The sequence below is a fragment of the Oncorhynchus gorbuscha genome, linkage group LG10 (genome assembly GCF_021184085.1).
Source record: "Oncorhynchus gorbuscha isolate QuinsamMale2020 ecotype Even-year linkage group LG10, OgorEven_v1.0, whole genome shotgun sequence".
NCBI classification, from domain to species: Eukaryota; Metazoa; Chordata; class Actinopteri; order Salmoniformes; family Salmonidae; genus Oncorhynchus; species Oncorhynchus gorbuscha.
The window spans coordinates 11477450-11765807 of NC_060182.1; the positions used below are offsets into that span (position 1 = coordinate 11477450).

At 44.0% G+C, this 288358-nt stretch overlaps 5 protein-coding genes, 1 long non-coding RNA gene and 1 pseudogene across 11 annotated transcripts in view; 4 read left to right on the plus strand and 3 right to left on the minus strand.

Annotated features, from left to right (window-relative positions):
- Positions 1-19128, plus strand: part of LOC124045541 (rho GTPase-activating protein 39-like) — a 177170-nt gene extending 158042 nt beyond the window's left edge. For all 3 annotated transcript variants that reach the window (XM_046364894.1, XM_046364896.1, XM_046364895.1), the window contains 5 exons: positions 4464-4537; positions 10020-10219; positions 13439-13530; positions 13836-14005; positions 15356-19128. In XM_046364894.1, coding sequence (XP_046220850.1) covers positions 4464-4537; positions 10020-10219; positions 13439-13530; positions 13836-14005; positions 15356-15550 — 731 coding nt within the window. In that variant the 3' untranslated portion in view covers positions 15551-19128. The remainder of the gene's footprint in view (positions 1-4463; positions 4538-10019; positions 10220-13438; positions 13531-13835; positions 14006-15355) is intronic.
- A 21174-nt stretch (positions 19129-40302) lies between these two features.
- Positions 40303-115110, plus strand: LOC124045542 (protein NDRG3-like). Of its 3 annotated transcripts, none has more exons than XM_046364897.1 (16): positions 40303-40506; positions 61686-61774; positions 64606-64638; positions 98320-98425; positions 98812-98932; positions 99640-99702; positions 99852-99912; positions 103497-103583; positions 103695-103751; positions 104470-104573; positions 104671-104736; positions 105083-105134; positions 105351-105398; positions 105608-105643; positions 105897-105948; positions 113500-115110. In XM_046364897.1, exons 2-16 carry the CDS (start codon positions 61718-61720, stop codon positions 113667-113669), a joined length of 1113 nt encoding a protein of 370 aa, XP_046220853.1. In that variant the 5' UTR covers positions 40303-40506; positions 61686-61717; the 3' UTR covers positions 113670-115110. The 3 variants fall into 3 exon arrangements, with proteins under 3 accessions (XP_046220853.1, XP_046220855.1, XP_046220854.1); XM_046364899.1 differs by lacking the exon at positions 40303-40506 and adding an exon at positions 64199-64399; XM_046364898.1 differs by lacking the exons at positions 40303-40506; positions 61686-61774; positions 64606-64638 and adding an exon at positions 76554-76742.
- Positions 115111-117801: 2691 nt separating this feature from the next.
- LOC124045005 (src-like-adapter 2) lies at positions 117802-128609 on the plus strand. 2 transcript variants are annotated; one of them, XM_046364207.1, is made up of 8 exons: positions 117802-118118; positions 122997-123122; positions 125488-125587; positions 125711-125797; positions 125900-126003; positions 126133-126282; positions 126688-126820; positions 127685-128609. In XM_046364207.1, the coding sequence occupies exons 2-8, from the start codon at positions 123032-123034 to the stop codon at positions 127818-127820; spliced, it is 801 nt and encodes a 266-aa protein (XP_046220163.1). In that variant the 5' UTR covers positions 117802-118118; positions 122997-123031; the 3' UTR covers positions 127821-128609. The 2 variants fall into 2 exon arrangements, with proteins under 2 accessions (XP_046220163.1, XP_046220164.1); XM_046364208.1 differs by lacking the exons at positions 117802-118118; positions 122997-123122 and adding an exon at positions 123191-123289.
- A 5763-nt stretch (positions 128610-134372) lies between these two features.
- LOC124045544 (short transient receptor potential channel 4-associated protein-like) lies at positions 134373-150019 on the plus strand. Its single transcript, XM_046364901.1, has 19 exons — positions 134373-134531; positions 135053-135181; positions 135343-135459; positions 135560-135617; positions 135717-135772; positions 136055-136183; positions 136430-136631; positions 137451-137639; positions 140990-141132; positions 141535-141663; positions 141770-141828; positions 141964-142065; positions 142170-142253; positions 142345-142435; positions 142546-142686; positions 142831-142942; positions 145967-146079; positions 146296-146502; positions 148302-150019. Exons 1-19 carry the CDS (start codon positions 134415-134417, stop codon positions 148437-148439), a joined length of 2316 nt encoding a protein of 771 aa, XP_046220857.1. The 5' UTR covers positions 134373-134414; the 3' UTR covers positions 148440-150019.
- Positions 150020-152804: 2785 nt separating this feature from the next.
- Positions 152805-158052, minus strand: LOC124045414 (annotated as a pseudogene).
- Positions 158053-159119: 1067 nt separating this feature from the next.
- Positions 159120-164214, minus strand: LOC124045545. The gene is made up of 4 exons (XR_006840866.1): positions 164115-164214; positions 160993-161111; positions 160112-160646; positions 159120-159985 (listed from the first exon to the last, which is right to left on the minus strand). It is a non-coding gene; the product is annotated as an uncharacterized LOC124045545 (long non-coding RNA).
- A 34950-nt stretch (positions 164215-199164) lies between these two features.
- On the minus strand, positions 199165-202538 carry pim1 (Pim-1 proto-oncogene, serine/threonine kinase). Its single transcript, XM_046364209.1, is given in 7 exon segments — positions 199165-200408; positions 200410-200513; positions 200622-200798; positions 201147-201513; positions 201626-201676; positions 201807-201913; positions 202123-202538. Coding segments are annotated over 7 exon segments (960 nt in total). The 5' UTR covers positions 202205-202538; the 3' UTR covers positions 199165-200336.
- Positions 202539-288358: the final 85820 nt, after the last annotated feature.

Genomic DNA, 288358 nt, shown 5'->3' on the forward strand with positions numbered 1-288358 from the left:
ATGTGTTGTTGCCTACCCTTACTACCTGTGGGCGTCCTGTCAGGAAGTCCAGGATCCAGTTGCAGATGGAGGTGTTTAGTCCCAGGGTCCTGAGCTTGGTGGGTACTATGGTGTTGAACACTGAGCTGTAATCAATTAACAGCATTCTCACATAGGTGTTCCTATCGTCCAGGTGGGAAAGGGCAATAGAAAGTGTGTCATCTGTGGATCTGTTGTGGCAGTATGCGAATTAGAGTGGGCCCAGGGTTTCTGGGATGATGGTGTGGATGTGAGCCTTTCAAAGCATTCCACGGCTATATATAAAGCAGTAGCTGTTTGTTATAAAGTAGCTGTTAGGTAAGTGAGTGTATTTCCTACCTCAAACCACTGCTACTTTCTGTAATGGTTCTACAGCTAGAGTCTCTCTCAGGATGGTCAGTGACAGTCTCGTACAGTGGTGGAAAAAGTACCCAGTTGTCATACTTGAGTAAAAGTAAAGATGTACTAGTACTGTGACAGAGACCACTCATTGTGCTACCAGCTGTACTAGTACTGTGACAGAGTCCACTCACTGTGCTTCTGCTACCAGCTATACTAGTACTGTGACAGAGTCCACTCACTGTGCTACCAGCTATACTAGTACTGTGACAGAGTCCACTCACTGTGCTACCAGCTGTACTAGTACTGTGACAGAGTCCATTCACTGTGCTACCAGCTGTACTAGTACTGTGACAGAGTCCACTCACTGTGCTACCAGCTGTACTAGTACTGTGACAGAGTCCACTCACTGTGCTACCAGCTGTACTAGTACTGTGACAGAGTCCACTCACTGTGCTACATAATTTAAGAGACTATAGATGATGGGAGAGTTGTGGAAGGTTGAGATGGTTGTTGACTGACTCTCCTCCCCTCACTGTAGTAGAAAACAGTTAGTCACACTGTACTCCACATCCACTCTGGAGTGTTTTCATTGAGGACATGAGGAACTACTGTCTGTGTGAGAGTGTTGTCACTGAGGACATGAGGAACTACTGTCTGTGTGAGAGTGTTGTCACTGAGGACATGAGGAACTACTGTCTGTGTGAGTGTTGTCACTGAGGACATGAGGAACTACTGTCTGTGTGAGAGTGTTGTCACTGAGGACATGAGGAACTACTGTCTGTGTGAGAGTGTTGTCACTGAGGACATGAGGAATTACTGTCTGTGTGAGAGTGTTTTCACGGGTAAGGATAAAGGGGAGGAGGGATTGGATGGGGATGGTCGTTGGAATGTTTTGAAAGGAGGAGGGAGGTGGCATCTATGTGAGCTTCACCAGCTGCCTCTCTGGGCCCAGGCTGCTGAGTGGGTATTGTTCTGGGTGACAGTTTGGGGCCTCGGATCCAGCTCTTCATCAAAAGAGGAGAAAGAGGGCGTAGGGGGTTTGTTTTGGTAGTGTCCGATCTCTCTGGGGCACGTTTAAGAACGTGTGGCTGAGAATGGGGCCGGCCCATGGGCCTCAGACAGGCTGGGAAGACCTGGGCAGCCAGGCATTGTGGTGGCAGCAGTGGGTGTCCTGGAAATGAAACAGTGGGCCAAGCCCAGTTAAGCCCCCTGTACAGGGGAGCGTGGGCCAGAGGAGTGGAGTGGCTGGGGCCTCTTCTCCTCTCTGTGGAAGATTAAAGGTCGGCCGTTACGCCACCAACTATTTGTATGCAAATACTCTCTGTTTCCTCTGTATCTTTCCTCTGGCCCTGGCTGACCCTGTTTAGCGTGGGATCGCTGGATCCCATTGGACACTCAGCTGAGGCTTAGGCCACAGACACAAACAGGCTGCAAGTGGAGAGTAATGAAGAGACTGTTGATCTCATATGTCACGTGCTTTATAGATGCCCCCCATCCCCCACATCAACTCCCTAGTTCTCTGTCTGTTTTTTATGCATACAAACACATTTACAGACATGGTAACAGACTCATACACACACATACATGTAGCCCCCCCCCCGTCCCGTCCCGTCCTCTCTCTGTCTTCTTGTGGTATCATATAGGGATTTACGACCCCCAGGCATTGGAAACTCAACACAGGATTCTCTCTATCTCCCAGAGCCTTAATAACAGTCTCAGAGGTCTTAACCGTGGTGCTCAGTGGTACAAGCCAGCCCTCTACCCTGTCTGGGCTATGTGCCTCATCTGGGCTATGTGTAACATCATCTGACACATAAGAGGGGAAATCAGTTCACCGCTCCTACATGCTTGTCATTCCAACCCTAACAACACAGGAGGAAGGAATGCTCAGGAAGGAGAGAGAGAGAGAGAGAGAGAGAGAGAGAGAGAGAGAGAGAGAGAGAGAGAGAGAGAGAGAGAGAGAGAGAGAGAGAGAGAGAGAGAGAGAGAGAGAGAGAGAGAAACAGAGAGAGAGAGAGAGAGAGAAACAGAGAGAGAGAGAGAGAGAGAGAGAGAGAGAGAGAGAGAGGAATGCTCAGGAAGGAGAGAGAGAGGAATGCTCAGGAAGGAGAGAGAGAGAGAGAGAGAGAGAGGAATGCTCAGGAAGGAGAGAGAGAGAGAGAGAGGAATGCTCAGGAAGGAGAGAGAGAGGAATGCTCAGTAAGGAGGAGAGAGAGAAAGAGAGAGTGAGAGCAAGAGGGGGGAATGCTCAGGAAGAAGGAGAAAAGGGAAAGATGAGGAGAGCGGGAGAGAATAACAGTACAGAAACCATTAGAGATGAGGAAAATAAATGAAGGACTGTGAGGGGCAGAGGATTGAATAAAAGAGGATAAGAGAAGATGAGGAATGTGAAGACAATAAGGTCTAGAAAAAAGGAAGGAGCAGATCTTGGAGCAGGTGTTCCCAGCAGCAGTCCTGAGCCAGAGCGATGTGTGTGTCCTGCAGTCCTCAGCAGCACAGAGATCAGAGAGCAGAGACAGGGGCTTGTGAAACCACTGCCCTGCCTCTTAAATATGTGTTTTTACAGCCAAATAAAAGCAGACTTCTGCCTAAAACAACTCCTATAAAACTCTCTTTTCTCCTTCTCAGCTACAAAGTCCTCCATACACTATGTTGACAACACTGTAACAACACTGGTCAGAAGAGGAGGAGAAGTGTTTGTTCTGGACTGAGGTCATCAGGCTGTATGACCGGTCACCTCTCTGACTATCCCTGCTGAGGCCTGCTTGGCCATGTGCCCTCACAGCTGTGCTCGGAGGTGAATGACCCAGTAGTATTATCCAGTCTGGTGTCTGGTCCTCTGAGCCGATACAGTGCTACAGTAACACCAGTGACTGGGCGGGCTGATGAACGACAGCCCTATATCATAGTGTTCCATTTTCTCTACCTGGCCTGGTCTCTGGGACGTGCACAACAAGTCCCCCCCTCCTTTCCTCTTCCCCCTGAGGACCTTACTTTGATATGTCAGCACCCCTCCTCTCTCTTTGTTGTTTCATGAAGGCGCAAAGTTGTCAGGTGATTGAATTACTTTTCCTCATAATTGAAATCCATCTCATTCCCGTTTTTGGATGAGGAGAAAGAACAAAGTTAAATCCCCCCCTCCAGAAATCAACACCATGTCAGCTATGTGTGTGATTCATTTGACTTACGATAGGAGACAATACTCGCAAAACCTTTTTAAAGCCTCAGGTTCCCATAGTCTCTCAAAACTCAACTCCGCTAACCCTCTGCCAAACCTCATGCTGCTGTTTTGTTGCTGAGGACAGGCTGTGAACGACTTTCACCTGTTTGCCATAAATCTGTGTCATGTAGTTTCAGCACCAGGGTCTGCAGCCAAGATGAACTCTGGTTCTCACAGAGTAAGGACAACAGAAAGAAAAAAATGTGTTGGCCGGCCAATACCTCGGTCGCTCATTCTACACTCTTGGAAAGGATTCTACCTGGAACCCAAAAGGATTCTACCTGGAACCCAAAAGGATTCTACATGAAACCCAAAAGGGTTCTACCTGGAACCAAAAAGGGTTCTACATGAAACCCAAAAGGATTCTACATGGAACCCAAAAGGGTTCTACCGGGAACCCAAAAGGATTCTACCTGGAACCAAAAAGGGTTGTGATATACAGTAGTAAGACTGGCAATTAAAGTAGAAGCAGTTGAAGCACAATTAAAAATGCAGATTCAATAATGATAGAAGTACTAGTACTTTAATAACAGTAGCAGTACTATCTGTTATAGTAATACTTGGTGTTGGATATCTTGGTGGCTTTAACCTTGAGGTACAGCTGCTCCCTGCAGCTCGATAATGCAGTAATAATACACCATGGTGACTGTGCAGGATTCTCCTGGAATGTGCAGAGCTGATATCCAAAATGCCCTGCGGTGGACAGATTTGGTTTTGATGATTCATTGGTAACATGTTCTGTCGGTATGACCCCCGGGTATTACTCCAAACTCCTGTGGAACTGACACTGAGGACTTTCACATGCAGATAGAAAATGTTAACGAATTGTATTACTGCCTCAGGATTGGTCAGTAATGGTGTCTGTCATCTCCCCTCTCTCCAGGCCTGCCAATCAGCACTTATGCCAAGTACTGCTACCGCAAGCTGCAGAAGGTCGCCGTCACTGGGGGCAAAAAGGTAAGGTCATCCTAAAACACTATTAAAATGGCCAGGGAGGGATGTCATACAAAGACAGAGGGGGGTTGCTCCATCACTCACTGCTCCATCTCTCACTGCTCCATCTCTCACTGCTCCATCTCTCACTGCTCCATCGCTCACTGCTCCATCTCTCACTGCTCCATCACTCACTGCTCCATCTCTCACTGCTCCATCTCTCACTGCTACATCGCTCACTGCTCCATCGCTCACTGCTCCATCTCTCACTGCTCCATCTCTCACTGCTCCATCACTCATTGCTCCATCTCTCACTGCTCCATCGCTCACTGCTCCATCTCTCACTGCTCCATCTCTCACTGCTCCATCACTCCATCTCTCACTGCTCCATCGCTCACTGCTCCATCGCTCACTGCTCCATCGCTCACTGCTCCATCTCTCACTGCTCCATCGCTCACTGCTCCATCTCTCACTGCTCCATCACTCACTGCTCCATCTCTCACTGCTCCATCGCTCACTGCTCCATCGCTCACTGCTCCATCGCTCACTGCTCCATCTCTCACTGCTCCATCTCTCACTGCTCCATCGCTCACTGCTCCATCACTCACTGCTCCATCACTCCATCACTCACTGCTCCATCTCTCACTGCTCCATCGCTCACTGCTCCATCTCTCACTGCTCCATCTGTCATTGCTCCATCTCTCACTGCTCCATCTCTTACTGCTCCATCGCTCACTGCTCCATCGCTCACTGCTCCATCACTCACTGCTCCATCACTCCATCACTCACTGCTCCATCACTCCATCACTCACTGCTCACTGTTGGACTGAATTGAGATTTCATTTCCAGACCTTCTGCTGCAGTTTTATATTCTAATGATCTAAATGATCTAGGAACTCCAACTCTCCCAGCAGACAAAGAGAAGTGGAATGTTTCTATTGTTCTAGTGAGTTAGTGTTGCCCCTGAGGTTAGCATCGGCTATGAAGCGAGGCATTCTGGGAGCTCGCACATGTGTTAGCAATCATCACACTGAGCCGTTAGGAGTCCTCAGCAAAATAGGCACTAATCTGTAAACCAAAACTGAGACGGGGACATTACAACAACCCTTTTGACCCCCTCCGTCACCCGCTCTCTCCCAAATCCCCACTGGACACGTGGATCTTAAGAGAGGCTTCAAGTCTGAGCTTGTGCCTACTAAACCACCCCTCCATCAGTCAGCCTGTAGAGCAGCCATCTCCCAACCTCTGTTGTGTCCCACCCTGTAATCAGCCCGCCCACAGCAGCCTTACTGCAGCCCCAGGCCAGGCACTTTTACTGGGGGCTATATTTCAAATCAAATTTTATTTGTCACATGCTTCGTAAACAACAGGTGTGGACTAACAGTGAAATAATTACTTAAGGGCCCTTCCCAACAATGCAGAGAGAAAGTAAATAGAGAAATAATAGTAATAATAAATACACAATGAGTCATGATAACTTGGCTTTATACACGGGGTACCAGTACTGAGTTGATATGCAGGGGTACCAGTACTGAGTTGATATGCAGGGGTACCAGTACTGAGTTGATATGTAGGGGTACCAGTACTGAGTTGATATGCAGGGGTACCAGTACTGAGTTGATATGCAGGGGTACCAGTACTGAGTTGATATGTAGGGGTACCAGTACTGAGTTGATATGCAGGGGTACCAGTACTGAGTTGATATGCAGGGGTACCAGTACTGAGTTGATATGCAGGGGTACCAGTACTGAGTTGATATGCAGGGGTACCAGTACTGAGTTGATATGCAGGGGTACCAGTACTGAGTTGATATGCAGGGGTACCAGTACTGAGTTGATATGCAGGGGTACCAGTACTGAGTTGATATGCAGGGGTACCAGTACTGAGTTGATGTGCAGGGGTACCAGTACTGAGTTGATATGCAGGGGTACCAGTACTGAGTTGATATGCAGGGGTACCAGTACTGAGTTGATATGCAGGGGTACCAGTACTGAGTTGATGTGCAGGGGTACCAGTACTGAGTTGATATGCAGGGGTACCAGTACTGAGTTGATATGCAGGGGTACCAGTACTGAGTTGATATGCAGGGGTACCAGTACTGAGTTGATATGTAGGGGTACCAGTACTGAGTTGATATGCAGGGGTACCAGTACTGAGTTGATATGTAGGGGTACCAGTACTGAGTTGATATGCAGGGGTACCAGTACTGAGTTGATATGTAGGGGTACCAGTACTGAGTTGATATGCAGGGGTACCAGTACTGAGTTGATATGCAGGGGTACCAGTACTGAGTTGATATGCAGGGGTACCAGTACTGAGTTGATATGCAGGGGTACCAGTACTGAGTTGATATGTAGGGGTACCAGTACTGAGTTGATATGCAGGGGTACCAGGTCATTGAGGTAGATACAGTAGGTACATATAAACAGGAATAAAGTGATAGATAATAAACAGCAGCAGCAGTGTATGTAATGAGTCAAAAAAAGTTAATGCAAAAAGGGTCAATGCAGGTAGTTAAATAGTTAACCAGTAGCTACCCAGACTAACTGTTTAACAGTCTCATGGCTTGGGGGTAGAAGCTGTTCAGGGTCCTGTTGGTTCCAGACTTGCTGCATCGGTACCGCTTGCTGTGCGGTAGCAGAGAGAACAGTCTATGACTTGGGTGGCTGGAGTCTGAACATTTTTAGGGGCCTTCTGTCACCATCTGCTATCGAGGTCCTGGATGGCAGGAAGCTTGGCGCCAGTGATGTACCGGGCCGTATGCACTACCCTCTGTAGCGCCTTGCGGTCGGATGCCAAGCAGTTCCCATACCACGCCATGATGCAGCCAGTCAAGATGTTCTCAATGGAGCAGCTGTGTAACTTGTTGAGGATCTGAGGGTCCATGCCAAATCTTTTCAGCCTCCTGAGGGGGAAGAGGCGTTATCATGCCTTCTTCACGACTGTGTTGTTGTGTTTGGAACATCATAGATCCTTAATGATCTGGACACCGAGGACTTGAAGCTCGACCCACTCCACTACAGCCCTGTGGATGTGGATGTGCCCAACCCTCCGTTTCCTGAAGTCCACGATCAGCTCCTTGGTCTTGCTGATGTTGAGGGAGAGGTTGTTGTCCTGGCACCACACTGCCAGGTCTCTGGCCTCCTCCCAATAGGCTGTCTCAATGTCGTCGGTGATCAGGCCTAGCACCGTCGTGTTGTCAGCAAACTTAATGATGGTGTTGGAGTCATGCATGGCCATGCAGTTGTGGGTGAACAGGGAGTACAAGAGGGGGCAAAGCATACACCCCTGAGGGTCAGTGTGGCGGATGTGTTGTTGCCTACCCTCACCACCTAGTGGCGTCCCGTCTGGAAGTCCAGGATCCAGTTGCAGAGGGAGGTGTTCAGTCCTTAGTGTTGAATGCTGAGCGGAAGTTAATGAACAGCATTTTCACGTAGGTGTTCCTTTTGTCCAAGTGGGAAAGAGAAGTGTGGAGTACAATTGAGATTGCATCAATTGTGGATCTGTTGAGGTGGTATGGAAATTGGGAGTGGGTCCAGGGTGTCTGGGATGATGGTGTTGATGTGAGCCATGACCAGCCTTTCAAAGCATTTCATGTCTACAGATGTGAGTGCTACGGGGCGATAGACATTCAGACAGTTTACCTTGGCATTCTTCGGCACAGGGACTATAGTGGTCTGCTTGAAACACTTGCCAGCTGGTCAGCACATGCTCGGAGTGCGTGTCCTGGTAATCCTGTTTAATGATCTTACACCGGCCACGCAGAGCTGGTGCTGTCACTCATGGTTCAAACATAGAAGGCATTTAGCTCTGGTAGGGTCGCGTCACTGAGCATAGAAGGCATTTAGCTCTGGTAGGCTCTCATCACTGGGCATAGAAGGCATTTAGCTCTGGTAGGTTTGTGTCACTGGGCATAGAAGGCATTTAGCTCTGGTAGGCTCGCGTCACTGGGCATAGAAGGCATTTAGCTCTGGTAGGCTCGCGTCACTGGGCATAGAAGTCATTTAGCTCGTCTGGTAGGCTCGCGTCACTGGGCAGCTTGCGGCTGGATTTCACTTTGTAATCAATGATCATTTGCAAGTCCTGCCACATCCGACGAGCACCAGAGCTGGTGTAGTAGGATTTGATCTTAGTCCTGTATTGACACATTGTCTGTTTGATGGTTTGTCGGAGGGCGTAGCAGTATTTTTTAAATAAATGTCCAGATTAGTGTCCCGCTCCTTGAAAGTGGTAGCTCTAGCTTTTAGCTCAGTGCGGATGTTGCCTGTAATTTAAGGCTTCTGGTTGGGATATGTACGTACGGTCCCTGTGGGGATGTCGTCATAGATGCACTTATTAATAAAGATGGTGATTGAGGTGATAAACTCCTCAATGCCATCAGATGAGTTCCAAAACGTATTCCAGTCTGTTCTAGCAAAACAGTCCTGTAGCGTAGCTTCCACATCATCTGACCACTTCCGGTTTTTATCAAGTCACTGGTACTTCCTGCTTTAGTTTTTGCTTGTAAGCAGGAGTCAGAAGGATGTAATTATGGTCAGATTTACCAAATGGAGGGCGAGGGAGAGCTTTGTACATGTCTCTGTATGTGGAGTAAATGTGGTCTGGAGTTTTTTTCCCTCTGGTTGCACATGTGACATGCTGGTAGAAATTAGGTAAAAACAGATTTATGTTTGCCTGCATTAAAGTCCACGGCCACTAGGAGCGCCCATGGCCTTACACAGCTCGTTGAGAGCCGTCTTAGTGCCAGTCGGTTTGTGGTGGTAAATAGACATCTACAAAAATATCAATTGTAAATAGTACCGGTCTACAGCTCATCATGGGGTATTTTAACTCAGTCGTGCAGAACCTCGAGACTTCCTTAGTATTACACCAATTTAACAGAGGATGATTATTTACTCATCGCCATAGTTTTATCAGGGCACGTCGGCCTCTATGTTGTAGTTCATTTTTCGTCTGAATGTCGGGGATTGGGGTCAGGGGTAAGCAGTATGTGCCGCTGACTCATTAGGGTAGAAATGTTCATCCAAATCGAGGTTAGGGATTGCTGTTCTGATGTCCAGAAGCTATTTTTATGGTCATAGGAAGCGATGGCGGAAACATTATGTCCAAAAACAGTTAAGATCTGTGGGGGAAAAAAACACACAAAATAGCAGAATTGTTCAGGACCCATTAAAATGTCCGCTATACATTCCAGCGCCATTCTTTCTTTTAAACCTTATTTAACCCCTCGGAGCTGCTGAGATGGAAGCTGGGCTTTAAACATGGCTGGGTGTCTCCTGTCTACTTCTGTATATGAGGGACCTGACCTACAGTTCAGCTGTGATTGCAGTAGCGAAGTTACAGTAGTGTGAGTGACTCCACCTGGGCCTGACATAGATAGACAATGTACCTAGATAAGGGTCGGCTTAAAACCAGTTCTAAGCTTAAATCAATAGACTTTCTAGAGCTGTGTTTAGGGACAGGTCACTTTTTCCTACTCACACCCCCACCCCCTCCCCCCTCACAGGGTCTAAGGAAGCCCACCCTGGAGGAGTTAGACCAGGGGAGGAATGCCATCGTGACCCCTTCCTTGTTCGGCAGTGCCCTGGAGGAGATCATGGAGCGCCAGAGCGAGCTGTTCCCGGAGCGCAGGCTCCCCTGGGTGCAGGTGCAGCTTTCTCAGTGCGTTCTAGCCCTGGGAGGGGCCCAGACAGAGGGAATCTTCAGGTGAGGAGTCACACCACACCAGGCTCGGCTCCTGGGAGAAGGGGTGGGCGTCACGGTGGAAGGATAGGGGGGAGAAGAGCAATGTTGGTGGAATTGGATAAACTTTGGGTTCCAGAAACGGTCTCTACAGATGAGGATCACTTTGAGGGGGTAAGTAGCGTTATGGGGTAAAGAAAGACAGGCGTGCATCATGGGAGAAAATACAGTATAGCCATCACTGACACACATGGTATGCAGAACCAGACTGGGTCTGAGCCATTGTTTCAGCAGTAATTAGCAGTACAGACAGACAGAACTCTTCTGCTCCTTCTCTCCCAGCCCCAGGCCAGCAGCGTTATAGGACCAGCCTCATCAGAGACTCCCATTGGTCGGGAGGGGAGGAAGTGAGGCTCTTTCTCCTCTGATCTCAGGCTATGTTAATCAGTTAAACAAACACCCTGCCTGGTTAACCTGGGGAGGTTAATCCTTACTGACTGGGCTGTGGAGGAAAAATGGGGGAGATGACTGTAACCCGTTCTCGCTGATTCATACCCTCTCCTGGTGCATCGGTACAGATGTCTGGCGCTCTGAAGACCCCTACAAACTCGGGCCCAAGCCCTGCTCATGGCTCAGACAGACTGTGTGGTCCTACTGAGAAATGGTAGTTCAAACAAACATTAATATGTTTGACATTACCAAATGATACAAATTCACAGACTAAATCCCTGTCACACAGCAAATAATGAAAATCCACCAAATGAATCTTTTGGCCGTTCATGTTTCAGATAAAAGCATCTGATGATTAAAGACATTGTTTTATGCCTGTGTATGTGAAAGTACACACAGTGGGCAGAGTTTCCTCTTTCTCTCCCATTCTGTTTGTATTGAAGTACATTTAGAGCCCAGTGTTCTGCACAGCATCTCTGTGTAAGTTCCTCTTTGGCTGAGGCCTCATCACATACTGACAGACTGTGGATTGTACATAAAACAAACAGGAGATTATGTGAGATACTGTAAACATATTTTAAGACAGTTCCCTTTTTGTCACAGTTCTCATTTGTGTCACTCACATCTCCCTTCAGTCTGGTGTGTGATTTGAACATTGACAGGAATTCTACCCTGACAGTTTTTTTAAAAACCGTGCTGTCAGAGGATTGTCTTTACTTTTGTTTTCTTATTGAGCATCACAGTTGATTTATTTTTACTTGACAGGGATCCCGGTGTCGGGGGAATGACTGGCATTATCCTTGTGGCTCAGTGATTTTACTTTGTTTAAAAATAAATCCTTGGCACAATCAGTCCCCATGTAAAGGATACCTCCAGACGTGTAGTAGCACTGCTATGTCTGTGTCTGCGGACATGAAACACCTTTTTCACTAATTATATCTGAGTGGCATTGTATAACCATGTCCACCTGGGATCATATATCCCCAATATGTGTGGACTAGACCACGGCAACATGCTGAAGTGATACCGTGGTTGCCCTCAGAGCCGTGTATTACATACATGGCTTTGGTCTTCCCTGGGCAGCTTCAAGAGAAATGTCACAGCTGCTCTCTTTCGCTATAAATGTTAATAATTAATAGCAAACCACAATATCCAAAATGTATAACAATTTCAGGACATGGAGGACAGCCCCGTGAAGGTATATCCAATTGATGTGAGAAATATGATCAGTCTTCATGTCTTTCCAGGAGACTTGCAGTACAACAAATCTCCTGCAAGAGGTGGAAGGGGTGGGTGGTGAAGAAAGTGTATGAGATGCTTGTCCACCTGACTGTGGAGTGCAGAAAGAACTAGACGCTTGTCCAACTGACTGTGGAGTTCAGGAAGAACCAGACGGTTGTCTACCTGACTGTGGAGTGCAGAAAGAACCAGACGCTTGTCTACCTGACTGTGGAGTGCAGAAAGAACCAGACGGTTGTCTACCTGACTGTGGAGTGCAGAAAGAACCAGACGCTTGTCTACCTGACTGTGGAGTGCAGAAAGAACCAGACGCTTGTCTACCTGACTGTGGAGTGCAGAAAGAACCAGACGGTTGTCTAGCTGACTGTGGAGTGCAGGAAGAACCAGACGGTTGTCTACCTGACTGTGGAGTGCAGAAAGAACCAGACGGTTGTCTACCTGACTGTGGAGTGCAGAAAGAACCAGACGCTTGTCTACCTGACTGTGGAGTGCAGAAAGAACCAGACGGTTGTCTACCTGACTGTGGAGTGCAGAAAGAACCAGACGGTTGTCCACAAGGAGCCACAGCCCCCCAAACCCAACATCCCTGCCAACATCGCCAAAGCCTGCTAAACCAGCTGCCATTAACCAACACAAGAAGAGGCTCACCAGATGAAGAACATTCTGGAACCTGGCTGAAACATTCCACCAACACAACATCCATATTCAGTACTGATGAAGTAGTATAATATAGAATGCCTAGTATGCTCACAACTGCATTGTGGTATAAACATTGCTAGCTGTTGTAGAAAAGTATATAATGCGTTTTACTAAATGTATTGACAAGTCACTAAATTATTCCAGCTGCATCAAAACCAATAAAGTGTTGACTTCAATTTCTTGATCAATTCATTGTGATATTCAAGTCCAATGCACGGTAACATAACTCCTGCGAACCTGTAAACTAGTACCGCTTGAAAAGCCTGCCTTCGAGGGTGAGAACAAGGAAGTATGACTGTCAGGCTGTAGTCTTTACAAAGCCAGGGAAAATGAGTCAACCTAGGTATCCTGCAATGTCCTGGCAGATAGGAACATCGTTGAGACAAGTCCGGTGGCTCTATTGAACAGTGATGACCATATCTACTCGCTGCCGGTGTGATCGTGCAATCGGAGAAACACAAAGACCACAATAATTGCTACAAAACTTGACTCCACATTTTTTGGATCAGACAGCTGACTCAATCAACCAATGACATCAGTGGTTGAACTCTCCCGGCGAGTAAATTCAAAAATACAGCTATAGTGCATAATTATGTCTGAAACACCCTCTCATCACTCATAATTATGTAGGGAGACTGGAAAAACACCCCAAAATACTGGCTAGTGGTGAAATGTCCTTTTAAAAAGAACTGCTGCACCACCTAGTGGAGCATTATCACACTACAACAATCAATATCAACGCTGTCATAATACTGTATATCAGCTTCTAGTCCTCCGTTGACATCGCTTTATCTCCTATCACTTCCTCGTCTGTAGCAGCTGTTAAACCTATCTGCTGTGTGTCTCCTCCCTCAGGGTGCCTGGAGATATTGACGAGGTGAATGCACTGAAGCTGCAGGTGGATCAGTGGAATATTCCAGAAAACCTTGGGGACCCCAACGTCCCGGGTAAGAAATAAATCCCTCTCATTCAACAACAAAAACACTAAATCCCTTCTCTTGGCTGCCTGTTTTGAATGGAGAAACGAACCTTTTCTTTTAAAGTATTGTCAAGGCTGTATACAGAGCAGTCTGCACTCCATCATGCCTGGGGGACAGCAGAGGTGCGGTGTCAGAGTGGTTCTGTGTACAGTGGAAATAGAGGGGGGGCTTGGTTTTTATCTTTTTAGCTCTGGTAAAATGAAGTAAAGATTGTTCTCAAATGTACAGAAAAATACATCTATTTTAAACATAAGAACATCTCTCTCCCCTAGCGTCTCTGCTGAAGCTGTGGTACAGGGAGCTGGAGGAGCCAGTCATCCCTCAGAGCTTCTATCAGCAGTGCATCAGTAACTATGAGGATCCTGAAGCAGCTATCAGAGTGGTACAGTCTCTGCCTGAACTCAGCAGACTGGTGCTCTGTTACTTTATACACTTCTTACAGGTAACACTCAGACATATATACGGCTTGGTTGTTTAGCAACAAACCCATACTTGCGCAACCGTGGAGCCAAACAGGCGAGGGTTAGCTTAGAATCAAAGGCTTGTTGACAACATGTAAACTACACCAAGTATACAAAACATTATGAATACCTTCCTAATATTGCGTTGCCTCCCCTTTTGCTTTCAGAACAGCCTCAGTTCGCCAGGGAATGGACTCTACAAGGTGTCTAAAGCTTTCCACAGGGAAGCTGGCCAATGTTGAATCCAATGCTTCCCACAATGCTTCTTGATAAACACGGGAAATTGTTGAGTGTGAAAAACCCAGCAGCGTTGCAGTTCTTGACGCACAGTGCGCCTGGCACCTACTACCATACCCCGTTCAAAGGCACTTAAATGTTGTGTCTTGCCCATTCACACATACACAATCCATGCCTCAACTGTCTCAAGGCTTTAAAATCCTTTAACATGTCTCCCCCCTTTATCTACACTGATTGTAGTGGATTTAACTGGTGACATCAATAAGGGATCATAGCTGTCACCTGGATTCACCGCATCAATCTGTCATGGAAACAGCATGTCCCTAATGTTTTGTACACTCTGTGTATATTTTCTCTCTGAATCTTTATTGAAAACATACATTTACACAATGAGCACTTGTCTCTCAAATACATCGTTACAGTTGTTGGTTAGCTAGCTAGCTATTTTGTTTGCCATATTAGCATTGACGTGACAAGATTCAAAACAGCTCAAAACAAGACATAATATAATAATAATAATATATAATAATAATAATAATATATGCCATTTAGCAGACGCTTTTATCCAAAGCGACTTACAGTCATGTGTGCATACATTCTACGTATGGGTGGTCCCGGGGATCGAACCCACTACCCTGGCGTTACAAGCGCCATGCTCTACCAACATGATGTCAATAACAAGATACAACGAGCTGAAACGAGCTACCTGCGATTCCCCACTTGTCATTGTTGCCAGCTACAGCAACTCAGACTTCTGCCGGCGCGCGTATCGTTTTCGGGACATTGTCTGCTTACCCATCTATAGGTCTCTCTCTCGCTCGTCTACCCTCTTTTTCTTTCTCTCCTCTCTTGATTGATTGAATTATTGGGGGAAAAACATGCACTGACTATAACCCAGGGGATAACGTGTTTAAGTGAAATTCACTTGTTTCCAATGTGGTCCCTCTATAAATGTTTAATCTGTCACTGTATGTTTTGAAGTTCCACCTACATAATAACTAGATGTATTAGTATAAACACAACAAACACCACATAAATGTTTCTGACCTTGATTCTCACTCTAAACTCATCCACTCTCCCTCTCCCTCCTGCAGGTGTTTGCTCAGCCCGTCAATGTGAGTAAGACCAAGATGGACGTGAATAACCTGGCCATGGTAATGGCTCCCAACTGTCTCCGCTGCCAGTCAGATGACCCACGCGTAATCTTTGAGAACACGAGGAAGGAGATGTCCTTCTTGCGCATGCTCATTGTTCACCTGGACACCAGCTTCATCAAGGGCCTCCTCTGAGGGAGCCAACTATATCCCTCTTTATCAAGGGCCTCCTCTGAGGGAGCCAACTCTATCCCTCTTCATCAAGGGCCTCCTCTGAGGGAGCCAACTCTATCCCTCTTTATCAAGGGCATCCTCTGAGGGAGCCAACTCTATCCCTCTTCATCAAGGGCCTCCTCTGAGGGAGCCAACTCTATCCCTCTTTATCAAGGGCATCCTCTGAGGGAGCCAACTCTATCCCTCTTCATCAAGGGCCTCCTCTGAGGGAGCCAACTATATCCCTCTTTATCAAGGGCCTCCTCTGAGGGGGTCATCTCTTTATCCATCACCATGCCCTGGAGAGTTGCACTTGTTCATCAGCCCTCAACTATAGCTGCTCTGTCTTTCTATCATACAACTCTACAACTGTCTACCACCTTATTCACAACAAGCCCTCTGTTCCTTCACACTTCTCATCAACCATATCACATCTCAACCCTCGATTCCCTCTGGTTCACGAACACCATAGCCGGAGGAACACAGACAGTGGACTACACAGACAGTGGACTACACAGACAGTGGACTGCACAGACAGTGGACTGCACACACAGTGGACTGCACACACAGTGGACTGCACAGACAGTGGCCTACACACAGTGGACTGCACAGACAGTGGACTGCACAGACAGTGAACTACACAGACAGTGGACTGCACAGACAGTGAACTACACAGACAGTGAACTACACAGACAGTGGACTGCACAGACAGTGAACTACACAGACAGTGAACTACACAGACAGTGAACTACACAGACAGTGAACTGCACAGACAGTGGACTGCACAGACAGTGAACTACACAGACAGTGGACTGCACAGACAGTGAACTACACAGACAGTGAACTACACAGACAGTGGACTGCACAGACAGTGAACTACACAGACAGTGAACTACACAGACAGTGGACTGCACAGACAGTGAACTACACAGACAGTGAACTACACAGACAGTGACCGGGTATCTAGATGGTTTTTCGTGTTCCGAATCATCTTCCCTTATTGTTTGAGACTTTGGGACAAGCTCACATGTGATGGTAGTAGGAGACTGTTTATCCGTTGGAAAGCAGGACATACAGTACACAGTGTTCTTGGGCTCGTGTTAATGACTGGAGCAGAATCAGTGGAATGGTATCAAGCACACGGTTTCCAGGTCTTTCATGCCTTTCTATTTGCTCCGTTCCAGCCATTTATTATGAGCCGTCCTCCCCTCAACAGCCTCCTGTGCTACTGTTTCTGCTCCAAACACTGGACCGTGCTGCCGTGAGATTCAGCATGTGAAGAAGAACAATCGCAATACGAGACTATTATGCACAAGAAGCATGTGTGCAGGGAAAAGTCCAGAGACAAATGTGTAAATATGATGATGTTTTTATTGTGGGGGGAATTAGTTCCTGCTTCAAGTGCCACATATGTATCTGACTGCCATGGTAGTGAATGATGATGATGATGTCTCATCACGTTTAGACAGACAGAACCTGTATTATTCCCTTCTCTTTTCCTTTATTATGTAACAGTGTGTCTGCAAAGCAACGATTTCCTTCGCATTTCATTTGGAAAGCTTTTTTGACTAATTTGAATATGAATTCTGTCTGTGTTGCCAGAGCTGCAGGATGAGTTGATAGTAAGGTTTAGACTTCTCCACTGGCCGCAGAGACAGATTCCCCCTCTGGGCAACAACAAATATAGATATTTATTTCTAAACTGTTTCTCTTCAAATAAAAATGATAAAACCCATCAGTTGGGCAGAGATGTGCGTACATATGGGAGAGACAGAGTCTCGGATTAAAATGAGGAAAACACATTTCTATTCTCCTCAGCGGTGGAGTTGGGGGGGGGGGGGGGCTAGGGAAAATCTGTGGAGCACTTTCTGCTGTTTTACTCCAGACAATTACATTTGGCTTATTTTTGGAGAGGGCCAAAAATATTTTGATCCTCCCTTCAGTGGAACACAATTATACCTTTGATGGAGCTTGTAAAAATGCTAATTTGAGCTATTAGCAGGTCAGGGGAAAAGGATGCAGGATAAAATGAGAGCGCTGCTGCCTGGACCTAAAGCCTTAGCCACGCAGACAGTGGTGGATTTACAGTGCAAGCCAAAGGGAGAGGCAATCTGGCAGTGGTTTTAGGGTCTGGGGGTACATTAGTTTAGTGCCATATACTGGGAGGACAAAAAACAAGCCGATTTAGTATTTTTAGACAATATTGCCTAACAAGGACTTTCCTATTCCTCAAAATCGTATACCACATAAGGAGAAGAGGGTTTAAAATCCATATTTCAGCTGTCTTAAGGGCCATGCGGTTTCCGTTATATTTAGCAGTGTGGTCAGGGTTTAGGTTTTAATGCCCCACATGTTTTCTCTGTGTCTACCTCATCTTAGTGATGGGGTCTGTGCTGCGAGGCTTGTGTGTATGTATATGCACGTGTACGTAAGTACTTTGCACATCAGTGTGTGTGTGTGTTTGCCGACTATGCGTGTGTGTCAACTGTAAATGTGTGTGTTTGTGTGGTAGTAGTCTGTTCATATAGCATATGCTCCGTAGTTACTGGAAGCTGGAGCCCCTAAATTAGAGGGTGTGTTTAGCCAGAAAATTGCATCTAGAGGTTATATGGTTGTTAACCCCTTTTCTGCACTCACAGCATTTACAGAGGCCGCTCCTTCGTTTCCTGCATTAATGCTTTACTGTTCGTCCTACGAAAACCCAAGCCACCAGAGTTGGGTACTCCATAGCCACATCAGAGGACACTACCCAGCTTTCTCCTCACCTCTAGCCAGCAGGGGCAGCTCTGAGGTGGGGTGGAGGATGGCTATGCAGGGCCAGTAGTTCTGGGAGTGCATGAGAGATATATACTGAGCCTGCAGAACGAGGAGGGAGAATTCAGGGGCCAGCAGTCACTGGTCTATTGCTATAGTTCTTGTAATTGTATCACAATGTGAGTGTTCTTCTAGAATCTATACACAGACCTTTAATAAAACAGCTGTGGACCTGTAATTAAGACACTGAACTCCTGAAGCTCTGGTTTAACTCTTCTCCATCCTGTGTTCTTCAGTGGCTGATGATTCATATATATATATATAGTGTTATATATGAATAGTAGCATGGTCTTTGGTCACTGAATGTTCAAAACAATGACGGTTATAATAACATGATTCCACAATATTGTGAAAGAGTTCCATTCTTCAGTAATGTCATTATTCTCTTAGTTTGACATCAATGCGAGTCAGCGGTGTAATTTCTTGATTTGATAAATCATTTTTGACTCTTATTTTTTTTCCTAACTGGGATGAGTGTTGATAATGTTTGTTGAGGTGATAAACTGAAGCGTGTCATGTTTAGACTGTGTTTGATGACAGTTACATGTGTGTGCCCCCCGTCCATTGTGCTTCCTCTTCCCTGGCCCTCACATGATGGGTGCTATTGACTCGTTGTAAATATGCTTGCAGGTCTTTTGGATATGTTGGTGTGAGTGTTTGACAACAAGAAAAACAGCAACGGTGATTGTGTGGATGGATTTATTTCATAAATAATTGAAAAAATAAAGTTTGTAAACTAAATTTGTCATCACTTGTTTTATACTGAACAAAAATAAACATAATATGTAAAGTGTTGGTTTCATGAGCTGAAATATAAGATCCCAGAAATGACATACGCACAATATTATTATTTCTCTCAAATTGAACACAAATTTGTGTACCTCCCTGTTAGTGAGCATTTCTCCTTTGCCGAGATATTCCATCTGCCTGACTGGTGTGGCATATCAAGAAGAAGCTGATTTAAAACATGATCCTTGTGCTGGGGACAATAAAAGGCCATTCTAAAATGTGCTGTTTTGTCACACAACACAATGCCACAGATGTCTCAAGTTCAGGGAGCATGCATATGGCATGCTGACTGCAAAACAATGTCCATCCGAGCGGTTGCCAGATGAATCCCAGTTTCAACTCTACCCGGGCAGATGGCGTCATGTGGGCGAGCGGTTTTTGGATGTCAACGTTGTGAACACAGGGCCCCAAGTAACTTCACACAGCCATCGGAAAGCAGTGGAACAACATTCCACAATCAACAGTCTGATCAACTCTGTGAAGGAGATGTGTAACTGCACACCAAATACCAACTGCTTTTCTGATCCATGGTCCTACTTTTTTTTTTTTAAGTATCTGTGACCAACATATTCATATCAGTATTCCCACATCATGTGAAATCTATTTGGGCCTAAAGAATTTATTACAATTGACTAATTTCCTTATATGAATTGTAAGTAGGTAAAATCTTTGACATTTGCATGTTGCGTTTATATTTGTGTTAGTTAACAAGGGATGAGTCGAACTTGTGCACGTCTCCCATTGACATCAATATGCATTTCAGGGTTTTAGTCTGGTGACCTACAGAAACATGGAGTAGATGGCCAGAGGCCAGCGCTTACACAATTTTGGTTGCGGGGGCCGATGATACCATTAGGTCCATATGTTATGATAGAATGATGTCTTTCACAGCACCTAACACATCTGAACGTATTTGACAAATAAGCAGCATATGTTACCACAATCCCAACAGAGCCGTGGTAACTCTGTGTTAAACTCATCCAGAACGCCGCAGCCCGTCTGGTGTTCAACCTTCCCAAGTTCTCTCACGTCACCCCGCTCCTCCGTTCTCTCCACTGGCTTCCAGTTGAAGCTCGCATCCGCTACAAGACCATGGTGCTTGCCTACGGAGCTGTGAGGGGAACGGCACCTCAGTACCTCCAGGCTCTGATCAGGCCCTACACCCAAACAAGGGCACTGCGTTCATCCACCTCTGGCCTGCTCGCCTCCCTACCACTGAGGAAGTACAGCTCCCGCTCAGCCCAGTCAAAACTGTTCGCTGCCCTGGCCCCCCAATGGTGGAACAAACTCCCTCACGACGCCAGGACAGCGGAGTCAATCACCACCTTCCGGAGACACCTGAAACCCCACCTCTTTAAGGAATACCTAGGATAGGATAAGTAATCCCTCTCACCCCCCTTAAGTTTTAGATGCACTATTGTAAAGTGACTGTTCTACTGGATGTCATAAGGTGAATGCACCAATTTGTAAGTCGCTCTGGATAAGAGCGTCTGCTAAATGACTTAAATGTAAAATGTAAATGTAAAGCAAACCTCTGGTATCTTCCTGGACAGCTGTAAGCATCAGGCCAAGTCGAGGAGAATAAGCAGACCTGCAATAAATAAGTCTGCAAAATGCACAAAATACAGGAAACATTTGAGTAAATGAGGGTTCTGGTGTGGGGTGCATTTTGCTGGCATGGTTTAGGTCCACTCAGCCCCTTAGAGGGCAAGGTAAACACCAATAAATACACAGCCATTCAAAGTGATGACCTTCAACCTGTTGTGAACCATTTCTATGCTGATGGGCGTGGTCTCTTCCAGGATGGCAATGCTCCCATCCACAGGGCACGAGTGGTCACGACATGGGTTTGATGAGCCTGTTAATGGTGTTAAAACCATATGCCGTGGCAGATCTTCTGTAGCTCAGTTGGTAGAGCATGGCGCTTGTAACGCCAGGGTAGTGGGTTCGATCCCCGGGACCACCCATACGTAGAATGTATGCACACATCACTGTAAGTCGCTTTGGATAAAAGCGTCTGCTAAATGGCATATATTATTATTATTATCTTAACCCAATTCAACACTCATGGGAGATTCTGCAGTGATGCCTGAGAGTGTTAATCCATCTACAAAACACAAAAATATGGAACAAGACAGTTGTAGCACTATCCAGACATGTGCAGCATTCCAGACACTTGTAGCACTATCCAGACATGTGCAGCATTCCAGACACTTGTAGCACTATCCAGACATGTGCAGCATTCCAGACACTTGTAGCACTATCCAGACATGTGCAGCATTCCAGACACTTGTAGCACTATCCAGACATGTGCAGCATTCCAGACACTTGTAGCACTATCCAGACATGTGCAGCATTCCAGACACTTGTAGCACTATCCAGACATGTGCAGCATTCCAGACACTTGTAGCACTATCCAGACATGTGCAGCATTCCAGACACTTGTAGCACTATCCAGACATGTGCAGCATTCCAGACACTTGTAGCACTATCCAGACATGTGCAGCATTCCAGACACTTGTAGCACTATCCAGACATGTGCAGCATTCCAGACACTTGTAGCACTATCCAGACATGTGCAGCATTCCAGACACGTGTAGCACTATCCAGACATGTGCAGCATTCAAGACACGTGTAGCATTCCAATCTAGAGGCGGGGAAAAACCACACACCTATTTAGGCGAGGTGCTGGCTAGCAGAGTAGAACACTTAAAGAACAAAAGGAGAGCCTCACACTCTAGGAGCTCGGATGCAATAATTGAATAACCTAATTAACCAGCGATTCCACAGACAAGCTGTCTTCATCAGGGTTCATCCAGACACTTGTAGCAGTATTATTATTCCAAGGCATATTGAAGGTGTTCTGGCGGTTTGTGGTGGTCCAACGGGCCTATTAAGACGCTTTGTTGGTGTTTCCCTTATTTTCGCCATGTTACCTGTACACCATAGACTAGGCCTACATGGAGATGTTTCTATATTTTATTTATTTCACCTTTATTTAACCAGGTAGGCAAGTTGAGAACAAGTTCTCATTTACAATTGCGACCTGGCAATTATTGAGCACAGTGACTGGGGCGGCAGCGTAGCCTAGTGGTTAGAGCGTTGGATTAGTAACCGGAAGGTTGTGAGTTCAAACCCCCGAGCTGACAAGGTACAAATCTGTCGTTCTGCCCCTGAACAGGCAGTTAACCCAGGCCGTCATTGAAAATAAGAATGTGTTCTTAACTGACTTGCCTGGTTAAATAAAGGTCAAACAATATATTAAAAAATGATCAAGGAAAATACAAAAGCACATTGCTGAAGTTGCTCTTAAAGGCCCAGTGCAGTCAAAAACTTGATGTTGCTGTGTTTTATATATATATACTCTGCTCAAAAAAATTAAGTTAACACAATGTAACTCCAAGTCAATCACACTTCTGTGAAATCAAACTGTCCACTTAGGAAGCAACACTGATTGACAATAAATGTCACATGCTCTTGTGCAAATGAAATAGACAACAGGTGGCAATTAGCAAGACACCCCCAATTGACTGGTTCTGCAGGTGATGACTACAGACCACTTCTCAGTTCCTATGCTTCCTGGCTGATGTTTTGGTCACTTTTGAATGCTGGCGGTGCTTTCACTTTAGTGGTAGCATGAGATGGAGTCTACAACCCACACAAGTGGCTCAGGTAGTGCAGCTCATCCAGGATGGCACATCAATGCGAGCTGTGGCAAGAAGGTTTGCTGTGTCTGTCAGCGTTGTGTCCAGAGCATGGAGGCGATACCAGGAGACAGGCCAGTACATCAGGTGACGTGGAGGAGGCCGTAGGAGGGCAACAACCCAGCAGCAGGACCGCTACCTCCGCCTTTGTGCAAGGAGGAGCACTGCCAGAGCCCTGCAAAATGACCTCCAGCAGGCCACAAATGTGCATGTGTCTGCTCAAACGCTCAGAAACAGACTCCATGAGGGTGGTATGAGGGCCCGACGTCCACAGGTGGGGGTTGTGCTTACAGCCCAACACCGTGCAGGACGTTTGGCATTTGCCAAAGAACACCAAGATTGGCAAATTCGCCACTGGCGCCCTGTGCTCTTCACAGATGAAAGCAGGTTCACACTGAGCACGTGACAGACGTGACAGAGTCTGGAGACGCCGTGGAGAACGTTCTGCTGCCTGCAACATGTGGGGTGAAATTTCTTTGGGGGGCCGCACAGCCCTCCATGTGCTCGCCAGAGGTAGCCTGACTGCCATTAGGTACCGAGATGAGATCCTCAGACCCCTTGTGAGACCATATGCTGGTGCGGTTGGCCCTGGGTTCCTCCTAATGCAAGACAATGCTAGACCTCATGTGGCTGGAGTGTGTCAGCAGTTCCTACAAGAGGAAGCCATTGATGCTATGGACTGGCACGCCCCTTCCCCAGACCTGAATCCAATTGAGCACATCTGGGACACCATGTCTCGCTCCATCAACCAACACCACGTTGCACCACAGACTGTCCAGGAGTTGGCGGATGCTTTAGTCCAGGTCTGGGAGGAGATCCCTCAGGGGACCATCCGCCACCTCATCAGGAGCATGCGCAGGCGTTGTAGGGAGGTCATATAGGCACGTGGAGGCCACACACACTACTGAGCCTCATTTTGACTTGTTTTAAGGACATTACATTAAAGTTGGATCAGCCTGTAGTGTGGTTCTCCACTTTAATTTTGAGTATGACTCGAAATCCAAACCTCCATGGGTTGATACATTTGATTTCCATTGATCATTTTTGTGCGATTGTGTTGTCAGCACATTCAACTATGTAAAGAAAAAAGTATTTAATAAGAATATTTCATTCAGATCTAGGATGTGTTATTTTAGTGTTCCCTATATTATTTTGAGCAGTGTATATTTATTTCCACAATATGATGTTGGAATAACTGTGAAATTGTGAAAATTATGATAATGTACTTTTAGTGTAAAAGCTGTTTGAAAAGACTACCTGAAATTACAGCCTGTTTTGGTGGGAAGGAGTTTTGGCCTTCCACGATGACGTCACCATGTGGTAAATGAGTTAATAGACCAATAAGAAAAAGCGTTCCGAACCTCTCTGCCAATAGCAGCTTTCCCCTCCCCACTCCTAGTTTTTTCAGAATTCTTGCTAGAGAAATTGCCCTTTGCTAAGAAGCTTTATTTTTTTTTTTTTTTTACCATTGAAATTGAAAACAATCACAGGAAGGAACTTAATTGTTACCTAGAAATGATTTGATATTGAGGTAACGTTTGCATTGGACCTTTAATAAACTATAATGAGAAGTGGCTGGACATAACATCTACATTATGCATGTACGGAGTTGGTAGCAGTTGCAAGGAGATCTGTTCTCCTAAATTACAGCAATTACCGCTCTCTGGTGGACAGATGTTTTATAGCATTTGTTTACGTATAGACCCGCATGGTTACATGAGCAATGCAAAACACAAGTTCATCAAATGATGACTACTGCATTTCATACAAAAGAGGACTTAAGTCCTAATCTTCTCAAAGTCCAACATATAGTGTAGGTTCATCACAGAGCCTGTACACGGGGATATTTTAACACAAAGGGGAATCAAAATGATACAGAATATAATTGAAAAATACCAACTAAAAAAGCACATGGATCATCATCACTGTGCAGCCTATATATTCTCTCTCTCCAAGACAAAAAATAATGCGAGAAACGATTAGAAAACAGAAAAAAGTTACATTTCATAATAGAAAGAAATCGAACATTTTATGTACACTTCTTGTTCTTGAGCTAGGAGGCAGTTTTATTTCTACTTTGCACATTTTTCCATTGCAAATCTACCATTCCAGTGTTTTACTTGCTATATTGTATTTACTTTGCCACCATGGCTTTTTTTTGCCTTTACCTCCCTTCTCACCTAATTTGCTCACATCGTATATAGACTTGTTTCTACTGTATTATTGACTGTATGTTTGTTTTACTCCATGTGTAACTCTGTCATTGTATGTGTCGAACTGCTTTGCTTTATCTTGGCCAGGTCGCAATTGTAAATGAGAACAGTTCTCAACTTGCCTACCTGGTTAAATAAAGGTGAAATAAAAAATAAATAAATAAAATAGTGCAAACGCATTAGTTGTCTGCTTAGGAACTGTGACCTTGATCTGCCAGACAACATACGTTGTCCATAGAGGCCCGAGAAGCACGATGCTCGAAGGATTTGCAACGCAGTGTGAAACAACTGCGGAGCGCAAGGTAAACGTCTATCTAGCTTCTTTGTAAAGAACATATACACTGTATTTAAATGTAACTGTATAATTTACACGTAAAACTCAAATGTAAAAGGTTTTGGTGGCGGTAATGGTGTGACGCTTCTGTGGATATGAAACTTGCCTGCAAAGCGTGCGTGATGATGTCCGTCTCGTCTTAGTAAATTTTAACTAATATTCGCTAGCTACAGCAAAATAATTTGTTTAGGGAAAAGTTTGGAAACTCAAGTGAAGTATAGTATCTAATTGTATTTATTTGATTTGGTGCATAAGTGAAGTTAAAGTTCTGTGTTCTCAGACTGTGGTTACGGGGGCCCCGGGAAAGGAAACCTCTGATTGACAGTGGCTGCATCCTATGAAACGTCTGTATCGACATTCCGTCATAAATTGTAAACAGTCATTCATTCGATATCGGCGGAAGTTGCTATGAGTAGAAGCGAACTTTTCTTTTTACAGTGTTAAATTATGGATTTCACTGTTTTAACACAATTACGTTAACAGATTAGAACACGTGCATCTGTTAGATAAAGCTTTTGGAAGTTTATGAGGAAAGTGTTATTTGTCAAGGAATAATTGTGCAGGCATTCTGACGTCGCACGCACGTTTCATCCGCGGGCCAACTGGATTCAGATAATTACTGTACATGAATCGCATGTCATGTTTTTGATAGCACCGGTTTTAATATGTCTATAGGTTTAATGTAAGGTCACTGTTAGTGCGCTGTTTCATTTAAATAAATCAGAAACTGTGTTAGCGCTTCTGAGAATGTAAACAAGATCGAGTCACTTTTGTCCGACTTCTATCACTGTTACTAGCTAGGTTTCCATCCAATTGCCTACAGATTTTCATGTGAATATACATATGGATTCGCTGTGGATAAAAACAAAATCAGTGTTTGTTGACGTAGTGCACACAATGTACCTTTTCGCTTCCATTTTCAGGTGCCGAATTTTAAACCTGGCCGATAGTTTTGTCACAAACTGTTGCGTTAAATAGCAAATGTGTTTGCTCTGGTCTTGGTACGTGCGCTCTAGCCAACAGCTCGCATATACTGTCGTGGCCAAAAGTTTTAAGAATGACATAAATATTAATTTTCACAAAGTTTGCTGCTTCAGTGTCTTTAGATATTTTTGTCAGATATTACTATGGAATACTGAAGTATAATTACAAGCATTTCATAAGTGTCAAAGGCTTTTATTGACAATTACATGAAGTTGATGCAAAGAGTCAATATTTGCAGTGTTGACCCTTCTTTTTCAAGACCTCTGCAACCCGCCCTGTCATGCTGTCAATTAACTTCTGGGCCACATCCTGACTGATGGCAGCCCATTCTTGCATAATCAATGCTTGGAGTTTGTCAGAATTTGTGGGTTTTTGTTTGTCCACCCACCTCTTGAGGATTGGCCACAAGTTCTCAATGGGATTAAGGTCTGGGGAGTTTCCTGGCCATGGAACCAAAATATTAATGTTTTGTTCCCCGAGCCACTTAGTTATCACTTTTGCCTTATGGCAAGGTGCCCCAACATGCTGGAAAAGGCTTTGTTCATCAGGCCAAATTGTGAGTGAGCCCACTCCCTTGGCTGAAGCAACCCCACATATGAATGGTCTCAGGATGCTTTACTGTTGGCATGACACTGGACTGATGGTTGCGCTCACCTTGTCTTCTCCGGGACAAGCTTTTTTCAGGATGCCCCAAACAATCGTAAAGGGGATTCATCAGAGAAAATGACTTTACCCCAGTCCTCAGCAGTCCAGTCCTCAGCAGTCCAGTCCTCAGCAGTCCAGTCCTCAGCAGTCCAATCCCTGTACCTTTTGCAGAATATCAATCTGTCCCTGATGTTAATTCCTAGAGAGAAGTGGCTTCTTTGCGGCCCTTCTTGACACCAGGCCATCGTCCAAAAGTCTTCGCCTCACTGTTGCGTGCCTGCTGCCAAGCAAGCTCTGTACTGGTGGTGCCCCGATCCCGCAGCTGAATCAACTTTAGGAGATGGTCTTGGCGCTTGCTGGACTTTCTTGGGCGCACTGAAGCCTTCTTCACAACAATTGAACCGCTCTCCTTGAAGTTCTTGATGATCCGATAAATGGTTGATTTAGGTACAATCTTACTGGCAGCAATATCCTTTCCTGTGAAGCCATTTTTTGTGCAAAGCAATGATGACGGCACGTGTTTCCTTGCAGGTAACCATGATTGACAGAGGAAGAACAATGATTCCAAGCACCACCCTCATTTTGAAGCTTCCAGTCTGTTATTCGAACTCAATCAGCATGACAGAGTGATCTCCAGCCTTGTCCTCGTCAACAGCCACACCCGTGTTAATGAGAGAATCACTGACATGTCAGCTGGTCCTTTTGTGGCAGGGCTGAAATGCAGTGGAAATGTTTTTTTCAGTTCATTTGCATGGCAAAGAGGGACTTTGCAATTAATTGCAATTCATCTGATCACTCTTCATAACATTCTGGAATATATGCAAATTGCCATCGTACAAACTGAGGCAGCAAACTTTGGGAACATTAATATTTGTGTCATTCTCAACTTTTGTCCACGACTGTACAGTGCTGGTAGGCTAATCTACATGATGAGATTATTAGGGATAAGAGAGAAAATATTTGTATTTGTCAAATGACAATCAAGCCTCAGTCATCATGTCACCAGAATAAGACCCGCAATATTTATTGGAAATGAGCATCAAGATCACCATGCACTTTCACCACCCAGTGAAATGATCATCATTTATTTCATCTGTAGTCTATAAAACGGAATGGTTTCCCAGTCATAGAGGGACCACACACCATAGTATCGTGTGACTCCCAAGTGTACTTCTATATGATGGTTATTATATCAGTATTTGCGCATAAAGGCGTTTCCACCACTTTTTCTCGCGTAATTAATGTTAGACACAAAAATATCCCACCATGTCGAACGAACAAATGATCTGTCGGCATTTCTAACATTTTACTGAAACTGTTTCCATATTTCTATAACAGCTGTTTGTTTATATTTTTATGTGAGGTATGACTTTGCTAGCATAAAACAGTATGGAAACATTGTTAGTAAACAGGTTTCCATCCAACATTTTATGCGAGTAAGGTACATGTCGGATAAAACATTTCATGACAGGCCTGATGGAAACAGAACATTTGTCGACAAACTGTCCAAATGTCGACAAAACGAAATACTCTAGACAAGGTGGAATATTTTTGTCTGTGAAATTAATTAAGTGAGACATGTTGGTGGAAACGCTTTTACGCGCAAATGTAGATTAAATATCCATCATATCGAAGTAACGCGACATGTTATGTGGTCTTCCCACAACGAACAGTCGGGAAAGCACGCTGTTCATTAGGGTACAGATTAAATCAATTCTGATAACTTCACTGGGTGGTGAAAGTGCAAGGTTATGAGCTCAATTGATTCTCATCTCCAATAAATATCGAGGGGCTTATTCTGGTGACATGATCATCGATGCTTGGCGGTCGTTGGACAACTAAAAATAATATTGTCCATAATAATCTCGTCATGTAGGCTGGCCTACCCGCACTCGCTATATAGCGCAAACATTTTTTTGTGAGACAACGATCAGTAGAGTTGAAAATGTGATGGTAACCCATTTAACTTTTTTTTTTAAATGTTTTTATTCACTACTTGGGAATTTAACCGCAAATACGATGTATGTGCTCTACCTCATCATACACAGCTTTTTAACTGCAATAAATCCGTTTGATGGAAACACATCTCTGGTGGGAAAATGTGCATATTGTATTTGTGTACATTTGTGAATATCTGCATGAAGGACTGTCGCCAATTTGATGTAAACCTAGCTAAAGAGGGGATTCGATTAAAGTGGCCCGGGTAGGCATAGTTTGCACCAGGTGAAAATTGATTGCATTTGTTTTGGAACTTGCAGGCCTCCTGGGTATGAGCCAAGTGCCCAGTTCTGGCCGACCAGGTTTCAAATCCAATTTTATTGGTCACATATACACATGGTTAGCAGATGTTAATGCGAGTATAGCTAAATGCTTGTGCTTCTAGTTCTGACTGCAGTAATATCTAACAAGAAATCTAACAATTCCACAACAACTACCTTATATACACAAATGTAAAGGGATGGAATACGATTATGTACATATAAATATATTGATGAGCAATGGCCGAGCGGCATAGGCAAGATGCAATAGATGGTATAGAATACGATATACATATGAGATGAGTAATGTAAGATATGTAAACATTATTAAAGGGGCATTATTTAAAGTGACTAGTAATCCATTTATTAAAGTGGCCAATGATTTGAGTCAGTATGTAGGCAGCAGCCTCTCTGTGTTAGCGATTGTTGTTTAACAGTCTGATGGCCTTGAGATAGAATCTGTTTTTCAGTCTCTCGGTCCCAGCTTTGATGCATCTGTACTGACCTCGCTTTCTGGATGGTAGCAGGGTGAACAGGCAGTGGCTCGGGTGGTTGTTGTCCTTGATGATCTTTATGGCCTTCCTGTAACATCGGGTGGTGTAGGTGTCCTGGAGGGTAGGTAGTTTGCCCCCGGTGATGCGTTGTGCAGACCTCTCTACCCTCTGGAGAGCCTTACGGTTGTGGGCGGAGCAGTTTCCGTACCAGGCGGTGATACAGCCCGCCAGGATGCTCTCGATTGTGCATCTGTAGAAGTTTGTGAGTGCTTTTGGTGACAAGCCAAATTTCTTCAGCCTCCTGAGGTTGAAGAGGCGCTGCTGCGCCTTCTTCACGATGCTGTCTGTGTGGGTGGACCAATTCAGTTTGTCTGTGATGTGTATGCCGAGGAACTTAACTTGCTACCTTCTCCACTACTGTTCCATTGATGTGGATAGGGTGTTCCCTCTGCTGTTTCCTGAAGTCCACAATCATCTCCTTAGTTTTGTTGACGTTGAGTGTGAGGTTATTTTCCTGACACACTCCGAGGGCCCTCACCTCCTCCCTGTAGGCCTTCTCGTCATTGTTGGTAATTAAGCCTACCACTGTTGTGTCGTACGCAAACTTGATGATTGAGTTGGAGGCGTGCTGGCCACGCAGTCGTGGGTGAACAGGGAGTACAGGAGTGGGCTCAGAACGCACCCTTGTGGGGCCCCAGTGTTGAGGATCAGCGGGGTGGAGATGTTGCCTACCCAGTTGCACAGGGCGGGGTCGAGACCCAGGGTACTATGGTGTTAAATGCCGAGCTGTAGTCGATGAACAGCATTCTCACATAGGTATTCCACTTGTCCAGATGGGTTAGGGCAGTGTGCAGTGTGGTTAAGATTGCATCGTATGTGGACCTATTTGGGCGGTAAGCAAATTGCAGTGGGTCTAGGGTGTCAGGTAGGGTGGAGGTGATATGGTCCTTGACTAGTCTCTCAAAGCACTTCATGATGACGGAAGTGAGTGCTACGGGGCGGTAGTCGTTTAGCTCAGTTACCTACGCTTTCTTGGGAACAGGAACAATGGTGGCCCTCTTGAAGCATGTGGGAACAGCAGACTGCGATAGGGATTGATTGAATATGTCCGTAAACACACCAGCCAGCTGGTCTGCGCATGCTCTGAGGGCGCGGCTGGGGATGCCGTCTGGGCCTGCAGCATTGCGAGGGTTAACACGTTTAAATGTTTTACTCACCTCGGCTGCAGTGAAGGAGAGGCCGCATGTTTTGGTTGCAGGCCGTGTCAGTGGCACTGTATTGTCCTCAAAGCGGGCAAAACAGTGATTTAGTCTGCCTGGGAGCAAGATATCCTGGTCCGTGACGGGGCTGGTTTTCTTTTTGTAATCCGTGATTGACTGTAGACCCTGCCACATACCTCTTGTGTCTGAGCCGTTGAATTGAGATTCTACTTTGTCTCTATACTGACGCTTAGCTTGTTTGATTGCCTTGCGGAGGGAATAGCTACACTGTTTGTATTCGGTCATGTTACTGGTCACCTTGCCCTGATTAAAAGCAGTGGTTCGCGCTTTCAGTTTCACGCGAATGCTGCCATCAATCCACGGTTTCTGGTTTGGGAATGTTTTAAGCAGGTGAGTGAGGGCTTCTAGGGAATGCTGAGAGAAGCAGCTGAGTGAGGGCTGGTAGGGAAGGCTGAGAGAAGCAGCTGAATGAGGGCTGGTTGGGAATGCTTAGAGAAGCAGCTGAGTGAGGGCTGGTAGGGAATGCTGAGAGAAGCAGCTGAGTGAAGGCTGGTAGGGGATTGTCATGACTTCTGCCAAAGTTGAGCCCTCTCCTTGTTCGGGCGGCGTTCGGCGGTCGTCGTCACCGGTTTTGCCACCGATCCACGTTTTCTTTTTCCATTTGTTTTGTCTTCATTGTACACACCTGATTTCCATTTCTTAGTTATTGGTCCCTATTTAACCCTCTGGTTTCCCCATTGGTTTTGTGCGTGTTTGTTGCGTGTTAAGCTGTCGCGTTTGTTTGTGAGTTGAGTTTGTTTCCCTACGTGGAATATTTTGTTGTTTTGTTGAGTAAAGACCTTTATTTCTCATTCCCGGTGTCCTGCACCTGACTTCGTCCCACCTGCTGCACATTGACTCTTGACAGGGATGCTGAGAGAAGCAGGTGAGTGAGGGCTGGTAGGGAATACTGAGAGAAGCAGGTGAGTGAGGGCTGGTAGGGAATACTGAGAGAAGCAGGTGAGTGAGGGCTGGTAGGGAATACTGAGAGAAGCAGGTGAGTGAGGGCTGGTAGGGAATACTGAGAGAAGCAGGTGAGTGAGGGCTGGTAGGGAATACTGAGAGAAGCAGGTGAGTGAGGGCTGGTAAGGGATGCAGCTGGCTGATTACAGCTGCCACACGTGATATGCACATGAAAGTGAAGTGGATATCATTGGACCTGTGCATACCAGTGGCTAGCGACTAGTGGCTGATGCTTAAATTCAACTTAATTTAAAAACTAAACAGACTTTATATAAGTTGCTCTGGATAAGAGCGTCTGCTAAATGACTAACATTTATGGGACAGTGTGTGTGGTATACGTCTCACCATCCAGATCCTTCTCAATGAGGTCCATCCTGTGTGTGACTTGGTTTTACATGGCCTCAATGTGATCCAACAGGTTGATCTGCCACTGCTAATGCAGCACACAGTCTTTGTCTGGGTCTGGGTTTATGTCTGTGCTGGGCTCCACCTCTTCAGTCTCTACCTCCCTCCTCACATACTGCTTCTTATACAGGTCCACACCCTGGAAACAGAACATGGTTTCTTATACAGGTCCACACCCTGGAAACAGAACATGACTTCTTATACAGGTCCACACCCTGGAAACAGAACATGGCTTCTTATACAGGTCCACACCCTGGAAACAGAACATGGCTTCTTATACAGGTCCACACCCTGGAAACAGAACATGGCTTCTTATACAGGTCCACACCCTGGGAACAGAACATGACTTCTTATACAGGTCCACACCCTGGAAACAGAACATGGCTTCTGATACAGGTCCACACCCTGGAAACAGAACATGACTTCTTATACAGGTCCACACCCTGGAAACAGAACATGGTTTCTTATACAGGTCCACACCCTGGAAACAGAACAGAACATGGCTTCTTACACAGGTCCACACCCTGGAAACAGAACATGACTTCTTATACAGGTCCACACCCTGGAAACAGAACATGACTTCTTATACAGGTCCACACCCTGGAAACAGAACATGGCTTCTTATACAGGTCCACACCCTGGAAACATAACAGAACATGACTTCTTATACAGGTCCACACCCTGGAAACAGAACAGAACATGGCTTCTTACACAGGTCCACACCCTGGAAACAGAACAGAACATGGCATCCAAGTCAAAGGCAAACAGATTTGTCATGAATCCAGCTACTGTACTTTAGTTTTCAGATATCGTGTCTTCATCACAACTTACACCAATTCTAAGGCATATATTGGATATGATGAATGTTGTAACTACTGACACACAATCATCTTCGAGAAGGAGTACGGACCTTGTCTGGTTGTAGGGTAGTGGGGTAAATCTTGGTCCAGTCTTGCAGCAGGGAGCTAGGGTAGAGCTTGGCTCTGTCTGGGTGCAGTGGGCCACCGTAGAGCTGCGCCAGCTCCAGCAGGTCCTCAGTGCTCCTCAGGCTGTCCTGCAGCTCAGAGCCTCCCGGTGTCTCCACCACCAGCCTCTGCTCCACCGCTGGGTAGTACGCCCACGGCTTCTGGTAGAAGTGCTCACTGCTGATATAGGAAGCGTTCGAGTCCTAGAACGAGATTGGGCTCTTCTGAACCCTGTTGAGCTGCACAGCGTGTGTTGAAATTGACTTTGCACTCAGCGTGTCGCCCACCTACCACTGTCATCAGACCCAACACTCTTAACCACGAGACTACCTGCTGTCCTTACCACTGTCATCAGACCCAACACTCTTAACCACTAGACTACCTGCTTCCCTTACCACTGTCAGACCCAACACTCTTAACCACTAGACTACCTGCTGCCCTTACCACTGTCATCAGACCCAACACTCTTAACCACTAGACTACCTGCTGCCGTTACCACTGTCATCAGACCCAACACTCTTAACCACTAGACTACCTGCTTCCCTTACCACTGTCAGACCCAACACTCTTAACCACTAGACTACCTGCTTCCCTTACCACTGTCAGACCCAACACTCTTAACCACTAGACTACCTGCTTCCCTTACCACTGTCAGACCCAACACTCTTAACCACTAGACTACCTGCTTCCCTTACCACTGTCAGACCCAACACTCTTAACCACTAGACTACCTGCTGCCCTTACCACTGTCATCAGACCCAACACTCTTAACCACTAGACTACCTGCTGCCCTTACCACTGTCATCAGACCCAACACTCTTAACCACTAGACTACCTGCTTCCCTTACCACTGTCAGACCCAACACTCTTAACCACTAGACTACCTGCTTCCCTTACCACTGTCAGACCCAACACTCTTAACCACTAGACTACCTGCTTCCCTTACCACTGTCATCAGACCCAACACTCTTAACCACTAGACTACCTGCTGCCCTTACCACTGTCATCAGACCCAACACTCTTAACCACTAGACTACCTGCTGCCCTTACCACTGTCATCAGACCCAACACTCTTAACCACTAGACTACCTGCTGCCCTTACCACTGTCAGACCCAACACTCTTAACCACTAGACTACCTGCTGCCCTTACCACTATCAGACCCAACACTCTTAACCACTAGACTACCTGCTGCCCTTACCACTGTCATCAGACCCAACACTCTTAACCACTAGACTATCTGCTGCCCTTACCACTGTCATCAGACCCAACACTCTTAACCACTAGACTACCTGCTTCCCTTACCACTGTCAGACCCAACACTCTTAACCACTAGACAACCTGCTGCCCTTACCACTGTCATCAGACCCAACACTCTTAACCACTAGACTACCTGCTGTCCTGACCACTGTCAGACCCAACACTCTTAACCACTAGACTACCTGCTGTCCTTACCACTGTCATCAGACCCAACACTCTTAACCACTAGACTACCTGCTGCCCTTACCACTGTCATCAGACCCAACACTCTTAACCACTAGACTACCTGCTGCCCTTACCACTGTCAACAGACACAACACTCTTAACCACTAGACTACCTGCTGCCCTTACCACTGTCATCAGACCCAACACTCTTAACCACTAGACTATCTGCTGCCCTTACCACTGTCATCAGACCCAACACTCTTAACCACTAGACTACCTGCTTCCCTTACCACTGTCAGACCCAACACTCTTAACCACTAGACAACCTGCCCTTACCACTGTCATCAGCCCTTACCACTGTCATCAGACCCAACACTCTTAACCACTAGACTACCTGCTGTCCTGACCACTGTCAGACCCAACACTCTTAACCACTAGACTACCTGCTGTCCTTACCACTGTCATCAGACCCAACACTCTTAACCACTAGACTACCTGCTGCCCTTACCACTGTCATCAGACCCAACACTCTTAACCACTAGACTACCTGCTGCCCTTACCACTGTCATCAGACCCAACACTCTTAACCACTAGACTACCTGCCACCTATACCAATGTCTGTTCCATACCACTGTCATCAGACCCTGTGTGGCACAGAGATGATTCATTTTAGAGATACATTTAAATTATCCAGTTGAAGGAAGATACATTTTTACATGGATGTAAGTATGATGGAACTGTTATTTATTCTTACCATGTCTTCCTCACTCGGTCTCTCCCCTTTCTCTCCCCATCCTGCTCTTCTTGCTCCTCCTCCTCCTCCTCCTATCCCTCTGCAGTGTTGGAGAGTAGGCTGGACTACACAGGGGAACTGGATCCTCCTGACCCGTTGACCTGATTGCCTCAGCTCAAACATCTCATCAGACAGATGGTCAGAGACCTGGGCACCGTACATCAGATGTCCCTCTGCTCCTCCAACACATGAGTGCGCCACTGAGTTCATCACTTCACCACAGAGACCTGGCTGGAGCAGGGCCTAGCAAGCAAGACTACAGTACAAATGATGGGTAGGGGAGTAACACAAACTATCATTAATCAGTTATTATTCCAGCTAAACTATTGTAATCAGATTACAGATCCTTTTGAAAAACTACATTACTTCTTGGATTACTTTTAATATCAGAAGAAAATACATTATGACACCTTTTCAGTTTTCTTAAAGACAGTCAATTCAGCATTTTTTTAAAAAGGCGCAATTTAAGTTTGTTCCAACTGAGCAAGTCTGACCGGATGTCAGAGACCACTATGATGACACACCAAATGATGACCACCAATCAGAGAGCACTATGATGACACACCAAATGATGACCACCAATCAGAGACCACTATGATGACACACCAAATGATGACCACCAATCAGAGACCCCTATGATGACACACCAAATGATGACCACCAATCAGAGACCACTATGATGACACACCAAATGATGACCACCAATCAGAGAGCACTATGATGACACACCAAATGATGACCACCAATCAGAGACCCCTATGACGACAGACCAAATGCATTTGATGGATCTTTTTCTGTCTTCTGTCCAAAAGTAACTGAATGTAATCAGATTGATAATGAGTTTGTGTAATCCAAAAGTTACGTAACTGATTAAAATTGTGGACAGGTAACTGTAACGGATTACATTGTTGAAGGTAACATATAGTCCACAACCCTGTGTGTGGGTTACATGGGCAGAGATGTTAACAGGGGATTCCTGAGATACCTGCTACTACTGACAATTCAGGAATCTGCAATATGAAATGTCTGGCAACCTGCATTCCTGCCATGGTGATGAAGGATGGATAGGACAGGCTACTTTTCTGAAATGCAAGAAAAATAAGAACAGAACATAACCGTGTTTAACGTCCTTCTGTAGCTCAGTTGGTAGAGCATGGCGCTTGTAACGCCAGGGTAGTGGGTTCGATCCCCGGGACCACCCATACGTAGAATGTATGCACACATGACTGTAAGTCGCTTTGGATAAAAGCGTCTGCTAAATGGCATTTATTATATTTATTATTATTATTAACACTTTTAGTTTAGTTTTTATTCATTTGACCATTTAAAAAAAACAAGCACACATAAAACTTAAAAGCTATACATGAAGCGTAGGTTTTTGATTGTAAGTCAACCCCTCCTAATAATATAGTTCTTGCAATTAAATGTAAAACATGGTGAATACTTTGTTTTTGCTAACATAAATAATCTATATCTAACAGGGCTTTATGATTGGATGGTTTTGCTGAAAGGTTCAAATGTAGACCACTGTAGGCTTTTTCTTCTACAGTTCTATTAAATGTTTATATAACATTACACATGTTTGTTCAATGTAAGCACAAATGTATCTAATCCTACGTTTCAAATGCATATTTTTTCATTGGTGTTTCAATTAAATGTATTTGGAATAAAATTGCTTAATAATGATGTTTTAAGATCATAAAAATAAGGGTCACACTTTATAGGGATAGTCCGGATATTCCATCTGTAGATGCTCTACAGATAGTTTGGCCATCTGTTGATAAGGCTAAGGTTAGGTTTAGAATAAGGTTAGGGTTGGAGCTAGGGGTAGCGATAGTAGATGGTTAGTTGAAATGTTACTGATAGTCTGTAGAGTGTCTACAGATAGTTTGGCCATCTGTTGATAAGCAACTGCTTGCTAAAGTTAGGTTTAGAATAAGGTTAGGGTTGGAGCTAGGGGTAGCGTTAGTAGATGGTTAGTTGAAATGTTACTGCTAGTCTGTAGAGTGTCTACAGATAGTTTGGCCATCTGTTGATAAGCAACTGCTTGCTAAGGTTAGGTTTAGAATAAGGTTAGGGTTGGAGCTAGGGGTAGCGTTAGTAGATGGTTAGTTGAAATGTTACTGATAGTCTGTAGAGTGTCTACAGATAGTTTGGCCATCTGTTGATAAGCAACTGCTTGCTAAGGTTAGGTTTAGAATAAGGTTAGGGTTGGAGCTAGGGGTAGCGTTAGTAGATGGTTAGTTGAAATGTTACTGCTAGTCTGTAGAGTGTCTACAGATGGACAATACAAAAAGTTATACAAAAAAACAAGTCATTTTTAAAAGGAGGGGAAATATTTTCATATTTGCAAATATTGTCCTGTCTTTTGAATGTCCAGAATGTTCTTGAGAATAGATGGTATCTTTCTATTGTCCTTTTTAATAACAAATGTTTCTTTCCTCATAGATATTGACGTAGTATAGTATACAAAGTTATTTAGAGGAGATTGCCAATATTAATACTTTTACAAACAAACTGTATATTTTGTAAATTGTACTACTCTGTTAAGATATTTCTCTTTGATTTAAATATTTAGTTGTGATGTTCGTTTTTTCTTCTTATTTCATGCGGGCACTGTGCTCTTATCCTTTTATATATTGTGATTCAGAATTAAATTTCTAATTTTTTGATTGCATCTTTGTAATCAGTAAGTAATGATATGTATAGCACGTAGTCCATAGAGTATAGGACTGTGTCACAGTATATTTAGTACTGATATACTCAGTACATTGCCTGTGTATCCTTCCCTGGTGGGTAGAACTAGAGGATGTATGTGTTGACTGAAGAGCAGTGGGGGGAAAGCAGATGGAGCCAGCATAGCATATGGCCCCACAGTATGTAGTCAGAAGGCTCTGGAGTCCCTTATAACAGTGCCACCTCTGCATTTCCTTGTACCATATCAGGAATATTACTTTGGTTTCTTTCTATTGTGCATTTTCTTAATCTTTGCATGTGAAATGGGTATTTTTATTTATCCTTTATTTAACTGCCTACCCCGGCCAAACCCTGAGGATGGGCCAATTGTGCGCAGCCCTATGGGACTCCCAATCACAGCTGGTTGTGATACAGCCTGGAATCAAACCAGGGTCTGTAGGGACGCCTCTGCACGGAGATGCAGTGCCTTAGATCACTGCGCCACTCTGGAGCCCCAAATTGACATGTGACTTTGACCTGACCCATTTCAGAATGATTTGTTTTTCCTTACTGTTTGTTTCAATGGTTAATAATACTTTATACGTCAGCTGCTTGCTAAGGTCGGGTTTAGAATAAGGTTAGGGTTGGAGGTAGGGTTAGTAGATGGTGTCACTCCCCGCACCGGAACATCAATGTAGGTGCATTTAATTATTATTCCCAAAATTTCTAGCAACATTAGCTTGCTACTGATGGTATTAGCTATGCAGATACTAAGCATAACTGACAGGGATTCATTAATTTGAAGTACCAGAGATCTATAAAATCTTGCTAGCTACCGAGCTCACTCCTCGCAACGTGCGCGAGGTTCACGCTGTCTGTTGGTTTCACTGCTTTGCGCATCCCGTCGTCTCTGCCCACCTCGCTCCTCTGGTGAGTTTTTCACTTTAGCTGTTTTAGTAAACGCATAAACTCCTCTCATTAAGCTAACTTCCCACATTTTAATTACATTTTAATTAACAGCCATTTAACCAGAAATGTCAAATTCTTGCACATTCTACTCATTTATTTAACTAGAAAAGTCAGTTAAGAACAATTTACAATGACTGCCTTCCCCGGCCAAACCCCGACGCTGGGCAAATTGTGTGCCGCCCCATGGGACTCCCAATCATGGCTGGTTGTGATACAGCCTGGAATCAAACCAGGGTCTGTAGTGACCCCTCTAGCACTGAGATGCAGTGCCTTAGACCACTGCGCCACTGGAGCCGCAAATTGATGTTTAATGTGACCCATTTCAGAATGATTTGTTTTCCCTTCCTGTTTGTTTCAATGGTTAATAATATTTTATATTTCAGCTGTATCTTGGCAGCGTCAGACTTATCAATGTATGTTTTTTTAATGTAATTAATTTTGTCATGAGAGGACTGAGATTTAGCTTTTACCCAGGACCCAACACTGGAATTGTGCTATTTTTGTTTAATAAATAATTATTTAAGATTTCCATGCAAGAAAATAAACCTTTTTATTCATCGAAATTACGTGTTGTCTGTACGTTGTGTTACTCTTCGAACATTATAATTCACACTAGACGAGCAATCATATGATATGCTAATTCACGATCTAACATTGCCCAGAATCAATCTAGGGAAAGTAACTAGGTCAATATCAGTATTTATTTTTAGATACATTTTAATTGTCAAATAAAACTGATTCAGATACAAAGCAACACAGCTGAAGGAAGTCACAGTATATATATATATATATATATACCTCCTATCACTCATACTGGTCATCCTCTAGGTTCGGGTTGTATGGAAATGTATTCGAGTTGGTCTCCATTGAAGGGTCCGTTCATGTGTCAGATCCGCGTGCTGCTGGTTTCAGTTGGTCTCCATTGAAGGGTCCGTTCATGTGTCAGATCCGCGTGCTGCTGGTTTCAGTTGGTCTCCATTGAAGGGTCCGTTCAGATCCGCGTGCTGCTGGTTTCAGTTGGTCTCCATTGAAGGGTCCGTTCATGTGTAAGATCCGCGTGCTGCTGGTTTCAGTTGGTCTCCATTGAAGGGTCCGTTCATGTGTCAGATCCGCGTGCTGCTGGTTTCAGTTGGTCTCCATTGAAGGGTCCGTTCATGTGTCAGATCCGCGTGCTGCTGGTTTCAGTTGGTCTCCGGCGGTTCGAGCACTACGAGGCAGCCAGTCCGACTGCTTTCTCCTAAAGCAACGGGTGAGTAGCACGGTGTATTCTCGGATATAAACCGTGTGTAGCTAAGACATTTGTTGTATGGCAGTTGTTGATTTTTCTTAGCCAAGGCAAAGGTTTGGTAAAGTGCGTTGTTCTCGGCTAGACAACGTTAGCGAGCTGCTAACAGTAGTTAACTAATTGTAGCTAGCTAGTTCAACGTTTAATTGATTAAGCTAATTATCTATGAAGCCCAGCGTAATCCTTATAATTTAATTTGATTAACATTTTCACACGTTTTTAATAGCTAGACGTTACCGTTTAACTTGGCTAGTTGACGACCATTGGACCAGCAGAGGGTGGTTGGAAGAGTAGCCTGTCTTTGGTGCAATCCTAGCTAAAGTTAGCTAGCCAGGACTTGAGATGCTAACTAGTCACCCCAAACTGTTAGTTATAGCTATATTTGGGTGTGTATGTATAGATATTGTGATATTGTTAACCTATTCCCTTGAAATATTTCACATTAAGAATCAGAACACAGGGCAAGTGATTTAGGGAGATGGACTGTCAATGTCTAGTTAGAGAGACGCAAGTCCTTGGCAGAAGAGCCATGCCCTTTTAAACATAGCTATCCCCCGGTAAAGTGTCCCTTTTGATTGTGTATTCGTGCTGCTAACCTAGATTCCCAAAATACAGAGATTTAAAAACACAAACAAATGCCAGCAAAGCCATGAGATTAGTGACAGCTGTTTAGGAGTCCAGATGGCCTCTGCAACCGTACAGTAAACCTACACACAAATGATGGCGTTCTGTTCAGACAGAGACCAGAGACTAACATTGAGGGTTGAATTGTGCTTCATCCCTGTGCATAATCTGCAGCCCTTGGATTTATGTACTTTTTAAGCTGTAATGAGATGTACTTTTTATAATGTACCCTACTGCTTGGAAATTATAAAGGAAAGGAACTGTGGAATTTACTCTCTTCCCAAGACAGGTGAGTTCTGTTGGCAATGGCAAGAGATGATGCGCAGGGCTACTGAAGCAAGTAAAGCCTTCTACTGTACTTGAGCTGGATTCTCCAGGTTTCTGTGTTACATACAACAGCTGCTGCACAGCCGTGGTGCATGACAGTTCTCTCCTCTCCATCCTTGATTCTATTTCTGTGGCTGGCCCTGGGGAGGTCTTTGCCAAAGCTCTGCTGGAGGGGGAAGACACCACTACTATGTAATCAATGGTGAACATTGTATCCCCTGGGCCCATTTATATCCTCTGAGTTTCATTCAATGTGGTTTTGGTTTATTCAATTGTTTTGTCCGGTTAATAACTGCTAGGGGATTGGTTGATGTCTGTAATTTATATAATTGTGATTAAGCAATGTAATGACAGCAGCCAACCTCAGTATTACACTCAATGACCACGTGAAATTGTACGTTACACAGTTGAGATTGAGGTTGTCGTCCTAAAGGTCCAACATGTTTTATGATTGCGCATCGGCTACTGCGTGGATGGGCGCTAGCGGGCGTATTAAAAATGCTAGCAGACAGTCGGCCCTCCGTGGAATGAGTTTGACAGCTGTCATGTAGACGGTCATGAAAGTAAAATAACCACCATAACCATTCATTTATTTACGAACAGTCGACTGAAGACTGGCCGGCCAGGCATTCGTGCGGTCGAGTCTGTTTCTGTGATAACATGGGACTCTTAGCAACGTAATAACTTTGTTGTCCCTTGCTGAAACAAGAAAGGTGTTGTAGCAAACAATGAATAGAATGGGCTTGGAACCTCTAACCTTGGCGATTTGACTGGTAAACTCATGAGCAGTGTTCGTATACTCATACTAACCATACTATTTGTTATGTAAATTAAGTATGTAGTATGCTTATTGGCCATAGTATGGATATATTTAGTATGCCAAAAGTTCCCGGATGTCGTACTAAATTCTCCAAAATACGATGTATACACGCAGTGGCTACAATTTTTGTACTTTTAGGGCCCATAATGCAATTCTTCAGAAAATGGATGTGGCTTTGCAACGCTTTCAGATTTGAACAAAAAGGTGGAAAATAGGCAGCCAAAGTCCGACGACAGCGGATACAAATTCATTTATTTAACTAATTACGACAAATGTTGAGCAATGTAATGTTGGCTGACAATTAGTTAGCTACGCTATCCTTACGAACCGCATATCATTACAGCAGTATGTACCGCCGGTATGTTAGCTGGTTACCTAACGTTAGTTGGCTACTAATACACCGAACTTGCCAGGTAGTATATTAATTATATGCTATCTAACTAACAAGCTAGCAAGAGTATCAACTTCTGGCAGACAGGCGACTAGTATGCTCAGCGCTATGTTAGTATGGGTATTCGAACACAGCTATGGTTACACTCACAATGACTGCCTGGTATTGTGATGCCATAATGTCCATGGTAATGTTGAATGCTCATTCAAATGATGTTAGCTGATATGGCTCATTCAATGGAATGTAGTTTTTGTAATGTCAGTTGCGTTGAATCAACAAATCACAGCACATATTGATGGGTACACTTCCTGCTTTTACTTCCTGCTTTGGTCCTAAGTGTACATCCGCCAGTCCACCCATTATGCCGTCATTGACTTGAATGGGGACTCCCGGTCTATTCATTCTATTTCTATGGCAGCACATGTGGTCAGGAAAGGACAATATGTGAGTGTAAATGATTTGTTGCTATTCTAATGGTTATCACGGAGCCCGTGGTCATTTGGCTGGCCAATTACCGTCATACAAAATTCCATGTCCGAGCAGCAGCACTGCAGAGATGCCTGGTAAAGAGCTGCGCAGTGGCCTTACCAATTAGGCTACCCAAACAAGACTGGTTAGAGTGGGTGTTGTCTCACAGAACAGAGAAAGCACAAGCTTCTCCCTGATATTGTGTCTGGCCTATATGCAGGGCACCTTTGTAAAATAGATATTGGCCTCTATGGGACTCCCTGCTAAAATAAAGATGAGCTGAAACGCTCCAAATATACCCACATGTAATTTAGGCTGAGCATTTCTATATTTAGATATTTTTCCCTTCCTACATCAGACTCTGCTGAGCATTGCCCAGGAGGAGCAGGTCCCTTGTCTGTGTATTAGTAAGCACAGTTACTCAGGTAGAGAGGTGGGGAATACAAAGGAACGCGCTAACATCAAACGCTCGTTACCCAGCCCAACGGCTCATAAAGAATATTCTGTCGAGGTTTTTGCTTGCCGTCTGGATAGCCTTATTACCTCTCCTGTGGCCTGTCCTGGCTGCTTGGTCACAGTCCCCTAGCCAGGCTACTCTCCCTCTCCTTACTGTATTGCCAGATGAGGGTGTCTCCACCCCCCCCCCCCTAGCTCTTCTCTCTTTGGAAACAGATGTCACCCTCGTCTGCTCCGTTGAGTCTTGAATACCAACCTCAATATGTAATGGAGACGAGTCATGGTTGTGTCACTTTGCAGTGCTCAGTCTGCCAACCTTATTCTCCTAGCATTCTGGCTGGCGCCCATACAGACTCTCTCCATTAGCTGACCATGAGTAGGAGACTCCGATGCCTGACCTGGCAGCACTCCACAGGTGGATCACTGTGAAACCAGTGCCAGAGGAGAGCCAGACTTTGGGGGCTGCACTGGAATAAAATGAACCTGAATGTTAGTTGTTTAGTCACTTTAGTGTGGGTTTGTGAGATACATGGATGGAGTTGGTGACCTTGAGCTTGCTGGAGTGACGTGAGTTTATAATCCCTGTGCCAAACAATGCCAAAGTAATTTAGACAGGTTACCATCTCCCCGTTGCACTCACATCTTTGTAAGTCGCTCTGGATAAGAGCGTCTGCTAAATGACTTAAATGTAAATGTAATCTTTAGCCATGACATGCTGCTTTGAAAGGCTGGTCATGGCTCAACACCATCATTCCAGACACCCTGGACCCACTCCAATTCACACACTGCCCCAACTGATCCACAGACGACGCAATCTCTATTGCACTCCACACTACCCTCTCCCACCTGGACAAGAGGGCCACTTGTGCAAGAATGCTGTTCATTGACTACAGCTCAGCTCCAAGCACATCACTAAGCTCAGGAACATGGGACTGAACAACTACATCCTGGACTATCTGACGGGCCGCCCCCAGGTAGTGAGGGTAGGCAACAACACATCCGCCACACAGACCCTCAACATGTGGGTGGGGGGTGCGTGCTTAGTCCCTTCCTGTACTCCATGTTCACCCACGACTGTGTGACCGTGCACGACTCCAAAACCTTTTAAAGTTTGCTGACGAGACAAGTGGTAGGCCTGACCGCCAACGACGATGCGCACGCCCATTTGATCATTCCTTAGTGACGTGGACACTGGGAACTTGACCCGCTCCACATCGTCAGAGCTGTGGGGGAGCTGGTCAAGAGTTTCAAGTTCCCAGTGTCCACTTCACTAAGGAATGATCATGGTCCACACACCCCAACACAGTCGTGAAGAAGGCATGATAACGCCTCTTCCCCCTCAGGAGGCTGAAAAGATTTGGCATGGACCCTCAGATCCTCAACAAGTTACACAGCTGCACCATTGAGAACATCTTGACTGGCTGCATCATGGCGTGGTATGGGAACTGCTTGGCATCCGACCGCAAGGCTGGAACCAACAGGACCCTGAACCGCTTCTACCCCCAATCCATAAGACTACTAAATAACTACCTGGACTATCTGCATGGATCCTTTTTGCACTAACTCTTTTGACTTTTCACATTCTCTGCTGATACTATTTGTATCTATCCTGTTTACTAGTCACTTACCTATATGTAAATATCTACCTCAATTTCCTTGTACCCCTGAACATCGGCTCGGTTCTGGTACCACGGGTATATAGCCAAGTTGTCGTTCCTCATTGTGTATTATTTTTCTCTCCGTGTTGTTGGGAAGGGCCCGTGAGGAAGCATTTCACTGTTCGTCTACACATATTTTATGTGACAAATACAATTAGATTTGATCCCCTGCTGCAGAGAGACTGTTACATGTGATACACTTGTGTAGCATCGGAAGTTTCTGTCTCCTCCACATTCCAGCCCTGCAATTATACCCATGGACCTGCTTCATCTGTGGAATGACAGTTCAGTCCTCCTTTTAGAAATAAACTCCAAGACAAAGGGGTTGAATGAGGCTCCCTTTGTTACTCTTCCCCTCCGTACAATGAGACGCTAATGGAAACCACCCACATGCACAGCTGAGACTCAGCGTGTGTGTATAAATGAGCCTAGAGAGCCCTGGGTTTTGTCATCTCTCTCTCGCTCTCTCTCCCCCTGGCTTCCATATATCTTTAATACAGTATAGTGACAGTGTGGATATCATATTAGGCCTTACACTGGGTCCGTCGACTTAAGTAGCCGTTGTTGACAGACGGAACGGAGGTCACCTGGCTGGTTCAAACTCACGGATCTGTTTGTAGCCTGGTGTGTGTATGACCATTTGTTTTCTCTCCGCCCAGACAGCTTCCAACATGGAACAATTTCTTCATTTTTTTAGCCAAGAAGTACGTGGCACACTAGGACTAAATCTGGTGTTGTGAAATCTGTTTCGAGACTCTTAAGGTAAACATGAGAAATAAATGAAAAGAAAATGACATGTGAACTTCACAAAACAGATATGGTCCTACGTATGACCGATAGGGGGGGTGATTCAGTTCAATGTACCTCAGTCCTGGATACCAGACGGTGCTCACCTTACTGCTGTCCCCCCACCCACTCAGCAACGATGGTAGGTCATGACGTTTTTAGGTTCTCTGCTGTGTTACACTCCCCCCCCCCCCCCCCCACATGTTCTCAGGTCAGTACATGGGACTTCATATCTCACCTCTCAGTGTGATGGCTCCCAGCAGTGATGTATGACGGCGTGTTCATATACATCCAACAATCTGTTGTTAACGCCACATATGGTGTTCGATAGCTTGCGCTTTGTACAATCATTGTACAATTTCTCAATCCAGACCATCACGCACTTTATTATTATTATTTTTTAAATGGCATCTTGTAGTCTGGTTCTAGATAATGCAATCAGGCATTGAAGCCAACATCCTTTACCATTGACAATGGCTGCATGTCAACTGCAATCTTTTCTGTAATCGACGCTGTGAAAAATCCTCACTCCGTCCCTCATCGCCTCTGTCTGTTTGGGTAATAATAATAATATATGCCATTTAGCAGACGCTTTTATCCAAAGCGACTTACAGTCATGTGTGCATACATTCTACGTATGGGTGGTCTCACCGTGCTTCCCTTTCAGATGGTTAAGCATTGAACCTGTACTGCCACTCTAGCTCATTTCCACCTCCTAAAACTTCACCACCTTCTCATTTAACTACTCAAAGTATTGTCAATTTGGCCATACAGGACTTCGCTTCCCTTTCTCGCTCTCTACCATTTGTCCAACTGTGAACAACGATGGCGCTTTATAACCGCGGTAAATCATGTGAAAGATGCATATCTCCTAGCATTGTTGCGTTAGGTATTTTTGTTCAATTGAAATGTTTCCCTTTTATGGTAATGATGATGAGAACCTGTTAGTGGTAGTTTTGTGATAACTGCACTGTGACATTTATGTTTTAGAAAACCAAACACAATTTTTCGGTTCAGGATTTTTTTTTCCCCCTAAAGGTTAAGAATCCCAATTTCGTTTAAACGTTCACACCCCTACTGTGAGGTGTCATTATCGAGGCCAAAATGTGGACAAAGCATGACGTGGGAAGCAATTGAAGAGTGTTAACCAGGTTGTGAATAAATGGCTCAGCGGTGTCAAAATAATTCTCATGGGGGGGGGGGGTTTACTTTAATCAGTAAATGTCTTGTGTGTTTCCTTAGCCTTTCTGGACCAGACACCAGAGAGCACAGCAAAGTGTCATGTAGGAATGACCTCCTGACGTAAGACAATGAGAGTGAATTACAGCTGGTTTAAATTGAAACCGTTAACTCAGTAGGTGACAGGGAAAACTTACATATTATCTCCCACAGAAGTATAACCCCCTAACAGCATGCTATAATGTCAATGGAAGATGCTCTAAGGATTAGGAAATGGAAAAAGTTAGTGTAAATCTGTGATGCTTGCTTCTGTTGCCCATCATGCAGTGACTAGACAGACTGCCAGCTGGACTAGTTTATTGACAGCCCATCTTTATTCCCTTGTGTTTTTGCCATGGTGTGCCACAAACTTTACCCACATGTGCAATGGAACAGTCAGACTGGTTTGATAAATGCCCAGACTGCTGAACATTCTTGGGGGTTAGGGGACCCGGTCCAGTGACCCAAGGACCTGAAACACAACTCTGTACTGTCCCCTGGGCCCCTATGTCACAGTTTAAAAAAAATTCTAATCACAGATGCAGACTGCCAGTGGTCCAGGAGAGAAGTTCTAATGGGCTCTGACTGCACAGTCTGGGTCCAGTGATGGGAGGTAATTACCCACTAGCATGGCCAGAGTGGTGCTGTCCCTCCACTGCTCCCTGACTCAATTTCCATCAATTCCCATTATTAAAGTGGCTGGAGTTGAGTCAGTATGCTGGCAGCAGCCACTCAATGTTAGTGGTGGCTGTTTAACAGTCTGATGGCCTTGAGATAGAAGCTGTTTTTCAGTCTCTCGGTCCCTGCTTTAATGCACCTGTACTGACCTCGCCTTCTGGATGATAGCGGGGTGAACAGGCAGTGGCTCGGGTGGTTGTTGTCCTTGATGATCTTTATGGCCTTCCTGTGGCATCGGGTGGTGTAGGTGTCCTGGAGGGCAGGTTGTTCGCCCCCGGTGATGCGTTGTGCAGACCTCACTACCCTCTGGAGAGCCTTACGGTTGTGGGCGGAGCAGTTGCCGTACCAGGCGGTGATACAACCCGACAGGATGCTCTCGATTGTGCATCTGTAGAAGTTTGTGTGCCTTTGGTGACAAGTTGAATTTCTTCAGCCTCCTGAGGTTGAAGAGTAAACAAAGAGTAGCATTTGGTTAATCTTCATTTGCCATATTTGATTAATACAGGCAGGTCCTTAATATTTTAATTGTGTGGTTGGGGAATGGGGATAACCAATGATATCTCTTCTCGCACCTGATGACGAAGACTGGTCACCATGGCAACTTAGGTTCCGTTTGGGCAGATGTTGCGCTGGGTGGGTGGGGGGAATTGGGGGAGCTGAGCTGGGCCATGGCTCTCTGTCTGAGAAATCGGGTTAGGAGTTGCCATGAGCTATGTCTCTCAATAAGACTAATCAGATTTCTCTGCATCTCTGTGTCGCTGCATGTCTGTGTCTCTGTTCGTCTATTTCTGTCATTACAGAAAGTGATTGGGGATCCATAACTAATGTCTTTCGTCTTGGTAAAGAATGCTGGCTGACGATTCCTCTGCTCTAGGATACATGAACTAGGCTACTATGCTCAGTGCTGGCTGTGACCCTCCCTACTAAGGCTCAGGTCGCTGCAAGGAACCACTTTACAAAATAAAATGCATTGCAACAGTCAGACACAAATGTAGGCTACACTCTGCCTATTGGCTGCTTTGCATGTCTGTCTCAAAAACAACACTGTTCCTTTAAGGCTCTCCTGCAGGATGGTTGGCCACACATCTTTTAAAAACATTTTTATTTAACAAGGCAAGTCAGTTAAGAACAAATTCTTATTTACATTGACAGCCTAGGAACAGTTAACAGCCTTGTTCAGGAGCAGAACAACAGATTTTTACCATGTCAGCTTGGGGATTCGGTCTAGCATCCTTTCGGTTACTGGCCCAACGCTCTAACCACTAGGCCTGCTTCCCTTGGTGGCCTATAATATTACAATTACAACCAAATACTTATGTCTTTTATAAAATAATTCCCTCCTGGGCTTGAAATTAAGGCAGACCCGTCGTCCCTCGGACGATAAATATGTCTACGGTTCAAAACCGACTCTGGGACGGTTCTCGGACGACAGATGACAAATCACACAGCCACTGCACGCACGGCAGTTTTAGTTTAAAGCAATGAGGCTGTTGGAACAGATCAGACCGTTTTTAGTTTAAAATGTTAATCAAGTTTTATTTCTTCATATTATAAGCTCAACAAATGCACACATACATGGCTGTTGGCTAGTATAAGCATATGCACTGTTACAAAAACACCATTCTCAAAAGTGCACCACATGCGATTTCATGTGACCAAGACGAAATTGCTCCATTAGAAAGAGGGGAATCTAATAGCAACATTTAGGATGGGTTATTAATATGACTAAAGAATGTTGCATTTGAAAACCAATGGAACATGAGAGAAATGCTGGTTTCAATGGCATGAAGCGTTAGTTCCCTCAACATTTGTATGGTTGTATTTTGGCTAGGCTACTTTGAAACGAGGTAAGACATGCTTCATAAAACGACATAAAACGTCCAGGTTTTAAACGACATAGTGTATGGTTAAATAGTTTCAAAATGTAGACCGTTGCTTCTCAGATTCAAGGTGGGTGATGTGCAGTGCACTGCATGCACCGTCTTTCACTCGGACCTTGTGACCATTTGATCTGAACCAACTGTGCCTCGAGTATGTCGACAGAATCAAACCTTTTTGACGTTAATGTTAGTTGTCCTTCATTGTATTTGTCAAACATGACTGGCTTTTAGCCTATATTTATATAATTCAAAATCTCATTCTTGTTCAACTTCATTTTCTGGTGCTTCCTTCATGTCAGCATCAGTTTTAACATGAGGCTGTAGCCAATATGCATATCACCTACACTTTGATCTGTAGTTTTTTAAAATATATATATGCACATCGAAAAATGTATTTTTATAATTTTCCAATGTTGGCCTATGATCCAAACCTGGCCGGCACTTAATGTTTTTATTTTTTATTTTTTTATTTTAACATGTCCATTTCGACACCTTAAATCTACACTGCTCAAAAAAATAAAGGGAACACTTAAACAACACAATGTAACTCCAAGTCAATCACACTTCTGTGAAATCAAACTGTCCATTTAGGAAGCAACACTGATTGACAATAAATTTCACATGCTGTTGTGCAAATGGAATAGACAAAAGGTGGAAATTATAGGCAATTAGCAAGACAGCCCCAATAAAGGAGTGGTTCTGCAGGTGGTGACCACAGACCACTTCTCAGTTCCTATGCTTCCTGGCTGATGGTGGTCACTTTTGAATGCTGGCGGTGCTTTCACTCTAGTGGTAGCATGAGACTGAGTCTACAACCCACACAAGTGGCTCAGGTAGTGCAGCTCATCCAGGATAGCACATCAATGCGAGCTGTGGCAAGAAGGTTTGCGATGTCTGTCGGCGTAGTGTCCAGAGCATGGAGGCGCTACCAGGAAACAGGCCAATACATCAGGAGACGTGGAGGAGGCCGTAGGAGGGCAACAACCCAGCAGCAGGACTCCTACCTCCGCCTTTGTGCAAGGAGGAGCACTGCCAGAGTCCTGCAAAATGACCTCCGGCAGGCCACAAATGTGCATGTGTCTGCTCAAACGGTCAGAAACTGACTCCATGAGGGTGGTATGAGGGCCCGACGTCCACAGGTGGGGGTTGTGCTTACAGCCCAACACCATGCAGGACGTTTGGCATTTGCCAGATAACACCAAGATTGGCAAATTTGCCACTGGTGCCCTGTGCTCTTCAGATGAAAGCAGGTTCACACTGAGCACATGTGACAGATGTGACAGTCTGGAGACGCTGTGGAGAACGTTCTGCTGCCTGCAACATCCTCCAGCATGACCGGTTTGGTGGTGGGTCAGTCATGGTGTGGGGTGGCATTTCTTTTTGGGGGGGCCGCACAGCCCTCCATGTGCTCGCCAGAGGTAGCCTGACTGCCATTAGGTACCGAGATGAGATCCTCAGACCCCTTGTGAGACCATCTGCTGGTGCGGTTGGCCCTGGGTTCCTCCTAATGCAAGACAATGCTAGACCTCATGTGGCTGGAGTGTGTCAGCAGTTCCTGCAAGAGGAAGGCATTGATGCTATGGACTGGCCTGCCCTTCCCCAGACCTGAATCCAATTGAACACATCTGGGACATCATGTTTCAACTCAACTCCAGCCACTTTAATAATGGGAATTGATGGGAAATGATGTAAAATATATCACTAGCCACTTTAAACAATGCTACCTAATATAATGTTTACATACCCTACATTATCCATCTCATATGTATACGTATATAATGTACTCTATCATCTACTGCATCTTTATGTAATACATGTATCACTAGCAACTTTAACTATGCCACTTTGTTTACATACTCATGTCATATGTATATACTGTACTCGATACCATCTACTGCATCTTGCATATGCTGCTCTGTACCATCATGCATTCATATCTTTATGTACATATTCTTTATCCCTTTACACTGTGTATAAGACAGTAGTTTTGGAATTGTTAGTTAGATTACTTGTTGGTTATTACTGCATTGTCGGAACTAGAAGCACAAGAATTTCGCTACACTCGCATTAACATCTGCTAACCATGTGTATGTGACAAATAAAATTTGATTTGATGTTTCGCTCCATCCACCAACGCCACGTTGCACCACAGACTGTCCATGAGTTGGCGGATGCTTTAGTCCAGGTCTGGGAAGAGATCCCTCAGGAGACCATCCGCCACCTCATCAGGAGCATGCCCAGGCGTTGTAGGGAGGTCATACAGGCACGTGGAGGCCACACACACTACTGAGCCTCATTTTGACTTGTTTTAAGGACATTACATCAAAGTTGGATCAGCCCGTAGTGTGGTTTTCCACTTTAATTTTGAGTGCGACTCCAAATCCAGTCCTCCATGGGTTGATAAATTTGATTTCCAATGATAATTTGTGTGATTTTTGTTGTCAGCACATTCAACTGTGTAAAGAAAAAAGTATTTAATAAGAATATTTCATTCATTCAGATCTAGGATGTGATATTTTAGTGTTCCCTTTATTTTTTTGAGCAGTGTATATTCTTCTTGTCCGACTATTCATTTTTACTTGTTCCGGACAAGATGGCGTTCATATCGAGCCCTGCTATTCTGTCAACTGCTTTTCTCAAACTCCTTATCAACTCATCTGACATGTTAATCTCTTCTGGTCCTTCTGTAGCTCAGTTGGTAGAGCATGGCGCTTGTAACGCCAGGGTAGTGGGTTCGATCCCCGGGACCACCCATACGTAGAATGTATGCACACATGACTGTAAGTCGCTTTGGATAAAAGCGTCTGCTAAATGGCATATATTATTCTTATTCTTTCTTCCTGAAAATAAGGCTATATTAGATTATAATTGATGACGTGAGCTACATAACCTAATTTTGACAGACTATGATACACATGGTCATGGACAGGATATTAATGTGTATGACAATAACAGGGTTTGTGATTGACGTATTATAAAATAGAATTTTGTGATTTTATTTTTTAAGGGAAAAGGTCATCTCAGTCATGTCATGTGTATGCTATGGTTAGCGGGATTGCAACTGTGTGGGTGTGTGTTTTGTCAGAGGTCTGTGTGTGTGTTTGTCAGAGGTCTGTGTGTGGGCGTGTTAGTTTGTGTTATTACACCATCACTGACCGACTCATCCACGGCTCATATCTTGGGATAGTGTCTTTGTTGTTGCAGTGCTCATGACTAGGGTTTAATTGCAGGAACTTGGTTACTGAGATTTCCCGCCCGAACCCACTTCCTTTTCCAGGGATAAATAATTGAGAAACCGGTAAAATATAAAGATTTATTTCTATCAACAGCATGACGTGAAATGGAATTGTTAAATTATATGCCATGTCTAAATCTGGCTTCTCTATGGCTTCTGTCTGCATGATCAATCATCAATGCTGAGAGTGGGGACAGACTGTGCTGTGCACCTCATATGGTTCGCAGTTTACAATGCATGTATCATATTGTTTTCTTGCGACAGGTACATTTGCTGCAGCATAGCCTATGCGTGCCTAATTTACACATCATCATCTGGCTTGCGGGGGGGGGGGGGGGCTTCACCTTATTTTTGACTTGTAAAAAAAGCAGCTGCACCATCTTCCTTTTTTTTAACCCCATCACTCAAATATCGTTGCTTTAAAGGGTAGGGAGGATGTGTTTTTACTGACCAAGTAACAACAACATGTACCTTGTCTCCTATTTGTCATGTTCTCTGCCAAGTTGGCAACGCAAGTTTTGTAACTTTTTCCACCTTGACATCTGGAAGCTATCCATTTTAGAAATGTTCTCGCTATTGAATTTCCCTCACTCTTACTTACCATCGAATGGGCCCCAGCCATCAATCTGTATCTGCTCTTTTGTTCTGCGGTTGTTTTAACTGATCGTCAGTAGTTGGGCTCTAGCATGTCGACCGTAGCCGTGCTGGTTGTCTAGGCTGGCTAGGCTAATAGCTAACTTTAGCTGGCTGGCTACCCTTTTTATTATAATTTTGTTGATTACTGGCTAAGAACTGAATATTAGTACCGATATGACATTTTTGTCCGACAGCGTTATTTTCCTTGCCCCCCTCCCCAAAAAAATATATATATTTAAAATGCTAGTGGCCATTTTAAGCATTCTAGTACAATTAAATACACTACTCAAAAAAATAAAGGGAACACTAAAATAACACATCCTAGATCTGAATGAATGAAATATTCTTATTAAATACTTTTTTCTTTACATAGTTGAATGTGCTGACAACAAAATCACACATTGTCAATGGAAATCAAATTTATCAACCCATGGAGGTCTGGATTTGGAGTCGCACTCAAAATTTGTGGAAAACCACACTACAGGCTGATCCAACTTTGATGTAATGTCCTTAAAACAAGTCAAAATGGGGCTCAGTAGTTTGTGGCTGTACCTGCCTGTATGACCTCCCTACAACGTCTGGGCATGCTCCTGATGAGGTGGCAGATGGTCTCCTGAGGGATCTCCTCCCAGACCTTGGACTAAAGCATCCGCCAACTCCTGGACAGTCTGTGGTGCAACGTGGCGTTGGTGGATGGAGCGAGACATGATGTGCTCAATTGGATTCAGGTCTGGGGAACGGGCGGGCCAGTCCATAGCATCAATACCTTCCTCTTGCAAGAACTGCTGACACACTCCAGCCACATGAGGTCTAGCATTGTCTTGCATTAGGAGGAACCCAGGGCCAACCGCACCAGCAAATGGTCTCACAAGGGGTCTGAGGATCTCATCTCGGTACCTAATGCAGTCAGGCTACCTCTGGCGAGCACATAGCGGGCTGTGCGCCGCCACCCCACACCATGACTGACCCACCGCCAAACCGGTCATGCTGGAGGATGTTGCAGGCAGCAGAACGTTCTTCACGGCGTCTCCAGACTGTCTGTCACGTGCTCAGTGTTAACCTGCTTTCATCTGTGAAGAGCACAGGGCGCCAGTGGTGAATTTGCCAATCTTGGTGTTCTCTGGCTAATGCCAAACGTCCTGCACGATGTTGGGCTGTAAGCACAACCCCCACCTGTGGACGTCGGGCCCTCATACCACCCTCATGGAGTATGTTTCTGACCGTTTGAGCAGACACATGCACATTTGTGGCCTGCTGGAGGTCATTTTGCAGGGCCCTGGCAGTGCTCCTCCTTGTACTATGCTGGCTGTATTGGTGCTACAGTGGTTCTTCCTTTAAAGTTCCGGCACACCTCGTGTGCTGCTGCAGAATTCTGTGGCACGTCATTAAAAATGTGAAATGTTTCTGTTATTGCTAGTTTGACCACCAGAGGGCATCTTTGAGAAACATTTGATAGTATTGGCATTACCAGACAATTTTAAACATAGTATAGGTGATTTGATTTGAAGAAATTTGGCTTAATTAATATTATGGTGGAGGAAACTAAGCCCTCAGGGTTTCCGTTAGGATTGAATGGAAAATATGACTCTGTACAACGTGACGGTAGGGAGTAGACTCCAGGATTGGAGTTTTCTCTAAATTGTTTGCCTTCACTAGACAGCTTTCTTCCAATATTTCGGTAAATCAGTGATATTTATTCCCATAGTAATTCATTACGTATCCCTAACTAAATCAACATCTGCATTTTGGAAGTTTTTTTTTTTTTTTGTACCATTATTTAACGAAATGTCTATTTGTTTATTAGGCTACTGTGCAGTCTACAATACATACTGTAGTAAACATGGGAAAGTGCCTAATTCCTTACGTAAGTGAGAGCATGCCATGTCTGTACTAGAGGGCGACCGATTGTGATTTTTCAACACCGATACCGATTTATTGGAGGACCGAAAAAAGCCGATACGGATTAATCAGACTTTTTTTTTGTGTTTTTTTTTCTCTCTCTTTAGGATGGAACAGAAATTATGGCGCTGTACAACGTGACGCTCGTAAATAAACTTCCAGACACAAATGAGACCACTCTTGACCATTTTACTTGCCCTAGCAGAGCAGGTTAACCAGAGCGTTGGTGACTGTGCTGCTGGAAACAATTGAATTTCCCTTTTTTGCTGACGTTTACTGACACAGGCCATATTCAACGAGGTGTTGAGCACTCGTAAATGCATTGTTCTGGTACAGTCAGACACGAGTGCTCTGAAATCGGAGTAGATCTCCAGAGCGAATTTACAAAAGCACCCGAATGTCCCTTGAACACACCGACTATGCCGTTTAGCTAAGCTAAGAATGACGGGAATAATAAAGTCAATAAACATTGGGTAGTTAGTTCGCCTATAGTTAATATACTGTCAAGTTTGATGTATAACTACTAACGTTAGGTAGATTGCTAACATACCGGTACATACTACTGTAATGATATGCTATGTGGTTGGTAAGGACAGCATAGCTAACAAATTGTCAGTCAACAAAGTTTAAGGTAACTTATTTGAAAAGTTATTACTTTGAGTAGCAAGCTACCCCTTGGTTGTTAGGGCAAATCTGGTCTATGACAGGAGGGGGAGGGGAGGGGTTCAATAGTCTATTCAGCTATTAGCCCCCCTCCACAACTTGCAACAAATTGTGGTTTCCTTTCCCTCTTCCAAGCGTTATCTTTCTGCGCCTGAGTGGCTCGCTTGTTGGCTGGCAGGATATGGCAGCATCTTCGGTTGTGCATCAAGAATTCTGCACGTTTGTATGAAGGTGTGGTTAGTCACAGGCAAATTGTTATGCTATGGAGGTACATTTGTCTTTTTTTTGTCGAGAACAAAGTTTTTCTTTTCAATCAAATAATTGTTCTGAAAGCAACTTCTGACACAATGGAAGTCTAAGCGGACACCTACGAAGGAGGACTGTGTGATGAGGGCATCTCAGGTAAGCAGCACTGGGCGTTCTTCCGTCCTACTTTTACATAGCTAGTATTTAGCCCCTACGATTCAGTGTTGGTTCATAACATTTAGCTACGAATGCCTGTTCTCAGATCACTCTCTTTCACGACGAGTTAGGGAGTCTCTGCAGAGTGTAGATGGGGAAATATGCAGTGATACCTGCACCATCACCTAATGAACAACCACAATACCAGTCTGGTGTTCAGCTTTATGTGCTGTACTGACGCATCCTGAAATAGACATCTTCATCCCCCTGCTCCCTAAATCCTCTCGGTTATATGAGCTGATTTTGTGAACCCTGAACTGGCTGACAGAGGGCACAGCATGATCATAGGTGAGAGGTCACTTGGTCGGGTCAACAGGAAGTATTATTAAAGATGCTATACTTTGAAATACAGACAGAGATGTAGTAGTCCCAGAGTTAATGATCCAAGGTCAGTTTTGTATTTAATCTGATGATTATGATGGCTGACTGTTAGAATAAAATTTAAAAAACAAGGCTTAATCATGCTCTCTATCAATCTGTCACTCGTCTGCAGGTATGTTTTGATGTGAGGAAGCCAGTCCCGTCATCGCCACCTCAACCTTCGGGCCAACTGGGAGCCCAAGGCTGGTTAGGAGACACCGCAATTGTGATGAACTGAGAGAATATTAGGGTAGCACTGTAATTCATTAATCATATGCTGTCTGCTGCTGTTCTTACCTCTTTCTGTCTTCTACACCTCTCTCCCCATCTCGTCTTTCTTCCTCGTTTTATAATGCACACCATATGTGCATTGAAGTACAGATTGAACTTGTATTTATAATATATTACAATTATCATAATTATAATGCAGTATGTATTTATAACACCTGGATAATAAACTTCTTTCAGTAAAGCGTTTCACATTCTCCACTGGTTGAAATTAAGTCTCTCATTGAAATACTATCCTGTGTCCTGAGATTGATGCAGATGGAGTTAGATATGCATATATTATTTTCTGTATATATGAATTACAAATCAGCCTTTACTTAAATCATGTTTCTAGTCTATTACATAGTTACAATGTGTAATCATTGATGTCCCAGGAGCAGGAGTGGTAAACACTGTTGAAGTGTATAATTGTAATACATACATGCAGACACGGCAACATTCAAATAATGGAGTTTGATATGACTGAAAATGAATGTCTGAGATTTATACCTGAACCTCACCTTTATTTGCCAAGGAAGAGTACATGATCGGTGAACATATTCACTACATTTTACAATGTGAGAATCTCCTGTGTGGTAATAACTACAGTACATGTATATAGGACTTGCATCCTTGGCACAATAAAGTTATTATATTCTACTCAATCCATAGGCTTCATTAATGCCATCCAGACTTGAAGTTGATACAACAACTGTCATAGCTGAGGTTCATAGATTCTGGTTCTGAACTAATATTCGTACCAAATGTTTAGGTTCCATACACAGATCGGCTACATACTGCTTCTAGCTAAACATCCATAGACATGCAGTTATTTTTATGCTCTACTACACAATAAGTAAATAGTTAGTTAGCTAAGTTACTTCAGCTGCATGACAAGGCAAGTTTACACAATTGTAAGTTCAATTTACAGTAAATGCTTTAGCTAGCGAGATTCTTTACATCCACTGTTTCACAAAACGACAGCCTGGTTCGCTGGTTTTCTGTTAGAAATATTATGAATAAACAATATTCTCATTTTAAATAACTGTAACTAAGTAAACTTATATTCTGTTTTATTATATCTGATTAACAATATGAGTTCATAAGAGGGGATTTTGTGACACGGACAAGGAGTAATTAAAGTTAATGAACACCATTCCAACTAGGAAGAAACGAATGGGTTGTGGATTAAGTAAACATAAGGTAGTTAACCTATGGTTGAACCGACCAAACTTGGTTCTGGGGTGTTTTAGATAACCTAGGAATGCACTCACTGTCTTTTCTGTTAATTAGAACTGTCAGCTAAGTGGTGATCGATAATTTTGAGGGGTCAAAAGTTAATTCAGTTGTTGTGTGTCCTGTGTATGTGTTCGGGGGGGTCAGAATGGACTTCCCTTTGTCCCGGCTGTGCCCTCTGTCAGCCAGTTCAGATACAGGAGATTCTGTTAAGCGATGAAATGACGTCATGTTATTGTATATAAACTGTCGCTCGTGGTAACGTGGCAGCGCACTCCGAGAATAAATTCTGTTACCTATTATTGAAAAGACTGGTCTCCGTCTATTTTATGCAAACAAGAACCTTACAAATTCTCATATAATAGATTAAGGGAATTACATTTATGAATACATATTGGTATAATTAAATTGCAGTAACACTTTCTCAGGAGTCCCTAAAATATTAAACAACACAAATTATAACTTAATTCCCCCTGTCATAACACTAGCTAGCTAGCTGGCTAATGTTAGCTAGTCAGTGAACTTGCTAAATAGCAATTTTCGTAAATTAACTTTATGCCCAAAATGATGCACAAATGTTTCTCTACATTAACTAACATTCCTCTCAATTGTACATTTTTTGCTTGACTCGTTATGACGTTATAACTACTTGCATTTGGATCCACCCTAATGTTTTGTCAGCCATCTTCAACAAGAGACTGGTGGCTCGCGTCAAATTCATCATTGGAACCACTCGATATGATTGGTCATATAAAACCCTTGGGACCCAAATGCATAATGAGTGCTCTAACTCCCCCTTGTTGTGGTTTGGAGCAATGAAGCCGTGATGCTGGGTACCTCCAAGTCCTGCGGTGCAAGCTCGCTACTTTTAAAGGAGGAACCACTGTAGTTAAGCTAGACGCTAGCTAGCTCCAGAAGTTGCGGTCGAACTAATAATGCTTTATTACCAACGCAGTATTGTAAACACATCGTTCGTGGCCAGTGCTGGACATGTAACTAAATGAAAAGCCACTGTTTTTATTTTATTTTTGCTGCTGTCTCAGGACATAAGCACATTGGAATTTATGGAGAGAGAAAGACATTCAAATTGCATCCATAATATGTAATACCTGTTCAAGGTAGATGTCCTAGCCTCCCTCTTTCAGGTAATTCATTCAACGCAGTATTAGCCTTATATTTAGCTAATAACTTGTGGTTTAATATGCATAAGATTCTAATTTAGCTATAGCCTCTGCAGTGTTCTATTGCACAATGAAACTGCTCTCCCATGAAAAGCTAGACTAGAATAGATGGTTGGTCATCTTTTTGAACATTTCTTATACTAATAGACTATTTGAAGAGGGACGTTTGCTGAACGTTAAAATACAGCAGTGAAAATGACTCAATGAGTTTGGAAGAAGAGAGCGCGAAAGCATGGATGGCTATAGCAGTTATTTGTCTGACAATGTAATGCCTTTGTCCTTGACTGCCATCTACTTCATTCGACTCTTCCTGAAAGCAAATCCCTTAGCATAGTCATTGAACTGATCTAACATGGTGGGAGAAATAATGGCTGCTTCGTTCAGGACGTCTCCAGTGATCCATCAGTAGTGCAGTCAGGCAGAGTTATGGTAACAATCATCTGGGTCAGCAAGCGCAACCATCATCAGCCACTACAGGTTTTCTCTTGGCTTTGTCACACTGAAGGAAGTGTTGGATCCATCCCTTCTCCTGGAATAATCTCCGGTCTCCAGTATGCTCGGCTGATCTGGTTTTAATTGAGAGGGATGGACGAAGATGTTGCTTTGTCCTCCGTCCACTTGTAGCGTCCTGTTAGTGGGCTTCACAGGCTTGGTTTTCCTGCCTGTTTGTAAATGGGTCAATACTATAGAGACATATTTGAGTGGTAGGCTGTGTTGACTTCTCTGCTGAAAATCTCTTCATCAATGTGCCCATCAAAGATGCATTCTATTTTCAGCCCACACTTTCAAATCCCTTTTTTTTTCTGTCAAAAAAATGCCTTCCAGATTATGTGAACGAGACCGTGTGAGACACAGGCATGCTGTGAAGTCCTTATCTACCCCACATAGAATTAGATTTAGAACTGGGACAGACTTGGCAACGTTCACTAAAAAGACATAGCAGCAGTGAGAGAGAGAGAGTGCTCAATAAAGCACAGGACATTCATCATGACAGTCAGGATGATCTCCACTGCATGTGATCCTGGGGCCATTTGCTAGATCCTTGTCTTGTTGGTTCTCTTCTGGCTCATTTCACCAGTAGCGTTTAGATGTTGGTCACACCATGAAAACACTCGGTCACATGCTCTCCTACTGCGACAGGATAAGGGACTGTCCCCACTGACACCCCATGGGGAGGGAGATGAGGTTTGGTGTTGACATGCCCAAATGCACACAACACACAATTTATTTTTCCCTTTCTTATTGCACCCTCTGTCTGCAATAATATGGGAATTATTTTGGTGCACTGTTAGTGTTCAGTGGAAAATGTCTGCCAGTGAATGACTGAAAACTGTCATTCTAGTATCCATTTAGGGGTTTTGACAACTTGAGTAGCTAGGCTACTACTGCGATTGAATTCGCATTTCCATTTTAAATGGATTTGTCATAAAATAGAAGTGTAGCAGTTATTGTACTGACAATTTCCAGCCAGACGTTAGATGGTGTCAGTACTACTACATCAATGTTCCCTCTCCATGTCATTAGTTATTAATGTCCTCATTTCTAGTGCTCTCCATCTCTGGTTAACAGGATTCTTCCTGCTCTCTAATCCTGTTCTCTCTTCCCAGTTCTGCTCCCTTTCTGTGGGTAACAGAGCTCCAGTCCACACATCCTGATCTACCACTACAGCATCCTGTTCCTATCTAGTGAGCAATGTTAAGAGGACACTCGGTGTCCATGGCAACGGAGCCGCTGTTTCTCTCTCCGTTTCTCCTGATCTCTGTTTTTGAGTCTTCTATCCTCAGACTTATTCATGCTGGCAGGATATGGGATATCACTCAGGGAGTAACTTGGTGGTAGTAGCTTATTACTGCTTCCTGTGAAGAAATCTGATACACTTCTCTCTCTGTCTCCCTCAGGTGTGATTGACAGCTGTCAGACCTAAGTTGAGATGGACGAGCTCCAGGACGTGCAGCTGACTGAGATCAAGCCACTGCTCACAGATAAGGTGAGTGGACAGGAAGAATAAACCCAGTCCTTTACTCCCACCAGTAGGTTCAGAGGTCACTAGCCTGGGCTGATCAGCTTAGCACTGCACAGCTCTGCCCTTCAGTCAGCCTGGGCTGATCAGCTTAGCACTGCACAGCTCTGCCCTTCAGTCAGTCTGGGCTGATCAGCTTAGCACTGCACAGCTCTGCCCTTCAGTCAGTCTGGGCTGATCAGCTTAGCACTGCACAGCTCTGCCCTTCAGTCAGCCTGGGCTGATCAGCTTAGCACTGCACAGCTCTGCCCTTCAGTCAGCCTGGGCTGATCAGCTTAGCACTGCACAGCTCTGCCCTTCAGTCAGCCTGGGCTGATCAGCTTAGCACTGCACAGCTCTGCCCTTCAGTCAGCCTGGGCTGATCAGCTTAGCACTGCACAGCTCTGCCCTTCAGTCAGCCTGGGCTGATCAGCTTAGCACTGCACAGCTCTGCCCTTCAGTCAGCCTGGGCTGATCATCTTAGAACTGCACAGCTCTGCCCTTCAGTCAGCCTGGGCTGATCAGCTTAGCACTGCACAGCTCTGCCCTTCAGTCAGCCTGGGCTGATCAGCTTAGCACTGCACAGCTCTGCCCTTCAGTCAGCCTGGGCTGATCAGCTTAGCACTGCACAGCTCTGCCCTTCAGTCAGTCTGGGCTGATCAGCTTAGCACTGCACAGCTCCGCCCTTCAGTCAGTCTGGGCTGATCAGCTTAGCACTGCACAGCTCTGCTCTTCAGTCAGCCTGGGCTGATCAGCTTAGCACTGCACAGCTCCGCTGTGCCGGTAACCATTTTGGGTGCCGGTACTGTTTATATTTAGGTGAAGCAGCTCCAGCAGTAGAACATTTGAGGTGTTGGTACTCCTGCACAGGTCATGCACTGGGGAAGAGGAAAGGCTGATATGAAATTAGATTGAAAGGAGATATTATTAGATGTGATGGCAGATTAGATGTGACTATATTGGTAGCTAGCAGATACTGGGAGCTGATGTAAGGTTGTCTATATTGTCAGGACGAGGGCTTGCTGAGTGAGCTTGGTTTTTGATATCGCAGTGAATTTGAGTTTTAAAACAGCGTCCCATTTTGCTCACTATGGTGGGTGGCTGAGGCACTTGAACCACTCTGCAAATCATAAACCCCTTGACCCTGCCTCGTTAGAATGAAAGTTCCTGACTGACTGTAGTAGGGAATGTGCCTGTGTGTTCTGCCCATGTAAAGGGTGGCCTAGTGGTTAGAGCGTTGGGCCAGTAACCGAATGGTTGCTGGATCGGATCCCCGAGCTGACCAGGTACAAATCTGCCGTTCTGCCCCTGAAGAAGGAGCAGTGTTCCTAGGTTATCCAACACCAGTGTTCCTAGGTTATCCAACACCAGTGTTCCTAGGTTATCCAACACCAGTGTTCCTAGGCCGTCATTGTAAATAAGAATGTATTACTGACTGACTAGGCCGTCATTGTAAATAAGAATGTATTACTATCTGACTAGGCCGTCATTGTAAATAAGAATGTATTACTATCTGACTAGGCCGTCATTGTAAATAAGAATGTATTACTATCTGACTAGGCCGTCATTGTAAATAAGAATGTATTACTATCTGACTAGGCCGTCATTGTAAATAAGAATGTATTACTATCTGACTAGGCCGACATTGTAAATAAGAATGTATTACTATCTGACTAGGCCGTCATTGTAAATAAGAATGTATTACTATCTGACTAGGCCGTCATTGTAAATAAGAATGTATTACTATCTGACTATATATATATATATATATATATATATATATATGCCATTTAGCAGACGCTTTTATCCAAAGCGACTTACAGTCATGTGTGCATACATTCTAGGCCGTCATTGTAAATAAGAATGTATTACTATCTGACTAAGAATGTATTACTATCTGACATTGTAAATAAGAATGTATTACTACTGACTAGGCCGACATTGTAAATAAGATGTATTACTGACTTGACTGAGGCCGTCATTGTAAATAAGAATGTATTACTGACTGACTAGGCCGTCATTGTAAATAAGAATGTATTACTATCTGACTAGGCCGTCATTGTAAATAAGAATGTATTACTGACTGACTAGGCCGTCATTGTAAATAAGAATGTATTACTGACTGACTAGGCCGTCATTGTAAATAAGAATGTATTACTGACTGACTAGGCCGTCATTGTAAATAAGAATGTATTACTATCTGACTAGGCCGTCATTGTAAATAAGAATGTATTACTGACTGACTAGGCCGTCATTGTAAATAAGAATGTATTACTATCTGACTAGGCCGTCATTGTAAATAAGAATGTATTACTGACTGACTAGGCCGTCATTGTAAATAAGAATGTATTACTAACTGACTTGCCTGGTTAAATAAAGGTTAAATAAAAAAATAACATGTCTTATCTGCAGTAATGATCCTCCTTATCGACATCTGCTCAGTGTCGCCACTCTCTGCTCCAGCAGTACATTACTGCTAATGATGAGGGTGGGTGGAGGGCTCAGTATGAGGACAGTAATGACACACAGAGAACCCAGGGGTGTCCTCCACATTGCTGGGAGCAGAGAGAGACAGAGCGAGAGAGAGGCAGACCCTGGCATCAACCACTAGAGGTAATTTACTCCACACATTGATCTGAGATGGCTCTTGTTGCCGTCTCCTGGTTACACCACAGACTTTTCGCCTTGGAGCAGAATGACTGAGGGATAATGAGGGAGAAGAGGAGCTTCGGATCCCATTCAATCAAAAAATATATAGAAATATCTGGCACTTGTTTGTGACTTAAATACATGTATTTTTTCTTCTCTTCCCTCTGCAGAATGGGCGTAACTTCCAGGACTTTGATTGTCAGGTGAGTCAAACGTCTCTTAACCAGTGTTCACATTGGCAGTATGAAGTGACTCAAATCCATTTTTTTTCCCATATCTGATAGAATCTGTTCTTTTTCCTCCAGTCTGAACAGCTAAAAAGCACATGGAATCAGGTATTTCAAGTCACCTTCCTGGGTGGTTTGAAATCAGATACGAATCTGATACCTGGCCATGTGACTTATCTGAACAGTTAAATCTGACTTGCCCTCAAGTGGTTTTAGACTTATTTGGCACATCTTGTTTCTTGCTAGCTACTCTGTTGACAGTTTGACATGAACATGTGGTAGCTAACTAGCTTGGTAATTGTTTACAGACAAATTCGTGAATGTGCTAGAAAGCTAAACAGATGCCCAGCTAGCTAGTGGACTGCTGTGCACCGCTAGCTAGTGGACTGCTGTGCACCGCTAGCTAGTGGACTGATGTGCCCAGCTAGCTAGTGGACTGCTGTGGCTAGCTAGTGGACTGATGTAGCCAGCTAGCTAGTGGACTGATGTAGCCAGCTAGCTAGTGGACTGCTGTGGCTAGCTAGCTAGTGGACTGATGTGCCCAGCTAGCTAGTGGACTGATGTGCCCAGCTAGCTAGTGGACTGCTGTGGCCAGCTAGCTAGTGGACTGCTGTGGCCAGCTAGCTAGTGGACTGATGTGCCCAGCTAGCTAGTGAACTGCTGTGGCCAGCTAGCTAGTGGACTGCTGTGGCCAGCTAGCTAGTGGACTGATGTGGCCAGCTAGCTAGTGGACTGATGTAGCCAGCTAGCTAGTGGACTGATGTGGCCAGCTAGCTAGTGGACTGATGTGGCCAGCTAGCTAGTGGACTGCTGTAGCCAGCTAGCTAGTGGACTGCTGTAGCCAGCTAGCTAGTGGACTGATGTAGCCAGCTAGCTAGTGGACTGCTGTAGCCAGCTAGCTAGTGGACTGCTGTGCCCAGCTAGCTAGTGGACTACTGTAGCCGGCTAGCTAGTGGACTGCTGTGCCCAGCTAGCTAGTGGACTGATGTAGCCGGCTAGCTAGTGGACTGCTGTAGCCGGCTAGCTAGTGGACTGATGTAGCCGGCTAGCTAGTGGACTGCTGTAGCCAGCTAGCTAGTGGACTGATGTAGCCAGCTAGCTAGTGGACTGATGTAGCCAGCTAGCGGACTGATGTAGCCAGCTAGCTAGTGGACTGCTGTAGCCAGCTAGCTAGTGGACTGATGTAGCCAGCCAAAAAGGACTCACTTTGAAAGTTGGATCATCTTATCCTTTGTGGCTTTAAGTGTTCTTAAACTGTGATTTTGAACATTCAAAGCAACTGGTAAATGGCCATGGCAGGTATTGTTGTCACCTTAGCTTGCTGCATAACTTCTGAGTAATGGGAACCACAATCAGCCTACACCACTGCGCGCGCACACACACACACACACACACATCGTTACTATGACAACTAGCGTAGCCATGTCAACAAACTGCTGTCTGAACACACACACATCCGATTTGGTCACTTACAGCTTTCTGTTTGGACAGTCGCTATTTCACAACAGATTTGAAAAGAAAAAGCGCAAAGAGAACTGTGACGACAGACTACACAGATCTAGACTAAGTTAGAAACGTATGCAACCCATCATTCATTAGCTAAATGTTAAGCCTAACACTGCAGTGAATAGCCTATAGCCTACCCAATGAATTTACACAGTGAAATATATCTTTTTGATCAGATTATGAAATAACAGGTAGCCTAGGATAGTGTGTTCCCCAGGCTGCGCTCCAGCTTTTTAGGGACAAGAAAATTACTATAACAATGTAATAATGCTTTTTTTTCTAGTGAGTAAAGATTGTCAGTGTAGGCTGTAAACTGCAGTGAATATACCATTTCCGTAACCGCTAAAGTTTTGAATGCATGTTTCATTCCAGCAATAACAATCTAGTCTATTCCTGATTAGGCAACCATTTGGAATAGTCATGGGTCTATTGTCGACAGTTTGCAAGGTCCAGAAAGGCACATTAGCAGGCCAGTCATAGTGTGTATGTTGTCAGAATGTATCGGCGTTAACAGATAGACCTACCATCGGGAAATAGGACCTTCTCATGCTCTGTTTGTGGTGGATCATCATTCTCCCAAGTCGTCCTAGAATTAAAGTGGGCACCCACCAATATGCTCACACATGACCAGTTATCCAGGCGAGATTACAGTGTGCTCTGCCTGGTCTCCACTCCAATCAGCATCGCGCACCTACAACCAAGAACACTTGTATGGAACACGTTTTTGATTGGTTGTCAATGTTTTATAGTGGGAGGGACAGGGAAAACTTCACTCTGAAAGTGATACAGACAATAGCTCTCGTTATCGTTCTCCACTCTTTTTGTAGTTATCAGTTAACGCTCCTGTTCACTTAAATTATAAAAAAAATTGTTATCATTATAGTTATCTTCATTGGTGTGGATGGCCCTTTTGACCATTTTACTGTGAATAGGGCAGTCTGAGATCGTTGCAGCTTTAGGCCTACCTATAGTAGAATGGTCAGTCTGTGGGGATGTGTATCTTTTCCTTTCAAGATGATTTGATGCGCATCAAGATACATGGGCTCTGATGCCATAAATGAACCATATATTCTAGTTTGAAATGATTCCGTTTGATAAGAGGAACGAATCTATATGATACGAGTCGATGCACTAACGTTTGTTGTATAAACACTAAATGGTAAGTGATGCTTTAATGTGCATGAAGATGATAGTCCTGAGTTTCGGTTCCTTCTCCCTGTGGCGCGTCGTGTCGCGGTCCCTTCTCCCTGTGGCGCGTCGTCGCAGTCCCTTCTCCCTGTGGCGCGTCGTCGCGGTCCCTTCTCCCTGTGGCGCGTCGTCGCGGTCCCTTCTCCCTGTGGCGCGTCGTCGCGGTCCCTTCTCCCTGTGGCGCGTCGTCACGTCACGGTCCCTTCTCGTCACGGTTCCTTCTCCCTGTCATGGTTCTTCCCTGTGGCGCCGTCACGGTTCCTTCTCCCTGTGGCAGTCGCCCCTTCTCCCTGTGGGTGCGTTCCTTCTCCCTGTGGCGGCCGGTCCTTCTCCCTGTGGCGCGTCGTCACGGTCCCTTCTCCCTGTGGCGCGCGGTCCCTTCTCCCTGTGGCGCGTCCCTTCTCCTGTGGCGCGTCGTCGCCCTTCTCCCTGTGGCGCGTCGTCGCGGTTCCTTCTCCCTGTGGCGCGTCGTCGCGGTCCCTTCTCCCTGTGGCGCGTCGTCGCGGTCCCTTCTCCCTGTGGCGCGTCGTCGCGGTCCCTTCTCCCTGTGGCGCGTCGGCGCGGTCCCTTCTCCCTGTGGTTCTCCCTGTGGCGCGTCGGTTCCTTCTCCCTGTGGCGTTGCGCGGTCCCTTCTCCCTGTGGTGCGTCGTCACGGCCCCTTCTCCCTGTGGCGCGTCGTCACGGCCCCTTCTCCCTGTGGCGCGTCGTCACGACCCCTTCTCCCTGTGGCGTGTCGTCGCGGTCCCTTCTCCCTGTGGTGCGTCGTCACGGCCCCTTCTCCCTGTGGCGCGTCGTCACGGCCCCTTCTCCCTGTGGCGCGTCGTCACGACCCCTTCTCCCTGTGGCCCCTTCTCCCTGTGGTGGCGCGTTCTCCCTGTGGCGCGCGTCACGGCCCCTTCTCCCCCTGTGGCGCTTCTCCCTGTGGCGCGGTCCCTTCTCCCTGTGGCGCGTCGTCGCGGCCCCTTCTCCCTTTGGCGCGTCGTCGCGACCCCTTCTCCCTGTGGCGCGTCGTCGCGGTCCCTTCTCCCTGTGGCGCGTCGTCGCGGTCCCTTCTCCCTGTGGCGCGTCGTCGCGGCCCCTTCTCCCTGTGGCGCGTCGTCGCGGCCCCTTCTCCCTGTGGCGCGTCGTCGCGACCCCTTCTCCCTGTGGCGCGTCGTCGCGACCCCTTCTCCATGTGGCGCGTCGTCGCGGTCCCTTCTCCCTGTGGCGCGTCGTCGCGGTCCCTTCTCCCTGTGGCGCGTCGTCGCGGTCCCTTCTCCCTGTAGCGCGTCGTCGCGGTCCCTTCTCCCTGTGGCGCGTCGTCGCGGTCCCTTCTCTCTGTGGCGCGTCGTCGCGGTCCCTTCTCCCTGTGGCGCGTCGTCAAGGATTACTTATTTCCTCCATACAGTCAGCCTAAAAACACACACACTCCTCTCGTGTGACCCTGTTGGACACATCTCTATGGTGAGTGATTGGCCAATCGACTGCTTGTGGCAGGGTGTGGACGATATATGTTGTCAGCATGTGATGAGCACAGCGTCGTGTCCTCTGGGTTGCTGTTATTAGACTGAGTGTGGATGTATTCACTGAATCCAAACAACCCTGAGGCTTTACAATGCAGTACATGCAACCCAGCTGCCTGCAGGAGCCTTGAGAGAAGCCTTGCTGTATCTGATTCTCTTAATGACACTCCTCTCTTCCAGTCCTTCAGTCCTTTTCTCGCTTAATTAACTTCCTGTGTCTCAGCGGGCTTATGAAGCACCAGGTTTTCCTCATCTTGACAGTTTCAGACACGCAGACAGATTGGCGGGGGCAGGCAGGCAGACGCGCAGACAGACAGACAGACACGCTCGCGCAGGCAGGCGGGTGCACGCTGGCGCCCTCCCCCCTCATGGCGGCACGGCGCCCTCCCCCCTCTCAACTCTATTCTTTACAAAGCAGATAGAGGATGTTCTTTTTCCCATCCAAGTGGTTGAGGGGAAATGGAGTTTCATTACTGTACATAAAAGCACCGGTGCCTCCAGAAGAGGGCATCATGAGCAAACGTGTGAATCTCCAAGTCAACCCCAGGGAACATGGTTATAGAATTATTGCAAAACCTTCCATTGATATAATGAACTATTGTTGACAGAGCTGAACTCACCATGTATTCGCTTTAGCCTCACTGATCTTGAGGACTTACATGAAGGGTTTGCCGACTGGATAGCCTGTGTCCGATCAGGGAGGTTCTCAAGGTTAATGAAAAGTGTGCTTTGGTATGATAATGGTGTCCCTGACTGGACAGGTTTAGGCCATCATTATCTTGTGCTTGGTTTTATTAGTTACATGTTAGTCATTTAGCAGACGCTCTTATCCAGAGCGACTTGCGGTAGTGAGTACATACGTTTTTCGTACTGATTTGATGTGACCACACAAAACTATCCTCCATCCTGGCCTGTCATGTGGGCTGCCTGTTTTCTGCATAGGGCATTGCAGCAGCCAGTGAGACTGCATTGGGACGAGTGATTTTGAATGGCAGAAGGCCTGGGATTAAACGACACAGTGCTGACAGCAACCTTGCCTATCATGTCCACTCAGTGTTTTCCCTATACTGTAGGTCGGCCATGCTGGCTCCTCTGGTGCCATGTGACCTAGATGGGCTAGCTATCTTAAGATGAATGCACTTAACTGTAAGTCGCTCTGGGTAAGAGTGTCTGCTAAATGACTAACATGTAAGTGCCATTGGGAGAGGGCTGAAAGAGTGTGGAGGGAATCAGCGTCAGGGGAAGAACACTAATGGTTGGATCAGAAGAGGATCAATAAACTACCTGTGGATTGGCTGATACTGAACACCTGACTAAAACATTAGGTTTAGGCATGATATGGTAATAACCTCACAGAGACGTCTAATCCATTCCAATCCACAGAGTTCTTAGAAAATGGCGTGTTGGTGGTTAATTTGGAATTGGGCAGTAGGGTGTTATGTGCATACCATCCGTTTCCTTTAGGAGGCATGGGCTTTGTTGGAGGTCTCGCTGCCCCTTCTAACATGCTGACTAGACTGGGGGCGAACGCTGCTGGAGGGCGGGGTCCTAAATCCTGCCTGCCGAGAGACTGATTTATTCTGATGAAGTCGTTATTGGATCCATATGGTTGAGATATTTATATCCCAACATGGCTGGTAGGGGTGGTGGAGAGGAAGAGGGGTAGGTGAATGCACACTAAGGTCAGTAAACACAGGGAACATTGGTATAGGGAAAACATACAACTCACTGTAAGTATGTAGCGCCCTCTGTGGCTGATGCCATGAACTACAATTGTATGAGTAGAGCTATTTCTATGAAAGCATGAAGTTACTATTTCTTGTGACAATTATTGAGCTGATAGTTCAGCACTGCACACAATGTATTACCTCAAATTGGCAGTTGGTAATCTGAGCACAACAGCCTTACCTGCTCACACTGCAGCCAACGCCTGGTTTGAGCCTCTTCCTACACCGAATATGTGCTCAGAGTGGGTAACCTGTAGAGAGAGGGCTGTATGTGGCCCAGGGAACCAACCCTCGTTTGCAGGGATTCCCTCTCCCCCCTCATAGTAATGTCACTATGAGGGAGGTGTTTCCCGTCAAGATGTTTGAATACGCTCACAGACCGATGTCTCTCAAAGATCTCCACTTTTTTAGATCTCCGCTGTCAGAGGTGGTCTGCACAGCTATAGACTGTTCAGGGCCAGCTCCCTGTCTCTTTCTGGGCCTGAGGAGGATATCCTTGTCCCAGCATTACTTCGACGACCCCATTCATATGACCCACATAAATGGTTAAAGACTTGGAAACAAAGTGTTATCTCACATGTGTTGTGGAATTCCAGACATGCCACTTTACATCAATTAGCCAGATTATGGTCATACTAACCCCTGGAACCTGCTCTAATTTGGGTTTGTCTCCAGAATGGAGGTGGAGAGATTAGCCTGCTGCAGGCCATGGCAGCTGGGGATCCCAGGGTTGAGCCGAGGTAGCAACAATAGCACTGACCCAGTTTGGAGCGTAGTTTTGGGCCGCTTTCCCTGTCCTGAATCGGCCCTAATCCTGACCTCCAAATCCATTGTGTACTCGTTTTAGCAGATCTACAGTGTTTCTGCCACAGTGTCTCTGTGTGTGTACACTGAGTATACCAAACATTAGAAACACCTTCCTAATATTGATTTGCCCCCCCCCCCCTTTTGCCATCAGAACAGCCTGAGGTCCTCGGGGCATGGACTCTACAAGGAGTAAAAAGCCTTCCACAGGGAAGCTGGCCCATGTTGACTCCCAATACTTCCCACAGTTCTGTCAAGTTGGATGAATGTCCGTTGGACCATTCTTGATACACACGGGAAACTGTTGAGCAATGAAAAACCCAGCAGCGTTGCAGTTCTTGAAAAACTCAAACTGGTGCGTCTGGCACTGATATCATCCTCATCCAGAGCCAATGGCTAAGTAACAGACTTTTTTAGTGCAAACTGCTTCTGAAATGGACTGCCATCACAATGTATAGTAGCCTAACTGGAGACAGAGGAGAACTAGTTCTTACCTTTCAATGAATGCCTTATGTTGTAGGCTGTGTTATGTTGCAGTACTATGCTGTAGCCGTTGTCTCCTGATATTATTGCTGAAAGATTGCAACATGAAGGAACAATTGGCCACAGACATTGCTGGTGCTACTGTCTGGCTGGATTGCCCTCTGGAAGAGAAACTGAGTGGACATTGCAGACAGGGTCCAGAGAGCTGGCTGAGAAAGCCATATTGTCTTCTTGACATCCCATATCTGCAGTTAACCCCCCTTAATTCATGCCAATGCTCCATCTGTCTCGGTGCTGGTGCTGCAGACAGCAGGCCAGGGAGGCAGAGCAGAAAGAGTGTTCCCAATGAACAGCCTGAGGATTAAACCCAGGCCAGGCCCCTTACATGCTGACCACACCAGTTGTGTCGTGTGCACATACATGTTATTCAATCATTGTACCCTCACTTCTCCCGCGCGTCAACGAGCGTCTGCGTAGCCAGGCACTAAAATAGAACTTGGTTCTATTTGTGACGCTTGACGCGCTGCAAGTCCAGCCTCTCCATTCTCCTCATTGGTTTTTAGGAGCATATACCCATGTGGGTGATTGAAAGATGAACGGAGGTCCACACTCCAGTCCAGTTAGGGGTGGTAATGCACCTTAAAGTTGGTTGCCAACCGCCATATACATTCTGAAGAAGAAGAAGCCTGAAGGAGGAGAGATTACTAGAAACAAACTTGGTTTACCCTTTTATCAGTGGATTAATTGTCAGAGTAGAGGACCTTGTGCATTTCAGGTAAAATAACAACCCAGTGTTTATATCCCATGACAAATTAGCTAGCAACAGCAAGCTAGCTAGCCAAATTGCTATAAATGTTTAATTATTTTCAACCTGTCCCCAAATTAATATAGTTGGTTCAGGGTTCGTTTTGATATTTCAACCTGCGTCTGGTGTGGGTGGACAAAATCAACATTTGTGGGAAAGCGCGCGCCCGGTCTAGTCAGCATGTTAGGGCAGCGAGACCTCCAACAAAACCCATGCCTCCTAAAGGAAACGGATGGTATGCACATGACACCCTAATGCCCAATTCCAAATTAACCACCAACACGCCATTTTCTAAGAACTCTGTGGATTGGAATGGATTAGACGTCTATGTGAGGTTATCACCATATCATGCCTAAACCTAATGTTTTAGTCAGGTGTTCAGTATCAGCCAATCCACAGGTAGTTTATTGATCCTCTTCCGATCCAACCATTAGTGTTCTTCCCCTGACGCGGATTCCCTCCACTCTCTTTCAGCCCTCTCCCAATGGCACTTACATGTTAGTCATTTAGCAGACACTCTTACCCAGAGCGAGTGCGTTCATCTTAGTTAGTGCGTTCATCTTAAGATAGCTAGGTGGGACAACCACATATCAGTTATAGTAAGCTACTTTGAGGGATAATTGATCAGCAAAGTCAGTGCTAGTAAGAGGTGAGCAAAGTAACGTGCGAGTGTTTAATTCACGAAAGGCTTTATTGTATCTAAGATACTTCATTTAAGAGGTAGGGTTTCCGAAGATGGGCAGGGACTCTACTGTCCTAGCTTTAGGGGAAAGCTGCTTCCACCATTGGGGTGCCAGGACAGCGAAGAGCTTGGACTGGGCTGAGAGGGAGGGCCAAGAGGCCAGAGGTGGCAGAACGGAGTACTCGTTGGGGTGTAAGGTGTGAGCATCCGGTGAATTAGGAAAGTATTCAGACCCCTTCCCTTTTTCCACAGCCTTATTCTAAAAAAGATTGATGAGGGAGAATAGACAAAATAACAATCTACACACGTACCCCATAATGACAAAGCGAAAACAGGTTTTCTGACAAATTTGCAAATGTATTAAAAATGACAAATATTCAGAGACTTTTGTATAAGACTAAATGAAGGTGCATTCTGTTTCCTGTTTCCATTGATCATCCGTGAGATGTTTCTATAACTTGATTGGAGTCCACCTGTGATAAATTAAATTGATTGGACATGTTATCAGGGCCCACAGTTGACAGTGCATGTCAGTGCAAAAACCAAGCCATGACGTTCGAAGGAATTGTTCCTCAAGCTCTGAGACAGGATTGTGTCGAGTCACAGATTTGGGGAAGGGTACCAGAAAATGTTTGTAGCATTGAAGATCCCTAAGAACACAGTGGCCTCCATCCTTCTTAAACGGAAGTTGTTTGGAACCACCAAGACTCTTCCTAGAGCTGGCCGCCCAGCCAAACTGAGAAATCCGGGGAGAAGGTTCTTTGTCAGGAAGGTGACCAAGAACCCGATGGTCACTCTTGACAGAGCTCCAGAGTTCCTCTGGGCAGATGGGAGAACCTACCATCTCTGTAGCACTCCACCAATCAGGGCTTTATAGTAGAGTGGTCAGACGAAAGCCACTCCTCAGTAGAAGGCACATGACAGCCAGCTTGGAGTTTGCTAAAAATGCCCCTGAAGGACGGATCGGCAGAAACAAGATTCTCTGGTCTGATGAAACAAAGATTGAACTCTTTGGCCTGAATGCCAAGTGTCATGTCTGTATGAAACCAGGCTCCATCCTTATGGTGAAGCGTGGTGGCAGCATCATGCTGTTGGGATGTTTTTCAGCGGCAGGGACTAGGAGAATAGTCAGGATCAAGGGAAAGATGATCGGAGCAAAGTACAAAGAGGTCCTTGATGAAAACCCTGCTCCAGAGCGCTCAGGACCTCAGACTGTGGTGAAGGTTCGCCTTCCAATAGGAAAATGACCCTAAGCACACAGCCAAGACAATGCAGGAGTGGCTTCAGGAAAAAGTCTCTAAATGTCCTTGAGTGGCCAAGCAAGAGCCCGGACATGAACCCGATCAAACATCTCTGGAGAGACCTGAAAATAGCTGTGCAGTGACGTTCCCCATCCAACCTGACAGAGCTTGAGAGAATCTGCAGAGAAGAATGGGGGAAAAACTCCCCAAATCAGGTGTGTCAAGCTTGTAGCGTCATACCTACGAAGACTAGTTCCTGTAATCGCTGCCAAAGGTGCTTCAACAAAGTACTGAGTAAAGGGTCTGAAATGCTTATGTAAATGTGTTATTTCAATATTTAATTTGTAAAAAAAAAAATTGCTAAAAAATCTAAACCTGTTTTTACTTTGTCATTATGATTTATTTTGTGTACATTGATGAAGAAAAAAACAATGTAATACATTTTAGAATAAGGCTGTAACGTAACAAAATGTAGCCTGCTCTTAAACGCTAGTAAAACTAAGTGCATGCTCTTCAACAGATCACTGCCCGCACCTGCCCGCCCGACTATCGCTACTCTGGACGGTTCTGAATATAGAATATGTGGACAACTACAAATACCTAGGTGTCTGGTTAGACTGTAAACTCTCCTTCCAGACTCACAATAAGCATCTTCAATCTAAAATTAAATCTAGAATTGGCTTCCTATTTATCAACAAAGCCTCCTTAACTCATGCTGCCAAATATATCTTCGTAAAACTGACCATCCTACCGATCCTCGACTTCAGCGACATAAATTACAAAATAGCCTCCAACACTCTACTCAACAAATTGGATGCAGTCTGTCACAGTGCCATCCGATTTGTCACCAAAGCCCCATACACTACCCACCACTGCGACATGTATGCTCTCGTTGGCTGGCCCTCGCTACATATTCGTTGCCAAACCCACTGGCTCCAGGTCATCTATAAGTCTTTGCTAGGTAAAGCCCCTGCTTATCTCAGCTCTCTGGTCTCTATAGCAACACCCAACCGTAGCACGCGCTCCAGCAGGTATATTTCACTGGTCGTCCCCAAAGCCAACACCTCCTTTGGCTGCCTCTCCTTCCAGTACTCTGCTGCCAATGACAAACGAATTGCAAAAATCACTGAAGCTGGAGTCTTATTTCCCTCACTAACTATAAGCATCAGCTGTCAGAGCAGCTTACCGATCACTACACCTGTACACAGCCCATCTGTAAATAGCCAAATACCTCATCCCCATTTTTATTTTTGCTCTTTTGCACCCCAGTATCTATGCTTGCACATCATCATCTGCACATCTATCACTTGTGTTAATGCTAAGTTGTAATTATTTCACCACTATCGTCTTTTTATTGCCTTACCTCCCTCATCTTAATACATTTGCACACACTGTATATACGTTTTTCTATTGTGTTATTGACTGTACGTTTGTTTATCTCATGTGTAACTCTGTTGTTTCTGTTGCACTGCGTTGCTTCATCTTGGCCAGGTCGCAGTTGTGAATGAGAACTTGCGCTCAACTGGCCTACCTGGTTAAATAAAGGTGAAATAAAAAATCAACAAAGCCTGACGGTAGGGAGGGGCAGTTCCTCTTGTTGCTTCGTAGGCAAGTACCATGGTCTTGCAATGGATGCGAGTTTCGGCTGGAAGCCGGTGGAGTTTTTGCGGAGGAGCGGGGTGACATGGTAGACTTTGTTCAACCTACTGGCCCTTCTGACCTTCTCAATGCAATTACAAAGGGCTACTGAGTGCCTAAACGACCCTGAGAGCTTTGTGCATACCCAGCAAGAAGCACACTCCCTCCCCCTTCTTCCTCCACGTCTCTCTCTCTCGAGCTTCCATTCACACCGCCTCTCCAATCCCTCAGTCTCTCTCCCTCTCTCCCTCCCCCTCTCACACATTCTCCTCCCATCTTTTGATGGGACCAGCTGCTGCCATCGAAGAAATTTCAGTCGTTCCTTGTGGGCTCTCCGTTCTGTCGCTGCCCCCTTCTCCGCCGTCATCTCTCCGCCACTACCGCCCCTTTCACAGACAACACAGGGACAGACAGCACTCGTCTCTCCTTTCTCTGGCTGACTAAATGACAGCCGTTATGGACCTCAACCAGGTTGCCATTGCCTGTTCGGCCATTGCTGTGGTGGTGAGTGAGACTCTCTGTTAGATTGTGTGGGGTTGTATTCATTGCTGATAGCATCGCCAGTCACCCTCCGTGGCCTGCCTGTTGCTTGAGCTCTGACCCTGAGCAGCAGTGTGTTTGATTTCTCTGGGTTGTTTCTCGGGGGTGTGATCTCTATGGCATGGGAAAGTAGGTGTTAGGCAGTGTGGTGATGTGGGCAAGCGTATGACAGAGGAAACAAAAAACCTGCTGAGCATATTTGTGCTAGTGAGTGTGACTATGTTGTGTTCGTGACGAAGAGATAATGCATCTGTCTTTGTCTGTCTCTCTGTGTGTGTTTTACTGCTGCCGACCCAGCGAAAGGCGAATGAACAGTGTTGTCAGTGTATCAATACACCAGGCAGGTAAAGGGTTTGTCACTGTCAGGGGCCTTGAGAATATCAATCAGACTGAGGGAAATGTGACAGGCGTCTACCAAGTGGAAGGCATTGCGAAGGTGGGAGAGTACAGAGACTGCATTGTGTACACCATCCAGTGGAGTGAAGGGTGTGATGAGGAATGGGGGTGGGGTTTAGTCTTGGGGTTTAGCTCTGGGGGCGGGGTTTAGCTCTGGGGGCGTGGGGTTTAGCTCTGGGGGTGTGGGGTTTAGCTCTGGGGGGGGGATTGAGGAAATGGGAAGGTCTCCTCTCTCAAAGATAGTCCTCCATCTCTTCATTCCCTGTGGGTGCAGAGATGGAATATGACACCGCTTGTTTTCCAGTCCTACTGGCTGTGTATTTTATGCAGCATGTCTGTGTGAGTGAGGGAGAGATTGGCCGAACCACCAGCTGGGACCATATTTATTTTTTAAATGGACGATTCGCTTGCTTGTTGAGTCACTACCTGGTTCCACTGTGTGGACTGGTTCCTTCACTGCGTTCAGTGTGGTCCTGCCTAGACTAAAACACAGACTCCTACCACACAATGGGTTAGGTATGGTTATGGTTTGGTACACCATTCTGTTCCTCTGCACCAGTGTTAAGGCAAAGAGCTCAGCGGTCTGATAGTGACAACACGGAATCTGATGTGATGGCTGTGAGAGAAATTGAATGAAATGAAATTAAAATAACCAGACAGGTAACTGTGGGAGGGGGGGGTGATCAATGTGTGTCTTAGGGCTGAGCTTGAGTATAATTCTCATTAGTTTGTTTTGGTGTGTTTTGAAATTTGTCCTTCAGATTTTAGGGTTATGGCATTGAACAATGAGATACAAACATAGTCATAGTGGCACTGTTTCAGAGATGTTGCCAGGGTCCTCTTAGTCTCTGTGTCCAGGAACTTTGCTACCTTTTGCCAGGAACTTTTTCCTGGAGTGAACCTTCCAAATGACCTTCAGAGCCATGAGTTCACCTGTCATGTGTTGGTCTAGTTCATATCCCAGAGCATTTTTCCTTCACCTCTACACCATTACACTTGACTGAGAAATTGGAAGAGTTTCTCACTTTGTGTTTGGAACCAAACAGGATACATTCTGTCTTCCCTAAATGCAGAGAATGTTGTCGGATAACCACTTACTGACTGTGGTCAGTTGGCTGCTTAGGTTCTTTTCAATGGTCTCCTTTTCCTAATGTGAATCCAAGAGGGCAGCATCATCCACATACAGGAACAGAGGGCATGAACAGGCAGAGTCCATGTCATTTAGGTAGAGTAACAAATCGATGACCCCAAAATGCTCCCCGGGGTACATCACAGTTTATCTCCCTCGCGTCAGATGGTGTCCTGCCCACATCCACCCTTTGGATCCTATCAGTAAGGTATGACGTCACCCATAATAAAGAGCTGTTTCCAAAACCAATTCTGTTCAGTTGGTACAACTAAATATCATGGTTCACAGTATCAAATGCTTGTTGTATGTCAAGCATGAGCATAGCACAGAAGTTGCACTTGGTGTGAATTCAATTTCATGCTTGATAAAATCTGTCAAGTGTAGCAAACACGTGTCAGTAGAAGGTCATATACAATGTTATGATCATCATGTACTTTATGATCTGTTCATGAAGTTGTTCTTCCTAAAACATTTTGACAAAGACACTGAAGATGATCGACACTGGTCTGTAGGTCCCTTGTTCAACTTGGCTTCCTTTCTTGTATAAAGGAACAACTCTGGCATGTTTAAACTCTTGTGGTACCTTTAGAGCGTCTGCTAAATGACTTAAATGTAATGTAATGTTGAATGGAAAGACTGCTGTGTCTTTTTGCATGATGTCCAATAGGATTAGCAGCATCACATCGGAATCTAGCTGGGATCCAAATGTGTTCCTTTCTGTTTGTCGAGATCTTTAAACATCTTTGTAACAGTTGAAACCTCGTAAATGCAAACTGTCCTTTGTAGATGCCCTTGGCTCTATAATAGGTTTCAATAGGATGGTTGCCAAAGGTCCCAGAGTATTCTGGGAGTTGGTCAACAAGGTTGCTGGTAATGGTGGTGGAAAACACTGTTTCTCAGAACATCTGCCTCTCCTGCTGCTGAACCATCCTTGAATCCTTCTTCCTCATTTAGCATAAAGTGGCTCTACAAAACACCACCGACCATGATTATTGCCATGTTGCTTTTCTCTCTCTACTATGGAAAAGCAGGATCCGTGTTGTCGTGGTAACCGATAGTGTTCAGCTTTTCCCTTTTAACTTGTTCCGTATGAAGTGCTTCCTCTAGGTCTGTCTTTGTTGTCGTTCAGAGGGGGTGAATGTTAGGCTTTTACCAATGAATACTAACTTTTAGGCTTCATAAAAACAAAAATAGTATGACTATTGTTTACACCTCAAACCCCCTCAAATGCCACCTCAGATCCACATGCCCTTTGATAAATGGGTCCAAACTTGCAGTGCTCTCTGAGTGACACGATCTAGACCAAGGGTAGTAGGGCTGGGAATTGCCAGTGACCTCACAATTCTATATGTACTGCAACTCGATTTGGTGATTCGATGGTTCCGGACATATTGCTCACGATATGTCTGCTGCAGAGGGACGAGAGCCATGAGAAAATGTATTTTTCAATCTGTCATGGAAATAAAAGGGCTGGTAACAAACTGGCTCCCTATTAAGGATTAAGTTTTTACTAGTTTTTACTGCCAACTAGCGCAAAAATATTGTCAAAATGATACAATATATCATCAAAAATCACTAAGGGGTAGGCAACTGGCAACTATATTCAGACGTGGGACGATTTCTGTCTGCGTGGATAGTTGGGGGGCCGGAACATAAGTTATATTTATTTGCAGTGTACAAATGATAATTAACACTTTATTTGGATGGTCCGTCTATCCACTAACCCTAGCTCTATCCTAACCCTTATCTTAACTCTAACCTAAACCCTTACCCTAACCCTTATCCTAACCCTTATCTTAACTCTAACCTAAACCCTTACCCTAACCCTTATCTTAACTCTAACCTAAACCCTTACCCTAACCCTTATCCTAACCCTTATCTTAACTCTAACCTAAACCCTTACCCTAACCCTTATCTTAACCCTTATCTTAACTCTAACCTAAACCCTTACCCTAACCCTTATCCTAACCCTTACCTTAACTCTAACCTAAAACCTTACCTTAACTCTAACCTAAACCCTTATCTTAACTCTAACCTAAACCCTTACCCTAACCCTTATCCTAACCCTTATCTTAACTCTAACCTAAACCCTTACCCTAACCCTTATCTTAACTCTTATCCTAACCCTTATCTTAACTCTAACCTAAACCCTTACCCTAACCCTTATCCTAACCCTTATCTTAACTCTAACCTAAACCCTTACCCTAACCCTTATCCTAACCCTTATCTTAACTCTAACCTAAACCCTTACCCTAACCCTTATTCTAACCCTTATCTTAACTCTAACCTAAACCCTTACCCTAACCCTTATTCTAACCCTTATCTTAACTCTAACCTAAACCCTTACCCTAACCCTTATCCTAACCCTTATCTTAACTCTAACCTAAACCCTTACCCTAACCCTTATTCTAACCCTTATCTTAACTCTAACCTAAACCCTTACCCTAACCCTTATCCTAACCCTTATCTTAACTCTAACCTAAACCCTTACCCTAACCCTTATTCTAACCCTTATCTTAACTCTAACCTAAACCCTTACCCTAACCCTTATTCTAACCCTTATCTTAACTCTAACCTAAACCCTTACCCTAACCCTTATTCTAACCCTTATCTTAACTCTAACCTAAACCCTAACCCTTATCCTAACCCTTATCTTAACTCTAACCTAAACCCTTACCCTAACCCTTATTCTAACCGTAACCTTAGCAAGCAGTTGCTTGTCAACAGAGTCCATCTGTAGATGATCATACTATCTGGACTATCCAAACAAAGTGACTGAAAATAACAATTTCATACCTTGATTACATTGAGACGCGATCACATTTTTTTTTACAAAAAAGCCCATTCTTCTCAGGATACTGCTGCAGCAGGTCCCCTCTCCTCATCACATGACCCCTGATCTAGATGTAGCAGCCTGTTCTTCTCAGGATACTGCTGCAGCAGGTCCCCCCTCCTCATCACATGACCCCTGATCTAGATGTAGCAGCCTGTTCTTCTCAGGATACTGCTGCAGCAGGTCCCCTCTCCTCATCACATGACCCCTGATCTAGATGTAGCAGCCTGTTCTTCTCAGGATACTGCTGCAGCAGGTCCCCCTCCTCATCATGACCCCTGATCTAGATGTAGCAGCCTGTTCTTCTCAGGATACTGCTGCAGCAGGTCCCCTCTCCTCATCACATGACCCCTGATCTAGATGTAGCAGCCGGTTCTTCTCAGGATACTGCTGCAGCAGGTCCCTCTCCTCATCACATGACCCCTGATCTAGATGTAGCAGCCGGTTCTTCTCAGGATACTGCTGCAGCAGGTCCCCTCTCCTCATCACATGACCCCTGATCTAGATGTAGCAGCCTGTTCTTCTCAGGATACTGCTGCAGCAGGTCCCCCTCCTCATCACATGACCCCTGATCTAGATGTAGCAGCCTGTTCTTCTCAGGATACTGCTGCAGCAGGTCCCCTCTCCTCATCACATGACCCCTGATCTAGATGTAGCAGCCTGTTCTTCTCAGGATACTGCTGCAGCAGGTCCCCTCTCCTCATCACATGACCCCTGATCTAGATGTAGCAGCCTGTTCTTCTCAGGATACTGCTGCAGCAGGTCCCCTCTCCTCATCACATGACCCCTGATCTAGATGTAGCAGCCGGTTCTTCTCAGGATACTGCTGCAGCAGGTCCCCCCTCATCACATGACCCCTGATCTAGATGTAGCAGCCGGTTCTTCTCAGGATACTGCTGCAGCAGGTCACCTCTCCTCATCACATGACCCCTGATCTAGATGTAGCAGCCTGTTCTTCTCAGGATACTGCTGCAGCAGGTCCCCTCTCCTCATCACATGACCCCTGATCTAGATGTAGCAGCCTGTTCTTCTCAGGATACTGCTGCAGCAGGTCCCCTCTCCTCATCACATGACCCCTGATCTAGATGTAGCAGCCTGTTCTTCTCAGGATACTGCTGCAGCAGGTCCCCTCTCCTCATCACATGACCCCTGATCTAGATGTAGCAGCCTGTTCTTCTCAGGATACTGCTGCAGCAGGTCCCCTCTCCTCATCACATGACCCCTGATCTAGATGTAGCAGCCGGTTCTTCTCAGGATACTGCTGCAGCAGGTCCCTTCTCCTCATCACATGACCCCTGATCTAGATGTAGCAGCCGGTTCTTCTCAGGATACTGCTGCAGCAGGTCCCCTCTCATCACATGACCCCTGATCTAGATGTAGCAGCCTGTTCTTCTCAGGCTACAAATATATATTTTTATATCAGTTTTATCCTTCGAATACTGCTGCAGCAGGTCCCCTCTCCTCATCACGTGACCCCTGATCTAGATGTAGCAGCCTGTTCTTCTCAGGATACTGCTGCAGCAGGTCCCCCCTCCTCATCATATGACCCCTGATCTAGATGTAGCAGCCTGTTCTTCTCAGGATACTGCTGCAGCAGGTCCCCTCTCGTCATCACATGACCCCTGATCTAGATGTAGCAGCCGGTTCTTCTCAGGATACTGCTGCAGCAGGTCCCCCCTCATCACATTACATTTACATTTACATTTAAGTCATTTAGCAGACGCTCTTATCCAGAGCGACTTACAAATTGGTGCATTCACCTTATGACATCCAGTGGGACAGTCACTTAACAATAGTGCATCTAAAACTTAGGGGGGTGGGGTGAGAGGGATTACTTAACCTATCCTAGGTATTCCTTAAAGAGGTGGGGTTTCAGGTGTCTCCGGAAGGTGGTGATTGACTCCGCTGTCCTGGCGTCGTGAGGGAGTTTGTTCCACCATTGGGGGGCCAGGGCAGCGAACAGTTTTGACTGGGCTGAGCGGGAGCTGTACTTCCTCAGTGGTAGGGAGGCGAGCAGGCCAGAGGTGGATGAACGCAGTGCCCTTGTTTGGGTGTAGGGCCTGATCAGAGCCTGGAGGTACTGAGGTGCCGTTCCCCTCACAGCTCCGTAGGCAAGCACCATGGTCTTGTAGCGGATGCGAGCTTCAACTGGAAGCCAGTGGAGAGAACGGAGGAGCGGGGTGACGTGAAAGAACTTGGGAAGGTTGAACACCAGACGGGCTGCGGCGTTCTGGATGAGTTGAAGGGGTTTAATGGCACAGGCAGGGAGCCCAGCCAACAGCGAGTTGCAGTAATCCAGACGGGAGATGACAAGTGCCTGGATTAGGACCTGCGCCGCTTCCTGTGTGAGGCAGGGTCGTACTCTGCGGATGTTGTAGAGCATGAACCTACAGGAACGGGCCACCGCCTTGATGTTAGTAGAGAACGACAGGGTGTTGTCCAGGATCACGCCAAGGTTCTTGGCGCTCTGGGAGGAGGACACAATGGAGTTGTCGACCGTGATGGCGAGATCATGGAACGGGCAGTCCTTCCCCGGGAGGAAGAGCAGCTCCGTCTTGCCGAGGTTCAGCTTGAGGTGGTGATCCGTCATCCACACTGATATGTCTGCCAGACATGCAGAGATGCGATTCGCCACCTGGTCATCAGAAGGGGGAAAGGAGAAGATTAATTGTGTGTCGTCTGCATAGCAATGATAAGAGAGACCATGTGAGGTTATGACAGAGCCAAGTGACTTGGTGTATAGCGAGAATAGGAGAGGGCCAAGAACAGAGCCCTGGGGGACACCAGTGGTGAGAGCGCGTGGTGAGGAGACAGATTCTCGCCACGCCACCTGGTAGGAGCGACCTGTCAGGTAGGACGCAATCCAAGCGTGGGCCGCGCCGGAGATGCCCAACTCGGAGAGGGTGGAGAGGAGGATCTGATGGTTCACAGTATCGAAGGCAGCCGATAGATCTAGAAGGATGAGAGCAGAGGAGAGAGAGTTAGCTTTAGCAGTGCGGAGCGCCTCCGTGATACAGAGGAGAGCAGTCTCAGTTGAATGACTAGTCTTGAAACCTGACTGATTTGGATCAAGAAGGTCATTCAGAGAGAGATAGCGGGAGAGCTGGCCAAGGACGGCACGTTCAAGAGTTTTGGAGAGAAAAGAAAGAAGGGATACTGGTCTGTAATTGTTGACATCGGAGGGATCGAGTGTAGGTTTTTTCAGAAGGGGTGCAACTCTCGCTCTCTTGAAGACGGAAGGGACGTAGCCAACGGTCAGGGATGAGTTGATGAGCGAGGTGAGGTAAGGGAGAAGGTCTCCGGAAATGGTCTGGAGAAGAGAGGAGGGGATAGGGTCAAGCGGGCAGGTTGTTGGGCGGCCGGCCGTCACAAGACGCGAGATTTCATCTGGAGAGAGAGGGGAGAAAGAGGTCAGAGCACAGGGTAGGGCAGTGTGAGCAGAACCAGCGGTGTCGTTTGACTTAGCAAACGAGGATCGGATGTCGTCGACCTTCTTTTCAAAATGGTTGACGAAGTCATCTGCAGAGAGGGAGGAGGGGGGGGGGGCGGAGGATTCAGGAGGGAGGAGAAGGTGGCAAAGAGCTTCCTAGGGTTAGAGGCAGATGCTTGGAATTTAGCGTGGTAGAAAGTGGCTTTAGCAGCAGAGACAGAGGAGGAAAATGTAGAGAGGAGGGAGTGAAAGGATGCCAGGTCCGCAGGGAGGCGAGTTTTCCTCCATTTCCGCTCGGCTGCCCGGAGCCCTGTTCTGTGAGCTCGCAATGAGTCATCGAGCCACGGAGCGGGAGGGAGGACCGAGCCGGCCTGGAGGATAGGGGACATAGAGAGTCAAGGGATGCAGAGAGGGAGGAGAGGAGGGTTGAGGAGGCAGAATCAGGAGATAGGTGGGAGAAGGTTTGAGCGGAGGGAAGAGATGATAGGATGGAAGAGGAGAGAGTAGCGGGGGAGAGAGAGCGAAGGTTGGGACGGCGCGATACCATCCGAGTAGGGGCAGTGTGGGAGGTGTTGGATGAGAGCGAGAGGGAAAAGGATACAAGGCAGTGGTCGGAGACTTGGAGGGGAGTTGCAGTGAGGTTAGTGGAAGAACAGCATCTAGTAAAGATGAGGTCGAGCGTATTGCCTGCCTTGTGAGTAGGGGGGAAGGTGAGAGGGTGAGGTCAAAAGAGGAGAGGAGTGGAAAGAAGGAGGCAGAGAGGAAAGAGTCAAAGGTAGACGTGGGGAGGTTAAAGTCGCCCAGAACTGTGAGAGGTGAGCCGTCCTCAGGAAAGGAGCTTATCAAGGCATCAAGCTCATTGATGAACTCTCCGAGGGAACCTGGAGGGCGATAAATGATAAGGATGTTAAGCTTGAAAGGGCTAGTAACTGTGACAGCATGGAATTCAAAGGAGGCGATAGACAGATGGGTATGGGGAGAAAGAGAGAATGACCACTTGGGAGAGATGAGGATCCCGGTGCCACCACCCCGCTGACCAGACGCTCTCGGGGTGTGCGAGAACACGTGGGCGGACGAAGAGAGAGCAGTAGGAGTAGCAGTGTTGTCTGTGGTGATCCATGTTTCCGTCAGTGCCAAGAAGTCGAGGGACTGGAGGGAGGCATAGGCTGAGATGAACTCTGCCTTGTTGACCGCAGATTGGCAGTTCCAGAGGCTACCGGAGACCTGGAACTCCCGTGGGTCGTGCGGCTGGGACCACCAGAGTAGGGTCTCGCGGCCACGGTGTGGAGCGTTTGTATGGTCTGTGCAGAGAGGAGAGAACAGGGATAAACAGACACATAGTTGACAGGCTACAGAAGAGGCTACGCTAATGCAAAGGAGATTGGAATGACAAGTGGACTACACGTCTCGAATGTTCAGAAAGTTAAGCTACATAGCAAGAATCTTATTGACTAAAATGATTAAAATGATACAGTACTGCTGAAGTAGGCCAGCTGGCAGTGGTCTACTACACCTTTTTAGTAAGTGCGTTGTTGACACTACACTAATCAAGTCGTTCCGTTGAGTGTAATAGTTTCTGCAGTGTTGCTATTCGGGGCTAGCAGGCTAGCTAGCAGTGTTGTTTACGTTACGTTGCGTTAAAAGAACGACAATAGATGGCTAGCGAACCTAGAAAATCGCTCTAGACTACACAATTATCTTTGATACAAAGCCGGCTATGTAGCTAGCTAAGTAGCTAGCTACGATCAAACAAATCAAACCGTTGTACTGTAATGAAATGAAGTGAAGTGAAAAAGTGATACAACCTGTGAATGCGACCGGGTAGTTGAGTTCTATACAGAAGACGTTGGCTAGCGTTGGCTAGCTGTTGGCTAGCTAGCAGAGTTGGCTAGCTAGCAGAGTCACCTACGTTAAGGACGACAAATAGCTGGCTAGCTAACCTCGGTAAATTAAGATAATCACTCTAAGACTACACACTCTAAACCTAAACAACACAATTATCTTGGATACGATGATACGATGATACGAAGACAGCAAAGACAGCTATTTAGGTAGCTAACACTAAACTAATCAAGTCGTTCAGTTGAGTGTAATAGTAATAGTTTCTCAGTGCAGCTAATCAGTGGACGTTAGCTAGCTGGCTAGTGAAGACTACGTTAGGACGGCGAAATACGATAATTACGATAATTACGCAATTATCATTGATACAAAGACGGCTATGTAGCTAGCTGAGAAGAAATTGCTAAGAAGACAAATCAAACCGTTGTGATATACTGAAATATAATGAAAAAGTTATACTACCCGTTGGAGCGACGTGCAGATGCGACCACTCGCTCCAACCGGAACACATGACCCCTGATCTAGATGTAGCAGCCGGTTCTTCTCAGGATACTGCTGCAGCAGGTCCCCTCTCCTCATCACATGACCCCTGATCTAGATGTAGCAGCCTGTTCTTCTCAGGATACTGCTGCAGCAGGTCCCCTCTCCTCATCACATGACCCCTGATCTAGATGTAGCAGCCTGTTCTTCTCAGGATACTGCTGCAGCAGGTCCCCGCTCCTCATCATATGACCCCTCCATTGTGACCAGCCAGATATCAGCAGTGCACAGCCGCTCAACCTTGTGCCAGGAATACATAAAACCAGTTATTGGGACTGCTGCTGTTTTCAAAGCATCGAGTGCTTTGTTTTGTTTGGTCAAGGCCATCATTGACTCGGAAGCTATTTGAGGTCATTGACGTTTCAGAAGAAAAAGCTATTTTTTTGTCTTTCTCTCAGGCTTCCATTTCATCTGGTAGATAAAAGCCCCAGGCTACAAAATATATATATTTTTATCCTTCAGTTGTGGCAATTCTTGTCTACTGAAGCCTCTTTGATCAGAGTCGTCATATTCAACAGGGTTACAGGGGTCTGTATCAGGGACCAGGCTGAAGGCACCTCGCATGTATCCTCCATCTCTCACAATGTTTCACACAACCAAGCCCTTCAACCGCAGCTTCTATTTATACTCCTCCTCACCCAGATAGGAGTGTGACTCTGCCAGGTGTCAGCGCAGCTGAGGGAGGTATTTATACAGGCCTGGGTTGAACAACTGCAATCCATATTGTATAGCTATTGTATTTGCTTTTTGCAGACATGGTTGAATAGACAGGTTTAGCCTAATCTCTAACCTACCCCCTCCCAGACCCCATGGTGTTGAGTGTTGCTCAATGTTCTGGTGACGTGGCTGATTCTGAACAGTTGTTTGAGAGGGCCTCATGTCTCAGCGTGGCGTCCTCCCATCCAGTTTAGATCTCTGACGCAGTACGGCCCTCAAACCGCCGTCTGTGTGGTTTTCAGCTGCACCAATGGACGGAAACTGAACACTGACATAGACACACACTTTTAGTAGTGTTCCTATATTTGGGTCTCTGCTTGTTTTGTTGGTTTTTCTCGCTAAAACTGACCACCATGCCATTATTGCTACCAGACAGAAACATACCTCACACTAGGCTGTAGTGGTCCTTCTGTAGCTCAGTTGGTAGAGCATGGCGCTTGTAACGCCAGGGTAGTGGGTTCGATTCCCGGGACCACCCATACGTAGAATGTATGCACACATGACTGTAAGTCGCTTTGGATAAAAGCGTCTGCTAAATGGCATTTATTATTATTATTATTACTGTATTACTGTAGTAGCACTGTGCTTACTAGTAAACTATATGGTTGAATCACACCTCTATATGCATTGCCTTCATTAACTTTTTGATGTTGATGTGTTCCTGTGTTGAATAAACGGCATATGTGGGAGAAGTTATCTCTACCTACATGTACATACTACCTCAACTAACCGGTCGGTACCCCCGCACATTGACTCTGTACCGGCACCCCCCTGTATATACTGTTATTTTACTGATGCTCTTTAATTACTTGTTACTTTTATCTCTTATTCTTATTAATATTTTTTTAAACTGCACTCTTGGTTATGGCCTTTTTAAGTAAGAATTTCACTGTAAGGTCTACTACACCTGTTGTATTCAGCAGTACACTGTAAGGTCTACTACACCTGTTGTATTCAGCAGTACACTGTAAGGTCTACTACACCTGTTCTATTCAGCAGTACACTGTAAGGTCTACTACACCTGTTGTATTCAGCAGTACACTGTAAGGTCTACTACACCTGTTGTATTCAGCAGGACACTGTAAGGTCTACTACACCTGTTGTATTCAGCAGTACACTGTAAGGTCTACTACACCTGTTGTATTCAGCAGTACACTGTAAGGTCTACTACACCTGTTGTATTCAGCAGTACACTGTAAGGTCTACTACACCTGTTGTATTCAGCAGGACACTGTAAGGTCTACTACACCTGTTGTATTCAGCAGTACACTGTAAGGTCTACTACACCTGTTGTATTCAGCAGTACACTGTAAGGTCTACTACACCTGTTGTATTCAGCAGTACACTGTAAGGTCTACTACACCTGTTGTATTCAGCAGTACACTGTAAGGTCTACTACACCTGTTGTATTCAGCAGTACACTGTAAGGTCTACTACACCTGTTATATTCAGCAGTACACTGTAAGGTCTACTACACCTGTTGTATTCAGCAGTACACTGTAAGGTCTACTACACCTGTTGTATTCAGCAGTACACTGTAAGGTCTTCTACACCTGTTGTATTCAGCAGTACACTGTAAGGTCTACTACACCTGTTGTATTCAGCGGTACACTGTAAGGTCTACTACACCTGTTCTATTCAGCGGTACACTGTAAGGTCTACTACACCTGTTGTATTCAGCAGTGCACTGTAAGGTCTACTACACCTGTTGTATTCAGCAGGACACTGTAAGGTCTACTACACCTGTTGTATTCAGCAGTACACTGTAAGGTATACTACACCTGTTGTATTCAGCAGTACACTGTAAGGTCTACTACACCTGTTGTATTCAGCAGTACACTGTAAGGTCTACTACACCTGTTGTATTCAGCAGTACACTGTAAGGTCTACTACACCTGTTGTATTCAGCAGTACACTGTAAGGTCTACTACACCTGTTGTATTCAGCAGTACACTGTAAGGTCTACTACACCTGTTGTATTCAGCAGTACACTGTAAGGTCTACTACACCTGTTGTATTCAGCAGTACACTGTAAGGTCTACTATACCTGTTGTATTCAGCAGTACACTGTAAGGTCTACTACACCTGTTGTATTCAGCAGTACACTGTAAGGTCTACTACACCTGTTGTATTCAGCAGTACACTGTAAGGTCTACTACACCTGTTATATTCAGCAGTACACTGTAAGGTCTACTACACCTGTTGTATTCAGCAGTACACTGTAAGGTCTACTACACCTGTTATATTCAGCAGGACACTGTAAGGTCTACTACACCTGTTGTATTCAGCATTTCACTGTAAGGTCTACTACACCTGTTATATTCAGCATTTCACTGTAAGGTCTACTACACCTGTTATATTCAGCAGTACACTGTAAGGTCTACTACACCTGTTGTATTCAGCAGTACACTGTAATGTCTACTACACCTGTTGTATTCAGCAGTACACTGTAATGTCTACTACACCTGTTATATTCAGCATTTCACTGTAAGGTCTACTACACCTGTTATATTCAGCATTTCACTAAGGTCTACTACACCTGTTGTATTCAGCATTTCACTGTAAGGTCTACTACACCTGTTGTATTCAGCATTTCACTAAGGTCTACTACACCTGTTGTATTCAGCATTTCACTGTAATGTCTACTACACCTGTTATATTCAGCATTTCACTGTAAGGTCTACTACACCTGTTGTATTCAGCAGGACACTGTAAGGTCTACTACACCTGTTGTATTCAGCAGTACACTGTAAGGTCTACTACACCTGTTGTATTCAGCAGGACACTGTATGGTCTACTACACCTGTTGTATTCAGCAGTACACTGTAAGGTCTACTACACCTGTTGTATTCAGCAGGACACTGTATGGTCTACTACACCTGTTGTATTCAGCAGGACACTGTATGGTCTACTACACCTGTTGTATTCAGCAGTACACTGTAAGGTCTACTACACCTGTTGTATTCAGCAGTACACTGTAAGGTCTACTACACCTGTTGTATTCAGCAGTACACTGTAAGGTCTACTACACCTGTTATATTCAGCATTTCACTGTAATGTCTACTACACCTGTTATATTCAGCATTTCCCTGTAAGGTCTACTACACCTGTTATATTCAGCATTTCACTGTAATGTCTACTACACCTGTTGTATTCAGCATTTCACTGTAAGGTCTACTACACCTGTTGTATTCAGCAGGACACTGTAAGGTCTACTACACCTGTTATATTCAGCAGGACACTGTAAGGTCTACTACACCTGTTGTATTCAGCATTTCACTGTAATGTCTACTACACCTGTTGTATTCAGCATTTCACTGTAAGGTCTACTACACCTGTTGTATTCAGCAGTACACTGTAAGGTCTACTACACCTGTTATATTCAGCAGGACACTGTAAGGTCTACTACACCTGTTGTATTCAGCATTTCACTGTAAGGTCTACTACACCTGTTATATTCAGCATTTCACTGTAAGGTCTACTACACCTGTTATATTCAGCAGTACACTGTAAGGTCTACTACACCTGTTGTATTCAGCAGTACACTGTAATGTCTACTACACCTGTTATATTCAGCATTTCACTGTAAGGTCTACTACACCTGTTATATTCAGCATTTCACTAAGGTCTACTACACCTGTTGTATTCAGCAGTACACTGTAAGGTCTACTACACCTGTTGTATTCAGCAGTACACTGTAAGGTCTACTACACCTGTTGTATTCAGCAGTACACTGTAAGGTCTACTACACCTGTTATATTCAGCATTTCACTGTAATGTCTACTACACCTGTTATATTCAGCATTTCCCTGTAAGGTCTACTACACCTGTTATATTCAGCATTTCACTGTAATGTCTACTACACCTGTTGTATTCAGCATTTCACTGTAAGGTCTACTACACCTGTTGTATTCAGCAGGACACTGTAAGGTCTACTACACCTGTTGTATTCAGCAGTACACTGTAAGGTCTACTACACCTGTTGTATTCAGCAGTACACTGTAAGGTCCACTACACCTGTTGTATTCAGCAGGACACTGTATGGTCTACTACACCTGTTGTATTCAGCAGTACACTGTAAGGTCTACTACACCTGTTGTATTCAGCAGTACACTGTAAGGTCTACTACACCTGTTGTATTCAGCAGTACACTGTAAGGTCTACTACACCTGTTGTATTCAGCAGGACACTGTATGGTCTACTACACCTGTTGTATTCAGCAGTACACTGTAAGGTCTACTACACCTGTTGTATTCAGCAGTACACTGTAAGGTCTACTACACCTGTTGTATTCAGCAGTACACTGTAAGGTCTACTACACCTGTTGTATTCAGCAGTACACTGTAAGGTCTACTACACCTGTTGTATTCAGCAGTACACTGTAAGGTCTACTACACCTGTTGTATTCAGCAGTACACTGTAAGGTCTACTACACCTGTTGTATTCAGCAGTACACTGTAAGGTCTACTACACCTGTTGTATTCAGCAGTACACTGTAAGGTCTACTACACCTGTTGTATTCAGCAGTACACTGTAAGGTCTACTACACCTGTTGTATTCAGCAGTACACTGTAAGGTCTACTACACCTGTTCTATTCAGCAGTACACTGTAAGGTCTACTACACCTGTTGTATTCAGCAGGACACTGTAAGGTCTACTACACCTGTTGTATTCAGCAGTACACTGTAAGGTCTACTACACCTGTTGTATTCAGCAGTACACTGTAAGGTCTACTACACCTGTTGTATTCAGCAGTACACTGTAAGGTCTACTACACCTGTTGTATTCAGCAGTACACTGTAAGGTCTACTACACCTGTTGTATTCAGCAGTACACTGTAAGGTCTACTACACCTGTTGTATTCAGCAGTACACTGTAAGGTCTACTACACCTGTTCTATTCAGCAGTACACTGTAAGGTCTACTACACCTGTTGTATTCAGCAGGACACTGTAAGGTCTACTACACCTGTTGTATTCAGCAGTACACTGTAAGGTCTACTACACCTGTTGTATTCAGCAGTACACTGTAAGGTCTACTACACCTGTTGTATTCAGCAGTACACTGTAAGGTCTACTACACCTGTTGTATTCAGCAGTACACTGTAAGGTCTACTACATCTGTTGTATTCAGCAGTACACTGTAAGGTCTACTACACCTGTTGTATTCAGCAGTACACTGTAAGGTCTACTACACCTGTTGTATTCAGCAGGACACTGTATGGTCTACTACACCTGTTGTATTCAGCAGTACACTGTAAGGTCTACTACACCTGTTGTATTCAGCAGTACACTGTAAGGTCTACTACACCTGTTGTATTCAGCAGGACACTGTATGGTCTACTACACCTGTTGTATTCAGCAGTACACTGTAAGGTCTACTACACCTGTTGTATTCAGCAGGACACTGTAAGGTCTACTACACCTGTTGTATTCAGCAGTACACTGTAAGGTCTACTACACCTGTTGTATTCAGCAGTACACTGTAAGGTCTACTACACCTGTTGTATTCAGCAGTACACTGTAAGGTCTACTACACCTGTTGTATTCAGCAGTACACTGTAAGGTCTACTACACCTGTTGTATTCAGCAGGACACTGTAAGGTCTACTACACCTGTTGTATTCAGCAGTACACTGTAAGGTCTACTACACCTGTTGTATTCAGCAGTACACTGTAAGGTCTACTACACCTGTTGTATTCAGCAGTACACTGTAAGGTCTACTACACCTGTTGTATTCAGCAGTACACTGTAAGGTCTACTACACCTGTTGTATTCAGCAGTACACTGTATGGTCTACTACACCTGTTGTATTCAGCAGGACACTGTAAGGTCTACTACACCTGTTATATTCAGCAGGACACTGTAAGGTCTACTACACCTGTTGTATTCAGCAGTACACTGTAAGGTCTACTACACCTGTTATATTCAGCAGTACACTGTAAGGTCTACTACACCTGTTGTATTCAGCAGTACACTGTAAGGTCTACTACACCTGTTATATTCAGCAGGACACTGTAAGGTCTACTACACCTGTTGTATTCAGCATTTCACTGTAAGGTCTACTACACCTGTTATATTCAGCATTTCACTGTAAGGTCTACTACACCTGTTATATTCAGCAGTACACTGTAAGGTCTACTACACCTGTTGTATTCAGCAGTACACTGTAATGTCTACTACACCTGTTGTATTCAGCAGTACACTGTAATGTCTACTACACCTGTTATATTCAGCATTTCACTGTAAGGTCTACTACACCTGTTATATTCAGCATTTCACTAAGGTCTACTACACCTGTTGTATTCAGCATTTCACTGTAAGGTCTACTACACCTGTTGTATTCAGCATTTCACTAAGGTCTACTACACCTGTTGTATTCAGCATTTCACTGTAATGTCTACTACACCTGTTATATTCAGCATTTCACTGTAAGGTCTACTACACCTGTTGTATTCAGCAGGACACTGTAAGGTCTACTACACCTGTTGTATTCAGCAGTACACTGTAAGGTCTACTACACCTGTTGTATTCAGCAGGACACTGTATGGTCTACTACACCTGTTGTATTCAGCAGTACACTGTAAGGTCTACTACACCTGTTGTATTCAGCAGGACACTGTATGGTCTACTACACCTGTTGTATTCAGCAGGACACTGTATGGTCTACTACACCTGTTGTATTCAGCAGTACACTGTAAGGTCTACTACACCTGTTGTATTCAGCAGTACACTGTAAGGTCTACTACACCTGTTGTATTCAGCAGTACACTGTAAGGTCTACTACACCTGTTATATTCAGCATTTCACTGTAATGTCTACTACACCTGTTATATTCAGCATTTCCCTGTAAGGTCTACTACACCTGTTATATTCAGCATTTCACTGTAATGTCTACTACACCTGTTGTATTCAGCATTTCACTGTAAGGTCTACTACACCTGTTGTATTCAGCAGGACACTGTAAGGTCTACTACACCTGTTATATTCAGCAGGACACTGTAAGGTCTACTACACCTGTTGTATTCAGCATTTCACTGTAATGTCTACTACACCTGTTGTATTCAGCATTTCACTGTAAGGTCTACTACACCTGTTGTATTCAGCAGTACACTGTAAGGTCTACTACACCTGTTATATTCAGCAGGACACTGTAAGGTCTACTACACCTGTTGTATTCAGCATTTCACTGTAAGGTCTACTACACCTGTTATATTCAGCATTTCACTGTAAGGTCTACTACACCTGTTATATTCAGCAGTACACTGTAAGGTCTACTACACCTGTTGTATTCAGCAGTACACTGTAATGTCTACTACACCTGTTATATTCAGCATTTCACTGTAAGGTCTACTACACCTGTTATATTCAGCATTTCACTAAGGTCTACTACACCTGTTGTATTCAGCAGTACACTGTAAGGTCTACTACACCTGTTGTATTCAGCAGTACACTGTAAGGTCTACTACACCTGTTGTATTCAGCAGTACACTGTAAGGTCTACTACACCTGTTATATTCAGCATTTCACTGTAATGTCTACTACACCTGTTATATTCAGCATTTCCCTGTAAGGTCTACTACACCTGTTATATTCAGCATTTCACTGTAATGTCTACTACACCTGTTGTATTCAGCATTTCACTGTAAGGTCTACTACACCTGTTGTATTCAGCAGGACACTGTAAGGTCTACTACACCTGTTGTATTCAGCAGTACACTGTAAGGTCTACTACACCTGTTGTATTCAGCAGTACACTGTAAGGTCCACTACACCTGTTGTATTCAGCAGGACACTGTATGGTCTACTACACCTGTTGTATTCAGCAGTACACTGTAAGGTCTACTACACCTGTTGTATTCAGCAGTACACTGTAAGGTCTACTACACCTGTTGTATTCAGCAGTACACTGTAAGGTCTACTACACCTGTTGTATTCAGCAGGACACTGTATGGTCTACTACACCTGTTGTATTCAGCAGTACACTGTAAGGTCTACTACACCTGTTGTATTCAGCAGTACACTGTAAGGTCTACTACACCTGTTGTATTCAGCAGTACACTGTAAGGTCTACTACACCTGTTGTATTCAGCAGTACACTGTAAGGTCTACTACACCTGTTGTATTCAGCAGTACACTGTAAGGTCTACTACACCTGTTGTATTCAGCAGTACACTGTAAGGTCTACTACACCTGTTGTATTCAGCAGTACACTGTAAGGTCTACTACACCTGTTGTATTCAGCAGTACACTGTAAGGTCTACTACACCTGTTGTATTCAGCAGTACACTGTAAGGTCTACTACACCTGTTGTATTCAGCAGTACACTGTAAGGTCTACTACACCTGTTCTATTCAGCAGTACACTGTAAGGTCTACTACACCTGTTGTATTCAGCAGGACACTGTAAGGTCTACTACACCTGTTGTATTCAGCAGTACACTGTAAGGTCTACTACACCTGTTGTATTCAGCAGTACACTGTAAGGTCTACTACACCTGTTGTATTCAGCAGGACACTGTATGGTCTACTACACCTGTTGTATTCAGCAGTACACTGTAAGGTCTACTACACCTGTTGTATTCAGCAGTACACTGTAAGGTCTACTACACCTGTTGTATTCAGCAGTACACTGTAAGGTCTACTACACCTGTTGTATTCAGCAGTACACTGTAAGGTCTACTACACCTGTTGTATTCAGCAGTACACTGTAAGGTCTACTACACCTGTTGTATTCAGCAGGACACTGTATGGTCTACTACACCTGTTGTATTCAGCAGTACACTGTAAGGTCTACTACACCTGTTGTATTCAGCAGTACACTGTAAGGTCTACTACACCTGTTGTATTCAGCAGGACACTGTATGGTCTACTACACCTGTTGTATTCAGCAGTACACTGTAAGGTCTACTACACCTGTTGTATTCAGCAGGACACTGTAAGGTCTACTACACCTGTTGTATTCAGCAGTACACTGTAAGGTCTACTACACCTGTTGTATTCAGCAGTACACTGTAAGGTCTACTACACCTGTTGTATTCAGCAGTACACTGTAAGGTCTACTACACCTGTTGTATTCAGCAGTACACTGTAAGGTCTACTACACCTGTTGTATTCAGCAGGACACTGTAAGGTCTACTACACCTGTTGTATTCAGCAGTACACTGTAAGGTCTACTACACCTGTTGTATTCAGCAGTACACTGTAAGGTCTACTACACCTGTTGTATTCAGCAGTACACTGTAAGGTCTACTACACCTGTTGTATTCAGCAGTACACTGTAAGGTCTACTACACCTGTTGTATTCAGCAGTACACTGTATGGTCTACTACACCTGTTGTATTCAGCAGGACACTGTATGGTCTACTACACCTGTTGTATTCAGCAGGACACTGTAAGGTCTACTACACCTGTTGTATTCAGCAGTACACTGTAAGGTCTACTACACCTGTTCTATTCAGCGGTACACTGTAAGGTCTACTACACCTGTTGTATTCAGCAGTACACTGTAAGGTCTACTACACCTGTTGTATTCAGCAGGACACTGTAAGGTCTACTACACCTGTTGTATTCAGCAGTACACTGTAAGGTATACTACACCTGTTGTATTCAGCAGTACACTGTAAGGTCTACTACACCTGTTGTATTCAGCAGTACACTGTAAGGTCTACTACACCTGTTCTATTCGGAGCATGTGACTAATAACATTTGATTTGAAGATGTGACCTGTTAAATGACATTTAATGTTGAATTAGTGTCAGGTCTAAGTGCTGTGGACGGACAGAGATTCCCATCCCCACATAATTATATTAGCCAGACGTCAGATGATGTTATCTGTGAGACGAGACGGGTAGAGAGCCCTCTACTTATCCACACATCTGCATTGCGTGTATGGTGTGAGAGACTACAGTGTGCACATATGCGTCTGGTGTGGCGCCAACAGCACCTCCTGACGTTAGCCGTGCCGCTCACATGCAGCGGTCATTGTGACCACAGAGATATGGGTCATGATGATCCAGCCAGTCAGTTTTCAATCTAGGTCATCTTCTAGGCTACCTGCTAAAGAGGACCCAGTTTTCATCATGAAATTATTTTCTCTCTCCTGACACTCGCTGAGGAAGTGACTTTCAAAGTGTCAGTAGGAGACATCCTCGCTGAGGAAGTGATTTTCAAAGTGTCAGTAGGAGACATCCTCGCTGAGGAAGTGATTTTCAAAGTGTCAGTAGGAGACATCCTCGCTGAGGAAGTGATTTTCAGTCTCCTACTGACACTTTGAAAGTCACTTCCTCAGCGAGGATGTCTCCTACTGACACTTTGAAAGTCACTTCCTCAGCGAGGATGTCTCCTACTGACACTTTGAAAATCACTTCCTCAGCGAGGATGTCTCCTACTGACACTTTGAAAGTCACTTCCTCAGCGAGGATGTCTCCTACTGGCACTTTGAAAATCACTTCCTCAGCGAGCCTAATTGTCAGTAGGAGACCGAAAATCACTTCCTCAGCAAGGATGTCTCCTACTCGGTGTATGAATGAATAATGCATGTTTTTTTCCTCAAATCTGCACCTGAATAGTTTTGACTGACTGGCACTAAAAGGCTGGCTCCTCTAAGCTCCACAGACACCGCCGGCCCTGACCCAGACCATGCTGTCTTGTGTTTCAGGAGCATGACATCGAGACTCCCCATGGTGTTCTGCACGTGACGATGAGGGGCACCCCCAAGGGCAATAGACCAGTCATCCTCACCTACCATGACATTGGTCTCAACCGTGAGTGTACACACATTCAGGCTCTCATTGGCCAAGCTAGACTTTGAAATCTCTCCAAACACCACTAAAATGCATAATATCACGGGTGAATTGTCATTAGAACAGTTGACGCTGTAGAGATGTAAGAAACTGTAGGGTTGAAAGTCAAAATCTCCTTGAGCATTGGAGATATGAGCCACTATGTCAGACTGGATTGCTCCACCAGTTGGCTGCCTCATTGTAAAACAACACTGATTGTTTCAGTATATTTTTTTAGTTGATTACTGGTATGGGATGGGATTTCTTGACACGCTCAATGTTACATTCAGTGTCGTCGTTTTTGTTAAATGTCTATTTGAGTAGGATGTGACTTTAAACAGTGCTGCTGCGCCCCCCTCCCCTTGCAGATAAGTCCTGTTTCAACACCCTGTTCAACTTTGAAGACATGCAGGAGATCACATCCCACTTTGCTGTGGTTCACGTGGACGCCCCAGGACAGCAGGAAGGTGCTCCCCCATTCCCCACAGGGTAAGAGGCCAGTTCACTCAAGTCATCATCCTCAACATCATGTAATAATATCACCACAAGTATCAACAGTCATGATTGATATTGTAGACCTGAATAAATGGTGGCTATGTCGTCAGAGCCAGAGTAAACCATGAGGTGCTCTGGCTGCACCCCGCCTCCCCTTCCCCTGGCCCCGCCTCCCCTTCCCCTGGACCCGCCTCCCCTTCCCCTGACCCGCCTCCCCTTCCCCTGGACCCGCCTCCCCTTCCTCTGTGTGAGTGAAAGGACCATTTCAGACCAGGAGTCACACGGCTGGCCAGAACATGACATGGCTTTGGACTTTCATCAACTTGATAGGATGGTGTGCTGCTCCAGGTGTCTGGTAGTGTCTCTGGTCGTCAGTCCATTTTAAAAAACTAAACAGAGAGTCTGTTTTAAATAACTAGTGCCAGTTACCTCACCAAGACAGACCTATTGTACCTCAGTGATCCTGGTCCTACCGCTGTCTGTCTGTCCCAGGTACCAGTACCCTACAAACCTATATGTCTGTCTGTATGTACCAGTACCCTACAAACCTATATGTCTGTCTGTCCCAGGTACCAGTACCCTACAAACCTACATGTCTGTCTGTCTGTCTGTCTGTCCCAGGTACCAGTACCCTACAAACCTACATGTCTGTCTGTCCCAGATACCAGTACCCTACAAACCTATATGTCTGTCTGTCCCAGGTACCAGTACCCTACCATGGATGAGCTGTCTGAGATGCTGCCGTCTGTCATGACTCAGCTGAAGTAAGTTCTCCTGCAGTGTTTCCATCATGGATGTAGAACCCTATATTGTCTATGGTTTCCATAACTACCTCTTACACTGTTGTTTATTGACTTTTTAATTGTTGTTACATCTTCATTGCGGCTTGTATTTTTCTCTCCCCTTTCCCCAGGGTGAACAGTGTGATTGGGATTGGAGTTGGCGCTGGAGCCTACATCCTATCCAGACTGGCTGTAAGTCCCCAGTCCTCCTAGTCCTCCATATAACCACATGAACTGCTGCGCACCCTGCTTCTTTCCAAACATATAACAAGATCATTTGTTAAGACAAAGGTCTTTACAGGGATCATTTGTTAAGACAAAGGTCTTCAAGGGATCATTTGTTAAGACAAAGGTCTTTACAGGGATCATTTGTTAAGACAAAGGTCTTCAAGGGATCATTTGTTAAGACAAAGGTCTTCAAGGGATCATTTGTTAAGACAAAGGTCTTCAAGGGATCATTTGTGAAGACAAAGGTCTTTACAGGGATCATTTGTTAAGACAAAGGTCTTCAAGGGATCATTTGTTAAGACAAAGGTCTTCAAGGGATCATTTGTTAAGACAAAGGTCTTCAAGGGATCATTTGAGATTTTGGCAATGATGACTTATCTGCTTCCGTAGTCAAATGAAAGTGTGGATGCCATTTTTTTGCGTCTCTGTGTCCAGTATGAAGGAAGTTTGAGGTAGTTTCGCCAGACATTGCTAGCTAGCGTAATGACTGGAAATCTATGTTATCTGCTAGCATCTGCACCACTTCGTCTGTCCTCTGTCTTCAATAATAACTGGGCTGAACAACGATGAAGAGAGCAGTCTCTATCGATCTCCACTAACAAAATCATTTTACTACTTATTCAACATATAAGGGCATACTTTCACAAACTCTCTTCCTCTCTTGTTGTGTACATTAATTTCTTATGCGGTCTGTGTGTATCTAACCTAATGTCGTCGGTGTAAAAGAGTATCAAATCAAATCAAATCAAATTTATTTATATAGCCCTTCGTACATCAGCTGATATCTCAAAGTGCTGTACAGAAACCCAGCCTAAAACCCCAAACAGCAAACAATGCAGGTGTAAAAGCACGGTGGCTAGGAAAAACTCCCTAGAAAGGCCAAAACCTAGGAAGAAACCTAGAGAGGAACCGGGCTATGTGGGGTGGCCAGTCCTCTTCTGGCTGTGCCGGGTAGAGATTATAACAGAACATGACCAAGATGTTCAAATGTTCATAAATGACCAGCATGGTCAAATAATAATAAGGCAGAACAGTTGAAACTGGAGCAGCAGCACAGTCAGATGGACTGGGGACAGCAAGGAGCCATCATGTCAGGTAGTCCTGGGGCACGGTCCAGGGCTCAGGTCCTCCGAGAGAGAGAAAGAAAGAGAGAATTAGAGAGAGCATATGTGGGGTGGCCAGTCCTCTTCTGGCTGTGCCAGGTGGAGATTATAACAGAACGTGGCCAAGATGTTCAAATGTTCATAAATGACCAGCATGGTTGAATAATAGTAAGGCAGAACAGTTGAAACTGGAGCAGGAGCATGGCCAGGTGGACTGGGGACAGCAAGGAGTCCTCATGTCAGGTAGTCCTGGGACATGGTCCTAGGGCCCAGGCCAGTTGAAACTGGAGCAGCAGCATGGCCAGGTGGACTGGGGACAGCAAGGAGTCATCATGTCAGGTAGTCCTGGGGCATGGTTCTAGGGCTCAGGTCCTCCGAGAGAGAGAAAGAAAGAGAGAAGGAGAGAATTAGAGAACGCACACTTAGATTTACACAGGACACCGAATAGGACAGGAGAAGTACTCCAGATAAACAAACTGACCCTAGCCCCCGACACATAAACTACTGCAGCATAAATACTGGAGGCTGAGACAGGAGGGGTCAGGAGACACTGTGGCCCCATCCGAGGACACCCCGGACAGGGCCAAACAGGAAGGATATAACCCCACCCACTTTGCCAAAGCACAGCCCCCACACCACTAGAGGGAAATCTTCAACCACCAACTTACCATCCTGAGACAAGGCCGAGTATAGCCCACAAAGATCTCCGACACGGTACAACCCAAGGGGTGGGGGGGAACCCAGACAGGCCGACCACAACAGTGAATCAACCCACCCAGGTGACGCATCCCCCCCCAGGGACGGCACGAGAGAGCCCCAGCAAGCCAGTGACTCAGCCCCGTAACAGGGTTAGAGGCAGAGAATCCCAGTGGAAAACGGGGAACCGGCCAGGCAGAGACAGCAAGGGCGGTTCGTTGCTCCAGAGCCTTTCCGTTCACCTTCCCACTCCTGGGCCAGACTACACTCAATCATATGACCCACTGAAGAGATGAGTCTTCAGTAAAGACTTAAAGGTTGAGACCGAGTTTGCGTCTCTGACATGGGTAGGCAGACCTTCCATAAAAATGGAGCTCTATAGGAGAAAGCCCTGCCTCCAGCTGTTTGCTTAGAAATTCTAGGGACAATTAGGAGGCCTGCGTCTTGTGACCGTAGCGTACGTATAGGTATGTACGGCAGGACCAAATCAGAGAGGTAGGTAGGAGCAAGCCCATGTAATGCTTTGTAGGTTAGCAGTAAAACCTTGAAATCAGCCCTTGCTTTGACAGGAAGCCAGTGTAGAGAGGCTAGCACTGGAGTAATATGTCAAAAGACGAAAACGTCATTTTTTTTTTTTGTAAATTGAAATTTGCTATCGTAAATGTTAGCAACACCTCCGCCTTTGCGGGATGCACGGGGGATATGGTCACTAGTGTAGCCAGGAGGTGAGGCCTCATTTAACACAGTAAATTCATCAGGCTTAAGCCATGTTTCAGTCAGGCCAATCACATCAAGATTATGATCAGTGATTAGTTCATTGACTATAATTGCCTTTGAAGTAAGGGATCTAACATTAAGTAGCCCTATTTTGAGATGTGAGGTATCATGATCTCTTTCAGTAATGACAGGAATGGAGGTGGTCTTTATCCTAGTGAGATTGCTAAGGCGAACACCGCCATGTTTAGTTTTGCCCAACCCAGGTCGAGGCACAGACACGGTCTCAATGGTGATAGCTGAGCTGACTACACTAACTATGCTAGTGGCAGACTCCACTATGCTGGCAGGCTGGCTAATAGTATCCATCTCGGTCCCAGCCAGAGAAAGCAGACGCAATGGAATATGGTCATTGCAGTTAATTACCATAACGCAGCACCCCACGTAGTTCTTGACTTAATTAGATTTCTTTCTGGAGAAACGGCGCGTTGGGTTCACAAAAAAAATATATACGAAATATAAACGCAACATATTGTTTCATGAGCTGAAGTAGAATTTACCATACCATTCCAAAATGCTTAATTGTTTACATACCTGTTAGTGAGCATTTCTCCTTTGCCAATATAATCCATCCACCTGACAGGTGTGGCATATCAAGAAGCTGATTAAACGGCATGATCATTACACAGATGCACCTTGTGTTGGGGACTGTAAAAGGCCACTCGAAAATATGTGGTTGTCACACAAGACTTCGCCAAAGATGTCTTTTAAGTTTTTGAGGAAGCGTGTAATTGGCATGCGGCAGGTAGCCTAGCGGTTAAAACCGTTGGACCAGTAACCGAGAGGTCGCTGGTTCAAAACCCCGAAACCGACTAGGGGGGGAAATCTGTCTGTGCCCTTGAGAAAGGCACTTAACTCTACATGTGTGTGTGCTGCCCTGCTTCCTCTGCTGCTGGGCCCGGTCTGTGACACCTTTGGTCTTCTATGTTCCACACAGTACGGTCAGTACAGTAACCCCCTATCCTCTGTCTTCAGCTCAATGAGCCGGCCCTGGTCGAAGGTCTGGTCCTCATCAATGTGGACCCATGTGCAAAGGGCTGGATGGACTGGGCTGCCTCCAAGGTAAGAATGTGCCCACACACACACACACACACATTTCTATGCTAACTCTGTGCATTTTAGAGTCATACTAGATTGGCACCTTGGAACGTAATTATTTGTTCTTTGTTTTAGATGTCCGGCTGGACCAGCAACCTGGTGGACATAGTGATGGCCCACCACTTCAGTGATGTGAGTCAGAGGGCTGTCTGGAAGGGTGGGAGACTCTGGGATGGGACAGAGGGAAAGGGCCATGCAGACTTTTCTGACATGCAGGGGGCAGAGCATACTGGCTGAATATCAGGGGCAGAGCATACTGGCTGAATACGGTGGGTGGTTGAAAGGTCTTGATAGCCCTGTCCAGGGGCAGAGCATACTGGCTGAATACGGTGGGTGGTTGAAAGGTCTTAATAGCCCTGTCCAGGGGCAGAGCATACTGGCTGAATACGGTGGGTGGTTGAAAGGTCTTAATAGCCCTGTCCAGGGGCAGAGCATACTGGCTGAATACGGTGGGTGGTTGAAAGGTCTTAATAGCCCTGTCCAGGGGCAGAGCATACTGGCTGAATACGGTGGGTGGTTGAAAGGTCTTAATAGCCCTGTCCAGGGGCAGAGCATACTGGCTGAATACGGTGGGTGGTTGAAAGGTCTTAATAGCCCTGTCCAGGGGCAGAGCATACTGGCTGAATACGGTGGGTGGTTGAAAGGTCTTAATAGCCCTGTCCAGGGGCAGAGCATACTGGCTGAATACGGTGGGTGGTTGAAAGGTCTTAATAGCCCTGTCCAGGGGCAGAGCATACTGGCTGAATACGGTGGGTGGTTGAAAGGTCTTAATAGCCCTGTCCAGGGGCAGAGCATACTGGCTGAATACGGTGGGTGGTTGAAAGTGACGTAACAATCTTTTCCCCCTCAGGATGAGCTGTCTGACAACCAGGAGATCACCCAGACGTATCGGCTGCACATCGCCCAGGATATCAACCAGGAAAACCTGGCCCTCTTCTGCAATGCCTACAACAGGTACAATACTGTACATAGAACCCCAAGAATAACTGGCTGTCCATTTTGGGTAGAAATTATAGATGTGTTGATTTGGTTCATCTATTTGTTATGACAGCCGTCGGGACCTGGAGATTGAGAGGCCTGTCATCGGTCTGACTGACGACACGGTGAACACACTGACGTATGTAAACATGCTGCAGACTGTATTACTGCAGCTCCGTCTTATTGCCTATGGACTGTATGTTTTGTATGTGAGTTGTTGTTTTTCATAAATTGACTGGTTCGAGCTCTGAATGCTGATTTGGCTGACAGCTGTGGTATATCAGACCATATTCCACAGGTATAAATAAAATAATACATTATTTTTACTGCTATAATTACGTTAGTAACCAGTTTTTATATAGCAATTTGTGGTTTGTGATATCTGACCAATATACCACGGCTAAGGGCTGTGTCCAGGCACTCCGCGTTGCGTCGTGCATTTAGAACAGCCCTTAACCGGTTTTCCCTCCTGTCTCTCCATCCAGATGCACTTCTCTGCTGGTGGTTGGTGACACGTCCCCGGCAGTCGATGCAGTGGTGGGTGCCCACTTTATCTCCATGGCAACACAGTAGCGAATAAGCCAGAGGGTCTGATTCCAATACAAAGTATCAACCCCCATCAGGGACAGTGTGTTCAGTCTATAGAGACGGGGGTTGAGGTCACTAGACGTAACCTTTCTGAATAGGAGGGGCCAGACTGAACCCTGTCTAAACTGCTGTTGTATCTCATCCATCGTCTTTTCTCGTTTACAGGTTGAATGCAACTCGAGGTTAAATCCAACCAAAACAACCCTTCTTAAGGTGTGTTCCATTGCTCTTTTGTTGTTAGAAATAGGAGTGGTAATGCTATGTGGTCCCTGCTGTTCTGCACACGATCTGAATGGTACTTAGAGGTTCAGCATTCTTCCATGTGTTCATAGGCCAGTGAATGTTAAGGTGTTTTGACTAACGGCATGGTCCTGTCTTGTGAGATTCTCCACTCTGGTCATGCTCTGGTTACTTCCTTATAGATGCAAGACTGTGGCGGGCTTCCTCAGGTCATCCAGGTGAGTCATTAACTAGTTTTGTGTTTGTCTTAAACTACACTTAAGTGGTCCTCTGTAACTCCGTTGTTTAGAGAATGGCGCTTGCTTTGCCAGGACCGTGAGTTTGATTCGCGGCACCACCCGTACGTAGAAGGTATGCATTACTGTAAGTCGCTTGGGATGAAAGCTTCCGATTTATATTTCAACTGTTACTTCATTCAGTTTTATTTCAAATGGCTCCATTTAACGGATGTTTTCTGTTTGTGTCTTACAGCCGGGTAAACTCGCGGAGGCCTTCAAATACTTTATCCAGGGAATGGGTTACAGTGAGTACTTCTCCTTCAGTCGTCTCTGGTGTCAGACTTGCGTTTTTTTTAATGTCCTGGTTGTATCAGTCTGTTCCATGTCCTGTTTACTGAAGTCCACCTCTTATCTCAGAATGAGACCTATGTCCAACTGATATCCCATAGAACGTGACCATTTCAGACAGCAGCCCTCCCATGTGGGTATCACACACAGAAGATACTCTTATCCAGAGTGACTTACAGTAACCGCTAGGCTACCAGCCGCACACATTTATGCCCTAAACTAAGGCTAATGTAGCATTCGTGTAGCACTTCAAGAATACAGCGTAACCCCAGTATCTACAAAACCACATGTACTGGATGTCCAAGGATGACAAAGCATTACTGGTAACTGACAAGGGAGCTAACCTCAAGCTAACCTTGTCTCCTTTTTGTTTGCAGTGACTTTTAACAACGGGTGTAAGTAGTGTGATGCTGAGTAAATAAATGACATGCAGCATGGTCTTCCCTTGAACATACACTACATTTGCCAAAAGTATGTGCACACTCCTTCAAAATAGAGTATTTGACTATATGAGCCACACACGTTGCTGACAGGTGTATAAAATCGAGCACACAGCCATGCACTCTCCATAGACAAACAGTCAGTAGGAGAACTCAGTGATCTTCAACGTGGCACGTCAAAGGATGCCACCTTTCTAACAATTCAGTTCGTCACATTTCTGTCCTGCTAGAGCTGCCCCGGTCAACTCTAAGTACTGTTATTGTGAAGTGGAAACGTTTAGGAGCAGCAACGGCTCAGCCTCAAAGTGGTAGGCCACACAAGCTCGCAGAACGGATCCGCCGAGTGCTGAAGCATGTAGCGTGTAAAAATAGTCTGCCTTCGGTTGCAACACTAACTACAGAGTTCCAATCTGCCTCTGGAAGCAACATCAGCACAATAACTGTTCATCTGGAGCTTCATGAAATGGATTTCCATGGCCACAGAGCTGCACACAAGCCTAAGATCACCATGTGCAATGCCAAGCATCTGCTGGAGTGGTGTAAAGTTCACCACCATTGGACTGGAGCAGTGGAAACACATTCTCTGGCGTGATGAATCATGCCTCACCATCTGGCAGTCCGACGGACGAATCTGGGTTTGACGAATGCCAGGAGAACACCACCTACCTAAATGTGTAGTGCCAACTGGGGATTTTGGTGGAGGAGGAATAATTGTCTGGGGCTGTTTTTCATGGTTCGGGCCAGGCCCCTTTAGTTCCAGTGAAGGGAAATATTAACGCTACAGCATACAATGAAAATTAGACCAGGGATCATAAACTAGATCCAGCTGTGGGCCGATTTTTATTTCTTGAGCGGATAGTCGGGGGACCGGAACATAATTACTAATCATTTGTAGACTTTAAATTGACCGCAAGAAGATCAAATATATATATTTGACTAAAACAATAATTTCAAACCATGCTTACTTTTTGTCTCTCTTTTGTGCTTGGGAATACTTGGAAACAGATTGGTTTTTAAAAAGAAAATCACTTGGAGATGATTTCCTGGTGTCTTTACAGTATTTTATGTCCAACAACGAAAATACACCAGAAAACTCGGGGATCAAGTAAAAACACAGCGGGCCAAATTCGGCCAACGGCCTGCCAGTTGGGGAAGCCTGTTCATGACGATTCTGTGCTTCCAACTTTGGTTCAGCATGACAATGCCCCTGTGCACAAAGTGAAGTCCGTACAGAAATTATTTGTCGAGATTGGTGTGGAAGAACTTGACTGGCCTGCACATAGCCCTGACCTCAACCCCATCGAACACCTTTGGAACGCTGAATGCAAGCCAGGCCTTATCGCCCAACATCAGTGCCCGACCTCACTAATACTCGTGGCTGAATGGAAGCAATGTTCCAATATCTAGTGGAAAGTCTTCCCAGACGAGTGGAGGCTGTTATAGCAGCAAAGGGGGGACCAACTCCATATTAATGCCCATGATTTTGGAATTAGATGTTTGATGAGCACATATGTTTGGCAATGTAATATACCTTGGTGTGTGGGATGATCTGTAACACAGACGACAATGGTTCCTTCCCCCAGGTCTTAAGATGCAGTGCCCTAAACAGGGAGGGTGTTTACAGGCCTACCTTTTAAAGGTGTGGTTCATTTAGGCCTGCTGAGAGCTGATCTGGCTTGTTGAATAATCATCATATTAGAAACAGACCACGTATTGGCCACTGTATGTTAGAACGGCCAAATTCCATTGGCTGCCTTTGATCACTTTGACATACTTGAATCTATTTTTTTTTCTGCGCTTCAAAATGTTTCTTTTGTTCATATAAATATTTAAAGTTTTGAGTTGCTAGCTCACAGAGTGGAAAATGTAAGGTGTTAGGGAGGTCAGAGTAAAAGCTGCTTGACTATTACAATAGTCTCAATGGGTGTTTGTCGTTCTCCCTCTGGAATCTTCATCTGAACATTAAGCCTTCTGTACCTGTGTAAACCTCACTGGCAAAACCCTGCACCCCCTTCCACCCCTCGTCTGGCTTGCCCTCACCCCTGGCCCTCTCCCCATGACCCCTGGCCTTCACCTACCCTCCCCTGGTCCTCACCCCTCCAGTGAGGGCTGACTGAGGCTCCAGTGGTTCTCCAGGTATGGTAATGTCAGTGGCAGATTAGTGTTCTCATTAAAGGCTGCTCTTAAGCCCCACAGCATGGCCTGACCCCCTGCCCTGGGGACCTGTCTGGAATCCCGTGAGCCCTGCCCCCCTGCCCTGGGAACCTGTCTGGAATCCTGTGAGCCCTGCCCCCCTGCCCTGGGAACCTGTCTGGAATCCCGTGAGCCCTGCCCTGGGGACCTGTCTGGAATCCTGTGAGCCCTGCCCCCCTGCCCTGGGAACCTGTCTGGAATCCCGTGAGCCCTGCCCCCCTGCCCTGGGAACCTGTCTGGAATCCCGTGAGCCCTGACCCCCTGCCCTGGGAACCTGTCTGGAAGCCCTGAGCCACCTGGCCAGCCTGTTGTGCTCTGCTCTGCTGGAAATGTGCTGCTTGGGTTTGTTCTGCTACTGCAGGGACACTCACATGGTGCTGCTGGAGGGTAATGTCAGGAGAGCAGGGCCTCAAGAGAACCATGCCGCCTCCGCACATCACTGTGGGAAGGAAGATCTGTCGTTGCCTTATTCCAAATCCTACCCTGTGAGGGTGACCCTTGATGTTTTGTCTGCAACAAGTGACTACAGAGGCACTCCAAGCGGCACCCTAGGGGCTGGCCCGGGGTTAGTTTTGGATTGAGTGTTGGTTCATCCCACGCCCCCTCATTCTTCCACCTCTTAGAGGTCTGTTTTCCTGCTTCAAGAGTTATTCTGGATACCCATCCTAGTTATTGAAATGAACTAGAATTTTCAATGGAATACAGTATTGCTTGAAAACAACATTTTCACTCATCAAACCCTTGATAGCCCTCCTTTCTGTTGTTTTTCTTGTGAACCCTGTCTCTGTTGAGGTGTTAAGTATGGTGGTTTCCTCGCCGTCTGAGCGTTCACATCACGCGCGTTATGCTCTTCGTCCACACCAAGCAATAGCACGTTCCAGAAAGGACCTTCCCTTTCTGAGAATACCTAAACATTGAAACAGTTGGGGACATTGTGAGCTTTCACAAACACATAATTGTGGCATACTGTAGGAGGTTTGTAACTCTGTAGCGTTATGGCTGCTCCTTCTGTCAGGTGGCTCAGCATTGTGTTGAAAGGAAAGCAATAAGCTAGCAGGAGATTGGTTTGAGTGTGAATAGATGAGCAGTAGAGCTGGGACGTTAAACTGAAAATGATCGACACCCGGCGACCATTACCACAACCAAATTACCGACACCGATAATCACAATAAATAGCCTACTAGAGAAATGTGAAGTTTAAAGGAAATACTAATGGTTTGCATTCAAAGTAGTAGTAGTAGTAGTGCTAATAGTATGGTAATATATAAAAGGTGGCTAACAAGTGTACATGAATGTTATATGGTTATCGTGATCGTTCAGTCAATTTATCGTTCTATGGATTTGTGTCCATATCGCCCAGCTTTACTGAACAGTCAAGTGCTCGTCGAGGCCCTGTTTGAATGGTTACTTTAGTTCAGTGGGGAAATGATTGGAGTCGGGGGGGGGGGGGACAGATTAAACTAACTGGATCAGACCATGTACTCATGAAGCACATCTTGGCTCAACGTTCTCTTTAGGTAATCTCAGGGCCACAGGTGACATTCCCTTTAAATTGACAGAACAGTAATAAAGCCTTCTGGCTATTTTCACAACTGTCAGAGATTTACTGAAAATTCATGTAAAAGTCGATGGTGCTAGAATGAACTATACACGGTGCTGCTTCAAGTCTCTCCGAGGTATATTTCTTTTCAGATCTTTTGTGAAGACAGAGCATTAATCTGACAGTCTCTCTCTCTGTACCCCTTCCTTTATTTCTTCCCTCCTTCCTTCCGTTCTGCCCGTCCGTCAATGCTAACAGTCCCTCATGTACTGCTTAGCCACGTAAGCAGTGAATCAGGTACCAGGGCCATAGGTAGCAGCCTTGGCTGCGCCAGCCTGCCCTCTCTACCTCAAGTACGCTACTCCCCCCAACCCTGTTTGCCCATCGCTGGTACTCACTTTTTAGGCTTCTTCTCAAGTCTGAGATTTGAAGCATGTGGTCAACTTTATTTTATTTTTTTAAAGATTCCTTTGTCTCGCTAAATGTGTGGTTTGAGAGGGCGTGGATGTTTTTATGTGATGTCTATCAGGTAACATGGTTGTCTTATGTCTGTCTGTTCATGTCTTTTTGTTATTTTTCTCTTCTGAACAGATGGCCCTCAAATCTCTTGTGCATGCTGCATAATCATATTGGCCTTTCCCATTTATTCATTTTTTCTCCAACAGTAAAAATGAATTGGAACTTGACCTGATCAGGCAATCTCTTTTTCTTTATGGGAGAATAATGAACACACTGAGGGTTTCTGCTCAGACATTTCAGACCCCAACCACTTTAATGAGATGCATATGCAGTACCAGTCAAAAGTTTGGACACACCTACTCATTCCGGGGTTTTTCTGAATTTTTTACTATTTTTTACATTGTAGAATATTAGTGAAAACATCTAAATATGAAATAACACATATGTATTGTATTTTATCTTTATCAATTAAGAACAAATTCTTATTTACAATGACTGACAACGCTGGGCCAATTGTGCGCCGCCCTATGGGACTCCCAATCACGGCCGGTTGTGATACAGCCTGGAATCGAACCAGGGTCTGTAGTGACACCTCTAGCACTGAGAGGCAGTGCCTTAGACCGCTGCGCCACTCTGGAGCCCACATATGGAATCATGTAGTAAGCAAAAAAGTGTTAAACAAATCCAAATATATTTTATTTTTGAGATTCTTCAAAGTAGCCACCCTTTGCCTTGATGACAGCTTTGCACACTCTTGGCATTCTCTCAACCAGCTTCATGAGGTAGTCACCTGGAATGCATTTCCATTAACAGGTGTGCCTTGTTAAATGTTAATTTGTGGAATTTCTTAATGTGTTTGAGACGGTAAGTTGTGTCGTGACAATGTAGGGGTGGTATACAGAAGACAAACCTATTTGGTATAAGACCAAGTCCATATTATGACAAGAACAGTTCAAATAAGCAAAGAGAAATGACAATCCATCATTACTTTAAGACATGAAGGTCGAGGAGAATGCCAAGAGTGTGCAAAGCTGTCATCAAGGCAAAGGGTGGCTACTTTGAAGAATCTCAAAAATAAAATATATTTGGATTTGTTAAACACCTTTTTTTTGGTTATTACATGATTCCATATGTGTCATTTCATAGTTTTGATGTCTTCACTATTATTCTACAATGTAGAAAATAGTAAAAAATAAAAACCCTTGAATGAGTAGCTGTGTTCAAAACTGTTTTGACTGTACATACAGTACTTTCTGAAATACAGTGAAATTTCCAGTATTCCTGCTTCGCTGATATCAATCTCCTTAGAAGGCAGTGTAGCTAGCATGAGCTGAACACTACAAGGTGATCTGGTTATTAGCTGTTTAGAGATTTCATTATTCTCCCTGGGCTTCAGTCCACCCCATCTTAAATTGGGAATGTTGATGCAATAATGATTGTGGTATGATTACCAGGGGCCTCATTTACAAACATTGTGCATGAACAGAATATACCCCAAAACATTTATAAAAACGGAACTTATCCTCCTGCAAACTTTAGACCATGAGTAAGCACACGTTCTAGTGGTTGAAGTATTGCATTGCAAGAAGGCAAAAGTAGCCTTGTGCAAATGGGGGATGTACTGTATGATGACTTATAAATAACAAAAGCAACAGGTAACTAAATATAATAACAAGATGCAATCCTTTTCTGTTAGTGAGAAGAGAATCTATTTGTTATCTTTGCATTCTAAAATAATGAATGGTTTCATCATCACTAAATAGCCTGTAGATCAACAACAGTTTAGTAAAGGCTACCATTCATCCCAGCTCTCATTTAATTGGACCCACTTCACAGTAGTAAATAGGTAAGTATCTTGTTCTCTGCGATCTAAAGCGAAGTTAAACGGTAAGAACAGACGGTTCACCAACTCCATTGGCGTTTGAATGCTGTAATGTAACATTTCTCCAGTAGCCTAGACAATTTATAAACACAATACATGTGTCATAACCAGTTGCACCTCTTCTGGCCGTGATGCGCTCATATTGCTGAAGTAGCCATACAACAAATGACCGTACGCATCTCAATTAATTGGGCCTAGATAGGCTATTATAATTTTTAGTTCCAACAGGGAGCGTGGTTTCTAATGTACAGTAGAATGGAAGATCTTTTGCGTTGGAAGTGTGTGGGCTACCACTGAATGTAGGCCTATTGTAGTTTGTTTTCCAGAGTAAACAATGTTTCAGATTTCATGGCCAGTGTAGCATATTTCGGTTTAGAAGAAAGTAAATTAAAAACATTATTGAATTTTTGAATAAAATTATTGAATAAAAACATTGAGTTTTCCAGGTCCAACAAAAATGTGCAATTTTGTTTTTGTTTCAGAAACGGTCAAATATAGCAAATGTCACACAACAAAACACATTCTGCCAACACCTCCAAAGACATTTGATCAAGTTCGCCATTGCTATTTCCTTCAGAGATACGGTCTTGGCTTAATTCCAATACTTCCAAAGTATTCAGGAAATAAGGGCGCTATTGTCACCTTCAAGGGTGAATAACGGGCGTTATTCAGGCAGAGATATAAAATGCTCGTTCAGTTTTACAGCCGGTCTGATTTATATTGGGGAAACATGTATGGTCTGGTCTTGTGCCAAGTATATACATCTACATTTTTACATACGTGTGTAGTGTTTTCAGAAGTGGCTCACACAGATATTTAGTGTAAAATTCACACAACGGTTATAAATGAGGCCCCAGCATCCTGCCCCTAGCCACATTCTCTAAAGCAAACTACCCCTCCCACTAAACATTCAACACACACTAAGCAAATGTCCTCATACGTGACTTCTTAACCTAAATGTTCTCTCCTCTCTCTCTCTCTCTCTCGTCTGTAGTGCCCACGGCCAGTATGACCCGCCTGGTGCGTTCTCGTACCCATTCTACCTCCAGCATGGGCTCTGTGGATGGGAGTCGCAGCCGCACCCACACACAGCTAGAGGGCGCCACTGCTGCCGGCCCGGGTGTCGAACAGGCCAGGCCACAGACCATGGAGGTTTCCTGTTAAAGAACCCAGCCCAGAAAACCACCACCTCCCCCTCCCTCTCTTTTTTCCTTTCCCATGCTCAAGGTCAGAGAGGATTGGAATCCTGAGGGGGTGTCTGAAACGTGTTCTGAAAGATAATTTATGAAGACACAAGCAGTCAGGTTCTCTGCTGTGTTCTCTCACCATTTCCTGTTGTTGTCTGTCTATCATGCCTGTTTGTGCATGACTGCTGTGGTACGGCAACCTGAAAGTCAGTAAGCAGGCGGATGATGCTGCTTGTCTGGTTTTCCTTTTGTTGTCTACCAGCTCTCCCCATTAAAAGAGGAAGAGGTTGTTTTTTTAATCTTTGGGATTTGAGATATATTTGTATTTATAACTATTTTGGGTCAGTGTGTCAGTTTAAAGATAACAGATGGAAAGGCATCAGGAGTTTTCTCTTGTAAAGTACTCTATACGGAGTAATGTTGCCCCTCTCTGTCTCCCTCTGGGGTCTTCCTCACCTTGCTAATTGGTAAGATCAGACCAAATCACACCACCTTAGTGGTCCATTCCTTAATCAGTCACATGACACCATTTTTTCTTGATTCTTTTTTAATTGTTTTTATGTTGTGATTTGTGGATAAAAAAAAATACCTTTGCTTTCCTGGATTGCAATACGATGTGATAAACTTGCTCCTGCTCTGTACCTTTATACCAAGAATATCTGACAGAATGACCCTCTAGTAGATGAAACGTAATGGGTGTGTCTGTAGAATTGCTTTTGTCTAGATGTATCTAGAAATAGTTGCCTTGTTTGATATTTTATTTTTCGTGTGAGTTATTTGAAATGGCAGGCTCTGGGTTTTGATCCCACCCACATTTATTATTGACGGGCAGAGAAAAGAACCAACCCACTGGGCACAGACGTCAGTTCAGTGTCTATTCCATGTTGGTTCAACGTAATTTCATCGAAATGATGTGGAAACGACGTTGATTCAACCAGTGTGTGCCCAGTGGGAACATTTTACTGTAGTTTTATTGAAAATTCAAGTCAAATGCGGAGAGTACCTAAACTAGCCCCAGCTCAGTCAGAGGGTGAGTAAATGTCTGCGAATTGGGGTACAGATAACATTACTACCTCTTTCATAAAATTAAAATAAAATATATTAACTTACATTGCTTCCAGTTAGTAGAAAATAGTTTTCCCTCCTGATGAAATAAAGGAGGTGAAAACGACAACGGGTCAGATGCCTGATGGATTGTGTAATGTTTTTATAGAGTTTCTTATTAATGTTCTTAGTTGGTAGTTTTCTCTGTGGTTTTCCTGCATTTCTCTCTGATTGTACTACAGCTTGGGTGAGCACGTGGTGATGATGCATTGGACTCTGTCTGCATAGTATACGGGGTGCTGTTAGTCATACTGTGCTGACTATGTCAATTTGTACTGATCATAAAATAAAGCTAGAAGCTGTACATGCCTGGACTTTTCATCTTATCCTTTCTGTCACTGGCATGTCTGTTCTCTAACTTAGTAAACTAGCCTGATTTATAATAGTGGTCCTTTGTAGTTCAGTTGGTAGAGCATGGTGCTTGTAATGTCAGGGGAGTGACTTCGATACCTGGGACCATCCATGTATAAAATGGATGCACCCATGACTAAGTAGCTTTGGATAAACATGTCTGCTAAATGGTATACTATTATTATTATTAGGTTCGGCATCAGCAGTTTCTCATTCTATGTCAGTTACTGACACTCAATTAGCCATGTCCGCTATCAAAAACGTTTATTGGTATGTTTATCTAGCCAACTATCTAAACCAGTGGCGGTCGGTGCCGTTTAAGATGAGGGAGGATGATTATTATTATTTTAATGAGCATGGCCTTATTTCTATTACAGCATATTGGATGACTGTCATTCATATTCCATTCACCCAGCTCAATGTAACATCCATAGGTTTAGGCTACTACATAATACTCAAATCGGCACAATGAATATCCCCCTGATCACAAGCAAACACATTTTACTTTCATACCAGACACACACAAACAGCTCGTTGTGTGTGTATATGTATGTGTGTGTGTGTATATATATATATATATATATATATATTTATAAATAATTCCTTCTCGCATCTATCCACTCTCCTCTCACATACTCCCCTTGCTTGTGGACTTCAGTGCAGGACACATCAGCTGTCTGTGACCAGGTGGGAAAAAAACCTTCCAAGCTAAACCTTCATATCATGACTGCTAACTGCTACATCATTGTCACGTCATAGTTAACATAGGCATAGCTACTAGAACTAAGGCATTAGTAAACCCACTACAATCATGCAGAACCGTGTAGTCCGACAAGCAGTTTAGCAGTTACACCGGCGGGCCCCAGAGGCAATGAATTAATAAAGCCAAAAGCTTACCTTGACTTGGACGAGTTCCAGTATTGGATAGCAATAGCCAGCTAGCTAACATAGCATCCCTCTGTTTGAGCTGGGTGTTTGAGTAGGCTAAACTAGCTATCTGCACTGGACACTAGCTAAGTAAGTGAAAATGGGAATAAAAAATCTAAGAAATATAGCTAGCTCTCTTGCTTCTTAATTTTGGAAGAAGTTAATTTGTTCAAAACTGTTCAACTATTGTCTTTCATGCTCTGAGTCAACTACCACATTGTATGCACTGCAGTGCTAGTTAGCTGTAGCTTATGCTTTCAGTGCTAGATTAATTGTCTGATCCTTTGATTGGGTGGACAACATGTCAGTTCATGCTGCAAGAGCTCTGATAAGCTAGAGGACGTCCTCCGGAAGATGTCATAATTACTGTGTAAGTCTATGGAAGGGGTGAGAACTATGAGCCTCCTAGGTTTTATATTGAAGTCAATGTACCCAGAGGAGGACAGAAGTTAGCTGTCCTCCGGCTACACCATGGTGCTACCCCACAGAGTGCTGTTGAGGCTACGATAGAACTTCATTGCCAAACTGTGTTTTAATGCATTTTTTGGTAACAAACATATTTAGTATAGTTTTATCTAAAAATAACTGTTTTAATGTTACACTTTTTATTTTTATGAAATTCACTATGGAGGATAGTCCTCACCTTCCTCCACTGATCTAAACGTGTAGTACTCATGGCCGAATGACTGGGCACATGCCAGACCAGACTATCGCATTTGGGGCCCCGGGGCACCAACCTCTGGAGAGTTGGTGCTGCATCTCAACACATTTTGCCATAGTGCAGAGTAAAATGTGCAGCTTTATAATGCTACTGTACACGTTTTGTCATGAGGAAGATCATGATTTTGCTATTTTATAGCTCATCTCATGCTTTTAACATTTTGCCATGAGAAAATGCTAGTCACTCTCACTCATGTTATATTAACATGGCATAAGTCATGGCAAAATGTGTAGAATGCCAGGAAATTCATTTTAAAACTGCAAAAACTGCATTTCTCTACACCCCTATGGCAAAATGGGTATAATTGCAGGTAATTCATTATAAAACATACATTTTTCTCTACACCATCAGGATGCCGTGCCAGTAAAAAAAAATATTGTTTAGGGCCCCCAAAAGGTTAGGGTCGGCCCTGGCTACTGGTATAATGCAGTTAGTTCAGAGGGTTTAGTAGTTTAACTGCACAAATCAGTGTGGGTGTAAATGTGGATATGCAGAACCGTGAGCCCATATCTCTTGATAATGAGTACAAAAGGGTTATGATGAGAAAAATAATTGCTCAACACTTTTACCCAATCAACAGCATTTACCTGATTGATGAAGAATATGAAGCTCTATTCTGGGGAGAAAACATTGTGACCTCACTTCACACCAGTGTCTGTATGCCACCGCTCATGCAGATGCTGCAAAACAGAACATTTGCACAGACCAATTGCACCTCATTGCTACAGCTGATGACTCATTGATCAAGTCACTGATGTAAAAGGTCTGTCTGTTCCAATTACTACAGCCCCATGTTCAGTAGATATTGTTGAACAAAATCTTTCTTCCTTTCTCTTTGTGCATCACTTTTTCTTTGTCTTCCCTCCACTCTTCTCCATTTCCCTCTTCACTCTGAGTTGTGGTGTGTTCATGTTTCAGGCCTCACTGAAACAGGAAACTGCGTGTGTGAGGTGAATATAAAAAAAGAAATCCTCCTGTCAAATCTCTCCACTCAGATATACTATAGATCACTCTGCTACGTGTACATAGCCTCTACCTACCACCGATGCCTCCTTTCCTCTTGGATCACCACAAAGGAGAACACTCTTTCTTCATTGGAGCCTAAAGAAGTCTCACACAGACTCTCATACACACATCGCACTCTCGTTCCACATGTGAACACTACCGACAGCGTGCAACTCCCAGACCCACTGGACTCTTCTGTCCTCTGGGCCGCACCTCTATCCTTGTGCTAGTCTACTGTGGTACTCTACAGCTCTGACATCAACTCATACCAGAGCATCAGAAGACTGACGTTCACCAGTGCCACAACAGGGAAATGCTGTGAGTATAAAAATATTTTTGAGCTGTCTAATTGTCTAATCGATCTGACTGTACTGTACACGTAAAAGGTTAGTTTTATCCAACTCAGATTTAAAATATTAAAAGTATAATTTTTGGTTTTAACAAAGATGACAACGGTCAAGTAAATATACACAAATAGCTGCTATTTGTCGGGGCATGGACAAGGTGTTGAAAGTGTTCCACAGGAATGCTGGCCCATGTTGATTCCCACAGTTGTGTCAAGTTGGTTGGATGTCCTTTGGGTGGTGGACCATTCTTGATACACACAGGAAACTGTTGAGCGTGATAAACCCAGCATCGTTGCAGTTTTTGACACAAAATGGTGCGCCTTGCACCTACTACCATACCCCGTTCAAAGGCACTTAAATCTTGAAAAAAAAATTCCAAAGGCACTTAAATCCAAATCTCAATTGTTTCAAGGCTTAAAAATCCTTCTTTAACCTCACCTCCCATTCACCTACTCTGATTGAAGAAGAGTAAACAAGTGATATCAATAAGGGGTCATAGGATTCACCTGGATTCACCTGGTCAGTGAGAAAATAAAGAAAAAGATGGTGTTCTTAATGTTTTGTACACTCAGTGTATAGGACAAACTGATCTTATATGAACAAAAATTTGCCCCGCTAAATGCTTAAATGAATACTGTAGCTTGGTGTCCAGCCAGGTCTACACCTCTGGATTACAGCGTCTGCTAAATGTCATATGCATACACTATACGAACGTATGTGGACACCCCTTCAAATGAGTGGATTCGGCTATTTCAGCCACACCTGTTGCTGACAGGTGTATAAGACTGAGCACACAGCCATGCAATCTCCATAGACAAACATTGGCAGTAGAATGGCCTTACTGAAGAGCTCAGTGAATTTCAACGTGGCACCGTCATAGGATGCCATCTTTCCAAAAATTCAGTTTGTCAAATTTCTGCCCTGGTAGAGCTGCCCCGGTCAACTGTAAGTGCTGTTATTGTGAAGTGGAAACGCTGCCATTGGACTCTGGAGCAGGGAAAACGCATTCTCTTTAGTGATGAATCACGCTTCACCATTTGGCAGTCCGATGGACAAATCTGGGTTTGGCGGATGCCAGGAGAATGCTACCTGCCCCAATGTATAGTGCCAACTGTAATGTTTGGTGAAGGAGGAATAATGGTCTGGTGCTGTTTTTCATGGTTCGGGCCCCTTAGTTCCAGTGAAGGGAAATCTTAACGCTACAGCATACAATGACATTCTAGATTATTCTGTGCTTCCAACTTTGTGACAACAGTTTAGGGAAGGCCCTTTCCTGTTTCAGCATGACAATGACCCCGTGCACAAAGCAAGGTCCATATAGAAATGGTTTGGAAGAACTTGACTGGCCCCCACGGAGCCCTGACCTCAACCCCATCGAACACCTTTGGGATGAATTGGAACGCTGACTGCGAGCCAGGCCTAAGCGTCCAACATCAGCGCCTGATCTCACTAATGCTCATATGGCTGAATGGAAACAAGTCCCTGCAGCAATGTTCCGACATCTAGTGGAAGGCCAGAAGAGTGGAGGCTGTAATAGCAGAAAAGCAGGGGGACAAACTGATCTTTTCTAAATGATTATGTTATGTGCCATATTACCGAGCATTGAGGGAAGATATTTAGAAATATTTAATGCCAATATATTTCATATGACTATTTCTAAAATGATCATCTATTTTTGTGTCTACCATTGTCAAAATTAGACAAACACACACCAGGGTAGAAAGGTGTTCACAAAAAGAGCATTTATTTTCTACCCAATGATATCCTGCCACTTTTATGTTTGACTCCATCGATGCTTGAGATCTCATGCATTACTTTACAGTAAAACATGTTGCAAATTACAACACAACTTTTCATCTTATGCGGTGGTTTCTGCATCAGTGTATTGCTGCGAACTAATTTACCCATCTTCCATGGTTCCTGTGGAGCAGAAGGTTGCCAAGAAATGTCATATTTGTCACACGTGTGTTTGTGCAAATCACCAATGCATGACACTTCAACTAGTTGCACATTAGAGCATTGTTGTTTACATCAATTAGAGCAGTGGTCCCCAACCGGTCCATCACGATCGCCAATCGGACGGTTCAGATTATGGTGTCTGCAGTCATTTAGAAGGCATAAAAGAAAGCAACAGAAAAATTGATACTGTGAGATTTCAAAATGTTAAAAACCATCACTAGAGAGAAACTGTCAAGGAATACAGCAAAGAGGTGCTGTTTTTATTTCACTAGGCAAGTCAGTTAAGAACAAATTATTATTTACAATGACGGCCTACCCCGGCAACAGTGGGTCAATTGTGCGCCACCCTATGGGACTCCCAATCAAGGTCTGATGTGATTCAGCCTGGATTCGAACCAGGGACTGTAGTGGTGCCTCTTGCACCGAGATGCAGTGTCAGAGATGCTGCGCCACTCAGGAGCCCAGTGAGTTGAGTTTAAGTTCTTACTGTCAACACTTTGCATTCAACACTTTTAGAAGTATAATGACATTCTTCCTATTTCCACTCAGCTCTACAACAAGCACTGCAGCAGTAATGAAGGAGAAGGAAAGTGTATTAATAGGTTTGCGTTGTTGTTATTATTAGCAGCTTGGGGGTATTTTTTTATATCAAGGTATATTTCACTTTCTCTGTTCATAGGAGTAAGAATTTGTGCATGAAATAATGCGGTGCGACTGGAGTTTCCCCATCAGATGAAACACGGTGTCCCTACATGGTCAGTGTCAGTGGAGGAAAGGATGAACGGAGGGATGTTGAGAGACGGACCATCAGTCTGCTGCTCTCTCTCTCCGCTGAGACTGACCATCAGATGAAACACGGTGTCCCTACATGGTCAGTGTCAGTGGAGGAAAGGATGAACGGAGGGATGTTGAGAGACGGACCATCAGTCTGCTGCTCTCTCTCTCCGCTGAGACTGACCATCAGATGAAACACGGTGTCCCTACATGGTCAGTGTCAGTGGAGGAAAGGATGAACGGAGGGATGTTGAGAGACGGACCATCAGTCTGCTGCTCTCTCTCTCCGCTGAGACTGACCATCAGATGAAACACGGTGTCCCTACATGGTCAGTGTCAGTGGAGGAAAGGATGAACGGAGGGATGTTGAGAGACGGACCATCAGTCTGCTGCTCTCTCTCTCCGCTGAGACCGACCATCAGATGAAACACGGTGTCCCTACATGGTCAGTGTCAGTGGAGGAAAGGATGAACGGAGGGATGTTGAGAGACGGACCATCAGTCTGCTGCTCTCTCTCTCCGCTGAGACCGACCATCAGATGAAACACGGTGTCCCTACATGGTCAGTGTCAGTGGAGGAAAGGAAGAACGGAGGGATGTTGAGAGACGGACCCTCACTCTGCGACTCTCTCCCTCCGCTGAGACTGACCATCAGATGCAGACATTATCAGCCCAGTAAAATAAAAAGCTAATTATTTACATTTATGCTCACTGTGCCTCACCAGTAATACAACAACGGATCTATTACCAGTCTGATCATATGCCTACCTCAAATTTAGATTTTTTAAAATGTTTAAATGGCCCAAACAACAATGCTTTGTCAGGGCATTTCAAGCAAAACCAATATGCGGTGATAATGTATTGGGCCTATAGCTTACTGCACGAACCTCATTGCTACAGTACTGTTTTTAATTGGTTACTGTTGCATAGGCTTGTGTTTAAAAATACATCTGAGCTGTAGAGCTCGGCTTGCATCAAAAAGTGATCTCAAAAGGTCGGTGACACTGAATTAGAGAGTTCTATTATGTGTTCTAGTATTGTTATTTATTCAGTCGAAAGCCCCTTATTGTCCTTGCCAACAGCACCTCGACAACCAGCAACCCATGTGTAAAAACAAGAGTGTGGTTGGAAACTAAAGGGTGTTCAGAAGAGTGGTTTTCAACTTCCTCCCTCCTTTTGTCTGACTGGCAATAAATTAAATAAAAATAGGCAGGGCTATTTTAAATTCCCTTCACATTTTTGGTTTTGAAATATACTACCTGTAATAAGTTACAATGAATTGTGATTGATGCAATAGTATGCATAGAAAATATGTCTCTACCCATATGAAGAGTTTAATTCCAAAATGCTATACGGTGCATTTGGAAGGTATTCAGACCCCTTGACATTTTCCACATTTTGTTACATTGCAGCCTTATTCTAAAATTGATTAATAAAACAACAACAAAATCCTCACACAATAAATACCCCATAATGACATCACAATACCCCATAATGACATCACAATACCCCATAATGACATCACAATACCCCATAATGACATCACAATACCCCATAATGATCAAGCGAAAACAGGCTTTTAGAAATGTTTGCAAATGTATTAAAAATTAAAAACCTAAATACCTTATTTGCTTAAGTATTCAGACCCTTTGCTATGAGACATGAAATTGAGCTCAAGTGCATCCTGTTTCCATTGATCATCCTTGAGATGTTTCTACAACCTGTGGTAAATGAAATTGATTGGACATGATTTGGAAAGGCGCACACCTGACTATATAAGGTTCCACAGTTGAAAGTACAAGTCAGAGCAAAAACCAAGCCATGACGTCGAAGGAATTGTCCATAGAGCTCTGAGACAGGATTGTGTCGAGGCACAGATTTGGAGAAGGGCACCAAAACATTTCTGCAGCATTGAAGGTCCCCAAAAACACAATGGGCTACATCATTCTTAAAGGGAAGAAGTTTGGAACCATCTAAAATCTATGAATAAAGAATCTGAGAAGAAACACACATGCAAACATTTCTGATACAAAAAAAACACGTGAAAAATTGGTGGATATAGCATTTTGGAAATAATTGGCTATTAAGTAATAGCTATGATTCCCTCTAACCCACAGAGTCCTCTGGTGACCCATACGAGCTCGACATCGCCATGGGCAGTGGGCCCAGTAAAGAACGTCGGGGATCCAGCACTCAGGCAGCCTTGCTGGGCCAGGAAGAGCCCGCTGAGTCAGTCATACTGGGTAAGGCCTGCCCTCCCATCTCGGTCTGAGCACAGCACAGGACTCTGGGAAACAGGCCAGTACTAGCCTTTCTCTTTCTCTGTCCTCAGAGGTCAATCGTCCTGGGATTGTTTTGACTGAAACCTATAGGGAATTGGAAGTGTGCACGACAGCCGGGTCTATTTATAGTTAAGGACAAATATTATATATCCATTTTTACTTAACTTATTTCTTCTTAAAAATGCACTGTTGGTTAAGGGCTTGTAAGTAAACATTTCACACTAAGGTCTACACTGTTGGTTAAGGGCTTGTAAGTAAACATTTCACACTAAGGTCTACACTGTTGGTTAAGGGCTTGTAAGTAAGCATTTCACACTAAGGTCTACACTGTTGGTTAAGGGCTTGTAAGTAAGCATTTCACACTAAGGTCTACACTGTTGGTTAAGGGCTTGTAAGTAAGCATTTCACACTAAGGTCTACACTGTTGGTTAAGGGCTTGTAAGTAAACATTTCACACTAAGGTCTACACTATTGGTTAAGGGCTTGTAAGTAAGCATTTCACACTAAGGTCTACACTGTTGGTTAAGGGCTTGTAAGTAAGCATTTCACACTAAGGTCTACACTGTTGGTTAAGGGCTTGTAAGTAAGCATTTCACACTAAGGTCTACACTGTTGGTTAAGGGCTTGTAAGTAAGCATTTCACACTAAGGTCTACACTGTTGGTTAAGGGCTTGTAAGTAAGCATTTCACACTAAGGTCTACACTGTTGGTTAAGGGCTTGTAAGTAAGCATTTCACACTAAGGTCTACACTGTTGGTTAAGGGCTTGTAAGTAAGCATTTCACACTAAGGTCTACACTGTTGGTTAAGGGCTTGTAAGTAAGCATTTCACACTAAGGTCTACACTGTTGGTTAAGGGCTTGTAAGTAAGCATTTCACACTAAGGTCTACACTGTTGGTTAAGGGCTTGTAAGTAAGCATTTCACACTAAGGTCTACACGGTTGGTTAAGGGCTTGCGACCAACATAATGTGGAATTGTTTTTGGTTAATGTTCTATGCATCCATGGTGTGGTAAAATAGTAAGCATTTCACACTAAGGTAAGCATTTCACACTAAGGTCTACACTGTTGGTTAAGGGCTTGTAAGTAAGCATTTCACACTAAGGTCTACACTGTTGGTTATCCAGGGCTGTTCTTTTGTATCCATAGTGTGGTGATGCTGTTTCACACTAAGGTCTACACTGTTGGTTAAGGGCTTGTAAGTAAACATTTCACACTAAGGTCTACACTATTGGTTAAGGGCATTTCACTGTAAGGTTGTATTCAGCACATGTGACAAATACAATTTGATTTGATTTCAAAGTTCAAATCAAATCAATGCGACCAACAATGTGGAATTGTTTTTGTTAATGTTCCTATGCATCCATGGTGTGGTAATGCTGTTGCTATGCATCCATGGTGTGGTGATGCTGTTGCTATGCATCCATGGTGTGGTGATGCTGTTGCTATGCATCCATGGTGTGGTGATGCTGTTCCTATGCATCCATGGTGTGGTGATGCTGTTCCTATGCATCCATGGTGTGGTGATGCTGTTCCTATGCATCCGTGGTGTGGCATCTGTGGTGTGGTGATGCCCTAGATGTTTAGATGCCTCTCTGTTAAATATGACCAGAGTTGGTGTGCAAGAAAGAGGAAAAAAACATTCCTGGTCTTCTGTTGAACCACCAGAGGACAGAAATGAGCTTGTGCAATAACTCAATTCGCCTTTGCACTCCTAAACAACGCACTTAAAAAAAAACTTTGGCAAAGTGTAAAGTCTACAAAGCTTAGTCCACTCTGTTCATAACAGGTTTTAGTTTTGGGAACAGAACTGTATTGAGATCAAATGTTTCATTGGTGGGAAAATGTACCGAATGTCGGCCAAAGTCCATCTCGTTTCCTTCTTCTCCTGCCGGCCCCTTGGCTTCCTCTCACTACCACATTTGGTAATGAATGGAAACACCAAGCGGATGCTTCACATTCATACATCCGGTGAAATATCTATCTCACTGTTCAATCTGTGGCTGTACTCCCTCTAGTCACCCTGTAGAAATGGTGTGAACCAGGTGACATTGAATTCCTCAAGATGTTAGTTGATGAAGATCACATCAATCATTTAGCTCAGAAAGGCTGACGATCATCTCATTTGTGTAACTTGGAAGTGTCTTGCCTAACCATGACTACTCACATTCAAAGTGTGAATTACAAACATACAAGTACATAGATATTTAATCGTATGCATGCTTTTTGTTTGCTTTTTTTCTCAGCATGAAAATACTGCGTTGTCATGGTTTGAGGTTCTCATAGTAGACTGACACTAATCTTTCATGTATCTGTTCTGTCTACAGAGAGCAGCAAGTATATGGTAGTGGCCCTGTATAACTATCCCACTGGTCCCCCAGCACACTGCCGCATCCACACTGGAGAGAGACTCAGCGTGCTTTCAGAGTAAGAAACCATAGCCTCTACATACAACTACCATAATTACTACTACTACTACTACTGTGATGTGTTTTTCCTGCAATAACTTATGTATGTCTTGTGTTTCTGTGAATGTGCATGTCTATATAGCGAGGGGGAGTGGTGGAAGGTGAGATCCTCTGCCACAGGCAATGAGAGCTACATCCCCAGCAACTACACAGCCAAGGTGTACCACAGGTGAGTCCACTGATCCATCTGACTCTATTCCCCTTTAGAATCTCTATTTACATGGCTCTGTCTATTTCTATGTCTGACTCTATCTCTATGCTCTTGGCCTAGGTGGCAGTATGAGGGTCTCAGCCGAGAGAAGGCTGAGGAGCTCCTCTTTCTGCCCTACAACCAGACTGGCTCTTTTCTGGTCCGGGAGAGTGAGACCCACCCTGGTCAGTTCAGTTCACACTCCAGGCTACACATCAAACGCTAACAAGACCAGGGAAACAATCTTAAAAATGTCATTGATAAACCTGAAGTGGCAAAAGGCAGTGACTAAAGTCTTACACTGTCCACTCTAGGTGCCAACTCCCTGTCAGTGCGTAAGAGCAGTGACCAGGATCGTCGCTCAGTCAAACACTACCGGATCCAACAACTGGAGAATGGCTGGCTCTACATCTCCCCCTGCCTCACCTTCCCCAACCTCAGAGCTCTGGTAGACCACTACTCAGGTCAGGTGCTTTAAAGCATTTACAGTGGTGTAGAAAATACTGAAGGCTCTAGTTACATCTCATCTCAAAAGGGATGTAATATATAATAATATAATAATATATGCCATTTAGAGGACGCTTTTATCCAAAGCGACTTACAGTCATGTGTGCATACATTCTACGTATGGGTGGTCTCGGGAATCGAACCCACTACCCTGGCGTTACAAGCGCCATGCTCTACCAACTGAGCTACAGAAGGACCACATCTGTAGTTACATCCCTTTTGTGTCCAACCCAAACATTTGAACCTTTTGCACAAGTGGCAGTGGGATAAAAGCTGGGGACACCTAAACCATCTTCAGTCATTAAATTGTAGTATTCATGTTCAGGCTGAGTTGTAACAGACTGATTGACATCTCCTTCCAGAGGTCCGTGATGGGCTGTGCTGTCTGCTAGGGGAGCCCTGCTTCATCCAGGGGTCCAACAACGTTCCCGTGGTTACTGGGCCACTCCCCATGGCTGTCAGGAAGCACACCCTCAACTGGAAAGATATGGACAGGTGAGGTCATTTACTGTTGTGGTACAGTAATAGGTTGTCAGTCTCTGTGTATCCCTGTCTGTCAATAAATCTTATACTGAACAAAAATATAAACGCAACGTGACAATTTCAATGATTTTACTGAGTTACAGTTCATATAAGGAAATCAGTCAATTGTAATCAAGTAATTAGGCCATAATCTATGGATTTCACATGAGTGGGCAGGAGCACAGCCATTTGGGAGCCAGGCTCAGCCAATCAGAATCAGACAGAAATACTCCTGAGTTGGCTGGTCTCAGACAATCCCGCAGGTGAAGAACCCGGGAGTGGAGGTCCTGGGCTGGCGGCGTGTTTACACGTGGTCTGCAGTTGTGAGGCCGGTTGGACATACTGCCAAATTCTCTACAATGATGTTGGAGGCGGCTTATGGTAGAGAAATGAGCATTCAATTATCTGGCAACAGCTCTGGTGGAAATATCTGCAGTCCGCATGTCAATTGCATGCTCCCTCAATACTTGAGACATCTGTGGCATTGTGCTGTGTGACAAAGCTGCACATTTTAGAATGGCCGTATTGTCCCCAGCACAAAGTGCACCTGTGTAATGATCATGCTGTTTATTCAGCTTCTTGATATGCCACACCTGTCAGGTGGATATATTATCTTGGCAAATAAGAAATGCTCACTAACAGGGATGTAAACAAATTTGTGCACAACATTTTAAAGAAAAAAGCTTTTTGTGCGTATGGAACATTTCTGAGATATTTTATTTCAGCTCATGAAACATGGACCCAACACTTTACATGTTGCGTTTATATTTTTGTTTAGTACATATTCTTTGTCAACATTTCCTCACTAATGGGGTTTCTCTGTCTGTCTGTCTGCAGCTCCATGATTTTTGGCAAGGACAAAGGCAAGGACAATGAGGATTCCCTGGTGAGTGAGGGATTAAAGGAGGCCATCAAATCCTACCGCTTCATGACAAAGGACTGCAAAGGCTCCAGCCACAAATGGGACAGCTGAGCATGGATCTGGCATCATAACGACAGAGAGATACTCAGACCATAAGATGGAGAGCTTTGCATCAAGCTACCCATTAAAGCTGAGGCAATCCTCAGGACCAGGCATTCTGGCCATGAACACAATGGATCTCCTTAAAGGAATGTTGTTAGGGGAACTGGAAAACACAACTCAACCACTGTAGAGAACCATGGTTCTCAAAGCTATGGTTGTAGAGTGCTCAACATTACATTGCCAAGCAGCTGAGGGCCATCTTTGCTTGGATTCATGAACAGAATAAATGTTTAGATCCTGGAGGCAGACTTTGCTAGACTTAACAGAAAGTAGTTTGAACGTGAGATATACAGCCTTATGAAAGTGATCCCGTATCATCAATAAACAGACTATATGTTTGGTTTTGTTGAAGTACGCTACCTTGAAAACAATTAAGGAACTGTGAGGTATAAGAATTAGTCTGTTTGATTTATGTGTTTCCTGTCCTGAACATTAACACCTTTTAGCTGTTGCTTGTTCTCTTCCGCACCACAGGAAATGGTCAAGGTGCAGTGGAAAGCACAAATGGTGTGGCAGAGACAGACTTCTGGGGTTGTGGTAAAGAGCATCTCAAAGTTATGTCAAATATTATGGTATGAAACACTGACATGTTCTTGTGAGGTTTCATCAACTGAAACAATGCACTGTAGTGTGTGTGTGTGTGTATATATATATAATGTTAATATCGAGTTTCGCGATGTTTTTGGGTGGGTGGAAATTTATTTTGTTTAACTATTCTACATTAAAATGTTGCATTTAGAGAAATATGGGGAAATTATTTTGTTGATATGCTGGTTTTTCCACAAATGAGAGAATGAATAACCAAACGCATAAACGCATAAATAACCAAATACATTTCACACATGAAGTGACAAGTATTTGGCGTACCTTTATTTATGACTGTATCTTGTCTTGTATCGCCACCTGCTGGGGGAAATGCGTAGGTCGTCAGGTTGGTGGAGACGTCAGTGACACACACGCGCCAAGCCCATTCAATGTACTTCCCCGTTAACGGTTTAGTGTGTTGTTGTTGCTCTTGTTAATAATTGAATCATTGTATTTAGCTGTTATCCAATACCCCGGTTCTTAATGCTTAGGTTGCTGTGCACTATTCGTTTGTGCGTAATTCATGTCTTTACATAAATCAAATCAAATGGATTTATTAAGCCCTTCGTACATCAGCTGATATCTCAAAGTGCTGTACAGAAACCCAGCCTAAAACCCCAAACAGCAAACAATGCAGGTGTAGAAGCACATTTGATCAACAATTCAAAAGGACAACAGTTTTACAGAGCTGGAGATGCCTTCAGGTGCCTTCAGAAAGTATTCACGCCGCTTGACTTTTACACGCCGCTTGACTTTTACACGCCGCTTGACTTTTACACGCCGCTTGACTTTTACACGCCGCTTGACTTTTACACGCTGCTTGACTTTTACACGCTGCTTGACTTTTACACGCCGCTTGACTTTTACACGCCGCTTGACTTTTACACGCCGCTTGACTTTCCACATGTTACAGCCTGAATTGAACATTTATTACATTGAGATGTTGTGTCACTGGCCTGCACACAATACCCCATAATGTCAAAGTGGAATTATGTTTTTAGACATTTTTTACAAATGAATTACATATGACAAACTGAAATGTCTTGAGACAATAAGCATTAAACCTCTTTGTTGTGGAAAGCCTAAATAAGTAAAGGAGTAAATATTTTATTAATTCAAATAATGCCTTGATCGCATCTACAGTATATTTGCGCAAAATGTGTGGAACAAAAAGTTCAACATTCACCTTCTGCTTCCATTTCGTTCAAGCCATCTGTGCATACAATTCGGTGCATATGTTGGACGATAAAAAGAAACGGAATAGACCTAAGCAGAAGGAATAGACCTAAGCAGAAGGAATAGACCTAAGCAGAAGGAATAGACCTAAGCAGAAGGAATAGACCTAATCAGAAGGAATAGACCTAATCAGAAGGAATAGACCTAATCAGAAGGAATAGACCTAATCAGAAGGAATAGACCTAATCAGAAGGAATAGACCTAATCAGAAGGAATAGACCTAATCAGAAGGAATAGACCTAATCAGAAGGAATAGACCTAATCAGAAGGAATAGACCTAATCAGAAGGAATAGACCTAATCAGAAGGAATAGACCTAATCAGAAGGAATAGACCTAATCAGAAGGAATAGACCTAATCAGAAGGAATAGACCTAATCAGAAGGAATAGACCTAAGCAGAAGGAATAGACCTAAGCATAGGCAAAATCCTAGAGGAAAATCTGGTTCCGTCTGCTTTCCAACAGACACTGGGAGACAAATTCACCTTTCAGCAAGACATTAACCTAAAACATCAAAAATACACAAGTTGCTTACCAAGACTGCATTAAATGTTCTTGAGTGGCTTAGTTACAGTTTTGACTTAAATCAGCTTGTAAATCTATGGCAAAGCTTGAAAATGGCTGTCTAGCAATAGTCAACAACCAACTTGACAGAGCTTGAAGACTTTTTTAAAGAATGGAATCCAGGTGTTCAAAGCTCTTAGAGACTTACCCAGAAAGACTCACAGCTCTTAGAGACTTACCCAGAAAGACTCACTGCTGTCATCGCTGACAAATGTGATTCTAAAATGTATTGACTCAGGGTGTGAATAATTATGTAAATTAAATATTTCTGTATTTCATTTTTAATAAATGTGCAAACATTTCTATACACATAATTCCACTTTGACATTATGGGGTATTGATTGTAGGCCAGTGACAAAATCTAAATTTAATCCATTTTAAATTCAGGCTGTAACACAACAAAAATGTAGAAAAAGTCTAGAGGTGTGAATCCTCTCTGAAGGCCACTGTATATTACTAATCTACCTCTATTTGTTTACTCATATCTTTCAGAACATGAAAGTTGTTAACCCCTTTCCATCTTGCATGGATTTTTCTCTGCCTGATGTTGGGCTTAATTTTTCAGTGCCTCTTTTGGAAAAAAAACGATAAGGTGTGGGTGTGTGCACACCAATCAGCGTGCTGAATTTGCCATCATGTTGTAAAGAGCCTGGCCACTCTGATGGAACTCATTCTGCCACTGAGTCATCACTTAACAACTACACGTGGATCACGTAAATCAAGTGCTGTTTGCATGAAAATGTCACAGGATGCATTTGCTCCATTGTCAACATGTTTTGTTGGTGGCCCTGTCTTTGAGGGTATTCACAAACTAAGGAGTATGGCTCATCACAAGCTCCACAAACCCGACTGGCTTCTTGCCCACTTCAACATGCCATCACCACGCTTCCTCCATTCCTGAAACGTTTGGCTTTAAAGTGGCATACCAGTCTGATTTTCACCTCAATTAACACCAGATTTACTTAACGGCACATCTCAATAGGTGGTCCAGGTAAATCATGACATAGCAAAAGTGTGTGTGTAAATTACTATTATCAGCCAAAGAAATGATTCCAATGGCATTTTCTTCAACTAGCTAACTAATCCTTCTTTTAAGATGCTGAAAAGCTGCTGCATACCGTTTTGTTTGAACAATAGTAGGAGAAAAGACCAGCAAATTAAGTTTTACCAACTGCCCAAGGACCAGATTAGACGAACCTTATGGTTTCAGGCCATTACGCCGCTATGATGATGAAAAACTGTGGGCTCCAGTTACTTGATACATTAATGTGTGTTCAAATCGCCGGCAAGTGACTTGTTTGCATCTAACTAGTTACGTGTATTGCATAAAGCTTGCTTGTTAGCTTGTAGTAAAGACTAGTGAGCTGTATCCGTCCAAATAACAGCTATTATATTCTCCTACATTTGTAGAATTTAAAAAAAAAATCAATAGAATCAAATAGGAAGAGTATAGTACAGAAATGAACGTATCAAAATAAAAACGTCAATAAAAAATAAGTAGGTTCTGATATCGCCATAGGCTACTTTATTTGGTAGGGTCGTCTCCGTAAAGTTGAAAAGACATGTAGGCAAGCCGGCAAGAATATACCTTTCTACATACCTGGACCTTTCAATGGCAAGCAAAGACTAAATAGTTACATGACATATCAAAGTCAAGCGAATTAGTGCTTTAGCGGCACAGTCGATAGCGCGCCGGACCTCGCTATTTAGCGCACACCACTAACTAAGCTAGCCGTTTCACATCCGTTACACTAGCTAATCCAAGTTTATCATTTTAAAAGGCTAATTGATCATTAGAAAACCGTGTTGCAGTTATGTTAGCACAGCTGAAAACTGTTGTTCTGATTAAAGAAGCAATAAAACTGGCCTTCTTTAGACTAGTTGAGTATCTGGAGCATCAGCATTTGTGGGTTCGATTACAGGCTCAAAATGGCCAGAAACAAATAACTTGTGGAAGACTACCCGTAACGTTTGACCCAAGTTAAACATTTTAAAGGCAATGCTACAAAATACGAATTGTATGTAAACTTCTAACCCAGTGGGAATGGGATGAAAGAAATACAAGCTTAAATAAATCATTCTCTCTACTGTTATTCTGACATTTCACATTCTTAAAATAAAGTGGTGATCCTAACTGACCTAGGACAGGGAATTTTTACTAGGATTAAATGTCAAGAATAGTGAAAAACTGAGTTTAAATGTACTTGGCTAAGATGTGGTTCTTCTGTAGCTCAGTTGGTAGAGCATGGCGCTTGTAACGCCAGGGAAGTGGGTTCCCCGGGACCACCCATACGTAGAATGTATGCACACATGACTGTAAGTCGCTTTGGATAAAAGCGTCTGCTAAATGGCATATATATATGTATGTAAACTTCCGACTTCTACTGTACCTCTTCCATTGTTTCTTCCCGTAGACCACTCCCCTGTTCTAAAGCAGTTTCCCGTTTCCGGTCCTTGGCTTGGACGGGATGGTTGATAGCTGGAAGGTACAGTTGATCCAGCCCCGGTGGGCTTGCCGGTGGGCTTTAAGATAACCAGGTGGTTATCGGCTTATTTGTTGCCTGATTCTGGTGGTTGAGGATGAAGCCTTCTTTGGTGCTTTAGGATTAGCACCTGGCTCTTTTCTCTGTTACAAATCAAATTTTATTTGTCACATACACATGGTTAGCAGATGTAGCGAAATGCTTGTGCTTCTAGTTCTGACAATGCAGTAATAACCAACGAGTAATCTAACCTAACAATTCACAACAACTACCTTATACACACAAGCGTAAAGGGATGAAGAATATGTACATAAAGATATTTGAATGAGTGATGGTAACTCTACAACAGCGTGACCGTTAACGCTCCATTACTGCAGTCATTATTAATAAAGTTTGATGGTTTTGAAGAAATCTAAAAGTCTCTCCTTTGATTAGAATAATTAACATGACAATTGTCAGCATTTCTGGTATTGTGACAAAATGGATTTGTCCCAAATGGTTCAGTTGGTAGCACTTGGTGCTTGCAATGCCAGTGTTATAGGTTCGATTCCCTCCGGGACCAGTACGGGGAAAAGGTATAAAATGTGCTCAACTGTAAATTGCTCTGGATTAAGAGCACATATTAAATTACTAACATTTTAAAAAATGTATCTAGCCTGCTAATGTTGATATGCTCGCTATGTTTACCACTACTATTGATAAAATGGGTTAACATGCAAAAACACTTCAGTGTTTGAAATAGCTTTTGTCCAGTTACATTAAATAATATATTCTACCAATCTTCTGCTTACTTTTTACTACAAGTTGGGGATTGAAAAATGTGTGTTCAATAATGTAGCTACATGTTGTTAATGTTGAAGCAAGTCCACATCTCAGTGCTAGAGGCATCACTACAGACCCTGGTTCGATTCCAGGCTGTATCACAACAAGCCATGATTAGGAGTACCATAGGGAGGTGCACAATTGGCCCAGGGCCATCCAGGTTAGGGGTTGGCCAGGGTAGGCCTTCATAGTAGTGGGCAAAGAGGAAGGATGCGCAAAGCAGTGAAACATGTGTATTGTGAGAATATGTAGCCAGGGATAAAACGCAAACAAAGTGTTCACTGCCCTTCTTCGGTGGGTCATTGTCTTTCAAAACATTACATGTGTTCTAAAATAAATAACATGCAGGTCTCGCACTCAATGCCTTTGTTTGAGTTTAGGCCACTCACACAGCTCACTAAAATAACCCAGTATAACACTCACACTCACTAACCACACATCATAAACTAACCCAAATTATTACTTCACTATAGGTGTACTTATTTATAACAATAAATATTGCAATAACTAGCTGCTACCACTACTAAACTACCACTGGGCTACAGTCATTTGGCTATTTCACTACCACTGCATTCACTATTACTTCCACTGTAACTATTCCACTACAACGAATAATACCAGTACTTGTACTACTACATTAGTCTCCATTTTTCAACACTAGACTCTAGCGATTTAAAAAGTTTAAACTTCTTCCACCTACCATAAAAATACGCCACCCACAAAAATTTTCTTGAATAATTACGATTTCTAGTTAGACAATAATTGTAGTTGCTATAGCGCACCATTAGGTGGTCTGTAAGAACTCTGCGGTCGACGGTCCGTAACTTCCTGTTTAGACAAGCGAAAGAGGAAGTATGGCGACAACAGAGCGACTCGGGCCCTCTCGGACCCGAAGAAATAGTAATAAAAACATACTTACAAGGATCAGACATGGACAAATTAGTGGCGGGGGACTTAGTCGAGGCACAGAGGTAAAATACACATTTATAAATCCTTTCTAAAAGCTGAAATTGTAAGGGTTTGGGACGGAGAAAACCTAGCTAGCTAGGTTGATAGCTAGCTACGTCTACGCGGAACGGAGCGCTGTGCAAACGGCTAGCTAATGTAGTGGAAGTGTATGTAGGTAGTTTTTTTATTAGCTAGCTAAAAAGTTAATATGCTAACTATTACGTTATCTACTTCACTAAGATGGATGGCTTCCTTGTAGCGGACTAAACTCCACTCCATGGTGAATGAAGTAAAATAAACTTCCATCACCATGTCCGCTAGCTTCCTTGCTGATCACTGGAAAAGTTGTCACAGCAACCCCTCCAGGCTACAGCTATCACATTTTAAACATCAACTGGTATAGCCCCTCAAATTAGGGCAATGACTCGTGTGTGTGTGTATATCTTGTCTGTTTAATATACACTCAGAGGGGGATCACTTATGTACTGCATTTCCCTATCCTTGACATTTTCTTGTTCCTATGGTGTTCCCTCCTTGTCCTCAGATGTCTGAGGCCCTACTTCAAGAGAGGGACCATCAGGCCAAGTGGCATGGGATTCCAGTGATGCTGCAGAGACTGTATGACAGCAGTCACCTCAACAGTGACCTCTCCCAGATCCACTCCATTATCAAGGTGCAATAATTACTCTTCCCTGACCTCGTTGGCGTTGTAATGCCCCTCTTTACAGGCGACTGTTTCAGGTTTGTTTTCCTCGTGGTAGCTGTGATGGTGATTGTTGCTGAGCTGACAGATGTTGTTCATGACGTGTTTGTGTTCTCTCTATGGTGTGGTAGGAAGTGGCATCTTTTCTCTCCATGGAGGCAATGTCGTTTGTGACAGAGGAGAGGAGAACAGCACAGGAGTCCACCTCTCCCAACACATACACCTTTGACCTCTTTGGCGGCGTTGATGTGAGTCTCCAACATGTTGGAACAAAGGCATATAGAGCCGACGGTCTTGTCAGTGACCATATTTGCTATGTCAGGGTTTTAATTTCTCCTTTGTCCTCAGTTACTAGTGGAGATTCTGATGAGACCCACCCTGACCACGCAGACCAATTTCCCGAAAAGTAAACCATATTACATTCCTTTGTCATAGTTTTGCAAATGTGAGGAACCAATTTTTTTTACGCCTTCAATATATATTCTAACATATGTTCTCATTACAGTGAGTGATGACCTCGTCAAGGATTGTTTAAGTGTTCTGTACAATTGTTGTATATGTGTAAGTATCAATGCCTTCGATAAAGTGTTTGAATGCATGTAAGAAATACAGAAAACCTCCCCGTATGATGCCAAATGCTGCATCATATGAAAGTTACATAACTTGATTGCTGACATGCAAAACATTTTGGGACTATGTCAACAATGGACTAATGAAACAAATACCAAAATATTGTTTTTGGGTTGAGTTTTCCTCTAACACTGTCTGACAGAGGATGGCGTCCGCCCTCTTTCCTTTCTTTTAGTCGGGGAAGGTTAATCATGAGCTTTCCCTCACTTTCAGATGGAAGGAGTCACTAAAAGTCTGGCATCACGAGATGACTTTGTCATGTTTTTGTTTACGCTCATGTCAAACAAGAAGACATTTTTGCAAACTGCCACATTGATTGAGGACATTCTTGGGGTCAGGAAGGTAAGGATGCATACTATCACTATGTCAGTCCTTACATATTTGCAGTTACCACTGGTCATGGCCAAAAGATTCACGAAAACATTAGTTGTTCCATGCCATTTCAGCAAGCCATGACACCCACCATTTTAGATTAAATGGTTTCTGTAGTTAGAAACAGATAAGAAGCATTCCAGAATAATTTTTCCTTTGCCAGTTTGAAGTGAAATGACCCTAATAACTTGTACCTTTTCCATCTTTATGCTCCAGGAGATGATCCAGCTGGAAGGCATCCCCAACCTGCCCAGTCTGGTCCAGAGCTTCAACCAGCAGCAGCTGGCCAACTTCTGCCGCATCCTGTCAGTCACCATCACTGAGCCGGACCTGGGCAACGATGACAAGCACACACTGCTGGCTAAAAACGCCCAGCAGAAGACCAACCTCTGCCCTTCCCACTCTGAAGTCAACCAGGGTAAGACAGCTCTCACCATCAGACCAGGGAGAGAGAATTGAAGGTGTTGTCACATATAATGATGCTTCATATGACTAGCATTTAATGAAGAAAATCATTTCAAATGACCTGTCCCTCTATTGCTCAGCGATGAATGAGTTTAAAAAATGATGGCTTTGTACTCCTCAATGTTTCCTTAGGACTCAGTTAAAGGGGCAATCTGTAGGAGTTACATCCATTTTTGGACTATATGGTTAATGATCTATACCTTTTGATTATTTCAGAATATAACTTAAATGCCTCATAAGCTTAGTTCAACTGTCGTACCTTATCAGAACCCAAAATATAAGATTGTTTTACTCCGATGTTTGTAAACTAAGTATAATTTTGATATCTTGGATGGTCAGTCCTTGCATCCATAGCTCTGTTTATGAATTTTAGAGTGGTTGCATTTCTCCAGCCCCATGTTGCAGCTTTTTAGTGAAACAGAGACACTTTCTTATTGTTTTGACTGCTGATTGCCACTTTAATGGGAAACAGTCAATTGATAATGAAATAACCTGTTCTCTCTCTGTGCGCAGGGGTTAAAGTTCTCAGTCACTTTTTTGGGGGGGAATGATTATTTTGTCTTAAAGAAACACCGAAGATCACACTTGAACGTACACAACTAGATGAACATATATAGTTTCAAATACCTGCCCTTTGTTTTGACAAACAAATCAGTCCTAAAAAAACAAGCTGTGATTCCCTCCGTTGAGTTTGTAAATCACGATGTGGCACGCGAGCTAAGTTTCAGTCATTCATGGGATTTCTTTTTGATTGAACACCTGTGTGCATCAGTGGCCCTCCTGAACATCCCGGGCTTCATTGAGCGGCTGTGTAAGCTGGCTACCAGGAAGGTGTCTGAGGCCTCGGGGGCATCCAGCCTGCTGCTGGAGCTTCAGGACTGGTACACCTTGCTGGACAACGCCCTGGTGCTGGACACTCTTATGCAGATGGCCACAGAGGACGCCGAGCAGAGCAGCACAGGTCAGACCAGTAGATAATACATGCACTCTCCCTCACACACATGCCCACACGCCACGCTCCACGTGCCCACACGCCACGCTCCACGTGCCCACACGCCACACTCCACGTGCCCACACGCCACACTCCACGTGCCCACACGCCACACTCCACGTCCACGTGCCCACACGCCCACACGTTCCCACACACCACGGACCGCTGTTCACTGTTTTCTTACGTCAGTAATACGGTTCAGAATGTGACCCACTTTACAGTCACGTGTGATGTCATAATCTTTAGGGATGTGAACTCGTCACTTTTGGCCATTTTGATTTCAAAATGAATGTGTAGATCTGTTAACAAAAATATATATATATTATTTATTTATTTTTTAAATCTGACAAAGTGCAGAGTGTATCACCCATTGGGCTATAAAAGAAATGAGCAAGCAGATCTTCTCCCTGTGTGATCACTAAATAATGGTGTCATAAACTCTTCTTTCTGCTACCGCACGGCAAGCATTATCGGAGCCCCACGTCTAGGACCAAAAGACTACTTAACAGCTTCTACTCCCAAGCCATAAGACTGCTGAACAATTAATCAAGTGGCCACCAGACTATTTACCTTTGTTTTTACACTGCTGCTACTCTCTGTTTATTATCTATCCATAGTTACTTCACCCCTACCTACATGTACAAATTACCTCAACTAACCTGTACCCCCACACATTGACTCGGTACCGGCACCCCTGTATATAGCCTCGTTATTGTTATTTTATTGTCTTTTTATTTATTTAGTTTTTTTAGTAAATATTTTCTTAACTCTATTTATTGAACTACATTGTTGGTTAGGGGCTTGTAAGTAAAGATTTCACTGTAAGGTCTACTACACCTGTTGTATTCAGCAGTACACTGTAAGGTCTACTACACCTGTTGTATTCAGCAGGACACTGTAAGGTCTACTACACCTGTTGTATTCAGCAGGACACTGTAAGGTCTACTACACCTGTTGTATTCAGCAGTACACTGTAAGGTCTACTACACCTGTTGTATTCAGCAGTACACTGTAAGGTCTACTACACCTGTTGTATTCAGCAGTACACTGTAAGGTCTACTACACCTGTTGTATTCAGCATTTCACTGTAAGATCTACTATACCTGTTGTATTCAGTAGTACACTGTAGGTCTACTACACCTGTTGTATTCAGCAGTACACTGTAAGGTCTACTACACCTGTTGTATTCAGCATTTCACTGTAAGGTCTACTACACCTGTTGTATTCAGCAGTACACTGTAAGGTCTACTACACCTGTTGTATTCAGCAGTACACTGTAAGGTCTACTACACCTGTTTTATTCAGCAGTACACTGTAAGGTCTACTACACCTGTTGTATTCAGCAGTACACTGTAAGGTCTACTACACCTGTTGTATTCAGCAGTACACTGTAAGGTCTACTACACCTGTTGTATTCAGCATTTCACTGTAAGATCTACTATACCTGTTGTATTCAGTAGTACACTGTAAGGTCTACTACACCTGTTGTATTCAGCAGTACACTGTAAGGTCTACTACACCTGTTGTATTCAGCATTTCACTGTAAGGTCTACTACACCTGTTGTATTCAGCAGTACACTGTAAGGTCTACTACACCTGTTGTATTCAGCAGTACACTGTAAGGTCTACTACACCTGTTTTATTCAGCAGTACACTGTAAGGTCTACTACACCTGTTGTATTCAGCAGTACACTGTAAGGTCTACTACACCTGTTGTATTCAGCAGGACACTGTAAGGTCTACTACACTTGTTGTATTCAGCAGGACACTGTAAGGTCTACTACACCTGTTGTATTCAGCAGTACACTGTAAGGTCTACTACACCTGTTGTATTCAGCAGTACACTGTAAGGTCTACTACACCTGTTGTATTCAGCAGTACACTGTAAGGTCTACTACACCTGTTGTATTCAGCAGTACACTGTAAGGTCTACTACACCTGTTGTATTCAGCAGGACACTGTAAGGTCTACTACACCTGTTGTATTCAGCAGGACACTGTAAGGTCTACTACACCTGTTGTATTCAGCAGTACACTGTAAGGTCTACTACACCTGTTGTATTCAGCAGTACAAATAAGGTCTACTACACCTGTTGTATTCAGACTGAGGTCTAGGTCTACTACACCTGTTGTATTCAGCAGTACACTGTAAGGTCTACTACACTTGTTGTATTCAGCAGGACACTGTCAGGTCTACTACACCTGTTGTATTCAGCAGTACACTGTAAGGTCTACTACACCTGTTGTATTCGGCGCATGTGACAAATAACATTTGATTTGATATGTTTCTCATATCGAAATGAATGACTGAGCACAAATCCAAATCAAATTGTATTAGTCACATGCACCTAATACAACAGGTGTAGTAGACCTTACAGTGAAATGCTGAATACAACAGGTGTAGACATTATAGTGAAATGCTTACTTAGGAGCCCCTAACCAAAAATGCAGTTTCCAAAAATACGGATAAGAATAAGAGATAAATGTAACAGAATGCATCCCTACGCGTTATACAAATAGCTCATCAGAGTTCAGAGTGATGTCAGCTGTCATATCAGAATGAGTTTTGGGTTTGAGCAGCCAGCCACATCCCCTAACCAGGCATTATCCTACTCAGCTGTGGACAGACAGCATCGTCCCCTAACTAGCCATTATCCTACTCAGCTGTGGACAGACAGCATCATCCCCTAACCAGGCATTATCCTACTCAGCTGTGGACAGACAGCATCGTCCCCTAACCAGGCATTATCCTACTCAGCTGTGGACAGACAGCATCATCCCCTAACCAGGCATTATCCTACTCAGCTGTGGACAGACAGCATCATCCCCTAACCAGCCATTATCCTACTCAGCTGTGGACAGACAGCATCATCCCCTAACCAGCCATTATCCTACTCAGCTGTGGACAGACAGCATCGTCCCCTAACCAGCCATTATCCTACTCAGCTGTGGACAGACAGCATCCCCTAACCAGCCATTATCCTACTCAGCTGTGGACAGACAGCATCATCCCCTAACCAGCCATTATCCTACTCAGCTGTGGACAGACAGCATCATCCCCTAACCAGCCATTATCCTACTCATCTGTTCTTTCTGCTCATCTCCCATCAGTTTTAAAGTGTGATTTAGCCATGATGGTGGTCTGGTTGTTCTGTTACATTTTTTAATTATTGGTGTGTCACATTGTTAGTCAAAATATTGTTATTGTGATGACTCGGAAAATAGGCATCTTACAACTTTTCTTGGATTTAACTGAAATTTTGTCACCTTTGAGTCCCTCACCACTTATCATCCCTGAATCTTAATGTGTTTCTTTCTCAGAGTCGCCAGACGAGAGCTCTCTGGTCACCAGTCCTCTCAGGCACAGTCTGCCCCAGTCCATGAAGATCGTCCATGAGATCATGTACAAGGTGGAGGTTCTCTATGTGCTCTGTGTGCTCCTCATAGGCCGCCAGAGGAACCAGGTGAGACAGATAGCTGGACTTGCTTCAATCAGTAACTGAGATTGTAAAGTCTTTCCACTGTGCCTCTGCATTCTTTGCCTTTTGTGGTTTTAGGTTGGTTGTCTGTTAAGTTCTTTGTGAAATCTGCTGATGTAAAGTTAGGCAGTAAGTCCTGGGGGGGGTGATGTATGGCCAATATACCACAGCTAAGGGCTGTTCTTATGCAGGATGCAACGGGGAGTGCCTGGATACAGCATTTAGCTGTGGTATATTGGCCATATACCACAAACCCCTGGGATGACGTATTGCTATTATGAAGTGGTCACTAATGGAATTAGACCAATAAAAATAACCTGTCTGGTCATACCTGTGTTATACGGTCTGGGCTTTATAGAATGTAAAGATATGGTGCCTTGTAAACAGGTTCACAGAATGCTTGCAGAGTTCAAACTGATTCCAGGTCTCAACAACCTGTTTGACAAGCTGATCTGGAGAAAGCAGACGTCCACCCACGTCCTCCACGGCCAGAACCAGAACTGTGACTGCAGCCCGGTAAGATGACCTCTCTGCTCTGGGAATGAGCTCAATGGCACTGTAACACTAAGCACCTCTATTGCAGCCCTCACTGGTTCATCCTCTCTCGATCTCACTCACACAGGAGATCTCCTTTAAAATCCATTTTCTACGACTACTCCAGAGCTTCAGCGACCATCATGAGTGAGTTTAGTACAGACAGTATGATTTAAACTGTATTTCTGTGGAATTAGACATATGGTTTGATACTGAGTTTGGTACCATCATGTTCAGTGACTGTCATTTGGATCATGTCTGTTCTTTCCTCCTCCCTCTCAGGAACAAGTATCTCCTCTTGAACGCCCAGGAGCTGAATGAGCTCAGTGCCATCTCTCTGAAGGCCAACATCCCTGAGGTGGAGGCTCTCGTCAACACGGACAGGTTGGGCTGTTAGTTAGGCAGGGGTACAGGGATGGACGACATTTTGTGTTTCTGAATTTGACAAATCCTCCATTGCGTTGGATATTTTCTCTCTATATATATAGAAATCTAATCTGTGATGGTAAAAAGGGCCTCCTGACACGGCTACTTTCAGTCATGAAGAAAGAACCGGCCGAATCCTCATTCAGGTGAGTGTGTGTTGACTCCAGGAGTTAATTAGGGAAATGTCATCAAGTATAGAAAGAGGAAGACGAGGGTTAAACCCCTGTCTGTCTGTAGGTTCTGGCAGGCGAGGGCGGTGGAGAGCTTCCTAAGAGGATCCACCTCCTACGCTGACCAGGTGTTCTTGCTCAAGAGAGGCCTGCTGGAGGTACGGAGGCTGTTGCCAAGCCAGCGAAGCCACACACACCTATGATACAACCGCCTTCAAGTCTTCATTTAAAACCTCCTATTAAATCCCTGTCCTCTCTGTCCTTCCAGCACATCCTGTTCTGCATCATAGACAGCGGCTGTAAGTCCAGGGATGTGCTGCAGAGTTACTTTGACCTGCTGGGGGAACTCATGAAGTTCAACATCGACTCCTTCAAGAGGTTCAACAAATATGTCAACACCGAGGAGAAGGTAGGACACTGCCCAGGGGAGAGGCACTTCAAAAGAATGAGGGTCAGACCGGTGGAAAGGGAGTGCAGTCCACTTTCTAGCTTAACCCTAGACATCACTTCCTTTTAATTACATGTTTGGTTTAATTTCTGCTTCCTGTGTTAGTTCCAGACGTTCATGACGCAGATCAACAGCTCTCTGGTGGACTCCAACATGCTGGTGCGCTGTATCATCCTGTCCCTGGACCGCTTCGAGAGCCAGACTGACGATGTGAGAGGTAGGTCCATAGTCTTGGGCCCAGCGGTGAACACGTTTGTGGCTGTGGAAACGTGTTCGTCCTCAAGAGTCGACTGACACACCGGTGCGTCAATCTAAGTGGTGGTCTCCGTTTTGCTCTACGGCGCCCACCAGTGTCTGGATTCATCTGAAGTCTGTACCATCAATGTACCAACTTCTGTTTGTAGCGTCCGAACCGTTTGGGTTACAAACTAACTCAAACACTATGGTGTTCTCTGTTTTGCTCTATGATCCAGGACTTGTCTGAAGGTAACCAGTTTAAAAACATTGATGGAAGTATGAAGGTCGTTTAGTGGCAACCTAAAAAAATAAAAAAGTTAAATATGTGTAAAATAATTATACACACACACACACCATAGGGAAGGTGCCAGGTTTCCTCCAGATGTGATGCTTGACATTCTGACCAAATAGTTCAATCTTGGTTTCATCAGACCAGAGAATCTTTGGTGACTTTTGGCAAACACCAAGCGGGCTGTCATTTTATTTTTTTTATTTTTTATTTCACCTTTATTTAACCAGGTAGGCTAGTTGAGAACAAGTTCTCATTTGCAACTGCGACCTGGCCAAGATAAAGCATAGCAGTGTGAACAGACAACACAGAGTTACACATGGAATAAACAATTAACAAGTCAATAACACAGTAGAAAAAAATGGGCAGTCTATATACAATGTGTGCAAAAGGCATGAGGAGGTAGGCGAATAATACAGTTTTGCAGATTAACACTGGAGTGATAAATGATCAGATGGTCATGTACAGGTAGAGATATTGGTGTGCAAAAGAGCAGGAAAATAAATAAATAAAAACAGTATAAAAAACAGTATGGGAATGAGGTAGGTGAAAATGGGTGGGCTATTTTCCTATAGACTATGTACAGCTGCAGCGATCGGTTAGCTGCTCGGATAGCTGATGTTTGAAGTTGGTGAGGGAGATAAAAGTCTCCAACTTCAGCGATTTTTGCAATTCGTTCCAGTCACAGGCAGCAGAGTACTGGAACGAAAGGCGGCCAAATGATGTGTTGGCTTTAGGGATGATCAGTGAGATACACCTGCTGGAGCGCGTGCTACGGATGGGTGTTGCCATCGTGACCAGTGAACTGAGATAAGGCGGAGCTTTACCTAGCATGGACTTGTAGATGACCTGGAGCCAGTGGGTCTGGCGACGAATATGTAGTGAGGGCCAGCCGACTAGAGCATACAAGTCGCAGTGGTGGGTGGTATAAGGTGCTTTAGTGACAAAACGGATGGCACTGTGATAGACTGCATCCAGTTTGCTGAGTAGAGTGTTGGAAGCCATTTTGTAGATGACATCGCCGAAGTCGAGGATCGGTAGGATAGTCAGTTTTACTAGGGTAAGCTTGGCAGCGTGAGTGAAGGAGGCTTTGTTGCGGAATAGAAAGCCGACTCTTGATTTGATTTTCGATTGGAGATGTTTGATGTGGGTCTGGAAGGAGAGTTTGCAGTCTAGCCAGACACCTAGGTACTTATAGATTGCTCATGTGCCATTTCACGGAGGAGTGGCTTCCCCTCTGGCCACTTACTATAAAGGCCTGATTGGTAGAGTGCTCCAAAGATGGTTGTTCTTCTGGAAGGTTCTCCCATTTCCACACCTCACTGACTAAGGCCCTTCTCCCCCGATTGCTCAGTTTGGCTGGGCAACCAGCTCTAGGAAGAGTCTTGGTGGTTCCAAACTTCTTCCATTGTGTTCTTGGGGACCTTCAATGCTGCAGAAATATTTTGCTACCCTTCCCCAGATCTGTGCCTCGACACAACCCTGTCTCAGAGCTCTACGGACAATTCCTTCCACCTCATGGCTTGGTTTTTGCTCTGACTTGCACTGTCAACTGTGGGACCTTATATAGACAGGTGTGTGTCTTTCCAAATCATGTCCAATCAATTGAATTTACCACAGGTGGACAGCAAGTTGTAGAAACATCTCAAGGATGATCAATGGAAACAGGATGCACCTGAGCTCCTTTTCGAGTCTCATAGCAAAGGGTGTGAATACTTATGTAAATAATGTATTTCCTTTTTTAGTTTTTTGGGTATAAATATTTTTAAAATCCATTTTAGAATAACGCTGTAACATAACAAAATGTGGAATATGTTATATATATTTTCCACGTTGTTACGTTACAGCCTTATTCTAAAATGGATTAAAAATATATCCTCAGCAATCTACACACAATACCCCATAATGACAAAGGGAAAATGGGTTTAGTAATGTTAGCAATTTTTTTAGCTTAAAATAAAAATGCTTAGGATATAATATCCTGAGCTTATCTCCTAGATATAGGACAGATGTCAAAACCTTATTTTTGGACTTTTTTGTTGTTGTCATCTTATGAATGTGTTATTCAATGCGTTTCTAACGGCCAAAATGCACATTTTATTAAATAATTCTAAATCCAATAGCTAAATGATCCATAGAATGACCACCTTAAAACAATTCCATGTATCAGCTTTAGAACCCCCACAACAGCATTGACTTTTAAGAATGAACCAGGCAGTCATTGTCAATATGAATCTGTTCTTTATTTGACCAGCCTGGTAAAATAAAAGGTCAAATGAAAGTAAGCCCACTTGAAGCATCAGGAGGCTTTGAAGTAGTGAAATATTCCCACTGGAAACAGACATCAGTTCAACGTCCAGTTTTGATTTACATTTAGTTGAGTTGTCAACTAATGTGAGTTCAACAAAACATGACACCATGTCATTGGCTTTAGGTTCAAAGATGGTTAAAAATAAGACCAGTTTCCCCATGTTGATTCAATGTCATATACATTTTTTTTAGGTTGAAGTGACATGGAAACAACATTGATTCAACCAGTGGGTTATGTCTACTCTTGGTGTTTGTAGAAATCCACCTCTGACTCCTCCATGTCTCTGTCTGTCTGTTTCGCTGTCTGTCTCTGTCTGTCTCGCTGTTTGTCGCTGTCTGTCTCGCTGTCTGTCTCTCTCTCTGTTTGTGTGTCTCTGTCTCTCTTTGTCTGTGTCTGCCCTGTAGTTGTGGAGGTGCTGTCAGAGTGCAGTCTGTTGTCCTACATGGTACGCGTGGAGAATAGACTAACCATCCTCTTCAGGCTCGTCAACATCATCAACGTGCAGACGCTCACACAGGCAAGGAACCCCACTATCCCATCGTCTGTTGTCGGGTGTACAGTAATGCTAATGACTGTCATGGCATTGCATCCTCTTTCTAGCGATCGTAGACTTTACATTCCTCTATTTCTTGTTTCTCATATTGAGACATACACTTGTCTGGATCATCTACATGTTAACAGACTGTGATCCTTTCCCTTCTGTTTGATGGTGGCTGGACCCTACCAATGTTAGGAGAATGTGAGCTGTCTGAACACCAGCCTGGTGGTATTGATGCTGGCCAGGAGACGGGGTAAGCTGTCCTTCTACCTCAACGCCCTGAGAGAGAAGGAGTACACAGAGAAATACCCCGGCTGCCTGCTCAACAACTTCCACAACCTGCTGTGCTTTTGGCAGCGCCACTACCTCAACAAGGACAAGGACAGCACCTGTCTGGAGAACGTGAGTGTCCTCCCCAATGCGCTCACACACACACACACACACACACACACACACACACACACACACACACACACACACACACACACACACCGACCGTTGTTCCTTGAATGCTGCCTACTCTATGGTGGTATTCTGTATTAGGTTACCTGTAAACTAAACCATGTTCTATTGTGGTTGACTGACTTACTGTTGTATTTCTCTCTTTGGGTTAAATGAGGAAACACATTTCTGTTGAATGCATTCAGTTGTACAACTGACTAGATATCGTACTTCGTACCATTGTCTCTCTCTCTCTCCCCTCGTACCATTGACTCTCTCTCTCTCTCTCCCACCGTACCATTCTCTCTCCCACCGTACCATTCTCTCTCCCCTCGTACCATTCTCTCTCTCTCCCCTCGTACCATTCTCTCTCTCTCCCCTCGTACATTGTCTCTCTCTCTCCCCCCTTACCATTGTCTCCCTCTCTCCCCCCGTACCATTGTCTCTCTCTCTCTCCCCTCGTACCATTGTCTCTCTCTCCCCTCGTACCATTGTCTCGCTCTCTCCCCCCGTACCATTGTCTCTCTCTCTCCCCTCGTACCATTGTCTCTCTCTCTCCCCTCGTACCATTGTCTCTCTCTCTCCCCTCGTACCATTGTCTCTCTCTCTCCCCTCGTACCATTGTCTCTCTCTCTCCCCTTGTACCATTGTCTCTCTCTCCCCTCGTACCATTGTCTCATTGTCTCTCTCTCCCCCGTACCATTGTCTCTCTCTCTCTCCCCGTACGTACCATTGTCTCTCTCTCTCTCTCCCCTCGTACCATTTCTCTCTCTCCCCTCGTACCATTCTCTCTCCCCTCGTACCATTGTCTCTCTCTCTCTCCCCCGTACCATTGTCTCTCCCCTCGTACCATTGTCTCTCTCTCTCTCCCCTCGTACCATTGTCTCTCTCTCTCTCTCCCCTCGTACCATTGTCTCTCTCTCTCCCCTCGTACCATTGTCTCTCTCTCTCCCCTCGTACCATTGTCTCTCTCTCCCCTCGTACCATTGTCTCTTTCTCTCCCCTCGTACCATTGTCTCTCTCTCTCCCACCGTACCATTCTCTCTCCCCTCGTACCATTGTCTCTCTCTCTCTCTCCCCTCGTACCATTGTCTCTCTCTCTCCCCTCGTACCATTGTCTCTCTCTCTCTCTCCCCTCGTACCATTGTCTCTCTCTCTCTCTCCCCTCGTACCATTGTCTCTCTCTCTCTCTCCCCTCGTACCATTGTCTCTCTCTCCCCTCGTACCATTGTCTTTCTCTCCCCTCGTACCATTGTCTCTCTCTCTCTCTCCCCTCGTACCATTGTCTCTCTCTCTCTCTCCCCTCGTACCATTGTCTCTCTCTCCCCTCGTACCATTGTCTTTCTCTCCCCTCGTACCATTGTCTCTCTCTCTCTCCCCCGTACCATTGTGTCTCTCTCTCCCCTCGTACCATTGTCTCTCTCTCCCCCGTACCATTGTGTCTCTCTCTCCCCTCGTACCATTGTCTCTCTCTCCCCTCGTACCATTGTCTCTCTCTCTCCCCCGTTCCATTCTCTCTCTCTCTCCCCCGTACCATTGTGTCTCTCTCCCCCCGTTCCATTCTCTCTCTCTCTCCCCTCGTACCATTGTCTCTCTCTCTCTTTCCTACCATTCTCTCTCTCTCCCCCCGTACCATTGTGTCTCTCTCTCCCCTCGTACCATTGTCTTTCTCTCCCCTCGTACCATTGTCTCTCTCTCTCCCCCGTACCATTGTGTCTCTCTCCCCTCGTTCCATTCTCTCTCTCTCCAATCTGCAACAGAGCTCCTGTATCCTCTTCACCTATTGGAAGGAGACCGTGTCGGTTCTGTTGGACTCAGACCGGACTTCACTATGTGCCATAGCCAGCTACATCGACGAGGCCTACATGGATCTGGGAAGAGACTTTCTGGAAGTTTAGTCCCTGGGAAGCTGTCTCTGGAAAAGGGAAAGATGGGGTGGATGGAAAGAAGAGAGAAAAGAGGAGAGGCAATGTCTCAATCACCTGAAGACTGAACAGATCTGAGAGCTCTCTTCTTCACATAGCTGTTATTCAGGGATCCATCGGTGTACAGAATGACTGTGTGCACAGTTTTGGGCATGTGTATGTATTTTTGCATTTGTGTGTGTGTGTGGATATGCTTTAGTGGGTGTGTGAGTATTGGCTGTAGGAGTGGATGCGTGTGTGTGTGTGTGTGTCTAGCAGTGGAGGCTGGGGAGAGGAGTTATAGGAGGACGAGCTCATTGTAGTGGCTGGAATGGAATAAATGGATTGGGTTAAACGTGGTTTCCGTATGTTTGTGTTTGATACTGGTCCATTTATTCCATTCCAGACATTACAATGAGCCTGTCCTCCTATAGCTCCTCCCACCAGCCTCATCTGGTGCATAGCTGTGTTGGGGTGTGTCACATGCTGGAGTTTCCATTCTGTTTAATCTGTGGGGGAAAACAGTCAGCCAATCAGCAGCCTTTCACTAACAGAAGGGAGATTTCTCGTACCCGGTTGTCACTAGTTACCACAGCCACAAAGTCATAACCCCCTGCCTATTTCTATCATTTCTATTCTTAAAATGGAATTTCAAACCTAACTTTAACCACACTGCTAACCTTATGTCTAATCTTAAATTAGGACTAAAATGCTCGTTTTTGTTTATATTAATTACGTTATAGCCCATGTAGTCTTTGTGTTTGTGATAACTAGTGGAAACCTTCCTACCCTCTGGCAAAACAAACGCCGGTCCAACTTCATATTGAGTGATACCAAAACCCTGCATTTCCATGGTAATTACACTGGCAGATATAGTGGGTACATATACACTGGCAGATATAGTGGCACATATACACTGGCAGATATAGTGGGCACATATACACGGTTAGTACTTACAACTGGTATACCTGTTTGGATGCTAGTGTAATAGGGAGGTGTTTTAACACAATCCACTTTGAATTTGTTTGCAGATATAAAGCATGTTAAATACATTTTGTTGTGCAGTCAACAGTCAAGTACACCAACACGGAAAAGAACATTACTCTGTATCTAACGGTATCTAATTACCATGGCGAAATGTTTTAGCGACATTTAATACAAGTGGGACCAAAACATTGATATTTAAGGGACAAGCAATTGTTTTATTTTGGTGGTCTAAAAAGGGACTCTATATTTAAAGAAATGATCCATGTAAATTATAAAGTATTTAGGCGAAGGACAAGGTCGATACAAGGCTCTGGGACATGGACTCGCCAGAAGCATGAATGTCTTGTGTCCGACAACACAGAGGACACCTGACTGGCCATCCTAAAACAACGTTAGGAAAGATGCTTAACTTATGGCACGAGGATACGAGACTCCCTGTTTCAGAATGTGTATCTGTATGTGACACTGGGCTTATGTCTGAGCTCTTCTCAGAAAGTGAGTGCGAGTATGTGTGTGTTCATCTAATACACAGGTAAGTATCTGTAACTTCACTTTGTCAAGCGAATGAGATAAATAATAGAACACCACTTTGGATTTGTCTTTTTATTTAAGTGCTTTAATTCACTACAACACATGGATGTAAAGTACAATCTATTGTTGACAATGGACAGTCCTGTCAAAGGCTATTTAAGTATTTAATCTTTTAACATGGCGTTGGTTTGTGTAAATGTGTTAGTCTTATCACAAATCATTGCTATTTGAACACGCATGTCAAATACTTAACACCCATTGCAGTCATCTGAAAGCACAAAGAGTTTAATCAAGGAGTACTAGCAGGCCTCCACTTCATTCTGCAAGCAGACTTAAGTCAGGCCTGAGACTAGACCATTTACATTTAAGACCACTCAATAACACTCCACACGTCTTGGAAAGACATTTCAGAAGACGGATGGGTTGTCCTGTTACATTTTACCTGGGCTTTGCTAGTTTCATATTTCTTTAGAGCCTAACAAACTCCCCAGTCCCTGCCGATGACAAGCATACCCATAACATGATGCTGCAGCTCACTCTGTTGTATTGAACTTGATCCCCTACTGTCGTTTTTATTTCAGGCCAAAAAGTTCATTTATTTGCAGGTTTTAACAACCTTGTTGCAAACAAAATGTTTTTTTTTTAACACAGGCTTCTTTCTTTACACTTTGTCATACAGGCCAGTAATATGAAGTGAATGCAATGTTGTTGATCCTTTTAGTATGTTCAAGTATTATGGTGTCAGCATCATGTTATGGGTGTGCTTGTCATCGGCAGGGACTGGGGAATTAGGATGAAAATAAATATGAAAGGAGCGAAGCCCACCTCAGTCTTAACCTAACCCTGGGATAGGTTTTATATTTCTGTGGGACAATTACACACATGTTTATGTTTCCAAGAGGTGTTGATTGGTTTAGTCTCAGTCCTGACTTAAATTCGCTTAAAACAAGATTTAAATATCGCTGTCTATCAATGAACCCGAACCAAATTTACTGAGCAATTTTGACAAAAATGCTGGATATACGGTGTATTCGGAAGATATTCAGACCACTTGACTTGTTCTACATTTCGTTACGTTACAGCTGTATTCTAAAATTGACAAGAAAACGAATTTTCCTTATCAATATACACACAATACCCCCACAATGACAAAGCGAAAACGGGTTTTAATACAATTTAGCAAATTTATAACAAAAAAAGATACCTTATTTGCCTAAGTATTCAGACCCTTTGCTATGAGCCTCGAAATTGAGCTCAGGTGCATCCTGTTTCCATTGATCATCCTTGAGATGTTTCTACAACTTGATTGGAGTCCACCTGTGGTAAATTTAATTGATTGGACAGGCGCACACCTGTCTATAATAAACGTCCCTCAGTTGACAGAACATGTCAGAGTAAAAACCAAGCCATGAGGTTGAAGGAGTTGTCTGTAGAGCGCTGAGGCAGGATTGTGTTGAGGCATAGATCTGGGGAAGGGTACCAAAACATGTATGCAGCATTGAAGGTCCTCAAGAACACAGTGGCCTCCATCATTCATAAATGGAAGAAGTTAGGAACCACCAAGGCTCTTCATAGAGCTGGCCGCCCGGGAAAACTGAGCAATCGGGAGAAGGGCCTTGGTAAGGAACCAAGAACCTGATGGTAAATCTGACAGAGCTCCAGAGTTCCTGTGGAGATGGGTGACCCTTCCAGAAGGACAACCATCTCTGCAGCACTCCACCAATCAGGCCTTTATGATAGAGTGGCCAGACAGAAGCCACTCCTCAGTAAAAGGCACATGACAGCCCACTTGGAGTTTGAGAAAAGGCACCTAAAGACTCTGAGACCATGAGAAACAAAATTCTCTGGTCTGATGAAACCAAGATTGAACTCTTTGGCCTAAATGGCAAGTGTCACATCTGGGGGAAACCTGGCACCATCCCTACGGTGAAGCATGGTGGTGGCAGCATCATGCTTTTGGGATGTTTTTCAGTGGCAGGAAAACATGCTCCAGAGCGCTCAGGACCTTAGACTAGGTTGAAGGTTCACCTTACAACAGGACAACGACCCTAAGCACACAGCCAAGATGATGCAGGAGTGGCTTCCGGACAACTCTCTGAATGTCCTTGAGTGGCCAAGCCAGAGCCAGGACTTGAACCTGATCGAACATCTCTGGAGAGACCTGAAAATAGCCATGCAGCGAAGCTCCCCATCCAACCCGACAGAGCTTGAGAGGATCTGCAGAGAAGAATGGGAGAAACTCCCCAAATACAGGTGTGCCAAGCTTGTAGCGTCAAACCCCAGAAAACGTGATGCTGTAATCACTGCCAAAGGTGCTTCAACAAAGAACTGAGTTAAGGGTCTGGATACTTATGTAAATGTGACATATCAGTTTTATATTTTTAATAAATTAGCAAAACATTCTAAACCTGTTTTTGCTTTGTCGTAATGGGGTATTGTGTGTATATTGATAAGGGGGTGGGAAACAATTTAATACATTTTGGAATAGGGCTGTAACTTAACAAAATGTTGAAAGGGGTTTTGAATACTTTCCGAAAGCACTGTATACGGGTGACCACTTAGTTAACCTAAGTGTGACCTCTGACCTTGTTCTCCTACAGCTATTTGTTCAGTGTTCTGGCTGAAGGAGATCTTGGTACCATAGCCTCCGGTTCCACTAGCCTACAATTATACTCTGCTACACAGAGCGAGAAGCAGAGAAAGGTGAGTTTGGTTAGCTTCTCGAGGTCAGTTAACTTAAAGTCATGCTGTGCCGTGTGACCCTTCATTTTAATGATTGACAGACACTATGCGTTTAATTAAGGAGCTAGTTAGGCTACTGTATGTGGTGAAGTGTGTTTTTCATGTCTCTTTACTAACATTGTCCACTTGCTGCTCCAGCTTGACCTTGGCCTTGCTCAGCATATTGACCTTATCCTCCCCGACCAGCAGGTTAGTCAGGGCCTGCTGGTAGGCCTCCTGCAGGGCCGCCTTCTCCTTGGTCAGACACAAGATGGACTCGGGCTGCCGGTGGGCCTCCTGCAGGGCCATCTTCTCCTTGGTCAGGCTTATTATGGACTCGCCCAGAACACCCATCTCCTCCATCCGGTTCTTCACCTGAGGACAGAAAGGGGGAACAAACAATGTGGTATAAATATGAAAGTTTGCAGTCATTGGACTCTGGAGCAGCGGAAACGCTTTCTCTGGAGTGATGAATCACGGTCACCATCTGACAGTCTGATGGACGAATCTGGGTTTCACAGATGCCAGGAGAAAACTACCTGCCCGACTGTATAGTGTCAACTGTAAAGTTTGGCGGAGGATGAATAATGTTCTGGGGTTGTTTTTCATGGTTCGGGCCAGGCCCTTTAGTTCCAGTGAAGGGAAATCGTAACGCTACAGCATACAATGACATTGTAGACAATTCTGTGCTTCCAACTTTATGGCAACAGTTTGGGGAAGGCCCTTTCCTGTTTCAGCATGACAATGCCCCTATGCACAAAGCGAGATTCATACAGAAATTATTTGTTGAGATCGGTGTGTAAGAACTTGACTGGCCTGCACAGAGCCCTCACCTCAACCCCCATCAAACACCTTTGGGATGAATTGGAACGCCGCCTGTGAGCCAGGCCTAATGGCCCAACATCAGGGCCCAATCTCACTAATTCTCTTGTGGCTGAATATCATCGGATGGGGCCACAGTGTCTCCTGACCCCTCCTGTCTCAGCCTCCAGTATTTATGCTGTAGTAGTTTTTGTCAGGGGGCTAGGGTCAGTCTGTTATATCTGGAGTATTTCACCTGTCTTGTCCTGTGTGAATTTAAGTATGCTCTCTCTAATTTTCTTTCTTTCTTTTTCGACCTAGGACCATGCCTCAGGACTACCTGGCCTGATGACTCCTTGCTGTCCTCAGTCCACCTGGCTGTGCTACCTGTCCCAGACCTGCTGTTTTCAACTTTCTAGAGACAGCAGGAGTGGTAGAGATACTCAATGATTGGCTATGAAAAGCCAACTTACATTTACTCCTGAGGTGCTGACTTGTTGCACCCTCGACAACTACTGTGATTATTATTATGATTTGATCATGCTGGTCATTTATGAACATTTGAACATCTTGGCCATGTTCTGTTATAATCTCCACCCGGCACAGCCAGAAGAGGACTGGCCACCCCTCATAGCCTGGTTCCTCTCTAGGTTTCTTCCTAGGTTTTGGCCTTTTTAGGGAGTTTTTCCTAGCCACTGTGCTTCTACACTTGCATTGCTTGCTGTTTGGGGTTTTAAGCAGGGTTTCTGTACAGAACTTTGATATATCAGCTGATGTAAGAAGGGCTATATAAATAAAAATTTGATTCCACTCCATGTGATTGGCCAAAAATGTTTAGCATTGCAAGGAGTAGAACAGTAGTTAAACAGACTGTTACCCAGACTAATCCCGCCCTGCTCACCTTGTTCTCTGTGGCATGTCTCTCCTTCTCCACCTTGGCCATGGTGATCTCCAGATCTGTCTTTATTCAGCTCTGCACACACGTCCTCCAGCTTGTGGTTCAGGCTGGTGTTCAGTCTGGCGTTCATCTCCTCATCCTCAAGTCTTTCCTTCAGCTCTATGACCTTGGCCTTGATCAGCAGGTCACAACCTGCAGCCATCAGGTTGTCCTGCTCCTGGGGGTCAGGGGTCACACAGAGAGACTTCCTGTTTAGTACATCTTCTTAGCATCTCTTATCTTGATTTATGGCCTAATCGTTTCTGGTCTATTCTGATTAGGTCTACATTTATCTTGTCTGATCATATTGCTACATGTTCACTTTATCTCATTGATCCTTATCTTGCTGGTATCCTGTTGGACAGTGTAATATCTTGACGTTATCTGTAAACACTCACTGCCTGCAGCTGTAGGGCCAGGTCATTATTCTCCTTGATCAGGGCCACCTGTCTCTCATGCAGCCCCTTGTGCTTTGCCTCAGACTTGTCAAACACATCCTTCAACGTGGCAAACTCCTTGTGTGGCCAGCTCCTTCTCTGCCGTGGTGCTCCTCAGGAGAGGCCTGAGCTTGAAGAAAAGCAGGGCCAGTTCTTCACTGTAAACGCCAAGATGTTTTACTGGATTTGTCTCTTCATGGGTGAGAAGAGGAGAATGTTTTTTGTGCACTAAAGGTCTGCGTTTAAAAAGGAATGATATTTGGGACTGATGTTCATGTTTTTGCCTTAATTAACCATTTATTTTATGTAACCATACCGAACATAATATATATATATTAAATGGAGTGACTTGGATTTCCATACAGAATAATACTAAATGCTCTGAAATCAGGTTGGGTGTCCTCCTGGGCAGAGCTATTGGGGGACATTTTTTTGTATTTAACTAGGCGAAGAACAAATTCTTATTTACAATGATGTTCTACTGGGCAACAGTAGGTTATCTGCCTTGTTCAGGGGTAGAACGAAAGCTTTTTACCTTGTCAGCTCTGGGATTCGATCCAGCAACCTTTCCGTTACTGTCCCAACGCTCTAACCACTAGGCTACCTGCTGGTTACTGTCCCAACGCTTTAACCACTAGGCTACCTGCTGGTTACTGTCCCAACGCTCTAACCACTAGGCTACCTGCTGGTTACTGTCCCAACGCTCTAACCACTAGGCTACCTGCTGGTTACTGTCCCAACGCTTTAACCACTAGGCTACCTGCTGGTTACTGTCCCAACGCTCTAACCACTAGGCTACCTGCTGGTTACTGTCCCAACGCTTTAACCACTAGGCTACCTGCTGGTTACTGTCCCAACGCTCTAACCACTAGGCTACCTGCTGGTTACTGTCCCAACGCTTAACCACTAGGCTACCTGCTGGTTACTGTCCCACTAGGCTACCTGCTGGTTACTGTCCCAACGCTCTAACCACTAGGCTACCTGCTGGTTACTGTCCCAACGCTCTAACCACTAGGCTACCTGCTGGTTACTGTCCCAACGCTCTAACCACTAGGCTACCTGCTGGTTACTGTCCCAACGCTCTAACCACTAGGCTACCTGCTGGTTACTGTCCCAACGCTCTAACCACTAGGCTACCTGCCGCTCCATGAGAGGCTGTCTGAGCTCCTCGCCATGCGCCAGGGCAAACTCATGAGTCTGGAGAGACGCAAGATGTTGGAGGAGAAATAAAGATCACACGTGAAGCGGTTTCACTGGGACGCTCTGTATGAGTTTTCAGGCCCAACCCAAAAGGTTTTTAGTAGTGTTTTCTATGCAAAATGTGTGTGTGTTTTGCTGGTGTGTGTATTTGCTACTGCCCCAAGTTTGTCGGTATGCACATGGCTTGCGTGAAGTATGAGTGTGTCAGCACTTGCTTGCTTTACATTGTGTGTGTGTGTGTGTGTGTGTGTGTGTGTGTGTGTGTGTGTGGTCCTGGTTGAAATAGCCTGTTATAACCTCCGGGCGCTAACTGGCGCTTAGAAAAACAGGAGCGGTTGACACATGGCCCTTAAAGAGCAGCACCTGTCATGTCCTCCAGCCCCATATTAATAACAACCCATTCTCCCTGGCCCCCTTTGTCCATGGAGCCTGGAGTTCAGAGCCTCCACATAGCTGGAATAACTGGCCAGGTAATAAGGGATTAAGTCCTCTGGTTTCACAGAGGGCTGGAGTTTCACGTAATAAAATACCCTCTACCTGACCCACAGTGTGTCTCCTGCCTTGCCAGTGATTCACTATTGATTTACTTCCCTCGGCCAGCATGCTTGCCGTCTCCCAGCACCCACTATTGTAAAGCGAATGAGACAATGGCCTGCGCCCGCCAGGCCATATTTGGTAAGCAGGGCACACACACCGATCTAATTTAGAACGAAGAGGGGTGGGAGGGATCTAGACCACGCCCACCCGTTGACTGTCCAGTTCATTGGACACATGACAGGGACATGTAAGGGTGGAAAGCCATAGGACAAAGCATTCTAGCTCTACTAATACACACATTATCCCCGATCAATCAGGCATATATGTTTCATTATTTCCCCACCTAGATAGAATTAGTAACATATCGTACATTTTGCGATAGTCAAAACATACTGTACGTTTTTCAAATCCGTTACACATAATATGAATTGTAATTCGTAACATATCATACGAAATGGGTGATGGACACAAATGAATACATACCTTACGAAATGTAACATATCATACTAAATGGATTGTCCTGGATCCAAGTACAGAATAATATGAAATGCTCTGAGACACATACTGACAAGTAAGTCTGTCCCAAACATAACGTCAACCGATGACGAGTGGCCATATGCTTTAAGCTTCAGCCCCAACACCAGACACAACTGGAGATGAGATCTCAAAACACAAGAATCCAGCTTCAAACTCACTCAGGTGCATCAGTACCAGTCATACAGTACCCACCTTGGTGATTCATTCCAAACTTGTACTGGGTGTGGTCCATGTGTCCAGTGATCTCAGCAGCTTCTCAACAGCCTTCCTGCTTTCCACAAGGGATTCCTCAGGGATAGCCATGGGGTTCAGGATACTGTACCTGCACAGGATAGCACACACACCAGGATAGCACACACACCAGGGAACACATAAGTAAGTCCTTGACTCTTCACATTATTGCCATTTTGATAATAAAATGGTACACGCGTTTGTGTCTCTGTGATTTTTAAAGTTTTACATGTATACTGTATGTGTTACAGAGGTACTATGCCCGTCGTAGTTTGAACTCTGCATAGAGGATCCGGTTGGGGAAGCCCTTCCTGCAGATACGGAATTCCCTCCGGTACTCCGTTACACCGCAACTGCTGAAGGACCTGGAATGGGTCCATGCCTCCTGGGACAAAGATGACTGAAAGAGTCAATCTTACCTCATCCTCGTCCTCAGTCAGAGGCATGAAAGAGTCAATCTTACCTCATCCTCGTCCTCAGTCAGAGGCATGAAAGAGTCAATCTTACCTCATCCTCGTCCTCAGTCAGAGGCATGAAAGAGTCAATCTTACCTCATCCTCGTCCTCAGTCAGAGGCATGAAAGAGTCAATCTTACCTCATCCTCGTCCTCAGTCAGAGGCATGAAAGAGTCAATCTTACCTCATCCTCGTCCTCAGTCAGAGGCATGAAAGAGTGGAGGTAGCACAGACTTAAAGTGATGTTCATGAGCTGAGTTACCTAAACATCACTGTAAGTCTTAACCACTTCCCTCTCAACTCAAGGCAGGTCATCGTGACTCAGGAAACACATCAGAGCACCTCTAAATACTCCCCTTCTGATCTCTACGAAACCACACAACTCCGACACCTAGAGACACTCTGGTAATGCCAGCCTGTCTCTATCTCACTCTTACACACCTTGTGAAGCTGTGACACGGTCTGGAAGGAGGCCCCTCTCTTCCTCTTCTCTTTGACCTCTGTCTTTTGAATCAGCAGCTGAACAGTCAAACTGTAGATCACGATGACTTCATTCCCCTATTTAGTGTAGTTTGTGAAAATGTAAAGTTGTGTCACCGTCAATAGCTGCATCGCTACTGATAAAGTTCTCTAAAAAGGCATGCTAACCGTTTATTAACTGATCCCTGTAAGCAGGTGACTATTGTCTCATCTAAGGGGTCTCTGGTTTTTGTCCGGCCACCCTCTGATGTTGTACGGGACCTGGAGATGGGTGACGGGAGAGGATGGGTCAATGGTGAGAAATAATACCTTTAACATGGATTAATATCAAGTGTCATGAAGTGTGTCATGAAGACGACATGTTAAAAAAGGATCAAAATGTTTCAAATGAACAGACTGGAGCACTTAACCACTCCAGCGTAGTGCACCAGCTCGGAGTGGGTCTCGTATTTACGTTTCTTGTTAGAGCCGTGGCTTGATGAAGTTGGGAGACTTGCCCACGTGGTTGTCATACAGCCTGGTGTTAAAGCTGACATCAGGTGCCTTTGGAAACATGCATTCTTCCTCCAGGATGGACAGTATACTGTATGCCCATGGACTGCAGGAAACAAACGAGAGGCAGTATACTGTATGCCCATGGACTGCAGGAAACAAACGAGAGGCAGTATACTGTATGCCCATGGACTGCAGGAAACAAACGAGAGGCAGTATACTGTATGCCCATGGACTGCAGGAAACAAACGAGAGGCAGTATACTGTATGCCCATGGACTGCAGGAAACAAACGAGAGGCAGTATACTGTATGCCCATGGAAACAAACGAGAGGCAGTATACTGTATGCCCATGGACTGCAGGAAACAAACGAGAGGCAGTATACTGTATGCCCATGGACTGCAGGAAACAAACGAGAGGCAGTATACTGTATGCCCATGGACTGCAGGAAACAAACGAGAGGCAGTATACTGTATGCCCATGGACTGCAGGAAACAAACGAGAGGCAGTATACTGTATGCCCATGGACTGCAGGAAACAAACGAGAGGCAGTATACTGTATGCCCATGGACTGCAGGAAACAAACGAGAGGCAGTATACTGTATGCCCATGGACTGCAGGAAACAAACGAGAGGCAGTATACTGTATGCCCATGGACTGCAGGAAACAAATGAGAGGCAGTATACTGTATGCCCATGGACTGCAGGAAACAAACGAGAGGCAGTATACTGTATGCCCATGGACTGCAGGAAACAAACGAGAGGCAGTATACTGTATGCCCATGGACTGCAGGAAATAAACGAGAGGCAGTAAACTGTATGCCCATGGACTTCAGGAAACAAACGAGAGGTAGTATACTGTATGCCCATGGACTGCAGGAAACAAACGAGAGGCAGTATACTATATGCCCATGGACTGCAGGAAACAAAGCGAGAGTAAATGACACAGAAATCAAATAACTCTTCAAAGGCTAAATGTACCGGTCCCTCTGCTCTAGCCCCTTATTTAAATGGATGAAGCAACAGACACATACCTTCTCTATGAGGTTGATACAGGTTTGTAGATCCAAGTGGATGAAGGTCAATACCCTCCCTCTTATACTCCTCCTGCTCCAGGATGAACACGTGCTGGTTGAAATACTGTTGTCGTTTCTCGTTGGGGGAGTTGATGCACAGCTGCTCAAAGTTGTTGAACCTGAGTGGAGCATGGAGAGACAGAGAGAAAGATGGTTGAAAAGAAGGAGAGGTTTATGAGCTGAAACAGTCAGGAAAAAGACCATATAAAATGCAGAATTTGGTCAGAGGCCATGTGTAGGCCTACCTCGAAGATCAGGAACCCTTCAATGTTCAATAGACAGACGAAGAACTGTCTTGGTAGAGGCTCTTGTTGATCCGGCTGTCTTGGCAGGGCCGTGTAGAGGCTCTTGTTGATCCGGCTGTCTTGGCAGGGCCATGTAGAGGCTCTTGTTGATCCGGCTGTTTTGGCAGGGCCGTGTAGAGGCTCTTGTTGATCCGGCTGTCTTGGCAGGGCCGTGTAGAGGCTCTTGTTGATCCGGCTGTCTTGGCAGGGCCGTGTAGAGGCTCTTGTTGATCCGGCTGTCTTGGCAGGGCCATGTAGAGGCTCTTGTTGATCCGGCTGTTTTGGCAGGGCCGTGTAGAGGCTCTTGTTGATCCGGCTGTCTTGGCAGGGCCGTGTAGAGGCTCTTGTTGATCCGGCTGTCTTGGCAGGGCCGTGTAGAGGCTCTTATGATCCGGCTGTCTTGGCAGGGCCATGTAGAGGCTCTTGTTGATCCGGCTCATCATCCAGTTGAACATGCATAGGTGGATTTGGCTAGAGCTCCAACTGAGTAGTTCACCTACACAAAGGGAACATATAGCTGTTACAGTATATCACTGACTTTACTCAGAAAACAATATTGGTAATGTGGATAATATTAGCTTGATGTCTACTTATTTAAAAAAAGTAACCTTTATTTAACTAGGAAAGTCAGTTAAGAACTAATTCTTATTTACAATGACAGCCTACTGGGGAACAGTGGGTTAACTGCCTTGTTCCGGGAACAATTTTTACCTTGTCAGCTCAGGGATTTGATCCAGCACATTTTGGTTACTGGCCCAACGCTCTAACCACTAGGCTACCTGCCGCCCCGATTCTATAGTTATTCTACAGTTGTTCTACAGCGAGAGAAGAAGAGAGATCACCTGCTCAACAGTCTGGCCCTTGATGACGTACTTGTTACACACTTTGACCCGAGGGTGCAGCAGACCTTTGGTGAGGGCACCTGAATTGATCCAAATCAGGTAGGAGGCCTTGTCCGCACCTGAAGACCAAAGCACATGCATACACTATATGTATAGAGTGCAGAGGAGGCTGGTGGGCGGATATATAGGAGGACGGGCTCATTGTAACGGTATCAAATGCATCAACTTCGAAACCACGTTTGACCCCTTTCCATTTATTCCATTCCAGCCATTACAATGACCACGTCCTCCTGTAGCTCCTCCCACCAGCCACTGATTGGGTGGAGTTTCATATTGGCATTGTGTTTGCAAAATAGTTTTACAAAAACACTATCATAACGGTATGGTATTCCAGTTTAAAGAATAGCTCAGGTTGACAATCATACTCAGGATGTTAACATTATAGAGTAAAAGATGCACTATAGTCTGAATAATCAGACATGAAGTCTGACTGACTGCTTGCTCCTCTCTCCGAACCTTCTTGAACTTTGTGTTGCCAAAGTGCATGATGGACCCCACTATTTTATAGCAACTGTACTTCTCCCAGACTGTCCATTGCATACGGAGGAGGGGTCAGGCAGAGAGAGAGAGGTCAGAGGTCATGGAGAGTAAGGAGAGTAAACAGAGTGGAGGAAAGATCATTAGCAGTCATCTGTGGCCAACAGTTCCTCCTCGTCATTCACGTTCTCCACTGTTGTCACACCCTGGGAGCAAAAGTGTTAGTCGAAGGGATTGGTGGACATCAATAACATGTATGGAAGATCAACAAGAAGACCGACACCCTGTCAAAAGCTTAGAAACTTGGAGAACTCTGAACAGATGAAACTCTAACCCAAAAGCATGGATTGATTGTCATGATGTATTGAGAAAACATATGGCCCAGAGTTACACAAATGTACTTATATTTTTAGGCATTTACTTACTTATTACATACGTAATATTTTTAAAAGTTGTGTAAGCACTGTGAACATGTTTAATATAAATGAGGATTAAATCATTCCAACATGACATTGTTGTAGATTTACTGCACAGCATGTCAATGTAGGCGTTGTCAACGATTGTGCGCCTCTTGCCTTTGTTGAGAGAGAGAGAGAGCTTGGTTGTGAAATAAAATGTCGCCCACATAGAGGGAGAGTCTCTCTGGTTCAGAACAACCTGTTTATCCTCCTTAGAGCTCCTCTATGGCATTATGTACAGAACTGTGACTCACATAGATCATCCACATACTGTAGCGCCTGGTGAGGTTGAAGAGCACAGAGGCTTCATTGGGGGTGGTCAGTGTGACCAGGTCCTAAATCATGTCTATACTTCAGAGGGTTCATCTGCTGTTTGTCATCCTCTTTCACAACCAAAGTGTTAGGGAGAGTTGGGTAAATCTGTAGTCAATTCATACAGTTAGCGGATAATCTATCACTTCATTCTAGGGACTCCTGCGCCACAGCATTTTCAACTTTTGCTAATAATATTTCACATAGATTCTATTAGATCTGCAAATATTTGTAATTAAAAAAATATATTGTCACAAATGTGACAACAGTGCACTTCAGAACAAAGTAAAGTTGTTTTGATTTAGATATGGACTGAATTACCTACTCATTCATTCAAGGGTTTTTCTTTATTTTTTACTATTTTCTACATTGTAGAATAATAGTAAAGACATCAAAACTATGAAATAACACATATGGAATCATGTAGTAACCAAAAAAGTGTTAAACAAATCTAATTATTTGAGATTCTTCAAAGCAGCCAGCTTTTGCCTTGATGGCAGCTTTGCACACTCTTGGCATTATCTCAACCAGCTTCACCTGGAATGCTTTTTTCCAAAAGTCTTGAAGGAGGTCCCACATATGCTGAGCACTTGTTGGCTGCTTTTCCTTCACTCCGTGGTCCAACTCAACCCAAACTATCTACATTGGGTTGAGTTCGGGTGATTGTGGAGGCCTGGTCGTCTGATGCAGCCCTCCACAGCCTGGAGGTGTGTTGGATCATTGTCCTGTTGAAAAACAAATGATAATCACACTAAACACATACCAGATGAGATGGCATATTGCTGTAGCATGCTGTGGTAGCCATGCTGGTTAAGTGTGCCTTGAATTCGAAATATATCACCGACAGTGTCACCAGCAAAGCACCATCACACCTCCACCTCCATGCTTCATGGTGGGAACTACACATCCGTTCACCTACTCTGCATCTCACAAAGACATGGCGGTTGGAACCAAACATCTCAAATTTGGAGTCATCAGACCAAAGGCCAGATTTCCACCAGTCTATTGTCCATTGCTTGTGTTTCTTGGCCCAAGCAAGTCTCTTCTTCTTATTGCAGCAATTCGCCCATGAAGGCCTGACTCCTCTGAACAGTTGATGTTGAGATGTGTCTGTTACTTGAACTCTGTGAAGCTTTTATTTGGGCTGCAATTTCTGAGGCTGGTAACTCTAATGAACCTATCCTCTGCAGCAGAGGTAACTCTGGGTCTTCCTTTCCTGTGGCGGTCCTCATGAGAGCCAGTTTCATCATAGCGCTTGATGGTTTTTACTAAAAAAATTATTGATATGTTCCAGATTGACTGACCTTCATGTCTCAAAGTAATGATGGACTGACGTTTCTCTTTGCTTATTTGAGCTGTTCCTGCCATAATATGGACTTGGTCTTTTACCAAATAGGGTTATCTTCTGTATTGTGTGTATTGTGTGTATTGTGACAAGTTAGGGGTGGTCCTACCTTGTCACAACATAACAGATTGGCTCAAACACAGGGAAGACATTCCACAAATTAACTTTTAACAAGGCCCACCTGTTAATTGAAATGCATTCCAGGTGACTGCCTCCTGAAGCTGGTTGAGAGAATGCGAAGAGTGTGCAAAGCTGTCATCAAGAAAAAGGGTGGCTACTTTGAGGAATCTCAAATATAAAATATATTTGGATTTGTTTAACACTTTTTTTGGTTACTACATGATTCCATATGTGTTATTTCATAGTGTTGTCTTCACTATTATTCTGCAATGTAGAAAATAGTAAAAAAATAAAGAAATGAACATCATTATGTTGTATTCAACTGCAACGAATAGCCTACCAACACTTACATCTTTGGTCTCCACAGTGGCTTTGTCACCATCCAGTTGTTTAACCTTCACCTCAATGTAAGCCTCTTTCTCACCCGGGATCAGCACTTGTATTGTACCTGAGTGAATGGGCATTTAGAAGACAACAACTGAGTGGAAAAAAACATTGCAAAATTGTCAATATTCTCATTGTCAGCTTCCATACACTCCATAGAAAGTGATATATTGAATTTTAAAAATACAATTGTTGCATTTCTGGTCTTGAATCTGACAGTGCCATCAAATGCATAATTGTCCTTGGTGAGGCTGGTGAGACAGAACGAAGTTGCTTCCCGAACTCTTTAATTTAATTCAAATTGAACATGCTGATAACTCCGGATGAAGAACAAGCAACAGCGCACCGACAATGGACAAGCGCAGTAACAGAAACACATCGTTGAAGACATGCTCAAAACTACCGGAGGTCCATTTGAACTGTAAAATGTGACTACGCCTATTCTTATATAATTATGGTTAGCTGATGTCATAAATTCATGTTCGATTATTTACATGATTAATCACTCACTAATATTTGTAAACATGGTACATGTGGTGTGCTGATTCAACAAGTTACTCCAACGCATGCAATGTGTAAAGTGTTGCGTTAATTTGTTATAATGGCGTATTTACGCATCAATTGCAGAGTAAATGGAACGCGCATGCATCCGGTGTACTAACCTTTGAGCGCACTGTAAAAGTTTGACCGGTGTGCGACAGTGTCCTTTTTATTGTCCTCCTCAAGGTCAGGGTTAGGGGAGCTACGTCAGACATCCCCATGTGTTCCCTTCCTCAACAGCCTATTGGCTCGGACCTTGTGCATGGAGCGTCACAAAAGGCAATCTGAATATTTTTCTTTCCCCAAACAAATAAATATATATTTTTTTAAACAGTATTGTTTTACAGAATATTACATCAATGTCTGACTTTTTTATCTGTCATTAATAAACTGCACATAGTCATTTAAAAGGATGTGCCTAATGAAACTGTAAATACATTAGTTGTTACTCAATTCAAATGGAAAAGCAGTGTTCTTTTCTGCCCATGCCATAGAAACACAAGGATATGGTGTATGGAGGAACAGACAGATGGTGCAGAAGGTCAGGGAATGGTGCACTGCACAATGCATTTGGTAGGATATTCAGAAGTTGACTGTGAGTGTGACTGCTGTAGTCTGGGTGCCAGTCTGTTTCTGCTCTCTTCCTTGTGGAATTGTCATGAAAAACATGTTTTGCCAGCCTGGTCTGAAGGCACTGCATTGCAGTGCTAGCTGTGCCACAAGAGATCCTGGTTCGAGTCCAGGTCGCAGCCGGCTGTGACCGGGAGACCCATTGGGCGGCGTTGTTTGGGTTAGGGGAGGGTTTGGCCGGCAAGGATGTTCCTGTCCCATCGTGCACTAGTGACTCTTCTCCAACACATTGGTGTTGTGGGTATTGTGTCTTGGGAGGACGACCTTTGCCTCTCCTGAGTCCGTACGGGAGTTGCAGCGATGGGACAAGACTGTGGATACCATGAAAAAGGGGTACAAAAAAACAATTGCCAATGACTCCTGAGTCCGATGACTGTTTCTGTGGGAGTTGCAGTTTGGGTTGTGTTTGGGAGACAAGGGTACATGGGACAAGACTGTGGATACCATTTGAAAAAGGGGTACAAAAAACAACACATGTTTTGCCTTCACAATGACAATGGATGTCAATTTAAGGGGGATGACTCAAATGTTGGACGGTAGGGGCCATGGTAAGGAACTTGTTATTTGCTTTACACTCCACTATCAAATTCTAAGTGAACAATGGAGTAGATCACAATGACAATGGAGTAGATCACAATGACAATGGAGTAGATCACAATGACAATGGAGTAGATCTGGGACCAGGCAATGAAACAGATGACTGTTTCTGTGGGTATTGTGTCAAGAAGCAGTTTGGGTTGTGTTTGGGAGGACAAGGGTACAGCCCGTCCAGGTTATGAAACAGATGACTGTTCTGACAATACAGCCCATCCAAGCTATGAAACAGATGACTGTTCTGACAATACAGCCCATCCAAGCTATGAAACAGATGACTGTTCTGACAATACAGCCCGTCCAAGTTATGAAACAGATGACTGTTCTGACAATACAGCCCGTCCAAGCTATGAAACAGATGACTGTTCTGACAATACAGCCCATCCAAGCTATGAAACAGATGACTGTTCTGACAATACAGCCCATCCAAGCTATGAAACAGATGACTGTTCTGACAATACAGCCCATCCAAGCTATGAAACAGATGACTGTTCTGACAATACAGCCCATCCAAGCTATGAAACAGATGACTGTTCTGACAATACAGCCCATCCAAGCTATGAAACAGATGACTGTTCTGACAATACAGCCCATCCAAGTTCCATGTTACATATTACAGTTTACCACCAAGTCATTACAGTAATTGCCCGGACTACAAGTGGCATTCATTCACGTGGCTTACATTAAAAAAAGACAAGGCTGTATGTCAATTTAAGGGGGGGATGACTCAAATGTTGGACGGTAGGGGACATGGTAAGGAACTTGTTATTTGCTTTACACTCCACTATCAAATTCTAAGTGAACTGTGGACTTCCGATCTCTGTGTGCATACCAGCCCCCCAAAACAGAAAATATGTTTATTTTTAATCAACTCTTTTAAACCTTTTCCAATGTGAAAGCAGGGTTCAAAGAGACACAATGTTGTAATGACAATAACTATTTGAAGGGATTCTTTCTGTATGTCCCGTTGGTCTGGATGTGGTTAACTAGCAGTACCCTTGTACAGTACGTGTCCACTTTAAACAATGCCAACAGGGCATCCCCCAGACAGAAATGAATCCATTTCAATATCTAGGAGAGCTGTTCCTGTTCCACTACGAATGAAGTAATTAGCTACTAAATATACCATGACTTAATCACAGAACATAATATTCAGCCATGACTGATCAAATGTAATGCGACTGTGTATCATATCTGTATCCATATAAAGGCAGGTTTGATTGTGTTTGCATTATTTAGGCCAGAGGGTGATTTTCAGCTTTGTGGATTAAGCCCGTCCATCACCTTGAGAACAAAAAGAGGAGAGATAAATGTCATTGTGTGCACAGGCCAGAGTACAGCTTCCCCAAATAGACCAGAATACAACTCCTGTTCCCAATCTCCCACATTCCGGGCGGAGAGACGCTCAGTCTGCAGTTAAAGTGGTAGGGTGCTGCTGCTGTGAAGTCAAAACAAAAACTACTGTACAAATAAAATGGAGGTCAACCATTAAATACATGTTGATTGATTATTCCATCATAATAGATGATAAAGTCAAATGAACCCTCCGTTCCCACCAATTGTAAGATTTGATTCCCATGTTGACGGTTTTATAATAAGTTACCTATCACATACTACCATTATCAACATTCTTTCTGGGGGTTTCTGTGTATAATTTTTGACTTTTATTTTGTCTCAGTCATTTTTTAACTACAGGGTGAATGTCTAGTAATACTAAACTGGTCAAGAATTCCAGGAAGTGTATTTTGTATTTCTGCTCTTAGATTACAGTTGGCAATATGCAGCATATACTGTACCTATTTGCTTAACTACAGTGCTGATACAGGTAACAGGCCATGGTGGGACCTAGTACATTCACTTTCACACAGCAGCAACATGAAACATCTCCAATACTTCTAATGAATCGTTTCCTTGTGCCAATGAAAACGCAACCTACAGTAAGTGTATCTGGTCTGTTTTTGATTTATGATTAGAATATTTATGAAGAGAACCCCTATTGGCTATTATCCTCTGGCTTTGCCCTGATGTTGATGCAATTTCTGAGTTTAAGTTTGACTTGTTTGCTGATGTTTTACAGCAAGCGAGCCTCTTCCAACCTCAACAGACTCCTATCAGTCATCAGCTACAGCAATGCATAGACCCAGATATGCAGAGAGGGCAGACTCTGGCTAAAGCCGTCTTCCATTCTTGGTCCTAATCTCCCACTGTGCTGCTACTACCCCCACAACATCCCCAGCCCACAGAGGAAGCAATAACGTGAGCTAATCAGTCTTTTCGCGACTCGGCTGGTAGAGATACCAATGCCTTTAGTCTCAAGGCTCCAGGGGCCAGCCTATCCTACGATTAGGCAGCGCCAACCCAGCCTTTTTCCCTCTCTGATATGGGCACCCACAGCTGTCCTTCTATTTTGGAGCATGCTGTGACAGCGGCATGACCCCCCCCCCCCCCACCGACGCCCAGTCCAGAACAATAGACACGCTCAAATAAACATGACAAACTTAGAAACCACTCAGACTACAGACTAGCAGAGCTATCCCTCAGTCAATCCTTTTGCTGCCACACAGTATGTCCAGGCAGGACCAATCGGCAAGGCCTGGGGTCAACACCAGCTACAACAAACAGAAGGAAATGTACCTCTTGAAACATGGATAAAACAATGGTTACATTTCATTAGTTTGTATCCCTGCTTCATATACAATATAAATGGAAAGCTGAAACAAGTGTCTGAATTTAAAATATATATATGTTTTATCACAGGTAAAAATCAAATCAACATGTATTTGTCTCATGTTTTGTAAATAGTTGTAGACTAACAGTGAAATGCTTACTTAAGGGCCCTTCTTAACAATGCAGAGAGAAAGAAAATAGAGAGATAATAGAAAAGTAAAACAAGTAATAATAAATACACAATGAGTCATGATAACTTGGCTTTATACACGGGGTACCAGTACTGAGTTGATATGCAGGGGTACCAGTACTGAGTTGATATGCAGGGGTACCAGTACTGAGTTGATATGCAGGGGTACCAGTACTGAGTTGATATGCACTGAGTTGGGGTACCAGTACTGAGTTGATATGCAGGGGTACCAGTACTGAGTTGTTGACTGAGTTGATGCAGGGGTACCAGTACTGAGTTGATGTGCAGGGGTACCAGTACTGAGTTGATGTGTAGGGGTACCAGTACTGAGTTGATATGTAGGGGTACCAGTACTGAGTTGATGATATGCAGGGGTACCAGTACTGAGTTGTTGATATGAGTTGATGTGGGGTACCAGTACTGAGTTGATGTGTACCAGTACTGAGTTGATGTGTAGGGGTACCAGTACTGAGTTGATATGTAGGGGTACCAGTACTGAGTTGATATGCAGGGGTACCAGTACTGAGTTGATATGCAGGGGTACCAGTACTGAGTTGATGTGCAGGGGTACCAGTACTGAGTTGATATGCAGGGGTACCAGTACTGAGTTGATATGCAGGGGTACCAGTACTGAGTTGATATGCAGGGGTACCAGTACTGAGTTGATGTGCAGGGGTACCAGTACTGAGTTGATGTGCAGGGGTACCAGGTCATTGAGGTAGATTTGCACATATAACTAGGAATCAAGTGACAGATAATAAACAGTGGCAACAACAGCAACAGAAAAATTAAATGCAGATTGTCCGGGTAGCTATTTGGTTCATTATTTAACTACCTATTTAGCAGTGTCATGGCTTGGGCCTAGAAGCTGTTCGGGTTCCTGTTGGTTCCAGACTTGGTGCATCAGTGTTACTTGCCGTGCAGTAGCAGAGAGAACTACCTTTGACTTGGGTGGCTAGAGTCTGACCATTTTTAGGGTCTTTCTTTGACACCGCCTGGTATAGTGTTCCTGGATAGCAGGGAACTCAGCTCCAGTGATGTACTGGGCTGTTCGCATTACCGTCTGCGGTCGGATGCCAAGCAGTTGCCATACCAAGCGGTAATGCAGACAGTCAAGATGCTCTCAATGGTGCAGTTGTATAACTTTTTGAGGATCTGAGGGCCTCCTGAAGGGGAAGAGGTGCTGCCGTGCCCTCTTCACAACTGTGTGGGTGTGTGTGGACCATGTTAATTCCTTAGTGATGTAAGCACAGATGAACTTGAAGCTCTTGACCCGCTCCACTACAGCCCTGTCGATGTGGATGTGGATGTGCTCACCTCTCCATTTCCTGTAGTCCACGATCAGCTCCTTTGCCTTGCTGACATTGAGGGAGAGGTTGTTGTCCTGACAGGGAGTACAGGAGGGGACTAAGCACACAACCCTGAGGGTAAATGGTTTGGTCTGGAGAGAGGTGAGTGGCATAGACTTCTCTTGCACAATTTGTTGAAGACTTTTTGAGGCTATTGGATAATATTTTGTGTTTATCACGAGAAGCCTTGAAGTTGACTTGAATTATGAATAGAAAACATACCCCAGAACTGTCAGGAAACCAGGTTGTGGATGACTCTGTGAAGACCTTCGTCAGGCTAGTAGCATGTGGTCATTTCCATGTAAAAGGACCCATGAGGACCAACATGTTAAAGGACCCATGAGGACCAACATGTTAAAGGACCCATGAGCACCAACACGTAAGGTCTGCACACCGCATCACCGGGGGCAAACTACCTGCCCTCCAGGACATCTACACCACCCGATGTCACAGGAAGGCCATAAAGATCATCAAGGACAACAACCACCCGAGCCACTGCCTGTTCACCCCGTTATCATCCAGAAGGCGAGGAGAAGTTTACCTGGGTTATTTGCATGCACAAAATAAGTGTTTTGATTTAGCAACATCTGTTACTGATATGAAGAATATTCTGATGAAAACAGGAACTGGCCTGACCTGGTGTTCTGGAGAGGTTCTTTCCCGGTTAACCTGATGTTGTGGACCAAACCCAGGACACCTTTGCTGGATTGTATACATTAGATATGGTAAGAGAACCAAAACAAAACAGAGGGTTATACTACATAGCAAGCTAGATCTACTCAGAGTTTTCTAAAGCTAACTAGCTTCAGTTAAATTCACATTCCAGCTCAGGCTTCATCCATACTCCAACGGTGGATATTGCTTGCCGGCAAGCTGGTACTTGAGGGAGTGAAGCAGAGCACTGAGAGGACGGCTTATATCCTGATAGACAAGGTTCAGCCCTGCCCTGTACACAACTACCTCCTGAGGCCGAGGATGCCACTTGAACTCAGAACCTGTCTAAGCTACCTGGGTGTATTTGGGGTCTACGACATGTACAGTCACAGACCCGTCTGTAAACATTCCATTTTTGACAACATTACAGAAATTACTATACAACTTCACAGAAATCGTATCTATAAGTTGAGTTGAAATGAAGTATACTGTAGTATACATTTTTCCATTAAGTGAAGATGTGGTGATCACAATGTACTCCATGCAGATGAATGAAGACGGCCTTTTTCTCCAATCTGAATGGATGGTTGTGTGTCCTCACTTTATGATTTCTGCTTCCACACAGGCAGGAGCAAGACATGGTGCTGAACATCTACTGAGGACCAAGAGTGATGAACATACTGATGGAGGTGTGGCTGCTGGAGTGGCACTGCTAGACAACCCACTCCTCGTCTGACCCTTACTGCCCTCTGTCATATTACTAGTGGAACTGCTAGACAACCCACTCCTCGTCTGACCTATACTGCCCTCTGTCATATTACTAGTGGAACTGCTAGACAACCCACTCCTCGTCTGACCCTTACTGCCCTCTGTCATATTACTAGTGGAACTGCTAGACAACCCACTCCTCGTCTGACCCTTACTGCCCTCTGTCATATTACTAGTGGAACTGCTAGACAACCCACTCCTCGTCTGACCCTTACTGCCCTCTGTCATATTACTAGTGGAACTGCTAGACAACCCACTCCTTGTCTGACCTATACTGCCCTCTGTCATATTACTAGTGGAACTGCTAGACAACCCACTCCTCGTCTGACCCTTACTGCCCTCTGTCATATTACTAGTGGAACTGCTAGACAACCCACTCCTCGTCTGACCCTTACTGCCCTCTGTCATATTACTAGTGGAACTGCTAGACAACCCACTCCTCGTCTGACCTATACTGCCCTCTGTCATATTACTAATGGAACTGCTAGACAACCCACTCCTCGTCTGACCCTTACTGCCATCTGTCATATTACTAGTGGAACTGCTAGACAACCCACTCCTCGTCTGACCTATACTGCCCTCTGTCATATTACTAGTGGAACTGCTAGACAACCCACTCCTCGTCTGACCCTTACTGCCCTCTGTCATATTACTAGTGGAACTGCTAGACAACCCACTCCTCGTCTGACCTATACTGCCCTCTGTCATATTACTAGTGGAACTGCTAGACAACCCACTCCTCGTCTGACCCTTACTGCCCTCTGTCATATTACTAGTGGAACTGCTAGACAACCCACTCCTCGTCTGACCCTTACTGCCCTCTGTCATATTACTAGTGGAACTGCTAGACAACCCACTCCTCGTCTGACCTATACTTCCCTCTGTCATATTACTAGTGGAACTGCTAGACAACCCACTCCTCGTCTGACCCTACCCTAGACAACCCACTACCCTCTGTCATATTACTAGTGGAACTGCTAGACAACCCACTCCTCGTCTGACCCTTACTGCCCTCTGTCATATTACTAGTGGAACTGCTAGACAACCCACTCCTCGTCTGACCTATACTGCCCTCTGTCATATTACTAGTGGAACTGCTAGACAACCCACTCCTCGTCTGACCTATACTGCCCTCTGTCATATTACTAGTGGAACTGCTAGACAACCCACTCCTTGTCTGACCTATACTGCCCTCTGTCATATTACTAGTGGAACTGCTAGACAACCCACTCCTTGTCTGACCCTTACTGCCCTCTGTCATATTACTAGTGGAACTGCTAGACAACCCACTCCTTGTCTGACCTATACTGCCCTCTGTCATATTACTAGTGGAACTGCTAGACAACCCACTCTCCTCGTCTGACCCTTACTGCCCTCTGTCATATTACTAGTGGAACTGCTAGACAACCCACTCCTCGTCTGACCCTTACTGCCCTCTGTCATGACTGTCCCACTGGATGTCATAAGGTGAATGCACCAATTTGTAAGTATTGTCTGACCTAATGTCATATTACTAGTGGAACTGCTAGAACAACCCACTCCTTGTCTGACCTATACTGTCCTCTGTCATATTACTAGTGGAACTGCTAGACAACCCACTCCTTGTCTGACCTATACTGCCCTCTGTCATATTACTAGTGGAACTGCTAGACAACCCACTCCTTGTCTGACCTATACTGCCCTCTGTCATATTACTAGTGGAACTGCTAGACAACCCACTCCTCGTCTGACCCTTACTGCCCTCTGTCATATTACTAGTGGAACTGGAATAAGAAAGGTTTTAAAAATTGCTGCTCCCCTTTGATAGTTTCACTTGGTTTTCACTGTAAAATCCAATGTTTGCTCTTATAGTTCAGCCTGAAGGAGGGAGGAACGCTGTGTATGGACACTGAAGTCTTATTGCCACAATACGTTTGTATCACTGCTCGGTAGACTTAAACAGCGACACAAAATGTCATGTACAGATTATTATGAATGTTAATATACTATGATTATTTCAGACCAAAAGATGACATCCCCATTCGATAAATTAGTCAACAGACCAATAAGAAAACGTTTCAAACCTCTCTGCCAATAATGGCTCCTTTTCTGTTTTCCGCTCCTGACTCAAACCACTCCCAGAAAGTCCTAAACAAATATATTGCTTGAGAAATTGCACTTCGCTATTTTTGACCATTTTAATTAAAAACAATCACAGTAAGGTACCCAGAAATGATTTGATATTAAGATAAAAACGTTTGCATTGGATCTTTAAGAGGATATCTTTACTATGGGTTAGAGGGATTGCCTGACAGAGGTCAGGTTAGGACAGAGGTCAGGTTAGACAGAGGTCAGGTTAGACAGAGGTCAGGTTAGGTTAGGCAGAGGTCAGGTGAGACAGAGGTCAGGTGAGACAGAGGTCAGGTGAGACAGAGGTCAGGTGAGACAGAGGTCAGGTTAGGCAGAGGTCGGAAATCCAGATAGGGGTAAGGGTTAAAGGTATAGGACGGCAGGCAGGGTCAGGACAGGCACAGTGGTCAGGCAGGCAGGGTCAGGACAGGCACAGTGGTCAGGCAGGCAGGGTCAGGACAGGCACAGTGGTCAGGCAGGCAGGGTCAGGACAGGCACAGTGGTCAGGCAGGCAGGGTCAGGACAGGCACAGTGGTCAGGCAGGCAGGGTCAGGGTCAGGACAGGCACAGTGGTCAGGCAGGCAGGGTCAGGACAGGCACAGTGGTCAGGCAGGCAGGGTCAGGGTCAGGACAGGCACAGTGGTCAGGCAGGCAGGGTCAGGACAGGCACAGTGGTCAGGCAGGCAGGGTCAGGACAGGCACAGTGGTCAGGCAGGCAGGGTCAGGACAGGCACAGTGGTCAGGCAGGCAGGGTCAGGACAGGCACAGTGGTCAGGCAGGCAGGGTCAGGACAGGCACAGTGGTCAGGCAGGCAGGGTCAGGACAGGCACAGTGGTCAGGCAGGCAGGGTCAGGACAGGCACAGTGGTCAGGCAGGCAGGGTCAGGACAGGCACAGTGGTCAGGCAGACAGGGTCAGAGTCAGGACAGGCACAGTGGTCAGGCAGGCAGGGTCAGGCACAGTGGTCAGGCAGGCAGGGTCAGGACAGGCACAGTGGTCAGGCAGGCAGGGTCAGGACAGGCACAGTGGTCAGGCAGACAGGGTCAGGGTCAGGACAGGCAAGGGTCAAACACCAGGAAGGTGAGAAAAGACAGGAGCTGACTGGACAAACGCTGTTAAGCTTGACAAACAAGACCAACTGGCAACAGACAAACAGAAAACACAGGTTTAAGTACACAGAGGATAATGGGGAAGATGGGCGACACCTGGAGGGGGGTGGAGATGAGCACAAAGACAGGTGAAACAGATTAGGGTGTGACAGGATCATAAGTTTCACCTGGATTCACCTGGTCACTCTGTGTCATGGAAAGACCAGGTGTTCTTAATGTTTTGTTCACTCAGTGTATACTCATTGATTCTTGAAGTATATAACTTATAAAAGCCTCATGAGCTTCGTTCAACTATCGTTCAACTGTCGCATAAGAACCAAAAATATAAGCTTGTTTATTCCATTGTTGGTAAACAATGCAATTGCAAGAAAACTGTATAGCCCCAAAACATGGTTAAAACTATAATTTTTATATAATGGATGATCATTCCTTACACCCATAGCCCTGTCTATTCATTTGAGAGTGGTTTCATTCCTCCAGACTCAACCCCCATGAGATTTTTTTTACCAAAACAGCTTTCTGTTGTTTGAATTGCAGATTCCCCTTTTAAAGAAACTGTTCATATTAGTTCAAGAGGTGATTCTTAGAACAAGAGCAAATGTCGAATGTGAAGCAGAGAAGTGGATTAAACTGTTAAGTTCCTGCTGAACCGGGCCTTGTTGCAGTGTAGGAATCAATACCTGTGGTATTTTATTATAATAAAGGCAGAATGTACACTCAATGTGATTATTCTGGGTCCTGGAAACCGGCCTTAAAAGTTTATGTAAAAGACAACGCTTTTTTCTTGAACTTTGACAACTTGAACACAGGTGAACTGCAATTTGCTAGCACTCCCAGTGGGTTTCCAGAGGAGGTGTTGAACACTGCATTTATAAAGAATTCAGTGGAAGATGCTAAAGTCTTTGCCCTTCTGATACGGACTAAAGATATGGACTAAAGAGACCTAACTTATCCAAGGTAAGGCTGTCTGTTATTCAGCTCACAGGTACATAGATTATTGACCATGTTTATGCATAAACTAAGACATCTCTATCAACTGTATTTTTTATTTGAATTTAATTTAACCTTTATTTAACTGGGCAAGTCAATTAAGAACAAATTCTTATTTACAATGACGGCCTACCAAAAAGCCTCCTGCTGGGATGGGGGCTGGGAATAAAAACAAAAATATATGAAATAAAAATATAGGACAAAACACATATCATGACAAGAGAGACAACACAACACTACATAAAGACAGACCCAAGACGACGACAGCATGGCAGCAACTGCCAGTCATTGACCAATGACTAAACGCTACAGCAAGTAACTTTAATTTTATAACATATATCATGGGGTAAAATACTACTAGAATGTTCTACAGTCACTGAAATGAGTCCTCATCCACCCCTCAATACCATAGAAAACTTGCTTATAACATTGTATTACTTGATATATGGTATTACTATGGAATCTTCTATTATAAGATGGTTAGACCCCTGAGATGGTGTGCTTAAGGGATTTAGTTCAGAGTGTCAACAACTGAGAGGTGAGAATGAGCAGGTCAGCCATTGTTCAGCAGCCATGTCAGGATGTAGAGTGTTAGAGCTCCTTTACACGTGTCTGGTTGCAGATGGTGACCTACAACACCGTTCAGACTCTTCCTCTCACCAGTGCCTGGGCTAAAGCTGCCTACCTAGAAGAAAAAGAAACGCACACCTATTAAGACGAGGTGCTGGCTAGCGGAGTAGAAACTTGAAAATAAAAGAGAGCCGCACACTCTAGGAGCTCAGATGCAAAAATGTAATAATAGTATTCCTAGAGTGTGCGGCTCTCTTTTATTTTAAAGCTGCCTACCACCAGGCTCCAGCAGTTCAGACACACTACAACCGACTGGTGGACAAGAAGAGCCAGGACTCAAGCCAGTTAAAACAGTCAGAGCTGTATGACCAAGCAGTTGGTTAATCTGAAACAAAAATTCTGGGACAGGAAAGTCCGATTGACATCTGTAGATTACTAAGGGGCTTGATCTCTGCACAATGTAAGGATGTGCTCCAATCTTCACAGTGGATGATTTCACTGCCAGGTTGTTCAGGTAAGGTATTGTTCTGTCACACACGAAAAAATATTGGTGATGAATTTTCTCATGTAACTTTCCAGTCCATAGTTTTGGGTCTGAATTACTCAGACTACACGCTGAAGCTAAGTGGGGATGGGAACCTCCTTGAAGCAGAGAGCAGATAGGGATTAACACCATTGCTGCCGATGGCTGAGGTGTTTAGTCAATGGAATGGTGTCAAACAGATGGAAACCACGTCTTTGAAGTGTTTGATTCCATTCCGTTGACTCCATTCCAGCCATTATTATGAGCCGTCCTCCCCTCACCAGCCTCCACTGGTTCATATAAATGTTCATGTAAATACCAAGTAGCAAATGCCGCTGACATGAAGCTTGTTTGCATTCAAGCAAGTCAAACTCTTTTTTATTTTTTATATTTCCTGTTGTTTAACATTCTCTCTGCAGAGATGGAAGAGAGGTTTCTCATTTATATTTCTCGTTGTTTATCATTCTCTCTGCAGAGATGGAAGAGAGGTTTCTCATTTATATTTCTCGTTGTTTATCATTCTCTCTGCAGAGATGGAAGAGAGGTTTCTCATTTATATTTCTCGTTGTTTATCATTCTCTCTGCAGAGATGGAAGAGAGGTTTCTCATTTATATTTCCTGTTGTTTATCATTCTCTCTGCAGAGATGGAAGAGAGGTTTCTCATTTATATTTCCTGTTGTTTATCATTCTCTCTGCAGAGATGGAAGAGAGGTTTCTCATTTATATTTCCTGTTGTTTAACATTCTCTCTGCAGAGATGGAAGAGAGGTTTCTCATTTATATTTCTCGTTGTTTATCATTCTCTCTGCAGAGATGGAAGAGAGGTTTCTCATTTATATTTCTCGTTGTTTATCATTCTCTCTGCAGAGATGGAAGAGAGGTTTCTCATTTATATTTCTCGTTGTTTAACATTCTCTCTGCAGAGATGGAAGAGAGGTTTCTCATTTATATTTCCTGTTGTTTATCATTCTCTCTGCAGAGATGGAAGAGAGGTTTCTCATTTATATTTTCGTTGTTTATCATTCTCTCTGCAGAGATAGGTTTCTCATTTATATTTCTCGTTGTTTATCATTCTCTCTGCAGAGATGGAAGAGAGGTTTCTCATTTATATTTCCTGTTGTTTATCATTCTCTCTGCAGAGATGGAAAAGAGGTTTCTCATTTATATTTCTCGTTGTTTATCATTCTCTCTGCAGAGATGGAAGAGAGGTTTCTCATTTATATTTCTCGTTGTTTATCATTCTCTCTGCAGAGATGGAAGAGAGGTTTCTCATTTATATTTCTCGTTGTTTATCATTCTCTCTGCAGAGATGGAAGAGAGGTTTCTCATTTATATTTCTCGTTGTTTATCATTCTCTCTGCAGAGATGGAAGAGAGGTTTCTCATTTATATTTCCTGTTGTTTATCATTCTCTCTGCAGAGATGGAAGAGAGGTTTCTCATTTATATTTTCGTTGTTTATCATTCTCTCTGCAGAGATGGAAGAGAGGTTTCTCATTTATATTTCTCGTTGTTTATCATTCTCTCTGCAGAGATGGAAGAGAGGTTTCTCATTTATATTTCCTGTTGTTTATCATTCTCTCTGCAGAGATGGAAGAGAGGTTTCTCATTTATATTTCTCGTTGTTTATCATTCTCTCTGCAGAGATGGAAGAGAGGTTTCTCATTTATATTTCTCGTTGTTTATCATTCTCTCTGCAGAGATGGAAGAGAGGTTTCTCATTTATATTTCCTGTTGTTTATCATTCTCTCTGCAGAGATGGTTTATCATTCTCTCTGCAGAGAGAGAGGTTTCTCATTTATATTTCTTGTTGTTTAACATTCTCTCTGCAGAGATGGGAGAGGTTTCTCATTTATATTTCTCGTTGTTTATCATTCTCTCTGCAGAGATGGAAGAGAGGTTTCTCATTTATATTTCTCGTTGTTTATCATTCTCTCTGCAGAGATGGAAGAGAGGTTTCTCATTTATATTTCTCGTTGTTTATCATTCTCTCTGCAGAGATGGAAGAGAGGTTTCTCATTTATATTTCCTGTTGTTTATCATTCTCTCTGCAGAGATGGAAGAGAGGTTTCTCATTTATATTTCTCGTTGTTTATCATTCTCTCTGCAGAGATGGAAGAGAGGTTTCTCATTTATATTTCTCGTTGTTTATCATTCTCTCTGCAGAGATGGAAGAGAGGTTTCTCATTTATATTTCTCGTTGTTTATCATTCTCTCTGCAGAGATGGAAGAGAGGTTTCTCATTTATATTTCCTGTTGTTTATCATTCTCTCTGCAGAGATGGAAGAGAGGTTTCTCATTTATATTTCTCGTTGTTTATCATTCTCTCTGCAGAGATGGAAGAGAGGTTTCTCATTTATATTTCTCGTTGTTTATCATTCTCTCTGCAGAGATGGAAGAGAGGTTTCTCATTTATATTTCCTGTTGTTTATCATTCTCTCTGCAGAGATGGAAGAGAGGTTTCTCATTTATATTTCTTGTTGTTTAACATTCTCTCTGCAGAGATGGGAGAGGTTTCTCATTTATATTTCTCGTTGTTTATCATTCTCTCTGCAGAGATGGAAGAGAGGTTTCTCATTTATATTTCTCGTTGTTTATCATTCTCTCTGCAGAGATGGAAGAGAGGTTTCTCATTTATATTTCTCGTTGTTTATCATTCTCTCTGCAGAGATGGAAGAGAGGTTTCTCATTTATATTTCCTGTTGTTTATCATTCTCTCTGCAGAGATGGAAGAGAGGTTTCTCATTTATATTTCTTGTTGTTTAACATTCTCTCTGCAGAGATGGAAGAGAGGTTTCTCATTTATATTTCTCGTTGTTTATCATTCTCTCTGCAGAGATGGAAGAGAGGTTTCTCATTTATATTTCCTGTTGTTTATCATTCTCTCTGCAGAGATGGAAGAGAGGTTTCTCATTTATATTTCTGTTGTTTATCATTCTCTCTGCAGAGATGGAAGAGAGGTTTCTCATTTATATTTCCTGTTGTTTATCATTCTCTCTGCAGAGATGGAAGAGTTTCTCATTTATATTTCCTGTTGTTTATCATTCTCTCTGCAGAGATGGAAGAGAGGTTTCTCATTTATATTTCCTGTTGTTTATCATTCTCTCTGCAGAGATGGAAGAGAGATTTCTCATTTATATTTCTCGTTGTTTATCATTCTCTCTGCAGAGATGGAAGAGAGGTTTCTCATTTATATTTCCGCTATGGGTACATGATACAGAACTACACAGAACAGGTTAGATATTAAATCCAGTTGTTTTACTTCACCTGTGGTTGTTAAAGCTGGAAGTCCATTCTCAGTAGCCATTGTACCGTTGAATGTACTGTATGTACACATTCAAGATTAATTCACAGACCATTTCCTGGTTCATCTATAATGATGATACTGTTGGATTAGATTTGGGCATTTCATTCCACACTAATAATCTTCCCTGAGTGATTTTGTGTAGAACTGGGAGGCTCGCCTCATGATGAAGCGCTATTTGTCTGTGAAGTGTCCAGACATCAGCACCCACCTGGCCGGTACCAAGAAGGTCCAACAGGAACTGGCCAGACCTGGTGTTCTGGAGAGGTTCTTTCCCAGTGAACCTGGCGTCGTTGACCAGATCTGGGACACCTTTGCTGGACTGTATACATTAGACATGGTCAGAGAACCTGGTTCAATGTTTACATAGTACCTATTTCTTCTTCAACTTTCCTATTGGATATCTTACTACCAGGGACCAGAAGGTGACAATGGCTATGACAAAACCAGTTTGTCCTGAAGCCACAGAGGGAAGGCTGGGTTAAGAGGACCTCATTTCTGTACTTCTTCTCACTATGTCACTTTAAGACCAATTGAATGGTCTACAATTTACAAACTCCTCCCACTCTGTGCCCCAGCTGAGGTTAAATGAATGCACCTAGTCTCTCATGAACTTGACCTCTAACCTTGTCAACCTGTATGCTGATCTGTAGAATTCCTCTCCTCTTGTAGTCAACGACATCTGTGGAGCTGAGTTCTGTCAGGTACTGGAGGGAGTCAAATATTATTTCATTAGCACTTATCTTTTCTAAATATTTTGCTTTTGATTTCTTCACAGCTTATTGAAACGATTGGCAAGGATCAACCAAGTCTAATGTAGAATTATGCTGAGTTCATTCAGGGGTAATTGATTTGGAAACAAATATATCACAATACACAGGCATTAATACAGGCAGCTCAATTCCGATCTTTTGCCCAATTATTGTCAAAAGAGCTGATCTGATTGGTCCAAAGACCAATTGGTGAAGAAATTATCAGAATTGGGCTGCCTGTGTTCATGAACTATTACTCATACGCAAATGGATTAATGTTGTAGAAAATTGCAGTTCTTTAGTTTGAACACCAGGTGGGAGTAAAGGATAAACGGCTGTCTTTGCAAAAGGCCCAGATGAAAGAAACTGTTTTTTTTTCATCCATTATTCTTAAGTCCTTTTGAATATTAAATTTTTTGAACAGGTTGATCAGTGGTCATACTGTGTGATGATTATCAATGAATGGATCGTTTTTGGAAACATGTCAAATACACTTCAGATATGCAATGCAACTGCTGGTCATGGTTGAAGTCTGCTGTGTCAACCATCAAATTATTTACGTATAATCTTAAATACTGATCCTGATAAAGTTATCTTTTCCACTGTGTAGCCAATCAATTCTCTGTTCATGATCTACCAACTGGGGTTGGGGTCAATTCGAATCAAAGGCATTCAAATAAGGAAGCAAACTTAAATGACAATTCAAACATTGAAAAAAGGGTATCTATTTTCAATGACTTCTCATAAACTGACAAGTAGAAGCTATTTCTTTCAAACGTTTTCCTATTTTAGAATGTTTTATTGAAACCACTTCCTGAATTGAGTGTCTTTGAATTGAACCAAACTGTGATACCAACTCTCCGCAGAAGACAACAAAGACACAATGGGGCCAAATTGGCTGTCCGGAATGAACAAACACCCACAACTCGCCCTCCTTGTCCCTGGCAGTGCTGTTGTCTACACTGCCTGTGTGTTTTATCCTGCTGCCATCAGATTAGAGCGCTTTGCTATTGATCCCCCGGTGCCACACATTCCAGGAGGCAGGTCATCAAACAGACAAACACACGGGTCACTCTCACTGGGTTTGATGTCAGCAAGTGCCTCCCACTTTACTTCCTGGACTGCAGCAGCAGGATTTGGTCAAAAAACTAACCGTGTTTGTTCCCAGCAAAAGGTTACTCTAGAGGTCAGGATATGTATTGTTTTTTTTGTTCCAGGGATCACTAAGAAGGCAGTTTTTTTGGCATATATTTCCTTTCTCTGAAATTGCTCCACGTGACTGTTCCAAAAGCTGACAAAGCATTACACCTATCTTCTCCATTAATGACTCCACTGTTAATGTTTCCTCGCCAGCTTGGTCACATTCTCAGGCAAGTGATTTACATGGGCAGAATGAGGAAAATGCTTGAGAGAGACCGTAATGGATCAACCTTCAGCTCTGATCCACGGGCTAAAAGCAAACTGTTGGGAATAACAGGCTGGTTACACAAGTGGCCCAGTTAGCAGTGGCACTGTGGCAGAAAGTGGCAGAGACTGTAGATGGAAGCGCCAGGTCAGGAAGGAACAACCGGAAGTGGGTCATGACAGGGTGGAAGTGGGTCATGACAGGGTGGAAGTGGGTCATGACAGGGTGGAAGTGGGTCATGACAGGGTGGAAGTGGGTCATGACAGGGTGGAAGTGGGTCATGACAGGGTGGAAGTGGGTCATGACAGGGTGGAAGTGGGTCATGACAGGGTGGAAGTGGGTCACAGTGCTCTGGCTCTGCATGGGAGGACAGGGAGGGACAGCAGCACTGGGACAGGATTGGGAGTAGCTTCCCTGCCTGCCTGATTCAGTTCCCTGCTGCACTCCTTACAACCGCTCACTACCTACAGCCGCTCACTCCCTACAGCCGCTCACTACCTACAGCCGCTCACTACCTACAGCCGCTCACTACCTACAGCCGCTCACTCCCTACAGCCGCTCACTCCCTACAGCAGCTCACTCCCTACAGCAGCTCAGTCCCTACAGCAGCTCACTCCCTACAGCAGCTCACTCCCTACAGCCGCTCACTCCCTACAGCAGCTCACTCCCTACAACCGCTCACTCCCTACAGCCGCTCACTCCCTACAGCCGCTCACTCCCTACAGCCGCTCACTCCCTACAGCAGCTCACTCCCTACAACCGCTCACTCCCTACAGCCGCTCACTACCTACAGCCGCTCACTCCCTACAACCGCTCACTACCTACAGCCGCTCACTCCCTACAACCGCTCACTCCCTACAACCGCTCACTCCCTACAACCGCTCACTCCCTACAACCGCTCACTACCTACAACCGCTCACTACCTACAACCGCTCACTACCTACAGCCGCTCACTCCCTACAGCCGCTCACTCCCTACACCCGCTCACTCCCTACAGCCGCTCACTCCCTATACCACTCTGTTTTGTCCGTAGACTGTAAAAATAAACATGGTGTGTCAAATGTGTTTACTTTGAATCAATTATTGTTTTATTCAATACCCTCTCTTGAAGGTAAAGTTATTTTTGGGGCAGATCTCTGTCAAGCGTTACTTTCCTTTACAGACTTGTTGAAATCATTTTGTTTTGGTAAAAATGCTGAGGGATGGGGCTGGAGAAATGTAGCCACTCTCAAATGCATAGACAGAGCTGTGGATACAAGGACTGACAATCCATAATATCAGCATTGTAGTTCTGACCATGTTTTAAGTGTTTGTATAGTGTTTGTTTACATTTACTTTGTTTACAAAGAGTGGAGGAAAAAAAGCTCATATTTGGGTTCTGATGGGGTACGACAGTTGAATTAAGCTAAAGGCATTTATAAGTCATATTCTTCAAGAATAAATTTAAGTCCAAAAATGGATGTAGCTACTGCAGATTGCCCCTTTTACCCACCTATGCTAGACTTCAGTCTATTTTCACACTCTGAAGAAAACCCTAGTGTTATACAGTACATTTACTCATTCTTCTTCCTTTTCTGCTACTTTATAAAACCATAATAGGCAATTGAATAGCCTATATTTACGCATTCTTCTATGGAAACCCTAGTAAGCAATAGCCTATACTTGCACATTCTCATTCTTCTTATTCAGTTAACCCTAGTAGGCTACAGTACATTCTCATTCTTCTTCTTCAGTTAACCCTGGTAGGCTACAGTACATTTACTCATTCTTCTTCTTCAGTTAAACCTGGTGGTAGGCTACAGTACATTTACTCATTCTTCTTCTTCAGTTAACCCTGGTGGTAGGCTACAGTACATTTACTCATTCTTCTTCTTCTTCAGTTAACCCTGGTAGGCTACAGTACATTTACTCATTCTTCTTCTTCAGTTAACCCTAGTAGGCTACAGTACATTTACTCATTCTTCTTCTTCAGTTAAACCTGGTGGTAGGCTACAGTACATTTACTCATTCTTCTTCTTCTTCAGTTAACCCTAGTAGGCTACAGTACATTTATTCATTCTTCTTCTTCAGTTAACCCTAGTAGGCTACAGTACATTTATTCATTCTTCTTCTTCAGTTAACCCTAGTAGGCTACAGTACATTTACTCATTCTTCTTCTTCAGTTAACCCTAGTAGGCTACAGTACATTTACTCATTCTTCTTATTCAGTTAACCCTAGTAGGCTACAGTACATTCTCATTCTTCTTCTTCAGTTAACCCTGGTAGGCTACAGTACATTTACTCATTCTTCTTCTTCAGTTAACCCTGGTAGGCTACAGTACATTTACTCATTCTTGTTCTTCAATATCCTCTTCATGCAGCACTGGTTAAAACAGAATCTGCAGCATTTAACTGTCACCGTGACAACAGTTATAACTAAGACAATGAGCAGGGCGAAGACATTTAGCCAGAGGTCACCACATTAATATTGAGGTCTTTTCCCACGCCTTGTGCTGCCATGCGCTGCACGCTGTCACCCTGGTCAGCAAACAGGGGCAGCGTCAGTGTGGGTAGACTGTTGCAGATCCCCTTTATCCTACCTTTGTGTGATGAAGGCCTTGACGCTGGGATGGCCCAACAGATTGCTGTGGGGGAGCCAGCTCATGGCCATCACAAGCAACTTCCCAGCCTGAGTGGAGGCCAGACAGACATGGAGCAGCAGCCTTCACAAACAGGATAGAGAGAGAGCGCTACATACACTCAGTTATACTACAGATTAGAGGGAACTTTCCACACACAACAATACCAAGTGAACAGTGGCTGAGAATTCACAATGCAGTTTTCACTGTTTTACTGTGCCATCAATGAAATGTTTAAACAGAAGATGTTTCAAAAGTTTACATGTTACATAGTTTAGGAGTTTACATGTTATATAGTTTAGGAGGAGTTTACATGTTACAAAGTTTAAGAGGAGTTTACATGTTATTGTTTAGGAGGAGTTTACATGTTATATAGTTCAGGAGGAGTTTACATGTTATATAGTTTAGGAGGAGTTTACATGTTATAGTTTAGGAGGAGTTTACATGTTATATAGTTTAGGAGGAATTTACATGCTATATAGTTTAGGAGGAGTTTACATGTTATAGTTTAGGAGGAGTTTACATGTTATATAGTTTAGGAGGAGTTTACATGTTATATAATTTAGGAGGATTTTACATGTTACATAATTTAGCATGAGATTTTCTTTCCACTGGGATTCTCTGCCTCTAACCCTATTACAGGGGCTGAGTCACTGGCTTACTGGGGCTCTCTCATGCCGTCCCTGCAGGGGGTGCGTCACCTGAGTGGGTTGATTCACTGTTGTGGTCATCCTGTCTGGGTTGGCGCCCCCCCCCCTGGGTTGTGCCGTGGCGGAGATCTTTGTGGGCTATACTCAGCCTTGTCTCAGGATGGTAAGTTGGTGGTTGAAGATATCCCTCTAGTGGTGTGGGGGCTGTGGTTTGGCAAAGTGGGTGGGGTTATATCCTTCCTGTTTGGCCCTGTCCGGGGGTGTCCTCGGATGGGGCCACAGTGTCTCCTGACCGCTCCGGTCTCAGCCTCCAGTATTTATGCTGCAGTAGTTTGTGTCGGGGGGCTATGGTCAGTTTGTTTATCTGGAGTACTTCTCCTGTCCTATTCGGTGTCCTGTGTCAATCTAAGTGTGCGTTCTCTAATTCTCTCTTTCTTTCTCTCTCTCAGAGGACCTGAGCCCTAGGACCATGCCCCAGGACTACCTAACATGATGACTCCTTGCTGTCCCCAGTCCACCTGGCCATGCTGCTGCTCCAGTTTCAACTGACCTGAGCCCTAGGACCATGCCCCAGGACTACCTGACATGATGACTCCTTGCTGTCCCCAGTCCACCTGGCCATGCTGCTGCTCCAGTTTCAACTGGCCTGGGCCCTAGGACCATGTCCCAGGACTACCTGACATGATGACTCCTTGCTGTCCCCAGTCCACCTGGCCATGCTGCTGCTCCAGTTTCAACTGTTCTGCCTTACTATTATTCAACCATGCTGGTCATTTATGAACATTTGAACATCTTAGCCACGTTCTGTTATAATCTCCACCCGGCACAGCCAGAAGAGGACTGGCCACCCCACATATGCTCTCTCTAATTCTCTCTTTCTTTCTCTCTCTCGGAGGACCTCAGCCCTAGGACCGTGCCCCAGGACTACCTGACATGATGGCTCCTTGCTGTCCCCAGTCCACCTGACTGTGCTGCTGCTCCAGTTTCAACTGTTCTGCCTTATTATTATTCGACCATGCTGGTAATTTATGAACATTTGAACATCTTGGTCATGTTCTGTTATAATCTCTACCCGGCACAGCCAGAAGAGGACTGGCCACCCCACATAGCCTGGTTCCTCTCTAGGTTTCTTCCTAGGTTTTGGCCTTTTTTAGGGAGTTTTTCCTAGCCACCGTGCTTCTACACCTGCATTGCTTGCTGTTTGGGGTTTTAGGCTGGGTTTCTGTACAGCACTTTGAGATATCAGCTGATGTACGAAAGGGCTATATAAATAAATTTGATTTTGATTTGATTTGATTTGTTATACTCTCCACCCGGCACAGCCAGAAGAGGACTGGCCACCCCACATAGCCTGGTTCCTCTCTAGGTTTCTTCCTAGGTTTTGGCCATTTTTGGGGAGTTTTTCCTAGCCACCGTGCTTCTACACCTGCATTGCTTGCTGTTTGGGGTTTTAGGCTGGGTTTCTGTACAGCACTTTGAGATATCAGCTGATGTACGAAGGGCTATATAAATAAATTTGATTTGATTACATTTTATAGAGTTCAGGAGGAGTTTACATGTTACATAGTTCAGGAGGAGTTTACATGTTACATAGTTCAGGAGGAGTTTACATGTTACATAGTTTAGGAGGAGTTTACATGTTATATAGTTTAGGAGGAGTTTACATGTTATAGAGTTCAGCAGGAGTTTACATGTTACATAGTTCAGGAGGAGTTTACATGTTACAGAGTTCAGGAGGAGTTTACATGTTATAGAGTTTAGGAGGAGTTTACATGTTATAGTTTAGGAGGAGTTTACATGTTACATAGTTTAGGAGGAGTTTACATGTTATAGTTTAGGAGGAGTTTACATGTTATATAGTTTAGGAGGAGTTTACATGTTATATAGTTTAGGAGGAGTTTACATGTTATATAGTTTAGGAGGAGTTTACATGTTATATAGTTTAGGAGGAGTTTACATGTTATATAGTTTAGGAGGAGTTTACATGCTATGTAGTTTAGGAGGAGTTTACATGCTATATAGTTTAGGAGGAGTTTACATGCTATATAGTTTAGGAGGAGTTTACATGTTATATAGTTTAGGAGGAGTTTACATGTTATATAGTTTAGGAGGAGTTTACATGCTATATAGTTTAGGAGGAGTTTACATGTTATATAGTTTAGGAGGAGTTTACATGTTATATAGTTTAGGAGGAGTTTACATGCTATATAGTTTAGGAGGAGTTGACATGTTATATAGTTTAGGAGGAGTTTACATGCTATATAGTTTAGGAGGAGTTTACATGTTACATAGTTTAGGAGGAGTTTACATGTTATATAGTTTAGGAGGAGTTTACATGCTATATAGTTTAGGAGGAGTTTACATGTTACATAGTTTAGGAGGAGTTTACATGTTATATAGTTTAGGAGGAGTTTACATGCTATATAGTTTAGGAGGAGTTTACATGTTACATAGTTTAGGAGGAGTTTACATGTTATATAGTTTAGGAGGAGTTTACATGCTATATAGTTTAGGAGGAGTTTACATGTTACATAGTTTAGGAGGAGTTTACATGTTATATAGTTTAGGAGGAGTTTACATGCTATATATAGTTTAGGAGGAGTTTACATGTTACATAGTTTAGGAGGAGTTTACATGTTATATAGTTTAGGAGGAGTTTACATGTTATATAGTTTAGGAGGAGTTTACATGTTACATAGTTTAGGAGGAGTTTACATGTTATATAGTTTAGGAGGAGTTTACATGTTATATAGTTTAGGAGGAGTTTACATGTTATATAGTTTAGGAGGAGTTTACATGTTATATAGTTTAGGAGGAGTTTACATGCTATATAGTTTAGGAGGAGTTTACATGTTATATAGTTTAGGAGGAGTTTACATGTTATATAGTTTAGGAGGAGTTTACATGTTATATAGTTTAGGAGGAGTTTACATGTTATATAGTTTAGGAGGAGTTTACATGTTATATAGTTTAGGAGGAGTTTACATGTTATATAGTTTAGGAGGAGTTTACATGTTATATAGTTTAGGAGGAGTTTACATGCTATATAGTTTAGGAGGAGTTTACATGCTATATAGTTTAGGAGGAGTTTACATGTTATATAGTTTAGGAGGAGTTTACATGTTATAGTTTAGGAGGAGTTTACATGTTATAGTTTAGGAGGAGTTTACATGTTATATAGTTTAGGAGGAGTTTACATGTTATATAGTTTAGGAGGAGTTTACATGTTATATAGTTTAGGAGGAGTTTACATGTTATATAGTTTAGGAGGAGTTTACATGTTATATAGTTTAGGAGGAGTTTACATGTTATATAGTTTAGGAGGAGTTTACATGTTATATAGTTTAGGAGGAGTTTACATGCTATGTAGTTTAGGAGGAGTTTACATGCTATATAGTTTAGGAGGAGTTTACATGCTATATAGTTTAGGAGGAGTTTACATGTTATATAGTTTAGGAGGAGTTTACATGTTATATAGTTTAGGAGGAGTTTACATGCTATATAGTTTAGGAGGAGTTTACATGTTATATAGTTTAGGAGGAGTTTACATGTTATATAGTTTAGGAGGAGTTTACATGCTATATAGTTTAGGAGGAGTTTACATGTTATATAGTTTAGGAGGAGTTTACATGCTATATAGTTTAGGAGGAGTTTACATGTTACATAGTTTAGGAGGAGTTTACATGTTATATAGTTTAGGAGGAGTTTACATGCTATATAGTTTAGGAGGAGTTTACATGTTACATAGTTTAGGAGGAGTTTACATGTTATATAGTTTAGGAGGAGTTTACATGCTATATAGTTTAGGAGGAGTTTACATGTTACATAGTTTAGGAGGAGTTTACATGTTATATAGTTTAGGAGGAGTTTACATGCTATATAGTTTAGGAGGAGTTTACATGTTACATAGTTTAGGAGGAGTTTACATGTTATATAGTTTAGGAGGAGTTTACATGCTATATAGTTTAGGAGGAGTTTACATGTTACATAGTTTAGGAGGAGTTTACATGTTATATAGTTTAGGAGGAGTTTACATGTTATATAGTTTAGGAGGAGTTTACATGTTACATAGTTTAGGAGGAGTTTACATGTTATATAGTTTAGGAGGAGTTTACATGTTATATAGTTTAGGAGGAGTTTACATGTTATATAGTTTAGGAGGAGTTTACATGTTATATAGTTTAGGAGGAGTTTACATGCTATATAGTTTAGGAGGAGTTTACATGTTATATAGTTTAGGAGGAGTTTACATGTTATATAGTTTAGGAGGAGTTTACATGTTATATAGTTTAGGAGGAGTTTACATGTTATATAGTTTAGGAGGAGTTTACATGTTATATAGTTTAGGAGGAGTTTACATGTTATATAGTTTAGGAGGAGTTTACATGCTATATAGTTTAGGAGGAGTTTACATGCTATATAGTTTAGGAGGAGTTTACATGCTATATAGTTCAGTTTTGTTTATATGCTATTATTATTATTTTTTTAAATGGCCACCAGTCTTGTTGCTAGCATGTCAAAAAAGTCCTCTACAGGGAGCCTTCCACACAATCTTTGGTCAAGGCTCTGCTATGGGACTAAAGTCCACTACAGGGAGCCTTCCACACAGTCTTTGGTCAAGGCTCTGCTATGGGACTAAAGTCCACTACAGGGAGCCTTCCACACAATCTTTGGTCAAGGCTCTGCTATGGGACTAAAGTCCACTACAGGGAGCCTTCCACACAATCTTTGGTCAAGGCTCTGCTATGGGACTAAAGTCCACTACAGGGAGCCTTCCACACAGTCTTTGGTCAAGGCTCTGCTATGGGACTAAAGTCCACTACAGGGAGCCTTCCACACAGTCTTTGGTCAAGGCTCTGCTATGGGACTAAAGTCCACTACAGGGAGCCTTCCACACAGTCTTTGGTCAAGGCTCTGCTATGGGACTAAAGTCCACTACAGGGAGCCTTCCACACAGTCTTTGGTCAAGGCTCTGCTATGGGACTAAAGTCCAAAACAGGCAACAGAGCAACTTGGCCGCCAATGAATTTGGATCTCTCTATTTCCGTTTATTTTCAAAGCACTTTAACTATGTTATCTCCCTTTACATTTACGCCACTTAAACAGACGCTCGTATCCAGAGAAACTAGGTTTAAGTGCCTTGACAAGGGCGCATTGACAGATTTTTCACGTAGTTGGCTCTGGGATTTTGAACCAGCGACCTTTCGGTTTCCGGCTCAACACTCGTAACTGCCGTACTTTATTGGTTTTATTGCGTCTTTTGCCCCTGACACGACCACATGTCTCTGTCCACATGTTCATGCCAGTGGTTTGGTAGAGGACCTTTAGAGTAGCTGTTTTAATAAGTGGAGATAATATGGTTGGGTCTCCTGGGGACAAAGGTCTGTGCCAGCGTGCTTCACTGCCTTTTCCCAGTGATAACATTCTGGCTAATGTTTGGAGCGTCTGGCTGCATGGAAGGAGAATGACATGCAGGTAGCAGACCGACAGGAACGCATCAGGCCCATTACACTACACGCACTCTCCGCCTGAACAAGTACTGTTGTTCATTAGGCTATAGGTCAGTGCTATCTGGGATCCTTGGGACGTCCCTAAACTAATGTCTAACTTGAACCTTAACCCCTACCCTTGCACTAATCTTAACCATAACTCTTACCTAACCCTAACCTTAACCCTTAACCACTTTATTTCAATGGGGTAGGGATGTCCAAAGGATTCCCGATTGCACGGACCGTAGACTGTAGCCTCAGAGGAAGAAAAGTGTTACAGCCACACGGGTCAAGGTTTAATTCCTGTTTTTCAACTTTTAAGTTCTTCATTACTGTAAAATGGAACTTTCCTATCCCCAACTTCCATTTCCACTTTTTTTATGACTGATAAAAGAATTGTGAAACTCACAAAAAACTAAAGAATGCAGTGACAGGGCCACATTTCTTTGAAGAATTTGCATATATTAAATAATTTGCATACATTATACTTATCATAAATAGCCATGCAATTGTAAAACAAAGTACATATTAGCTTGGCTGTGAAATGACTATGTCCTCAAGATTGTGTTTAGCCAAAAGCCTTAGAATTTCAGGCTCATTCAAGATGAAAGCCTCAACAACAACAAGGAGAAGCAAGTATTGACAAATCAGCATCTCTTTAACTACTCGCACAGGAATGAGGAAGTGAGTGAGGATCTAGTTTACGGGAAACTAGTGGGAGGGGTTGATGGGAATGCATGGGGGGTGGTTTTGAGGATGACTATAATAAATATTTTAACAGAGAGAGAGAGAAAGAGAGAATAGAGAGGTAGAATGCCTTTTAAACAATTGTAGCACAGTAACATTGGATTTGACATCCCAATTTGTTTATATGTGTAGGCCCACCATTGAACAAGGCCTACTATACTAGGGTTCAATATAGTGTTTTACTGATGTGTTCTAAACTTCATGTATGTCTACAGCTTAGGAGTTTACTATTGTACAAATCTCAGACAACTCTTTCAGTGAGTTTTCCAGGTCAATAGTACATTTAAGAGCTACAAAGACAACCCCTCAGTAACATCTTCTTGTCTGTAAACAATGTTGTTTAAAAATGGTTGAGTCACAGGGGTGAGTCGACATGCACATGTTGACAGTTGGCGGTCTGACTGATCGATCTTTGTGCTCCCTCCCTCTGCCTCAGAGGACGACAGGAATCTGGTTGAGGTCTAGTCACCGCGCCCTCTCATCTGCCCCGCGCTCCATGTCGACCTGTTTGCCTGTTTGTTTTAGAGAGCAAGTTGACCTTTTTCCTGAATGGCCTATCTGGCCAATACAATGTGTGGGTCTGTGAGTCAGGCAGCGGGAATGCAGCACTCCCTGACGGGTAGCACCAGTCCCAAGGAGTCAGGGTCGCCCTAAGACATTGTATTGTTGTCTTGGAAACTCCTGAGGAATCCTGCAGGCAAACATTGACTCAGTCATCTCCCACACTACAGCCAGACTCCCTCTCAGGCAGCTCTCTCATGTGCTGGCTTGTTGCAGGAGGTGGGTGCCTGGATGGCCAATCGTGGGATCCGTCACAGATGTGAAAGTGCTCGTGTGGATAGCTGGAATAGCTGTCCGCCCTCTCTTATTAGTGTGTCTGACTCATTCACAAAAATGTGAGAGAACTTCAACTGCAACAACTTGAACAAGTTCAGCCGCAAACTGTGCAGTGTAGTTGATTATCTCTAACTTTCACAAAGAATAAAGCACGAGATGTGAGCCAAAGAAAACTAGCAGCATGTGATAAGCTTAGGATGGGAATGTTTTCTTGAGAGCAGACGTTTAGCAGAAGGTACCTATCTTCCAGTGATAATCCCTTAACTGTCGGTTCTCTAAGATCCAGGCCACACACTATCGGTTCTCTAAGATCCAGGCCACACACTATCGGTTCTCTAAGATCCAGGCCACACACTATCGGTTCTCTAAGATCCAGGCCACACACTATCGGTTCTCTAAGATCCAGGCCACACACTATCGGTTCTCTTAGATCCAGGCCACACACTATCGGTTCTCTTAGATCCAGGCCACACACTATCGGTTCTCTTAGATCCAGGCCACACACTATCGGTTCTCTAAGATCCAGGCCACACACAGGCAATGTTTTCGAGGAGGACCAGGATCACTCGCGGATAGAACACCCTGCTATTCAGGGGAAAACGAATCACAGTGACCTCCGTCCAAAACATGAGAAAATTAATGTTTTGGACAGCATACAAAACATACCTTGTGAAAGCACAGCCCTGTATGATTAGCTGTTAGAAGTTGACTTTCAGATTGTAGTCTGTGTTTTGCATACGGTGTAAACAGTCTGCATGTTTACTTTCAGGTTGTTGTCTGTGTTATGCATACAGTGTAAACAGTCTGTGTGAGTCTTCTGTTCTTCAGAAGAAATTCTTGAGAAAGACGCTCAGTAGATCTGATGCTATGACAGGTTTGGGGGGGGGGTTGTGCAACAGCTGGAGTTTCTCTTTCTGTTTCCCAAGAACTGATTTGTAGGAGTGGTGTACGGAGGAGCATGAGCATGTACACTAAGTGAACAAAACATGAATAACACATTCCTTGATTGAATTGCACCACCCTCAGAACAGGCTCTACAAGGTGTCGAAGGTGTTCCACAGGGATGTTGGCATATAACTTGTTCAAAGGCACTTCAATCTTTTGTATTGCTCATTCACCCTCTGAATGGCACACATACACAATCCATGTCTCAACTGTCTCGGGGCTTAAAAATACTTCTTTAACCTGTCACCTCCCCTTCATCTACACTGATTGAAGTGGATTTACATCAATACGGGATCATAGCTTTCACCTGGATTCACCTGGTTAGTCTATGTCATGGAAAGAGCAGGTGTTCTTAATGTTTTGTACACTCAGTGTAGCTGTGCTGTAGCTGTCACTAACAGGTCATAAACTATGGTCAGAGTGGTAGAGAAATAATATAAGATGAGCAGCACTGTTAACACAACAGTCACACCAGCATTTCACTGTTATTTGCTGTGTATGAATTTCAGTGGAGGCTGGTGGGAGGCTGCTATAGGAGGACGGACTGGCTGGATTGGAACATTGAAACAGAGTCAAAAAGTGGTTTGAGATATGATTAGACTGGTGTTGAGAAATATACTGAGATATGATTATAGACTGGTGTTGAGAAATATACTGAGATATGATTAGACTGGTGTTGAGAAATATACTGAGATATGATTAGACTGGTGTTGAGAAATATACTGAGATATGATTAGACTGGTGTTGAGAAATATACTGAGATATGATTAGACTGGTGTTGAGAAATATACTGAGATATGATTCGACTGGTGTTGAGAAATATACTGAGATATGATTCGACTGGTGTTGAGAAATATACTGAGATATGATTAGACTGGTGTTGAGAAATATACTGAGATATGATTAGACTGGTGTTGAGAAATATACTGAGATATGATTAGACTGGTGTTGAGAAATATACTGAGATATGATTAGACTGGTGTTGAGAAATATACTGAGATATGATTAGACTGGTGTTGAGAAATATGTCAGTGGTATGTATAACCAATGTTCCATAAGTGCAATGGCTTAAGATGACACAATACAGTGAGCATTTACAGTAATACCCAGCCACAATACAGTGCTACAGTAATACCCAGCCACAGTGAAGTGAGCATTTACAGTAATACCCAGCCACAGTGAAATGAGCATTTACAGTAATACCCAGCCACAGTACAGAGCTACAGTAATACTCAGCCACAATACAGTGAGCATTTACAGTAACTACAAAAACAAACCAGCCCTGTCGCGCAGACCTTGATGTCTTACTCCCAGACAAACTAAACAACTTCTTTGCTCGCTTTGAGGACAATACAGTGCCACCGACATGGCCCGCAACTAAAACCTGCAGACTCTCCTTCACCGCAGCCAACGGGAGTAAAACATTTAAACGCGTTAACCCTCACAAGGCTGCCAGCCCAGAAGGCATCCTTAGCCGCGTCCTCAGAACATGCACAGACCAGCTGGTTGGTGTGTTTACGAACATATTCAATCAATCCCTATCCCAGTCTGCTGTTCCCACATACTTCAAGAGGGCCACCGTTCCTGATCCCAAGAAAGCTATGGTAACTGAGCTAAACGACTTCCGTCATCATGAAGTGCTTTGAGAGACTAGTCAAGGATCATGTCACCTCCACCCTAACAGGCAACACTGGGGCACCACAAGGGTGCGTTCTCAGCCCTCTCCTGCACTCCCTGTTCACCCATGACTGTTTGGCCATGCACGCTTCCGACTCAATCTGTCAGGACCCGGTTACGAACTCGGGTCTCCGGAGTGAGAAACAGTCACTTAACCAACTGAGCCACAAATAGTCGGCAGAACCCAGAAGATGAGGCAGACACAGCAGTACTTGAGACGGTGTATTTAATGAAGTAAAAAGTGAAGTTCTTCAGGAAAACATGTAACTCCACAACCTCAAAAGGAATTCCACAAGAACAAAGGTAATCCTCCAAGACATAAAGGTAAATCCACAAGGTGGAAGGTATAGCACAAAAAGCCTCAAAAGATACTCAAAAACAAACAAACAAGAACAAAAAACAGAATTCCACAAGAGAGTCCACCGGGATCAACAAGAGTTCACAGAGTACTAGGGCTGGGTGCTAACATACAAACACAGAGCAAAGAACTGAGGAAAACAAAGGGTTTAAATACAATCAGGGGAAACGAGGCACAGGTGCAAATAATAATGGGGATCAAGGGAAAACAAAAGGTCAAAAGGCACAATGGGGGCATCTAGTGACCAAAAACCGGAACAACCCTGGCCAAATCCTGACACAATCATCAAGTTTGCAGACGACACTTCAGCGGTAGGTTTGATTACCAGCATCGACAAGACGGCCTACAGGGAGGAGGTGAAGGCCCTCGGAGTGTGGTGTCAGGAAAATAACCTCACACTCAACGTCAACAAAACAAAGGCCAAATCAAATCAAATCAAATCAAATTTTATTTGTCACATACACATGGTTAGCAGATGTTAATGCGAGTGTAGCGAAATGCTTGTGCTTCTAGTTCAGACAATGCAGTAATAACCAACAAGTAATCTAGCTAACAATTCCAAAACTACTACCTTATAGACACAAGTGTAGGGGGATAAAGAATATGTACATAAAGATATATGAATGAGTGATGGTACAGAGCGGCATAGGCAAGATACAGTAGATGGTATTGAGTGCAGTATATACATATGAGATGAGTATGTAGACAAAGTGGCATAGTTAAAGTGGCTAGTGATACATGTATTACATAAGGATGCAGTAGATGATATAGAGTACAGTATATACGTATACATATGAGATGAATAATGTAGGGTATGTAAACATTATATTAGGTAGCATTGTTTAAAGTGGCTAGTGATATATTTTACATCATTTCCCAACAATTCCCATTATTAAAGTGGCTGGAGTTGAGTCAGTGTGTTGGCAGCAGCCACTCAATGTTAGTGGTGGCTGTTTAACAGTCTGATGGCCTTGAGATAGAAGCTGTTTTTCAGTCTCTCGGTCCCAGCTTTGATGCACCTGTACTGACCTCGCCTTCTAGATGATAGCGGAGTGAACAGGCAGTGGCTCGGGTGGTTGTTGTCCTTGATGATCTTTATGGCCTTCCTGTGACATTGGGTGGTGTAAGTGTCCTGGAGGGCAGGTAGTTTGCCCCCAGTGATGCGTTGTGCAGACCTCACTACCCTCTGGAGAGCCTTGCGGTTGTGGGCGGAGCAGTTGCCGTACCAGGCGGTGATACAGCTCGACAGGATGCTCTCGATTGTGCATCTGTAGAAGTTTGTGAGTGCTTTTGGTGACAAGCCGAATTTCTTCAACTTCCTGAGGTTGAAGAGGCGCTGCTGCGCCTTCTTCACGATGCTGTCTGTGTGGGTGGACCAATTCAGTTTGTCTGTGATGTGTACGCCGAGGAACTTAAAACTTTCTACCCTCTCCACTACTGTTCCATCGATGTGGATAGAGGGGTGTTCCCTCTGCTGTTTCCTGAAGTCCACAATCATCTCCTTAGTTTTGTTGACGTTGAGTGTGAGGTTGTTTTCCTGACACCACACTCCGAGGGCCCTCACCTCCTCCCTGTAGGCCATCTCGTCGTTGTTGGTAATCAAGCCTACCACTGTTGTATCGTCCGCAATCTTGATGATTGAGTTGGAGGCGTGCGTGGCCACGCAGTCGTGGGTGAACAGGGAGTACAGGAGAGGGCTCAGAACGCACAACAGCGCCTCTTCAACCTCAGGAGGCTGAAGAAATTTGGCTTGTCACCAAAAACACTCACAAACTTTTACAGATGCACAATCGAGAGCATCCTGTCGGGCTGTATCACCGCCTGGTATGGCAACTGCTCCCCCCACAACCGCAAGGCTCTCCAGAGGGTAGTGAGGTCTGCACAACGCATCACCGGGTGCAAACTACCTGCCCTCCAGGACACCTACACCACCCGATGTCACAGGAAGGCCAAAAAGATCATCAAGGACAACAACCACCCGAGCCACTGCCTGTTCAGCCCGTTATCATCCATAAGGCGAGGTCAGTACAGGTGCATCAAAACTGGGAACGAGAGACTGAAAAACAGCTTCTATGTCAAGGCCATCAGACTGTTAAGATTGCTGTTTGGGGTTTTAGGCTGGGTTTCTGTACAGCACTTTGAGATATCAGCTGATGTACGAAGGGCTATATAAATAAATTTGATTTGGATTAGTTAAACAGCCATCACTAACATTGAGTGGCTGCTGCCAACATACTGACTCAAATCTCTAGCCACTTTAATAATTAAAAATGGGATGTAATAAATGTATCACTAGTCACTTTAAACAATGCCACTTTATATAATGTTTACATACCCTACATTACTCATCTCTTATGTATATACTGAACTCGATACCATCTACTGCATCTTGCCTATGCCGTTTGGCCATCACTCATCCATATATTTATATGTACGTATTCTTATTCATTCCTTTACACGTGTGTATACGGTAGTTGTTGTGAAATTGTTAAATTACTTGGTAGATATTACTGCACGGTCGGAACTAGAAGCATAAGCATTTCGCTACACTCGCATTAACTGCTAACCATGTGTATGTGACCAATAAAATTTGATTTGATTTAATACCCAGCCAGAGTACAGTGTTCCAGTAATACCCAGCCATAGTACAGTGAGTATTAAAGTAATAAACAGCCCACATGGTCATACAGGTCCTCTCTATGGGCTCTGGACACATACTGAGCCATATACTGTATAAAGCCAATCAGGTATAGTGAGCAAAAATAGGCGGAGGATTAGAGGCTTGAGGACCATGAACCCCATGGTGGGTGTGTGTCCTGGCGAGAGAAGAGGGGTCAGGTTGGCCAAGCTGGGGCCTGGGGAGAGGAGGGGGTAGGTTGGCCATGCTGGGGCCTGGGGAGAGAGGAGGGGCCAGGTTAGCCAAGCTGGGGCCTGACGAGAGGACCACATGCTGAGCCATCTCTGCTCAAGGAAGATGAGGTCAAGCCTTGCTATTTGTATTTGAGTACATGCTAAATAAACAGACCATTTTGTCACACATTTTGGCTATCTTTAGGTTGTCTCTATTGTTGTACAAACACTACAGCTGTAGACTACTAGAACTTTAAAATACCAGCTACTTTGCCTTCTGAGATGAGAGGAAGGTTCTGACACCAACAGATTTGCAGACTGAGTCCAGGATCCCCCTGTGGTGTAATCACCTTTTATTAAACATACCCTGCTTTCTAGATAAACCTATAAGAGCATAATTAAAGTTTATTAGCTGGTCTTACCAAAAGACTGCAATGTAATCTGGACCATGTCTCCTTTTCCATATGGTAATGATCTACACCCCCCTTCTGCTTACACATGAAAGAGACTTGAGCCATGTCAACTCTTGAGCAAGTGCTTGGTGGTGGCAACTTCTGTTGCTATTCATTCATGCCAATCTAATACAAATGCCAATCTAGTAGATTTTAATATATACCCAAGTTTGTGTTTGGATTTGACTTCCCAGGATCGTGGTAGAAAGGATCTATTGGAAATAAAACCAGTGAGACAAAAGTCAAGGTAAAAAAAAATATTTATTGAGAAACGTATAAAAATATTTTAAACAATTTACAATTTGGATGAAAAAAACAAAACAAGCCACACTCATACAACTAGAGGTGAAAACAAGTTGATGCATGTAACAGTCATTTCATCCACAGACAAATACAGTAACAAAAAAATATCAGTAGACATTCAATGTTACACTAAAATGGAAGTGCTTTGAAGGTTATTTACACATATACACGTCTGCTCAGAAGACTTTAAACCATAAATATGGTCAAAATATATTTAAATAATCTGTGGGCCCTTCAATAACAGTGGAATGAAATATACAGCCAAAATTCTCTTAAAATAAATAAATAATTCCACGTAGCTCGAGTGAAAGAAAAAAAAACACAAATAAATATTATTCACAATGGCCTCAATGCTAGCCTGTTATGCGAAAGACGCAAACAAAAAGAGCAGGACATTTAGTGTTTCAGTGTGGTGCTTTGCATTTCAGTGTGCGTTAACATCTGGATGAGTGGTAACTGTGTGGTAACTGTGTGGTAACTGTGTGGTAACTGTGTGGTAACTGTGTGGTAACTGTGTGGTAACTGTGTGGACAGGAGTTAAAAGCAGGAAAGTGAGGTAAGTTCAGGTTCTTGTTTGCACCATATGAGGTTGTCTTGTTGCTGTTGACATTGGAATATGGCTTTACTGATCTATGCCTATGAGATAGGAAATAAAGCCTTGTAAAGTATTCTTTTATTCAAGTATTTCCAGGGTCCCAACAATCTGACTCACAACCAAAGGCATTTAGATCTGCTTCCTCTGACTCCCACGTTGGTAGCTAGTTATAGAACAAAGACTGTCCACGTGTTCATGCCTTCAGTAGAACAATCACATGGGCAGGGATGGACTCTTTTCTGGTGAACATAATCTCACACCACAGCCAATATTATAGAGCAAGTCCTTCGTAAGGGTGAGAATAGCTTTCGCTATTACGAGTAGCTATTAAGGACTTTGGTTTTCATGAAGTCCAAAAGCTGTGTGAACAGGTGGGGTCTGGCCACAAGAGAAAGAGGGAGAGAGATTTAACAAGAGTCATCTGTAACTTCCTTCTGTATAACATATGTTGTGTTTCAGTGTACGGCCACATCAGTCCTCTGGGTGCACCACGAGTCTGTCAGTGCAGCCATGCAGTCACTGGGCCACCACGGTGGTGAAGGCAGTAGGCTCAGGGCTGATGCTGTGCAGTCGGATCTCGTTGCTCTGCAGAGGACACTGTGCTCTGCATCCATGGATGATTGATGATGTCCTCAAACGATGGCCTCTCAGCAGGTCTCAGGGACAAGCACAACTTGATCAACTGCTGGCACTCTGTAAGAACAATGGGGATAACGGTCAGTCGGTTCTTAGACGGGACACACAGTGACTAACATTCCACTGGTTTAGGTTTGAGGCTTTGTTCCAGTTATTGGGGCTCACCTGTGGAGATTCTTCGTCTGAAGAGCACCTGGCCTCGTACAATCTCCTCGTCCTGCTCGAAGGGGATATCTCCACACACCATGTCATACAACAGGACACCCAGAGACCAAACCGTGGCTGACCGCCCATGATACCGATGATATTTGATCCATTCTGGAGGACTGTACACTCTAGTGCCTGTGGATATAAAGAATAAGAATGATAGTTAGATTCAATGAGGTGTCTATTTCCACAAATGCAATAGAATCTGTTCAAAATTGACAAGTATAAAAATAAAAGTTCGGGGAAACATTTAATAAATTGTGATATTATGGATTAAAATATTATAAAACAATAGCTGCACCTCCTATTGGGGCCAGGTGACAGTGAGCATGACAGGTGTGCGTGGGAGGAGAGTCAGGTGACAATGTTTACAAACTTTGAGTTGTAAAAATACACTTTTCCTCCAAAGGGTGGCGCTCAAAGCAACAGTCGGTAACCCACTAAAATGGGCTACGGTTAAAGTCTATCAACTGGTATGCTTACCGTCGAAGTCGGTGTAAACAGTGTCTTTGAGCAATGCCCCGGATCCAAAGTCAATAAGTTTAATTTCGCCCGTCCGAAAATCGATGAGGATATTTTCGTCCTTGATGTCCCTGTGTACAACCCCACAGTTGTGGCAGTGTCGCACAGCTTCAAGAACCTGACGGAAAAAGTTCTTTGCCAGCTCCTCTGGTAAGGCGCCCTTCTCAGTGATGAAATCAAACAGGTCCTTGCCGTTCTCCGGTCGTTCCATGACAATAATAAAGCTGTCAGGTCGCTCGTACCAGTCCAGCATTTTTATTACCCCCCGAGCCCCATTTCCAACTTTCTTCAAGAGTAGAATCTCCATAGGGACGCGAGAGCCATTGGGCTGAAAACAAAATAGAAATAGGTTTCATTTCTGGAGACAATATTACAACAAATGATTAACAACTATCCCTTTAGTTAAACTAGTTAAAATGCACAACGAAAACAATCCTTACCATCTCTCCCCAATCCGAGACCCGATCTTTGGCCACATGTTTGACAGCAACCTGTGTGAAAGAAAAACAATCTAACATGAAATTACATGAGCAAACATGCAACAAACAAAAAAATGCATCGATTAACGGACTTGGATGTATAACACGTTAAATATTTTCAAATAATGCGAAAGATACTAACCAGTGCTCCATCTGAAATGGTCGTGCCTGAATAGACTGTGCCAAACCCGCCGCTTCCCAGCACAGCGCCGACCTGGTAAACCTTATCAAATGGCTCCCTCTCCTTCCCTGTGATTAGACATGTACACACGGTTAATACAAAGCTTCAAACTAGTGCAATGTGACATGGCTGAATGCAAAGCATCGAAATAACACAATAGGAAAACGATTAATTAAAATACAATAACATTGTGAGCCTAGCTATACTTAGCAGCTGGTTAGTAAAGCTAACATTTAACGTCATCTAGCTATAGCGAACAACAAAAGCTGAATCTAACCTTGGTGAATTTGAAGCTGGATTTTCGCCGGCATATCAACGGTGGAGATATGAGCGAATGAGTTTAATTTCGACAACAGCATTCCCGTAATCCACGAAATTTGTGATTTATTCTACAAATATTCCGTCGTGGGATACAGTTCCACTATCGGGCGTGTGATCCACGTTGTTGTATCTGGGGGGGGAAATGCGTCAGGAATGCTCTCTTAATCCGGATCTCATGAAGACTCGTACTTGATCCTTGACCATAAATGCTTCGGTATCCAGTGAGTAGAAATAACGACTAGCCCAATGATTAAAAAAAAAGACTATTAACAACCTCAATACTTGTAAACAGTAAGTCAAATTAAAAGAAAACCAGCTCCTAATACGTTTTAGTCGCAAAGACACCGGCTCTTGGATTTGAGTAAGGGCAGCGGAAGGACAAATATATATCTATAGTAAATGGGAGTAGCCACAAGGTCTATCGTCATTCTTTTCTCCGCCCACCAGTCATTCTCCACCAATAGTAATTATTATAGACGATCCAAACACACGTCAATCACAGAATTAGAAGAAAGAAAAGCCTAACCGGCTAGACTAGACGTGGCGGGAATTAAAACGCGGCAAAATAAAGACACTTTTTTTTTTACTGCACTTCGGAAGGAAATACAAATAGAATATCTACATGGGCAAACTACCCCCTCTCCCTGCATGCGAGATGTAGTCTGCACGGGAATGAATGGAGGGTTACTGTTACGGAGTTCTTATGTTGCATGCTTCATTCAGGCTTTGACGCAACATCGTTTTATAAGAACATAATTTTTTTGTTATACTATCAACTGTTGTTTACACTATAGTACATATCCTTTACCCCAAAAAGCCTATGCCAGAGTTGGTTTAGCCTGTATGCATTATGGAATATAGTGTGATCCTAATGCAATTTTATGCAGTGGGATTTCAGTAGATTTTTTGGTCTAACTTTACAAAAATGCTTCATTAATGTTGTGTTGCAAATATGTCTTCTGTCGCAGGGATATAATGTAGCTCATTCTGTATCAGTTCATCAAGAACTTGGGTCTATTGTATTAACCCCACAATATGCTATAGCCTATTATTTTCACTTCAGGACAATGCAGTGTATTCGAGGGGAGAACTAACCAATAGTTTTTATTTGAATTGGCGAACAATAGCAGTCTACTCGACACTAAAGCGCTATGTATAATAGCCGCATACCATACATTCTTTCAAATTGGGTGGCCTCGTTTTTAGTTGGTTGCAGGATGTGGGAAACTCGAGATAAAAGACATCCATTTACCCCTTTACCTCCCCCCCCATTTATTTTCCCGCGCAATACATCATTGTTTGAACGCCCTCCTCCTCTCTCTCTCCTCTCTCTCTCTCTCTCTCTCTCTCTCTCTCTCTCTCTCTCTCTCTCTCTCTCTCTCTCTCTCTCTGAGTTATGGTTTGTTTGGCTATTCAATGTCATGGTTGACTATATTAATGATACTATCAGGCTTTGATATGTAAAAGTTTATCTGCAACATATTTGGTCATTTTGTGCCATATTGTCATTGAGTAACAGCCCAAGGAAAAGCTCCTCAAACAAAGAAACCACTTTTAAATATAACATCAAATAGGCTATATATACAGGTAACTGCCAAAATAAAGGAAACAACAACCTTTTTGATTTGTTTTACCTTTATTTAACCTGGCAAGTCAGTTAAGAACAAATTCTTATTTTCAATGACAGTCTAGGAACAGTGGGTTAACTGTCTTGTTCAAGGGTGGCACAACAGATTTTTACCTTGTCAGCTCAAGGATTTGATCTTGCAACCTTCCGGTTCCTAGTCCAATGCTCTAACCAATAGGCTACCTGCCGCCCCCAGTGTGTGTTTTAATAGGGCGTTGGGCCACCATGAGCCAGAACAGCTACAATACACTTTGGCACAGATTCTACAAGTGCCTGGAACTCTATTGGAGGGATGTGACACCATTCTTCCATGATAAATTCCATCATTTTGTATTTTTTTAATGGTGGTGGGTGGGAACATCATCATACTATACTGGCATAGTCATGGTAGCCAAAATAATAGCCCGCCCAGCATTTTTATACATGACCCTAAGCATGATGGGATGTTAATAGCTTAATTAACTCAGGAACCACACCTCTGTGGAAGCACCTGCTTTCAATAAAAAACTTTGTATTCCTCATTTACTCAAGTGTTTCCATTATATTAGCAGTTACCTGTATATATTTATACATTTTCATTTGATAGTTTTTTTTTTTTACAAAGAGGGAAGAAACAAATGTGCATACATTGCATTGTAAAAATAGTAATTATGGTACAGTGTTTAGGCTACTCCGTTGTTTATCAATGCAAAGCATTGATGCGATCCATTCATCAATATACTGGACTGCATAAAAAGTTTTGTTTATCCACAATGGAATTTTTAGAACAGTTTATTTCTGTTTATGGAATGTGCAAACACCTCGAACACATAGGCCTTTCTAGGCCTACTACCTGATAAGGATCTCATATGTGTTACAACCTTTATACACTTTTGGTGTAGACCTACACTGTCCAGGCGACAAGGCAGAGGGCAGGGACTTTAATCTTATTTCATAGTAAATTGGCCAGGGGATGCGTTAAAGGGTGTGAACAGGGGTGTGAAAAATGAGCTGCAGGAGAGCAATGAAATGCCAGTGTAAGGTCCGCACTTCCCAGTGACGATACTAAGGTGCCCGATCAGCAAAGTTCGAGTGACAGCAACATAGTTCCCCATCTGTCCACTGCGGCACTGTCTTTTATTAGCTGCACTTGGAAGCATGCATTATTCCAGCTGCCCAGTCCAATCATCTAACTCAATTCCCTTCACATCACCCGGTGTTGGGTGCCATTTTTTTATTATTATTTTTTATTTTTTATTTCACCTTTATTTAACCAGATAGGCTAGTTGAGAACACCTTTATTTAACCAGATAGGCTAGTTGAGAACACCTTTATTTAACCAGATAGGCTAGTTGAGAACACCTTTATTTAACCAGATAGGCTAGTTGAGAACACCTTTATTTAACCAGGTAGGCTAGTTGAGAACAAGTTCTCATTTGCAACTGCGACCTGGCCAAGATAAAGCATAGCAGTGTGAACAGACAACACAGAGTTACACATGGAGTAAACAATTAACAAGTCAATAACACAGTAGAAAAAAAAGGGGCAGTCTATATACAATGTGTGCAAAAGGCATGAGGAGGTAGGCGAATAATTACAATTTTGCAGATTAACACTGGAGTGATAAATGATCAGATGGTCATGTACAGATAGAGATATTGGTGTGCAAAAGAGCAGAAAAGTAAATAAATAAAAACAGTATAAAAACAGTATGGGAATGAGGTAGGTGAAAATGGGTGGGCTATTTACCAATAGACTATGTACAGCTGCAGCGATCGGTTAGCTGCTCAGATAGCTGATGTTTGAAGTTGGTGAGGGAGATAAAAGTCTCCAACTTCAGCGATTTTTGCAGTTCGTTCCAGTCACAGGCAGCAGAGTACTGGAACGAAAGGCGGCCAAATGAGGTGTTGGCTTTAGGGATGATCAGTGAGATACACCTGCTGGAGCGCGTGCCTTGGATGGGTGTTGCCATCGTGACCAGTGAACTGAGATAAGGCGGAGCTTTACCTAGCATGGACTTGTAGATGACCTGGAGCCAGTGGGTCTGGCGAAGAATATGTAGCGAGGGCCAGCCGACTAGAGCATACAAGTCGCAGTGGTGGGTGGTATAAGGTGCTTTAGTGACAAAACGGATGGCACTGTGATAGACTGCATCCAGTTTGCTGAGTAGAGTGTTGGAAGCCATTTTGTAGATGACATCGCCGAAGTCGAGGATCGGTAGGATAGTCAGTTTTACTAGGGTAAGCTTGGCGGCGTGAGTGAAGGAGGCTTTGTTGCGGAATAGAAAGCCGACTCTTGATTTGATTTTCAATTGGAGATCTATTCACAAACCTGCTCTGATATCAGCCCTGAAAGTGACAGCTTTCTCACCTCCATAAGTCACTCTGGGCCAGACACTCCTTTCTGCGACAGGAATGGACCAGGGAAAATATCACTCCTCTGTGGAATAGGCCTACAGTACGAGTCCTCTACCTACTGGTTTGATAGCAAATAAGAAACAACTTCAAGAAATGTTGCTTCCTTTTTTGGTCCAATGGAAAGATCACAATTCTCAATGTATTTTTTTTGTGTTTGTGAATATTTGTATTTGGCCTTGTTATGTAATTTCCTCTTTATGCAATATAGATGCTGCAAACCAAATAGTGTCAAATCGTCCAGTTTAGTTATACCATGACTCCAGAGCAGGAACATTTTGCTCTGTTCTGCCCTGCCTTCCACCCTCAGACATTCAAATGACATTTCCTGCATGACACAAGAAAAAGTGTTTGCAGTAACTGTCTGCTGTGACTGGATGAGTTGACTGAAATACTGACCGATATGTCCAGGCTGATGTCTTGAGATGTTGCTTCAATAAATCCAAATAATTTTCCATCCTCATGATGCCAACTATTTTGTGAAGTGCACCAGTCCCTCCTGCAGCAAAGCACCCCCACAACATGATGCTGAATTATAAGTTAAATAATCTGTCTGTAAATAATTGTTGGAAAAATTACTTGTGTCATGCAGAAAGTAGATATTCTAACCGAGAAGCCAAAACTATAGTTTGTTAACAAGAAATTTGTGGAGTGGTTGAAAAACTAGTTTTAATAACTCCAACATAAGTGTATGTTAACTTACGACTTCAACTGTATATAGCTTAACAGCTCCATAGCATGCTGATCTATCCATTGGTGAGGTCATTTAATGTTAAATATAAATATAAATATAAAAAACATTTTAAATTCCAGAGGTTTAAAAAGGAACAGAAAGGAACAATATAACTTTGTTTTGGTTCGAACCGGATGAAACTTCATTTTTCATGGTCGTAAGAGTTGAAAGAAACTGAAAAAAGAACGGTTCTGTTCCGAGTGAAACAATAATTTTGGTTCCAACCCCTGGTAGAAAATAAACCTATCTAGCACGAAAGGGTCGCGAAATTTAGACTTTCAAACATCGCATGGTACAGATTTTGGACCTGAATACCTGTAGAAATTGCTGCATTGGCTGACCAGGGCCCAAAATCCATAGACACACTCAAGCTAATTTTTTTACTCTTCCTGTTACACTATCCCACATATAGATGTAGTAATGTACACAGACTTAAGGGTAAAACAAATGTTTCTAACAAAATAGTGTTTTTTATACACAAGTGCAAACTTCACGGAGTAGGCCATTCAAGGAGCTGATGGGAAGTCGTCGACCTCCCTTGCTTGAGGAACAATAGAGGAGCAATAGAGAACAAAAGAGGAAAGGTCCAACCCTCCCCACTTGTGCTTTGTCATGAGGATACCTGGACCACCTATTGAGATGTGCCTTTTGTTTAGCAAATCAGGTGCTAAATGAGCTGAAAAGGAGACTGGAGTAGGACTTTAGATTCCATCCCTGCTTGACAAAGATTATCCTACAATTAGGGGAGGGTCATAAAGCTGCCATTTGTCTCAGCAGGGGGAACAACTCAGCCCAGAACAACAAACCCAGCATGCATCCAGTCCATTGGGCTGCAGAAAACATGCCAGTAATGTTTTTACTTTAAAAAAAAGTAACCTTTATTTAACTAGGTATGTCAGTTAAGAACCAATTCTTATTTATACCAGCCAAACCCAGACAACACTGGACCGAATTGTGCACCGCTCTATGGGACTCCCAATGGGACTCATGGCCAGATGTGATACAGCCTGGATTTGAACCAGGGTGTCTGTAGTGATGCCTCTAGCACTGAGATGCAGTGCCTTAGAACGCTGCGCCACTCTGTATTTATTAGAAGTAATATCAAGAAGGGATTGAAAAAAAAACACTTTTCTGATGGCTCTGGCTTTCTGAACATGGCATGTCGTTTTCCTTATTCCAATTCTGAAACTCTAACCCTGCAAGCTTATTTTTCTATGAGTGTGATCACCAAAACTGACTCATTCGTTTTAAAGTTGTCAACAACATGTGTTCCCTCTTCTCTCATTCAGAAAAAAATGTGTGATGAGAAAGATGGAATCAGCAGCAATGTCACCTTAAGACAGAGGACCAGGAAGTCACCTACCCATCCAGCCCACCACGCCACACACTGTCTTTTCTCTGAAATACCTCCCAACAGGGTGAGCAGAATGCCGTTATTTTGGAGTTGTTTAAAAGGATGAGGGTTTGGTGTGTAGTCTGAGCACCTCCATCATCAGGTAAGATAATCACAATTGTCCTTGTCTATTGGTTGGGGGTTTATGCTGCCTAGTCGGTGTTCTGTCAATTGTGATAAACAAACAAAATGTTTCAGCGATCGCCAGCGCTTGGCTTTGCACCAATCACAGCATTGTCCTTCCTTCTCCTCTGGCTGTGGGGGTCATGGAAAGGGAAGAGAAGAGGTTCTCTGGAATGTGGTTGAATTAGGGATGCGAGGAATGTGCTGAACTAGAGAGAAGGTACTCCTTCCCATGGAGTTTAAAGAGGCTAGGGGGACGGGTTTGTATAAACAATTGTCCTGTGACAAACAACAGTATAAATAACACTGTTGTGACCATAGAAATACGAATATAACATTTTTCATTTAACTAGGCAAGTCAGTTCAGAACAAGTTTTTATTTACAATGTCGTCCTACCCTGGACGCCACTGGGTCAATTGTGCACCACCCTATAGTACTCTCAATCACAGCCAGATGTGATACAGCCTGGATTGGAATCAGGGACTGTAGTGACACCTCTTGCACTGAGATGCAGTGCCTTAGACCACTGCACCACTCGGGAGCCCAATTTGAAAAGTATTGCATAATTTAATAGGATCTCTATGGTAGTGACACATTAAACCGTTGTCACCATCTCCAACAAGCCCCCTTGTAGAGTTTAGTAGGAAATGTCTTTTCTTTCTATTAGCCTTTTCTTTACGTTAGAACACCTCTTCTCAATCCATCTGTGTGACTGTTTAGTTTTTGTATCTCCCCTCCCCCAATGTTTACAGTTGATTTCCATGCTGCCGTGGGGTTTTCCCAGGCCTAGTCTACTTCTCCATGTTCAGTTTGAAAACATCCTTGTGTAGTGGTGATGTCATGGCCTAAAAACCGCCCGCGACCATGGGAAATCCCACTCCAGGAAGTTCAGACAATGTTTTGACTTGATTATTAAAGCAGAGCACCATAGCCGTTTTGACAGAACAATTCAGATTCCCATGCATAGACAACAAAGTGATCTGCTTGGGAAATGAAACAGCATGGAACTAATTCACAGCATTCTATTTGTAACTTTTAACATACATGAATATTTGGTGTATTGTTCATTTTCAATGTGTCAAAGTACATTCAAAATATTTTCCCTATAGATTCCAACGTATATTTGTGTATGTGTGTGTGTGTGTGTTTTGTTGTGTACTATGTTCCATCTCCTCTTCTCCCTGGTTGTTGGGTTAACCTTAAATAGCTAGCAGAAAACCCTCCATCTTCTCTTCTCCCTGGTAGTTGGGTTAACCTTAAATAGCTGGCAGAAAACCCTTCATCTCCTCTTCTCCCTGGTAGTTGGGTTAACCTTAAATAGCTGGCAGAAAAACCTCCATCTCCTCTTCTCCCTGGTTGTTGGGTTAACCTTTAAATAGCTGGCAGAAAACCCTTCATCTCCTCTTCTCCCTGGTAGTTGGGTTAACCTTAAATAGCTGGCAGAAAAACCTCCATCTCCTCTTCTCCCTGGTAGTTGGGTTAACCTTTAAATAGCACAAAACCCTCCATCTCCTCTTCTCCCTGGTAGTTGGGTTAACCTTTAAATAGCTGGCAGAAAACCCTCCATCTCCTCTTCTCCCTGGTAGTTGGGTTAACCTTAAATAGCTCCTGGGCCTGCCTCTGACTGCTTTTCTTCCCTCACCAGACGTGGATAAAGAAAGACATGCTCTGGGCCTACTCACACACCGTCCCACCCTCCTCCATGCCTGAATAGGGCAGAGGAGCCATGCTAATAGTTAGCCATGGGTTGAGCAGGACGAGTAGTCTGCTCACCCTGTGGGCAGGGTGTGAGTTCAAGGACCACATTCTCAACCAGTATCTGTCTAATGATTACATCCTGCTGCCACCATATCAAAATAAGCTTCTTCTTCATGACTCTTTTTTTGGTTTTCCCTCTTTCTGAATGGACTGAGATGGAAAAAAAAACATTATTTGTGTGGTTACATATTTTTTTTAAATGAACAAAACAGAACATACAACACAACTTAGTGCACACCTGCATCAATATTCAGGAGGGTTAATAATGTTTTCTCATATAATTGACACCATGTTTTATGGTATGTTCCCATTCTAATGAGGAGGCAAATGAAAGATCAGGATGCGATGGCTGCTCTCCTTTCTGAATGAAGCCTCCGTTTACTTTTCTTGTTGTCTGTCCTTCTCTCTACTTATTGGCAGCACATGGCTTCTCGCTGTACTTTTCCTTCGGTTGACCTGATTTTTATAGTCACGTTGAGAGACTTTCTCTGGGTAAATGGGAGAGGAAGCATGTGGTGAATGTAGTTGCAACATAAATCAACCTCCTGCAGGCCAAAAGGTGCTGCTCGGTTAGGGGAGGGGCCTAATAAGAGAGGGGGAGGGGCAATGATAGCCAAGAGATAAACCATAGATTTTTGGTTCATCTTAAACATGTATAGTACCAGTCAAAAGTTTGGACATACCTGCTCATTCAAGTTTTTTTAAAAATTGTTATTATTATTTTTAGTGAAGACATCAAAACTATGAAATAACACATATGGAACCATGTAGTAACCAAAACAGTGTTAAACAAATCAAAATATATTTTATATTTGAGATTCTTCAAAGTAGCCACCCTTTTTCTTTTTCTTGCTTTCCCCACTCTTGGCATTCTCTCAACCAGCTTCATGAGGTAGTTACCTGGAATGCATTTCCATTAACAGGTGTGCTTTGTTAAAAGTTAATTTGTGTTATTTCTTTCCTTCTGTGCCAATCAGTTGTGTTGTGACAAGGTAGGGGTGGTATACAGAAGATAGACTTATTTGTTAAAAGACCAAGTCTGTATTATGACAATAATAGCTCAAATAAGCAAAGAAAAATGACAGTCCATCATTGCTTTAAGACAAGAAGAAAACTTTCAAAGTTTCTTCAAGTGCAGTCGCAAAAACCATCAAGCTCTATGATGAAACTGGCTCTCATGGGGACCGCCACAGGAAAGGAAGACCCAGAGTTACCTCTGCTGCAGAGGATAAGTGCTACATCTGCTCCTGCCACGCCCTTTACTGCTCATCCTGTGTCTTCTTGACCTGCCACCACTCCCCGTTCTCTCTCCCTCTCTCTCTGTATGTGTGATTGTGTGGTAGGAGACAGGTGTGCTGCAGTCAGAGCAGATCCCCACCAGCTGCAACCTGTTCCATAATCAAGACCTCTACAAATACTCAGTCCTGCCACTTCCACTCTGCCAGACCGTAATCTGTGCTCATTCTGCCCACTCTGACTCTGGTCCCTGTCTCCAGTCCCACGTCTCCTCATCCTGCTACTCTGCCCTGGATTCCCCACTCTACTACTCCCCTGGATTCCCCTCTGGACCTGCTTACCCTGTCCCAACCCCTCTCGCTCCAGCCTCAGCCTCTGGACTTTCTCACCCTGTCCCAACCCCTCTCGATCCAGCCTCAGCCTCCGGACCTGCTTACCCTGTCCCAACCCCTCTCGCTCCAGCCTCAGCCTCCGCACCTGGTTTCCTGCAACCCGCCCGAGCTTCCCCTGGCCTGCACTACATCAACCCCCTGTGTTTCAAAAAATACCTTGGTTACTTCATCCCATTCTTCTCGTCTGAGTTTGCTCTTGGGTTTCCCTGTTCCACTCCGTGTAACAATAAGTTCATTAGAGTAACCAGCCTCATAAAATGCATCCCAAATAAATGCTTCACAGAGATCAAGTAACAGACATCTGGTGCATCTGTCCCCAACCAAGGAGGGCCTACAGCAGCACTTAGATCTTCTGCACAGAATATGTCAGACCTGGACCCTGACTGTAAATCTCAGTAAGACAAAAATAATGGTGTTCAAAAAGTGGTCCAGTTGTCAGGACCACGAAAACAAATTCCGCCTAGACACCGTTGCCCAAGAGCATAAAAAAACGACATACTGTACCTCAGCCTAAACATCAGCGCCACAGGTAATTTCCAAAAAGCTGTGAACGATCTGAGAGACAAGGTAAAAAGGGCATTCTATGCCATCAAAAGAAACATACAATTCAAGATACCAATTAGGATCTGGCTAAAAATACTTGATTCAGTTACAAAACCCATTGCCCTTTATGGTTGTGAGGTCTGGGGTCTACTCACCAACCAAGAATTCACAAAATGGAAAAAAAACACCAAATTGAGACTCTGCATGCAGAATTCTGCAAAAATATCCTCTATGTACAACATAAAACACCAAATAATGCATGCAGAGTAGAATTAGGCCAATACCTGCTAATTATCAAAATCCAGAAAAGAGAGGTTACATTCTCCAACCACCTAAAAGGAAGCGATTTCCAAACCTTACATAACAAAGCCATCAGAGAAATTAACCTGGAGAAGAGTCCCCTAAGCAAGCTGGTCCTGGGGCTCTGTTCACAACCACAAGCAGACACCATAGAATCCCAGGACAGACCCAACCAAATCATGATAAAACAAAAATATAATTACCTCACACATTGGAAAGAATTTACATTTTTTTTTAGCAAACTAGAATTCTATTTGGCCCTAAACAGAGAGTATGCAGTTGCAGAATACCTGACCACTGTGACTGACCCAAAATTAAGGAAAGCGTTGACTATATACAGACTCAGTGAGCATAGCCTTGCTAATGAGAAAGGCCGCCGTAGGCAGACATGGCTCTCAAGAGAAGACAGGCTATGTGCACACTGCCCACAAAATGAGGTGGAAACTGAGCTGCACTTCCTAAACTCCTGCCCAATGTATGACCATATTAGAGACACATATTTCCCTCAGATTACACAGACTCACAAAGAATTAGAAAACAAATCCAATTTTGATAAACTCCCATATCTACTGCGTGAAATACCACAGTGTGCCATCACAGCAGCAAGATGTGTGACCTGTTGCCAAAAGAAAAGGACAACCAGTGAAGAACAAACACCATTGTAGATACAACCTATATTTATGTTTATTTATTTTCCCTTTTTTAATTGAACTATTTGCACATCATTAATATATATACAGTGAGGGAAAAAAGTATTTGATTCCCTGCTGATTTTTGTACGTTTGCCCATTGATAAAGAAATGATCGGTCTATAATTTTAAATGTAGGTTTATTTGAACAGTGAGAGACAGAATAACAACAAAGAAATCCAGAAAAACACATGTCAAAAATGTTATAAATTGATTTGCATTTTAATGAGGGAAATAAGTATTTGACCCCTCTGCAAAACATGACTTAGTACTTGGTGGCAAAACCCTTGTTGGCAATCACAGAGGTCAGACGTTTCTTCTAGTTGGCCACCAGGTTTGCACACATCTCAGGAGGGATTTTGTCCCACTCCTCTTTGCAGATCTTCTCCAAGTTATTAAGGTTTCGAGGCTGACGTTTGGCAACTCGACCTTCAGCTCCCTCCACAGATTTTCAATGGGATTAAGGTCTGGAGACTGGCTAGGCCACTCCAGGACCTTAATGTGCTTCTTCTTAAGCCACTCATTTGTTGCCTTGGCCGTGTGTTTTGGGTCATTGTCATGCTGGAATACCGATCCATTTTCAATGCCCTGGATGAGGGAAGGAGGTTCTCACCCAAGATTTGACGGTACATGGCCCCGTCCATCGTCCCTTTGATGCGGTGAAGTTGTCCTGTCCCGTTAGCAGAAAAACACCCCCAAAGCATAATGTTTCCATCTCCATGTTTGACGGTGGGGATGGTGTTCTTGGGGTCATAGGCAGCATTCCTCCTCCAAATACGGCGAGTTGAGTTGATGCCAAAGAGCTCCATTTTGGTCTCATCTGTCCACAACACTTTCACCCAGTTATCCTCTGAATCATTCAGATGTTCATTGGCAAACTTCAGACAGGCATGTATATGTGGTTTCTTGAGCAGGGGGACCTTGCGGCGCTGCAGGATTTAAGTCCTTTGCGGCGTAGTGTGTTACCAATTGTTTTCTTGGTGACTATGGTCCCAGCTGCCTTGAGATCATTGACAAGATCCTCCTGTGTAGTTCTGGGCTGATTCCTCACTGTTCTCATGATCATTGCAACTCCACAAGGTGAGATTTTGCACGGAGCCCCAGGCCGAGGGAGATTGACAGTTCTTTTGTGTTTCTTCCATTTGCGAATAATCACACCAACCTTCTCACCAAGCTGCTTGGCGATGGTCTTGTAGCCCATTCCAGCCTTGTGTAGGTCTACAATCTTGTCCCTGACATCCTTGGAGAGCTCTTTGGTCTTGGCCATGGTGGAGAGTTTGGAATCTGATTGATTGATTGCTTCTGTGGACAGGTGTCTTTTATAGAGGTAACAAACTGAGATTAGGAGCACTCCCTATAAGAGTGTGCTCCTAATCTCAGCTCGTTACCTGTATAAAAGACACCTGGGAGCTAGAAATCTTTCTGATTGAGAGGGGGTCAAATACTTATTTCCCTCATTAAAATGCAAATCAATTTATAACATTTTTGACATGCGTTTTTCTGGATTTGTTTGTTGTTATTCTGTCTCTCACTGTTCAAATAAACCTACCATTAACATTGAAGACGTAACATTTCTTAGTCAGTGGGCAAACCTACAAAATCAGCAGGGGATCAAACATATTTTTCCCTCACTGTACATAATATGACATTTGAAACGTCTTTATTATTTTGGAACTTTAGTGAGTGTAATGTTTACTGTACATTTTTTAATGGTTTATTTCACGTTGATTTATTATCTATTTCACTTGCTTTAGCAATGTAAACATATGTTTCACATGCCAATAAAGCACTTGAAGTGAATTGAATTGAAAGAGAGATACAATAGAGAGAGAGATACAGTAGAGAGAGAGAGAAAGAGAGAGAGAAAGAGAAAGGGAAATAGAGAGAGAAAGAGAGAAAGGGAGAAAGAGAGAGTAAACGAGAAAGAGAGAGAGAGAGAAAAAGAAAGAGAAAGGGAAAGAGAGAGAAAGAGAGAAAAGGAGAAAGAGTGAGAGAGAGAGAAAGAAAGAGAGAGAACATATGTGAGTGTATGAGAGCGTAACAGAGATATTTGGGATCAGTCACTGACTGCTGGAGTAGCACACTGTCAGCGCGTGTAACATGAGTCGTTATATAATGAATGCTGACAGGTAGAGCCACGTGAGCATCTTTACCTTTCACCCAAGGTGTGAATTTATGGACTTCAGGCATCGCCCTGACGCCAACACTTTCACTTTCAATGAAGAGTGTTGAAACCGTTTTAAAATGCACTGCAAGTTTGGTCAGATTCCTTAACCCCCAGTTTGTGTGTCTCTCATTCATAATTTCATCTGCACCAGAACCTTGACATTGCAGGATCAGAAAATAGAGAAGTGCGTATAGTTATATGACCAAATGAAACACTCTCTGGCACTATAAAGTGGAGAGTAAAATCTATTCTCGTATTTGTGAGACACTGCTGTGGAAAGTATGGCAAGAGCTGGTTTCCCATAGCTTCACACAGACAGAGAATTAGAATCTCGACACTGAGACACTCACTCCCACATTAAAGACTTATAGGGTATGTACTGGAGAACACAGTGTCCCTGCCCCAGTTGTAGAGAATGATTTACGATAGAGGGAAAGAAACACTATTCCCTACCACTGAGCATGGTGCTCTGACCGGCCATTCAGAAGTACTGTGTAGGTCAGAACAGGGCAGTGTGGTGGACAGATGCTTACTGAGATCAGACTGGTCCTCATGGAATAGAATTTTAAGTAACTGAAGGTCTTTCACAGTAATATCCCATGTGGCTCAGTTGTGGGTTCGATTCCCACGGGGGACCAGTACGTTAAAGTACGAACATATCCGCACTCACTACTGTAAGAGGCTCAGGAGAAGAGCGTCTGCTAAACTACTGAAAATAAAACATTTTTAAAGTAATGTAGAGAGAAATATAGGCCTACTCATGTGAATACAAAAGTTCAGCTGCAGAGGCTAACAGGTGGATGTTACCAAGACATTTCCAGATGTATTATTTTGGTTGTGGGAGGCCCCAGGGAAGAGCAACAGTGTGGAGCCATGCCAATGTCCTCAAGGGCCACTTCACCCCATAGCCCCAACACAAAGCACATGTGTCCAGCAGCAGTTAACAGGACAACACTGTACAGCACAGGTGTTTCCTCACTACACGCAGAAGAAAAGGTGCTATCTATAACCTACACTGGTTCTTTGACTGTCCCCATAGGAGAATCATTTGAAGAATCCTTTTTGGTTCTGGGTAGAACACTTCTGAGTTCCATGTCGAACCCTTTACACAGAGGGTTCTACATGGAACCCAAAAGAGTTCTACCTGGAACCAAAAAAGAGGTTCTACCTGGAACCAAAAAGGGTTATTCTATGGAGACAGCCAAAGAACCATTTTTGAACCCTCTTCTTTAAGAGTGTACAAAGTAGCCTTGGGCAGGAGGACTGGAATGTGACCTATTGTTACCCTGGCATTCAGTACCAATGATAGGATCATAGACAGTTACCATCACAATGCATTCATAAAAATGATAGTATTGCAGACCATTACCATCACAATGCATTCATAAAAATGATAGTATTGCAGACCATTACCATCACAATGCATTCATAAAAATGATAGTATTGCAGACCATTACCATCACAATGCATTCATAAAAATGATAGTATTGCAGACCATTACCATCACAATGCAGTCATGGTGATTTGGGCATTACACCACGTAGAGATCCTGCCTAATTCAGGTCACTTGTGTAACCCATCAATTATTAATGCTGCTTTCCCAACAATTATGTTAATGACAATCATGTAATGACAGACGAGGAACATCTGAGGAACCATGGGTAACTTGAGCAGACAATATATGAGATGTAAAGGTAGTTTGCCAGCTCTTACAACATCTGGGTAGGGACTGAGTGGGTAGGGTTGGAGGAGAGATGTCGAGAAAAGGAAACAAAGTAGTGATCAGAGACCTGGATGGGCGTTGCAGTGAGATTACTAGGAGAACAGCCTCTGGTAAAGATAAGGTCAAGTGTATTTCCTTAAAGAAAATTGTGATAAATACAAATATATTTCCAATTTCATTTAAGGACCAAAAAATTGACAGCTGTGCCATATCAATTCCAAAATAGTTGGGAAGAGATTTTCGATGTACCGATTCCATGGCACATGGTTTATGAATGGTCACGCAAAATGCCAGATTCAAAACTTTGAATTCTTCAATTTAAATTATTATACAAAATTCTTGCAACCAATAGAATGTTATATATATATGGGGATACAACCTTCCCAGCTCTGCAGATTTTGCTGTGAGGAGGCAGATTCATTACATTATTTATTTTGGTACTGTCCATATGTAGCTCGTTTTAGGTCACAGGTCCAGAAATGGCTGAAGAATTGTAGCATTTACCTAGAACTGATGGTGCAGATAGCAATACTGGGTGATTTGAAAAGTCATAGTCAATCTATCAATAATATAATAATTATTTTAGCAAAAATGTTTATCTTTAATTTACAATCTGTAGAAGCTATGAGAATAGAAAGGTTCAGTACTTTTGTGAAGCATCACAACACAGTTGAAAAATATAAGGCAAATAGAAATCCAAAATGGATGGTGTTAAGAGATAGATGGGAGGGGTTGAACGGAGCTGAAGGGTGGGACCCCCTGAAAAAAAAAAAAAAAAGTGTATTGCCTGTCTTGTGAATGGGAGGGGACTGGGAAAGGGTGAGGTCAAGCGTATTGCCTGCCTTGTGAGTGGGAGGAGACTGGGAAAGGGTGTGGCCAAAAGAGGAAATGACTGAAAATAAATTAATTGAAGTCAGGCATTGGGAGGTTGAAGTCACCCAGTACGATGAGTGTTGATCAATTATCAGCAAATGAGCTTATCAAGGTGTCAACCTCTCCAAGCTTAACATGGTGGGTGACTTCAACAATGTTAGGCCTGACTGACAGTGACTGCATGGGGAGCATCTGTAAAACCTACAGGGGGAGGAGAATACTGGGATAGAAAACACACATATTTTGCAAAAGCTACAAAAGAACTAAAACGAGATCTTCAGAAAATAATTAGATAAGATATTCAACTGAAAGTGGTGTGGAGCCTTCCTCTCTTTCCATCTTCAAATAATTCAGCAGAACAACTCTCCAGAACTCCTTTGTTTCGGCGACAACACTTCCACTTGACAATACTGCCCCTGAAAAACTGGGGAGGCTGAAGTACTAATAGTACATGTGTCTAATGAGTCATAATGCAGAACAGGAAAAACAAACACTCCCTGAAATGTGGAGAGTGGAAGAAGGCGTAAAATAACTTTCATTCATCCAGAGCAAGGGGATGGGTTTGGTAAATAGCTACCTAGGATGGGTGGGGTGAATAGAAAACTTGGATGGGTGGGGTGAGTAGCTAGGATTTGCGAGGAGTGGTCGGGCCTGCAGGACCGTAGTTTGTGCATCGACAGTGTCCGATTTGAATTGGAAAGCGACAGTTTTTTGAGTACTGGCGTGGAGGTGGTTGAGCGTCACTGGGCTCTGGAGCAGAGATGGATTCACCGGTAGGGAGGTTAGGAGTTGAAGAGGATGGGATGGAGTGTAGCGGAGGAGGGGAAAAGAAGGTGGAGGAAGAGTAGGGAAAGGAGATGTGAAGAAGTGGAAAATCGAGGATCTCTTGCAGGTCTCGTCAGTGGAGAGTAGTGATGAGGGAAGTTCGGTTCACAGAGTTGTACAGAGAGAAATGGAGTTTAAGGTGTTGGTTGCTATAACTGTCAAAGGTTTGGGCATGTGGCGGAGGTGTGTAAAGCCAAAAGGAGATGTGTGAACTGTGGAGGAGAACATGCATATGGAGAATGTGTAAATGGGGATCAGTTAAAGGGATGTAACTGTGGGTTGTTATATAATGAATGCTGACAGGTAGAGCCATGTGAGCATCTTTACCTTTCACCCAAGGTGTGAATTTATGGACTTCAGGCATCGCCCTAATGCCAACACTTTCACTTTCAATGAAGAGAGAAGAGTGTTGCAGCAGTTTTAAAATGCACTGCAAGTTTGGTCAGATTCCTTAACCCCCAGTTTGTGTGTCTCTTATTCATCATTTAATCTGCACCAGAACCTTGACATTGCAGGATCAGAAAATAGAGAAGTGCGTATAGTTATATGACCAAATGAAACACTCTCTGGTACTATAAAGTGGAGAGTAAAAGCTATTCACGTATTTGTGTGACGCTGCTGTGGAAAGTATGGCTCACCAATTACTTTGCAGACAGAGTTCAGTTTGTCAAATCGGAGGGCATGCTGTCCAGTCCTCTGGAAGTCTCTATGGGGGTGCCACAGGGTTCAATCCTCGGGCCGACTCTTTTTTCTGTTTATATCAATGATGTTGCTCTTGCTGCGGGCGATTCCCTGATCCACCTCTACGCAGACGACACCATTCTATATACTTCCGGCCCGTCCTTGGACCCTGTGCTATCTAACCTCCAAACGAGCTTCAATGCCATACAACACTCCTTCCGTGGCCTCCAACTGCTCTTAAACGCTAGTAAAACCAAATGCATGCTTTTCAACCATTCGCTGCCTGCACCCGCACGCCTGACCAGCATCACCACCCTGAATGGTTCCAACCTTGAATATGTAGACATCTATAAGTACCTAGGTGTCTGGCTAGACTGTAAACTCTCCTTCCAGACTCATATCAAACATCTCCAATCGAAAATCAAATCAAGAGTCGGCTTTCTATTCCGCAACAAAGCCTCCTTCACTCACGCCGCCAAACTTACCCTAGTAAAACTGACTATCCTACCGATCCTCGACTTCGGCGATGTCATCTACAAAATTGCTTCCAACACTACTCAGCAAACTGGATGCAGTTTATCACTGTGCCATCCGTTTTGTCACTAAAGCACCTTATACCACCCACCACTGCGACTTGTACGCTCTAGTCGGCTGGCCCTCGCTACATATTCGTCGCCAGACCCACTGGCTCCAGGTCATCTACAAGTCCATGCTAGGTAAAGCTCCACCTTATCTCAGTTCACTGGTCACGATGGCAACACCCATCCGTAGCACGCGCTCCAGCAGGTGTATCTCACTGATCATCCCTAAAGCCAACACCTCATTTGGCCGCCTTTCGTTCTCTGCTGCCTGTGACTGGAACGAATTGCAAAAATCGCTGAAGTTGGAGACTTTTATCTCCCTCACCAACTTCAAACATTTGCTATCTGAGCAGCTAACCGATCGCTGCAGCTGTACATAGTCTATTGGAAAATAGCCCACCCATTTTTACCTACCTCATCCCCATACTGTTTTTATTTATTTACTTTTCTGCTCTTTTGCACACCAATATCTCTACCTGTACATGACCATCTGATCATTTATCACTCCAGTGTTAATCTGGAAAATTGTAATTATTTGCCTACCTCATGCCTTTTGCACACAATGTATATAGACTATCCCTTTTTTTCTACTGTGTTATTGACTTGTTAATTGTTTACTCCATGTGTAACTCTGTGTTGTCTGCTCACACTGCTATGCTTTATCTTGGCCAGGTCGCAGTTGCAAATGAGAACTTGTTCTCAACTAGCCTACCTGGTTAAATAAAGGTGAAATAAAATTATTTATTTTTTAAATGGCAAGAGCTGGACATTTACCTAGAACTGACGCTGCAGATAGCAATACTGGGTGATTTGAAATGTCATAGTCTGATTTGGGCATTACACCACGTAGAGATCCTGCCTAATTCAGGTCACTTGTGTAACCCATCAATTATTAATGCTGCTTTCCCAGCAATTATGTTAATGACAATCATGTAATGACAGACGAGGAACATCTGAACCATGGGTAACCTGAGCAGACAATATATGAGATATAAAGGTAGTTTGCCAGCGTTTACAACATACATGTCATTGATTTTTTGACATTAAGGTACCAGAAACATGTAACATAGCTGTGTTGGTTCTAGTCCCTCATTACACAGAAAGGGAACAAAAACCTGTGGGAAAAAAATACACTTTTTGTCACTGTGTCATAGAAGAAAAACAATAGTGACACACAAAACAGCTGGGGAGTCAGTGTCACGGTAACGTAGTGCCTGACAGGGCACATGTACAATGTTTCCGCCCGAGGCCAGGATGAGGAAGTGATTCCACTGTAAGGGGAGGGATGGGGGATTCAGAGGGGGATTAACAGTTTCCTCCTGTGAGCGACTAGAAGCTAAACTAGGAAGTGGAAATAATGAGAACTGAGTAGTAAACAAATGTTTTATCCTGTTCGAAATTGTATGGATGATCCGGCAGTAGCAGTGTATTATTGTGTTGTGTTTGAGTACACAAATGGCCAACAAACAAAGGGAAAATGGTTAGCTATTTACTCCTGTCTGTTTTCCCCTCACATCCCCTTACCTAGGTAGGCTGGCTTTAATTATGTTTGATACATCCTCCTAGATGGAGTACAGATACGGATAGAAGTGACTTTCTGTAGCAGGTTGGGAAAGCGTTTTTAGCTCACCCTAACCCTTTTCATATGCTTAGCCTAATTCTCCTAACCTGGTACACTAATTCTCCTAACCTGGTACACTAATTATCCTAACCTGCTGCTTAAGTTCTCCTAACCTGCTACGAAAAAGTGACTTTCGTCCGTAGCTGTATACCATCTAGTGAAAACCGCTGTTTGCTGCTCTTCAAGAGAAATGCACTGTAGGCAGCAGGGCATGAAAGAGAAACAAGCTCCTCCCTCAGGAGAAACAGTGAACATGGCAGAATGAATGAAGCAGAAGGAACACCCTAACATTACACTCTGGTTGTTGTGAATTCTCAGACTTGTACACTACGCGATAACAAAAACACTAAACCTAATGCTATTAGAGAAGTGCATAAAATAACAGCAATTAGATCAGGAGGACTTTAAAAAAAGTGTATTAAAATGGATATGACTCATCTTCGAATAACAAAAAAAACCTCTAGTCTCAAGCATTGTGGAGAGCCTCCTTGACACAGAGAAGACCAGTCTCGGTTGAGTGACTCGTCTTGAAAGCCTGGTTAGGGTCAAGAAGATGGCTCTGAGAACAATAACGAGAAAGTTGGTCAGAGACAGCACGCTCAAGTGTTTTGAGTGAAGACTTCGGTGGAACATGACCATCTGGGTAGGGGCTGAGTGGGTAGGGGCTGAGTGGGTAGGGTTGGAGGAGAGATGTTGAGAAAAGGAAACTGTGGAGTGTGTGTGAACTGTGGAGGAGAACGTGCATATGGAGAATGTGTAAATGGGGTTCAGTTAAAGTGATGTAACTGTGGAGGAGAACGTGCATATGGAGAATGTGTAAATGGGGTTCAGTTAAAGGGATGTAACTGTGGAGGAGAACGTGCATATGGAGAATGTGTAAATGGGGTTCAGTTAAAGGGATGTAACTGTGGAGGAGAACGTGCATATGGGGAATGTGTAAATGGGGTTCAGTTAAAGGGATGTAACTGTGGAGGAGAACGTGCATATGGAGAATGTGTAAATGGTGTTCAGTTAAAAGGATGTAACTGTGGGGGCGCCCATAGTGTGACTTAAAGGGGTTGTGTAGTGATGAAATGACAGGTGGAATCGCAGCAGGTGAGGAGTGAGCATACAATAACATATGCAGAAGCAGTGGAGGTAGTTCAAATGGACACAAGTGGGGCACATGGAAGAGTAGGAATTCCAGGACAAATTGCAATGCAAGTTGGGTGTGATGTAGGGAGAAGAATTGGGGAGAACACAAGACTGGTAGACATGAAAAAGGTTGCTACATTCATAACAGCAGCAATCAACTGAGCAGTAAGTGAGAAATCTAAGAATAAGAGTATTGGAATCATGACACATGACAGACATAGGAAAATGACCTCAAGAATGTGAGTGATGTTATTGATCCTGACAGAGACTATTACATACTTTGCTAAGAAATGTATTCTTCTATTGTGGGCCTCTAATACCCCTCCTACATTTAAAATGTGGATTGACCAGATTGTTGACTTTCTCCCTCTTGAAAAGCTAATTTCCTGTATAACCTCCACAAGAGACAGCCCAAGTTTGATAGACTCCGGTCTCCACTATTCAACTATATTTCAAACTGGACAGAGTGAACGGGTTGACTAGGGAAATGTGCAGATACATGTTGTGTAAGGTACTGTAAAATCTAAAAACTAATTCTTTGCTCGTCGTCTCAGCGAAGGCTAGAAATAGTTACTAAGAACCTTGATAGTGCTGCTGCAAGTTTTATATATGTTTTTTAATTAAAAAATAATAATAATTTGTGAGTACGTGTAGGTATGTAGGATATGTGTGTGTGTATGGGTGTGAATTTATGTATGTATATGTGTACGTATGTGTATGTGTGTGTATATAGATATATATATATATATATATATATATATATATATATATGTGTATGTATATATATATACACCAAAAAAACCAACATATTTTTTATTTTATTTTATTTTAAAAATCTTTTATTTTAATTGTATTTTTTAAATGATTATTATTATATATTTTAACTTCTTTTTTTTAAGCCTGTCACATCTGTGAATGTGGAATGTGTTTTGTTGGTTGATTGAAAAACAAAACTTAATAAAACTTTAAACTGAAAAAATAATGTGAGAGATGACCTCAAGAATGTGAGAGATTACCTCAAGAATGTGATTACCTGGAAGCAGTCCAGCCAGGAATCATATCTGGGTTCATTTTCATAATGGTGTTAATCCCCCAATGGAACGCAGACAGTTTGATAGCCAATGGACAAGAGTTTCTTGAGGATTTACCAGCTAAACCAGATGTGATATGTCTCCTGGAGACATGGCTTAAACCTACTCAAAATTTTGTAATACAAGGTTACGTTGCAGTCCGTAGAGATAGGGTGGCAGGGGGACTGTTTTATACCTTTATAAAGCAGGAGATCCCATATAGGCTTGTTGAGTAGCAGTATGTAGTGCTAGAAGTGTGGTTGGGAGGGGGGAATCTGGTAAGATTGAACTTTCCAACCTGTGTAAGAGACCACAGTTGATGGTCCTTCGGAGTGTAGAAGGTCAAGATAGGAGACAGGTGATGTGATGTGGTGTGGGGACTTTAACCCTCTAAATTCTAAGCCCTGTCTAAGCTGTGGGAGGGGGGTTCTACTTAGCTAACATATGGAATTGTTTTAAGATGGTCATACCAAGGATAATTTGATTTTGATTTGATTTTAGGGTTAGGGTTATAGAATAAAAACATTATTTGATGAAACATTGAATTTGGCATTACTGCTATTAGCCAATAGAAATACATTGAACAACAACAAAAAGTTTCTTTTAAAGTGTCCTATATCAGAAAGATACCCTTATTTTCGGCACCAAACCATCTCCGTATATACTTCCATTCACTTGTAAACTGGTACCAGGGACCTTCAGATGAGTCTTGTGTGGCTTGTGGGCATCCCAGAGCACAACAAACGACATGTACCTGTTCGTGAGAGGGGTCATATTAGTGTGTAGGCCAAACTATTTGGACGCTACGGGCGTTTTCGAGAGAAGACCGATTTTCGGGATGTTTCGCTTTAGTGCAACAATAGCGCAGCCACCTTTCACCACAGATGCAGAAGGGCCATATTGGCAGATGCTGTGGATTGAGACCCAGCCAGACCGAAATTGATGGGGATTTTTGTATTATGTTAATTTGATTTCCGTGGCTCCGCAGAAATGAGAGGCTAAGGGTTTGGAGTTCAGCCCCTCTGTGGTTCTTCCTGCTATCCTTGGTTGCTCCCTTGGCCAATGATAAACCTAGGCTGCTACCCATGGGTACGGGGCAAAAGGAGGAAGGCAGGTGATACTCATGGGTACAGGAAGGAGAAGGAGAAGGAGGAAGGCAGTTCCTTGGTGGACTGAAGAGTGCAGAGAAGCTGTGAAGAGTAGGAACGGGGCTTTCAGGATGTTGATAAGATCCCATAACTACCAGCGCTTAGTACAGTATAAACAAGCTCAAGCAGTAGTAAGAAGGACCATGAGGACAGCTAAGAGGGACTATTGATGTCAGTTCTGTGGAAACATAGGGACGACTACTCTTGTGGAAGAGGGATAATTAAGAAGATGAGTGGGGTCAGACGAGATTGGGATCTCCCTGTGCTGAAAAGTGGGGAGACTGTTACAGTGAGAGACATGGAGAAGGTAGATGTGTGCAGCTCCAGTACCGAGTCTAGTCAGTCATATGGAAGGCCCAGGCAAATAAGGAAGTGTTGGTAGCCATTTTCTTTGATGTAGAGAAGGCCTATGATATGATGTTGAAGAGGGCCTGCTTATCAAACTGGATAGCATTGGGGGATGGAGAAAGGGTTTTTAACTGGATAAATTACTTTATTTTTGGACAATCAATACAAGTGAGGGAGGGAGCTCTATGTCAGAAGGTTACAAGGTAGAAAGTGATAACTCCCAGGAAAGTGTCATTTGTTGTTTGCTTACCGTTCCCAATAGGTCCACGGACAATGCAATCGCCATCAGACTGCACACTGCCATATCCCATCTGGACAAGAGGAATACCTATGTAAGAATGTTGTTCATTGACTATAGCTCAGTATTCAACACCATATTACCTTCTAAGCTCATCATTAAGCTTGAGGCCCTGGGTCTGAACCCCTCCCTTTGCAACCGGCTCCTTGACATCCTGACGGGCCGCTCCATGGTGGTGAAGGTAGCAAACAACACCTCCACAAGGTAGGAAACAACACCTCCACTTCGCTAACCCTCAACACTGGGGCCCCACAAGGGTGCATGCTCAGCCCCCTCCTGTACTCCTTGTTCACCCATGACTGCGTGGCCAAGCACGCCTCCAACTCAATCATCAAGTTTGTAGACAACACAACAGTTGTAGGCTTGATTACCAACAATGATGAGACAGCCTACAGGAAGGAGGTGAGGGCTCCGGGAGTGTGGTGCCAGGAAAATAACCTCTCACTCAATGTCAGCAAAACATAGGAGATGATTGTGGATTTCAGGAAACAGCAGAGGGAGCACCCCCCTATCTACATCAACAGGACCGCAGTGGAGAAGGTGGAAAGCTTTAAGTTCCTCAGCGTACACATCACTGACAAACTGAAATGGTCCACCCACACAGACAGTGAGGTGAAGAAGACGCAACAGTGCGTCTTCAACCTCAGGAGACTGAATAAATTTGGCTTGGCACGGCAACTGCACCTCCTGCAACCGCAGGGCTCTCCTCCAGAGGGCGGTCTGCCCAACGCATCACCAGGGGCAAACTACCTACCCACCAGGACACCTACAGCACCCGATGTCACAGGAAGGCCAAAAAGATCAACAAGGACACAACCACCCGAGCCACTGCCTGTTCACCCCGCTATCATCCAGAAGGCGTGGTCAGTACAGGTGTATCAAAGCTGGGACTGAGAGAATGAGAGACTGAAAAACAGCTTCTATATCAAGGCCATCAGACTGTTCAATAGCCATCACTAGCACATAGACTGCTGCCTATATACAGACTTAAAATCACTGGCGACTTTAATAAATGGAACACTAGTCATTTTAATAATGTTTACATATCTTGCATTACTCATCTCATATGTATATACTGTATTCCATACTATTCTACTGTATCTTAGTCTATGCCGCTCTGACATTGCTTGTTCATTTATTGATTTATTCTTAATTACATTCTTTTACTTATATTTGTGTGTATTGGGTATATGTTGTGAAATTGTTAGATATTACTTGTTAGAAATCACTGCACTGTCGGAGCTAGAAACACCTACATTTCTCTACACCCGCAATAACATCTGCTAAACATGTGTATGTGACCAATTAACATTTGATTTGATTTTCATTTAACCATTTTTCTGTCCTGTTAAACATTCAAAATGTAAGTACTTTTGGATGTCAGGGAAAATGTATGAAAATGAAAATGTACATTATTTCCATCAGGAATGTAGTGGAGTAAAATAAAATAAAATAAAAAGGTTTCAAAAATATAAATATTAAAGTAATGTACATATATCCCCCCAAAACAACTCAGGTAGCTCTTTAAAGTATTTTTACTTAAGTAATTTACACCACTGATTCTCCCAGGTGACACCAGAAATTGGGAGGTCGTTGTTTGCGGCTGACGGGATGTTGTGGAAGAGAGGGATAAATAGTCCCCATACAAGCTGGGAGAGTCCAAGAAGCGATCAGTGAAGTTGAGCAGTGGTCCCTCAGGTGCAGCTTCAAGTTCTCAGTTGAGAAAATACAGACTTATTTTTTTTTACTAGAAGGAAGGCTGGGGAGGAAATATGCCTGAAGCTGTATGAAAGGAATCTGAATAGAGTTGGATTGTTTAGGTCCCTGGGGCTCTGGTTTAACACTCCAATGACATGGGCAGAGAATATTAACAGAGTAGTTGTTAGAGGAAGGACAATATTGAATGTGATTCATTGCCGGTTAGGAGTGGAGTGGAGGGCGGATAGGATGGTGTTGAATACGTTATATATAGCGCTATCAAGGTCAACACTGGACTGTGGTAGTGTAGCATGTGGATCAGCAGTGCCCGACAGCTTTACAAAAAGCTAGATGTAATCAAAGGCTCACGCTCTAAGAATATGTTGTGGAACAGTCAGGACCTCCCCGTTGGCAGTGCGGCAGGTCGAGTTGGGAGAGATGCTGTTAAAGTTAAGAAGACAACATCTAACCATGACATATTGGGTAAATCCACAAGGTCACACATCCTACAAGGAGGAATTCAGCTCCTCTGTGGCTCTTCCTGCTATCCCACCTTGGTTGCTCCCTCGACCAATGATAAGCCTAGGGTTGCTTGAGAGGGTAATAGCTGGTGAGGAAGGAGTGGATCCAGTAAATGTTGTAAGTGAACATTTAAAAACTCAGTACTATGCTGTCTTGAATATATTCACTGATGGATCTAAGGACCCTAAAACAGGGAAGACAGGTGCAGCTTTTAGTGTTCCCGAGTTTTAGGTGGCAGTGACAAAAATCTGCATACACGATGGGGTTGCTGGCCATACACTTGGCTGCTGAGTGGGTGGAGGAGGTGAGGCCAGACAGGGAAGTCATCTTCTCTGACTCATGTGCTGCACTGATGAGCTTAAATTCATTTGTGTCACAGAGCAGACAATACGCATTGTATATGATTTTTGCCCATTTATAGAGTGAGACAGGTGGGGGCATTTGCGATGTTCCTCTGAGTAGCAGCTGATGTGGGAGTAGAGGGGAATGAGGAGGTGGATGTTCTCGTCAAGCAGCCTCTCAAATATCCTAGTGTTGAGATGGAAATCAGTAAAGCAGAAGCCAAGGGATTAATGAGAACAATGGTTAAAAACAAATGGCTAGAGTTGTGGAACAGGGAGGGAAAGGGAACACACCCGTATAAGATTGAGGGAAAGGTGGGGGCAGAGATGTCCTCAGGTCAAGAGAGAAGGAAGGAAAGTGTAATTACAAGGCTGAGACTGGGACACACAATGCTCAACAGGACATTGACATTGGTAGGAAAACAGAGTGGGAGGTGTGATCTCTGTCAGGAGGAGATGGAGACAGTTGAACATGTCTTATTTCAGTGCCCGCAATATGGGAGGGAAAAGGATAGGAGTAATGGTGTTGAAGAGCCAAGTGTAAGTGAACTGCTGAGAATCTTCAGGGGATATCATATTTCACTATGTATTACGTTTCCTTAAGGAGATGAGGATAATGGGTTGGATTTAGACCTTCCCCGTCTCTGGTCCACACTATTCGCTTATCTTAGAATGGGTGAGCGAGTAGCTTCCTGGGAGGGGTGGGGCACATAGCTGCCTGGGAGGGTAGGGTACATAGCTGCCTGGGAGGGGTAGGGTACATAGCTTCCTGGGAGGGGTGGGGTACATAGCTGCCTGGGAGGGGTAGGGTACATAGCTTCCTGGGAGGGGTGGGGTACATAGCTGCCTGGGAGGGACAGGGTACATAGCTGCCTGGGAGGAGTGGGGTACATAGCTGCCTGGGAGGGGTGGGGTACATAGCTGCTTGGGAGGGATAGGGTACATAGCTGCCTGGGAGGGGTAGGGTACATAGCTGCCTGGGAGGGGTGGGGTAAGTAGCTGCCTGGGAGGGGTGGGGTACATAGCTGCCTGGGAGGGGTAGGGTACATAGCTGCCTGGGAGGGGTAGGGTACATAGCTGCCTGGGAGGGGTAGGGTACATAGCTGCCTGGGAGGGGTAGGGTAAATAGCTGCCTGGGAGGGGTGGGGTACATAGCTGCCTGGGAGGGGTAGGGTACATAGCTTCCTGGGAGGGGTGGGGTACATAGCTGCCTGGGAGGGGTGGGGTACATAGCTGCCTGGGAGGGGTGGGGTACATAGTAGGGTAGGGTACATAGCTGCCTGGGAGGGGTGGGGTACATAGCTGCCTGGGAGGGGTAGGGTACATAGCTGCCTGGGAGTGGTGGGGTTAGTAGCTTCCTGGGAGGGGTAGGGTACATAGCTGCCTGGGAGGGGTAGGGTACATAGCTTCCTGGGAGGGGTGGGGTAAGTAGCTTCCTGGGAGGGGTGGGGTAAATAGCTTCCTGGGAGGGGTAGGGTACATAGCTGCCTGGGAGGGGTAGGGTACATAGATGCCTGGGAGGGGTAGGGTAAATAGCTTCCTGGGAGGGGTGGGGTAAATAGCTTCCTGGGAGGGGTGGGGTAAATAGCTTCTTGGGAGGGGTGGGGTAAATAGCTTCCTGGGAGGGGTGGGGTAAATAGCTTCCTGGGAGGGGTAGGGTAAATAGCTTCCTGGGAGAGTTGGGGTAAATAGCTTCCTGGGAGGGGTGGGGTAAGTAGCTTCCTGGGAGGGGTAGGGTACATAGCTGCCTGGGAGGGGTGGGGTACATAGCTCCCTGGGAGGGGTGGGGTACATAGCTTCCTGGGAGGGGTGGGGTAAATAGCTGCCTGGGAGGGGTAGGGTACATAGCTGCCTGGGAGAGGTGGGGTAAATAGCTTCCTGGGAGGGGTAGGGTACATAGCTGCCTGGGAGGGGTAGGGTACATAGCTGCCTGGGCGGGGGAAGGGTAAATAGCTGCCTGGGAGGGGTAGGGTAAGTAGCTGCCTGAGAGGGGTAGGGTAAATAGCTGCCTGGGAGGGGTAGGGTACATAGCTTCCTGGGAGGGGTAGGGTACATAGCTGCCTGGGAGGGGTAGGGTACATAGCTGCCTGGGAGGGGTGGGGTACATAGCTGCCTGGGAGGGGTGGGGTACATAGCTTCCTGGGAGGGGTAGGGTAAATAGCTGCCTGGGAGGGGTAGGGTACATAGCTGCCTAGGATGGTACAGTGGCTTGCGAAAGTATTCACCCCCTTGGCATTTTGTTGCCTTACAACCTGGAATTAAACATTTTGGGGGGTTTGTATCACTTGATTTCCACAACATCCCTACCACTTTGAAGATGCAACATATTCTTTTATTGTGAAACAAACAAGAAATAACACAAAAAAATTGAAAACTTGGGCTTGCATAACTGTTCACCCCCCCAAAGTCAATACTTTGCAGAGCCACCTTTTGCAACAATTACAGCTACAAGTCTCTTGGGGTATGTCTCTATAAGCTCGGCACATCTAACCACTGGGATTTTTGCCCATTCTTCAAGGTAAAACTGCTCCAGCTCCTTCAAGTTGGATGGGTTCCGCTGGTGTACAGCAATCTTTAAGACATACCACAGATTCTCAATTGGATTGATATCTGGGATTTGACTAGGTCATTCCAAGACATTTAAATGTTTCTCCTTAAAGGTCTCGAGTGGTGCTTTAGCAGTATGCTTAGGGTCATTGTCCTGCTGGAAGGTGAACCTTTGTCTCAGTCTCAAATCTCTGAAACAGGTTTCCCTCAAGAATTTCCCTGTATTTAGCGCCATCCATCATTCCTTCAATTCTTACCAGTTTACAAGTCCCTGCCGATGAAAACATCCTCACAGCATGATGCTGTCACCACCATGCTTCACTTTGGGGAAGTGGTTCTTGCGGTGATGAGAGGTGTTGGGTTTGCACTATACATATAATTTTCATGGATGGCCAAAAAGCTACATTTTTGTATAATCTGACCAGAGTATCTTGTTCCATATGTTTGGGGAAAGCCCAGCTCCATGGAGTGTACGGCCTAAAGTGGTCCTATGGACATGCACTTCAAAAGTTTTGCAGCTCCTCCAGGGTTATCTTTGATCTCTTTCTTGCCTCTCTGATTAATGCCCTCCTTGCCTGGTCCGTGAGTTTTGGTGGGCGGCCCTCACTTGGCAGGTTTGTTGTGGTGCCATATTCTTTCCATTTATTAATAATGAATTTAATGTTGCTCCGTGGTATGTTTATTTAATGGTGCTCCGTGGGATGTTCATTTAATGGTGCTCTGTGGGATGTTCATTTAATGGTGCTCTGTGGGATGTTAATTTAATGGTGCTCCGTGGGATGTTCATTTAATGGTGTTCCATGGGATGTTCATTTAATGGTGCTCCATGGGATGTTCATTTAATGGTGCTCTGTGGGATGTTCATTTAATGGTGCTCTGTGGGATGTTCATTTAATGGTGCTCCATGGGATGTTCATTTAATGGTGCTCTGTGGGATGTTCATTTAATGGTGCTCTGTGGGATGTTCATTTAATGGTGCTCCGTGGGATGTTCATTTAATGGTGTTCCGTGGGATGTTCATTTAATGGTGTTCCGTGGGATGTTCATTTAATGGTGCTCCGTGGGATGTTCATTTAATGGTGCTCCGTGGGATGTTCATTTAATGGTGCTCCGTGGGATGTTCAAAGTTTCTGATGTTTTTTTATATCCCAACCCTGATCTGTACTTCTCCACAACTTTGTCCTTGACCTGTTTGGAGAGCTCTTTGGTCTTCATGCTGCTCCTTGCTTGGTGGTTCCTCTTGCCTAGTCGTGTTGCAGACTCTGGGGCCTTTCAGAACAGGTGTATATGCAAAGAAAATGCAAAAATGTGGCAAACAAATTAACTTCATTTCCTGAATACAAAGCATTATATTTGGGCCAAATTCAACACAACACATCACTGAGTATTAGTTTTCATATTTTCAAACATGGTGGTGGCTGCATCATGTTATGGGTATACTTGTCATCTACATGGACTCAGGAGCTTCCAACAGACACTGGGAGACAAATTCACCTTTCCGCAGGACAATTACCTAAAACACAAGGCCAAATCTACACTGGAGTTGCTTACCAAGATGACAGTGAATGTTCCTGAGTAGCCTAGTTACAGTTTTGACTTAAATCTATGGCAAGCACTGAACATGGTTTTCTAGCAATGATCAAAAATCAACTTGACATTAAAAAAATGAGTAATGTACAAATATTGCACAATCCAGGTGTGCAAAGCCCTCGGTGACTTGCTCAGAAAGACTCTGGCAAAGGTGATTCTAACATGTATTGCCTCAGGGGTGTGCATTCTTATTTAAATGACATTTTTCTGTATTTAATTTTTAATAAATTAGCAAAACAATTTACAAACATGTTTTCACTTTGTCATTATGGGGTATTGGGTGAGAGATTATACTTTTTTGTATCAAGTTTTGAATTCAGGCTGTAACACAAGAAAATGTGGAATAAGTCAAGGGTTATGAATCATTTATGAAGGCAATGTAGCAACCTGGGATGGGTGGGAAAGTATGCAAAGAAACTCTCAAGGTGTGGTGTAGGATCTGATACCCAGTATATACTGTGTGGGTGTGACGCTGCAGATCTAGCAGTCAATGCCTTAAGGTGATAAATATAAAGGAATGTTGTTTTGTGAAATAGTGTTTATGATAAACATGAAGTCCAATGTGTCATGTGATAACAGTGGTCGTGTTACAACCTCGAAGAGTGTAAAACTGAAAACAAAGAACAGAATTAAAGCAAAAGTGTTAATGTGACGTCTCAGTCAGATATCTAAGACCGTAACCGTCACTTTGGGCACAAACATGCTGCTACAGGCCACATTCTTCCTGGAACAGTTTAGGACAAGAGGATTGTAATATCCCATAGCTCTTTCCATAAATGACTGGAAGTGAATGTTAAAGTTCGCCATCAAAGTGGAAAATAAACACAATTATCGTGAATTTCAGCGAACTACTCATCAAACTCAAAACGGTTTTACTGTCATTCTACTATTACAGTTTTTTTTTTCTTCAAATGATCTAATCCCCGAGCCGACAAGGTGAAAAATCTGTCGATGTGCCCTTGAGCAAGGCACTTAACCCTGATTTGCTCCAGGGCAGCCGTAGTTATATGGCTAACTCTCTAAAACAGCACATTTCACTGTTCCACAATCCATTTAAAACTAAATCTATCAATGAATACATAGAATCCAGCAATTGCGCTTGTCCCATGAATTTGTATATTGTGGAATGCTTCAACATGGAATTATTATGCTGTCTTAACCTATATGTCTTCAAACTAGGAACAGAGCACATCTCCCTCCCTAGCTGTTTCAGGGAGTGTGCCTCTGCTATGCAGCACTCCCTCCCAACATGCCAGTGACCCATTACATCTGTTTTCACACACAGCTCCTTACCTGGTTTCCCTAAACCCAAGCTTCACAGCCCCCAGGCAGAGGAATGTACATGTAGATCTGTAGCTTCAATTCAAAGTCTATTCCACGTTGGTTCAACGTAATTCCATGAAAATGCCACGGAGACAACGCTGATTCAACCAGTGTGTGCCAATCAAATAATCAAATGGTTACATTAGACATTAGACTAAAGACAATTTCGGGGTGAGTCAACATATGCAGCATGTAGCATGAATGAGATCTCTGCGAATGCAAAAACCTTGCCTTTAAAAGCCACATTGTTGACAGTCTGCTGTTGGATTGAAGGACAAGAGCAGAAATTATTACGGGACATGAAGATGACAGATTGCTTCAATATAAATATCAGATAAGTACGCAGATAAGATAAGATAGACAGATAAGATAAGATAGACAGATAAGATAAGATAGACAGATAAGATCAAATAGACAGATAAGATAAGATAGACAGATAAGATAAGATAGACAGATAAGATAAGATAGACAGATAAGATCAAATAGACAGATAAGATAAGATAGACAGATAAGATAAAATAGACAGATAAGATAAGATAGACAGATAAGATCAAATAGACAGATAAGATAAGATAGACAGATAAGATCAAGATAGACAGATAAGATCAAATAGACAGATAAGATAAGATAGACAGATAAGATAAGATAGACAGATAAGATAAGATAGACAGATAAGATAAGATAGACAGATAAGATAAGATAGACAGATAAGTAAAAAGATTCAAATACAGGCGTACAGAAGGGCCGTTGAGTTGGTATGTGACTGGACAGACAAATCTAACGTGAAGATTGAAACGTTCCCTTTATCAAATACTTTGCTTTCACTTTCGACATTAGTAATCTATGTTGGTGAACCTGTGAAGGAAACAGAAGATACTCACTGTTTCTCTCACTCTGACTCACCTGGAGACCGTGTGTCAACAGCCCAGTTGTTTTTCAGCCGTCTCTTTCAGCCATGACACTCTGACATGACTGAATAATGCAAGTAAAGTGGTGTAAAAACAGTAGTACTGATATGACTGCTATAGAGCCAGGGCTTCAGGCTTCTTCTGTTTCACACAGCAGCAGTGTGGTAGTGTAGAGGATGGGGGGGTGGGGCAGGTGTCAGACTATACAGCGAGGACTCCAGCAGTCTTTACCTGAATTGCCCTCCTGTGGGTTGCTCCTGTGGTGGTCTTTCAGCGCACTGTGGAGCAGAGCTGCCTGAGTGGTTTCTCTCACTCACACACTCCTCAGCTCTTTTTGTCTCCATCTGCTCTCTCTCTCTCTCTCTCTCTCTCTCTCTCTCTCTCTCTCTCTCTCTCTCTCTCTCTCTCTGTCTGTCTCTGTCTCTGTCTCTGTCTCTGTCTCTGTCTCTGTCTCTGTCTCTCTCTCTCTCTCTCTCTCTCTCTCTCTCTCTCTCTCTCTCTCTCTCTCTCTCTCTCTCTCTCTCTCTCTCTCTCTCTCTCTCTCTCTCTCTCTCTCTCTCTCTCTCTCTCTCTCTCTCTCTCCCTCTCTCCCTCTCTGTTTAAATGAGGGGCTCCCCTGGTTCCATTCTTTCTTAGAAAATTTAATTAAATGAATAATTTTATTTAACCCTTATTTTGCCAGGTTAGTTGACTGAGAACACATGCTCATTTACAGCAACAACTTGAGGAATAGTTTACAGGGATGATTAGGTGGCCATGATGGTATGAGGGCTACATTTAGCCAGGACAGCACAGTTAACACCTCTATTCATATGATTAGTTCCATGGGATCTTTCGTGACAACAGAGAGTCAGGACACCGTTTAATGCCCCATTGGAAAGACGGCACCCTACACCGGGCAATATCCCCAATCACTGCCCTGGGGCTTTGGATGTTTAAAAAAACTAAAATTAGACCAGAGGAAAAAGTACTTCCTACTGGCTCTCCAACACCACTTCCAGCAGCATCTGGCCTCCCATCTAGGGACTGACCAGGACCAACTCTGCTTAGCTTCAGAGGCAAGCCAGTATGTAGGGTGAGATGCTGCTGACTGATGAAGAAGAATAATATTACATATATTGCAACCATTACATGGTTACATATTACATTCACACTGGTGTACCAACCCTTTCTGTGGAAATCCATTGATTGCATTGCAGTCAAAACCTGCGTATTTGATCAACACGTATGACTGGACACATGGCAGAGAATCATTCGGTTCAGGTCCTTAGTCTATTCTTACCACATAGGGCACCTCTGCTGATATGACCAAGCATGAAAAACAGCATTGGCTGTGTGAGCGCTTCCCATCCTAACCACTGTTCTCAGAAACAAAGTCAAAGTGCAGAGTAAACCGCCTGGGAGGAAGTGCAGGGAAGAGAATTGAACCTGAGATGTAGTCACAGCAGTAACTGACTGAAGGCTGGTCTCTTTGTCTACAGATGAAGGATCTTCATTTGACAGGAAATGTAAAATACGTAGTGTATTTGAGGTTTAAAAAGGCTTTTGAAGTTTGTAATTTCCACCTTGAAATTTCAGACTTGATTTTCCCTTCTAAAAACATTTATCAACCCCTACAAAAATGCATATCAATTATAATCTACACAATTTTCTATTGCTGAAGGATTATTTTTCTACTTTAGCAAACTGGCTCAAATGAAGATCCTCCATCTGTAACCCATGATGAGTGTGGGGCATTAGGGGCTTCAAATGATGAGGATTATTTCCTCCGATGGATAATGGATACACTCTTAGAAAAAAGGGTTCCAAAAGGGTTCTTCTGGTACCCCCATAGTAGAATCCTTTTGGGTTCCATGTAGAACCATATGTGGAAAGGGTTCTTCTGGTACCCCCATAGTAGAATCCTTTTGGGTTCCATGTAGAACCATATGTGGAAAGGAACCATATGTGGAAAGGGTTCTTCTGGTACCCCCATATCCTTTTGGGTAGAATCCATATGTGGAAAGGGTTTTTGGGTTCCATGTAGAACCATATGTGGAAAGGGTTCTTCTGGTACCCCCATAGTAGAATCCCTTTGGGTTCCATATAGAACCATATGTGGAAAGGGTTCTTCTGGTACCCCCATAGTAGAATCCTTTTGGGTTCCATGTAGAACCATATGTGGAAAGGGTTCTTCTGGTACCCCCATAGGAGAATCCTTTTGGGTTCCATGTAGAACCATATGTGGAAAGGGTTCTACATGGAACCAAAAAGGGTTCTTAAAAAGATTCTCCTATTGTGACTTTTTGGTTGTAGATAATAAATAATAATAAAAGAGTGTACCGTGTGACTAATAGCTGGAAGAAACCTGGAATAAAAATGACGCATTAATAGCAGTAAATGTGGTGTTTACTTTAATACGCCCTATCAGCACTGATGCACCGCTTAATGTCTCCTGTGGTGATTACTGGAAGAGGGGTTGTGGGAAATGTGCCAGCCGAGCAAGGCAGTCATACAGTAGAAGCTGCTGGCTTCCCAGAATACCTCAGCTCCTCATCACTCCCATGCACTAACCACAAACACAGCCTGATCCATATTCACCCTGAGTCAGAGAGCCTTTATAAACACCATCACTGTTATCACTGTATCTGACCAGCATCATCCTCCCACCATCCTCCTCCTCCTCCTCCTGCCGGGGCAGGAGGAGGAGGGTAGCCTAGTGGTTAGAGCGTTGGACTAGTAACCGAAAGGTTGCAAGTTCAAAACCCCGAGCTGACAAGCTACAAGCTGTCGTTCTGCCCCTGAACAGGCAGTTAACCCACTGTTCCTAGGTCGTCATTGAAAATAAGAATTTGTTTTTAACTGACTTGCCTAGTAAAATAAAGGTAAAAAAAATATATAATAATCGCCCCATTGCTTTAGCTCTTGCTGGGTGTCTAGCCCTCGGTTCCTACCTCCTCCCTCATGCCTACAGATATGGCAGTGTCAGCGGACACATAGGTGGGGAGCTCCCCTGTCCGGCCCTGTCTGTCACAGGTGGATTCCATTCCTGGTAATTATATCAACCCACGAGAGGAGTTGGCCAGCTCTGTGGGAGACAGGGAACTACACTGATTGGTTGACCCACCTCACACGGGGCCATAGCTGCTTCTCTGGGCGATATTGGACTCATCCCCTTGCTCCGTGATTCAGAGATGGAGTGAGGTATTGTCTCATGGTCGGAGACAGCAGTCATTCCCATATTAAACCCTTCCAGACAGGAAGTCAGAAGAGGAGAAGCACAGTGATGAGGAACACAGTGAATGATGGGAAAGATGGCTGGCCCAGACGTGATTTCAGACACACAAACCATGTGTGGTGAAGATGTTAAATACCAGCCTACAACGTTTAAGGAATAAATGTGTTTATAATGAGTCTTCCCAACAATAGGCTTGGGCCAGAAATTGTATTCTACCACAGTCATGTACTGCTGTGTGACAGTTTGTCTCCCTCTTTGTAATGATACATTTGGAGCTGTAAAGAAGTCTACAAGCTAGCCACCCTGGCGCTGTATAGAAGTCTACAAGCTAGCCACCCTGGCACTATATAGAAGTCTACAAGCTAGCCACCCTGGTGCTATATAGAAGTCTACAAGCTAGCCACCCTGGCGCTATATAGAAGTCTACAAGCTAGCCACCCTGGCGCTATATAGAAGTCTACAAGCAAGCCACCCTGGCGCTATATAGAAGTCTACAAGCTAGCCACCCTGGCACTGTAAAGACGTCTACAAGCTAGCCACCCTGGCACCCTATAGAACTCTACAAGTTAGCCACCCTGGCGCTGTATAGAAGTCTACAAGCTAGCCACCCTGGCTCTGTATAGAAGTCTACAAGCTAGCCACCCTGGCACTGTATAGAAGTCTACAAGCTAGCCACCCTGGCGCTGTATAGAAGTCTACAAGCTAGCCACCCTGGCACTGTATAGAAGTATACAAGCTAGCCACCCTGGCGCTGTATAGAAGTATACAAGCTAGCCACCCTGGCGCTGTATAGAAGTATACAAGCTAGCCACCCTGGCTCTGTATAGAAGTCTACAAGCTAGCCACCCTGGCTCTGTATAGAAGTATACAAGCTAGCCACCCTGGCGCTGTATAGAAGTCTACAAGCTAGCCACCCTGGCACTGTATAGAAGTATACAAGCTAGCCACCCTGGCTCTGTATAGAAGTCTACAAGCTAGCCACCCTGGCTCTGTATAGAAGTATACAAGCTAGCCACCCTGGCTCTGTATAGAAGTATACAAGCTAGCCACCCTGGCTCTGTATAGAAGTCTACAAGCTAGCCACCCTGGCTCTGTATAGAAGTCTACAAGCTAGCCACCCTGGCACTGTATAGAAGTATACAAGCTAGCCACCCTGGCTGACATGGTTGTGATAACCTCAGTTGAACTTTACTTCACCTTTGACAGGTTTGCAACTCAAAAGACTCATTTTTCCCCCTCAGAAACTGAAATAAGCTGAGTGTTTTGGTTCATGGAATGTTTGTTATGCATCACGATGATGGGGGTCATTCAATGGTGGTGAATACGAGAAATATGGACAATAGAAATCACTGAGATCTGATATAGACAGGATCCTATAATCCATCACAATTTGCTACTGTATACTTTGTACTGTATTTGAGCCACTGAATTGCATCTCGTCTTTATTTCTGTGGTCATTGTGGTCTGACTTCAGTAGTGTTGTTTGGGTGGATGGATTTCTCTGGCTCGGTTACTCAGTGGACTTTCTAGGAAGACTCGTCACGCACCCTGGCTGTCTATGACTCTCCCCCACCAACGGCTAACCTCCCAGGGGAAGGATGTGGACGGACAAATCAGGCGGTGACAAATGCTTCCTCCAGTGTCTGTCACTTTCATTTGGGAAAACAGATTTTCAAGTCAAGTTTTTCTGGGTTTCACTAATAGACTCCAGATGGAAAGCGCATTGCTCTGGGTAAATACACCAAAGCAGCTCCTTTACAGCTCTGCGTTCATCAGTATACCCAGAGTACGAAGTCATATATCTATTGTCCATCCACATTAACAGCAGTAATAGTTATTCACAACCAAAGCTACGAATTTGAATAGGTCTACAGTAATGCCAACTGTGTTTGATGTACAGTATGAGAGAGTATTGTTTTCTACCTGTGGCTTCATCATAACAGATTAAATATGAGGAAAGTCAGTGACAGAAGTGAATATGTTGGCATGAATCTAGCATAATGATCTACTCCCTTGGGTATACAAAGAGATCTCCTCTCCGTACAGAGGTAATGAGACCGGAATGTTGTGACGACAAATTCCGACACAACATTGTATAGGCCTAACTGAATCTACTGATTTGACAACCTGCCTACTGGTGCACATTCACATATACAGACCAGGCATAGCGCAGCTGCCAGCTGCTGGGGCTGTGAAGATTCTCGAACGTTCAAGACATGGCCGCTCCATCATCATCATTATAGCTTCCTAGTCGGAGCGTCTTATGAATAATTAAATGTTAGCTGCAGCAGGGATTGTGATTACCCTTCCTCCATGCACAGCTTACCGCCAAATAACTCCCAAACTATCACATACCTACAACCTACAGTTATGCATACTAACAAGCCCCACTGCCTTCCTCCACTTTAAATGCAGTCTGTCATAACCAGGATCCCATTTTCCCACACAAGGTGAGTAATTGCAATTGAAAGTGCAACACGCATCCACTGAAATGTCAAGACTCGAGATGATGAGGTGAGTAAATCCCCCTAAGCAACATTATCAGCACCTATGTTGGATTGAAATCAATGATCTTTGACTGGGGATCATAATCGAATTGCACTTTGACCTTTTGACAGACACTCAGTGATAAAGAGATAGACGTGGGGGCATTAATGCCATCAGTGATGATGGAGGGAGAAGAGGAGAGAGAGCACAGCACGCCTGCCTGCCTGATTGAGATTCTGGCAGACAGGCGGTTGCCATTGTCAATTAACCCATGCATGGAGGCCCCTCACACAGCTTTTCATTTAAAGCTGCCCAGGACTGGTTCCATGTGCTGTAGATTGTAAATAAATGAGGTGGTAAATGAAAGCTTCCAACGGGCGTTCAGCAATCAACATTACAGTTACCTCTCCGTGTATCTTGAAGATAACACTACCTGAGGTGATTTAGACAGGATAGCTACTTCATGTATTCAGATGCTGGCAGACTGTAATCACTGTCACATGGCAAGCAGTTATCATGAACAACTGGAAGAATTGTCACTTTTTCCCAACATGATCCATCGTACTGTGAGAGATGAAGGAAGCATTAAGGCAGACTCGGAACATTAAATTCACCCGGCATGGTGAAGCTGGTGTTTAATGCATGACACTGACTCAGATTTTCCTAATAGACTATATGTCTGATTTGGTCTTGGTTAAAAGCTACAATATTTTATCTGAAAACATTACAGCGGTCAGAATATCCCATCCGATGCTTAGCAACACCACAGTGTGATCTGTGTAGCTAGAATGCTACGATTTGACACCCTATTCATCTCCCATTTAAAAAAACAGAGTTGAGTTCGAAAGAGGCCAGTGTAGCCTGAGGACATGGTTCTCTATCCCATGACCATATCTGGTGGTGTGTGTGTGTGTGTGTGTGTGTGTGTGTGTGTGTGTGTGTGTGTGTGTGTGTGTGTGTGTGTGTGTGTGTGTGTGTGTGTGTGTGTGTGTGTGTGTGTGTCTCTAACAGTCTTAATAGCTTAATAAAACACTCCTTTGTATCTCAGCAAGGTTCTTGATTCAGGATGAAGGATAGCTCTCTCAGGTTACCTTGCACACCTTGCGTTTGAGTGTGTGTGGGTTGGAGTAGGAAGATAAGGACGTATCTGTGTAGTGAAAGAACGAATAGCCTGTTACATCAGCTAGAGGTGGTCTATAGGGGTCAGAAGATCACCTCCTGGCCTTGTCCTTCTCATGACTGATCCATGCAGGGATTCATCAAGACCTAGCCACAGATCCATTGAAACGCACACGCACGCACACACACACACACACACACACACACACACACACACACACACACACACACACACACACACACACACACACACACACACACACACACACACACACACACACACACACACACACACACACACACACACACACACACACACACAGATCCACAGAGGCTGCACTCTGCCCCCTGTGGCAGAACTCAAAGGGGTTCTACCTGGAACCAAAAAGGGTTCTCCTATGGGGACAGCCCAACAGTGTAATTAGTGGTATCTTGTAGACAAGCTAGGATACAGTCAACAAATTATCGCTCTGGCAACATTCTGTATGGGAGGATTGACAGTATTCCTACTGAGAGGAGAGGAGAGGAGCAAGTGAGCAGGATAAAATGGATAAAGCTTTTGGTGTCAGCTGATATACTGAGTCGTGGAGAGGGATGGGGGAGGGAGCCATGTCTAGCTGGCCTCAGGTGACTCTCCATTAGACAGCTACGTCTGTCTGTTTATCTCTATCTTTAACTCTGCATTGTTGGTAAAGGACCCATAAGAAAAGGACCCGTAAGAAAGCATTACACTGTTAGTCCACACCTGTTGTTTACGAAGCATGTGAGAAATACCATTTTGAGTTGATGATGCTGTAACCAACCAACCAGACGGCTAGATGCTGGTACAACACTGTGGAAAACACACCTGCTTCCAGGAAATCCCTCAGAGCCGAGCGGGCTTTAATTTGTATTATTGTTGCCGTTGGCAACTGTACATATTGTACTTGATGTAAGTGCATCACCCTTGTTATCTGTTTGGGATATGACTGTCTTGATCATCCTTGTTAGTCATCTGGAACAAGCGATTTCCATGAATATTTGAAAAATAATATGCATCAAATATCCAGCCCTTGGGGTACACAGGGAACAGGGAAGATGTAGCATTCAACTAGATGAGACAGACAGCCATGGACAGATACCTGCATGTTTACTCCTCTCATTAATCTCCTCACCTCCTACCACCTGATCCGTCCAATCTGTCAGTGTATTATTTACTACGTAACATGCCGTGTTCTATTTGGCAGAGGAGAGTTGTTACTCTCCTCAAGGTGAAACACAACCATGCCTGGAGATAGCCTCAAGGTGAAACACAACCATGCCTGGAGCTAGCCTCAAGGTGAAACACAACCATGCCTGGAGCTAACCTCAAGGTGAAACACAACCATGCCTGGAGCTAGTCTCAAGGTGAAACACAACCATGCCTGGAGCTAGCCTCAAGGTGAAACACAACCATGCCTGGAGCTAGCCTCAAGGTGAAACACAACCATGCCTGGAGCTAGCCTCAAGGTGAAACACAACCATGCCTGGAGCTAGCCTCAAGGTGAAACACAACCATGCCTGGAGCTAGCCTCAAGGTGAAACACAACCATGCCTGGAGCTAGTCTCAAGGTGAAACACAACCATGCCTGGAGCTAGCCTCAAGGTGAAACACAACCATGCCTGGAGCTAGTCTCAAGGTGAAACACAACCATGCCTTGAGCTAGCCTCAAGGTGAAACACAACCATGCCTGGAGCTAGTCTCAAGGTGAAACACAACCATGCCTGGAGATAGCCTCAAGGTGAAACACAACCATGCCTGGAGCTAGTCTCAAGGTGAAACACAACCATGCCTGGAGCTAGTCTCAAGGTGAAACACAACCATGCCTGGAGATAGCCTCAAGGTGAAACACAACCATGACTGGAGATAGTCTCAAGGTGAAACACAACCATGCCTGGAGATAGCCTCAAGGTGAAACACAACCATGACTGGAGCAGTAAAGCACCTTGTGTATCTAGAACAGTCAATCAGGGAGGGGATCTCTCCCTGTCTGAGGTCCTGTAGACTTTAAGTCACCAGGGCCTATGCAGTGTTGCTGCTCTAGGTCAGCATCACTGGATGGTTTTCTCTATACGGCTGAATAGGACGATGCCATGACAACTGACAGCAGTGAAAGCAGTACTCAGCAGTGCGCCCAGAGGTTGAGTGTGAATGTCAGAGAGAGAGAGAGAGAGAGACAGCTCTGAAGTGGGTGTACGCTCTTCCCAGTCAGGCAGGGGGGAACGGAGCTGCTGCGGTGCATTTTCTCCTGGCGTCAGCTCCGCTGGGGAAACTCCACCTTCCTGCTCTCGTTCAGCGGTGACCACTGTCACGCTCCTCTTCAGTTATACCATAGTCCTCCTCAGAGCGGGGCAGGCCCTCTACTCTCCCCAGTCCCCTGTGTGCTCTCTGCCTGCCACCAGAGCACAACCGCAGCACGACGCAGGTAGAGCAAAGCAGCCTGGTCCAGGAGATAATGAATCTAGTGCAGCAGCCCAACAGGCGTGCCAGGAACAGGGAGGGATTAGAGGGGACTGCTGATGGCAGCGATTGTGGCAGTCATACTGTATATTCACCCGCCCAACCTCCCACAACACCATACTTAACGCATAATACTCTGCAGGAGTTGGAGTTTAATACACTATGCAAATTTGGAATTTAAATATGGGGAAAAAAGTCATGAACTTTCAGTTATTCATTTGCAATGTTATGCTGTCGATGTCATATTTGCTATATAATTGGTACACACACATGCTGTATAATATATAATCAATTGCATATTCCCCCCAATACAGCCATTATCCACTGAATGATTTTGAATGATTCATATTCTGTTGAGAGATGTTGAGACATTATCTGCAATAAATCAACAGCGACCTTCATCCATCAAGCTGTATAACACACAATTGTGTGATGTGTTTGCTTGACAAGACTCATTTTTCAACACAAAAATATATATTTTTTTTACAATAAACCTTTTTTTCTAAGCTTCACATCTCAACCCAACAATCTGCCTTAATGCATCAGCAGCAAAACGTGTCATCAACTGAAGAGATGGACATGTCAGTTCTTCAGTGACATACACACGCTATGCTATGCTACTACAGAGTGAGACTGAGAGTGGCAGGCCAGCTGCGTTGTGCATTATTGATAGTGTTATGTTTGAGTGTCTACTCAAGTCAAAGCCTTGAAATGGACAAATGAAGATGTTCCCATGTTCTCCTTGCAGGCTGGAGAGAGAGGAACCCCTGTTTTTTGGAATTACTTTTGGGGGAAATAAATAAGATGAGTCCATCAATCAACTACAAAAATTGCATCAAGGAATTTACAAGGGCTTTATGAGATAGAACCCAAGGAAAACCATGCAAAGAGGTTGAAACACAGGCTGAAGATTAGCAGTAGTCTGAGTTGGATAAAAACACATGCACTGGGGAATGATGACAGGGAGTGATGAGCAAGGGATGGAGAGAGGGGGAGGAGAAACATAGAGGAAGGTTTATGTATGGGAGAGATGGGGGGGGGTTGGGCAATACACTATGTAATCAAATGGGTTGGGGCTCCTATGATAAGAAGAATGGGGGGTTAGGGTGTTGGCTGTGGGAGACGGGAGACGGGGGTAGGGTTGATGGGCGGATGATGTGAGAAATGGTTAGTGTGCTTTATTGATGATAATTAAAGGAACAAGATTCATGGACAATTTGTTCTATTTAGTAGCACTATGGAGACGGAAACACCAGCTCTCCTCATAGCAGTTCCTGGAGATTAAAACTCTATGTTTACATGCAGTAGATACAATGCAATTTAGCCACAGTCTGTGTTCGCTTATAATGAAGGCTATCTAAGGGGGACTTTTTTCTTCATCTGTTGCAGTCGACTATTGACCTCCTGAACCAAAAAAAAGTCCTCTTTGGTGAGTTTTTACGGGGAGAAGCGGGTGAGGATCCAAATGAGAGGAACTAGATGTGTCGCTGGTTTCATAGGGTTCCTTTACTCCCTCATTCAAACAGCAGCATCGTGGTCCTGGGGACTGAGGACAGAGAGATTAGCTAACGTATCAAACATATCATACAATCACTCAGGAATCCATATTGGACTTCACTTTAAAAGGCTTATGATGCCAATACCAGTTACATTGCAGAACCATGTTTCAGTTCATACTCTTTTTGCTGGTCTTGAGATACGAGATGTATTGCTCAGTTGTGGCCGTTACATTTAAATAGAAGTACTCATCTACAGTATAAAACTCCTCAATATTTGAATAGTTCAATATTGTGGTATTCAGTCTTATGTCTTCAATATTGTGGAATTCAGTCTAACATTTTTTATATATTGTAGTATCCAGTCTTAAATCTTCAATATTGTAGTACCCAGTTGAAGACCTTCAAGAGGTCTGGCATGAAATCATCTCAAGAGTAATTTATGTGTGTCTGGCACTGGACAGTGTCGAGTCACTGCTGTGCTGTGTCACAGTTACTGAGACCTTATAGCTTCATATTACTTTTCATGGAGGAATGAAACTGGGTCTCAAATCTGCATGAGTCCAGGTCTCTCTGGACAGACATGTATATATACCAGGTCTCTCTATAGACCAGGTCTCTCTATATACCAGGTCTCTCTATATACCAGGTCTCTCTATATACCAGGTCTCTCTATAGACGAGGTCTCTCTATATACCAGGTCTCTCTATATACCAGGTCTCTCTATAGACGAGGTCTCTCTATATACCAGGTCTCTCTATATACCAGGTCTCTATATATACCAGGTCTCTCTATAGACGAGGTCTCTCTATATACCAGGTCTCTCTATATAACAGGTCTCTCAAGATACCAGGTCTCTCTATATACCAGGTCTCTGTGGACAGACATCTATATATACCAGGTCTCTCTATATACCAGGTCTCTCTATATACCAGGTCTCTGTGGACAGACATCTATATATACCAGGTCTCTCTATATACCAGGTCTCTCTACATACCAGGTCTCTCTGGACAGACATGTGTATATGCCAGGTCTCTCTATATACCAGGTCTCTCTACATACCAGGTCTCTCTGGACAGACATCTATATATACCAGGTCTCTCTATATACCAGGTCTCTCTACATACCAGGTCTCTCTGGACAGACATGTGTATATGCCAGGTCTCTCTGGGACAGATATGTGTATATGCCAGCACCAGCTTTTCGTCACACCACCTGTCACACCATCTATCTCTATCCCAGTGACACTCACTTACGTAGTCCACATGCTCTCACACACACACAGGCATACACACACACTCAACTCCCGCCCTGTGCCATCGGGTTTGGACTTCCTGACAGGTCGCCCCCAGGTGGTGAAGGTAAGATTCAACAATTCCACTCCGCTGATCCTCAACACAGGGGCCCCACAAGCGTGTGTGCTTGGCCCTCTCCTGTACTTACTGTTCTCCCATGACTGCGTGGCCACGCATCCAACTAAATCATCTAGTTTGTAGACGACACAACAGTAGTAGAGTTGATTACCAACAACAACGAGACAGGGATTGAGCTGAGGGCACTAACTAGGGAGATGATCATGGACTTCAGAAAACAGCAGAGGGAGCACCCCCCTATCCACATCGACTGGACAGCAGTGGGGAAGGTGGAAAGTTTTTGTTCCTCGGCGTACACATCATGTCTGTCCAGAGAGACAAACTGAAATGGTCCACCCACACAGACAGTGTGTTGAAGAAGATGCAACAGCGCCTTTATAAGGCTGAAGAAATGTGGCTTGTCACCTAAAACCCTCCCAAACTTTTACAGATGTACAATTGAGAGCATCCTGTCGGGCTGTATCACAGACTGGTACGGCAACTGCATCGCCCAAAACTGTAAGGCTCTCCAGAGGATAGTGAGGTCTGCACAACGCATTACCAGGGGCAAACTACCTGCCCTCCAGGACACCTACACCACACGATGTCACAGGAAGGCCAAAAAGATCATCATGGACAACCACCCGAGCCACTCCTTGTTCACCCCGTTATCATCCAGAAGGCGAGGTCAGTACAGGTGCATCAAAGCTGAGACACAGAGACTGAAAAACAACTTCTATCTCAAGGCCATCAGACTGTTAGGGCTAGGCAGAATACTGCCCCCTTTGGATGAATTGCGTGCCCATAGTAAACTGAAAATAAATCTGTCCAAAATTGCTAATGTATGCATATAATAATAATTATTGGATAGAAACCACTCTAAAGCTTCTAAAACCGTTTGAATGATGTCTGTAAGTATAGCAGAACTCACAGGGCAGGCAATCTCCCAAACTATTTTTGGAGTACTAAAAGTTGGAGCAACTTTGACATCATCGCCCCCACCCTTCCCAACCAGCTATGGATCTGGAGACACTTTCTATGTCTTCCACTAGATGTCCTCATTCAGTACAGCGTTTAATTGTGCAAATCCCGCAAGCTTTGACCCTTTGCGAGGCGAAAGAGTGGATGTCGCGAGAAATGTCTGAGCGCCGTCTCAGATTATTGAATAGTGAAATATTTCTGTAACGTTAAAAAGAAATGTGACAAAGCGATTGCATTAAGAAGCAGTTTATCTTTCTAACTATATGTAGAACATGTATATTTAGTCAAAGTTTATGATGTGTATTGCTGTTATCTGGCGTTATCTGGCGGTGCTCTCTATAATTTCTCCGGACATTTTTTAGCATTTTCTGAACATGGCGTCAATGTAAACGGAGATGTATGGATATAAATGGCATATTATTGAAAAAAACATAAATGTACTGTGTAACATGTTCTATTACTGTCATCTGATGAAGATTTTCAAAAGGTCAGTGAATTATTTTTCTTTTAATCCTGCGTTTGTGATTGCATCTTTTGTTCGACAAAATGGCTACATATCGTCTGTGTCTTTGGTGGTGGTTTGACATACATATGTGCTATGTTTTCGCCGTAAAACATTTTAGAAATCTGACTCGCTGGGTAGATGAACAAGGTGTTTATATTTCATTTGAGCTATTGGACTTGTTAATGTGTGGAGGTTAAATATTTCTAAGAATATTTTTGCATTCTGTGCACCATCTTTTGAGTTGAGCGTGGGGGGGGGGGGTGCCCTTGGGGAACGTGTAGCGTGAACAAGTTAAACAGCCATCACTAACACAGAAAGGCTGCTCCCTGCATACAGACTTGAAGTCATTGGCCACTTTGATAAATGGATCACTAGTCATTGTATTAATGCCACTTGCATAATGTTTACATATTTTGCATTACATTTACATTTACATTTAAGTCATTTAGCAGACGCTCTTATCCAGAGCGACTTACAAATACTCATCTCATATGTACATACTGTATTTTATACAATCTATTCCACATTGCCTATGCCGCTCTGTCATTGCTCATCCATATATTTATATGGATATATTCTTACTCCATCCCTTTACTTAGATGTGTGTGCATTAGGTAGTTGTTGTGGAATCGTTAGATTACATGTCAGATATTGCTGCACTGTCGGAACTAGAAGCACAAATATTCCACTACACTGCAGACATACACACACGCACAAGCATGCAAACACCCATACACACACAAACACACACCATGTCCTTATCTCTTTAACTGTGGGCGATGGCGATCCCCTGACTGAACAGCCCCTCTTCATGAAGATGGATATTACAGCTGAATTATATACACTGCAGCTGTCAGAGGCGGAGGCCATCCATTACAGCTTCTTTTCTAGGCATGGTGAAGACTGCTGCCACCAGCTTGTACAGCATCTCATCTCTGCCCGCTCCGCTCACTCAGCGCTTTCTGCTCCACTCAGCCTCATGTATTTACTCCACAGCGTGGAGGACAGATAAATTACACACCTCAATACTGCCAGTCCTGTCAATGTCAACATTTCTGTTCTCTGGGCCAATGACGAGAAGGTGACAGCTGCTGTCTGGCCAGCCTCATCCGTCTTGGAGATCAGGGAAAGTGACATGTTGCACCTCAGTCTTAAGGCAAGTGGTCACCAGCCTCAACGAACCAATCCACGCGAAGATGAGGTCAACTCTTCAGTCTGACCCCCCCCCCCAGCTATCAGACTGGCATCCCCATGGGAGCAGCCGTGACGTGATTTCCATGTGGTTTCCATGGCTACATGGCAAACACTGTTGCTGTAGCCGCCCTGTTAACAAATTGAGGCAATTATATCTGAGGAGCAGCTGCTCTACCAGTCCCTCCCCCATCATACCTTCCCTCCCCCATGGTACCATCCCTCCCCCATCGTATCGTCCCTCCCCCATCGTATCGTCCCTCCCCCTTAGCACCGTCCCTCCCCCATGGTACCGTCCCTCCCCCATGGTACTGTCGTGTCTTTGGCTATGCCGGATTAAGTGATATGACATGCTATTCTATAAATTAATTTCTCCGTAATTAATATGACCTGATTGAGCTAATCATGTAAATGATTAGCTCATGTAAACTAGAGAGTCGGGCACCACAAAATAATATTTATAGAGCTATTATCTTCCGAATAAACCCTTAAAGACCAAGTAATATTTTACATCAATAGCAGTCAATATTAATCGTCATCTTAATTCAGTCTGCACGAACCCTGGCTCACAATGTTATGCAGGTGAATGAGGACCCAAAAGCAACTTGGCGAAAACAGAGTCTTTAATCCAGTAAAGTAAATCTACAATCATAAAGCATAATTCCACTCGTAATGACGAGAACAGACTGGAGACTCGATCATGAACTGCAGGTTGCCTCGGGAAGGCACTTGAACGTAGCAGACTCAGACACCTGCTCACCACGCAGCATCTGAGGGAAACACGACACGACAGGGCGATACACAGACACAGCACGGTGAACAATAGACAAGGATCCGACAGGGCAGGAACGGAAAACAAGGGGAGAAATAGGGACTCTAATCAGGGAAAAAGATAGGGAACAGGTGTGGGAAGACTAAATGATTGATTAGGGGAATAGGAACAGCTGGGAGCAGGAACGGAACGATAGAGAGAAGAGAGAGAGGAAGGGAGAGAGAAAAAGGGGAACGAACCTAAAAAGACCAGCAGGGGGAAAACAAACAGAAGGAAAAGCAAAATGACAAGACAATCTAAGACAAAACATGACAGTACCCCCCCACTCACCGAGCGCCTCCTGGCGCTCTCGAGGAGGAACACTGGCGGCAACGGAGGAAATCATAGATCACAAACGGTCCAGCACGTCCCGAGAAAGAACCCAACTCCTCTCCTCAGGACCGTAACGGAAAAACGAAAAAAAGGGAAACTAGGGTACTACTCTAAAAAAAAAAATGAGACACGGGTAGAGAACTGAAAGCTTAAGAGCAAACAGGACCAAACAGGCCAGGAGAGTAACAACTAGGGACAGACTGAGACACAGCAAGGGCAGGAACAAGAACAGGAGAGATGCGATGGCAGGGAACAGACTGAGACCCAGCAAGACCAGGAGCAGAAGCAGAAAAAAAATTACCAGACTTCTTCTGCGCGCAGTCCGAACACGCAGCCACGAAACGGCGCGTGTCACGCTCCTGAGTAGGCCACCAAAACTGCTGGCGAATAGAAGCAAGCGTACCCCGAACGCCGGGATGGCCAGCTAACTTGGCAGAGTGAGCCCACTGAAGAACAGCCAGACGAGTAGAAACAGGAACGAAAAGAAGGTTACTAGGGCAAGCGCGGCGACGCAGTGTGCGTGAGTGCTTGCTTAACCTGTCTCTCAATTCCCCAGACAGTCAACCCGACAACACGCCCAACAGGAAGGATCCCCTCGGGATCGGTAGAAGCCACAGAAGAACTAAAGAGACGGGATAAAGCATGAGGCTTGGTGTTCTTAGTACCCGGGCAATAAGAAATAACGAATTCGAAACGAGCGAAAAACAACGCCCAACGAGCATGACGCGCATTCAGTCGTTTGGCAGAACGGATGTACTCAAGGTTCTCTTGGTCAGTCCAAACGACAAAAGGAACGGTCGCCCCCTCCAACCACTGTCGCCATTTGCCTAGGGCTAAACGGATGGCGAGCAGTTCGCGGTTAGCCACATCATAGTTACGTTCCGACGGTGACAGGCGATGAGAAAAATACGCACAAGGGTGGACCCCATCGTCAGTATCGGAGCGCTGGGACAGAATGGCTCCCACGCCCACCCCGACGCGTCAACCTCAACAATAAACGGTTTAGTGACGTCAGGTGCAACAAGGATAGGAGCGGATGCAAAACGCTTCTTGAAGAGATCAGGACAACAATCATACGACCGGTGAGGAGGAAGGGAGTTGGTTCTGGACCGACTGAAGACCGTGCGCAGACCATGATACTCCTCCGGCACTCCTGTCAAATCACCAGGTTCCTCCTGAGAAGAGGGGACAGAACAAACAGGAGAAATAGCAGACATTAAACACTTCACATGACAAGAAACGTTCCAGGAAAGGATAGAATTACTAGACCAATCAAAAGAAGGATTATGACACACTAGCCAGGGATGACCCAAAACAACAGGTGTAAAAGGTGAACAAAAAATCAAAAAAGAAATGGTCTCACTATGGTTACCAGATACAGTGAGGGTTAAAGGTAGTGTTTCATATAATATACTGGGGAGAGGACTACCATCCAAGGCAAACATGACCGTGGGCTCCCCTAACTGTCTGAGAGGAATGTCATGTTCCCAAGCCCAGGCTTCGTCCATAAAACAGCCCTCCGCCCCAGAGTCTATTAATGCACTGCAGGAAGCTGCCGATCCGGTCCAGCGTAGATGGACCGGTAAGGTAGTACAGGTACTTGACGGAGAGGACCGTCTAGTAGCGCTTATCAGTCGCCCTCCGCTTACTGATGAGCTCTGGCCTTTAACTGGACATGAAATGACAAAATGACCAGCGGAACCGCAATAGAGACAGAGGTGGTTGGTGATTCTCCGTTCCCTCTCCTTAGTCGAGATGCGAATACCCCCCAGCTGCATGGGCTCAACACCTGAGTCAGTGGGGAAAGATGGTAGTGTAGGGGAGAGGGGGGACACAGTTAACGCGAGCTCTCTTCTATGAGCTCGGTGACGAAGATCTACCCGTCGTTCAATGCGAATAGCGAGTTCAATCAAAGAATCCACGCTGGATGGAACCTCCCGAGAGAGAATCTCATCCTTAACCTTAGCGTGGAGTCCCTCCAGAAAACGAGCGAGCAACGCCTGCTCGTTCCAGTTACTGGAGGCAGCAAGAGTGAGAAAATCTATAGAGTAATCCGTTATGGATCGATTACCTTGACATAGGGAAGACAGGGACCAGGAAGCTTCTTTCCCAAAAACTGAACGATCAAAAACCCTTATCATCTCCTCTTTAAAGTTCAGATAATTGTTAGTACACTCAGCGCTTGCCTCCCAGATAGCTGTGCCCCACTGCCGAGCCCGACCAGTAAGGAGTGATATGACGTAGGCAATCCGAGCTCTCTCTCTTGAGTATGTGTTGGGTTGGAGAGAGAACACTATATCACACTGGGTGAGAAAGGAGCGGCACTCAGTGGGCTGCCCAGAATAACATGGTGGGTTATTAACCCTAGGTTCCGGAGGCTCGGAAGACCCGGAAGTAGCTGGTGGCACGAGACGAAGACTCTGATACTGTCCTGAGAGGTCGGAGACCTGAGCGGCCAGGGTCTCAACGGCATGCCGAGCAGCAGACAATTCCTGCTCGTGTCTGCCGAGCATCGCTCCCTGGAACTCGAGAGTAGAGTAGAGAGAATCCATAGTCGCTGGGTCCATTCTTGGTCGGATCCTTCTGTTATGCAGGTGAATGAGGACCCAAAAGCAACTTGGCGAAAACAGAGTCTTTAATCCAGTAAAGTAAATCTACAATCATAAAGCATAATTCCACTCGTAATGACGAGAACAGACTGGAGACTCGATCATGAACTGCAGGTTGCCTCGGGAAGGCACTTGAACGTAGCAGACTCAGACACCTGCTCACCACGCAGCATCTGAGGGAAACACGACACGACAGGGCGATACACAGACACAGCACGGTGAACAATAGACAAGGATCCGACAGGGCAGGAACGGAAAACAAGGGGAGAAATAGGGACTCTAATCAGGGAAAAAGATAGGGAACAGGTGTGGGAAGACTAAATGATTGATTAGGGGAATAGGAACAGCTGGGAGCAGGAACGGAACGATAGAGAGAAGAGAGAGAGGAAGGGAGAGAGAAAAAGGGGAACGAACCTAAAAAGACCAGCAGGGGGAAAACAAACAGAAGGAAAAGCAAAATGACAAGACAATCTAAGACAAAACATGACACACAAGTTGAATCAGCAATACAAAATTGGGTTTAATTATTTATTTACTAAATCATAACTTGATTACAAATTACATTATAAAGGAAAATGTCCCGAGCGGGCGGAACAGATATGACAGCTTGTTACACAAAAGAAAAGGGTCTGGATTTGATTGAAAGAGCGGGAAGACTGAGTAACAAAGGAAGAAGCTGTGCTATCGTAAATGCAGTATCTTATGCATTCTAAATTACCGCCCATTTGGAAAAGGAAAATGCAATACATATTTACTCTGTGCTGCGCTTCAGTAGGTTGGTGGTAGATGGAAGGCCGTGTTGCCCAACCAAGTCTTTTGAAGAATGTCTCTGGTTGTCAATTGGATACGTTGTAGTAACATCGTTGGATGATAGACGAGACACTCTGTCTGTTCCTTCCTAACCCTTGTTTGCATCTGCTGTTGCTAACTCAACGGCTAGATGGTATAGAGTACAGTGTATATACATATGAGATGAGTAATGTAGGGTATGTAAACATTATATGAAGTGGCATTGTTTAAAGTGGCAAGTGATACATTTATTACCTCAATTTATCCATTATTAAAGTGGCTGAAGTTGAATCAGTATGTTGGCAGCAGCCACTCAATGTTAGTGATGGCTGTTTAACAGTCTGATGGCCTTGAGATAGAAGCTGTTTTTCAGTCTCTCGGTCCCAGATTTGATGCACCTGTACTGACCTCGCCTTATGGATGATAACGGGCTGAACAGGCAGTGGCTCGGGTGGTTGTTGTCCTTGATGATCTTTTTGGCCTTCCTGTGACATCGGGTGGTGTAGGTGTTCTAGAGGGCAGGTAGTTTGCCCCCGGAGCCTTACGGTTATGGGCGGAGCAGTTGCCGTACCAGGCAGTGATACAGCCCGACAGGATGCTCTCGATTGTGCATCTGTAAAAGTTTGGGAGTGTTTTTGGTGACAAGCCACATTTCTTCAGCCTCCTGAGGTTGAGGAGGCCCTGCTGCGCCTGCTTCACCACGCTGTCTGTGTGGATGGACCATTTCAGTTTGTCCGTGATGTGTACGTCGAGGAACTTAAAACATTCCACCCTCTCCACTACTGTCCCATTGATGTGGATAGGGGGGTGCTCCCTCTGCTGTTTCCTGAAGTCCACGATCATCTCCATTGTTTTGTTGACGTTGAGTGTGAGGTTACTTTCCTGACACCACACTCCAAGGGCCCTCACCTCCTCCCTGTAGGCCGTCTCGTCGTTGTAAGGTAATCAAGCCTACCACTGTAGTGTCGTCTGCAAACTTGATGATTGAGTTGGAGGCGTGCATGGCCACGCAGTCGTGGGTGAACAGGGAGTACAGGAGAGGGCTGAGAATGCACCCTTGTGGGGCCCCAGTGTTGAGGATCAGCAGGGTGGAGATGTTTTTACCTACCTTCACCACCTTGGGGGCGGCCCGTCAGGAAGTCCAGGACCCAGTTGCACAGGGCGGGGTGGAGACCCAGGGTCTCGAACTTGATGACGAGTTTGGAGGGTATTATGATGTTAAATGCTGTAGTTGATGAACAGTATTCTCACATAGGTATTCCTCTTGTCCAGATGGGTTAGGGCAGTGTGCAGTGTGATTGCGATTGCTTTGTCTGTGGACCTATTGGGGCGGTAAGCAAATTGGAGTGGGTCTAGGATGTCAGGTAGGGTGGAGGTGATATGGTCCTTGATTAGTCTCTCAAAGCACTTCATGATGATGGAAGTGAGTACTACGGGGCGGTAGTCATTTAGCTCAGTTACCATAGCTTTCTTGGAAACAGGAACAATGGTGGCCCTCTTGAAGCATGTGGTGACAGCAGACTGGGATAATGATTGAATATGTCCGTAAACACACCAGCCAGCTGGTCTGCGCATGCTCTGAGGACACGGCTGGGGATGCCATCTGGGCCTGCAGCCTTGCGAGGGTTGACACGTTTAAATGTTTTGCTCATGTCGGCTGCAGTGAAGGAGAGCCCGTAGGTTTTGGTAGCGGGCCGAGTCAGTGGCACTGTAGTGTCCTCAAAGCGAGCAAAGAAGTTGTTTAGTCTGTCTGGGAGCAACACATCCTGGTACGCGATGGTGTTGGTTTACCTTTTATAGTCCGTGATTGACTGTAGACCCTGCTACATACCTCTCATGTCTGAGCCGTTGAATTGCGACTCTACTTTGTCTCTATACTGACGCCTAGCTTGTTTCATTGCCTTGCGGAGGGAATAGTTACACTGTTTGTATTTGGTCAAGTTTCGGTTCACCTTGCCGTGATTAAAAGCAGAGGTTCGCGCTTTCAGTTTTGCACGAATGCTGCCATCAATCCACGGTTTCTGGTTTGGGAATGTTTTAATAGACGCTGTGGGTACAACATCGCTGATGCACTTGCTAATAAACCCGCTCACCGAATCAGCTTATACATCAATGTTGTTGTTCGCCGCAATGCTGAACATATCCCAGTCCACGTCATCAAAGCAATCTTGAAGCATGGAATCCAATTGGTAGGACCAGCGTCGAACAGACCTGAGCGTGGGAGCTTCCAGTTTTAGTTTCTGTCTATAGGCAGTGAGTAACAAAATGGAGTTGTGGTCAGCTTTTCCGAAAGGAGGGCGGGGGAGGGTCTTATATGAGTCGCGGAAGTTAGAATAACAATGATCTAGGGTTTTGCCAGCCCTAGCTTCAAAATCGATATGCTGATAGAATTTAGGGAGCCTTGTTTTCAGATTAGCCCAGCTAAAATAAATGCAGCCTCAGGATATGTGGTTTCCAGTTTCGATAGAGTCAAATTAAGTTTGTTCAGGTCCATCGGTGTGTCTGCTTGGGGGGGGGGGGGTTTATATGCGGCTGTGATTATAATCAAAGAGAATTCTCTAGGTAGATAATGCGGTCGGCATTTGATTGTGAGGAATTCTAAGTCAGATGAACAGAAGGACTTGAGTTCCTGTATGTTGTTATGATCACACCAGGTCTCGTTAATCATAAGGCATAACCCCCCGCCCCTCTTCTTACCAGAAAGATGCTGTTTCTGTCGGCGTGATGCGTGAAGAAACCAGCTGGCTCTACTGACTCCGATAGCGTGTCTCGAGAGTGAGCCATGTTTCCGTGAAACAAAGAACGTTACAGTCTCTGATGTCTCTCTGGAAGGCTACCCTTGCACTGATTTTGTCTACGTTGTTGTCAAGAGACTGGACATTGGCAAGTAGTATGCTCGGGAACGGTGTGTGCCCGTCTATGGAGCCTGACCAGAAGACTATTACGTGCTCCAAGACATGCAAACAGACAGAGATCACTCAGAGTCTTAACAACAATCCATTCTCTTATTTTGTGTGAGAAACCTGCCCTGTAATAAGCTTCTGTAGCAAACAACAAGTGAGTGGTTAGTGCTCCTTGATCATGTTTGGGAGAAGAGTGCCTCTATTTAAATGAGTTCAGGGCGAGGCTGTGAGACAGGGACACGCATTGTGTGTGAATGTATGTAGAGAAAATAGAGCACTGCGTGAGAGCTTGTGTGCAAACACTCTTCACTGCATCTATGTGCGTGGATGCCAGGAAGCTAGTGATCCTTAAATGATTTTGTGGGCAGTTATTGTAAGTGACCATGCCAGAGTGCCCATGCCAGAGTGCCCATGCCAGTCTGTAAATATGTGGACATGTGTGTGATTTAATTGATGGCTAAATCTTTGAGTCTGAAGGCCACTGGAGAACATGAATTGGTTTTCTGAAGAAAATAAATATCTGCTTGTTTAGTATCTGCTGCAATTGAATGGAGAGGGAGAGGCAGGTGGGGATTCCTAGGGGGGGGGGGGTTAGGGAATGGAGGATAGTCCAAGCACAGCAGTGTTCTTATCTACCGTTTGCAGATTGTATGTGTGTTTGTGTTTGTGTGTGTGTGTGTGTGCGTGTGTGAGAGAGGAAAGAGCTCCTCTGTGCAGTCACCCAGCTAAAAACCACGCCATCACAAAGGAATGCGGTGCAGGTGGAACAGCAGCGTTGCGTTCCTACTTCCTGGTGGAATGATCCGACCAGTTAGGATGGAGAGGGGGTAGATTATCTGTTATGAATTCACCCATATGTTACAGGAAGATCCCTGTAGAATTTGATATAATGAAGCAGTAAACAGAAACCTGATGGGAGTAGTTTAATGTTTCTGGGCCATCCTTAATGTAAGGTTAAAAGCATGTAAGTGTTTTTATATCAACCCGTAGAGAACAGTTATCAGTCAAATGTTCCTGATTTAAAAGGTAACAAATTAGCAGACGATTCCTTCTCCAAATTGCCACTTTAACTTCACATGAATTACTTATTTCAGTCAATATCTCGTCTAGCATAAATCATATTCACATAGATTTTGACGATAGTAAACAGCAGGTCGGAAAAGCAAGGACAAATGTTTTTCCTACTCCAAAATAACCAATTAATAAATGATCAATGTGGGATAATGCCAAAGATCGAGACCTTTGAAGCACATGTAGGAAGGGTTTGGTTTAGGGGTAGGATAAGGACAAGACCTTTGAAGCACATGTAGGAAGGGTTTGGTTTAGGGGTAGGATAAGGACAATGCCATTAAAGGGTTTGGTTTAGGGGTAGGATAAGGACAAGACCTTTGAAGCACATGTAGAAAGGGTTTGGTTTAGGGGTAGGATAAGGACAAGACCTTTGAAGCACATGTAGAAAGGGTTTGGTTTAGGGGTAGGATAAGGACAATGCCATTAAAGGGTTTGGTTTAGGGGTAGGATAAGGACAAGACCTTTGAAGCACGAGTAGAAAGGGTTTGGTTTAGGGGTAGGATAAGGACAAGACCTTTGAAGCACATGTAGAAAGGGTTTGGTTTAGGGGTAGGATAAGGACAATGCCATTAAAGGGTTTGGTTTAGGGGTAGGATAAGGACAAGACCTTTGAAGCACGAGTAGAAAGGGTTTGGTTTAGGGGTAGGATAAGGACAAGACCTTTGAAGCACATGTAGAAAGGGTTTGGTTTAGGGGTAGGATAAGGACAAGACCTTTGAAGCACGAGTAGAAAGGGTTTGGTTTAGGGGTAGGATAAGGACAAGACCTTTGAAGCACATGTAGAAAGGGTGTGGTTTAGGGGTAGGATAAGGACAAGCCCTTTAAAGCATGAGTAGAAAGGGTTTGGTTTTGGGGTAGTATAAGAACAAGACCTTTAAAGGGTTTGGTTTAGGGGTAGGATAAGGACAAGACCTTTGAAGCACGAGTAGAAAGGCCAGGGTGTTTGATATGTGATATTCAGCAATGGCATTTCCACAGCACACTCAAGCTTACACATGCACGCAAGCACACACACACACACACACAGGCACGCACGCACGCACGCACACACACACGCAAGCACACACACACACGCACACACACACACACGCACGCACACTCATACACAGACCGGCTGAATAATTCAAGGTGGCTTTATCTTTCAAGTAGGCTTCTGCTGCAGATAATGGAAAGGCTGCCATTATCTCTACTTATACTCTGTTCCTCCTGTCATTAATGATACTACTGTTCTGTTCAGTTCCTCCTGTCATTACTGATACTACTGTTCTGTTCAGTTCCTCCTGTCATTACTAATACTACTGTTCAGTTCCTCCAGTGATTACTGCTACTACTGTTCTGTTCAGTTCCTCCTGACATTACTGATAATACTGTTCTGTTCAGTTCCTCCTGTGATTACTGCTACTACTGTTCTGTTCAGTTCCTCCTGACATTACTGATACTACTGTTCTGTTAAGTTCCTCCTGTCATTACTGATACTACTGTTCAGTTCCTCCTGTCATTACTGATACTACTGTTCTGTTCAGTTCCTCCTGTCATTACTAATACTACTGTTCAGTTCCTCCAGTGATTACTGCTACTACTGTTCTGTTCAGTTCCTCCTGACATTACTGATAATACTGTTCTGTTCAGTTCCTCCAGTGATTACTGCTACTACTGTTCTGTTCAGTTCCTCCTGACATTACTGATAATACTGTTCTGTTCAGTTCCTCCTGTCATTACTGATACTACTGTTCAGTTCCTCCAGTGATTACTGCTACTACTGTACTGTTCAGTTCCTCCTGACATTACTGATTCTACTGTTCTGTTCCTCCTGTCATTACTGATACTACTGTCCTGTTCCTCCTGTCATTACTGATACTACTGTTCAGTTCAGTTCCTCCTGTCATTACTGATACTACTGTTCAGTTCCTCCTGTCATTACTGATACTACTGTTCAGTTCCTCCTGTCATTACTGATACTACTGTTCTGTTCCTCCTGTCATTACTGATACTACTGTTCAGTTCCTCCTGTCATTACTGATACTACTATTCTGTTCAGTTCCTCCTGTCATTACTGATACTACTGTTCAGTTCCTCCTGTCATTACTGATACTACTGTTCAGTTCAGTTCCTCCTGTCATTACTGATACTCCTGTTCTGTTCAGTTCCTCCTGTCATTACTGATACTCCTGTTCTGTTCAGTTCCTCCTGCCATTACTGATACTACTGTTCAGTTCCTCCTGTCATTACTGATACTACTGTTCAGTTCCTCCTGTCATTACTGATACTACTGTTCAGTTCCTCCTGTCATTACTGATACTACTGTTCAGTTCAGTTCCTCCTGTCATTACTGATACTCCTGTTCTGTTCAGTTCCTCCTGTCATTACTGATACTCCTGTTCTGTTCAGTTCCTCCTGTCATTACTGATACTACTGTTCTGTTCTGTTCCTCCTGTCATTACTGATACTACTGTTCAGTTCCTCCTGTCATTACTGATACTACTGTTCTGTTCCTCCTTGTCATTACTGATACTACTGTTCTGTTCAGTTCCTCCTGTCATTACTGATACTACTATTCTGTTCAGTTCCTCCTGTCATTACTGATACTACTGTTCAGTTCCTCCTGTCATTACTGATACTACTGTTCAGTTCAGTTCCTCCTGTCATTACTGATACTCCTGTTCTGTTCAGTTCCTCCTGTCATTACTGATACTCCTGTTCTGTTCAGTTCCTCCTGTCATTACTGATACTACTGTTCTGTTCAGTTCCTCCTGTCATTACTGATACTACTGTTCAGTTCCTCCTGTCATTACTGATACTACTGTTCAGTTCCTCCTGTCATTACTGATACTACTGTTCAGTTCCTCCTGTCATTACTGATACTACTGTTCAGTTCAGTTCCTCCTGTCATTACTGATACTCCTGTTCTGTTCAGTTCCTCCTGTCATTACTGATACTCCTGTTCTGTTCAGTTCCTCCTGTCATTACTGATACTACTGTTCAGTTCCTCCTGTCATTACTGATACTACTGTTCTGTTCAGTTCATCCTGTCATTACTGATACTCCTGTTCTGTTCAGTTCCTCCTGTCATTACTGATACTACTGTTCAGTTCCTCCTGTCATTACTGATACTACTGTTCTGTTCAGTTCCTCCTGTCATTACTGCTACTACTGTTCTGTTCAGTTCCTCCTGTCATTACTGATACTACTGTTCAGTTCCTCCTGTCATTACTGATACTACTGTTCTGTTCAGTTCCTCCTGTCATTACTGATACTACTGTTCTGTTCCTCCTGTCATTACTGATACTACTGTTCAGTTCCTCCTGTCATTACTGATACTACTGTTCTGTTCAGTTCCTCCTGTCATTACTGATACTACTGTTCTGTTCCTCCTGTCATTACTGATACTACTGTTCAGTTCCTCCTGTCATTACTGATACTACTGTTCAGTTCCTCCTGTCATTACTGATACTACTGTTCAGTTCAGTTCCTCCTGTCATTACTGATACTACTGTTCAGTTCCTCCTGTCATTACTGATACTACTGTTCTGTTCCTCCTTGTCATTACTGATACTACTGTTCTGTTCCTCCTGTCATTACTTATACTACTGTTCTGTTCAGGTCCTCCTGTCATTACTGATACTACTGTTCAGTTCCTCCTGTCATTACTGATACTACTGTTCAGTTCCTCCTGTCATTACTGATTACTGACACTACTGATTCTGTTCAGTTCCTCCTGTCATTACTGATACTACTGTTCTGTTCAGTTCCTCCTGTCATTACTGATACTACTGTTCTGTTCTGTTCAGTTCCTCCTGTCATTACTGATACTACTGTTCTGTTCAGTTCCTCCTGTCATTACTGATACTACTGTTACTGTTCAGTTCCTCCTGTCATTACTGATACTACTGTTCTGTTCAGTTCCTCCTGTCATTACTGATACTACTGTTCTGTTCAGTTCCTCCTGTCATTACTGATACTGTTCTGTTCTGTTCCTCCTGTCATTACTGATACTGTTCAGTTCCTCCTGTCATTGTTCTGTTCAGTTCCTCCTGTCATTACTGATACTACTGTTCAGTTCCTCCTGTCATTACTGATACTACTGTTCTGTTCCTCCTGTCATAACTGATACTCCTGTTCTGTTCAGTTCCTCCTGTCATTACTGATACTACTGTTCTGTTCAGTTCCTCCTGTCATTACTGATACTACTGTTCTGTTCCTCCTGTCATTACTGATACTCCTGTTCTGTTCAGTTCCTCCTGTCATTACTGATACTACTGTTCTGTTCAGTTCCTCCTGTCATTACTGATACTACTGTTCTGTTACATTACTGTTCTGTTCAGTTCCTCCTGTCATTACTGATACTACTGTTCTGTTCAGTTCCTCCTGTCATTACTGATACTGTTCTGTTCAGTTCCTCCTGTCATTACTGATACTACTGTTCTACTGTTCAGTTCCTCCTGTCATTACTGATACTACTGTTCTGTTCAGTTCCTCCTGTCATTACTGATACTACTGTTAGTTCAGTTCCTGTCATTACTGATGTCATTACTGATCTGTTCAGTTCCTCCTGATACATTACATTACTGATACTACTGTTCTGTTCAGTTCCTCCTGTCATTACTGATACTACTGTTCTGTTCAGTTCCTCCTGTCATTACTGATACTACTGTTCTGTTCAGTTCCTCCTGTCATTACTGATACTACTGTTCTGTTCAGTTCCTCCTGTCATTACTGATACTACTGTTCAGTTCCTCCTGTCATTACTGATACTACTGTTCTGTTCAGTTCCTCCTGTCATTACTGATACTACTGTTCTGTTCCTCCTGTCATTCTGATACTACTGTTCAGTTCCTCCTGTCATTACTGATACTACTGTTCTGTTCAGTTCCTCCTGTCATTACTGATACTACTGTTCAGTTCCTCCTGTCATTACTGATACTACTGTTCTGTTCAGTTCCTCCTGTCATTACTGATACTACTGTTCTGTTCCTCCTGTCATTACTGATACTACTGTTCAGTTCCTCCTGTCATTACTGATACTACTGTTCTGTTCCTCCTTGTCATTACTGATACTACTGTTCTGTTCCTCCTGTCATTACTTATACTACTGTTCTGTTCAGGTCCTCCTGTCATTACTGATACTACTGTTCAGTTCCTCCTGTCATTACTGACACTACTGTTCAGTTCCTCCTGTCATTACTGATACTACTGTTCTGTTCAGTTCCTCCTGTCATTACTGATACTACTGTTCTGTTCAGTTCCTCCTGTCATTACTGATACTACTGTTCTGTTCAGTTCCTCCTGTCATTAGTTCCTCCTGTCATTACTGATACTACTGTTCTGTTCAGTTCCTCCTGTCATTACTGATACTACTGTTCTGTTCCTCCTGTCATAACTGATACTCCTGTTCTGTTCAGTTCCTCCTGTCATTACTGATACTACTGTTCTGTTCAGTTCCTCCTGTCATTACTGATACTACTGTTCTGTTCCTCCTGTCATAACTGATACTCCTGTTCTGTTCAGTTCCTCCTGTCATTACTGATACTACTGTTCTGTTCAGTTCCTCCTGATACTACTGTTCAGTTCCTCCTACTACTGTTCTGTTCAGTTCCTCCTGTCATTACTGATACTGTTCTGTTCAGTTCCTCCTGTCATTACTGATACTACTGTTCAGTTCCTCCTGTCATTACTGATACTACTGTTCAGTTCCTCCTGTCATTACTGATACTACTGTTCTGTTCAGTTCCTCCTGTCATTACTGATACTACTGTTCAGTTCCTCCTGTCATTACTGATACTACTGTTCTGTTCAGTTCCTCCTGTCATTACTGATACTACTGTTCTGTTCAGTTCCTACTGTCATTACTGATACTACTGTTCAGTTCAGTTCCTCCTGTCATTACTGATACTACTGTTCAGTTCCTCCTGTCATTACTGATACTACTGTTCTGTTCAGTTCCTCCTGTCATTACTGATACTACTGTTCAGTTCCTCCTGTCATTACTGATACTACTGTTCAGTTCCTCCTGTCATTACTGATACTACTGTTCTGTTCAGTTCCTCCTGTCATTACTGATACTACTGTTCTGTTCCTCCTGTCATTACTGATACTACTGTTCAGTTCCTCCTGTCATTACTGATACTACTGTTCAGTTCCTCCTGTCATTACTGATACTAATGTTCTGTTCAGTTCCTCCTGTCATTACGGATACTACTGTTCTGTTCAGTTCCTCCTGTCATTACTGATACTACTGTTCAGTTCAGTTCCTCCTGTCATTACTGATACTACTGTTCAGTTCCTCCTGTCATTACTGATACTACTGTTCAGTTCCTCCTGTCATTACTGATACTACTGTTCTGTTCAGTTCCTCCTGTCATTACTGATACTACTGTTCAGTTCCTCCAGTGATTACTGCTACTACTGTTCTGTTCAGTTCCTCCTGTCATTACTGATACTACTGTTCTGTTCAGTTCCTACTGTCATTACTGATACTACTGTTCAGTTCAGTTCCTCCTGTCATTACTGATACTACTGTTCTGTTCAGTTCCTTCTGTCATTACTGATACTACTGTTCTGTTCAGTTCCTCCTGTCATTAAGGATACTACTGTTCTGTTCAGTTCCTCCTGTCATTACTGATACTACTGTTCTGTTCAGTTCCTCCTGTCATTACTGATACTACTGTTCAGTTCAGTTCCTCCTGTCATTACTGATACTACTGTTCTGTTCAGTTCCTCCTGTCATTACTGATACTACTGTTCTGTTCAGTTCCTCCTGTCATTACTGATACTACTGTTCAGTTCCTCCTGTCATTACTGATACTACTGTTCTGTTCAGTTCCTCCTGTCATTACTGATACTACTGTTCAGTTCCTCCTGTCATTACTGATACTACTGTTCTGTTCAGTTCCTCCTGTCATTACTGATACTACTGTTCTGTTCAGTTCCTCCTGTCAAAACTGATACTACTGTTCTGTTCAGTTCCTCCAGTGATTACTGCTACTACTGTTCAGTTCCTCCAGTGATTACTGCTACTACTGTTCTGTTCAGTTCCTCCTGTCATTACTGATACTACTGTTCTGTTCAGTTCCTACTGTCATTACTGATACTACTGTTCAGTTCAGTTCCTCCTGTCATTACTAATACTACTGTTCTGTTCAGTTCCTCCTGTCATTACTGATACTACTGTTCTGTTCAGTTCCTCCTGTCATTACTGATACTACTGTTCAGTTCCTTCTGTCATTACTGATACTACTGTTCTGTTCAGTTCCTCCTGTCATTACTGATACTACTGTTCAGTTCCTTCTGTCATTACTGATACTACTGTTCAGTTCCTCCTGTCATTACTGATACTACTGTTCTGTTCAGTTCCTCCTGTCATTACTGATACTACTGTTCTGTTCAGTTCCTCCTGTCATTACTGATACTACTGTTCTGTTCAGTTCCTCCTGTCATTACTGATACTACTGTTCTGTTCCTCCTGTCATTACTGATACTACTGTTCAGTTCCTCCTGTCATTACTGATACTACTGTTCTGTTCAGTTCCTCCTGTCATTACTGATACTACTGTTCTGTTCAGTTCCTCCTGTCATTACTGATACTACTGTTCTGTTCAGTTCCTCCTGTCATTACTGATACTACTGTTCTGTTCCTCCTGTCATTACTGATACTACTGTTCAGTTCTGTCATTACTCCTGTTCAGTTCCTCCTGTCATTACTGATACTTCTGTTCAGTTCCTGTTCTACTGTTCAGTTCCTCCTGTCATTACTGATACTACTGTTCTGTTCAGTTCCTCCTGTCATTACTGATACTACTGTTCAGTTCCTCCTGTGATACTACTGTTCAGTTCCTCCTGTCATTACTGATACTACTGTTCTGTTCAGTTCCTCCTGTCATTACTGATACTACTGTTCTGTTCAGTTCCTCCTGTCATTACTGATACTACTGTTCAGTTCCTCCTGTCATTACTGATACTACTGTTCTGTTCAGTTCCTCCTGTCATTACTGATACTGTCATTGTTACTAGTTCCTCCTGTCATTACTGATACTACTGTTCTGTTCAGTTCCTCCTGTCATTACTGATCATTACTGATACTACTGTTCAGTTCCTCCTGTCATTACTGATACTACTGTTCTGTTCAGTTCCTCCTGTCATTACTGATACTACTGTTCAGTTCCTCCTGTCATTACTGATACTACTGTTCAGTGTTCATTTGATACTCCTGTTCTGTTCAGTTCCTTGTCATTACTGATACTACTGTTCAGTTCCTCCTGTCATTACTGATACTACTGTTCTGTTCAGTTCCTCCTGTCATTACTGATACTACTGTTCTGTTCAGTTCCTCCTGTCATTACTGATACTACTGTTCAGTTCCTCCTGTCATTACTGATACTACTGTTCAGTTCCTCCTGTCATTACTGATACTACTGTTCTGTTCAGTTCCTCCTGTCATTACTGATACTACTGTTCAGTTCCTCCTGTCATTACTGATACTACTGTTCAGTTCCTCCTGTCATTACTGATACTACTGTTCTGTTCAGTTCCTCCTGTCATTACTGATACAACTGTTCAGTTCCTCCTGTCATTACTGATACTACTGTTCAGTTCCTCCTGTCATTACTGATACTACTGTTCTGTTCCTCCTGTCATTACTGATACTACTGTTCTGTTCAGTTCCTCCTGTCATTACTGATACTACTGTTCAGTTCCTCCTGTCATTACTGATACTACTGTTCAGTTCAGTTCCTCCTGTCATTACTGATACTACTGTTCAGTTCCTCCTGTCATTACTGATACTACTGTTCTGTTCAGTTCCTCCTGTCATTACTGATACTACTGTTCAGTTCCTCCTGTCATTACTGATACTACTGTTCTGTTCAGTTCCTCCTGTCATTACTGATACTACTGTTCTGTTCAGTTCCTCCTGTCATTACTGATACTACTGTTCTGTTCAGTTCCTCCTGTCATTACTGATACTACTGTTCTGTTCAGTTCCTCCTGTCATTACTGATACTACTGTTCAGTTCCTCCTGTCATTACTGATACTACTGTTCTGTTCAGTTCCTCCTGTCATTACTGATACTACTGTTCTGTTCAGTTCCTCCTGTCATTACTGATACTACTGTTCTGTTCAGTTCCTCCTGTCATTACTGATACTACTGTTCTGTTCAGTTCCTCCTGTCATTATGATACTACTGTTCTGTTCTGTGACTTATCATTATGATACTACTGTTCTGTTCCTCCTGTCATTACTGATACTACTGTTCTGTTCTGTGACTTATCATTATGATACTACTGTTCTGTTCCTCCTGTCATTACTGATACTACTGTTCTGTTCTGTGACTTATCATTATGATACTACTGTTCTGTTCTGTGACTTATCATTATGATACTACTGTTCTGTTCTGTGACTTATCATTATGATACTACTGTTCTGTTCTGTGACTTATCATTATGATACTACTGTTCAGTTCCTCCTGTCATTACTGATACTACTGTTCTGTTCTGTGACTTATCATTATGATACTACTGTTCTGTTCCTCCTGTCATAACTGATACTACTGTTCTGTTCTGTGACTTATCATTATGATACTACTGTTCTGTGACTTATCATTATGATACTACTGTTCAGTTCCTCCTGTCATTACTGATACTACTGTTCTGTTCAGTTCCTCCTGTCATTACTGATAGTACTTGTGACTTATCATTATGATACTACTGTTCTGTTCTGTGACTTATCATTATGATACTACTGTTCTGTTCTGTGACTTATCATTATGATACTACTGTTCAGTTCCTCCTGTCATTACTGATACTACTGTTCTGTTCAGTTCCTCCTGTCATTACTGATAGTACTTGTGACTTATCATTATGATACTACTGTTCTGTTCTGTGACTTATCATTATGATACTACTGTTCTGTTCTGTGACTTATCATTATGATACTACTGTTCTGTTCTGTGACTTATCATTATGATACTACTGTTCTGTTCTGTGACTTATCATTATGATACTACTGTTCTGTTCTGTGACTTATCATTATGATACTACTGTTCTGTTCTGTGACTTATCATTATGATACTACTGTTCTGTGACTTATCATTATGATACTACTGTTCTGTGACTTATCATTATGATACTACTGTTCTGTTCTGTGACTTATCATTATGATACTACTGTTCTGTTCTGTGACTTATCATTATGATATAGGGGAGTTCTGCTTCTGTAATGCAACATTTCGTTCATCAACTGGTAAGATTGCCTTGGATCATGTTATTAGTCTTGTCATCACAACTCCCTGATGGATTGGTTCAATGAAACCATCAAGTCTTTCCATGTTGTAGATCATCCAGATGTGGTTGTCCCTCTGAGCAGATATCCCTGCTGTTCAAGAGACTCCAACTGCAGCCCAGTGACCAGACTCCAACTGCAGCCCAACTTTGATTTAATTTAACTGGTCAATTGTGCAGCTGCCCACTTCTGAGCTCACTATGTGACAGCTGAAACAACAGATGATCAGACCATGTGGCTGAGACCAGCAGCGCGGCTGAGACCAACAGCGCGGCTGAGACCAACAGCGCGGCTGAGACCAGCAGGGTGGCTGAGACCAACAGGGTGGCTGAGACCAGCAGCGCGGCTGAGACCAACAGCGCGGCTGAGACCAACAGCGCGGCTGAGACCAGCAGCGCGGCTGAGACCTGCAGCTTGGCTGAGACCTGCAGCATGGCCGAGACCTGCAGCTTGGCCGAGACCAGCAGCGCGGCCGAGACCAGCAGCTTGGCTGAGACCAGCAGCGTGACCTAGACCTGCAACTTGGATGAGACCTGCATTGCAGCAGCAGGGGGTCATAATTATAAAAAACAGCATCAAAACCCCAAACCGTCCCACAGCAGGCTGAATCATAACAAACCAGGCATAGCAACCATTGGTATGTCAACAAAGGAACCTGTGCAGAAACTAATTCCAGAATTGCAACAGATAATTAGTAAGTTTAGATATCCCGCTAAATCAGACAACTTAGGAAAGGGGTGAAATATTCTCTGCATTGTCCCTTCACTCAGTAGTGATCTCAACAAAGAGTTGAATCAGAGCAAAGTGTCAGGATGATATTAATGGTATTGTTTGCACTCGCAGCCATCCTACAATTGTGTTGTATTGTGTTGTTTTATGTTGCATTGAAGAGCAGTGTGGGGGGGGGGGGTCTAGTCTAGCTGGTTGTCATGACGGCAGCGGTGACACCAGAACAACAGCCAGAGGAAGTGTCCCAGGCCACGACCAAGGACCCAGGATCAGGACCCAGAACCCAGGACCCAGAACCCATGACCCAGGACCCAGAAACCAGGACCCATGATCAGAACCCAGAACCCAGGATCCATGACCCAGAACCCAGGGCCCAGGACTCTGGACCCAGAACCCATGATCAGGACCCATAACCCAGGACCCAGAACCCATGATCAGGACCCAGAACCCAGGACCCAGGACCCCTGACCCATAACCCAGAACCCAGAACCCAGGACCCATGATCAGGACCCAGGACCCAGGACACATAACCCAGGATCCATGATCCAGTAATCATGCCCATCTCCATGACTCAATACCCAGTACTCCCCAACCTGTAGTCAGCCAGTCAACCTCTATATATAGACTTGTTATAGCCCTGTCAACCTCTATATATAGACTTGTTATAGCCCTGTCAACCTCTATATATAGACTTGTTATAGCCCTGTCAACCTCTATATATAGACTTGTTATAGCCCTGTCAACCTCTATATATAGACTTGTTATAGCCCTGTCAACCTGCCAGAATCTACTAAAAATAGTCTCAGCCCGTGTTCCATCTCTTCTCCTTTGAGTTCCTCTGTGGCTCCCTTTAATTTGTACTTTCCTCCCTAAAGATACAAATAGAAGAGAAGAAGAGACCAGATACAACTAGAAGAGAGGAAGAGACCAGATACAACTAGAAGAGAGGAAGAGACCAGATACAAATAGAAGAGAGGAAGAGACCAGATACAACTAGAAGAGAGGATGAGACCAGATACAAATAGAAGAGAGGATGAGACCAGATACAAATAGAAGAGAGGATGAGACCAGATACAAATAGAAGAGAGGAAGAGACCAGATACAAATAGAAGAGAGGAAGAGACCAGATACAACTAGAAGAGAGGAAGAGGCCAGATACAACTAGAAGAGAGGAAGAGACCAGATACAACTAGGAGAGGAAGAGACCAGATACAACTAGAAGAGAGGAAGAGACCAGATACAACTAGAAGAGAGGAAGAGACCAGATACAACTAGAAGAGAGGAAGAGACCAGATACAACTAGAAGAGAGGAAGAGACCAGATACAACTAGAAGAGAGGAAGAGACCAGATACAACTAGAAGAGAGGAAGAGAGGAAGAGACCAGATACAACTAGAAGAGAGGAAGAGACCAGATACAACTAGAAGAGAGGAAGAGAGGAAGAGACCAGATACAACTAGAAGAGAGGAAGAGACCAGATACAACTAGAAGAGAGGAAGAGAGGAAGAGACCAGATACAACTAGAAGAGAGGATGAGAGGAAGAGACCAGATACAACTAGAAGAGAGGAAGAGACCAGATACAAATAGAAGAGAGGAAGAGACCAGATACAACTAGAAGAGAGGATGAGACCAGATACAAATAGAAGAGAGGATGAGACCAGATACAAATAGAAGAGAGGATGAGACCAGATACAACTAGAAGAGAGGAAGAGAGGAAGAGACCAGATACAACTAGAAGAGAGGATGAGACCAGATACAAATAGAAGAGAGGAAGAGACCAGATACAACTAGAAGAGAGGAAGAGACCAGATACAAATAGAAGAGAGGAAGAGACCAGATACAACTAGAAGAGAGGAAGAGGCCAGATACAACTAGAAGAGAGGAAGAGGCCAGATACAACTAGAAGAGAGGAAGAGACCAGATACAACTAGAAGAGAGGATGAGACCAGATACAAATAGAAGAGAGGAAGAGACCAGATACAACTAGAAGAGAGGATGAGACCAGATACAAATAGAAGAGAGGATGAGACCAGATACAACTAGAAGAGAGGAAGAGAGGAAGAGACCAGATACAACTAGAAAGAGGAAGATGAGACCAGATACAAATAGAAGAGAGGAAGAGACCAGATACAACTAGAAGAGAGGAAGAGACCAGATACAACTAGAAGAGAGGAAGAGACCAGATACAACTAGAAGAGAGGAAGAGGCCAGATACAACTAGAAGAGAGGAAGAGGCCAGATACAACTAGAAGAGAGGAAGAGACCAGATACAACTAGAAGAGAGGAAGAGACCAGATACAACTAGAAGAGAGGAAGAGACCAGATACAACTAGAAGAGAGGAAGAGACCAGATACAACTAGAAGAGAGGAAGAGACCAGATACAACTAGAAGAGAGGATGAGACCAGATACAAATAGAAGAGAGGAAGAGACCAGATACAACTAGAAGAGAGGAAGAGACCAGATACAACTAGAAGAGAGGAAGAGACCAGATACAACTAGAAGAGAGGATGAGACCAGATACTAATATATAATATAATAATATATGCCATTTAGCGGACGCTTTTATCCAAAGCGACTTACAGTCATGTGTGCATACATTCTACGTATGGGTGGTCCCGGGAATCGAACCCACTACCCTGGCGTTACAAGCGCCATGCTCTACCAACTGAGCTACAGAAGGACCACAGATACAAATAGAAGAGAGGAAGAGAGAGGAAGAGAGGAAGAGACCAGATACAACTAGAAGAAGAGGAAGAGACCAGATACAACTAGAAGAGAGGAAGAGACCAGATACAACTAGAAGAGAGGAAGAGACCAGATACAAATAGAAGAGAGGAAGAGAGGAAGAGACCAGATACAACTAGAAGAGAGGAAGAGAGGAAGAGACCAGATACAACTAGAAGAGAGGAAGAGACCAGATACAACTAGAAGAGAGGAAGAGACCAGATACAACTAGAAGAGAGGAAGAGACCAGATACAAATAGAAGAGAGGAAGAGACCAGATACAACTAGAAGAGAGGAAGAGAGGAAGAGACCAGATACAAATAGAAGAGAGGAAGAGACCAGAGACAACTACAACTAGAAGAGAGGAAGATACAAATAGAGGAAGAGACCAGATACAACTAGAAGAGAGGAAGAGACCAGATACAAATAGAAGAGAGGAAGAGACCAGATACAAATAGAAGAGAGGAAGAGACCAGATACAACTAGAAGAGAGGAAGAGACCAGATACAACTAGAAGAGAGGAAGAGACCAGATACAACTAGAAGAGAGGAAGAGACCAGATACAACTAGAAGAGAGGAAGAGACCAGATACAACTAGAAGAGAGGAAGAGACCAGATACAACTAGAAGAGAGGAAGAGAGGAAGAGACCAGATACAACTAGAAGAGAGGAAGAGACCAGATACAACTAGAAGAGAGGAAGAGACCAGATACAACTAGAAGAGAGGAAGAGACCAGATACAACTAGAAGAGAGGAAGAGACCAGATACAACTAGAAGAGAGGAAGAGACCAGATACAACTAGAAGAGAGGAAGAGACCAGATACAACTAGAAGAGAGGAAGAGACCAGATACAACTAGAAGAGAGGAAGAGACCAGATACAACTAGAAGAGAGGAAGAGACCAGATACAACTAGAAGAGAGGAAGAGACCAGATACAACTAGAAGAGAGGAAGAGACCAGATACAACTAGAAGAGAGGAAGAGACCAGATACAACTAGAAGAGAGGAAGAGACCAGATACAACTAGAAGAGAGGAAGAGACCAGATACAACTAGAAGAGAAGAAGAGAGGAAGAGACCAGATACAACTAGAAGAGAGGAAGAGACCAGATACAACTAGAAGAGAGGATGAGACCAGATACAACTAGAAGAGAGGAAGAGAGGAAGAGACCAGATACAACTAGAAGAGAGGATGAGACCAGATACAACTAGAAGAGAGGAAGAGACCAGATACAACTAGAAGAGAGGAAGAGAGGAAGAGACCAGATACAACTAGAAGAGAGGAAGAGACCAGATACAACTAGAAGAGAGGAAGAGAGGAAGAGACCAGATACAACTAGAAGAGAAGAAGAGGCAACACTCTCTCTCTCTCTGCCCTTATGACAAAAAGGATCTTACATGTAAAATGCTCATAATTACTTAGAAATGGTTTCTTAATGACAGGTCATCAATACACGTTCACAGGAACATTTCCATGAAGTCAAATGAAACTTTATTTATGCAGCACATTTCAGGTGTGAAATGCAATGTACTTTACAGGAAGGTAACACATATAATCAATGAAAATAAAAACTTTACTTTTTACTTCACAATGAACATTACATATTAAAATCTAAAGAATTACAATAAAATCGGAACAACTGAGGAAAATCATGGCTAAATAAAATTCCACAGTTTGGGCCCCCCTCAGGTTCTCTGGCAGGCTTTTCCAGAGGCTGGGATCATACTGTAGTAACTAAAGGCTGCCTCTCCATGCCTCTTGGTCCTAGTTTTTGGGAGAGTGAAAAGGCCAGAGGACCTGAGGGACCTACTGGATACAGAACTTAAAAGCATGTCTGATGTGTTGGGGTGCACAATCATGGATTGATTAAAAAACCAACAGAAGTATCCTAAAATGAATTCTAAAACTCACAGGCAACCAGTGCAAAGACTTCAGTGTAATGTGTGCTCGTCGTCTGGTCTTGGTCAGTAGCCAAGCTGCAGCATTCTGTATGTTTTGCAGTTGATCAATGGCTTTCTTGGATAGACCAGACAGGAGAGCATTACAGTAGTTAAACCTGCTTGTAATAAAAGCATGGATGAGTCTCTCTGTATCCGCCTGAGATAGAAATGGCCGCACCTTGGCAATGTTCCTCAGGTGGTAAAAAGCTATTTTGGTCACATTCCTAATGAGTGATTCGAAATTTAGTTCAAAATCTTAATTAACACCTAGGATTCTCACTCTGTGCTTTGGCTCCAACAATAACTACCTCAGTCTTGTCTTGATTTATCTGGAGGAAGTTGTGAGCCATTAAAGTATTTAAATCATTAATACAGTCTAATAATTTATCCTTGGAGCTAAAATCCTCTGGTGACACAGAAATGTAAAATTGTGTATCATCTGCGTAGCAGTGAAAATCAATGCTGTGCTTTCTGATAACTCTGCCAACGGGTAACATACTGTCTATAAACTGAACAGTACCAGACACAAAATAAAAGCTTGTGGAACGCCACATGGGGTATGTATTTTCCTTTGAGTTATGTTCACCAAGGGTGACAAAACAAAAACCTCTAGACCGGTTAAATAGGTCCTAAACGGTGAGGCCAACCCACCTCTCCAGTCTGTCCAGAAGGACATCATGGTCAACAGTGTTGAATGCAGCACTTAAAAAAGACAGAGATCTGTTTGGCATATGTGTTGGCTCTAAGATAATTCACCACTTTAACTAAGGCTGTCTCTGTGCTGTGGTGGGCACTACAACCAGATAGGAATGTTTCTAAAATACATTTGGCACTGAGAAAACATTTAGCTGTTTGAACACCAATTTCTCCAGAAGGTTATTTTATATTCTATTTTATTCATTGCTGTTTTCAACCATCCCAGTACAAAATGCTTTTAATACCCAGTACAAAGTACAATAAATACCCAGTACAAAATACAATAAATACCCCAGTACAAAATACAATACATACCCAGTACAAAATACAATAAATACTCCAGTACAAAATACAATAAATACCCAGTACAAAATACAATAAATACCCAGTACAAAATACAATAAATACCCAGTACAAAATACAATAAATACCCCAGTACAAAATACAATAAATACCCAGTACAAAATACAATAAATACCCCAGTACAAAATACAATAAATACCCCAGTACAAAATACAATAAATACCCCAGTACAAAATAAAATAAATACCCAGTACAAAATACAATAAATACCCCAGTACAAAATACAATAAATACCCCAGTACAAAATACAATAAATACCCCAGTACGAAATACAATAAATACCCCAGTACAAAGTACAATAAATAGCTCAGTACAAAATACAATAAATACTCAGTACGAAATACAATAAATACCCCAGTACAAAGTACAATAAATACCCCAGTACAAAATACAATAAATACTCAGTACAAAATACAATAAATACCCCAGTACAAAATACAATAAATACCCAGTACAAAATACAATAAATACCCCAGTACAAAATACAATAAATACCCCAGTACAAAATACAATAAATACCCAGTACAAAATACAATAAATACCCCAGTACATAATACAATAAATACCCAGTACAAAATACAATAAATACCCCAGTACAAAATACAATAAATACCCAGTACAAAATCATATAAATACCCCAGTACAAAATCATATAAATACCCCAGTACAAAATACAATAAATACCCAGTACAAAATACAATAAATACCCCAGTACAAAATACAATAAATACCCCAGTACAAAATACAATAAATACCCCAGTACAAAATACAATACATACCCCAGTACAAAATACAATAAATACCCCAGTACAAAATACATTAAATACCCAGTACAAAATACAATAAATACCCAGTACAAAATACAATAAATACCCAGTACAAAATACAATAAATACCCAGTACAAATTACAATAAATACCCAGTACAAAATACAATAAATACCCAGTACAAAATACAATAAATACCCCAGTACAAAATACAATAAATACCCAGTACAAAATACAATAAATACCCCAGTACAAAATACAATAACTACTCAGTACAAATAAAGAGCAGAGACCATGTAAACACATCCTCCATTAAGCCGTTGCAGGTTATTGTACAGTATAACATTTAGCAGATGCTTGAGTTACAGTCATGTGTGCATACATTTTATATATGGGTGGTGTTCGGAATCAAACCCACTACCCTGGCGTTACAAGCGCCATGCTGTACCAACTGAGACTCTACAAAGAGTTGAGCTCCACGGTAGAATGTTATCTGAGGCGGTAGGATGTGTGGGTGGGCAGTGAGAGGCAGCAGGCCAGGAGAGAGGAGATTAGATTCCTGGGTGTGAAATGAAGAAGCCTCTGGCTACGGTTGTCTGTTGGGCAACAGGGAGTTGTAGGGCAATAGGCTACAGCAAGCCAGCTGGAAGACCTAACCAGCAGGGAGTAACACACAGCAGTGTACGGTACCACTGGGTCTGTGCCTGGGGCCCTGCTCTGGGCCAACCTGGTCTCTGAGGAAACACAGAGCAGATAAGGTGCATGCCCGCGCTAACACTTGATGCACTACAACTGCAGAACACAAAAAGTTATTTAAATGCCTATTTTTAATAGGGGGAACATTTTTTCATTAATTATTTGCCATTGTTATTTAGCTGCCTGATCAGAGCATTGTTCCTCAGCCAGCTTGCTGACAGGATATGTGGTGGTGACACGCCAGCCAGCCAGCCAGCCAGCCAGCCAGCCAGCCAGCCAGACAGACAGACAGACAGACAGACAGACAGACAGACAGACAGACAGACAGACAGACAGACAGACAGACAGACAGACAGACAGACAGACAGACAGACAGACAGACAGACAGACAGACAGACAGACAGACAGACAGACAGACAGACAGACAATCAAGGTAAGCATTCAGTCACAGACAGGAAGAGGATCATTATGGATTTAATGAGATGAAGAAACCAACCCCAGGATGTAGAAGTCCCATCAGGATCTCCTCTGGTGCTATTAATAACCATGAAACCATCTCCAATCAATAACAGCACTTCCTGAATCAGTATCCATTTAACAGGGTTAGGACCAGAGGGGGCTGATAGCTGTATCCTCTCAGAGTGCAAGGAGAGCTGACCACACATACAGCATCTTCATGGGCCCATCATCTCAGCAGAAGGGGATAAGACCTCTGACTACTAACAGAAATCAAGAGACCTACCCTCAGGAGTGGACTGCAACCATATATCATGACATGTCAATAAAAGGAGGAAGAGAGACAGATGCTTGCAGTCCTTAGTGGGCCACAACATTGAATTTTATGGAGAAAAAAAGGATTTCATGGCATCATCACAGACCCAACTGAGAAAGGTAACCCCTCACAATAATACTGTGGTTACGTAGAAAACATGACAATTATACAGTGGTTATGTGGTAACCATGACAATAATACTGGGGTTACGTGGTAACCCATGACAATAATAATATGGTTATGTGGTGACCATGACAATAATACTATGGTTATGTGGTAACCATGACAATAATACTATGGTTATGTGGTGACCATGACAATAATACTGTGGTTATGTGGTAACCCATCACAATACTGTGGTTTTGTAGTAACTCACTAATCCCCCTTTCGAAGCCTCTCATCCTTTCAAATGCTGGTGGGTTTATTAACATTTCCGGGGCTATATGGCTTTCTTTGTGTGCATGAGTATACTCTGAATCTGTCTGAAGTAGGGTTGTGTTCGTTGACGTTGATGGAGGGAGGTAGGACCCTAATCCCTTCCTGCCTCCATGCTTTGTCTGTCATCCGCCCAGTGTTGGGGAGTAGTTAAATTAGTCATTGAACTACATTTTCCAGTTGTTTGGTGATAGTTCAACAACATTCAGATCTAGGTTGTTTTCAGTTGTTAATCATTTTTTTGTCATGTTGTAGTATAGCTAACTACTGAAACTACGCACTCCCCACCCACTGGGGAGCCAGGCCCAGACACTGGGGAGCCAGGCCCACCCACTGGGGAGCCAGGCCCACCCACTGGGGTGCCAGGCCATAGCTGAAGAAGCCAGATTTGGAGGTCCTGGGCTGACGGGCTGACGGGCTGGTCTGCTGTTGTGAGGCAGCGTATGGTAGAGGAATGAACATTAAATCATTAAATTATCTGGCAAAAGCTCTGGTGGGCATTCCTGCAGTTAGCATACCAATTGAACACTCCCTTTATTGTCCACAGCACAAGGTGCACCTGTGTAATGATCATGCTGTTCAGTCAGTTTATTGATATGCCACACCTGTCAGGTGAAATGCTCACAAACAGGGATGTAAAATGCACAACATTTGAGAAAAATAAGCTTTTTGTATATATGGACTTTTTTATTTCTGCTCATAAAACATGGCACCAACACTTTACATGTTGCGTTTATATTTTTGGTCAGTGAAGTTTGGATGTAGTGAACTACTTTTTCAAACTAACTTTAGTGAAGTTAACTATATTTTTCTTAATGGTAGCTTTGGTGTAGTTGAACTTCTTCCAGTGTTTGGTAATTGATAGCTTGGTAAAGTATATTTTCAGAGTAGCTACCCCAACACTGGAGCCACCTCACGCTTGTCACACTATCCCCCGGCTCAGGGCACACCAAAGGACAGAGAGAGAAAAAGAGAGCATCAGAGATTTTGAACACCTCTTTCAGACTGTGTAATTTGAGATAAGGGATCATCACCCCCCCCACCACCATCACATATTTTTTCAGACAAAACAAATCATAAAGGTTAAGATACCTTATTTGCGTCTGTCTGAGGGTATGTCCACATGCAGGGACAGTTTTAGCTGACATTCAGTCTGGCTTAACAGACTGGTGGTTGAGTCACATCAGTATGGCTGGCTCAGCGGGGTGACCGGACCCACTGGGGAACGTGTCCCTTATCAAACAGCAGCTGAATCTCAATAAGAGGCAGGATGAGAGACGACTCCGCCACTCCACGTCAGCTGCTGGGACCAGGTCCCAGTGTCCGGTCTGGAGCGTGAAGTCTTAACCTGTTGAAGCTATGGGGGCGCTATTTCATTATTGGATAAAAAAAACGTGCCCGTTTTAGGCGCAATATTTTGTCACAAAAAGCTGCTCGACTATACATATAATTGACAGCTTTGGAAAGAAAACACTCTGACGTTTCCAAAACTGCACAGATATTATCTGTGAGTGCCCCAGAACTGATGCTACAGGCGAAACCAAGATGAAACTTCAAACAGGAAATGAGCAGGATTTTTGATGCTCTGTTTTTCATTGTCTCCTTATATGGCTGTGAAAGCGCCACGAATTAGCCTGCCCTTTCTATCGTTTCTCCAAGTTGTCTGCAGCATTGTGACGTATTTGTAGGCATATCATTGGAAGATTGGCCATAAAAGACTACATTTACCAGGTGTCCGCACGGTGTCCTTTGTTGAAATTGTTGCGTAATCTCCAAGCTGCTCGCATTCATCCATGTGATTGAGACAGAGAGGAGACTTCCAGGAATGATATATCGTGAAGAGATATGTGAAAAACACCTTGAGGATTGATTCTAAACAACGTTTACCATGTTTCAGTCAACATTATAGAGTTAATGTGGAAGAAAGTTTGGCGTTTGGATGAATTAATTTTCGTTTTTTGGTAGCCAAACATGACGCAGAAAACGGACCGATTTCTCCTGCACAAATAATCATTCAGGAAAAACTGAACATTTGCTATCTAACTGAGAGTCTCCTCATTGAAAACATCCGAAGTTCTTCAAAGGTAAATTATTTTATTTACATTTACATTTACATTTAAGTCATTTAGCAGACGCTCTTATCCAGAGCGACTTACAAATTGGTGCATTCACCTTATGACATCCAGTGGAACAGTCACTTTACAATAGTGCATCTAAATCTTAAAAGGGTGGGGGGGTGAGAGGGATTACTTATTCTATCCTAGGTATTCCTTAAAGAGGTGGGGTTTCAGGTGTCTCCGGAAGGTGGTGATTGACTCCGCTGTCCTGGCGTCGTGAGGGAGTGGTTTTCTGGTTTTTGTGAAAATGTTGCCTGCTGAATGCTAACACTAAATGCTAACGCTAAATGCTAACGCTAGCTATCAATACTGTTACACAAATGCTTGTTTTGCATGGTGAGATGGTTGAGAAGCATATTTTTGAAAATCTGAGATGACAGTGTTGTTAACAAAAGGCTAAGCTTGAGAGCTAGCATATTGATTTCATTTCATTTGCGATTTTCATGAATAGTTAACGTTGCGTTATGGTAATGGGCTTGAGGCTGTAGTCACGATCCCGGATCCGGGATGGCTCGACGCAAGAAGTTAAGCTCTGCGGGTCAGCTAGCTCTGCTGGTTGGCTACTGCATAGCAACCTAGCGGTGCCAAAAGCCCTGGTATGCCCTAGAAAGCCTATGTAAATTACCATCGCAAGAATGGCCAAACCAGAAAAGCTGTTTTGGGCTCAAAAATATGCTTATTATGATCAAGTTTGATTGCCACGTTGAATTATTTTAAAGTTGGCTCCAAATCAAGATATGTAATTAACTATGGATCCATTCTGACTACTACATTTGTCGTCACACAACACCAACTGCTGACATATGTAGACCAATCTCGGGCCGGCAGGCTACGAGGAGGGTCCAGAGACATTAAGGTGACTCTCTCAGGCAGGATGAAAATGACTACATCGACCATGATGCTTTGCCAGTTACGGCCACATTCAACGTGATCCTTGGTGATTCAGCAATATGGTGCACTTCAAATTCAAATACTTCCGGCTTCATGCGTCATCGGATGACATGGATGACGTCAGCGCTTTCACTATCTCCTGAGAGACAGACAGACAGACAGACAGACAGACAGACAGACAGACAGACAGACAGACAGACAGACAGACAGACAGACAGACAGACAGACAGACAGACAGACAGACAGACAGACAGACAGGCAGACAGGCAGGCAGGCAGGCAGGCAGGCAGGCAGGCAGGCAGGCAGGCAGGCAGGCAGGCAGGCAGGCAGGCAGGCAGGCAGGCAGGCAGGCAGGCAGGCAGGCAGGCAGGCAGGCAGGCAGACAGACAGACAGACAGACAGACAGACAGACAGACAGACAGACAGACAGACAGACAGACAGACAGACAGACAGACAGACAGACAGACAGACAGACAGACAGACAGACAGACAGACAGACAGACAGACCATCAAGGTAAGCATTCAGTCACACCAAACATCAAGGTAAGTATTCAGTCACACTAAACATCATGGTAAGTATTCAGTCACACCAAACATCATGGAAAGTATTCAGTCACAACAAACATCAAGGTAAGTATTCAGTCACACTAAACATCAATGTTATTATTCAGTCACACGAAACATCAATGTTATTATTCAGTCACACCAAACATCATGGTAAGTATTCAGTCACACCAAACATCATGGTAAGTATTCAGTCACACCAAACATCATGGTAAGTATTCAGTCACACCAAACATCATGGTAAGTATTCAGTCACACCAAACATCATGGGAAGTATTCAGTCACACCAAACATCAAGGTAAGTATTCAGTCACACTAAACATCAATGTTATTATTCAGTCACACTAAACATCATGGTAAGTATTCAGTCACAGCAAACATCAATGTTATTATTCAGTCACACCAAACATCATGGTAAGTATTCAGTCACAGCAAACATCATGGTAAGTATTCAGTCACACCAAACATCATGGTAAGTATTCAGTCACAGCAAACATCATGGTAAGTATTCAGTCACACCAAACATCAATGTTATTATTCAGTCACACCAAACATCAATGTTATTATTCAGTCACACCAAACATCATGGTAAGTATTCAGTCACACCAAACATCAATGGAAGCAAGAAAATTCTGATGGATCGTCAACAATAGTATAATTTCATAGTTGACCAATCACTGGAATGTACTTTCCTGAATAATTAAGGAATCTATGAAAAATATGCACTAACAATGATGGCAATATGCACTAACCATTCTCTCTCTCGGAGGACCTGAGCCCTAGGACCATGCCCCAGGACTACCTGACATGATGACTCCTTGCTGTCCCCAGTCCACCTGACCGTGCTGCTGCTCCAGTTTCAACTGTTCTGCCTTATTATTATACGACCATGCTGGTCATTTATGAACATTTGAACACCTTGGCCATGTTCTGTTATAATCTCCACACGGCACAGCCAGAAGAGGACTGGCCACCCCACATAGCCTGGTTCCTCTCTAGGTTTCTTCCTAGGTTTTGGCCTTTCTAGGGAGTTTTTCCTAGCCACCGTGCTTCTACACCTGCATTGCTTGCTGATTGGGGTTTTAGGCTGGGTTTCTATACAGCACTTTGAGATATCAGTTGATGTACGAAGGGCTATATAAATACATTTGATTTTATTTAGATTTGATTTGATGGCAAGGCATGAAAAGCATCCTAATAATGACTTAGAAATCCTTCATTAATAGTAGCATAAACTAGAGATAGGTATAGAGATAGGTATAGATGGGTGTAGAGATGGGAATAGTGATGGGTATAGAGATGGGAATAGATGGGTATAGAGATGGGAATAGTGATGGGAATAGTGATGGGTATAGAGATGGGAATAGATGGGTATAGAGATGGGAATAGAGATGGGTATAGAGATGGGTATAGAGATGGGTATAGCGATAGGTATAGCGATGGGTATAGAGATGGGTATAGAGATAAGTATAGTTGGGTATAGAGATGGGACTAGAGATGGGTATAGTAATGGGTATAGAGATGGGTAATAGATGGGTATAGATGAGCATAGTGTTGGTATAGAGATGTGTGTAGAGATGGGTATAGTGGTGTATTAGAGATGGTATAGATGGGTATAGATGAGAATCGTGTTGGTATAGAGATGCGTAATATATGGGTATAGTGTTGGTATAGAGATGGGTGTAGATTAGTTTAGCGATGGGTATAGCTTAGTATAGTGTTGGGTATAGATGGTATATTTTTAAATTTTATTTAACCTTTTTTTTAACTAGGCATTTCAGTTAAGAACAAATTATATTTACAATCACTGCCTACACCGGCCAAACCCAAACCCGGACGACTCTTGGCCAATTGTGTGCCGTCCTATGGGACTCCCAATCATGACCGGTTGTGATACAGCCTGGAATCGAACCAGGGTCTGTAGTGACGCCTCTAGCACTGAGATGCAGTGCCTTAGACCGCTGCGCCACTCGGGACCCCTTGTTGGTATAGAAATGATGGGTATAGATGGGTGTAGTGATGGTTATGAACGGGTATAGAGATGGGTATAGATGGTATAGTGACGGGTCTGGTGATGGGTATAGATGCGTATAGTGATGGGTATAAATGGGTATAGATGTGTATAGAGATGGGTATAAATGGGTATAGATGAGATGTGTATAGAGATGGGTATAAATGGGTATAGATGAGATGGGTATAGAGATTGGTATAGAGATGGGCGTAGATGCGTATAGTGATGGTATAGATGAGATGGTATAGATATGTATAGTGATGGGTATAAATGGGTATAGATGAGATGGGTATAGATGAGATGGTATAGATGTGTATAGAGATGGGTATAGATGAGATGGTATAGATGTGTATAGAGATGGGTATAGATGAGATGGTATAGATGTGTATAGAGATGGGTATAGATGAGATGGTATAGATGTGTATAGAGATGGGTATAGATGAGATGGTATAGATGTGTATAGAGATGGGTATAGATGAGATGGTATAGATGTGTATAGAGATGGGTATAGATGAGATGGTATAGATGTGTATAGAGATGGGTATAGATGAGATGGTATAGATGTGTATAGAGATGGGTATAGATGAGATGGTATAGATGTGTATAGAGATGGGTATAGATGAGATGGTATAGATGTGTATAGAGATGGGTATAGAGATGGTTATAGATGCGTATAGTGATGGGTATAGAGATGGGTATAGATGGGCTCTGCTCTGAGTTCTGACCTTCAGCTGGGAGCCCAGAGGTCAGCAGGGGATTCCACACTTCCTGTGTTCCTCCTCACCCCACAGGATAGATCTGCAGTTCCTCCCCCCCCCTTCCTCCCTCCCTCCCCCAGACTCTACAGGATGCACTCCCCGACCCTGCTTCATTAGGAATTTACACAAATGTCCAGAAGGCCCAGCCGTGAACGTCCTCCATGACCCGTGGAGTCACGCGGGATGGGAGGGAGGGAGGCAGCATCACGGGAACATCCTGAGCTGTGTAGTTAGCGCTGATCTGATCCTCTTCTCTCTCTCTCTCTTGTTTAAAAAACCCTGTCCTGTCCTGTCCTATCCTGTTCATCCCAAGGCACTGCTCTCTCTGTGGGGACTGGTGTGGCTGATCAATCAGTCCTCAACACGGTCACACAGACAGAACACGTTGTTCCATAGGTGAAGAACATAGATGTCCACAGCACAGCTTCACATGGCACGGCATGCAGCGTGATACTTAGTCGATGATCTGCCCCTCAGTCAAGGTTACCAAGTAGCTGGGGGACTGTATTCAAAAGAGTTCACAATAAAGCAACTTAAATTAATTGACAGAATCCAGTCTGAGAATAACATGCTGTCAGCAACAACAACAAACAAATTTAATCCTAAAACTGAACAATAATATTATTTTTTTCTGAGTGAGAGAACTCGGGCTGCAAAAAGCATCCAGCGAGAGAGATGAAAGAGTCGTGACTCCCTGTAGCGTGTGCTCGCTCGATGAGGACGTGTGGAAAATGAGACATCTCCATTGTGACAGAGAGAGAATGACTGTGCATGATTGTGCTGCGCTCAGTGCAATGGTGAGGTTACTGCAGGTTTACAGCTCATCACAACACCACCCAGCACAAGAACTACTGCAGGTTACTGCAGGTTTACAGCTCATCACAACACCACCCAGCACAAAACTACTGCAGGTTACTGCAGGTTTACAGCTCATCACAACACCACCCAGCACAAAACTACTGCAGGTTTACAGCTCATCACAACACCACCCAGCACAAAACTACTGCAGGTTTACAGCTCATCACAACACCACCCAGCACAAAACTACTGCAGGTTTACAGCTCATCACAACACCACCCAGTACAAAACTACTGCAGGTTACTGCAGGTTTACAGCTCATCACAACACCACCCAGCACAAAACTACTGCAGGTTTACAGCTCATCACAACACCACCCAGTACAAAACTACTGCAGGTTACTGCAGGTTTACAGCTCATCACAACACCACCCAGCACAAAACTACTGCAGGTTACTGCAGGTTTACAGCTCATCACAACACCACCCAGCACAAAACTACTGCAGGTTACTGCAGGTTTACAGCTCATCACAACACCACCCAGCACAAAACTACTGCAGGTTTACAGCTCATCACAACACCACCCAGCACAAAACTACTGCAGGTTTACAGCTCATCACAACACCACCCAGCACAAAACTACTGCAGGTTACTGCAGGTTTACAGCTCATCACAACACCACCCAGCACAAAACTACTGCAGGTTTACAGCTCATCACAACACCACCCAGCACAAAACTACTGCAGGTTTACAGCTCATCACAACACCACCCAGCACAAAACTACTGCAGGTTTATAGCTCATCACAACACCACCCAGCACAAAACTACTGCAGGTTACTGCAGGTTTACAGCTCATCACAACACCACCCAGCACAATAACTACTGCAGGTTTACATGTCATCACAACACCACCCAGCACAAAACTACTGCAGGTTATTGCAGGTTTACAGCTCATCACAACACCACCCAGCACAAAAACTACTGCAGGTTATTGCAGGTTTACAGCTCATCACAACACCACCCAGCACAAAAAATACTAGCGTTTGTGGAGGATGAACTGAGAGGAACTTAACAAGCCTGCCTTCCTGCTTGCCTGCAGCTACGGGACTCGTGTGGATGGGACTGACGGGGTGCAGTGCAGCAGAGGAGCTGCTTTCGTCAGAGCGCATGGTGCTGATGCAGTACAGAGGGTGGGGAGGGTTGCTGCTGCTGCTGCAGAGAAGAGGGTTGGCTCCACTGTGGAACAGCCTCACTGGTTGACTCTGTGGTGCTGCAGAGGGAGGCACGGCAGACACGGAAACAGCCGATCAGTTTGGTTCTGAAAGCTTCCTGAATCACAGAGAAAAGGCCAGCTCCTCCCAGTCAGGTGACGTACACGCTGTTGTCTTCTACGAGCAGAACGATGATGAAGCAGTTGCTGACTCTTGTTCATGCTGAACATCGTTCAGATTCACGGCCATGCCTGTGTCTACGTGGTGTAAATCTTCTGAAATAATAAATTTAACGCAGACATAACCGTGGATTGTTTCATAACAATGGTTGATATTTACGACGAAAGGGTGCTTACGTGGGCAAATTTTGTTCCAATTCAAGCAAAAAAAAATGTAACAACTAAATCATTCTCCATGTGATGAACATGCAGCTATCAAAGTCATTGGTAAGTGGGTTAAGGTATACATTACTTAAAGATCTGTGAAAGTGAATTCTGTCGATGTCAGGTCATGGAGTCCTACACAGACAGATTGTCAGTTATCCTAAACGACTAACCCAATTCCAGTGTTTCCCCCATCCAGGCTCGGGCATTAGACCACGCTACTCCCTTCCTGCCCCTCCTGTACCCATGCACTGTGAGAAAGAGAGAGAGAGAGAAGAGAGAGGGGAGCGGCAATAGAGACAGAGAGGGAGCCGTAAGGCGCCCCAGAAGGGTGACCCACTTCCCCACCCCAGAGGAATTTTGGGAGTTGAGTTGCACCTCTCTGGGTCACTGATCATAGCCTCTCTGACCCCTGAACTCAGTCCCTTTAGTTGCCAATGGTCATACCCTCTCTCTTAACAGCGCAGTTGAGTAATTTTCTTAATTTGTTTCTGGGGAGATAATAAGGACTTAACCACGGGCTGACCTTTGGCACTGCTGCCCATCCCCCACACAGATAGACAGGCAGGGAGGCAGGCAGGCAGGCAGGCAGGAAGGCAGGAAGGCAGGCAGGCAGGCAGGCAGGCAGGCAGGCAGGCAGGCAGGCAGGCAGGCAGGCAGGCAGGCAGGCAGGCAGGCAGGCTGGCAGGCAGGCAGGAAGGCAGACAGACAAACAGGAAGGCAGGCAGGCAGAGTCCCAAGAGTCACGTTTGAGGAGAGGCAGGGCAAGGCTGGAATTTGCTGATTATCTCCAGATATCACAAAGGGCAAGCAGGACAACAAGTAATGTGAATGGTCCTCTGGGATGTATGCCAGAGTTGGCTTTTCTATGATCATTTTAAACCCCATGCCATTTGACATATCCTTGTACTCTGGGTGCATTATAATTGCAAAATATAATGGCTTCCATTGAGAGAATTACATAATTGAGGGAAAGGTGAGAGGGATAATTGACCATTTACATTAATTGGTTGATGAATTTATGCACACAATCCTTAAAATTGTGTAAATAGCATATATATTTGAGTTCCACACTGACCGAACAGAATAAGTCTGTCTTAGGGGCAGGGTTAGGTTGAATTCACCAGTAAGCTCTACTCTACCAGCAGAAGGACAGTAGCTCAAGATAGCTGATACTGTAAGGTAGCTCAAGATACTGTCCTCACAGGCTCTCAGACACACACACACAAACACACAGAGAGGGCCAACGTTGACCCAGGGGACTGGGTGATTTCACGCTCGATGTGTGTAAGGTTTTTATTCGGGTAAACACTCGTAAGGCCATGGGGCCGGTCGGTATTCCAGGGCACGTTCTCAGAGCATGTGCAGAACAGCTGGCAGGCATATTCATGGTCATTTTCAACCTCTTCTTGTCCCAGCAGTGGAGTGTAGTCATGGATACCAAGGGAAGCCAGGCTTTCCCCCAAAACATGGACCAATAAAAAAATACAAAATATATCAAATGATTCATCTTTCATCTCTCTGTATTTCATTCAAGAGGCTGAATTGACCTCACAGGAGAAAGCATCTGAGCGAGCCAAACAGCGCCCCTCTGTCTCTCTATGTGTAGGCCATCTATCTGATTCTGTCTGGTCCAAGTGAGTAGGACATCGTTGCCTCCCGTAGCATTGAAGGCAAGGGAAGCCAGTGAGCATCTGGCCTCCTTTGACAAAAAAAAAGTATAAAAAATGAGCCAATCAGCGTTGAGCTAAACTGAGCGAGCTCAACTGTGATTGGTCCTGGCAAACCGAAAAAAAAGTGTTAAGGGAAGCCAGCTTGGAAAAAATGTCCCTTTGCTAATTTAGCCATGGATGGACATAGGGATTTGCACTTGTGGTTTTACTTAATTCTCTGTACTGGCCAATGATTATAACGGCGATTCTGATCCAACCATTAATTCATTCATTGTTTGTTGTGCCCCTGGCCTAAGAGGATGGAAGTTCAATATGTAGCTAGATGTAGAAAGCCAATGTTAGCCAAAGAATGGAAGTTGGGCTAGCGTGAAAGCATTTTAGCCAGGTAGCCTAGGACAACAAAAATATAAGTGTGTACTGTATGACAGAGTGACAGATCATTTCGTCAACATGAAAGAGAG

Coding starts and splice junctions, on each gene's coding strand:
- LOC124045542 (XM_046364897.1), top strand. CDS start 61,718: ATGGACGAGCTCCAGGACGTGCAGCTGACTGAGATCAAGCCACTGCTC. Junction 99,703..99,851: donor TCTGTCATGACTCAGCTGAA/GTAAGTTCTCCT, acceptor CCCTTTCCCCAG/GGTGAACAGTGTGATTGGGA. Junction 105,399..105,607: donor CCAAAACAACCCTTCTTAAG/GTGTGTTCCATT, acceptor ACTTCCTTATAG/ATGCAAGACTGTGGCGGGCT.
- LOC124045005 (XM_046364207.1), top strand. CDS start 123,032: ATGGGCAGTGGGCCCAGTAAAGAACGTCGGGGATCCAGCACTCAGGCA. Junction 125,588..125,710: donor AGACTCAGCGTGCTTTCAGA/GTAAGAAACCAT, acceptor ATGTCTATATAG/CGAGGGGGAGTGGTGGAAGG. Junction 126,821..127,684: donor AACTGGAAAGATATGGACAG/GTGAGGTCATTT, acceptor GTCTGTCTGCAG/CTCCATGATTTTTGGCAAGG.
- LOC124045544 (XM_046364901.1), top strand. CDS start 134,415: ATGGCGACAACAGAGCGACTCGGGCCCTCTCGGACCCGAAGAAATAGT. Junction 134,532..135,052: donor GACTTAGTCGAGGCACAGAG/GTAAAATACACA, acceptor CCTTGTCCTCAG/ATGTCTGAGGCCCTACTTCA. Junction 135,182..135,342: donor AGATCCACTCCATTATCAAG/GTGCAATAATTA, acceptor ATGGTGTGGTAG/GAAGTGGCATCTTTTCTCTC.